The following is a 288,358-nucleotide window of genomic DNA, read 5'->3' as shown; positions in this document are numbered from 1 at the left end:
TGAGGTCATACTTTTTATGCATATTTGACAATGCCATTCTTTAGTAATGGCTGTCGTAACGGCTTATTCTTTGGAAGCACCGACTACTTTAATTTTCATGCATACATGCAGCAGCTAATAAAGAAAAAAAACCTTAGATGCACAATATTACTCCAGTAGCAACATCCCAACCTAAACAGCTGCACTTCATCTCCGAGTCTTATTTGATCGCCTTAAAGACGATGTGCACGTTAAGTGGGGAAGATTAGACAATTCTAGGATTTGGACAGAAAACTGTCACTTCTCTGGGCTTTCTGACCACTGTCACTGAAAAAGACACAAAAAATTTCTTTTTTTTTTTTTTTTTGCTATTGCAGGAACCATGGATGGGCAAGATTTCTTATTTTGTTAGAAGGAAGGAAACCTATTATAGGTTATCAACACAGAATCATAAAATATCTCAAGTTGTAAGGAACCCATAAGGATCATCAAATCCAACTCCCTTCTCCTCACAGGACTGCCTAAAACTAAACCATATGACTAAAGAGCGTCATCCAGAGGTACTCTGAACTCTGACAGGGTTGGTGCTGTGACCACTTCCTTGGGGAATCTACATGCTCTAATAAATTTAAATACAAAATATAGATAAGTAGTCCTTCAAATTGATACAGGGACTAAAAATAAGTGGTGCTTAATAGAAATAAATCAATTGAAGTAACAGCCATAGAGAAGTAGATGTGAATAAAAAAAAATTGGAGATATTGATCTGGATTCTTATATTTAGATCGCATTTTGACATACAGCGTGTTTGTGACCAGGAATTATTTCATCTGACTACTTTCCATTCAAACAGAGGACAATGACGGCATTTGTACACTCACAGGAAGAAAGGCTCATGACACAAGGAGAAGGGACTGAAGGGAAGATGATTCTTCCTCTTTCAGTCTTGATTAAGCTGAACATCCTATCAGTACCGTTGATTTGCCCCTCAACAATGACATGGCAGTGTTTGTCACCTTCCTATGCAAAATAAGTACTTACCTTAACCAATGTCACGAACTTATATTAATATAGTAAAAAAGTTATAAAAAATACTAATGCAGATTTAAAAGGAGTAATGAGATGCAAGGATTTTTTATTTTTTTTTATTTTTTTTTCCCAACAGGTCCCAGCCACATTGTAAATCATAGAAAAGCTCAAAGGGTTTATCACCTGATCATAAACATTGATGCTCTTTGAGTAACACAATCGCTAACCAGTATTTTTTTTTTTAATAAAAATTCAAATATTATGATGAAGGTATTCTTTTACAATAACTTTCTGTTTCACATGCCGACTCCAAAAGACACAGCAGTACTGATGTGGCATCATATTGATTTTAATCTGAGTTTGGCTTCAGGCTTTATATCATATTTTCAGAATTCATTATAAATAATGATTGGTTTGAGTGTGCATTACTTGTGCTTTATGATGGCTAGTGTTAATGCGACTTGCAGCTATTTTAGTTGCTATTATCTTGCTTATCCTGGAGGTTTCTGTCCTCAGGCAATCAAGATAAAGAGGTATTTTGGTACTTAGAGGGCACTGTTCCTGCTAAAAGGAAGCTATCAATGATGATGATGACATTGCAAAAACATGCACAAAGCTTGTATCACCATAATGTCTACGCCTATTTTTTTGAAACTTAAAAGTAAATGCAAAAAAACCTGTGCTTTCAAGATTTGAAGACTGACTACTAGTTTTCATCCTTCACTTTTTTTTCGTTGCGCTTGGGTATTTTGTCAGTATTCCATATCAGCACAAAGAGTCCAATGGACTACAAACAGAAACACGCTTATCAAACCCTTCCTGGGGCGCCTTTCACTACAGATGGCAAATGGACCTGTTGCATTCTGAGCACTGAACAAAGTATTCAAAGAAGAGCTGAGATAAAAAAGATGCTTGCCATTTTCTCCTGCTAGCAGTCAGAAGAGTAGTAACTGTGTTATGCATTTACACTGAGCTTCGCACTAATCTACATGTTTAAGCCCACAGAGATGCTGTTGTACAGATTGCGACTGCCAGAGAATAGCAACAGCAACTGTGGAAAAATTCACATTTAAGAAGTGCAATTTTTTTGGCTAGGTGACAGTAAAACAGACAAATAAATCTGTTCTTACAATCGCTGTTGCCCTCAAGTTTCTTCACCACAGTGACAAGTATTGTGCAGTATAGAACTTTGCCAGACATTTCAAATATTTCTCCTCAGCAATTAACAGAGCTTCAATTTTATCTAAGGTTAATTTAAAATGGGAAAAATACCATGAATAACAAAGATCTGACAACCACTTGGGTGTGGATAAAAATTGACCGATCAATTCAATCTCTGGAATGGAAGTGCCAAATAACTCCTAAAGAAGTGTGTCTACCTACAGAAAGACCTAGAACAACATACTCCTCACTTAGGAAATCTGAGCTGGTACTTGTATTTAGGGGCACTGAAACTAGGTTAGGTAGGTAACAGATGTGAAGGAAGCACTGGAAGCAACTACCCATAACATGAACAAAAAATGTATTAATCCTTGAACTCTTCCAGTAGTTTCACAGGTTTGAGTGAATAGGAGGGATAAAACCAACAAACTGCATGTTTCACACTAGGCAGCTTTTCTACCTCTTGTGATCTTTCCCAAAGGAATAAGCAGAATTATCTTATCAGGGTTCCAATGGCTTCCGTCCCAGTGCCACAATGTTTCCTGATCACAGGGAGAAAGACTTTCTAAACCCACATTACCTGATCTCAATTATAAGTATGCACTGGTTTTCCACATTTTAAAACTATGAAATTCGTAGCCTGTGAAACTGAAGACAGGATGCTATAGTGGTTTAAAATATCAGCTACTGAAATTTCATAAAGATTACTTTTTTTCCTATGAAGGTACACTACGGAAATAAGAGTGGTATTAAAAAGCAGATCAAGGAATTTTTGAGCATGCTTTGTACTCACAGTTGCTGTGCAGAATTTAAGAGTTTCATAAGGAAGCCACAGTTTAGTGAATGTACATACACACACACACATATATGTGTGACAGATCATATCGACCATGGATAGATCATAGTGAGTATAAAAGTGTAAATACACAGTCTATACTTTAGTTCCTCCAGTTTTATAAAACAGAGATTTTTTCAAAAGGAAGATAAAAGAATAAAGACCTCATATTTAGTTAATTATTTATAAGCATATTCATATAATACAACAAAATATACAAATTGCCTCACATTCAGGCTCACTGACAATAATGCAGTCATGTATTTTCATTTTTTTAATACCCTTAGGTTAAAAACTAAGATAATCTGTAAAATAAACAGCAAGTAAACAGAACACTTCCCCCCCTAAACTGCAATACTTCAAAATAGTTCGGACTACAAAAAGTTATCACAGAAACCCCCATATATATATATGTGTGTGTGTATATATATATATATCCATCACACAAGATAGTTAGACAAGGTGGGATTAAAATGATCCAAAGGAATAATCTTGAAAAACAGACAGTAAAGCAGTCAGAGAGTAAAACAATCAAGTTGAATGCTCTGATATACAGATGGGGGAAATGTAGAAGAAAGTAATTCCAAAGAGTAATATTATAGAGAAAATAAGGTATAACTTGTTCAATCATGCTGGAAAAGAATTTAAGACAGTACACACAACTAATAGAAACCTTCCATTATTAACCAGCCATCTTTATATCCATGTGCCTGAGTAAACTAGATCTCACTTGAACTGGCAGAGATCAAGCAAATTATTACTAAGGAAAGCACGAACCTGGTAGTAATGGTGCTCTCCACTTTTTCCTCTGAGATACAAAAGAAACTCATTTAATGGTTTTCCAGCATGCAAGATCAATGTACGCACTCTTTCCACACAACCTGCCTACCCTCTTGACTGAGATCACTGCCCTCTGAGGTATATGGAAGATATTGCCATACGCTAAATCAAAAAAACCCAATTCTAATTAATTTTCAAATCTTTTTTTACAAGATACAAAATCTGCCTCTGATGGGTACATTTACTTCTACTGTTGATCAAAGGAGCATTTTAGGTACCATGTTTATTTACTAGAGGCCATGGAAGCTGAAAAATATAAGTAATGAATACGCACTTAAATATCATCTTTTCCCTTCTTTGAGCTTTTAACTTTCTTCCATTAGTTTTCACCGTTTAAACACCTTAATGATTTCTTTGAATCTGATTGTCCTGGACAGTGTAAAAACAGTATTCAGTGTTCTGTGAGCAAACACTGATTTCAAACAGCATGAGGCCCACAGATGCTCCTATGAAATTTCAATGGCAAAATCCAACTGTGTGCGTTCCTCTGGTATGGATATTGCGTTAGTTAACATTATGGACAACAGTTCATGCAACACAATACTGAACCTGCTCTTTTAAGCTATTTCCAAATGAATTATTTCTTTTCAAGTGTTTTAAGATGTTTTAAGCACCTGACCAAAGAATTACACCTTACTGACCATCATCTTACACGGACATCCCAGGAAATTGCAGAAAACTTCTGACTACTACATTTCTCACAAACATTTTCTCTGCCTTTCCATTTTACATTCACAATACTGGCACCAGTACCTCTATCTAGGTTAAATATCATAGTATAGGTAGGGGATATTAATGGTAACAACAACAGTGAAAGTGAAATAATTTGCCATGTTTTAGAGCTGCATTATAATGCATAATAAACTTTTTAATAACATGAAATAAGACAGATTTATAAATCTCTAGAATGACATCTGAAAAGGACTTAGATAGGCTGGTAAAAAACAAATGGCAACTAATGTATCTTTCACGTTGGCTGTGGCAGTGATTTACTATGTTGTCTGTAATGCTAAATATACATCATAAATCCCTCCAACAGAAGCCTTATTATATTCATCCATCTCTTCCCTATGAGCCAACAATTTCTTCTTTATTGTACAAAAAAGAACTCATTATAAAAAATGAAATGCAGGCTAAAGCCAATGATCTTACATTAACCTAATGAGGACTTTATCTAAAGAATGCACACTGGAGATACCCTGTGGTTATGTTATTGTTAACGACTATTTATCGAGTGACAGTAAGCAACCTCTTTTTGTGGAAGATATAATACAGAGATCTATATAAACCTGCATCAACTGATCAGCCTTCTGCTTCAGTATAAGCTACTGTATACAGTCTATCATATAACACAATTAGGAAAGAAAGATCTCAACAGTTTGAAAAGGAGTAACTATAAGGACGGATCATTTCCTGACTGAGACAATATGAAATAATTAGAAAAGCAAACAGAACCTTAATGGACAAATAATACTAGTGTGAAGGTGGTCTTCTTTCAGTCAACAGACAATGACAATTCAGACATACAGACCACTAAGGTTCAAGTCTGGTGTATTCAAAGTACCCTCTCCACTGCTCAGCATACGGCAATGGCAGTAAAGTAGGACAATGGGAACATGCTTTCATTCACAGAAAGCTCACGCTACTTACTGCCAATACCAAACAGTATTTTGGAATCAGAAGTGAATGACCAGGAACCTGTTTGTGGCCTTTTAATCTCATCACACTTTATGCAGAAAAATTATAAAGTCAAAAGAGGTTTACACATATCATTTACCAAAAAAAAAAATTGTCTGTTTGTCTTCTAAATTATTCCACCTGTGATTTAGAGGGATAAGTTACATACTTTATTAAAGGAGAGGTTTCAAATTTACTTTCAACCACGCCTGTCTAGGAGCTATTGGAAGGGAGTTTTGATGGCTACACAGCAGAATACTTTTGATTTGTTGATGCAGAGTTGGTATTGAAAAGAAAGCTAATGATGTTTTCTGGGGGGATGGGGTGCAGGAAAGGACACCCAAATACCGTAACTCTTACAGCTCATGTTTCTACTCAATTTTATTTTGCCTACCCACTTCTGCAACAAACAAATTACATGTACTAATAGTTCAGAATGGATTTAAACCAAAGCTCACCTTTTACTTTCCTATCTAATTCCTTTGTGCATGTGGCTTGTTATTTCTTTTCTGTTACTGTCCCTGAATCATGAAGACTAGAGAGTGATAGTAAATAGCAAAAACATGCCCCCCAAAGGGCTTAATAAGAACAGCAAACTATATTATATTTAAAGGAATTTTTAAAAGAAGGAAAGAAACTGTCTCATCACCCAGAAAAATAAATATAAGACAGAAAATAAGAAGTGGAAGCATTAGCTTAAATATGAAAGACAAAACCAGAAAGAACCTCCTGAAGTCCAAGCACTTAAGACTATAAATAAACTGCACAGAAGTCAAGAATATTATTCCAAGTATGTGCTTGCTCAGTCATTTGTCTCTTAAATCACCTCTTCTCTTGACTGCTTTCACTTACTGCAACTTTTTATCCATAAATAAGAGACAATTGTTGGGACAGGGATTTTTCATATTTTATCACTTCCAAAGTTACGGACACATCAGGCTCCTAATGCCTGACCACAGACCCTCAGGTACTATTGTAATAAGTATTCCAACCTTCCAGGTAATAAGAAATTGCATAAATAGCACAAAACCAAAACTGAACATTTTAAACACGTGCATCTTTGCCATTAAAATATGGTGCTCTCTAATACCCACAGTATGACTACTTGCAAGCCTGCAAGAAGGACTTCTATTTCCAGGTATCTCATAAGTTTCCCAGAACACTGGATCAAATAAACGCTTGCAATAAAAATCACATTAAAAGTTTTCTCATGACCATTATGTTGGCTTACCGCATGCTCAAGATAGGTTAGTCTCAGCTAATCTTAGGCATGTGCAGTACAAATTCCTAGATCTGAACCCCAGCTTCTTTGGTAGTCAACAGAAACAGAAAGACACTTCCACCAATTAATCTTTTTCTAGCAGATGTCTCAGATAAGCCATGCCCTTAAAGTGCCTGTATCTCTACATTCACTCTAAGGAAAACATAGCATTATCATCCCAGGCACTGATGTTTATACTGACATCTATGTTCACTAAAATGAATTCTTGCCCAGAAAGGCTAACATTTCTCAAGGATTACCAGTTGTTTGTAGATAATTTGTAAACAGCAAGAAAGAATCATCACGGCATGACCGCGTTATCTGAATAGGGAACAAAATACTCCTATGTATCCACTGAAGAAAAAAATACGGATAGCGACCTTTCTGCAATGAACTGCATGTGAAATATTTGTTTACTCAAATGCTGTATCAAAGAATTGCAACTAACTGGTAAATTTTTTATGAATGGGCAAAAAGCAGGATTATTTGCTCAAATATAGAGTTCACCAGAAGGTGTAAAAGCACTTTTATAAATCTGCTTTTACAACTTTTCCGTGAAAAGGAGATTATGACAGTTTTACAGACGGGTACATTTAAGTACAGAAAAATGAACTGCAAAGCTTGGATAAAAGGGCAAGTTATCAGCAAAGCTAGGTAAGTACCAATTTTCCTTTCTGTCCTGTTCTCTGAATGCTATATGACACTGACTTTCTGGAAATGATACTTCACAGAATCTCTCCTGAGAAGAAAAAAATAAATTAAAAAAAAAAAAAAAGGCAAAGAAAAAAAGCCAGTCTTCTCCCCTTCCCAAGTCTTCGTTATATATGCATCTTTTAATATTTAATAATGAACTTATAACCAGTTCACCAAATTCATATGCTTTAAATATTCTCTCAAACTCATTCATAAAGCATGAGGTAACTAATTCACTGACCTTAACTCCATGATGAATGTGCTAAACTTTATCAGTCATACCTTGTGCTGCAGGAGCTATTCCACTCAAATAGCAAATATACCTTCCTTCATGTTTGAATGGTATCAGCAAAGAAGGAGTTGTGTGCTTGATTTAAGTTCATAAGACATTTTTCAAAGTGCTCTGATTTTTTTTCCCTCTCACCCTATCATATTTTCTCTGGCTGTTCAGAGTGCATTTGGACTGGGTCATTACAATAGGTTATGGTGGAGAGCCTCACCTAGTCAAACTAAAGGACATTGGGTTCTACATGGCAAATATGTCCTACTGAAATACAAGTTAAAACACCACCATCAACTTTTCCATGCTGCTATTTGCGCCTGACAAAATACAGTTAAAGTATGCTGTTACATACTATAATAACTAATTATTGCCTGGTCATTTTGTATTTTACCTGTGCTGGGCAAATACAAATCTAGCATAAAAAGCAACAGTTCACAGGTTGCACTGGCTCTCTACATGAAAGGCTGACCTGACTCTGAAAATACAGCACTTTTTTCTTGTCAGTGACGGGAAGGATTTCCAAGGGATCCTTTTGTTTTTGTTGTTGCTAATTTACCTTTGTTATTCTCAAACTAAAGCATGTCTTTCATCATATCAGATTAAGTAAAAAAAAAAAAAGTTATCATTTACTCTGCTCTTTGCCAGCATAATACCATATAGCAGAAGAGTAGAAATGTTTGTTTTGTTTGGTGGGCAGCTTTTTTAGAAGAAAAACAATTAACAAATAATCTTAAATAAAAGTAGCAGCACATTACTCTTTCAGTTATCCATTTTACTACTGATAAATTTCATTTGCAATTCAAAGACAATGACAAAGTTCTCTGTTACTCTAGAAAACTCTAGAGAATTCCATCTTTAGTTGAATTTCTATACAATCTGGAACTTGAGAAAACAAAATGGTATTGAAAAATAATGCACAAAATAAATAGAAAAATAATTAAAAATAGCTTAAATATTAAACAAAGGAAGACATTTATGACCTCAGATCTCATTAGCAAAATTAGCTGGGAAAAAACTATGCAAAAAAAACACCAGTATTTGTTTCTTTATATAGACAGCTACATTTGAATTCAACCCAGAAAAATAATCCAGCTACTTATGAGTGAAGGTGTTTCACAGAAATAGCAGTATTACCCTTGTCTCTATTCTACTTCACTTTTAAAAACCATAAGATAGCAATTATCATTTTTGCATCTTAGAAAGGTTATATTCTTTTTGCAACCTGAATTCATGCAACCTCTTAAAAAAGGAAAAACACAAAAAAAAAAACAGGAAAAAAACCAAACCAACCCACCAACCAACCACCACCACACCCCACCCCCCCCCCAAAAAAAAAAAAAAAAAAACAAAAAAAGAGGACAACAGTTCTAGAATATTTTACTAGTTTAGGAATATGTGTTTGGTGAAACTAGGATTATTTATTCATACACCTTTCTTTTTTCCCCTGTTCAGAAGGAATGGACAAAAGTCTCATTTTCCATCTGTGATGGAGACAGGAAAAATAACCACACATTCTTTAGTATAATTTCTGAGTGTATCTTCAAAAGACTTCAGGATTTTGACTGAGAATAATTTAAATGGTGAAGCACTAAGCTGAGGATTAGTATCAAGAATTCTATGTATCAGAAAAATGAAACTGTTCATCACAAGAGTAAAGCTCAGTGGGCAAAAGGCAAAGTGATCCTGGGGATGGTCTAGAAAAACTCATACAACACCAAAGAACTACCACAAGCTTCATCACTTTCTGTTCCAAAATCAAGAAACAGTTTTTGACACTTCTCCTGTGGAGCTACACAGTCGTGCATTGTACCTAACAGAAATGCAGAATCAAGCCAGTATGGAATTCTAGTCCCTGGAGAGAAAGAGAGCAGGTGAGGGAGAAAAGAAGGATGGATGGACAGAAACCTGCATACAAAATTGTTGTCACTCATTGTGCTACTGAGGAAAGGTGCTCAAATACCAAGATGAAGGATACAGAATAACAATCCACCACAAACCAGCAGATTTTCTTTTTTTAGTAACCCCTAAAACACCTGCAAACATACCCACCCATGGATGTCATCGGACTCACATACAGCTTGACCTTTCCAGTGCCACAGAGTCATCAACAGATGGTTTAGTAAAATTCGTATTTAACATATTTGATCTTTTACAGAAATTGTGTCTACAGTTAATTCGTCAGAGGGATCATAATTACAGAGATGTGTCTCACATCATGGTTACTCTGCCAGATGAATTTCTCAGGCACTAATCTTATTTGGAGCACATTTACTTGAAGCTTTATTTAAAGTATTTCTTCTGACAGACTCTATCAGCAGAAGTAACTGTCATAACTACAGCTCAACTATAAATGCTGTCTCCCAAAGAGCAACTCCTAAATCAATATTTACAAGTAAGCTACAAAAGGTCTCAGAAAGAGTCTGTAACACCACAATACTTATTACAGGCAATATGTAATTGGCTCCCTTGAAAGCATTATCAGATGACAAATATTAGTTCACATAAAATTGTCCAATTAGGAGGAAAGTAAGGAAAAGAGTAATTTTCCCTAAGGTTTTTGGTTAAATTTCTTCTCCAGTTAAATATCAGCAGTATGAATATCATTGGCAATTATCACTGAGGTAACTCATGATCTCATTTTTGAAAGCACATTTCAGCTTAGAAAACAAGGTTTCAGGATTGCTAATTATTTTTCTTCCTAAGGTTCTTCATTTTTTCTACCAATAAGAAGGAATTACTGGATAGCAGCACAACCACAACCATGCATATACAAAATAAGGTATAGGCATGACTATGCAAAGTACAAGAGAACGAAGAACAAAACATTTCACATGGCACAAGACAGATGAATTTCAATTCACATACGGAGTAAGAAGCTACAGGAGAATTTTTGTGTGCATGTGAATAACACTACTCTTTAACATGTGTGTTGACAGTCATGGTATTTGAATCAGTAGTTCAAGTTATTCAATCATTTACAGCCACTGAAATTTGCCTGCACTGTAAGGTGAACATGAAGTATGTAGACCCATTTCCCCTCCCCTGCACTTAAGTTGCCATTTATACAGCTGCCATACTAAACAATATAAACTTGGTGCACAGACAAAACACCAGCTTTTGAGGGACTTACAAGGCCAGCTTTAGCAAAAGCAGGGCATTCCCCATGAAAAGTTTTGAACTTGTGATAAAGCAGCATTTTCTAATGAGAAATTTGAGGATTTTTTTACTCAGCTCTACTGGTAGCTCGTAGAAAACTTTTTAGAAAGACTTACACTGTTGTGTACTTAAATATCCTTGGTTTAACTACAGAGGTTATGAATGAAGAATTAATAGTTTTGGGGGACAGAAAAGTACCACATTTCTGTCATTCACTGATTCAATTAATGTTGCATTGTGATGTTTTTCATAGCAGACACACAGCCACCTAATGAATGCATAACTAGCCTGAACTTCTCAAACATGTCACTGAATGGCTTAAAAATACATTCAATTTTCACTTGAAAATACAGGCTTTGGATGTACACTATAATTGTACAGTTTAGCAGCATTTAGCTATTTGAGTAATAAACTGATTGTTTGAAGTAGAACACTAAATGTGTGCCATCCCCAGTGTTTCAGTTTTCAGAAATGCCGTCTTCTATTTCAGTGTATTAGCATTGCTGTGATTTTAATATAATTTCATTGGCAAGATCAACAAACCTCAGAAAGCCTCCAGAATATTAGTCCTTGAGGAAAGCCCACCTTTAATCATTCTGCAAGACTTAAGCATCAATGCAACATAAGCATGTACACCTCTTTATGCATGAGTGTAACATCTCTTCATTATAGTGCACAGGCAGCTACCTCCCCAAGAAATTTCAAAATTACTTCTGTTACTATTTCAGCTGATTCTTAGTATCTGTTTTCTTTGTCAGCCACCTATGTAGACCATCATGGGACATACCACAAATGGACGGACAGAAGTTTGGCTTACGTAATTCCCACTTGAAAGCTACAGATGTGTCCTGGGTTTACCAGTAACCGTTTTGCTCCTTCTTAGTAACTGGTGCAAGCTCTGTGTTTTGACTTCCAGCCTGGGAAGAGAGCTGATAACACCAATAGTTTTTAATTGTTGTGAAGTAATGTTTATTCTGGCCAAGGACTTTGTGAGTGTCATGCTCTGCCGGGGATGAGGGGAGGCCGGGAGGAAGCAGAGACAGGACACCTGACCCAAACTAGCCAAAGAGGTATTCCATACCACAGCACATCATGCCCAGGGAGGTAACTGGGAGTTACCCGGAAGGACACACTCTCTCTTCGGGGGGGTCGAACTCATTCGGCGGTGGTATCGTATTCTCTTATTATTTCCTCTTATCAATATTATCATTGGTGGTAGCAGCAGTGATTTGTGTTATACCTTAGTTACTGGGCTGTTCTTATCTCAACCCGTGGGAGTTACATTCTCTTGATTCTCCTCCCCATCCCACCGGGAGCGGGGAGGGTCGGCGGGGGTGGGGGTGGAAGGAAAGAAAGAGGGAGAAAGAGAAAAGGTGGGGGGGAGTGAATGAACGAGCTTTTGTGGTTGGGTTTAAACCACGACAGTTCTTTTTGGCGCCCAGCGTGGGCTCGAAGGGTTGAGATAACGACAGATCTGACCAGATTAACAGTCACTCATCATAATGCTGATTTATTGGCTTTCAAAGCTGTTCCTCTTGATCTCACAGTTTCAGAACGCTGTACATTACATACAGCCGGTATTTGCTGTGTTGGTGTTTTTCAAGTGTGGGCTTGGGCTAAGGTTTTTATCTCATTGTACTTTATTATAATGACTTGTAATACAATAGAATCATTGATCATGAAACTGATCGGTCTTATGTTCCCAGTGTGGTCACCACCTTTATACTTTGGGAGTTATATAATAAAGGTGCTTAGCAATTACACATCTTTTTTCTCCTTCTCGGGTGGTCAACCTGTGAAGGAGACATTCTTTTACCCTCCCAGCCCCCCTCTCAGGCCATTTACAGCATCATTTGAGAGTTTTGAAATTCTTGAATGGCCTTTTAATACTGTTGAGACCTGTTTGCAGATTGTGATGGGGATCACCATGTTGGCACGCATACAGAGCGTGTTTTGCCCACGACCATTTAGTCTGATTTCAAGAGTTAAGCAGAGCCAGGTTTGGGCCTTGTCTGGAGTTAAACGACGATATAGGAGGACCAAGAGATTTTCCCTGAGGCTGGACAGCCATGAGTGGCAGGGTGTGTGGGACAGTATGGGCAAGTATCTAGGTCAGTGGGCTCCTCCAGTACTTTGGAATTTCATCACCAAACAAGTGCAACAAGTACAATTGCTACTCAAACCACAGTGATAATCACTGCAGCTAAATGAGAGGACCAATTCGTACCAATATCGGTTGCACCTGTACGCAAGAGAAAAAGCAAAAAAGAGGCAAGAAGGGTGAAGCAAGATGAAGAAGCAACGTACTCACCACCCGGTCCAGCATTTGATCAAGAGTCATCATCACATGATGAAGAAGAAGAAGAGGTGACTTCTCGACCTTGCACCTCAACCGAGCTATGGAATATGCGAAAAGATTTTACCCGTCAACCAGGGGAGCACATCATCACCTGGTTGCTCCGATGCTGGGACGATGGGGCTGAGGGTCACAAACTAGAAGGTAGTGAAGCCAAGCAGCTGGGATCACTTGCTAGAGAAGGGGGAATTGACAAAGCAATTGCAAGATAGAAAAAGTCCCTCAGTATTTGGAGGTGGCTCTTGGCAGCTGTGAAAGAAAGGTTTCCATACAAGGATGATGTTATGAGTCGTTCGGCCAAGTGGACTACTTTAGACAAAGGCATCCAGTCTCTGAGGGAATCAGCCATCGTAGAGATGATCTATCACATCAAGCCAAATAACGGGGATATACCCATAGACCCAGATGAAGTCGAATGTACACGACCCATGTGGCGAAAACTAACACGGAATGCACCGTCATCATATGCTCATTCTTTGGCAACAGTAACCTGGAATGACATAGTACCACTAACAGTGGATGAAATTATTCATAAACTCTGAGTTCGAAGACAACCTCACCCCTTCCATCATCTCAGCTGTGGAAAAACTGTCCCAGGATCTCAAACAATTGAGGGATGATCTATCTGATTTATCCAGCTCCTCACGTGTACCAACACACATCTCAGCTATTAACAAAAGGCGTCCTATTCTTCGAGAGAGAAGATACAGGAGGTATACGCCATGGGCCACCCTATGGTTTTACCTATGGGATCACGGAGAAGACATGATGAAGTGGGATGGAAAACCTACTTCAGCTTTGGAGGAACGGGTGAGCAAATTGAAGAGGGGAGCAAGGCCCAAGACTCATCATCCCATGGGAGCTGCGGCTTCAGTCTCTGGCGAGCAAGCCCCCAGATGGAGTGGAAGAGCTGACTTTACTCCAGCTCCTGTGATAACGAAGAATAATCCCTTTCAATATGACTTAAGTGTTCAAAGTTGTGATGACTATTAGAGGGGCCCTGCCTCTAGCCAGGTGGAGGTAGGGAATAATCGGGTTTACTGGACCGTGTGGATCAGATGGCCTGGCACATCAGTCCCACAGAAGTGTAAGGCTTTAGTAGATACCGGTGCACAGTGTACCCTGATGCCGCCAAGCTGTCAAGGGGTGGAACCCATCTATATTTCTGGAGTGACAGGAGGATCCCAAGAATTGACTGTACTGGAGGCAGAAATCAGCCTAACTGGGAGGAAATGACGGAAACACCCCATTGTGACTGGTTCAGAGGTAAGAAAGAGGGAGAAAGAGAAAAGAGGGGTGGAGAGTGAGTGAATGAGCTTTTGTGGTTGGGTTTAAACCACAACAAGATGTCAGACTCCTTTATGTGTTCATCAGCCTTACATGCTTCTTTAGCTCAGCTAAAAAACAAGGTACTTTTGCATTTTGTCCACTGTGTTTACTGAAATCTTCCTTTCTAACACTAAATTAAGCCACTTGAAATAAGTGTCAGGGATCTCCAAAATTGCATTATTTTAATTTTCAGAGTACCAGCTTGCATTAGCAGTATGTAAGCAAAATTCTTAAAGATACAGTAGGGCACCTACAGTTATAAGACTTCTCTCACCATTACCGACCTCTGTTTTGGGACTAGAACAGTGAAATTATCCAATGAACAGGAAGGAATTTGCCAACCAAACTGCATTCCAGACTAATTACAGCCACCTGGTACATGGGAACTCCGCACATGTGGTAAGAGATTAAATGAATGTGCTGTCTTTTTGAATGCAATCAGCAATAATGTGATTTTACTTGCTGCTGGGTTGTATTAATGCAATGGCAAAAGCAAGATATTATTGAGAGAAGAGGAAAACTAACACTGCTCACATAAAAGAGGAAAAATCCTCAACAAAGTCAACGTAGTAAGTTAATGACAATAAAGCATAGATTTTTTTTTATCACAAAAGGAAAGAAAAAGAAAAAATACAAAGAATAAAACTAGCAGCATAAAACAAGAAAAAAATTCCCTGACCAAACAGTACACAAGCTCAGCTTGTTTAAATCATGCAGTAAGTCTTTTATTTCATTTACCCAATCATGAGGGCCAAGCTTTTTCCACTCATGCACTGGGTGTCAATTCCAGTATTTACCTGCTACATTATCTCACCTGAAAGCTGTTAAATGGCATGCAGACACCTGTGTTGTCCTGCAGATATGGGACTCTTGGCAGATTTTCAGAGTAATTAGAACCCAAAAACATAATTTGGAAAAAGAAACATGAGTATTGCAACTATGGCTTTTTGGTGAAGCGTATTACTGCATTTTTGGACTATACTACAGAAGAGGTTATTGTTACTTGAAAGCGGAAAGTGTAAGTATGTTGAACAAATCATACATAATTTGGGTTCAGTGAACAGGCTGTATGCATCAGAGTCTGTCAGCTGTTGGTCAGACAGTCAAGTTGTCCCAGACAAATCTCTCTTGGTTTGCAAGGTAATGCTCCTGTCATTCACTCAGTGGGTTCCTTCTCTGCCTGACTGAAACTGTCTCCTAGGCCCACAGTTGTAAGTGACCCTGAAAAAAGCTCTCACTAAATGATGCTACCAAGTATCAGCTGAAGCTAAGGCATTTCAAGAAACCCTTGGGCACTGAATTAAGCAACATATTCAGGATTTCAAGACTTGCTTTCATTGTGATGCCCTACAGATTAACAGATATTTCACAACACAAGAAACACACAAAGACTGATATATATGAAGAATATACACAGCCATTACGCCTTCATGTGTCTTGATCCCTTTCCTTCTTACTGCAACCTGTTAGTTCTCAAGGATTAATTACACTAACCAAAGAATCATAGAATCATAGAATCATAGAATCATAGAATAGTTAGGGTTGGAAAGGACCTCAAGATCATCTAGTTCCAAACCCCCTGCCATGGACAGGGACACCTCACACTGAACCATCCCACACAAGGCCTCATCCAACCTGGCCTTGAACACCGCCAGGGATGGAGCACTCACAACCTCCCTGGGCAACTGATTCCAGTGCCTCACCACTAACAGGAAAGAATTTCCTCCTTATATCCAATTTAAACTTCCCCTGTTTAACAACTGCATAAAACTGACACACATTAAGATCTCTGCATTTTCTAATATATGAAGAGAAAATATTTTTTTTAACAAACAAACAAAATAAGAAATCCCCCACTAAGATCAGTGGCTCATCAAGACAGAAGCAATGTAAGAGCCTGTTTATGAATTTCACACAATCTCAATCACTTTCTGTTGTACATTTCCCTGGCGTCACAGCTGCTGGATTTGAGATGTCAAAGAGTTTCTACACACCTATTCCCCTTAGTAACTGGTGCCCATGAATTTGCAAAATCCCTGTCTGAACTTGGTGATTCCTCTTCTGCCAAAAAGTTTACTGACATCAAATCTAAATAAGTATCTTTCATAATAATGTGTACCATACTGCTTTTCAAAATGGTATTTTATTCTACAATTGAAGATCAAGATGTGTTTTAATGAATTTCTTGATGGCTAGTGAGAAATGAAGTATTGCTCCACCCATGTACTCAGAAATTCAAGGCTAGAAATGAAGTGTGAGGCCTTTCTTAAGCATTCATAGGCTTGTAATGTTTTAGGAAATGTAGTTTAAAATATAAATGGCCATTTCATTCCAGCTGTTTCTGGTTTAATTGTGTTTTTTTTCCAGGATAATTTTAATACATTCATTCACACAGATTTTATTCCAGTCATTTTGTATCAAAAATGGGTAAGTATATGCTTTGATTTTTAATGAGCAGAAAGTTGTTAGACATTTTTCATATAGGGCTGTGACTAATTTTATTTTATAACCTTGGCTAATAGATAATTAGGTGCTTCACTTAAATTAGCTCTGACACAGCTGGAGGCAAAGTGGGAGGAAGCAAAAAGCTGGCTCTTGCCATAAATTTTGTACTATCAGCTTCTGAACACCTCTGTGAAGGAGCTGATAGGAAATGCTGTGTTGGATATGCATAACCTGTGTTTGAATTTTGTTAATAGAATCGCAGTTTTTAAGTGAAGAGAAGCTTAATAAAAATTAAAAAAAAAAAAGGGGGGGGGGGGAAAAGGATATGCCGAGGAGGAGGATCTCCCATAGAGATCATTAAGTGGATCACTGAAGCTGTACAAATTTCAAAACAAATTTCCTGGATCAGGTAATTCCTCAGGCTTCACACAGAGTGCACTGTCATCCATTAGTATTACTACTTTAGTGTATTCCCATCACACTGCAACAGTATAAATTGTGACTTGCTGTCAGTCATCTCCCTCTGGTTTAAGACAACAGGATTATGCATATTTGCTCACACACATACTAGTTCAGTAACTGTTCCCTCACAACCAAGGACCCACCTTTGTGTGATTTTGTTTGGTGGCCACCAGGCAAAGAACCAACACCGTAACAGTAAGAGCTAATCTTAAAGCATCAAAACCAGGATTCACACATACTGCGCCTAACACCACCCTCTGGGTACAAAGGAGAATGTACACAAACCACCCCAGCACAAGGTCTTCTGCAATGTGCCACAGAATGTCAGCAGCTCTCATAATACAAAACACTCTCTATTTACAAAAAGTTACTAGCATTTGACATATTTATTCTTCAACTAGCGCTTTAAGAAGACTATCAATCATGTATCATCACAGTTGCTTTCATGTATCATCACAGTTGCTTTCATATATCACAGTTGCTTTAAAGTAGTGGTCTGAAAACTTTATGATGACACAGTAGAGCAGGCAGTCAAGGAAGAACCACCTACATTTTTGTTCCATTTATCCAGTTTTCACTTATGAGAACTGAAGGACATACCATCTCTTTTGTCTCATTTCTGCTCTTTAGATCCAAGATGATGCAAGCTTAGTTTTATATTACGTTGATGTTAGATTGCATAGCATGATAAGTTTAGCTGAATTTAGAAAGTTGGTCAGATGCCAATATAAAATTTCATATTTATGCAGCAGATTATATATTGTGCTTCTGTATTATGTATTTTCTGTCACAGCCTAGTAGCTTTTGCACTAATTATTTTTCCATCTTCTGCAACTCCTGATTCTTTTCTTATAATGTCTAAAGTGAAAATCTGATTAGTTTCCTAGTAAATACAATAGACATTTTAAAATTAAATAGGGAATCAATAAATCAAAAAAGACACACAAAGACCACAAAGAAAAAAAGGAGGGTAATTTTCATCAATTCAAGTGTACACAAGTGCCTAAAAAGGGGAGGTAGGCATACTTCAGATTACTCAGGCTCAGCATCAGATTTGCTCTTTAATGAGAGCAGCATTTGTAGTTTTTAGATAGCTGATATCTGGTCACCTATAACATGTTTTAGCCAGTACTATATAATTATTTATATTTAATATAGTTATTATTTATTATTTTATTTATTATTTATATTTTATTTATAGATATATCTGTATATTTATCTGTTTGCAGTCTTACAGTATCAGGTTAGCTACTTATGAAAAACGGTGCATTTGACAACCACTACTTTTGATTGACCAATGTACCAGCACTTTCTAGAAAAGTTATGGATAGAAACTTCTGGTGTTTTTTTAAGCAGCATCTGAAAAATTTAAGAAGACTTATTTCTTAAACAAGGAAGCATTTTTACCATGTAAAATATTCTTAGCAATTTGTCATCCATTTCAGGGTCAAAAGACCCATAGCTCAGCAGAAAAAAGTGACCAACAGATGTTGAAAGTATCACCTCCAAAAAGACCTTCTCAAAATGGCCCCCCTGAAAACCTCATAAACATAGCCTCCTACCTATGCCTACAATTTATTTGTGATGTCTTATTCCAGTGATGAAATAACAACTCACTTAAATCACTCGCAAATTCACAGCATCATCTGTAAAACAGTGATATTACAAGCATCTTCACTAAATTATTCACATCAAAACAGTCCAAACTTGCGAACATCTTACCAAAATTTCCCATTGAATAATATCAAACATTCCAATACATTATCACCACCTCAGTGAGTTTTACTGGTTTTTACCCAGGTAATAAAAAAAACATGTTCCTTTTTTTTCCCCCGAGTCAAGTACCAAATTATGTAGGTTTTCTGTGATGCCAGCCTATCTTTATTGTTGCTGCAATATTCAAATCCGACAGCATGCTTCTTTACTGATGTCACAGGATAAAGGCTCCATGACCTTGTTTGGTAACTTTACATATCTTGCAGTGTTATAAAGAGTAATTTGCTGGTATCAAAAAATTAGAGAGAAGATATTTTTCACACAATATGTCTTTCATTCTTAATGTTATATGCATGTACAAATATTTTTGTCTAGATGCAAAAATTACCATTGCATCTTCCCAATGCCTTTAAAGCCTTTTTCCCCCTTCTATGCTCCTAGCTGTAGTTCTCATTTCTCTCTTGCTTCTTTACAAGTCAGACTCTGCCTCTTGCAAACCACATTGTCTGACATTTTCTTAGCCAAAAACATCTACCAAATGATCATCCCTTCTACTGATCATCCGGCATCCATTCAGCTTCCCTCAATGGATTGATCTCTTGCCACTTCTGAGCTCCAAATTATTGATCATATGTTTTGCATTGCAGTATCATGCTTCTTCATCCTTTGCTCTCTGCAAATTGATGTTATGCTTTCCCCAAATTTATCTATTGGCTTTCTTCCACGCCAGAGAAACTAGTAAAGTGTTTAAGAGTGTCCTGTTTAAGAGTGTGAGTGAATGAGCTTTTGTGGTTGGGTTTAAACCATGACAAAGAGAACTCTCCTTCTTCCTGTGATTGGCTGTGATCTCTAAAAACCCAAATGGGTGAAAAAGAAAGCTTAGCTCTGAAAGCTAGTAAGTAATTCTGCTGAGAAACCATCCATGCCAGCCACTATGCTTACGGATAAATTGAAACAATGTCAATAAACTTTCTTCAGGTAATGTCTTTAAGAAGAAAAAAAAATGTAGAAAGAAGTTGTCTCAGTTCTCGCAACATGGAAATTTCACTCTGCTCCAGAAGGGCTGATCTCCTCCAGAACTGCACAACAAAAACATAAACACTATCCACATTTTGCCTTCCAGGCTGTCTGAGATCCCCCTCTTGTATCTTATGGCAGTTTAAAGATTCATTTAAATGAATTATATTTGATCATGTGGTAACAGGGATACAATAACAGTTAGGTGGAAGCCTTTTCACACTTTCAGAAACAGCTGTTGCTCCAGCTACAAAATCTGCATGAATTAAAACCCCTGGGGTTTAAAGTTAATCTATTAAGGAAGTTGCTGTAAAGTGTGTATATGGTCAGGGTCAGATTCATGTCTATATTTAACCAACAAATCGTTTTCAGAATCCCTTTTCATTATCCTTGTGTTCATTAGCAGTCAGTAGTCTAGCGAAGAGGTACCCAAGCTGAACGTGCAAATGCCTGTTATCAACTTTGTTCATACGCATCTCTGTCCCGCCTTATCCTGCTTTGGATATTTATGGAGCTGAAAACTTTCTGCAAGAAGTATTTCAAACTTCCAGCAATTGCACTATTCACTAGATGCAAGATTAATGCTACAGGGAATAAAGCGCCTATCTTTGAATTGTACCTTATAGAAGGCAGAATAAGCAATCACAAGTGTCTAATACATGTATCTAACTTTAGTACTGTGACCTCTTCTCTCCACTGATCCCAACAGGTGATAGCCTGAATACTCTTTAGTCTAAACCCACAGATTTTGAACAAGTCCACTGAAGGCACCAGAGAGTGAGTTCTGACCACAGTAGACTCTCTATTCAGATGTAATTGTAATATAAAATGAAACATACTGACATTTGATAACAAGAATATATAATGTGAAAGCTACATTAATTTCTGTTGTATGTGTGATTATGAATGCAATAAAAGCTCTACCTAGTCCTGATGGACTAAATTAGGTGATATTATCCATTACTGTTCAAATAAATTTTATCCAATTTATAGCTGAGATTTCTTGATGAGCTTATTACAACAACATTCCACATTTAAAACATTTTTAGCTAAAACAATCTAAAATATATCTGTAAAATGTTGCAGTAGCTGTTGCCAAGCTGGTACTGTGTTTCACAGCTAAACTAGGAACACAGAAATATTCCTATTTGGATTTAACTCATCTCATGCCATGCACAAAAGCCCCTCATTCCCTACTCCTGGACTCATGCACAGTTCCAAGGAAACCAAAATGCCCCCTGTACTCCCAGCATGTACAGTGAGAGAATGTCACCTTCAAAGGGTCAAAAAATATGAAAGGAGCACAGAAACTAGCAGGGTGAACAAAAGACATCGAGTCTTAAAATTGCCTACAAGAAGAAGTTTCTAAAACACTTGGTCCTTGCCTGAATCGTTAAAGACAATCCTCCCAAAATAAGGTATCTGCCCCTGTGAACTGATGAAACTTCATCGAAAGCAAAGCAATTGGGGTGTAAACCCTCACTGAGAAATTAAACCTCTCCAATGAATTTAAACTTGTATCCAAAAATAAATATACACTTATGATATTATTATTTATTAATATCTATACTAAATCCTCCAGTCCTGCTTGATTCATGTGACTTCTTTCAGTTATTTACTGAAAGTAGCAGAAAGGTCTTTAGCGGCAATTCCCCAGATGACATTTGTTCCCCAATACTTAGGAGCCCTAAGTATTAACATAACCATTAACATAATTTTGGCATGGATGATAAACTCCCAGGTTTTAATGTATTTTAATAATTTAATTATTTAATATGTTTAAAATTAATTTTAGAATAAACTCAAATTCAGTCATGACATTAATAATTATTTGCCTCACTCTTTGGCTTAAAATATTTACGTATGGTTGCAACCATCATGATAAACATTCATAATCACTCTGTCAGGCTTAAAAACTACTTGTTCTTGCCATTGTGAAAAGTGATTTTTAAGGAAAATGAAAAAAAAAATCAGAAAATCTACATGAGCTTACCCTAACTTTACATGCAAAACAGCTACCCTCTGCTTTAATTTATTTTAATATTTTTAAAGAACATTCATTACATAGAATAAAATATTTCCAGCTGGAAAGTGCCTACAAAAATCATCTAGTCCAAGCGCCTGACCACTTCAGGGCTGATCAAAAATTAAAGCATGCTGTTAAAGGTACTGTCCAAATGCCTCTTCAACACTGACAGCTTTGGGGTATCCACTGCCTCTCTAGGAAGCCTGTTCCAGGGTTTGACCACTCTCTTGCTAAAGAAATATTTGCTAATGTCCTGTCTAAACATCCCCAGTACAGCTTTGAACCATCCCCACAAATCCCATCACTGAGTACTAGGGAAAGTACACTCCTCCGAAAGCTGTAGAGAGCAATGACGTGCCCTTAGCCTCCTTTTCTCAAAACTAGACAAGCCCAGTGTCCTCAGCCTCACAGGACATCCCTGCCAGCTTTTTCACCAGCTCTGTTGCTCTCCACCAGACACATTCAAGTACTTTAATGTACTCATATGATGCTTTTAACTGCACTAAGCTGATCTTTCTGTTGAGGCTTCCCATTTCGCTTCATTGTAGCTCAGAAGAAGAACTGGTGAGCTGGGAAAAAAAAAAAAAAACCCAACAAAAAAACCACAAATGCATAAATATAAAATTAGAAATAGCAAAATAGTCTCCATTTTACAGTTGCAAAATAAATGGATTATGAGCAAGCAATAAACTGCTCCCACAGGAAATGAGGTGTCAGAATAGTGTGTATTAGCAGGAATATCACAGGTAATATATTTCCGCAACTCAGGACTTTTAATACTACCTAGATGACTGTGCTTCAGCTGGGCACTGCATTTCAGAAAAAAAAGTTAGCAAACAAGACACAAGCAAGTGTCTTCAAGAATACAACAAAATTAATAAATGCTGTATGGTTTTCAATCACATATGAAGAAAATGCTGAAGGACTTTTGTTTGTTTGGTCTGGAGGAACACACCATAAAAGGAGGACCTGCAACAATTTTCCAGCATTAAAAGCCTATTATAAAAACTGCAGTTTAATTGTTCTCCACAACACCTGGAGGAAAAGAAAAAATGTGTTCTATGTACAATTAGGAAAATGATATCAGGAATACACTCTGACTGCAACATAGTTTGGGATTACAGCAAGCTATCCTTATTTAGAGGTGTTAAGAACAGACTGGACACACATTTGGTAGGGTTAGGGTTACAGTTAGAAATTAGATCATGCTTAACACTTTTCTGGAGTGGGATGGACAAGTCTTTCTATCCTATACTGGTATGGTTTGTGTGATTGTGACAAAATTAAAAAATAAAATTAAAAATTAAAAAATAAAAATTAAAAATTAAAAAGCAAAAGATTACCACAATCCTGGATTTCTTCTTTTTTTCATGTAGAAGTAACACGCAGAACATAAAACATGCTGTATTTTCAACTGCTAGAGAAGGAAAAATGGTAGTATAATATTTCTCTTAAGTCTGTACAAGATGACAAAATTCTTTTTAAATGGTCTCCTGTTTTTCCATGTCATCAAATTATATATGCTGTTACAGCACAGAGAGTGGCTAGCAGGGGCAGAGTTTGCTATAGTAATCAGTACTTGCAGGTGTTTTAAATATCATTTCTTCTTATGCTTACCTGTATTTATTAGCACCTTAATGATGCCTTTGAAATGTGACCAGTGCAAGTCTTACCTGTATTTAGCACAGGTGTTGAATATGTCTTTAATAAATATTTTTGTAACCCACTGCACACATTGAGTAAAGATCTTTCTTCCTCTTGACAAAAGTTTTAAGCTCTCATTAATAATAATAGCAACTTTTGAAAAGTTTTCTGATAGGTTTTTCAAGATTACTGGGTGGTATACTTTAAATGTTCATTCAAGGATCATTTCAGACTGAAAGGCCATAGAATGTTCAGTTTCTGAACATTCAGATGTAATACCCAGGCAAAGGATCACGTGTAAATTAAGGGAAATTGCACGAAAACAAAATCAGCTGTCAGCTTCATTAAAGATTACTGGCACAACACTCCACATATGCAGTGACATTAACTTGCATACAGCAAACCGGGCATGCAAATAAATACGTATCTTTGAAACAAAACAGTGCTTTCACTAAGGTTTTCTGTTATACTGTTGAAATATCAGCTGCAATAAAATAAAAACAGTACTAAGAAAGGATGATACAGAATCTCAGAGGGGCTGAGACTGGAAGGAACCTAGTCCATCCGGCACTGCTCAATCCAGGGCCAACTAGAGCAGCTTGCTCAGGACCATCTCCAGTTCAGTTTTGAATGTCCACAACCTCTCTGGGAAACTTGCTCCAGTATTTGACTGACCTCATAGGAGAAGTTTTTACTGATGTTTAAATGGTTCTTATATTTCAGTTAGCGCCCTTTGCCCCTTATCCTTTCACTGGATACCACCGAGAAGAGTTTGACTTCACCCTCTTCCCAGAATTAAGGAGACATGATTTTACACACACAATCATTTACACAGACAGAAATAGTTGGGTATATCAACCTAGGAACTGATCTTTATCACATTCATACATCTGCATCAAAAAAACTCACATGATAATAGACAAAGAACACTGACAGGCTGTAGCAAGCAAACAGTATGATTATTCCCATTTACAATGGACAAAGAAGTCAATTAAGTGATGCAGTTAATGCGTCACCTGCTTAGAAAAGCTACAACAAACCACAGTCAAGTGTTGTCCTCAAACACCTTTCCTATCCAGTAGCTTTGTTGAAGGCCTTCCTAAAGGTAATGGTGGAACCTACATCAGCCACAATGTAGTAAAACCAAACCTTAGGCTTCCCTACATGCATTTGAAAAACAACATAGTCCTTGAAATCTGTCTGCTCAGATGTATACACTGTTTAATTTATTCTACTCACCCTCGACAGTTTTGCCTTCCATGAACTGTAACTTCACAATTACATCAAACCTCTGGGTATAATAGCAAATTGTTTATTGTAAAAGTTAATGAAAAACATTAAACATCAATTTTTCCTCTACCTAGCTTCATCAAGGTGAAAATACACGTCCTACAACATCAAACTGACTCCTCTGTCTTCCCACGTGCCAATTAGTTGTCATCCATTATTTAACCCACCTGACATTCTACAGTGAAGTTTAATGTTTTGCTGACATTTGAAAATATGGGAAATAGCAAAGAAAAATCTAGCCCACCTACTGAAATCAAAGGACATGACATGCTGATTATTCTACTCCTCTTGCTTTGTGCCACTGTACATGCCAACGTAACTCTAATACTTACATGGTTTGTTTGTTTCAACATGTAGACAAAGTGTTTCCTTCAGCATTGCTAGAATACAGCAGTGACCTCCGTACACAGACATCATGGAATTAATAAAATCTAACTTTGGGAACCCAACACAAGAAAATATTCAAATGCAAGAGAATTCTAACAGCTTCTCTTCTCCCGTTTGTAAATGCACAAAGGTACCACTGTTCATTTACAACTAGATCTCTTTCTCATGGTTCTCTTCACATCCATGACAGCTAGTATGATGAAGTATGATGAACTGCAATATATAGTAATTTGAGAACCTGTATTAATCATTGTTTGGAAGTTAAAGAGAAATGCAGTGAGTAGGCTTTTTGTTTCATGTATTTTACAGTTTCAAGAGGAGTGAGTAATCATCAGTAATGGCACTAAAAAAAAAAAAAAAACAAACCCAAAAACAAACAAACAAGAATTAGCTTAAAATATGTTAAAAAAAAGTGCTAAAACCATGTCACAGCATACCAAGAAATGGGGCTAGAAAACTTTACACATCTGTGCAATCTCTTTTCTAGACAGCTAAGTAGTAGGAGCTTCAGAGGCATGAACTTCAACCATAAGCAACCAGAGAATTGTCTATACTCTCTACGGATTTTGCTCACTAATTTATATTACTATAATTAACTTAAAGTACTTGTATCTACTGAGCTTCAATCATTTTTTGAGATATATAAACATGGGTGAAAATACACCGCAATTTTTAACTCAGTGAAAATTTACCTGAAATAAATCTGTATCACAATATCAGGATTTATAGCAATTCACAAATGTTTCAAAACTATCAACCTGCCTTGATGAAAGAACTTCAGGGCCTGTAGTTGGCTAACACATGTTAAAATTCCATTTGTATTCTAAGGAGGGACTTTGACCAGAGACACAAAAAGACCTATCTCCAGACGCCAACTGGGACAATCAAGAACCATTAGCAACCTGTGGATACTTCAATCACTGATGCTATTGACAGGATAGTTGGATCCTAATTATTTCTGGAACTAGAATAATCTTCTGTATCTTAAAATGAAAAAGATAGTATTTTTAAGAAGAAAAATATATCTAGATAGGATTAAGAAATTGCCCAGTTTTTTCAGAACCTGTTCACATTGTCTCTACCTATCCCAGCCCCTCCTGCATATATATTAAATACTCTTCCAAAAATACAGCTGAGCATTTAGAAAAATGAGGCAGATGACCTCATGAAAGTGGACCTGTAAGAAGAGACATGAATCAGAATGCTGACACCCACAGTTGAAGGTGTCTTTATTTTTCCAAGAGAACTCGTGAAAAAAGAATATTCCATCTTCAAAAGGGACAAGAGGACCAAAATACCATTAAGAACCATGACAGTTCTGACTATAAGTAAGGCAAATGACCTGTTCCTAGCCACTGGATGATTTATACTGCTTTATACTAAAAGAGGGAAAGGGAGTTCCTCTCAAAGCCCAGTGGCCCTCAGATGTTGTATCTGTGAAACATCACCTCTTCAAAGCAGTAATCAGAAGTGACAGATGGTTTGTATGGAATGCTTTGACTAAGGATAAAATCCTCATTTATAAGCATTTCCACTTTTTTAAGTTCTGACGGAAGCCACGTGAAGGTTGAACAAGCAAGACAGTTGACAAAGATTCTTGAGGAACAGTGGTCACCATAAAAGAAGCTAGAAGTGTATTTCTCAGTAACAGTGACAAAGTATTTTGATTTATGGAGTATAAAAGACAAAGATGAGTACAGAATCAGACTGAGTCTTATATACATGTGAATATATGAAATGTACAGACTTCTTCGTTTTGCTCGCAAGGTCTTACATGACAAAAAGCACAGAACTTTTCCTTACTTCTGAAGAATGCATTTTTATAACTCTCACAAACAAACTGATTGAGGTACTTATTTCTCTAACCGTTGCTCTTGATGTTGCTACTGCATTCATCCCTAAGCTTCGTTTTTATCCGCTCTGCAGGGAAAAAAAAAAAAAAAAAAAAGAAAAAAAAAAAAAGACTAAAGTTGTTTTCTGCTCTCATCCCAGATTAAAAAAAGGTCTATTTGCAGCTTTCTGTTTCTGAGCATATAGTGCCATCTATATTCTCAGGATGCTTCCACAGTGTCTGCAAGAAAATAATTACTTTGCCTGCCCTAAAAGCTCAGCACATTTAAATGCATTCTTTATTACACAGACCCTAAAATAACACATACACAAGGGTTTTCTAAAGTGACAACTGATTAGGACTGTTTTGCTTTATGGGATGCTAATTTGAGAATCCTTCAATAGTCCTGAGTGTCAAAAAGCATTAAGCAGCCTCTTTCTTGAAGTTAAAGACTTTTTTAAGGTGCTTCAGGACAGACACAAACATTTTTAACCAATAGTTGTGTGTTTTCAGAAACTTTGTAACTACTAGCCATTAAAGAAGTATAGGAACTACTTGGAGATTCAAGTAGGCTCTGTAGAGCCCACTGCCATTCTGTAGCCAATAGGAACACTGCTGTGAAGGTCAACCTTGCTTCAGAAATTTGATCTGGAAAAGAACATATGGAAGGACCTGTCTCCTTCTGAAAGTGACAATAGGTACTATCCTCCAAGTTCAAGTCTCACTGGAAAATAGTTTTGCAAATCAGGGCAAGTTGCTGGAGCTGACAAAGAACTGAAGCCCAAAAAAAACCCATCCCTGTGCTCACAAGAAGAAAACAGGTCTGGAGACTGCACTTCTACATGTGATTTTAGCAGAAACATAACTGAATCTATGAAACACACAAGGGTGGAGACAAAGTTAAACTCCTTTCTTGCAAAAGCATTAGAGTTCCTTCAAGCCTTTTTCACTTGGGCAGTCTTCCATTAAAGTTTTGTATCCTGGCAAAGATCAGTGCTAAAGATGGACCACAACAGAAGTGCTGAGACTTTACTTACGTAAAACATGCAGTACACTGAACTAACAGAGAACACAGGAGATTCTGTACCACTGCAGCTGAATCGCTCTGTGCATGCAAGACAGGTATTAAGATAAATGCAATGCAGCACAAGAAGCTCTTTCCACATCCAACAGCAGTTACTGTGATGAAAGTAGTGAGGTGGATCGAGAACTGGTTGAAAGGAAGAAGGCAGAGAGTTGTGGTCAATGGCGCAGAATCTAGCTGGAGGTCTGTGACTAGTGGAGTCCCTCAGGGGTCGGTGCTGGGACCGGTGCTGTTTAATATTTTCATCAATGACCTGGATGAGGGAACTGAGTACATCAGCAAGTTCGCTGATGACACAAAACTGGGAGGAGTGGCTGACACACCAGAGGACTGTGCTGCCATTCAGCGAGACCTGGACAGGCTGGAGAGTTGGGCGGGGAGAAACTTGATGAAATTTAACAAGGGCAAGTGTAGAGTCTTGCATCTGGGGAAGAACAACCCCATGTACCAGTACAGGTTGGGGGTTGACCTGCTGGAAAGTAGTGAAGGGGAAAGGGACCTGGGGGTCCTGGTGGATAGGAGGATGACCATGAGCCAGCAATGTGCTCTTGTGGCCAAGAAGGCAAATGGCATCTTAGGGTGCATTAGAAAGGGAGTGGTTAGTAGGTCAAGAGAGGTTCTCCTCCCCCTCTACTCAGCCTTGGTGAGGCCGCATCTGGAATATTGCGTCCAGTTCTGGGCCCCTCTGTTCAAGGACAGGGAATTGCTTGAAGGAGTCCAGCGCAGAGCCACAAAGATGATTAAGGGAGTGGAACATCTCCCTTATGAGGAGAGGCTGAGGGAGCTGGGTCTCTTTAGCTTGGAGAAGAGGAGACTGAGGGGTGACCTCGTCAATGTTTACAAATATGTAAAGGGTGGGTGTCAGGATGATGGAGCTAGGCTTTTTTCAGTGATATCCAGTGATAGGACAAGGGGCAATGGGTGTAAACTGGAGCATAGGAAGTTCCACGTTAACATCAGGAAGAACTTCTTTACTGTAAGAGTGACAGAGCACTGGAACAGGTTGCCCAGGGGGGTTGTGGAGTCTCCTACACTGGAGATATTCAAGGCCTGCCTGGACAAGTTCCTGTGTGATGTACTGTAGGTTACCCTGCTCTTGCAGGGGGGTTGGACTAGATGATCTTTTGAGGTCCCTTCCAACCCTTGGGATTCTGTGATTCTGTGAAAGAAAAGCAGTTGCATTAAGTACAGTAAATGTCTTTTCCTTCTGTCTTGGATATACCCAGGCACACAAGGACAGAGAAGCTGTACTCCTTGAACAATGTACTGAAAAATACTCTTTACCTTAGAAAGCATTATGCCACCTGACTGCAGAATTTCTTGACAGTGGTGAGAGACTTCCTTCTTTAAGGTACTTTAAACAACTGACTGAACACTTTGTGAATGATACAGGTCAATGCCTTCATATACTTGACAAAACAGTGGTACAATCTCAGCAAATGCTTAAGAACATAATTATAGATGTGCCATGAGCAGTAACAGCAAAAATATGAATCAAATTCAAACTAAGTATTAATCTTGTTTGCAATTCCACTTTCAATTTTCCAAATCACCAGATTAAAGTACCACAAAAAGAAATTAGTGATGAGAAAAACCTTATTAGATCATATTGTACATCTCCTTGGCAATATAAAATTGCTCTCTATGGCAAATATCTCAGTGCTTTGTTCTGAATGACTGGAGGGAAAGAGATGCTACCAATCCACTACAAAAGAAAAAAAATTCAATTGAAACTTTATTAGGAGTTGCGCCCTTATATTCCATCTAAATTTTCCTTTGCCCAATTTAATGCTATTTTTTACATCTCCTCAGACTTTCTATAATCTTTAGCTCCTACTTTATGACTGGCATTTAATGCAAACAAATAGTTTTCATCTTACCCTCTTACTGTATGAAATAATTGAATAATTAGGCACATAATTTGGGGTTTGTGCCTTTCACTTTCGAGGCACAGATGGACCTACAAGAAGTACTCCAAAACAGAAAATGGATTTTTTTTTATTACATTCACATGAATTTGGCATGAAAAGCCCTCAGTGCCTATGAAAAATACAATTTCCTAAGTTTGCTTTGACTTTTTTTGTGGTCACATCACGTTAGCAACTTAGAGTCATCTTGATCTGTTTATTTTTCTCACCAAGATACTGGCTGCATCCAGTCAAGCTCACAGAATGTTATCTGATCTTCCTTCATGTTATTAATTATACTTTCCATTAAAATTCATTTTTCAGGCTTGCATAATACCAGGATCAGACTAAAAGCCATGCAGCAACTCAAATCATATTGCCTTTACCATAGATGTTAAAAGGTTACTAACACAAATCAACTTGACTGTATTTTCACAGCTTGAAGTTTTTAGGTTTTTCAAAGTAGCTTTTAATTCTACAATTAAAATATAGATCACATTATGAACACAAACTAAGGTTAGCATATTTTTATAATGACCATATAAATCATATACATAATCAATTTATATTTTTTACAATTAGCATATAATTACCTTTTTACATAAATTTCCACTGGTTGCAAACCATTTACTGAAATAGTAGTTGAATTTTAATGTTCATCCAATAAAACACTCAATTTTTATTACTCATCCCATTTTTCCCCTATAGAAGTGTGGATGAAAGAATGGATATTATTTCCTCAAAGCAGAAATATTTTCCCCATGAGCACTGTTTTTAAGATGTGGCAATATGATTAAGCTGCTTTTAGAACGAACCATCAGCCTGTGACTGCCCTTATGGAGAAGGGTTGTCCCTTTTGTATCTTCACACTGAAGGTTAACTGAAATGAATTTTTGGCAATGATCCCATCAATAAGCCTCCATCAGCAATCACCCAATCACTGTGCGGTGAAGCAGTTTAACCTCAATCCTCCTGAAGGGTGTGTCTAATCCCTTGCACAGATTTTGGCTCCTAACTAGATGTCAAGTCAAAAGACAGCACCAGAATTTTGTATTGATCATGTTTTTCATCTGTCATCATAAAAGAGCTTTCCTTGGTGTGATATAAACACCTTTCTTTTTTTCCTGTAATATTTTTGAGTATGACTGGAATGAAACACCTGTAATGGGATGATGCTGAAATTAAGAATACACTGGTCAGAAAATGCAACAAAAATACAGTACAATGAAAGGCAGCACAATACTCTGGATACTATTAAAGAATAAAAAAGGCACTTCAATTTACAGAAATATCAGTACAACAGATGGATCACCTAATCTCACAGTCAAATCAACAAACTATAGAAGATAAATAGCAGTTGTTAAAGCACCATTGCAAAACTGAACTCCCAGTGCGATGAACAAAACTTGTATTTCTTATTAACATTGTTTTTGTCTTCCTGTTGTGGCATGCATTTACAATAAGAATAGCATCCTGAAAGTAAGAGACAGCGTTCTGTGAACTCTGTAAAACAGAGGATTGACATTACAGGCACAGTTTCTTTGAACAGCTTAATTCTACCAGAAATAATTGTGCCAGTATTTCAACAAGTATATCTTCAGTCTGGTGCACTTTTCCCATGCCTGAGTGTTCTGGAATATAAAACATCTTCTGTTGTATCACACAGCACACTCTGTAAGTTTACCTATGTGGAACTTGGCATACTCATACTGAGCTTTGCTTCATGTGTCTTCTGCCTATAACCAAGATTCTTCTGATAAAACCAACTTCTAGGCAGTTTCATCTATCATTGCAAGTAACAGAGAAATAAAGGTAACAAAAAAATCTATTAGAAAAAGGGAACCACTTTTCCTTCTTCAAACATGGAAACACCATTCTATATAACCATGAAAAGAATGGACATCGCTGAATATATTACCAGCATATTCTCCCAGCATGTTCTTCCATAACCCAGGAAAACATCAAAAACATCAGATCATGGAATGTGGAAGATCTTTTATCTTGAAAAATCATAACCTAATTCAGCTGGAACTAGTTACCTTCTCTATTACTCACAATCTCACATCAGAGCAACCAGCTGGAAAAACCTCAAAACCACTCAACTAGGACTCTCATCAGCAATCTGCTAATAATATGATCACTCTGACAATTTTGCATCAGTGTTGTATTTGGGGGCTTTACTAAAGTATCAACTCCAGGAGTTACATGATTTGTGAGGCCCTCAACTTCTATTTATTTCTAAGCTAAGTTTTCAGATCTCAAGATTCACAGACTAGAAAACCAGGAGGGACTGGTGTGATCATTTACAACTCCTGCATATCACTGTATGATATCCCTACATTTATTCCAGTTTGAACATGAGAATAGTTTTTGTAGTGAAAATTCCTAACGGTACAGATTCCATCACTACATGATTTCCGAGACAGGTTTGAAAAGATCAAGTCCATTTATGCAATTCAGAAATAAGAGACAGAAATATGTAGGTATTATTTTGAAAAGTAAATTAAAAAAAAAAAAATCTATTTGTATTTTTTTCCATTTTTTATGGTTAGGGAGATTTGATTCATGAATTTTTATTGTCGCTAATCCTTGGAGCTGGGAACAGTATGCCAGAAAATACTTAAACCACACTGCTTGCAAAATCTATCAATAATAGGTTAGTCCTGTATATTAGTTCTTCTCACTAAAATATAACTAAAGTGTCATAGATGAGATTTAGATTTTTTTAAAATTAGATTACATTGTCATATGGTCACCTTTCTGCTTCTATGAATTATCACATTGGCTACTCTGGTATTAACAAGATATTATTTGCAAATCATTGCCAGGGAATTGACAGAAAAAAGAAGAAATTTCAGTCTCACTCATTTTTATTCTCTCATAAATCCAACAGGTTATGATAATGAAGCAATACTTTCCACGCTTATTGATAGTCACCAGGCATATGTGGCAATAGATGAGAAGTAACTGACAAATATTCACTAAATATTTGTCAAGACTTTTGCAAACAAGTTTGAGTAGCTTACATTACATGTTTCAAAAAGGAAAAGATGATAAAGGAGATAAAAACTTGCAAGTAATATCAAATCGTAAATTAAGAACAAAAGGTTTTCTTCAAAATATTAAATCCTTGCACAAATTTATGCGCTTCAAGGCATTTATTGACTGCTGGCAGGAGTGGTTTTCAGGAATAGTTTATTCTTCTCCTTGATGCATAATATGATTGTTGGATTTTTTATATATTTCTTCTATTCACTTTCTCCTAGTTACTGAAAAAAACAGGTGTGACCAGAGCTGGGACATGGCGTAAATGTGCCCCGTAAATGGGCATTTCTAAAGACATTAAAAATCATTAATGCATAAACATATTTAAGTGTCTCACTGGTTTAATGTCCTTCTACAGTAAGGTTGAATCAGTAACTAGATTGCTTGATTTGAGCTCAACTAAGGACAGGAAGACAGAGTCAGATGAGGCTTTTTTGTTTTTCTCTATAAACTCTGGGTTTGATCAATCTCTTAGGACTGTGTCAGAGCTTTACTAACAACTCCCAAGCTGTCACAATGCCCTAGATTGCTGAACACATCCTTGATGACTTCTGATCTCTACCTGTGGATTCCAATCTCTTCTTTGGTCTGAACCATTTTATATGCTAGAAGTGTTCTTTGACTTGCAATTAGTGGACTACACAGCTGCCTGTGATGGCAGCAGATTAGATTCAATGACAGGGTCCTCAGTCCAATTGTATTTTGGAAAAAACTTATAAATACAGGCTGGAGTATTGTTATAATGAAGGTCCTATTACTTTTACTGGTTAGCAAAGAAACCTTCATTGAGGCAATTATTGTGAACAAAATCTGGGTATTAATTACTCAGAAAAAATCTTTTAAAGTACAAATAAAATCTTACTGCAATGAGAAATCCTTCAGGTATTTTACCAGATATAAGAATAAAACTAAGAACTCCAAATCTTTACCTCTGTATTCTGAGCATCCTCCCCAACAGACTAACCCAAAGTTAAAATTAATGTTATATAGGTATATGAAAATGCTGTCCAAACAGAAGGCAACAGTAGTTTTGTCAGATTCCAACAGTGCTAGGATTTCAGCTTGCATAAGTAAGGCAGGGCAAAAAAAGAACTCACCAATTTCTGATAATGTTGACCTCTAAAATTTAAAGCTGTAATCACAAGAAACTGCAAAAGCAATGAATCAGTTATCTCTGTTTATTTTCTAGCTACTCAAACTTGAAAAATGGCTACTCATCATGCAAGACTTTAGTATATCAGCTCCTTCAACTTTATGCTCTTTAAAAATGCCCAATTCAACAAAATACATTCCACCTCCTTGACATACAGCCTTTTGAAAAAATAAGAGTACAACAAAAATCTGAAGATAATAAGGTGATTGATAAACTCAGGTATTTCTCCATTGGAGAGAACAGGATGCAATTTACACATGTTGGTCTCTTCTAATATTCAGAAACTTTAAAAGCTGCCATTTTGTCATAAGAAACTTTGAGTAATTTAAGCACGGAATAATCCATAAGATAGTAGAAATTTCAATTGACTAGGACTTTAATTAATATTTAATATTAATGACCTGGATCATGTCTTATGCACTGTTACAGTAAAAATTAGTTTACTGTTACAGCATTTGGACTATAAGCAGCTGTTAGTGTAGCTGTTTGGTTGCAAGGCATTTGTGAAAGTCATGCTCTTCAAGTGTATAATCTAAGGGCACATCACCTGAATTAAAAGTCATATTTAGGCTGAGGGAACAACTTTATACACAAACCTAGCGAACTATGCAATAACTGCAAATGTCATGTAAATATCAAGAATTATTGACCTTGGCTTTCATTCTTAAGCATTTTCTACGTATAATATTTCATTACAAGGTATTACAAGAAGTACAGCTTCTTAAAGACATACAACTTCTGACTTTTGTTTTCATGCTGCCACTCCATACTTCCTTCCTATGATCAAAAAATAGTGCTCTCCAGATCAAGATCGATATAGATTAATAAGGACAGCGTACTGCAAACTAGTGTACAGGCTTAAGTATCATTGAACTATGCCTAGTTTGTTAAAAAGCAAAGGGAGAGAATAGCAGTTTCTTTAATTTGCTCTGTTAAATATGGAACATTCAGACTTCAGTTGTTTGATTTCTCAGGGCAATTTTCTCACAGCAAAATACAAAATGTTAAGAGAATACATGTAAAAATTGCCCCCATGCATCTCAATATATACCTGTTCCTAAAATCCTCTTGTCAGGAGAACCCATAATTTGTTAAATTGAGCACTAATCATAGATAGCCTTCAAGCATGAATACTACAGAACCGTAAGATATCATCCATTTAACCTAATGATTTAGTAATGAAAGATCTGCACTTCAATAAAATTTCTAACCCTAGAAATATAATTTATGGTGGTTTAAAAAAAAAATCTCAATAGGCAAGCTACTTTTGGGACAAGCTTTTAGTTGTTACAAATACAAAATTCCAATTAAAATAGAAAATATGTAACAAAAATCTGTGGACCTACATACATTAGAACTAGTTAACGAACTCTCATGTAATTCTGTTACACATTCTAGACATACCAGATGCTATAATAAATACAGTCCCAGGATACTCTAGTACACATTCGGGCAATGACAAATGCTTGCTTCTGGGAAACCTGCTGCAATTAAAATTACAGGGATAGTCAATTTGAAGTGACTGCCTCCAAGTTTTTGCTTTTCCCTTTTCCTCCCCTCACAAAATCTGATTAAAAAATACATGCAGCAAGTCCTTTTTACTCACATGAATGTGAGATTACATGCATTTATAGTACATGAGGTGGTTCAGATGATATTTTATTCTCTACTTTATTTTGGTCTACTTTATTCCCTAAAATAATAAAATTCCATCATTGGCCACTAATTTTAAGTAAAACTCACTTACTACATTTTTTTTTTTTTAAAAAGCAAATATAAAAGTTTTAATAGTTGAAGCTCTGTGAATATGTTCTGATTCTTTTGTCAAATTTTTAAGTTTTTCATTTTAAAAGAATACAGGTTCTATAATGAAATAATAATTTGTATCTATCAGTTTATTGTTCTATTAACATTTTACGTAACCTAAATATTTTTTATTATGAAAAATAAAAGCAAAAAAACAAAATGATGCAAATTTGCCTATATATATAAAATTTTAAAGAACCAGGGCTATCAAGACATATTTTGACATCAGTCTTCTAGTTTGGTAAATAATAACCATTTGGCTGGTAATAACCAAGAACATGGATAGCTCTTCAGAAAATTTAGAGAAACACCCTAAGTCCCCAGTCAGGTATTAAAATACTTCTTTTACGAATCTCACTTCACTTTTAGAGTATTCCTTTAGATTTAAAGCACTTGTATGGTATAATTTTTACATAAAATACTTATTTTAGTTACATTTGCTGGTCAAGGAGGCTGGTAAAAGTGGTAAGAAACAGCAGGCCTGTAATGCTACTATTTCAATTTACGAAGTTCACATGAGCATGTTACTGTCAGGTCTAAAGGTACTTTTGTCACAGAACAGCAACTGTTCCAGGTTGTTAAACTCTGGAGTTTAAAACAGAACTGCACAGTTCCTTTTGACCATGGTATTTACAGCCTGGTTTTATTCTCATTAAATAAGGAAATTCCATTGGATTTTCACCCCAAAGCTTTTTCTTTTGTCATTTAATAGGATTCATGCTGTTCTTTTTTTCTTACAGTACTCTATTTAATGTAATTAATATGCATTGGGGGCAAAATTCTTCTTCGCAAAGCACATAGTCTGTTAAAAAGAGAATTTTTCCTTGTTCACTGAAACATAATAAAATGTTTTTACTGTAGTTGGGAATAGCCTGCATATAAATTATAACAAGCACTGAATTTTCCAGAGACAAAAAAAAAAAAAAAAGGCTACGCTGCAAAAAGTTTATTTTTCTTACTCCATCTTCAAGCAGAGACTTAAAAAAAAAACAAACCAAAAACCAAAGAAACAAACAAAAAAAAAAAAACAAACTGCGCAAATTTTTTTAAAATTCATGTATCAGAAAAAAGTGTACTGGATGAAATGCACACTGTAGCATACAAAAAATGAAAATAACTCTTACCATATCCTTATACATCTTTCTTTAGGTTTTCTAGATTGTTCTCGCTCAAATGTCCTACTTCCCTCTATTCACAATACAGGGAATTTCACATTTTCTAATCTAGAAAGTTGCTGAGGCATAGCAAAGATATAAAACCATCTCTACCTATGAAGTATATAAGATCTATTATGGGCCCACCTATTCTGACTCTAAAGAGAAGTCGCTTACAAATCCATTTCAGACTATGTATAAGATTTACATGGAAAGTTTCATCTCTGAATTGAACCAAACTTAAGAGTTTTAAAATATCCTTAAGACAGGAAAGCCCCAGTCCGTCCCTTCTTCAAAGTCATTTCTGTCTGGAGAAGGCAGGGGATGGAGCAAGAAAGGAAAAGCAGGGGAAGGTGGGATAGATGCATGTTCAAACATGTACAGTAAACGCTCATTCAGCATGAGCCCATGATAATATACAATGGCAAAGCAGAGGAGTAAAAGAACATTAGGGCATCTCCCAGTCCGTCTTTTCAAGAGTCTGTGATACGAGTGACACTTAGAATCACAGAATTATAGAATAGTTAGGGTTGGAAAGGACCTCAAGATCATCTAGTTCCAACCCCCTGACATGGGCAGAGACACCTCACACTAAACCATGTCACCCAAGGCTCTGTCCAACCTGGCCTTGAACACTGCCAGGGATGGAGCATTCACAACTTCCCTGGGCAGCCCATTCCAATGCCTCACCACCCTAACAGGAAAGAATTTCTTCCTTATATCCAATCTAAACTTCCCCCTTCCTAGAGTATAAATCTGTTTACAAAGAGAAGACTTGTATCACTGCTCAGCAAAAAAATAGAATAGCCCTTAAACTCCTCCAAGAAGAGGCAGCACATCTGCCCCACTAAAGTTTCAGTGGGCAAGAAAACCATTTCCCGCCTACTTACTTTCAGTAGTACTCATACCAATGAAGCTACAGAGTAGAACATGAGGAAGTGCATTGTAATTGACAAATCTTTCACTTAGACATGTTATCAGGAATGTCGAATCACTGTTGTATGTATGTCCAGGTCTTGTGTCTCCTCTCTTTTAATGATTTTGGTCTTCCAGGGTTGAAATGAAAGAAAATCCCTCAGCTTTTGAGCTATGTAATATGCTATTATCTCTAGAAGCTTCTTAGCATAACAAAGTAACAAGTTTTAAAAAAATTAAGAAAGCTTTTCCTAAATTAAGTTTACTCAGACCAGGAGGTTTGAAGTAAACACCTTTCATCTTGAATCACTGGTTGTGGGGAAAAAAGAAAACTGGTTATTACTTGCAACAGTTTTCATGAGTTGCTTAATACAGATTCACTTAAGTAAAAATGAATCCTCCTGATATGCCTTTCAGCATTCTGAGCTTTAATGATGCCTAGCACAGCAGTGTAATTAACAGTACCAGTGATATACAGCAATTCTGCGCTTTCCAGTGGCAGAAACAGAAGGCTAATGCCAGATTGCTTGTTAAAGGTACATCCATCTGCAAAGTACACCAGATGAGACAATCCCCCAGTAGCCACGTAATGAGGTAAAGACATCTGTAAGATTATTTCAGAACTCTGAATGTGAAGATTTAAAATCTTTGGTGATGTTGCAGATGTTATTACCATCATCCCTGCAGCCATTGTCACTGCAAATAGATCAGCCCTCCAATGAGACTGGATGGCAAATGGCTCAAAACTTGTTTTTCCTTAAATGCCTTAGTACATTCTCAAGTTACTCAAAGTAGTCCAGACTAAGTTAACAGAAGACAAAACATTCTCTTGAATATACTTTTCCTTCTGAGAACTGTGCCCCACTGCTTTAAGAGAATGCTAAGTGACTGTTCAGTAAGAGAAGGAAAAAGATAAATAAGAAAAAGTGAGAATAACTTCAGTCTCAGTAAATGAGAAACACCACAATATAAAATATCACTACAAAAGAAATACATGTTCAGCAGGGGGAAGAAAACTCACTAAATTTAGCAGATGCACTGCAAACACCATGAACTATGAACACAATAATATTTTGGAGATCAGAAGGCATAACAGTTAAAGTTACTGAAATATAGTTTACATTTTGACTGAAGAAGCAACAAAGATAAAATATTAAGATTTTATGAAACTTTTCAAAATATTTTTTAAACCTGAAAAATATGCTAGGAATGAGCATATTTTTGTTGTTTTTCTTTCTGGTAATATCAAAACATCAACGTATGATGAGAGAAGAATCTAGTTCTCATTTTAAAAATAATGACACTTTACATCATTTCTGTTGCAGTAAAATAATTTATGCACAGTTTCAGACCTACTTCATATTGGCACTGGGATGTAAAGCAGTCTCAGTGTAAGTGTTGATCAGGGATATAAAAAGTTTACCCAAGCTGGTATGAAAGTTTTACAACAATGTACATAAAGCCAAATGTGATCTGACAAGGAAATGAATTTCCTGAATAATTCTGTACTCTCGTTTTTTTTCTCACAGTCATGAGGGAGTTTTCATCTAAATGAAGTGTTAAATTTTTTTTATATTGTAATGAAATTTAAGCAACAGCTTTTTTTTTTGTAAGGAAACAAATAAGCTCCTTCCTGCTCTCAGTGCTCTAAAAAGCCCAAAGTGATTGAATTGTGTTCACCTGGTCAAATAACAAAATTAAATTTTAAAGTGCATGTTAGATCTGCGTTCATGCTGTTGTAAGTAGGACAGACACAGATCATTACCATCGGTGTTTGGAGCCATATACATCTGAACTGACTGACTTAGATCTAAATTGATAAATTTTCATGAAGAAACTATTTCAGTTATTCTCTGTAATTAGAATATGTTGTTATGAATGGTATCATCATAATAACTCTTAAATTCAGCCTGTTTTTAAAGCTTAGTAAATGGTTCACAGTAAATCATGTGATCAATTTAATCCTATTTCAGCTAATGGATTGTCCATTAACTAGTTATTATTGTCTCTACTTAATTAAAGTAACACCCATAAGGGATCTGTTTCTCCAAAGCATCTTATCATATATCTGCGTCTACAGATGAGTCTCTAAAAGCCTTCTTTAATTTACGTTTATGTTGAATGAAATGGCTTCCAAGCAAGACTGGCAAATATTTAAAGTCTGTGGGATAGTCATTAAGCATATCTGAAACATCTGTTCAGCTCAGACATGTAAATGGCGTTTTCATTCAAAGATTAGAATATCATCAGTTGTTTCCAGCACAGATACTCAAGTTTAGACTTGATCTGCACTGTCTATGAAGTCACTCTTAAATAACTTATTTCTACATTGAAAGCAGCACGTATATTTTTACTAGCATACAGAGAATATCTTTGGTTTCACTGAAGCAGCTAAATAATGCTACCTATAGGTAGAGGCTATTTTTTGACCACAAGCAGAGCACCTGAGCTACCTGGAACATTGTTAAGGCCATGAAATAAAATGTAAATGCCCATGGTCAGCATTTTAAACACCAAAATTCATATTTCTCATTAACCATAATGAAGGTAGTTCTTTAGAAAGACAACATACAGATGCATGTACATACACAGCATATATTAAACATCATGCACAATGATAAAATAGCATTAGGAATACCAATCACAACATAGCAAATATTTTAGCAACGCTCAAAAAACCCCTGAGTTAAAATCCACAAGGCAGAAGTGGCAATGATACTGAAACATGAGAAGAAAAGGCTTGGTTTCACACACACCCCTAATAGATTAAACTTATTTATTTGATTTTTGTTGATAGACTGTAATAAAAAATATGTAGGTCAGTTCTTTTAATACAGCCAGGAAATTCTCTAAATTCTAAAATCACATCAAGTATTTAAAAACAACTACATCTCAACATCTGTCTTTATTTCAACACCATGCTGCCCCTACTTTAATATTATTTGAGAGACATTTGCCCTCTGCAAACCCCTCGAAACTAGGTCAGATCTCTCATACATCTAAAAATCTGTGCCTTCAATTGAAAATTTGTAAGCAAATGGAGACATTACTAGTGGTCCATCTCATTCCTAAGGCATAGAGTTATATGGCTGTTACATACATAACACACATGAAAGAGACAAAAGCAGATAAACAGATGCAGTACGAGTAATTTTGAAAATATCTGACCTTTATTTTTACATTTTATGCAGTAGAAAGTCAAAGGTAAATGTATAAACCGTATGTTCTGCATGGTATTCAGAAATGTCTCTGCCTAAAGATATTTCTCAATTACTGACTGATTTCTGGAGAAAAAAAAAAAGTGCTTTTGCCACCGAAATCTGGGAAAGAAACTCTCTAACCAAAACGGCAGGTTAAAAAGCTGATATTACTTTATTATGGTACTGGGTGCATGGGGAATCGCTCTACCTGTAAGACACACCGAGAAAAGACAGTTTACAGCTTACGTATCTTCATTACATACACGTTCATTATAATTCCAGGAAATGGCCACCCAAATCTCATTACTCGTGTATGGTAATTTGGGTAGATAAGGTTCTGTGAATTTTTGAAGAGTGATCTCTAGAGGTCATGATGGTTGTTTAGAGAGAAATACCCCTACTCATTTTATCATTTTATGGAAATCTGTTCCTTAAGGACAATGGAATGTGTTTTTAGTCTTTCCAATTAACTACATGTCCTTTTTCGCTCCAATTTATGACCATAAGAGGCTCCTTGAGTTGTTTTCTTTCACAGCCATTTGCCTATTTCTCAGGCCTTATCAACAGGAGGAAGGCCTATATTGGTTTGAGAGAAGAAATCTGGTTCTCTTGTTGTTTGCCTTCCTTATCTCTATGACCTCTATACGGTCTCTATAGCTCCTATACACAGCAAAATTCTAGTTTAAGCATCCTTGTCGCCCTAAGTCTCTATATTCAGTGAAATACTAATTTAATTCGGTATCACCTTCAGTTAGACAAAACATGATTCTTTGTTAATTACAGTGAAAATCTGATTTTCTATTTAAGGATATTAGAGTTCATAGATTACCTCCTTTCATTTTGACAGCACATTTTACAAAACAACGTAATTAAGAGCATACGAATCATGAACCTTGTCTCCTTTTACACTCTGAGGGAAAAATAAACCAACACAAACAAAACAAAAGATGTGAAGATCCTTTTCTAAGACCTTCCTTCTAGAACATTTTTACCCATCATTTTGATATTTACGCATTTCCAGGATATTTTTCCTAAGAAAACATCTTGTCTCTTACAAACCTAGGTTTCTGCAAACCATGGAGTCAGACCAAAGTCGCTGAAAGCACAAGATTCTGCATTGAAAGAAAAAACTTTTTTCATTGTAAGGCATAATCTTGAATTTGGCATTTTGGAAATCTGTATCATAAATTCCATCACAAAATGGAAGAGAGTTAAAAAAACTGATGGAATATATTAATTCAAAGAATCCCACAGTTAAATTAGAAAGTATTAAAAGGGAATTAAGAATGTGGGTTTGTTCTCAATTTTTTTTAATTTTTAAATTAACTAGGGCAACGTTCTACCAGAACTTCACATGGGATTTAAACAATCAGTAGGGAATCTGCTTCTGTACTGTGCTGATTTTTTATTTATTAAAAATATTATTTATTTTTATCTGTTTAGTTTCTAAACCAGCATAGTAATAACACCGATTAACGCAAAACTTTCCCACTAATGCCCCTTTATAAACTTTTACTTTCATACTGAACCACTGCAAACTACCCGAACTAAAGTTAATTTAATATGGGTGACATGCCTGGGATATAAAACTATTAGACATTCACTAGAAATGTTCTGTTGTCTGACTGAAATTGTACTTTTTGTGAACTAAAATGCCACAAACTGGTTTACAATGATATCATACAAAAAAAAAAACAAAACAAAAAAAACCTGAAAAAAATCAAAGAAACCAAAAAAAAAACAACCAAAAAAACCCCAACTTCACAGAGCCAAATTCTTGAAACTTCTATTGAGAAAACACATACCTTAAAATTGAAAGAAAGAATTTATTAACAAGCATGGTTCTAATGAAGGAAGTTATTGACACATGAATAAATTCAACAAGGACAGACTTTTCCAGTCACTAATTGCCAAATAACAGCAATAGAGAAAGGAAATTAGTAAAAAATTCCTGAATTTCTTCATCAGAAAGCTTATGAAAGGAATCACAGAACAGAAAATAAAGGTACATTGAAAGGTTAAGAAGTAAAACTGTTTACTATTCTTCACATTAGAGAGTTGGGTTTTTTTCTTAAGTGCTAGGCTGCAGCACTGCAAATAACATAAATCAATTCACATTTAATAATAAGAAATGGTAACCAACCACATACAGTGTGGCTTAACAGAGTGGACCTGCCTTAAATCAGTCATATATAGAGAACAGCTGGACAAAATTCTTTTCTCAATCATATTTTCAACTCAGTGGCTGTCTATTTACTTTCAGTATCTCCAGCCCTTCTCACAAGTCTCTTATTCCCAGGGTCATTCTGCCAAAACATTCAAATTTCCTTTTAGAGTTTTTTTCCTTTAGTCTTTTTTTCCCTTCCCTTGTCTTTCCAATTTCTTCATTCATAGGGTCTTCTCCTGCAAGAGGAAAAAAAAACTGTAAGAACAGGATTGACACAATTTCTGCCAGTTCTCACCAGGCTGTTGTTTTACAACTCAGCCCTTTCCTATTCATCCCCCTTGATAACATAAGTCCACACTCACAAGCTGGATGTATAGGCTCTTTGAAGCAAGGGCTGTCACGTTTTATATGCTTCTACAGCAACTAGTACAATAGGGCCTGACCTAGTTAACTCCTAATCAATAGTGCAATAGAGATGTTAAATAATTATCATAGGATTGTTGTATGTCATACCATACAGTTCAGTTTACTGAGAAGCCCTCTTGCAATACAAGGGTACACCTCTGTTACACAAGACAACACCAATGAAAGAACCCTGAGATTTTCATGCATGAAAGCACTGGGACAACCTGGCATTAAAAATGAATAAAGCTTATATGAAATCAGGTAAAGATGTATAAATATCCTCTTTCCACTGTGTTCAAACTCATCTGCACTGAAACCAAACTTTGATTGCAGGTATTTTTATCAAAGCAATTAAAGCTCTACTGCACTGCTGAGAACAAATGCATACATATCAAAATACTTAAAACTGAAAACTTTAAAATAGCAAGCACTTTTAAATTGCTTTGCATTTTAACTCCACCTCAGCTGCACAGAGAAATTAACAAATCTGCTTTCAGACATCCTTGCTATTCTTCATAAAGTCCCAAAGCTGTCTCAGTGAAACTGGATTTAAGGCATGTTAAGTGCATTACAGGAAATGTGTTCCCAAACACACAGTCCAATTAAGTGCCAAATGATGCCTTCAAGTCTCACCCATGTAAAACATATAAGGCCAGTGATATTTTACAGTAGAAATTTAAGGGGAAAAACAAAAAAAAAATGGTAAATCATGAATAAGGATAGTTCTACTAATTGAGTTCTTCCCATTTTGAAACTTATCCTATGCTACAGAGGTTGAATTACCAATGGCAGGGGGGAGGGGAGAGGGAACAGAATCTCTGTAAATTGCAAACTTGTGAGGGGCATGAACAATTTTGATTGCAGAAATAGACAGAAAAATAAGAAGACCCTAGAACAATCGGCAATTTGGATTCAGAATGCCCTTCCTGCGACTTCCTTTTGTGATTCCATCAGCTAGAACTTAACACAGCTACATATGTTTACGAACACAGTAAGGATTGTATGGAATACTGCATGTCTTGTTTTTTAGTTTCTCGAAGAGAAGTCTAAATGTTGCCACAGCACCAGTTCTGAATTAGAGAATACAAGAGAGTTTTTGCTTAAATACTGACCATCAAACATGGTGCACAATTTCACTGGGTAAACCAGTTATTTTCTGAAATGGTAAAAAATATAGAAAACTATGTCTTCCTTGTCATAACCTCTGTGGCATCTGTAGCCTAACATACCCCTATCACACTGCTGCTTAAACACATCCTGTTCAAAATCAGAATTCCTAAGCTGTTTACTCCTCTTATCTCACCTATATCACAGTTCTGACTATCCTTGTTGCCTTTGTTGTTTTTTTTTTTTTAAGGGGTTTCTTCCAAATGGCATAATGAACACTGAGCTACTTGGAATCTTATTAAGACACTTTAAAGCTCTAATTTTCGTACACAAGTGTTTGGAGCTGAATCAAAAACAAAGCAGTCGGTCTGCTGCCTATTACAGCAAGCAAACCTTCACTGACTTAAGAAAAAGCTAACACTTTGCAGCTTAGACATGCAGGGAATACAAAGCGATATTCCACTGTCTTGTGCACAGGCTCTGGTCTGAAAACCTTACTGTTTTCACATTACAAACAAACATGGCACATCTCTCAGTGAAAATAAGCAGGACACCTTCCTGGAGGCCATATTGTACAACCATTCACATGAGCTTGTGAAAAGTTCTGTTCATGCTTTAGATTAATTTCTTCAACACAAGCAGACTTGAAAGACTACACACAGTTTTATATACATGTGTATTTTGTTGTTTTTTTAAAAATATGTGTATATATACTTAAACAGAGCTGATGAGAAAACTACAATATGACAAGAGGTTATGGAGAATAGCTTGCAGGAATTATCCAGTTGACGTATTTAGCCTTTTTCTGATAGTGATTTTTATAAATTGCTTGTTACAGTCTGATTAACAGTTCTCAGCTAAATGAGCAAGAAGCAGTGATTACTACAAATCTCTTCCAATGTCTACTCTCTTGGTTTAGCACCTGAGCTCTCAATATGAGCAAGCTGTATACATATATTTTGCCTACCAGGACAGTGTAGAAGAGTTTCAATGAAACTTCCAAGTCCTTCAATTTAGGATTTCTAACATTTAATTTGGAATTTCTCATGATTCCATTACATAAAGATTAAAAGTGACTTTAAAAACTATTAATTTAAAAGGCTATTTGACCTATTTTGATGTCTGTTAAAGAACAAAGCAAACGTTGCTTACTTCTTCACCAAACTATTCTGAGGTAAGCATGGGAAAGCACTATAAAAAACCCGCAAGAGGTGTTATTCTTCTAGCAAAGCAAAACCAGAAGAGTCATCACAATGAAATCTGTTCTTTACAAGAACTCTAGCTTAATTTCCAGATCACAGAAGCCTGTGTAGTATTAAATAAGCATGATAGCCTTAAGGCACCATCTTTAAGTGGGTGCTACTGAAAGAAAGGCTGTCTCACAGCATTTCCTAAGTGTTATGCACATTCACTTATACTGGCAGATGGCAGATTTGGATGTCAAACGTACCTTCTCAAAACTCAAATGCTGATCTCCTGGAGTTTTTTTTGTGTTTTGTTTTCAGGTTTTGGCTGTTTGTTTTAAAGAGACTACATTTAAAAACAATGCAAAATGTCACAGAGATTTTGCTCTTTTGGGTTTGTTTTTTGAGGGTGTTTTTTTTTTTTTTTTGGATGTGGGGTGGGGGGGCTGGGGGGTGGGGTTTGGTTTTTTGGCCTTTTTTTTTTGCATTCCAGGAAGTTCTACAGGGCCGATGAAGATTACATATTGAAGAGAGTCACACTTTACAGTAAGGAGGAGTAGATTTTCATACCCTTACTCACCTTCAACTGCATTTCACTGTGTGAGCAAGCCTATTACTTTGAAAGAGACTAGATTAGAATTAAAACATTTTTCATCAGGAAAATGTTTCAGAATCTTACCCTTCATATTGAGAAGCTTCACTTTTGTTCCTTTTTTTTTTTTTTTTTAGATTAAGCATACACCCCTAGCAATCCAGAGTAACATCACAAATAACGAATCCAGCCTTCTAAATAATTTGTACTTTTTGCCTTTCTTACTGGGAAAAGTTTAGAACCATTCTAGCATTGCCACTGCATTCCGTGAAAGCCTAGCTTACTCCAAACCCTCTCCTAGCTCTCCTTTAGAATGAATGAAGAATACGAAAGATAAAAATGGCCAATTTATTAGTAAGACACAGATATCTTGGGTACATCTGTGTGAACCCCACATTAAAATGTAAAAGCCATCAAGTGATCACTGAGGGTAGTTGGACTATATGACCTCTGAAGGTCCCTTCCAACCCAAGCTATTCTATGACTCTGCGATAGTAATTAAAATGCAATACATAAATATGAACATACTGATGCTATTAGTACACTGAAAAAAAGAGAAATTACTAGAAGGAACAGCAAATTCAGCTGTGCACTTACACTGTCTACAAAAAATGCATGTGTTCTCCTCCCCTTGTCTGTGCCACAGTTGAGTGAGCACTACCAACTCAACAAAGGAACAAGAGCAAACACCCCACCCTCAAATGCAGAGCAAACTCTCCCACTCATACTCATCGTACGTACACCTTTAATGCAAACCAAAGCTGGAAAAAAATACATTTTGAGCAAGCCAGTTCAGATTTCTAGACCAAGATCTGCAGCCTTTGCTGCAGAAAGAAGCTTTAGGAGAAACCAGAGAGCCCAAGAAAATCAGGGCGTATGTTGCCAGCCACAGTGCAGTGTTGTTGTTTCCATTCAAATTTGTACTGTTATTATGCATCATCTGCTAAGGGGATTCAGAATTCAGTGGTAAGTTTTGGTACAGTGACATCTTAGAATTTTTGCAGCCTTTTATTAATATCCTCCTGAAGTTCTGGCACACCCTGTATAGTTCATACAAGCTACTCTGCATCAGGCTTTCAGAACCCTGAGAGGAAAATTTGCATGACATGGCGTGAGCTCACTTACATTATCTTTATTGATACCTTGAAAGAGTATTTACGTGTTAACAGTACATCTGCTTTTGTAGTGAGGACAAAAGTTCAGCATGAAGTCAGCTAAGATAAAGATTTTTTTTACCAAATAAGCAAGCATTTAAATGGTAAGTAGCAGACATTGTTTGGCCCAGAGTAAAAAAAGATGAAACTTTAAACAATCTGTACGTAGGTTAGGCTTACTGCAATTGAAGTGTAGGATTAATCTTATAAAAACCATCTTGATAAAATTTTGTTCTCTGCTACTGAGATTGGTATGAAAATTACAATCCATTTAAGTTAACTAAATAGGCTCTGCATTTTGTTATTTTATCTCAGTTCAAATACTAGAGCCTGTGACTGTGATAATGCTTTGAAAATAAGAAGAAAGCAAATCACTTTCTCCATACACAGATTATAATTTATTTTTTTGTTTCTCTATTTTCTTTTCCCTTTTCTCTCCTATCCTTTGTTAACCGGAGGGAAGATAAACCATATCAGGCATTTTGCACTTTTCATCTCCTCAGCACTGAAACTCATGACTGGTTGCAGGAAAAAGCACTCTTTTCAGAGTTGTCCCTTTGAGGTTCATAGTTGTAATTTCTAGAGAACACAATAGCTTGATGAAGTCATAGTCATTAAAAGGGACCAGAATTATTTTAGGTCACTTCCACAGAGAGCTAAAGGATATTAACATCCATAATATCAAAGCACAAATTCATCAGCATAATCAAATAGGCTAGTTCAAGTAATTACTCTTCAAAAACCATAATCACAAGTCCTCTAACTAAACTTCAATTCCTCTCTAACCCACATTGATACCAGTGTGGCTTTTTGTCCTCTTGTGGCTAGACCACAAAAGGCTTTTATAAGTCCTTTACTGTCTGTAAAACATAAAATTGTAAATCAAGCCTACAAAATAAAGTCTTTTAACTAAAGCAATAAGGGATCCAGGATTGTTTCAGAAGCCAAAGCCATAATTTCCAGTGCACAGTCAGTATACTGTTGGTCAGTATACTGTCAGTATACAGCTGGTCAACAAACACAATGGATCTGTTGAGGCGGTGGAAAACTATCTGCAGATCTGTTCACCACTGTCAACCAAAGTCAGTGCAGTCACTTCAAATCACAACTCAATCTATGTGTTTAAAAACAGTTCCCCTCATTACTGAACAAGAGTCTTCTTTATGCCTCAAAATCTAGGGAAGAATATGAACTATATCTCATGTAATAGATATTAAGACTGTTAAAAGTCCATTATTATGCTTAGATTTGTAGCAGGCACCAGCAGAACACCATACTGCTTGACAGAAGACAATAAATATGCACTTGAATGACAGATTATTATGTCTAATTACCTTTCCAAAAAGGTATAGAAGATAAATGTTTCTTTGACAAGAATGAATAAAAGAAACATTAAGCTGTTCTCATTTTGTACGTTATTGGGAAATTTAATAACTGCTACATTGGTTAATGGAAAAAAGTTGCTAAATTATTTAAGACATTCTTTATTTGGTTCAAATTTTAAATTTCACAATCCTCTTCTAAATACAGCAACACTACCTTCTGTCATTTATATTGCCTTTCATTCCTAGTCCACTTTTAACTGGATCACCATACATTTAGAATATGTGCATGTGTACATGTATGTGTACATGTATTTACCTACAAAAACTATTTATAAATCTATTCCCCTGATTACCTGCTATCATCTGTATAATGTCTTCTGTTTATTAACTGGGTTTGTCTCAAAGATAAGCTAACATTTCTGACTAACTCTGCAGCTCCATTTCAGAGAAGAAAACAAATTGGAAGCATAAACTATATCTTGAATAATTAACTTAATCTCTTTTTTACTTTTTGAATGGAGAAAAAACAAAACAAAACTTTGAACCATTTTTAGAGAAGTATGAACAGCTTGATTAGAAGATGAAACAGAAAACCTCTGGAAGGTTCCCTGCAACCTATACTGAAATGCTTTAAACAAACAGTCTGAACTTTTCTGTAAGATACTGCACAGAGTATAGACTGCAAGAGGTACTTCAGCAGAAATCTATTGGAAACAACACACACAAGCCCAGTACAAGCCATGGGTACTTTATCTATGTTGATAACAGATTTATGGAGTATCTTTTTGTTATTCGTCACAACTTTCAAGGCAAAACATTGCACAGAGTACACTGCTGAGAGGAAAGGTTTGCCTTGACATCTGACATGATGTAAAAGCCAACCCAGAAATAAACCAGGATTTGATAATGTATCAATGCTGCTTTATTTAATTCTACTTATGAGTGGAAAAGTATTAAAAAACCTCCTTTCCTTTTTATGATCTGGGTTAGATCATGGAAACTGCATATAACCTCAGCAATCCTTCCATTCAAGTGGGAAAACAGTTGAAAGCCCCTACAAACAGAGGGACCAGTCTGACAAGCCTGGGCAGCACATACCCAAGAACCACAGAGTTTTGCAAGTACTGGTGTACCAAATACCTAAACTAGAATTACAGTTGGCACAACCCCCTGTCTCTGTGTTTGAGATGAAGAGAGGAGTCAAGGCCTGGACAGATGCCATTCAGAAAACTGAGAAAGATTTAAAACTTGTCTAGAAGTCAAAATAGAGAGGTCCTAGTGTGGAGGAATACAAGCATTTTTATTCCCTATATGCAAGTAAGATTTTTTTTTCAAAGAAACATCAATCATTTTCTCCCAGTGATGCAATCTACTTGCAGTGTTACCTACTGACTAATGCAAAAGAAAGAATCAAAATCCTTTTGAATACTGGAGATCTATCTTATATACGCTTGAAACAGTGGTAATAATTCACATGTAAATATAACTTCACACAGGCTTATAGTGATATATTTGAAAAACTGAGTGGCATTAATCAGAGGCCATACCTGCCCATCATTTGACTATTACCAATAGCTAAAACTGGACCTTGACACACATGTGAGATGGGCTAATGCCAAATTTATGAAGTTCAACCAAGCCAAGCGCAAGGTCCAGCACCTGGGTCAGAGCAATCCCAGGCACAGCTACAGGTTGGGCAGAGAAGAGATTCAGAGCAGCCGTGCGGAGAAGCACTTGGGAGTGTTGGTCGATGAGAAAATGAACATGAGCTGGCTTCAGTGTGCGCTCGCAGCCCAGAAAGCCAACTGTATCCTGGGCTGCATCAAAAGGAGTGTGACCAGCAGGTCAAAAGAGGTGATCCTGCCCCTCTACTCTGCTCTTGTGAGACTTTACTTGGAGTATTGTGCGCAGTTCTGGTGTCCTCAACATAAAAAGGACATGGAACTGTTGGAGCAAGTCCAGAGGAGGGCCACAAGGATGATAAGGAGGCTGCACTAGATGATGTTAAGGCCCTTTCCAACCTTAACTATTTTGTGATTCTATGACTTAAGAGATGACTATATATATCAATATATACAGCAATACATTGCACTAACACTAAAAACTGCTTCACGGTCCAAAAGCTTTAAGTCCTTTAAGAGAAAAGATACAAGCACTGTTCTAATATAAAAGTACACTTACGCTCAATTATGCCATGGGGAAAAAGCAACACAACAATGAAATGAAACAAAACCAGCAGAAATGCTCCAATCTAGCTAAACTTACTGAACATGATGCAATTCAGGAAGCATGGTCACTTTGTCAGACGTAAATACATAATTACGTGCACATCCCTAGGTATCCGGGTAGAACAGAAGAACCTGTATCACTTTACAGAGGATACGAATCATGGCAGCCATCAGCTACATGGCAGTATTGCTCAAGATACACCTCTTTATGCTTTTCTCTCTACAATCATCTTGTCTAAACTTTAGAATGTTACTCCAAAACAAGGCTGATACAAGCACACATAAGTGCATAAGTGTCTTCTGTTTATGCTCAGTTTTCCCTAGGTCAGTAGCTCAGTTACAAACCAATGCTCCCCATCCATCAAACTAGTCCTCTTCACCAAATACAACAGACACTTTCTATACATAGGTCCCTGCCCTCCCCCATCTTTGTATACAATAGAAACATTTCCTTAATCTAGGATGCAATTATATAACTCAATATGATGGCTAAAATTTGAAGTCAGCAAAGCTAATAATTAAAATGTCAATATACTTAGAAAGACAATTATTAAAAAAATGAATAAAGCACGTAAATGACAAATTCTATTTTTGGAGGGGAATTCCAGACAGGGTTTTAATACATCATTTCGTTTCCAAAGGCCCAATGTAAGTTTTTATCATGCTCTTTTCTGCAAAATCCATTCCATGAAAAGCTGGGATGTTTAACATGGATAAACAATCTTGGGAGAGAAAAAAAAAAAAGCTACATTATAGACTTTTCAGCCTTCTTATGACAAAAGGGGGCATATGGAACTCTAAGCAAAATGTAAACTGGTCGTTCTGCTTAGAATATGTAGATCTAATAGGACTAATGTCAGGCATTTAAAAGAATGAACAAGCCTTTTGGACAACTATTTTCTGCAGGAAAGGAAAACAGGGATTCTCTGGAACAACAGTGAACTCCCTCCTGTGACTAAACTTAGAAGCTTCCTCAATGTATTTCCCTTTTTCCCCCTCTTCACGCGAGAACAATTGCTTAACTCACTGAGTCACTTTATGCATTATACTCAAAGAAAGAAAATCATTTTATATAAAAGATCATTCCAATAAGAATTAAGATCCTTAGTTTGTCACAGAGACTGTCACTCATTGTCAAAGCAACATCTCACTAGGTGTGGCAAGTAATCAAATAGGGAGCATCACCAACATCCATAAAAAGAAGGTGGTATTGAGGGGAGAATGTCACAGACCTGTGACTGTCACAGTCATCATAGATACAGTCAAAAAGAAAGCACAGCATGTATACAAGAACATTTTAACAGTAATTTTATATTTGGATCTCTTTCATTAAATCTGTTCACAATTACAGAATCATAGAATGGCTTGGGTTGGAAAGGACCTTAAGATCATTCAGTTCCAGCCCCCTGCCATAGGCAGGGACACTTCATCCTAGACCATGTCGCCCAAGGCTCTATCCAGCCTGGCCTTGAACACTACCAGGGATGGAGCATTTATCACTTCTTTGGGCAAACTGTTCCAGTGCCTCACCACCCTCACAGTAAATAACTTCTTCCTTATACCTAACCTGAAATCATAAGGGTTGGAAGTGACCTCTGGAGACATATAGTCCAATCCACCTGCAAGAGGAGGTTACACAGGGATGTGACCAGGCAGGCTCTAAATGTCTCCAGAGAAGGAGACTCCAAATAATTACATCTTTATTGACTTCACAGAAAACAAATGGAATAAAGTGGAATTAAAGTATTATATAAGTTAAAAATTCATATTAAATAACACATTTATAGGGTATCTGTAAATTATGCAAATATTCGCAGTATTGAATTTTTACCGAAAGAAAAAAAAAAACATAAAAACTCCAGACAAATTTTTAGAAAGTATGCATCAGGCATCTAAAAAAAATCTGTAGGATGATACGGCAAAAGCCTTCAAATAAGCAGATTGCAGGAATGAGAATGAACAGTTGCGCAATAAATATTTCTATCTCATCTATTTAACGGGGAGGAAAGGAGGAATAAAATTGAAAGAAGGAAAAAATACTAGGACTTAGTCCTTAGAGGCAATTAGTTAAAAACTGGAACAGAAAGCTACCTGTAAAGGTCTCCAAGAATAAAAATTCTTAACAGAAATTTACATGTGGTTAAATCCACCCTGGGAGAAAGTATGGACCAGCTGACTTGTTCAGGTGTTCTCCAGCTCTACTTTTCTATCATCAAATGATCATCTTCTTCACCTTTTAAAAGCTTCACTGAACTGAAGCTGCTGCACAAATTTAGCAGTCTCTGGGCAGAAGACAGTGCATTGATTTAACAGTGTATTTTGTGTAGATACATTATTCAGAAAAAAATGCTTGCGATCCTAATACTCCATAACCACTAGCATTATTTTTTTCCTAGTGGGTTAATGGAACAATGTGATCTGAAATAGAAACTACTTTCCTACTCCAGAATAAACATTTTAATTATCTATGCAGAGCTTAAATATTACAATGATAACATCTTATAAATTTATGTATGAATAACCATCATATTGAATGGTGCCAGACTGTATCCTTTTTAATGTTAACAAATATCCAATTAGGGATTAAGTTGGGCCCTGCAAAGTTCATTTCCAAAAGACCAAAACAAAAATAACATATTGATCAGTCTGTGCTGACAAAAACACATTTAAAAAAACATATCCTTTAACCACAGTGAAAAAACTCAACTATTAGAATGCCCATTCTCCCTCTCACACTCAGTGCTTTTCCATCATGCAAACAATTCATTGCTTCATGTCTTAATTCTTGTGTGCATGTGTTTAAAGAATCACACTGTGACAGCTAATGTTCTTACTTTTAAGATGAAAGGGAAAAGACTGCTGGAGCTTGCAAAACATATAAGATTCAGCTCTCAGACCAGCATTAGTAGCAATTACAATTACCAGCAAACTTGCTCTGCTTCCAAATACAAAAATAATCAGTGCAAAAACAATCTCAGAAGAATTCTAAAACTAGAGAATATCCTAGTCAATAGCACAACTTTATACTTTCTCTGACTATACAGAAATTCCACATGAGAAGGAGGAGAAAGATATTCCATTCCTTTTTAACATAAAATAAGTTAAACTGACAATCTCTAAGCACACGGTTACTTTTAACAGAAACTGTAGGGCAAATTGATTTAAATAAAAATAAATACGGTCTTAATAATATGCATGTTCCTTGCTGAAACCAGGTCAGAATAAATAAACCCCCAAAAATGGATTACCCTCTACTGGAAGCAAAATCACTGTTTTTTTTAAATGTGTAGAAATCTGACCTTGTCAATATGTCCAAGCATTCATGTAGATGTCGAGCAACTGCAGACACAAACTATTCTCAAGACAGCAAGTCAGAAGCACTACTGTTATTCATGTTAACTCTGAGCTCCTCTGTTGTGGTTTAAGCCCAACTGGTAACTCAGAACCACAGAGATGCTCGCTCAAATCCCCCAACTTCTTCCCCCCATTCCCAGAGGGATGGGAAGCAGAATCGAAAGAATGTAACTCCCACAGGCTGAGATAAGAACAGTCCTGTAACTTAAGGTATAGCACAAAACCACTACTGCTGCCACCAATAATAATAAGGGGAATAACAAGGGAAGAGAATACAACCGCTCACCACCTGCCGGGCGATACCCAGCCCAACATGAGCAGTGATCTAGCCCTTCCGGGTAACTGCTCCCAGTTTATATACTGGGCATTGCATGCTGTGGTATAGAATATCTCTTTGGCTAGTCTGGTGTCCTGTCTCTGCTTCTTCCTGACTCCCCCTCCTCCCTGGCAGAGCATGAGACTCACAAAGTCCTTGGTCAGAGTAAACATTACTGAGCAACAACTAAAAACATTGGTGTTATCAGCGTTGTTCCCAGGCTGAAAGTCAAAACCACAGCACTGCACCAGCTACTAAGAAGGAATAAAAATTACTACTACTGCTGAACGCAGGACAGCCTTACTGAGCTTGGCAGTCAGCAGCTGCTCCACTTCTATGATATCAACAGCAGTTGTACCTAAGGACGCCATCTTCCAAAGTGTCATGAGATTGTACTGTAAAAGGTTTACAGTTTCCTTAGTATTTAGTTACAGCTCTCCTGGTGTGTGCACTTGTTTTCAATCAAAATAGTATTTCTTCTTGTGGATACTGTAGACCTTCGCAGCAGAGCCACATACAAGAAATCTTGCACCAGCTTATTCAGAATAATATTACAGTGATGAAGCATGGAGCACACAACAGTAAGCGAGGAAAATGATCATTTGCAATACAGTGAAACTTACTATGTGAGCTAGTCTAAAGACGGGGGCCAGACTGTGTGGAGGCACATCATGTGAATGTGCATTCAAGAAAGGAATGCCTTGAACACTATTAACATTGCCATTCTCAGTTTCTGGTAGAACAGGAGCAATGCACCTGTAGTTTTATCCTGCTACAATATCAGACAAAGGAATAACAAAAGACAAGACAAGACAGAGAACAGGGAACCAAGGTTCCAAATACCTCACTTGACAACAACAGCAGGCACAAACTAACAAGCAGACTTCTCTTTGTCAAGAGATCACAATGCCCTGACCAGAGAAGAGCTGTGTTGCAACAGTCTTGCAGCACCCTTTCATCCTAGTATAGTTACTATATCTTTAAGGCATATGATTAAGAAAATCAGGAACATTTTGTTTAGTAAATAAATACTTAAATAATAGAGATTTGGAAAATACAACCTGGTTATCAATTTCACCAGAAACCCCCTTCCGTAGATTTCACATTATCATCTTAGTCTGCACCAGTACGAATACCTACCTGTCCAATTAAATGCTAGCTCTATATTCTTTGCCATAATAATCTGAAGAAATTGGACTGTAAATTGCAATGACACATGGATTATATTTAATATGCAGGCTGCAGTAAAACTACACTAACTACACAGTACGGTTATAGTTTTGTGAATTGTATTTCTAGTGCCTAAAAACAAAGAATTATGAATGGTGTACATACAGACTGTAACATTAGGGGAATCAGAAAAATGACATGGCTACACAGCAAGGTCCCACTTCCAACACCCTTCATGGAGACCAAACCCTCAAGCCAGGACTCTTACCACTATGAACTGACTTAAGACAAAATGCAGTTTCAAATTTTTTTTCTAACAGGCTGCGTTTTAGAGATGGTGGTTGAAACACACAGGCTGAAAGAATATTTGTGAAATATTACATGATAATGTTCTATACATAAAGCTGACAAGATTATGACCTATTTCAATCAAAATACCCTAACACCACAATAGTGCAAGTTCATGGTAAGAATTCAAGCTGACAATGGCCAAATGAAGGCATCCTAGGTATCAGAGTATCACAAGCATATAACCAAGACTTTAAAGAAAAATTAGACACAAAATGTCATGAGGAGCTAGTTTTCTTGCTGTACGAATGCATGGGGCTAAATTATCCAGTCCTTGTATATGTCTAGTTTGCCACCAGTTATGAATAGCAGCACTTACTGTTCAGATTAGGTTTTGCTGTTTGCTAAAGAACACTTTTCAGACAAGTTGTCAGCAGTTTACAAAAACATCCTTATAAGCACGAATTTTCATATAAATCCTACAGGGCTCTGTATTTATTAAAAGCTTACATAACCTAGAGGAAATGTTAGCAGAGCATAACAATCTGGAGAGTACTACATAGTACAGTAGGAAGTTTTCTTTGCTCACGCAGTGCTAAGAAAGCAGATTATTCCTTACTGAATATTTTGCAGAAGTATTTCCATAACTAAAGGCTATTTTTTTTTCTATCCTACCCATCAAATTTTCAGTGTAAACACAATTCTTCCACTGTCCTTCAGAGTATCTTTGTCTCTGCCCTGGGCATTTTTTACTGAAGTACCCTTGGACACCTCTAGCTGTTTCCTGCCTGCCTATCCTTCTTTGATCAGGACAGTGTGAAATGGAACTCTGTGTCTGAATGTTAATTTCCATTTATATAGCTAGCAATCAAGTATTTATACTAGAAACATACCTGTGATACTGAGGCTAAAAGGTGATATTTCCCCGCGTTCTCTTCAGCATACGTATTAAAAAAAAAAAAAAAAAAAAAAAAAAGAAAAGAAAAAATTAAAAGAGAGAGAGAAGCTACTGGGCCAAACAAGTCTGGTCACATTGCTTCACATTTATCCAGGATAAATCTCTTGACTTTTGGGGGCTTACAATTTCGAAGCAAGGAGTTACTACTTCATTCTCCTTTCAAAAAATATGGCATACAGACTATCTAATGCTTGAGTTCCATTTGAGTTTAAATTGTACCCAGCATGCTGACTTACCCTTCTTAAAACATTTAACTCCTTAATCCATAGTATTACTAATGGAAAATAAGTACCAAAGAAAAATAAATGTTTTAGCAGCCCAGATGCAGATCAGAATTTTTTATGGGTTTTTTTTTTTTTTGTTGTTTATCTAGTAATCTAATGGTTGTAATAGTATATATTTGCAGTACATGGGTTTTGCAGTCATCGACTCCTCACCTTTGTTTCTTTGTTTAACTGATCTCGAAAGGTATTATCCTTCTTACGCTCATTCTGCCATAAGCATTACAAAACTCATAGAACAAAAGTGGTATTGTTCAGCTTTTTGCACTCTACATTATAGTTACCTGAAACAAGTCTGATCTAAAAATGTAAGAAAATTTCTTTCTTACTAGCTCTTGAAATATTTTCCATGAGCTTAGCCTATTTTCTTTGCCTTTGCATATAAATTCCCTGTACTACTTAACTCTTTAAACTTGGTTGAAAGTTGCGGTGCCACCCAGCATCTACAGAAACACCTCTACATGCTACATAAACTTCACCACCAAATTTGTTCCCTATACATTTCAGGTTCTGGTGAGCATATCCAAGACAACCAAAGTACACTGCATACTGAAGGTGTGGCTAACAATGCAATCTGAACTAATGCCAACACTAGATCTCTGTTAAACTTTATTTTATATAGAAAATACACAGAGCTATCGGTAATGTTTTGAAATCAGTATGTTAAAATTTTCATTAAGAGAAAGGCAGCTGTGATTATATTTGCAACGTAGCAGTTTTAAGATTCTGATTTTCTCTAAAGCCTGACAATATCTGCTCAAAATATCTGCTAAAATTCCAATGGATTTGTGTTAGCATGACAGTGTGTGAAAGATGAAAGGACAATTATGTTTACACATTTGCAATCTTTCATGTATATTAGTGACTGTCTTCTTAGGAGATCTCTCCAAATCCTTACTACTGGAAGCAGGCAAAAGCCACAGAATGAGGAAGCTGATTTTAAAAGTTAGTAGAGCTCAGATCCCTAAGAAGACAAGAAGAATTCCTCAGCAAAGTCAAAATGACTGTTCAAGAGACATCTTTGTCACTCCAGAGCATCTCTAGCATAGGCTGCATCAGAACATTACAGAGTTGCCTGTTGCATATATGTATTGCTTAGTTTATTTTCTGATCCTGAACCAGTTCCAAACCATGCAGGGTCTGAAAACTGGTATTTTAAAATCTCTACTTGTGCTCCCCCTTCATGACACTTCTCCAGGATTGAGTACTGATGGTCTTTTCTCTGCTTGCCTGTTAAATGCTTGTTTTCCTTTGCTGAGTTTGAGAAGTTTTCTTTCTGTCCTTGACCTTGACTTTTCATAATTTCTTCTAATACAGCATTAACACAGATAATTCACTCTAAAGCATTTTATTCGTATCTTTCATGCAAAGTTTGGACTCAGTCAGCTAAAGCAGATGAAGCCAGTTTTTTCTTCTTCTTTTGAGCTAAGAGAATATAATTTTTTTAGTTTCACTGTGTAGCAAGCATTGCACAGTAGCTCTACAATTTGCATAAAGAAATATGTGAAAACAAGCAATGTGTAGAACAATCCAGCTTAAAATTAGTTTAAAAATTGGAATAAAAACCACGTTACTTTCCAAGTATAGATAATCACCTCTCCTCCTGTATCACCTAAGCTATGGAAAAGTTAAGTCCATAGGAAAAAGCTAAAGATCTATTTAAACAGGACTTACCTTCTAGGCTTTAGTGATTTTCACTAAAGGAAATGTGTGCCTTCATTGCTTTTAAAAAAGAGCTAAAATAAAAATAATAAAAAAATCCAAGCAAAATATGAAATCCAACAAAAAATGAAAATCACACGCTGTCCAGATGGAAACACTTATAATTCTGTAAACAGAACATGACAGAACTAGAAATAAGATCTGGATTCCCACTCCAGTCCTGCTCAGTCTACCAAGTGAGTTCTAAAATGCCAGAACAGGGAGGGAGAGAGAAATGCGGAATGAACCAGATGGCCTCCAGAAGTCCCTTCCAACCTCAACTGTTTGCAATTTAGGTACCTTAATATTACAACTGTACAATTTAACTTATTGCTAGCCTGACAATTAGCATTAACATATGTTGATGAGCTTGAATTAACCTTGCAAGATAAGGGTTAACTCTTATAAACTAGTTATAAGAAAAGTAACTTCAACCTAAGCCACCTCTTAATTACTCTTAAAATTGCAAAACTCCAGAGAACCTTTGAGACAAGCAGACTGTGAGTGCCAGCACCAGCCAGCTGTTGGGCACCACCTGACTTGAAACAAGTCAGTCAAGAATAAGCTCTACATAATTTATTACCTATAATATAGATTTAATACTAATTGATGGTGCTTTCACAAGCACTTCTCTATAAGGAGATTTGAGTAGATACTCAGGAACCCTTCTTAAACATGAGAAGAGAGGAAATAAACTTACTTTTAAGACTGTGTTTCCTGCTCAGTCCTCAACATTTCTGCTTGGCAACAGTCATGCTAGTTAAACATGGCGAATGTTCCATTATTTTAATCACTTTTTTTAATGTTCGACTTTTTTATTGGCAATTACTGAAATTTATTATCTTACTTAATACTTTTTGGCACCTTTACCTGATTTTTGCTGCTTTAACAACATAAAAGTGCTCCTCATTATAACATTTGCCAGTTCTCCCATGCTCTGATAAGAGCCTGGATACATACTACAGTGTCCAGATGCAAAACTACTGAGAAAGTACAGTTAAGACTTCCTACAGTCCATGACTGCCAGACTTGGCTCCTTCTATAGCATCTAGAAAGCAATAGCCCCAGTCCCCATGTTTGGAACTGACTGCAGCCAGCCTCATTGCAGGTGTCTGTCTGAATCCCATACACTTTTACGATTTCAGTCACATAGAGAAAGGAAAGACTGTATCTACATGTTATTTTTGATCTACACTTCACAACTGGGAACTCAATATTTAATTGTGCTGCCTCAGTGGCTCCTGCACTGTGAGAAAATTTGCAGTCACTAGAGGAGCAGGTTACCAATTCTGTCTGTATCTCTTCTTTGTGGAAAAATCCAGTTGCTGTATCATGCAACCTCTTTTACTTGTGGAAAATCAACTTTTGGCTCAACAAATGCAAATATTTTAGTGAGCCCATCCTGCTGTGTGTTTCTAAGAAGCAGGCTCCCTTCAACTATGACAAGCTCTTTGATAATACCATTTCTTCCAGGGAAGGACAGGTTGATGTCTAAAGGAACTTTAAGGTTTGGGTTTGTTGTTTGTTGGGTTTTTTTACCACTAGAAAATTCTCTTTTTTTATATATATAATTTGCTAGACAGCCATTGTATTCCTTCAAAACAAAGCACTTATGCTGTTTTATCTCTGCAATACCACACAGGCTATTAGCAAACAGAATGGAAAACAAGTCGGATGAATTTAACCCAAGCATGCTTATTCACCATAAATAAGGCTTCCTACAGGGTTTTTTACACCTGTTTATAAACAGGCTCTATACCACCAATTTCCCCATAAAACACTATGTATATGATGCTGCAACAACACACAGGAAGAACAGACAAAGGATGAACACCTTATGACAAAGAGAAAACAGAAAATACTGTCTAAAGTTCAAAATAATGTATTGTAAAAGAATCTGTTGTTATTTCAATATGAAGATTTCTTACCACCATCTTCAATTGAAATTGCACTCTTAAGGTTTTATAAGTCATTATCACGTGATCAGAACCCTGAGAATCACTGAAATTAAATTCATCATAAAACTGACATTTCTATACTTGAAAAATGCATTTCTCATGGTGATAAACTAATACACCAAGAAGCATCAGCCATGCTTAAACACATCCCTTTATCATTTATAAGGTCAAGTATCTTTCTGTTTTACCCTACAGTACAATGCGCTTCTTATATCAGTCTGTTTTGTTTTGGCTTTATGTATACAACATCTGACAATTTCTGCCTCTGTGTGACTGCTTTGATTTCTGCTATGTGGTCTGCACTGGCTGTTTTTTCTTTCGGACCCACTGAGAAGACTGGTTCGGGTTTGTTTACTTGGGCACTGTGGCAGTCTGTAATCTGCAGTAGTTACACCCCCTGTTCTCCTCTACTGCTCCTAGCTGGTATACGCCTTCAGGATCTCTTTCAACTCAAACAAACTACAGCTGTCAAACCTGCAGAGCACAGCTCTACCAGCCATTCTACACTCTGACCTTGATTAGAAAGATTCCTATCCATGTCAGTGATCTTTTACTGTCTTCAACTATTTCTTGCTCCCAAGCAAGATTCTTTTTCTGCCAAAGACAGACTGAATATTCAGTTTGGAATGTTGAAATCTGAGTACATTTACGACCCAGTAACAGGTCTTTTGTCTTACATATTGCTAAGCTGATTTTTCTTTTAATAGGTGAATAACAGATCAACATCACTCGTATTTTAGAAGGCAGATTAAACTATAGAGAAATCTTGCCTGCTGATTTGCTTTACTAAATGAAGGCATCTATTGTTTTTCTAATATCCTGGGAAGAACATTCGTAGAGTAATACCCTGCACATTGTCAAAATTATGAAGAAACTTGCAGTATCTGAATGACTGCCTTGCTGACAGACGTAAAGGAATTTTCTTTCTTCCCCTCTATGGAAATTTTAAGGCTACAAGTGCCTTTAAGAAATAAGAGCCATCCTGGGCTGCCAGGATCGTCATGCAGATGCATGAAGCAAGGAACTGGAGAAATCAGATGAAGGTGGATGCAATTGGGGTAGATGAGCCCAATAAATCAGAGGTGTCTCAAAAGGTCTGTGACAGAGCAGCTTTGATAGGCATCTGTATCCAGCCAGGATTAAGCCACCAGAACTGCCCCTGCCACCGAAGGGGAAATCTGGTCAGATCTTAAGCACAGAGAAAAGGATAGAAGATACCAGTTGAACAGACTATCCAAGATACTATACTTTTCACTGCGCACTATTGCAACAAAGCTTAATTACACATTAATCATATTAAGTAACCTCCACATTTTTATCCTTAAGGTACCAGCCTTATGAAACTTAGTTCAGGCCGCTTGGTATATACATATATATATATATATATTTTTACAAATATTCTCAAGCATATATGAGTCTAAATACTCATGGTTCAAGCTCTCCTCCTTTGGTGGCTGCAGTTTTTGTTACAAATTTGAGCTACTGTTCTACAACCCAAACTACTTATGGACGGCAAGTGAGCACAGCAGAAAGGTCAGCGGGAGGGAGGAAGTCAGTGCCCTGTTACTTGAAGGGTTGCTATCCACACAAGCCCTCCTGCAATTTTATGCGTCGAGCTTTCGTGATGGTAAAGGTCTGGCCTCAGTGTTCCAGAATACATCAGCTCATACTCAGTTCCTAAGGATCAACTTCACATGCAGCAAAACCCAGGGGAAGTTCTTGAGAAACAGCAAGAGCAACAAAGAACAGAAACACTTGCTTTTCAATCAAAATGTGTGAAATTTCTCTCAAGTTTTGCCCTTTCCTATTTTCTTGAATAACTGGTCAGAAAAAGAAAACAAAATAATCACCAAAGCTAGCACATACTGCTATAACTTAAAAACATTACTCAAAGGTCTTTTAACCCATTTAACAGCTATCACTTCAGTAATGAATTAACTAAAATATATTTAGCTTACACACAATTAAATTGGTCAATGCAATAAGCAGAACAAGCCTGTGATGTAAAACTTCAACTGCTATGGAAAATTCACCTGATCTTTTCAGTTTTGAGGGCGTCAGTGCCACACTATTATTTCAAATATATTTGTAATTGGAATAGAATCCTTTTCATTAATGCCATGTCAGGATGAACAATTATTAGCTTTGAATGAGTGTAACATTTTCTCTACTCACTGGAGTACAGCTATTTACAAAACTGATACATCAGCATAAAATGATCTCAGGAAAGTGTGAACCTTGCAACTTTATTTAACTGATGTGAAATGAAATTGAAACAAACACATTTTACATTGTAGGCTGTTTTATCAGAAGTATAATCATTTACATTTCAGTTTTATGTGTCAAAATATATTTTTCCTTTACCTGCTATTCCATTTCAGTTTTCAACGCTAAATCTTAAGAGAGATGTCTTGATCGTGCAATCTTACCAAAGTCCCTTTGAAAAGAGCAAAAATCTACTAGTATCAGTAATTTTTGCTCACTTTCCAATCTCAGCCTGCAAAACTTCTTTCAGATATTCATATTCTTCTTGCTTACCTGAAAGTTTTCAGCCAGAATTTTACAGATTGTTCCTTGTTATATTTTTGATGCCTGCCTGGAGAATTTTGTAAAGGTTTGCAACAACCCCTAACAACCATAGCATTCAGCAAGGTCTAACAACCACATCATTCAGTAGGGTCTAACAACCACATCATTCTGTAGGATCTAACACAGTTGGTCTGTTGTTATCTGTGGCCAAGACTATGGCATCAGAGGTAACAGTTATAAAAATATTCCTAAATGTCCTCTTCCATAAGTGCAGATCCTTCCTTAAGTGTGCTCTTGGAAGGAAGCCTTACAGCTGAATGGATATTTTCGAAGTTTCAAAAAAGGCTAAATTCACACCCACTTTTGCGAAATCCCTTTACACACATACTAAAGGCTGGTATTTTTACTCAGTGCCTGTATTTGCAACATGTATCATGGTAATTATGATGTGTCAGAAAAAAAGTAATACTAGAGTGAGAAGGACTGGTCTCACTAGGGGTGAACAGAAACACAGACAAGGTTCTTTTCAAACCCACAAGAGCAAAGACAATTCAAAATATTAACTTAAATATTATACTCATATTCATACTCAGAGTAGTCCATGAGAGCAAACTGATACTTTATACAGTATTGGGTTTGCCCAGCCTTTGTCAGCTTTATTTTAAGATACTCTTTCAAACCAAAACCCAAGTGCTGCATTTTAAATTTTCATGTATTTAATAACAGTCCTCACAAAAGTAAAAGCCACCTATTTAGCTAGACAGACACACAAACACACAAGGAAAATGTCACTGATCACTCCAGTGAAAGAAAGTCATTTGCAAAGTGTATTACAATGTGCAGATGACAGGATACCATTTATCCTCTAATCGTTTAAGTGAAACATAAAATATTCTCCTGAAAACAGCACAACTGATAACTGTACCTCGAAGCCAGCTTTCCAGAGTTTTCAGGTTAGCAGCCAAATATAATTTTGCAATTTTTCTCTCACACTACAAGTAAGGAAACATTGTCATCACAGGGGACCCACAACTTCACATACACGCTCACTAGGCACAACTGAACAGAAATGCTTTAAAACTTTCTAGTCCTTTCAAGTTAAATGCTTAATGGAGGAAGCGAAAAACATGGTCTTGTTTTGTGCCAATCTCTGTATCTCTGGAAACAATTCTGCATGCTTCTATCAGCAACACTATTCTCAGTCATATGTTCCTATAGAGTTATACTGGAGACCTAATTTGCTTACACTGAGATTCTGAAAAAGAGCTAGAAAAATGCAAACTTGTAAATAATAAAACACAATGTACTCAAGAGGAAAAATGAATGATTTATGGTTCAGAGTTAGCAGATTAACAAAGTTCACTGTTCTGTCTGCCCCCCTCAGCTTATAAATATCAGCCATTACAATCAAGTATGGTTTACTCATGAGGTTGCTCTTTAATGATGCTGACTCAGCTGATGCTGATGAGATTTGAAAACTTGGCTTTTCTTGATTAGACTGTAATGTTACAACCTGTTAGTATCACCAGAAAGCTACTGTCTAAATACAGAGTACTGGGGTTTAGGGTTTTTAGTGGGGGAGTGTTATTCTTTTTCTCCTGTGCAGTCTCAACATGTTACTGATGTAACAAAGTAGCATCAGTCTATTCTCTATGCATAAGAGCACCTTCTTTCAGATTCCCAGAAAAATTCAGGCACCAGAGATGCACATGAAATGCGGATGCTAACAAAAAGCAAAATCAGCATGTCAATCTGCATGAAACCTAATGAGATACATCAGGTCCTGAGGGAACTGGTGGATGAGGTGGCAAAGCAACTAGCCATCACATTTAAGCAGTTGTGTCAGTCCTTTGAAGTTCCTGCTGGATGGAAAAGGGAAAAATAACCCCCATTTTTAGAAAGGTAAAAAAAAAAAAAAAAAAGCCCAGAAGGTCCAGGGAACTACAGGCCGGTCAGCCTCACTCAGGTGCCCAACAAGATCATGGAGCAGATACTCCTGGAAACTATGCTAAGGAAATGGAACATGGAAAACAAGTAGGTGACTGGTGACAGCCAACATGGCTTCACTACCGGCAAATCATGCCTGACAAGTTTGGTGGCCTTCTATGACAGGGTTACAGTGCAGGTAAGATAAGGGAAGAGCAATTGACATCATCTACCTGGACTTGTGCAAAGCATTTGACACTGCCTCACATGACATGTCTCTAAATGGAGGCTGGATGGTAGCACCTAAAGAGATGCGGTCAATGGCTTGATGTCCAAGTGGAGAGCAGTGCAAGTGGTGTTCTTTGGGGATTGGTATTGGGACTGACACTGTTTCACATCTTTGTTCTTGAGATGGACAGTGGGATCGAACACACCCTCAGCAAGTTTGCTGACACCAAGCTGTCTCCCTGTGACTCCAGGGAGAGCTTAGACCAGCTTTCAGTACCTAAAGCAGACATTGCAAGGAAGCTGGAGAGGGACTTTTCACAAGAGGATATGACAAAGGGGGAACAGCTTTAAGCTTAAAGAGGGGATATGTAGATTAGATGTTTGTTGAACACTTTGCACAAGTCCAGGTAGATGATGTCAACTGCTCTGCCCCTGTCCATCAGTTCCGTAGCCCCATCATAGAAGGCCATCAAATCGGTCAGGTAGAATTTCCCCTTAGTGAAGCCATGCCGGCTATTACAGAATCATAGAATAGTTAGGGTTTGAAAGGACTTTAAGATCATCCAGTTCCAACCCCCGTGCCATGGGCAGGGACACCTCACACTAAACCATCTCACTGAGGCTCTGTCCAACCTGGCCTGGAACACTGCCAGGGATGGAGCGTTCACAACTTCCCTGGGCAACCCATTCCAGTGCCTCATCACCCTACCAGGAAAGAATTTCTTCCTTATAGCCAATATAAACTTCCCCTGTCTAAGTTTAAACCCATCACCCTTTGTCCTATCACTACAGTCCCTAATGAAGAGTCCCTCCCCAGCATCCCTATAGGCCCCCTTCAGGTATTGGAAGGCTGCTATGAGGTCTCCACGCAGCCTTCTCTTCTCCAGGCTGAACAGCCCCAACTTTCTCAGCCTATCTTCATACAGGAGGTGCTCCAGTCCCCTGATCATCCCCGTGGCCCTCCTCTGGACTTGTTCCAACAGTTCCATGTCCTTTTTATGTTGAGGACACCAGAACTGCACACAATACTCCAAGTGAGGTCTCACGAGAGCAGAGTAGAGGGGCAGGATCACCTCCTTCAACCTGCTGGTCACGTTCCTTTTGATGCAGCCCAGGATACGGTTGGCTTTCTGGGCTGCGAGCACACACTGAAGCTGGCTCATGTTCATTTTCTCATCAACCAAATGCCACCAAGCACCTTGTTTTTCATGAGCCTCAGCATGCCTACCAGGAGAATCTACCCCAAGATTTTGCCAGGCACAGAGGTGAGACTGACTGGTCTGTAGCTTCCTGGGTTATCCATTTTCCCCTTCTTGAAAATGGGGGTTATATTTCCCTTTTTCCAGTAGTTAGTAACTTCACCTGACAGCAATGATTTTTCAAACCAACCCCAGTTAGGTTCTGATCAGAAACAGAATGTCACGTTGCCCACCTGAGACACTATCAAATAATTTAGGATACAAAGAGATATTCAGAGATGAGCTAAGTAAAGCTCTGATCTTAAGACTGAGATCCTTTCACACCCTTCATCCACCAAAATTCTACTTTCCAATGTCATCGGGCTCCCAAACATTTTTTCATGTTACCTGTAAAATTCTTTGTCTTGTCTGGATGTTTCCATCAGACTTCGATTAATGTACGAAAATGATTACTTTAGAAATCAGTGGTGTTTCAGTGGCACAGAAGTAAAACAGATAAAAGTCATCTCATTGATCACACCAATTAAAGCAATTTTCTTCAAACACTGATTAACGCCTGTTATACATTAAATAACAAAACAAGCAAGCTGAGCCTTCCTGCAGACATGCAGCTGTGCAGGTCTCTGGCTGCAGCGAATGCCTGAGCCTGGCACTTGTATTGGAGGGAGCCAGTGACACTGCTTGCGTTCGCTGTGAGCAAATAAATGACCTGCTCAGGCACGTGGCTGAACTGAGGGAGGAGGTAGAAAGGTTGAGAGCCATTAGAGAGTGTGAAAGTGAAATAGATTGGTGGAACCACACCCTAAGGCAAGGGCAGAGGGAAGTGGTTGAACAAGCTATGGATCCCCTTCCCTCCTACCATCAGACAGAAGGAGAGAGCTTAATGGACAAGGATGGATGGAGGGAGGTTCCTCCTCGGAGAGGTAAGCGAAAACCCTCACAATCCCTTCCTCCCTCCCAGTTGCCCTTGAATAACAGGTACGAGGTCTTGGAAATTCAGGGCCAGGTGAATGGAGATGGTGAGGCAAATCTATCTAGTGAGTCACCCAGGGCTAGTCACTCACCCACATACCTCAGAACTTCCCCAACCAAGAAGAAAAGAAGAGTAATTGTGGTGGGTGACTCCCTTCTGAGGGGAACAGAAGGGCCCATTTGTCGACCGGATCCACCCCACAGGGAGGTCTGCTGCCTGCCTGAGGCTCGGATTAGAGATGTTAAAAAGAAGCTCTCTGAACTGGTGCAGCCGTCTGACTACTACCCACTGCTGGTTTTTCAGGTTGGCAGTGACGAAATTATTACGAGGAACGTAAGGGCAATGAAGAGAGACTACAGGGCCCTGGGACGGCTGGTTAAAGGGTCTGGAGCGCAAGTGGTGTTTGCCTCCATACCTGTTGCAAGCGAGGGTGAAGGGATATATAAGAAGACTCTGCAGGTTAATGTATGGCTACGTGACTGGTGCCAAAGGCAGGGGTTTGGGTTTTTCAGTCACGGGCTGCTGTATGGGACACCTGGTTTGCTGGTGACAGGCGGGATACACCAGTCCCAGAGAAAAAAAAGGGGTTTGGGGCAGGAGTTAGCAGGGCTTATTGACAGGGCTTTAAACTAGTTATGAAGGGGGGAGGGGATTTAACTGGGCCTGTTGGGGACAAGCCCAAGAGGAACATGCTAGGGATTGAAGGATGGCAGGCTAAGGAGGACTATCAATCTCTTGTTTCACTTGTGGGAAAGGATAGCTCTTTAGACCCTGTCCCGCAGGGGAAAAAGGGTACTAGGACTGGCTCCCTGAAATGCCTGTACACCAATGCACGCAGCATGGGGAATAAACAGGAGGAGTTAGAAGTCTGTGTGCGGGCTAAAGGTTATGATCTAGTGGCGATTACAGAGACATGGTGGGACAGTTCACATGACTGGAATGTGGTCATGGATGGCTATGTCCTTTTTAGGAAAGATAGGTCAGCAAAGCGAGGTGGTGGAGTTGCTCTTTACGTGAGAGAGCAACTAGAATGTATTGAGTTCTGTCCGGGGTCGGATGAGGAGCAAGTGGAATGTCTGTGGGTACGAATCAAGGGGCTGACTGGCACAGGTGATACAGTTGTGGGGGTCTATTACAGACCTCCTGATCAGGACGAAGGAGTTGATGAGGCTTTCTACAGGCAACTGGAAGTAGCCTCGCGACTACATGCCTTAGTCGTCGTGGGGGACTTTAATTACCCCGATATTTGCTGGAAGACTCACACAGCCAGTCATTCACAGTCTAGGAGGTTCCTCGAGTGCATTGATGATAATTTCTTAATGCAAATGGTGGACGTACCAACTAGGGGAGCAGCGCTGCTAGATTTAGTACTCGCCAACAAGGAGGGTTTGGTCGAAGTGGTGACGGTCAATGGCAGCCTTGGCTGCAGTGACCATGAGATGGTGGAGTTTAGGATCCTGTGTGGGAGGAATAGAATACCTAGCAAAGCCACAGTTCTGGATTTCCGAAGGGCCAACTTTGGCCTCTTCAGTCAACTGCTAAGGGAAGTCTCATGGGAAAGTGTACTAGGCGGTAAAGGGGCTCAAGATAGTTGGTTAGCATTCAAGGACCGCTTCTTCCAAGCTCAGGATCGGAGCGTCCCAATGAGTAGGAAGTCAAGTAAGGGATCTAGGAGACCGGCGTGGTTAAACAAGGAGCTGCTGGGCAAACTCAAGTGGAAAAGGAGAATCTATGGATTATGGAAGGAGGGGCTGGCCGCTTGGGAGGAATATAGGACAGTTGTTAGAGGATGTAGGGAGGCAATTAGGACAGCTAAGGCCTCCTTGGAACTCAATCTTGCTAGTCGGGTTAAAGACAATAGAAAGGGCTTCTTCAAATACATAGCAAATAAAACTAAAACAAGAGGCAATATAGGCCCACTGCTGAACGAAGTGGGTACCCTGGAGACAGAGGATATAAAGAAGGCAGAGGTGCTGAATGCCTTCTTTGCCTCTGTCTTTACTCCTGCAGACTCTCCCCGAGGGCCCCGGATTTCTATAGCCCCAGAAGGAGTCAGGACAAAGGAGGAGTTTGCTTTGGTAGATGAGGATTGGGTTAGGGATCAGCTATGCAAACTGGACATCTGTAAATCGATGGGTCCGGATGGAATGCACCCACGGGTGCTGAGGGAGCTGGCGGAGGTCATTGCTAGGCCACTCTCCCTCATCTTTGGTAAGTCGTGGGAAACGGGCGAGGTGCCTGAGGATTGGCGGATGGCAAAGGTCACACCAATCTATAAGAAGGGCAAGAAGGAGGACCCGGGTAATTATAGACCGGTCAGCCTTACCTCCATCCCTGGAAAGGTGATGGAACAACTTATTCTTGACTCCATCACTAGGCATATCAAGGATGAGGGGGTCATTAAGAACAGCCAACATGGTTTTATGAGGGGGAAGTCATGTATGACCAACCTTATAGCCTTCTATGAGGAAGTGACTAGGTGGAGGGATGATGGTAGAGCGGTAGATGTAGTTTTTCTTGATTTCAGTAAGGCATTTGATACTGTCTCCCACAGCATCCTCACAGATAAGCTAAGGAAGTGTGGGCTTGACGATCAAGTAGTGAGGTGGATCGAGAACTGGTTGAGAGGAAGAAGGCAGAGAGTTGTGGTCAATGGCGCAGATTCTAGCTGGAGGTCTGTGACTAGTGGAGTTCCTCAGGGGTCGGTGCTGGGACCGGTGCTGTTTAATATTTTCATCAATGACCTGGATGAGGGAACTGAGTGCACCATCAGCAAGTTTGCTGATGACACAAAACTGGGAGGAGTGGCTGACACACCAGAGGACTGTGCTGCCATTCAGCGAGACCTGGACAGGCTGGAGAGTTGGGCGGGGAGAAACTTGATGAAATTTAACAAGGGCAAGTGTAGAGTCTTGCATCTGGGGAAGAACAACCCCATGTACCAGTACAGGTTGGGGGGTGACCTGCTGGAAAGTAGCGAAGGGGAAAGGGACCTGGGGGTCCTGGTGGATAGGAGGATGACCATGAGCCAGCAATGTGCTCTTGCGGCCAAGAAGGCAAATGGCATCTTAGGGTGCATTAGAAAGGGAGTGGTTAGTAGGTCAAGAGAGGTTCTCCTCCCCCTCTACTCAGCCTTGGTGAGGCCGCATCTGGAATATTGCGTCCAGTTCTGGGCCCCTCTGTTCAAGAAGGACAGGGAATTGCTTGAAGGAGTCCAGCGCAGAGCCACAAAGATGATTAAGGGAGTGGAACATCTCCCTTATGAGGAGAGGCTGAGGGAGCTGGGTCTCTTTAGCTTGCAAAAGAGGAGACTGAGGGGTGACCTCATCAATGTTTACAAATATGTAAAGGGTAGGTGTCAGGACGATGGAGCTAGGCTTTTTTCAGTGATATCCAGTGATAGGACAAGGGGCAATGGGTGTAAACTGGAGCATAGGAAGTTCCACGTTAACATCAGGAAGAACTTCTTTACTGTAAGAGTGACAGAGCACTGGAACAGGTTGCCCAGGGGGGTTGTGGAGTCTCCTACACTGGAGATATTCAAGGCCCGCCTGGACAAGTTCCTGTGTGATGTACTGTAGGTTACCCTGCTCTTGCAGGGGGGTTGGACTAGATGATCTTTTTAGGTCCCTTCCAACCCTTGGGATTCTGTGATTCTGTGATCATTTGCATGCAGCATACAGCCTCCTCCATGAGTGAGACAGGTCTATGAAAGGGAAAATTTCCTTTATATATTTAGCTGGGTTTTAGCTACTGTGATATAAATCAATGCACAATAAAGAGGTATTAGAAATTACACCATTCCTAGACTTAAGAGAAGATGGAAAGCAATTTCCTAATTAAGAAAGTAGTCTGGAAATCAAGTTTCTGGCTTATTCTGTAGCAACATAGGGAGATACAAGTAACAATATGCACCCAAAGGAGATTAAGCATCAAAGGGGCTGAGTTTTGTAAAGCTTAAACTTTTAAAGCAGAAATTTAAAAAACAAAACCAACCAAACAAAACTAAACAAACCAACCCAAGGAAAAAGTTTGAAATAAGTTTTAAAAAAGGTGAAGAGTTTGTGAAAGCAAAGAAGCAATGTTTGTTCATAGGGTATTTCTGCATAATATGCTCAATCTTTCTGCATTTCATTTGGCTGAATATGTGGGAAAAGAAGCAGGATCCCAGCCTGGATGAAATCAGACCTGCATAATGTAATCAAGAATAAGAAAGTATTATACATCAGATATAATATGAAACAGGTAGAAGTTGAAATGAGGAAAGGAAAGGTAACTCAAATATGGAAAATGGACGTAAACTGTGCAAGAAGCTGAGATAAGATTTTTTTCCCCAAAATACATTAAAAACATTGGGAAGAAGACAGATCAGATTCAGGAAAATGGCAAAAATGTGCTGACAGCACAGGTATGAATGAAAGTAAAGGAATTCATTAATTCCATATTCACAAGGGGCCAGGGTCATCAACAGAAGTCATTTGTTGAGGATGAAAAATTGTTACCAGGAAAGGTATCGGATGAAAAATTGTCACCAGGAAAGGTATCACACCAAAGAATGTTAAAGAAACCCCAAGATATATAATAGTGAAATCTAGAAGGCATCAATAGAAAACTAAATATATTGAGATAGCCTCTAATCATAACTTCATTCACAGACTTTCCAGCTATATGCTGAAAATAACAAGACACTGCCTTGAAAATCCAGTCTTGAAGATGCAAGTAAACGAAAGCAAAATTAACATTTTGCTTTAAGAAGTGAAGAAACTCAGTGAAGTTGCAATATGCAGTGACCATTAGCAGTAAGATCCCAGTGTTCAACGGTTTATGATGGGTTCTTTTTAAACAGAAGACAGTTGTGTCCTTCCTTGTAATGTAAGTATCCATACTATGCCAGATTTTATGAGCAACACCTTAAAAATAAATGTACATTTATTCAGGCTTCTTATCATGCACATTAGAAATATGACATAACATTATAAAAAAGAAATGTGCAAATTTCGTAAAACACTAAAATAGTATTGTAGCTGAATAAAAAACACTGCCCATCAAATCAATATTCTAGCTCTACAGGAGCACTCCATCTGCTTGCTGCTATGATTATTCACACAGAAATCCTAAAGTTGAACAACATAGCAATACATAAATCATGACAATTGCAAAGCAAAGGCCTCCTGATATTTTTTCCTGTCTTGAATTAGGACCTAACCCTCTACAGAAGAAAATTAGTGTCCTCGTATTTAAATATCCAGAGATTTTTTTTTACGTAAGGTAATTCCTCATGTGCTTACGTATGTGTTTTAGACACAGTCACAGCCAGCAGGAACTGCAACCCTTGACTAAGTAACTGCATAATGAATTACAGTTTCTCTTCTAACACTGAAACAAATCAGAATCTGAGCCCAGCAGTTACATACTTTGCAGAACTTACCAATGAGGCTGCCAGCCCTATACATGTATTTCAGTGAAGGGGCCCCAGATCAGTGAAGGACTAAGCATATGCTTAATTACACTTAAGAATGCGCTTAAGTATTTCCTAAATTGGCACTGTAATTAAGATTACACTTTCAAGGATATCACTTTGACACTAATTGTAATCAATGCAAATTTATTCTTTCTGGTATTTGTTCATGGAGCAATTCTGATTTCAGTTGAATGTATCTATTACTCTCATAACACAACTCCGCAATTTCCTGTCTGTGGGTTGAAATAAGCAGTTACTGTTCATGAATATTTCTGGATTGCTTAAATCTCATGGAATTGCTTTTTTCTGCTACAAAACATTTTTAAACATTAAAACTGGTTGTATGGTAAGTATAGTTAGAGGAGAAAACATCTATGTTAAATTAAATATATAATTAATGAACTACAGTTCTACCAAAACAATATGAATCGATTGCTTTTAAGTGGAAGCCTACATGCCATATTTGTGGTATAGATCAGTTGCATCTGGAAAAGACTGTCTCAACTTTCATAGACATCTGGATAGCTTAGCTGAAATAATTTCACTGCTCTTCTCCCTGGCTTGGTAGTACAGGCAATGTAAAAGCCAGGGATGACTAGATGACTTTTTTTTTTCTCTTTTTTCCTGCTGTGTGTAATTCAAGTAAGTCAAGGCTCCCTACTCATGTCACCAGTCTGAGGGCTTACCTATTCCATGAGTAAAGCCCTACAATGAGAAGTGAAAAATAAAGGGGAATTGGGTTCCCATGAGAGTTGTCTTCACATGCACCACAAGAGAGCTGCTTACCCACACTCCTAGCATGCTGATGTTGGAAGAAAGAGAAATAACGTCTTCCAGCATTGTCTTTAGAAGCTTACTAAATGTAAAGTGTCAAACAGTATTTCACCAACAGTATTCCCTGCAATAGCTCGCTGTTAGCTGAATTTAGAACTGTTTCCTGCACGACAAAACAAAGAGTCTGTGGTAAACTTTATATCCAAGTCCACAAAATTCTATTTGATGTACAACTCAGCTTTGGGAAGACATCCAGTCTTAACCCTGCAGACTTCAAATAATAAGTTAGATCTAGCAACTTCACCACATCTTCAAAAAAGCCTTTCAATAGCTTAAGTACATTAGGTTAAAAACACACATTTAATTCTAATTTTAATTTACCTAGCTTCAAACAATGGGATCTTGCGCTATTTTTCCTGTGCCATGAAGAACTGCTTGTTGCTGGATATCTCAACCCCATGAACACACTTGTAAACACTATTCAAATCATCCTTGTTCCTAAATTTTGGTAATGTAGCTTCGGAGTTTTCTTACCACACAAAACTTTTTATTGTCAGATTCATTCTTGTAGATCTTTTTCTGAAACCTTACTCAACTTTTTCACAAGTCTATCAAAATTCTGGGCTGAAAAGAGAATCCAAAAACAGTAGTCTAGCACTACCCTTAGTAATATCAAACAGTGAAATAACTGAGCCTTCCTATTCTGAACTTTTATCATATTTCACAGATCTAGCTTCCAGGGTTTTGTGAAGTTCACATTCATTTGACTAAGACAGGCACTGTAAAATTCCAAATCCATACATTAAGTTTGAAAGTGAGATTTACAGATGGCTCACAAATTTGAAATTTTGATCTTTGTGCAGCTACATTAGCCTAGAAAAATCTAAATTTCATAGGCCTATCAGCTTTCAAAACTCAGCTTCCTTATGATTCCCAAAATTCTTGTGGAGAAGACTAATAGTGCTTCTGGTTCTGACACAGATGAGGAACTTGACAGCTATTTCACGCTTAACTCCTGGTCGAAACCCAAAGCCCTCTATGCATCCTTCACTACAGATATAGCTGAACTGCAGCAGAATTCTGATTCCTTACAAATACAGATGGAGGATATGGTATCCCCTTTTAATTTATAGATCAGTTAACCCACCAAAGATGTGAGACACTTAGACTTAATCCTCTCTCTCTGCAGAAGAGATTCAAACACATCTGCAGTACTTTTATTGTATAGGTTAACCTTCAGTATGTATATATATATATAGACAGATATGTGTATGAACTATAGAGGGAGATGAAGGAACACTCTATAAACACTTCCATGAAATGTTCCATTTGGTACCTGTTGTTTTTATTTCTTAAGGATCATGATTCTTACCTTATTCCTACTCCAAGGACTCCAAGATACTTTATGAACTACCTTGTTCGTAATTTCTTGCATTAGGAAGAAATACCCAAGACACAGCGTTCAGCTGTGTTTCCTAATTTAGAGATGCATGGTCATGATCACTGTCTCTCTAGCCCTATGAATCTGCCATTATACCATGTTCCATCCTAGAAGCCTGAGAACAGAGAATATTCTACTGATATCACTGAACAATTTATCTAAATCTCAAACAGCTGGAATGACTTAAAATGTACACAGCACTTTGTAATTCAGATAAGGGTGTTGGGAATCCTCCTGCACAAGAGTTGTGCATAGTTTTCATTGTCTGTCCTTATTTTAACACAACTTCTAATGGGAACCATGAATGTCAGCTTCAGGTTGGTAGATGCTTACCTGAGGTACCACATCACTGACTACCTCTGTACTTCAGCCCTGTGAGTAAATCCCCTTTCTTAGACAAGGTCATCATATTGTATTATTCCCATATTAATATTATACTTTCTGCATCTGGACATATGAATTTATTTTTACTATAGTTATGATCTTTAAATTATTCTGATAATTAACTGTTCCACTATTTCTTTTTTATCTGGATGGCACTGCATTATGTGCCAGGAATTTGTGCCTGTGAAAAACCAAAAGAAACAATCCTGCTGATTTACCCTTTTTTTCCAAGTATCTTGAGATACAGTACTTTGCTTCTGAGATATTCACAAAGTCAATTTTAGAGACAGATATTCTGTATCCCACCAATTTGTATTATCACAATTTTAATGTAAAACATTTTAAATCAGTATTGATTATAACAGGTGATGGTTACTATCATTTATCTGCTAGTACTCCATAACATGCATAGGTTGAGATTTCTCTTAAGTTCATCCATACAAAGCTACTCATTAATACTGCCACAGCTATATGAAAACTAAACATTATTCTCACTCCTAAGAAATATTTCTTCAGCATCAGGAACATGGGCAGGGGTAGTGCTGAACAGGGGGAAGATTACATTGCCTCCACTTAAGGTGTATCTGTTACATGGATAAATGAAAGATTTCAGTCTCCAGAAATAACAATCAAATGCCTTTCACAAGCACTAAATTCAGTTGAATAAAAGCTAAAAAGCAGAAAATAGACCAACTTGAATTGCAAATGTAATCACAGATACCAGACACTAACCTTAAACCTTTCAAGGTGAAATGCACCCATCCCTGCACCATGCTGAGGATCGAGAGTGGTGCCCTGAGTAGGCATTGTGGCAATGGCAGCCATCTGCCCCAGCTGTGCACATGATAAAGAGCTGTTGCAAAGCCCTCAGAGCACTGATGACATGAGAGCAAGCAGATATCATGAATAAAACTAAGAAAGAGGAGGAAAAACAAGAAAGGGATTATTTGGGATCATTACTTGAAACAAGTAGCTTTATATGCTGGAAGTGAAATATTGCGTTCTCGGTTTTCGAATTATCGAAGATCCAACCTGTTTATTTGCTAGAGCACAACGTATCTGCCACAAGGTAAGATTCTATTCATGAGCAGGTAGAAAAGCTGCATTTTTTTCCTTCACCTTATGCGGTCAGAAACACAGAATCTACGTTATCATGGAAATGGAAGCCTCTCTGTCCTCTTGCCAGGATAACTCTCAGTCATATAGCCAGTTCAGCTATGTCTCATGAGAAGTTAGGAGTCAAGGCCCTCATACCAGGGTTGCATCTTACCTTTTGGCATGGATTTTGTGCTCTGGGAATAAACAGATTGGATCTTCAATAATCTGAAAAATGAGAACAAAACATTTCACTTCTGGCACATAAAGCCACTTGTTTCAAGTAATGATACCCTTTTCCTTCTCTTTCTCAATTTTATTCATGGTATCCACTTGAGTTGCTCAAGCTGACTGCAATGCGGTTAAGGATCAAACACTTAAAGCTTTACTTTCAAGCATCAGGCACTAAATATGCTTATTAATATTCACCAGATAATTTCCTACTTGCTGATAAAAGCTCTCTCAAAAGAGCTTTTTTTTGGTGGGAAAAAAAATAATCCATATAGAGCAAATGAGCAAGTAACCACTTGCAGGAAACTGCATGTGACAATGACCTTGAGAACCAAGTGACTGAACATTCAAAATTCAGATAGTTTAATCCTGCTGAAAGTTATGCTGAAAGTGACTGATACATTATGGAGGACCAGACTTGGCTAGGAAGGAGTTAAAGACAACTTCAGCAAAATTTAACCTCAGGAAATGGAACCACTGAATAGAGAGGGCCAAAGATAAAGTCTGAGGAAAGGCGCTTCAGACTACACATGTGAATTCAGCTTAACCATAAAAGGGATAAATGTGGGATGCTGGGGATACAGCTGGAGAGTTAACTGGGATAAAGCAAAGCGCTGTTGTTTGTAAAGGCTGGTGTCTTCTGGTAAAACAAGAACAACAAAGTAGACTTTTACAGGAAAAAGACAAAAGGTGCAAAATTTAAAGGGAGAAGTGAGCACAAAGAACATGAGAGAAATTTATATTACTGAGGGAAAGTGACAAAATAAAGGAGAATATACAAGAAAGTTCTGTACCTGCACCTACCACATTTGAGAACAGCAATCTGAGAGGGAGGAAGCTCGTATCAGACTTTGTATGTAACATTACTGGCACTCAGTTTCAAAGCTTCAGCATCAAGAATAGATAAAAGCGATATACAGAAGCCTGCTACAGCAATAGTAATTGCTACAAAAAGGTCTGCCATCAAGTAAAATTAAAAGCAGCGCCTGAACTGCAGAAGAAATTATACATGGAAGTGTTAGATAATTCTTTTTAGGCAGACCCTTTCTCTGAGGAGAGCAATATTATATAGTCCTTACAGAGAAATCTGGCATAATTTCTCTACCAGTGCTCCCAGAGAGATGCTCTGCTATTCTTCTACACCATGAGGAGTATTACCATTGTTACCATGCCTATAATTTATGTGTCTATTTTTTTTTTTACGTATCCGGTGATCTTAGCCAGGTTGAGTTCCTTCTCACAGGAACAGACCGAATGCAATAGAACTCTCCTATAGACTTTGTTTTGTTGATGCTGAACATGGAATGAAAGGCAAAGAAAAGCAAATGAGATGAGTGTGGCAAAACAAAGTTCAGGGTGTACAGAACCCTCAAGTGCCAAAATCAGGCTACACTCTTCCATCTGCCTGCATATTATCAGGTTTCTATTTACCAGAAGCATCTTGGGAAAAGATAGCAGCTGAAGTCAGGTAAGATGGTTTCTTGGTGACTACACATATTTCCAGGGACCACTCTCCTATGTAAAAGGCAATACCAGAAAAGAAAAACAGTACCAGGTCAAGAGAAGGCAGAGACTGGCCCTCTCAGTGGTGAGCAGAAGACAAGTGCTGAGATACTGTCTGCTTGTTCCAGTTTCCTCCTACCCAGTGACAGTTCCAGGGCTCTCCAAACAGAACGAAATGCTTTGGCTAGATGAACTGCACAAGATCTAGGGCTATCAGGCAGTACTACAGGAGCAGTTTGGATTAGACCTTGCAGTCTAATGGACAAAGGATGTCAGTATAACTCACATTATCCTCTCACTGACTCCAACCCTGTTTGAGTTGTTTAAATTACATCAGCAATCAATAGTGTCTATTTCCATCTACATTTGAGACTGAGAACTAGAAATGTCAAGAAAGCATGCTGAACTTAGTCAAATTTTTACGTTTATATTTTGTCATAAATTCAGATCTCAGAACAAAGAATACATGATAATAACAGAACCATTTCCTGCTCCTCCAATGCCCTAATGTAATCAGCCCATTGCAGAAAGGAACTTAGAAGCTGCAAGACAACATACTGCTGCCAGGGGAACTGAAGCAATACACCAGCAAACCATCCTTTGTAGCTGTGCTCACCACAGAAGAGAAACAAAGGTGACCAGCCATTCATGCCATAAATCGCTGTTCTTCAGACCAACTCTACTCCATCAGAAACATAGGACTCCTGAGTTGAATATAGTAAACAAGAGATAATAAACACAACATTTGAGAATTAAATTGTGAATACCCCAACAAGTATAAATATTTGTGTAAATCATCATGCCAATCCTTAGGAACAGAAAAAAATACACCTTCATAGGTGGAAAAAACACAGTATCTTAGCCTTAATAATTCATCATTTAGTACTAAGATATTTTCTTGTTACATGTAGTGCAATAGCTAGAGACATTAAGAGCTTAAGTCATTTCAACTGAACCCAAAATACTTACAGTACCCTAGTTCTGCCTTAAACTGCTTTTTCATTTAGATGAGCCTGTTTCTATAAGGTGCATGCAGAACACTGGACAGAAATGTCTAATTGCTGAGCATTAATTGAAAGGACTGTGACATAATGTAAAAAGCCGAGTAATCCAGGTGAAAAGATGATGAAAAGCTTTCCCTTTCCATAGACTTCATTTTGCCACAAAAATTTCTTGAAATGTAAGGGAAATTTCTTTTGTCGAGACTTTAAGTTTTCTCCTACTAAATGTCAAACCATTCACAAAGGATTCCCACTAAAATCAACAGAGTAGCAATTAACCGTTCACACTGTGCCTTGAAGTTGGGTTCCTGAGGGGTCCATCTTGGGACCTATCTTGCTTTATCAATGACCTGAAGATAAAGAAAACTGCATCCTCAGTATCAGGGCCCTTACTAAAATTTAGCTGTCTCTGCTCAAGGCCAGAACTGGTAAGGTGCAGCCATTTGACCTTCTGGAAAAAGCTGTGAGAAAAAGCCATGAGATGCTTCACTGTGCATCTTCCCCCTACAGTCTTTACAAAGTGAGAAAAAGAAATTGAAAAATTCCAGCACAAAGCTTAAAATGTCAGGTATATATTTGTCTTTTTCTAAGTAGTAAAATACTTCAACAAAAAAAATTAAGGAATTAAAAGCTTGCTAAATTGATAAAAAATAATTTATATCCGTTTTATAAAAGAATATGTCACAGTAGAGAAAATTAAGTAGGGAGAGACTAGAACAGCGTGCTTTGATATGTTTGAATGCATAGCATGTCTTCTGGGATATTATACGGAGTGCAAATACCGTATGATTGAGATGTACTAGGGATCATGCACCAAAGATTAACATGAAGATCTAAGGCAGATAAAGAACTCCACAGTACAGCACAGTTCAGCAGTGTTAAAAAGATGGAAGGATTACCAGGATTAATTAATTCAGCAATTAGACTGTACAGGAAAATACCAAGGCACTGTTCCATACTGGAACATGAAAACCTATCAGTCCCAAATTCTGTCATCTATAGGCTTTCTGTCACCAATGCATATCACATACTTGCAATTTATTATAAATACTAGCAAAACACCCAACTAAATGTCATAGCATTACTTGAAAAAAGCATCCCTTTGAGTTTACATACCCTTCTGAACCAAAACTGTTTCAGAAATCAGTACATGTAAGACTAACAGAAGTGACTGGAATCAAACTCATCCTTAGCGGCATTACAGTACACAGCAGGACCAGGGAAGAAAATGACAAAAGCCTAGTGAAATAAGAACACAGTCTGCAAAATTTCATGCAAACTGTCTATCAGTATATACCAAACATGTTATGTTGGTCATATCTTCAAAAGAGGACACATCAAGTTTGATTGGGAAAAAAATAAAAAGAAAAAATAAAAACTTACAAACATAATACCAAGATCTGTATAAATCAAAGCACTCTTGTGAGAAAGACAGAAGCACGATTGCTGATACCACATACACTACAATAAAGCACACTCAAACTGATGTACCATCTCCCTAAGTAGTGCAGAGACAAAAATCCTCTGCTGGATTTTCATTCCAGTGGGCAATCTAAATTTATGTATTTTGTATCTCTAAATTATTTGATCAAGCTATAAAAGAATGTGGAAGATCACAAATGTGAACCCAAGTCTTGGTCAGATACTCAGGAATTGGTTTCCTCCTCCCCGCCATGCTCAAATTGAGAACAGCAATCAACACCGCCATGTACAGGAATTCAACAAGATCTAACTACACAAATGGTCAGCAGGTACTAATCCTACCATCAAAAATCCCTTTGCTGTGGTGAGCAAGGAGGAACTTGAAAAGTTGTAGGCACACACATAAAAGTCCTAACCTACATGCAGTTTTATGTTCCACTGACATGCCCAGGAATAAGCTTCATAACTTGGTTGTGTTGCCGCTCCTTAAAAAAAAAAAAACAAAAAAAAAAACCACAGAAACAAACAAACAAATAAACACCCACCCCCCCTAAAAAAAACAGAACCAAAAAACAAAAACACAAACCCAAAACCAAAACCAGGTGAATCTCAAGCCCAGCAGATCCTTTAGGTCACTGTTTAGCAGATTAAAAAGTCCATGATGTAAGTAGGTAGCTGCTCTTAGTGACCTTTCACATTCCCTTCCATTTCATGAGCTCTCCATCAGTTCCATAATAAAACAGGCTTTTAAAGGGCAGAGTGTAAGGATTTAGATGTAGTAGATAATCTCTGTTGGTCTTTTTCCTACAAAGTCTCTGATGATTTTACCAAGTGTTCTGCACATGCTGTAAGGGTAAAGGACTTCTGATAGTTAATCCTTTTTCCGATTAACATAATCCCATGTGATCTTTTGTTCCAGTGAAACTACAATTGCTAAATGTTACTGCACTAGTAACATCTATCAACACTTAATTGGTACTAGGTGGTTAAGAGCACCAGTGAAAGTTTTCATCTATCTGCAAACATACCAAGTCATATTTTGGAACGTACTGAAGGCTCAAACACATTTTATTAATGCTTTTCTGTATGCAAAGTTCAGCCTGATCAGCAAAATCATAAACAAAGAGGCCAAATTTTATAATCTTGAATAGTCATTTTCAAAACAACGTTCCCAGACAAGTATTTCTGAGATTATATGTAATAAGCAGCTTTGGCTAAGGATATCAGGTTTGGCTCTTTTCTGATCTCAATCTACACTGAAGCTCCCCTGTGTTTAAGTGGTGATATACAAATGTGATTTAGAATCCATACATTTGTGAGTTTACAAAAAAATTTAAATCATATCTTTGCCTTCTGGACATAAACAGAATATACCAACCTGCAGAAGGTCTCAAATGTCTAGGCTGTAGTAATCTTTCATTGTGATGTACTGATAAAAATTGCTTTTCTGATTAAAAAAAATAATTCTAATTTAAAAGAACATACAGGTTTGCCTCAGAAGTGTTTATCAAACAACATGTCATACAGTTCTAAACCAATTCTTCATGCGTATGAATATCTGCCTCATTTATAGTCCTTGAAGTGAACCCTTAGGGAATATTCACATACATACGCTAATGCTGATTATTTTATCAGCCACAGAAGCAAAAAGTGCTTTATCACAATGACACCAATTGAAGCAAAAACAAAAAGCCCTTCACTTTTATGTCTGATGTTGAAAGAAACTCAGTTACAAAATAATTAATGGCAAAATGTAGCTTCTGTAATACACATTGTGAGTATACGCTCCCTGATGCTCTGTAAAAAAAAGTGCTCCATTAGGATTACAAAGGAAATACGTATTTTGTTTTTCTTTTTCGCTGCTAAGTATTGTATTCATATTATTATTCTTCCATGTACCATACACATCTCTTTATGAAACACACAACCTATGGAGTAAATGAGACTGGAAATTATATGAGTAGTGGCTAATAAAAATGCTGTTGTAACATTGTACCAATTATTCAAAGTTTTATCCTAGAGACCTGTATTAACATTTTGCTGCTTGTAAGACTCAACTTTTATGTCAAAACAGGCAAAGCTCTCAAAATTATATAATTATAAAATTATATAAAGAAACATTTTCAAGCCCCTGAAAAGTTGGTGTAGTTTCTATTTTATTTACCTCTGTTCATATATTTTTTTAATGACTGCTTGAATTGCCCTCACTTAAGACTTTTCTGGAGTGTGATCTACCCAGAAAACATCAGCCCAAGGATGGTAAACTGTGGCAAATTGAAAATTAGAGTCATAGCAACACAGCTCAGCCAAACCACAAACTTGTAAGCTTGTCAAGGGAATGCTGTATCATGCTGTTTGTTTGCCTGGGCAAGCATTCACCATGCATTGAACAAAGGGATAATTTGAACAGTTCTCAGCAATTTGTCTTGGGAAAATATAAGACTAGCAAAATTTATGCTAAAGAACTTCACTTTTCCTATTGGAATCAACTTGTACAAGGGTATTTGGCCCATCAACATGAACCTTCAGGGGCAGTGAATAAATTCTGAAAGCTTCATACAGATTTTAGTGCTCCAAACAAAAAAAAAAAAACCCACTACCACCACACAAAAAAAACCAACACCCCCCCCAAAAAAAAAAAAAAACAAAAAAACAACCAAGAAAACCAAACAAAAAACAAACATTCCTCCTCATTTCATGACAAACTAAGTAGGCAGATTGACTTCTTTTGGCTATGATTTCTCCATGTCCTCCTTCCATTCCCCAAAAATCAATACTTTGATCTAAACAAATATTAAAGCAGGAACACCACTAACACCAACCGGGAGCTACACAGGTATCTACAAGACTTTCTTCTTGTGCCAGTTGGCAAATCCCTGGTTTCAGAGGTTTGGTTTGAGACTTTTTTTCCCCTGCTGCAGGCCTATGATATTCATATTTTACAGAGAGAGCCCTTGGAAATAATCTGTGTCAGAACTACTGATCTGAATATATCCAAGTTGGAGGAAGCCTGCTCTCTGAGCCAGCATGCCTTTTGCTGATTTATAAATATGTTTGCAAGGCTGGCAAAGTTAATTAAAGTTAATAGAAAATTTTAAAGCAAAAAGAAAAAATAGAGCAGTAAGAAAAATTAATTAAAAAATGATCTATCATCTGAAAGCTGCAGAAGGGGCTGCATTCTCACAGGGGATACAAATGACAGCCATTTTATACTTTAACTTCTTCCAGACAGTACAGCACAACAGACTAATCAACTATGTCTGCGTGATATCTTCAGACTAATGACTGGGCTTAGGTTGCCAGCTAGGGATTTCCTCATTCATTACTTTCAACATATCTACCAAGTCTCAAAGCACTACAGACTTTTTTAGCTTCTCATCTTCTGCAGAATGGAAGAAAAGTTTTGTGATTATGGCTCAGCACAGCATCAGATGTCTTCTCCTTCCTCACCTTTACTCTACTTCTCCTCTGAGAATTCTGGAATTTCATCAACGCCGTGTGTGCCTTTATTTGTCTTTCTGCATAATGCAGGTGTCCACAGTATGCAAAGGAGGATCAATCCAGCAATATTTGAAAAATATTCTCAGATATCCATATGCAAGGTAACAAGACCCAAAGCTCTTAAGGCACTATTTGTAATTTTTGCTTTCATAAAGGAGTGAAAATGTAAAATACCATTCTGCACAGGCATAAAAGCTATGGTAAAATACACAGGATGTATTTGCAAAACTTGTTTCTTATTTTTACATGCATACATTGAAATGAGATACTAGTGCTGAGAACCATGAGATCCAGAAGTTATCACTGGTCCTTCCAGTATTTTATTTATTTTTTTTAAGCTACTGAGAAGTCGCTTCTGTTTTCTGGAATTTATCTTTCTGTGAAATGGAAACATCTCCCTGCAGAGCTGACGTGACATCAGATTCACATGAACACTGTTGAGTTTTTAAGATACAAAGTATAAATGTTTTGAAGCCATAGATCTGTTAATTCCTGACTCCATTCACATGAAAATGACGTGAAAATTGAGCCCAGAAATTAAATCACCTCGGGAAGAATTTGCATGTTCCTAGTGCCTCTGAGAATCAGGCTGTCCTTGTTTTAGAATATGATACAGATTTGCTTAACAGGGACACAGAGTCACCATTTCTGGTACCTTTTTAAAATAATACTAATCTAGATCAAACAAACAAACAAAACAAACCCCAAGCATGCCCAATACTGGTGATTGCTTTCTGCTGCTTCTGGACCGTTAGTCTGGGGACTGCCTTGTGTCCAACTTGAGTGCTGACTCGCTTACATTTCCTGCAATCCCTAGTGAAAAGGGAGGTCTGGAAAGCACAAGCGCAGTTTGTGATCACCTTCTGCATACTGATAAGATACTAGCAGGCCCAGTTATAATTTTTCTTTAATAACCACTAGCATAAATAAATTCAATTCAACCAGAACTGAGAGACAGGTAAACTTCATTCCCTGTCTTCATGATGTCAAAAGGTTAAGAGAAACCAGAACACCATCTCTTTTACCAGAGAAGAAACTTTTCTTTCAAAACTTTTCACCTACTTTCCCTCATCAATTTCCCAACTTTCATTTTTTTCAACCTATTCTCCCCAAATAGGGGGATTTTCTGGCATTCCTAGTATAAACATTCTATTGTTCTAACCCCTAAAATATTCAAGGACTGTGTATCTCCCTTCTGCATACACCACCCATACTGAAAAAAGAGGGGACCTGAAGTAGCTGATGAGGCAATGTTACCTCCTATCTCCCAACTAACATCAGGATAATAAGTGACAAGCCAATTGTAAAGCTAAACTGTTACTAGTCACCAGAGATGAGACCCCTTGCTCCAGTATTCTGGCCTTAATCTACTTGATGCGTGAGTTAATACTGCTTAAATATAAGCACCAATATTAATTTTTTAGGTAATTTGCAGCCAAATCAAAATTCAATTATTTACCCCAAGAGTTCACTTTATACTACCCACCACTTTCAGTGATGCTCAGCTACTGGAAAATAAACAAAAAGAGCGCAAGAGGATCCACAGCAGTCAAAATAAATTAGTGAACTAAAATTAAAGAACTAGTTACAAGAAAGATTTTTGCAAGACATATTAGGCTGCAAAGAAGAAAAAGTCTTCCGCAAGGATTAATTTTAAGAAGGATTAAGACAGCTATTTCTATAGAACACAAAGTGAAATTTTTTCACTTTTAGAAAAGAATCTTGTATTTCAATACTGAACTAAAAACATCACATCAATAAAGGATGTTGCACTTCTCTGGCACCAAAATGCCAGCCAAATTCTTGACAATGCTGTGGAGAATACACATGCTGTCACAGCAATTCTATTTCAAATTTCTATTAGCAATTTCCATATGAATCAATTTTCTAACTCTAGGCAACAACAATGCGCAATTTCTTGAATATACAACATTTTGTTGATAAACAGCAAGGAAATGTAAAGAGGTTTCATACATTTACACAAATATACTGCCTGATACACTCATTAGTTCATCAGATGACCTACATGCCATGCTGTAAAGGTCAGAGTAGGAGAAAAAGGGGAAAAATTAGAAAGAAGTCCTCTGGAAAAAAAACAACCAACCAAACCAAAACCAAACAAAACCAAAATACCCCAAACAGATTCCATATCAACACACTTACTAACTAGGACTGTACAAACCAGAACTAAAGAATACACTGGATTACTCTCCCAGCAAACATGCACCGCTCTAAAGCTGTCACCCAAGTTCTTTTTCTTTATTCCTAATGATTAATTTTTCCTTTGTGTAATTTTATTTTCATTCCGCTTCCCATCATTCCACTCCACAAACATTTGTTTCTGTGGGCTGAGATAAGAAACTCACTAAAGCACTTGAATTCATCTTTATTCCTTAATATTAGTAAAGGACAGTATTTTTACCTGTTGGTTTGGGTTTGGGATTTTTTTTGTTTGTTTTAGAACATATGACTTTTAGTGCTCAAAAATCATATGATCACACATCTGCAAGTAAACCAAAATGAAGTTTGTTTTATATTTCTCATTTATGTAAATAATAACATTGACTTCATTGTTGATCAATGATATATAGAAAATTCAATCATCATCATTTGGAGGGAGGAATCAATACAGAAAAACGTAACTTTTTTCTTTTTCTTTTAATTTGGATCAACAAGCCTCAAGACAATATTTTGAATCAAGTGATATCTCAAGGAAGACTGACATGGTCAAATTCATTTGATAATAATACCCTCAAAAGCTACCATAATATTATGCTATCAGTAAGAAGTACAAGTATCTTGTCCATTGCAATCACTTTGTCTTCCTCATAGAACAAACAACTTTCAACTCCTCATTCCCAATTTAGATCTTTAATAAATTTGTAGTGTTTTCATCAGAGCAGAATAGCATTCCAGATCAAATTAAATCATTCATATTGTTGTTAGACACTTAACTCCACAGTACTTTCACCAAATGAAATAATGATTTTATACCATATTGTTTACAAAAATCAGATGCATAAAACAAGAAAAAACCCTATTACATTGCACTAGAAAATGAATCAAATACCAAGTGAAAAGTCTGCTTAACATAGTACTCAGAGGAACAAATTATCATTATTTCACATTTACAGTCTTGCAGTGACAGTGCTATGTTTCTAGAGTACAGTTACGGTTTCAGCTTGAGATAAAATTCCCAACTGATATGAAGCCCATCTCCACTTTAGCAAGAGTTCCACTTCTCAAGTTTCAGATTGAATTTTGCAGCCACCAGTATACTGTCCATCTCCTGAACAAAAACCTTACTTCAAGAACAGTTTTCTATATTAAAGAATAAATTACCTTTGAGCAGTTGTTCTTGACTAGCTGATTGGGTGAGAAGAATATGCCATTAGTCTGCAACAGGAATCTTAAAATAAATGAGTTCAATCACAAAACCACTATAAATTCCATCAGTACAGCATTTCAGTGCTCTGTTGGCAGTATTTAACCATCATCAGGAGCTCCACTCATGGACATTGCTGGAATAAAAAGATAGCCCCTGCCTCAGAGACCTCAAATGTCAGTACAGACCAAGGCACGATAAACCAAAATGCTATAATTAAAGCAAGTATCACAGGCCTCACAGTCCAGCCTCTCTTGCAACCTTGGGAAAAAGGACTGGTGAAACTACCTAGGGCATTCTAAAAGTGAATAGATATTCTAGGAAAGGACATCTGTAGATGCTTCCATTCTAGATACTTGAGACACTTGATTTTTATTATTGTAGACCTGCCATTCCGTCAAATGAATGTGTGTCTAAAACTTGATTTATCAACAAAGCTTCACATCTGTCAAATTTATCCTTGGATCTCGCTTAGGACAAATTATTTGTGGATTCTAGTTCATTTAAAAGAAAAAAAGAAAATATGAGTTAAAAGGATAGGCTGGTCACCCTTCTGCTTTCAATGAATATTCAATTAGATATATATTATATATGCAGAAATGTATGTAAGTATCCGAGCACAAACATCTTCACCCTCAGAAAAATAAAGGTGCACAATCAGGACCCTCATATTCACAAAATTACTACTTTCCTTTGAATAGTAACTGCATTGCTGGCATATTTAACATGATTCTTCATTCAGATAAATTACCATTAATTTGAAAGCATAAGAGATTTAAATTCCATGAAGGAGGCTATAGGTCAAAATTAAGTATGTATTAGCCTATTTCTGTTGTTTCCTTTATGCTCAAATTCCTTAAGCATATACAAGTAATCTCAGGGAAAGGAGAAATAAAATAACTGAAGTATAACAAAGCACACTGATATAAGGAAATTGAGTCCATTTCAATTACCTTCTTGATGGTCATTAACTAAAGTGAAGACATGGAGATTCTTTTAAGGGGCTAAGCGATACTGACACATTAATTAAGTGTACATCATACCAGCATGGCAAAGCAGTTGACACAAAGGTGATGCCAACTTTGCCTTTTCTCTCACATTAATAATGTAATTAATAAATGTAAGTTCATGTAATTAGGTCTGTTCCTATGTTCACCAAATTTTACTGATATTAAAATCTAGAATGTGCCACTTGCTTAATACAAGCAAATTCATGCTTTCCAGCTACTACTTCAAGAAAACTTTAGCTAAAAAAGGTTCTTTTGGGGTTAGAGAATTTCAAATTAAATAATTTAAAGCATTTATAAAAATACCAGCTAATATTACTTACAACAAGTTAACCCATCTGTTACACAAGCCAGGCAGTGATGCATTAGATTTGTGACTTTAAAGAAAGAGCATTTAAATTTGTGGAAGCATGGACAGCATGAAGCTCTAATAGACATTTTTGACTCCTGCTTATGTACATCATGCATAAACAAAATAAACACATATCCACATGAAGAACAAATTTGTTTGCAATAAAATCCGTAAAGTTTTTTGACACACTGTTATAGGCAGTTGATGTCATCTACCTGGACTTGTGCAAAGCGTTTGACACTGTCCCATACAACATCCTTGTCTCTGAATTGACATCAATTTGATGGATGGACCACTCGGTGGATAAAGAAATGGCTGGATGGCCACACACAAAGAGTTGTGGTCAATGGCTCAATCTCCGGCTGGAGACCAGTAATGAGTGGTGTCCCTCAGGGATCAGTGTTGGGACTGATCTTGTTCAACATCTTTGTCGCTGACATGGACAGTGGGATTGAGTGCGCCCTCGGCAAGTTTGCCAGTGACACCAAGCTGTGTGGATCAGTTGATATACTGGAGGGAAGGGATGCCATCCAGAGGGACCTTGACACACTTGTGAGGTGGGCTAATGCCAGCCTTATGAAGTTTAAACACGACAAGTGCAAGGTCCTACACCTGGGTCAGAGCAATTCCAGGCACAGCTACAGATTGGGCAAAGAAGAAATTCAGAGCAGCCCTATGAAGAAGGACCTGGGGATGCTGGTCGATGAGAAAATGAACATGAGCCGGCTTCAGTGTGCCCTCGCAGCCCAGAAAGCCAACCGTATCCTGGGCTGCATCAAAAGGAGCGTGACCAGCAGGTTGAAGGAGGTGATCCTGCCCCTCTACTCTGCTCTTGTGAGACCTCACTTGGAGTATTGTGTGCAGTTCTGGTGTCCTCAATATAAAAAGGACATGGAACTGTTGGAACAGGTCCAGAGGAGGGGGACAAGGATGATCGGGGGACTGCAGCACCTCCCGTATGAAGACAGGCTGAGAAAGTTGGGGCTGTTCAGCCTGGAGAAGAGAAGGCTGTGTGGAGACCTCATAGCAGTGTCTCAGTACCTGAAGGGGGCCTATAGGGATGCTGTGGAGGGACTCTTTGTCAGGGACTGTAGTGATAGGACAAGGAGTAACGGGTTCAAACTTAAACAGGGGAAGTTTAGATTGGATATAAGGAAGAAATTCTTTACTGTTAGGGTGATGAGGCACTGGAATGGGTTGCCCAGGGAAGTTGTGAATGCTCCATCCCTGGCGGTGTTCAAGGCCAGGTTGGACAGAGCCTTGGGTGGGATGGTTTAGTGTGAGGTGTCCCTTGCCCATGTCAGGGAGGTTGGAACTAGATGATCTTAAGGTCCTTTCCAACCCTAACTATTCTGTGATTCTATGATTCTATGCTGTCTGGATCTTTGGCAGGCATGTATTTTCACAGAACTCTAATCTTATTATTTTTAAAAATTAAACCTTTAACATCAATATACCTTACACATTAAGACTCCAACCCAAGGCACCCTGTGACTAAAGACAGCCCTTGCGTTACCCCAGCAGACCTTTTGACTGGTATCATAAATATAAATTCAGCCAACAGCTGGATCAATTCTGCAGACTTGCAGGTGTTATTATAACCTTAGTACCTTGTGTTTTACAATATCAACACCTTCGTGTTTGTGTTCCCCACCCAGCCGTAACTACTGATCTTTATGCCATCAGTACTTTCCTGCCATGAAGGAGGACCAGGTTAATGGGCAGCAATGCCACGTGGGCCAGAGGAATCCAGGTAGATTAACTATGCAGTTTGCTTTGTTACTCTAATCTGTGTGTATTGATGCAAATCCATCTTTTGGAGCTTTAAATAAATAGCAGATGAACTGCAACCAAAGTGGAAACTAAAGGTGGAACAAGCCTTTTGCCCAAAGTGTTGTGAAAAACAAGGCTCAAAGGAATGATAAACTTCCCAAAATACTGTAACCACAAAAAGGCAGTACAGCATAGACTTCTCAGGAATGGGTAGATTAAACTAATATTTCACCCACACAGTTGCAGACATTCAAACTGAATAATTCCCAGCTCCTTCAGGGAAAAAGAGAAACAAAAAACAAAAAACAACCACAAACCCAAACAAAAACCAAACCAACCCATAAAAAACAGTAAAATCTAACTTCAGGTTCTTCCAATAATTTCTTCATCTTTGGAAAAGTCACACATTAAATAAAACATATATTTACTGTTCATCTTTCTTTAACGGAATTTTCTGTGAAAGCTTGTGAAGCTGGAAAATAGAAGCAATTTCCATAAATTTACTTCTGCGTCTTTTGAAAACAAACAAAGCAATATTTTTTTCTTCTTGTTATATATAATTTTCTCTCTTGGCTATCTAATTTAATTTATATAACTATTTTTATCAGTTCTTTTTTCTTTTCATAAATGGAAAATCTATTGCTTTGCTGTATAGCCTCTCTTAAAAGCTCTTACTGTTGCGCTAAATCAATGCATACCGAGGCTAACCTGTGTAAGTGGATTTTCTCTCTCCTATGCTCCCATCCTTTTTCTCTCTCTCTGTTACAGCTCACTGATCAACTTCATGATGAGAAAGGCAAACTGCAGAAGAACACAGCCTTGTCCACTCAACATCCCAAGGGTTTTCACATTTCACACAATCACTATGCAGAGACAGAGCAAGGAACATGCTCTTCTTACTAATAAGAATATCTTTGGCAGTCCAAGGTCAAGATGTGCTTGCTTCAAAGGTTATCTGGAATAGCAAACAGCTACTGCAACATCCTACAAAGTCTGTCTCAGAAAAGAAGTTCATACAGCTGAAGAATTTAAAAGACTATGTAGCAAACTGCCTAATGCCATGCTTACCATTCCTCCTGTTGCTTTTTACATTCTCCCATACTAAGTGACCCCATCTGCTCACGCAGCTCCAACTACCAGCACTCCACAGAGAGCTTCCAAGCTCCATTTTTCTTTCTGTAGCATAAACCCCTGCAAGCAAGCCAGCTGAAAAAAAAACACAACAAACTAAACATAAAACCAAAAAACACTGGCATTACAGAAAAGGAAAAGAATAGACAGGGTCTTCAGTAGCTTAAAAGACAGCAACTACCATCCCAGTAAATCTACTCTTTCTCTTTTTGCTTATGAAACAATGACATATTAGGCTTGAAAAAACAGAACAGCTATGACTTCTATTTACAAGTAGTGGGAAGGAAATAGATATTAAAGAAGGTGGCTTTTCAGACTGGGACAACATTATTTAAAAGTGAAAAAAAAAAAAGGAATGGAAAGAAGTATCCAATGTACTGTGACTAATCAGTACCACACAGTGCCATCACTGGGAATTAAGAGTTCTGGTTTAATCCTTAGAGCTTTTTGCTTTTTCTCTGAATGAATTTGGTAATTTAGCTAAAAGAAACCTAGTGAATGTAAGGTCTGACCTTATTTTATCCTAAAATATTTTTGCTTTTTATCATTAAAAAATGGGTCATATGTGCCTTAGACTCAAAAAGGTATTATCACGTGTAAATTTAAGTGTGCAACTGAAGTCTGTATGCATACGTGTTCAAAATTATGAACGTGTTCAAATATTTTGCTAAATGCGTTCCTTAAACATTAATCCAGTGTTTTCTAGCTTGAAATGCTGATTCATGGGCAAGTATGAGACTCAGTGCATTACGAACATTTATGCGTAACAGTCAATGCCTATCAGCATTTTATTCCAGAAGGCATTCATGAGAGAACATTTAAGTTAAAAAAAATTAAAAAAAAAAGAAAGAAAAAAGAAAAGTAGTAATATTTAAGAGGGAATCCTAACAAAATATAATTACAGAGATTAGATGCAATTTATGCAGAAGTTTGTGTTATTTATTTGAGTAGCAGATATTCAATGTAATTCACCTAATCAGTTCTATAAGGTTATTTACTAGCTTAAATTAGGAATTAAATTAATGTCGTATTCTACAATAAAGAGGCTTAATTAAATAATTGCAAGTTAACTCTTCTGAGCTGATTAGCAGCACTGAAAGAGTTTGTCTGACAGCTGAAAAATATGTTCTGGGGGCAGCAAACTAAGGAGAATATATATTTTAACTGATTAAACTCAGTAAGGGGAGGGATCTAAATACTTATGACTGCTCTGGGAACAACACCACTATTAATAACTCTTCAACTCCTACAGAATGACTAAAGTGTGCTCATTAAAGCAAAATGCTTATTAAGCAATCTTGAAAATGCAAATGATGCTTCCCAAATAACTTTTTTTTTTTTTCATTCAGTTTCTTCCCCCTGGGGTTTTCATACCAGTAGAAACATCACTGTAGATAGGGAAAAAAAAAAAAACCCACACCACTTTATACAAATATACATTTCAATATTTGAAATTACCTGCACAGTTTTTCCTTTGCTTTTGCTATTGGAAAACAAGAATTAAAAGAACAGAGAAGGAGCTCACTAGTCACCGTTTTAGCCAGTAGGGAAATTCCTACTAAAATTATTTAATCAGAAAAATATCAGAAAATATTAAAGACTTTGTTTGGGGAGCAGAGGGGAAGTAGGAGAGTTCTGGGAGTCTGGATATTATACATATAGGTACATAAAAGTTTTGTTCAGTTTATATATAAAAACATTATTTCCATTTTATACCAGACCAACCAGCCCTTTGTAAATAATATTCTTTCAGAGTGGGAATATAATAAACTATCAAATATTAATTTCACAAAGAAAAACTGCTTTAACAACCTGAATCATGAGCAAGAAGTCTATCTTGGTTGTTAGCAAATTTATCTGTAATATGGATAGACTGTTGCAGCCAGCTCTGGTTCATTCCTTAAGGGGAAAAAATACACTAAAATAAAAAAAAAATAAAATAATTAATGCTTGTTGTCGCGGTTTAAACCCAGCCACACAGCTCGTCCATTCACTCCCCCCCCTTCTTTCCCTCCCTCTACTCCTGGAGGGACGGAGAGGAAAATAGAAAAGAATGCAAATCCTATAGGTTGAGATAAGAACAGCTTAGTAACCAAGGCGTAACACAAATCACTACTGCTGCCACCAATAATAATAATGATAAAGGAAAGAACAAGAGGAAAGAATACAACACCTCAACACCAGCCAACCGATAACTCGCCCAATCCCACCCCACCGAGCACTGACCGATACCTCATCCAACCCTGCAGTGCCAGCCCTTCTGGGTCACTCTCCGTTACATCCTGGGCATGACGTGCTGTGGTATGGAATACCTCTTTGGCTAGCTTGGGTCAGGTGTCCTGTCTCTGCTTCCTTCCAGCTTTCCCTCCTCCCTGGCAGAGCACGAGGCTCAGAAAGTCCTTGGTTAGACTAAAACATTTGTGTTATCAGCTGTATTCCCAGGCCAAAAGTCAAAACACAGTGCTGCACCAGCTACTAAGAAGGAGAAAAATGACTGCTACTGCTGAACCCAGGACACTTGTGTAAGAATATAAGATACTTTCTACAAATGTTTAATTTAATCAATGTATGGCTGATGTCAAAATACTCAGATCTTTAAGTTCTGATAATGATCTAGTTCTTGCGATTATTTGACTACCATATTCTTTATCAAGTAAACTCCTGATCATATACACAAATTATATTACTCTTCCTAACATCAACCACTTCTTTTATCAAAACATTTTACAAAATAGCACCACTTGGGGAAATCTGGCTTTCCATCAGAGTGTGGCAAGCTGACAGGCATCCTCTTAACTAATGCATTTCTTGAACAATTAGTATTCTTACCCTTCCAGTATTGATCAGCATACACTTCATTTGTTAGCATTTAGAGGACAAATTATTGTCATTAGTACTGGACTCAAGTGCATTTTACTGAACTCTTCATGTTAACATTTAAGCGCCTTAGAGACCACCATCCCCAAGAGCACCAGTACTGGAATTCTGAGAACTGGAGTCACTCCTCTCACCTCCTCCCACCCTGGCCCCAAATCTGTTCCCAAGAGATTAGTTTTTCCTGACAGTTTCCTGATAAATTATTTTTTCCTGGCAATGTAAATGAGAGCACACACACACAGAAACACACCCCCAAAATCTCAAACATAACACCCAGCCCCGCAATGCTCTCCCTTGACCCCCAAAGCAGGGAAGCAAGCCATACGCTAGAGCAAATTTCTGTTTTATACAAAGTATTAAATGAAATAACTCTCAAATACAAAACTGAGAAACAGCAGTTATTGAAAGAACAGGTAATACACAGAAACAAACTAAACCACCTGCAAACAATCCAATATACATCCCTGTTTAAAGCAGAAAAATGTCACAGAATCACAGATTTGTTTGGTTTGGAAGGGACCTTAAAGCTCATCCAGTTCCAACCCCCTGCCAAGGCAGGGACACCTTCCACCAGACCAGGTTGCGCAAAACCCTTTCCAGCTTCCAGGGGTGGAGCAGCAATGGCTTCTCTGGCCACTGTCTCACCACCCTCTTAGTGAATTTCTTCCTAAAAGGTAATCTAAATGTCCTGCTAAGTATGCTTCCACTGCCCTCTTGTCCCTTTCTCATAGCCTCCTTCTCCCTGACCTAGCTCAATTTCCCCCCCACCTCACCTTGGCATACTTACCCATACACTCTCCAGAACCTACAGCTGCTGATATTTCATGGTAATACTTTAATTTAAGAAGAGAAGTTAAGCCAGGCAACAAAACTGTTAACCAATTTAACATCATCTGTCTGTGAACCAGTAAACATCTTTATAGGAAAGTCTTAGTAATCCCTACCTCCAAGAAAACAATCAAAAAAAGCAATCCAATGAACTCTAATGAAGCCTGGTACCTTATAGATTTCTGGCCTGTGGTTGATCTCCATGTGTATTGAAGCTGTAAGCTCCAACTGAACCTTTTTCCAATCTCAAACTTTTACCTCATTTTTACTGGATCATCAAGTAACACAGCATGTCATTTGGGATTGTTATCCATCTCCTTATTTTAATGTGGTTTTGTCTTTGAGACCTATATCACACATTTTGAACATGATCAAAATAGATTCTTATGACCAAAATACAATTAAAAGTTATTAGAGACTGAAATACCATCTGACTGCAAAAAACTTGTTTCTCTGGGAAAACAGACTAAAAATACCAAACATTGCTTCTAGAAAGAAAATGGCTTAGGAGTATCCTGACCAGCAAGGTCCTTCTGATTCTCACAACTTTTCTACACATTTACTCCATTAAGTACTTCACATCCTATTAACCCTCCAAAATTCATATAACCTAGCTCTTCAGCTTGATCACCCTCCCCACCCCCTGCTTTTTTTAAGCTTTAACTACACTGTAGACCCTAATTTAAATTTATGCAAAAGATGCCAATTTTTGCTCAATTGCTCCACTTCTTAACATTTTTATAAGTCACGGAAATATTTGCTAACATTTCTCTTGAATTTATCACCTTTTTTAGCTACAATAATCAATAATATAATTCCTTTTTATTTTTAAACAGTTTTCTAAATGTCCATGAAAACCTAAGCAGTATATTCAAGCTATTCAGAAATTAAGGTGTTCAAAATGTTTAAAAACTCTTATATCAGCTACAACAATGGTGAGCATGATCTGCAAAGCAAGAAGACAAACATCTCATACCCTTATGTACAATCTGCATCATTTTCTCCCAAAGCCTTATTGGCAATTTTTTCCTCATTAACACAAAGCCCCAGAAGCTGGTAAAAAAAAAAAAAAAAAAAAAAAGGAAACCAAAAAATAAAAAAAAGTAAACCATAGGAAAATTTTTAATCAAAAAATGTGCAAATCTCTATTTGCCTGATAATAGTTTTAGTACATTTCAAATTAACCAGAAAGCCAAGAAAATGACATGGTAGATAAATATACACAGTAGAAGCGCAAGGGAATAGGAAAACCTCCTCACAGTTTCATGAGAGAAAACTGTAGGAAATGCCTTCTCAGTAAACAGGAGTAGCAAGTAAAGACTATTGAAGCTGCTTGAAGCTGCCTATGCCGATGAATATTGAAAAAGAAATAAATCTCCACAGATAAGATGAAACAGAGCAAGGAAAATTACAAAGGACCAAACTCAAACATTTAGTTTTCATGAAAGACAGGAAAAAAACTATTTTTATTATGTTTTTCCAGCTACTGAGACTTTTTTGTCCCCTCACGAATGTATAGATTAGTTTGCTTTCCTTGTTAAAATCTTTTCTTTTTTTTTTTTTTTTTTCCCAGATCACAATCACTGTATCTCAGGAATCAGAGAACTGTAAACCCAGCTCTCCTTGACTGCCTAAATACAATTTAGGGAAAAAGCTACAGACCCAGTGACAGCTATGAAAAGTACCGAATATCCCATTGCTCCCTTTACAGAGATAGTATAACATATGGTTAGCGTGGGGCTTTTCTCATCAGCTCAGACTGACGCAAAATCATCCAGTTAGAGTCAGTTTGCATGTATAATATCAGAGTACAGTGTCTACAGATCTATAAGCCAAAAGTATTCACAACTTTGGGAAACGGAAACTTGGAGTGGCAGATAGCTTTAGCTGATCTTAAGTCCCACAGAGCTACAAGCTAATTCTCAGTAAGGCATGCAGGGAATTAAACATGCAATTCCCATCGTTATCAAAGATTGCTGCTACTCAGAGTCTTCATATGCTGAAAACCTACCCTCTAGTGTTTACTAATAGCATCCATTTAGTACAGCAGGTGAAATGCTGATTACTTAATTTATTTCTTAGTCATTTTGAAAATGTCCCACCACATTTATTTTGCATATCCTGCTTTTCTTCACCTGAAGATGAAGGCCACTGAAAAATCCTCAGGGATACAACAGGACCACGGCACAACAAATGAGCATCACAGCATGCATACATTATGGGGCATCAGGGTGCAACACAAAAATCTTCTCAACAATCCATTTACACACTGTGAAATAAATTCAGTCACTGTATTTGTATATGAAACTTCTACCTACCCCTGCAGGACTAGTACATGCATACACAAGAGTACACTTCAACCTTTGATTGCTTTACCACCTAGCTCATAATTTCACAGATAGAAAATAGATGACTCAAAAACTTCAGAAGCATTACATGAAGTAGGGAGGTGAAGAAATACTTTGATACATCAAAATTTAGTAAGTTGATTTCCCAAACAAGGGCCAGATCCTGCACATTCTACATTCCCTACTGAGAGAAAGCAACCTCAATTTGCTACTAGAGAAAAGTAAAATCTAAGTTACTCATTATTTCAGACTTTTCTTGGCTCATGCACTCTTGATAGTTGCATTCCTAGTCTCTTACTAATGCTCAGATATAAACAGCATTTTATCAGGAATATGTACTGACCATAGGTTTTGCAAATAATAAATACGTTGACCTATGCAGAGAAAAGAAAGGTGGTGTTTCCAGTTTGATGTTGCCTCTTATAACACTGACTTGCACTAGAAAAGGGAAAGGAATTCCTGATGCATGGTATGTAGTTCTTACTTCATTCTGCTTTATGAAGATAGTTGTGCAGTGTCCAAAAACAAAAATGCAAATTCTGCACAGTACCCATCAGTACAATATCCTAAACTCCACTCAGGTTAGGGTTTCAGGGATTTTATGTGGTCTCTGGACCTCTTATCCTTTCCTTGATTACAAAATGCTAACTTTCATGAACTGTCAGGACTTGTTATGTTGTCAAAGACAATTCCCCTTCTACAGACATGCCTTTATTTTTCCCCCCTTTTAAAAACAAACCAAAAAACCAAAAAAGTACACCACCCACATCAGCACCCAGTACCAAGCTTCCCAGCAAAAAATCTTATTCTTTCCTTGAAACAATTGTCTTTTAGTAATAGATGCTGAGATACAACTCAGAAATAGCAGAATTCCTTGTTTCCTCTCCTCTTTTCCCAGATTTTAAAGAATGTCACCACTTTTTTTCCAGCATCCATCATCTCCACACACTTGTTTGTCTTTATTATAAAGTGGGAAAGACCTGCTTACCTACTAAACAGCTAGTTTGTAACCTGGCATGCTTCTGTCCTTCCTGTTCTCTAATGGCTAAAAAACTAACTTCATTGGCTTTGCTAAGCAGTGTAGGAATCATGTAAAGGAAGATGTCATAAAATGAATACCTTTCAGGGACCATTTGCCACCAAACTTATTTTATAATTCATCTATTCTCTGATAGCAGGAGTTACACTATCCTGTAAGGTACAACTGTACTTCCAATGCACTACTTAAATGTTAATGGAGTAAAATTGCTCACATCCATATTTTAACAGGCTTAAGTACGTCAGCTCACTCACTTCTGCAAAGCAACTTGATCTCGAGATACGAAAAAAATTCTGCCAGAGAAATTCAATGGAGACGTTAACTACGAACAAATTGCATAAGGCTGGCTATTTCAGTGGGGATTTAGACAGGAGGAGTGTTGGCTTTTAAGGGTTTGGTGGGGTTTTGGGGGGATATGGATTTAAATATGTGACTATATTATGATTTACTAGTAATTTCTAGCTCCTAACAGTCAAGTAGAAGATTGTGAAAGCTTATACTTGAGAAAATTTCTTGTGCTTTACTGCTACAAGGAATGTTTTCCTCCTTCTCTAAATACACTTTTTGTTACATATTGACATGCCTGTTCTCTAGCTTACAGCTCATTTAATTAGACTAGATTATTTCAGCCAATGAATGATGAAATGCTCGTGACATAATTTGATGTAACTTGTGCGTGTCAGGCTCTTATAAGGAACAGAACTGAGACAATTGTGGATGTTGAAGATCCATATAGATATATAATACATTTTGAAGATATGCAATATCAAACTGAGGCAAAGTCAGCCAAAAACCAAAACTCAGACACTTTTTAAACCCTTGAACATCATCAACCGCAAACACATCTGCTCTTTGGTAAACAGGCTGCTCCTTCATAGAGGTATTTGAAGCAGACAGTTAAACAACTGAGGAAGGAAAATACATGGCTGACTATGTCAGTAACGCCAACAGCACAGGAAGAAGCAGATGGAAATAATGCTTCAGAGAAAGAACTTGAGGGAAAAATTTCCAATTGGGAAACAAAAAACCAAAACCAACCAACACGTAGTGATACTGAAACATCCTATTTTGCTTCTCCATCCCCCAAAAGCAAACCAAGTCATAATCTCAAAAAAACCCAAGTCTATAGTCTATTGCATCTGCAAGACGGCAACAAAGCTGGTGAAGGGGATGACAAGAATGTCTGGGGAGAAGTGGCTAAGGACACTGGGATTGTTGTTTCGAGAAAAGGAGGCTAAGGAGCAACCTCATTGCTCTCTCCAGCTTCATGACGAGCGGAAGTGGAGTGGGAGGTGCTGACCTCCTCTCTCTGCTACCCAGTGGCAGCACACATCGGAATGGTTCAAAGCTGTACTGGGGATGTTTAGACTGGACATAAGGAAGCATTTCTTTACTAAGAGAGTGCTCAAACCTGGAACAGGTAACTTTTGGTCACCTCTGAACTGCTCAAGCAATTAGACAGGATGATCACCACTGTAGGTACCTTCTAGCTGAATTATTCTATTCTATAGTTGCGCTACTCTAGTAAGTAACTAAAGGCAGGAATCTATGATTTTATTAAACAATAGCGGTAATGGAGGTGAGGGTGGCCTGTAGAACTCTTGCAATTTTCTTAACTGTCTTACCTCACCAGCTTGTTCAGTCTCCTTGTGGTCCTTATTTTCTCATGTGCTAATGGGAGTTACATACAATCAACTAGCTGTTCATATGGTTGAGGGCTGTTTGAGAAACCTATCTGAACTGCAGCTCTCGCACACAAGAAAAGGCAACATAAAATACACACTCACTGCTTTTAGAAGAGTCACTTGACGTCTTAGGTTCTCTCAGATGTAACACAGAATCTGACAATCTGCACTGACAGCGTGTCAAATGTGGAGACATAATTTTAGAGGAAATTTCATTTAAATAGATCAGGTGATTATGGTGTGTTAAAAAAGCAACAAGCCAAGAGCCTCAGAAATATGCATTTAGAAGGCAGAAAATGATACAGAAAAAAGTCCCTGAATCCAACTGACACAGTATGTAACCAGGAATAATGGGAGTAAGTGGTCACCCAGACAAAACAATTTGGGACATGAAAAGGGAGGAGTAAAAACTTTATAAAAATAGGGTGGCTATCCAAATAATAGCCTGCTCAACCTTACTGTGTAACAGCTCAGCGTGTTTTAAACTGTGTATAGCACAAGGGACAAATTAATATTCCAGAACAGGTATAAGATGCTGACAAAGCTCAGATCACCTGTGTGCTTCAGGGTACACCTAACACTTGCTGAAGCTGATGAAGAATCTAATAGATTAAAATTGGGGAGTAACCACAATAATAACAAAACCCACCAATTCACCATGCAGCAAATGCAAGAAAATATAGGGGATGTGACTTTTAGACACAGTACCAGCCTAATTACTTGTTCAGTTCTATAAAGAATTACTTCTTTATTCAGTACTGAAAATCAGTTTCTCCCTGATGCCTAAAGAATTCCCATCATATATATAATGAGGGAAAAATGGTGAAGGACATGTGCATATATATATATAGAGAGAGAGTGCTGCAGTACTGGTTTTTGTTGGCTGAGAAATGTATTTCAAAATACTTAATAAGTCTTCTTAGAAGGGTCTGGATAATCTTATTTAGGTTCTTTGAGCATGGGCAGAAATTATTACAGGTACACCAAAGAAAGAACATCCTTAGAGAAAAACGTCATCTTCAAGTAGGCTTATCCCTATAATCAGAGGAGAAAAAAATCATTACTTTCAAGGGTATTATACTACTTTGGAATGTTTTTCAATAAGAAACTATGGAATTAATTTTGCACATGTTTCTTCCTCTTGTGAATTTGTTGTCTACTGCAGGAAGGTATAACTCTTCATACAGAAGTCAATATCATGAACTTTGCTGCAACCTTAAGGACTGAACAAGTGCATACATGTAAATAAATATATTCTCCTCTTATGATTTTTAAATACAAATATTTCTCTCCCTGATAATAGTCTGAGCAATAAGCTGTGAGTCATCCAGACTCTTGACGATACGAACTATGAAAACAGAGAGCAAAATTTGCCTTTACAATGCAAATGCTGTGATTCTTTCAAACACATTCCTCCACATAGAACTTAAAGCACTTCAACTCTTGACCTCAGCGCAGCCACTCTGAAGTGACAGGGCTGACAGATGGAAAACAAGTAGTGTTTCTTGAGATGTTGACAAATTTTCACCTAGGATGTTTGGGTCAGACTTCGAAAGGCATTCACTTATCTAATTCCCATTAGCTTCAAAGTGAGAAAAACACAGGAACACACTTCATAGTCTGGCCTTTTATATATACTAAATATCTAGGGCTTTCTGCCTTCATATTTCTTAAATAAGTTTCTTGTTCCTAGTTGTGTGCAGCCTATTTCCCAAATTTCTTTTATCTTCAATGAAACAGCTTTCAGATTTTGCCCTTTCACTCTCATGTGTTTAAGGATGCAAAGAAAGCCATTTTTTCACCCTCTTCAGCTGCAGAGGGCAAAGGAGAAATGAGACCGCTCAAATGTGCTGTTAAAATACGTATGCCAATTAATGACAAATGAGAAATTATTTAAGTGTTATCAAAGTTATACAGAAATAAACAGTATGATACAAAATGAGCAGACTTCTCACCAAAGCATTCTGAATTTTGCATATAGTACAATAACATGCTATACACTAACAGTTTCTCTTTCCAAAAGCACATTCCTTACAGCTGCATTTGAGTTAGAGCTGAATATCCTAGAGGTCAATGTGTGGCAAGTTTTCCAGGTGAAGTCTGGAACACCACAGACTTCACTTCAAAATGTTTAAAACAGTAATTTGCATTGTTTTCTCCTTTATATATGAACTTCTTACTACTGAAATTTTATTGAGAAAAACATTTGCTTCTCCATCAGCTAACCAAGTAACAATCCAATATGGTATACTAAAAACGCACTAGCTACTCTCAAGACATTACCCTTGTCTTTCTGATAGGGATTGACAATAGTGAATCCCGCTAATACAGGTTAAAAAACTAATACATTTCCCAGCATCAATATTTTCAAACTCCCAGGTTATTGGTGTTATATTTGTTTGGCTCTTTTTCTTTCAAGTTTTTTTGACTAAACAATGCTTTGTGGTTTTAGCAGATAATATGAAAACATTCATATGCAACTCCCAAGGAAAAATAACTGAATATATGAGAAAACATTCTCTAATATGGTCAGCCCTTGATATTAATAAAATCAAGATAGCCAAATTTAGAGGAAATTTAAAAGCCTGATTTGAACAATTCCACTTGTTTTTATTAGAGCCTTGTTAGTTAACTTGTGTTAACTACTAAAATATCATTCTATGTTGCTCTCTCTCACACACAATATTTAAAATATGAAATTTAATGTTTACCTATCATGAAAGTGCTGTGTTCTTTTGGGCTTTTTCCACCACCAAAACATGAACCATTATGAAATACACGTCTATTCCCTCAGAAAATTATTTTAAATATTTCTGAAAATAAAAACTACAGTAAAAGCACGATAACCTTCCCCAAAACTCACTTTCTGCATAGCTTAACTTTTTCATAAACTTTTCTGTAAAAACAAGTCAGCTCTAAGGAAAATTAACAAGTCAGATACTAAAAGCAGAGAAGTCTACAGAAGCATACCAATATGTTTGTTTACATGAGCTAGAATAAGCAAGCAGTGGAGCTTTTAGACTCCACAAGCTCCATTTTCTAGACTCCATACTTATATCAAGACACATTTTATAATCTTTCATAGCATTATTTCCTGGTGTGCTTAAAGAGGCCACAACACAGCTTTACCTGAACACATACAGGATCCTGTGCAGATTATCTGCTTGATTCTGATTTAGTTCTACACAGCAGGGCAGAGGTGTTCTGATCACAGAATCATAGAATCATAGAATAGTTAGGGTTGGAAAGGACGTCAAGATCATCTAGTTCCGACCCCCCCTGACATGGGCAGGGACACCTCACACTAAACCATCCCACCAAGGCTTCATCCAACCTGGTCTTGAACACTGCCAGGGATGGAGCATTCACAACCTCCCTGGGCAACCCATTCCAGTGCCTCACAACCCTAACAGGAAAGAATTTCCTCCTTAAATCCAATCTAAACTTCCCCTGTTTAAGTCTGAACCCGTTACCCCTTGTCCTGTCACTACAGTCCCTGATGAAGAGTCCCTCCCCAGCACCCTTATAGGCCCCCTTCAGGTACTGGAAGGCTGCTATGAGGTCTCCACGCAGCCTTCTCTTCTCCAGGCTGAACAGCCCCAACTTTCTCAGCCTGTCTTCATACAGGAGGTGCTCCAGTCCCCTGATCATCCTCGTGGCCCTCCTCTGGACTTGTTCCAACAGTTCCACGTCCTTTTTATGTTGAGGACACCAGAACTGCACACAATACTCCAGTATTCCTCCAGATCCTACCTTAGCAAACTAATAATCAACCAGGAAATTTCAAATCAGAATAATAAACTTATTCCATTTGCCTATCTTCTGGTTTTGTAAATTATTAGAGCTTAATGGGCAGCCAGATATCTGCGGAAGTTAACAGTGTAAATGTCCTTGTCCCTATCTACAGACACATGATGTTATCATCTGTATGGTGTGCCTACGATACTGTGATTACAGCACAGAAACATGAATTAAAACTACAAAGAATGAAAATAACACATCTGATTTCTACTGGGTTTATACCACACTGCAGATGAACCATATACTTAATGTACATGAAAGAAAATACACTTAACATTAACCTATGAAGCCTCATTAAACATGCTGCTCTGGCTACAACATAACGTGTTATTTTTTCCCAAATTTTTTAACACCTTTAGGTATTCATCAGGGTCCATTCAAGGTCAATCCAAAAAGCATTTAACTTAGTCTCATATCTGCTAACACAGCTTCAGTATATAGTTAACCCAATAAGCGGTTCCCCACCGCAACTCCTACAGGCTTAAAGCAGAAGTGACACACCGTGTTTTTTAGGGGCTGACCTTTTGAAACAACAATTTAATAATTAGATGAAGTTACATCAGCTTTCTTTTAAGCTCTTTGCATTAATGCTTACGGAAATTAAACATGAAGGCAAATAGAAAAGTAATGCACCGAAGTATTACTTATATAGAGAGGCCTGGGTGATGAGCAGGAGCAGTTTAGTAGATTTATTTTCAGAAGCTAATATTGTTTATACGATAAACCTGAGCTCCTGAAAGAACAATATCTCTAGGAAAATAAGCTTATGAAAGCTTTTTACAAGAAGTATTTCATTATTTCAGATGAAACAGCTGAGCCCTGTGGTATTACCCTCTGTAATTTGGGTAAAACACTATGGAATCAGTTGCTCTTAGTAAACTTGATTCAAAAATCTTTGTATGAACTGTAAAAAAGTTCCTTGTCTCTTCTCTCCACACATGTCTTTGAATTTACAGTACTTAAGCAAATCAACAAAAGCATTGTTTACCTTTTATAAAAATTCAAACACAGAAGAAATGTGTAACAGTTTTCTGGAGCACTTGACAACAGATCCATCTTCTTAAGTCCCTTCAGAACTCTTTGGAATATTTGATGAAAACAGCGCCCTCAGGCACTAGCCTCAAAGAACAGAAGAAGAACTGTTCTGCTACATCATTGTTTCAACTGTTTCTAATTTCTTTAAACCACCCAGACTGCAGAAAACTTGTCATGTAAAACTATCTGATCAGCTGTACACTGAAAATAAATACACTGTATTTACTACAGTATGGAAAAACAAATTTCTCTTTGCGTGCCAGTCAATGGTGTATCTAAGGAATAAAAGAGCAAGTTGTTCCCAGGCTTGAAGAGAGCTCCTGTGCCAAAAGGGTAGTAAGTGAGAAAAAGCCAGGGCAAAATACTACACAACTCTGTGACCTTTTGGACTCAATAACATAAAATGTGTCTCTCATCACTGCCAACAAGGCAGAGGGCTCAGCACTGGGAGCTCAGTTCTCAGGCACCAGCAGCCTGAGCTCCAACGCACAGCATTCCTGCAGGAGACAGCAGACACGTGCAGGCACAGGGTCCCCAGACGCATCACTGCAGACCACACATGGCTGTTGCTGCTCCTCTGTGTTGAGAAACAGGCAACAAGACAGAAACCTTTGCAAAGCTCCCCTTTAGAAACAGCCTTAAGGAGGATGCCTCAAGCCCTGCCTGCTCTCCTTGGCATTTTCTCCTGTGAGGCATTAGGTTGTATTTGTATACAACTTCAAGCGAGATTCTGGCGGAAGGAGAATGTCTCAACCCACAAGCACCCACACCAAGAGCTGCTGAGCAGGTGTTGACCCAAAGGGCAAGCAAATAAACACTGCAGCTAAGTTGGCAGGATGGCAAGTACTGCCTGGGAAACACCCACCTTGCCCAAATCACGGGAATAGGTTCTCATGAATCAGCTCTTACGAACAGAAAAGCTTCCTTCTTGTTTGGGAGAGTGAAAGTTGTGGTCCTTCCTCCCAAAATACTTCCTTCATATTTCTCCATTACCTTCCAACTGTAAAATTTTTAAATCCTCTGGAAGAGGAGAAACAGAACTAGATAGTGCACTAGTCCGATCTATAGATATTTTCTATAGACTCAGCCCAGACCAAAAAAATAAAAGGAAGCAAGGACAGGAGTGAACATTCTCATAAACATGCATTTCTCACTACTCGTGCAAGTGAAAAATATAAAACATGGATAGCACATACAATATATCACATGGAGGGATCTTATCAGTGTGTACAAATACCTGAAGGAGACAAAGGCAGACACTTTAGAGCACTGCCTGTGACAGGATGAGGCAATGGGCACAAAGTGAGAAACAGGAGGTTCCTTCTGAACATCAGTAAACAGTTTTTTTACTGTGAGGGTGAATGAGCAATGGCACAGGTTGCCAGAGAGGCTGCAGAGTCTCCATCCCTGGAGATACTCAGAAACCATCTAGAAATGGTCCTAAGCTACTCGCTTAGGGTAACTCTGCTTGAGCACGGCTTGGACCAGAGGTTCCTTCCAACATCGGTTATTCTGTGATTCTGCATCAATCCCACAGCATTCACACACATATCTCATAATAGCAGAGGAACTGGCTTGGGGGTGAAAGCATCTGAAAGTAAACCAACCTCACTCACTTTTCTCTGAAATAGCACCGGCAATGCACATACACATTTTTAATCACTAATAAAATACAACTGCTTCATCTAACTTAGAAGATTAGGTAGAGCATTTGCTGACAGCATACATCAATCAAACATTCTTAAATAGTTAATCAAACAGTACACACAGCTGGCTCCTAATCTTCAGTATGTTTCTTGAATCATTGCCTATTGCCCTGTTTATAGTCCTTCAAAAGTCAGTAAGTGGTAACTAGCTAATTGACGCAGCAGCAGCATACACAGACACACACATAATTAGTGGTTCATTACCTATAAGCTAGGCTTATGTGTTTTATTTAAAGACTGTTTGCAATGCAGATGTTTTATTAGCACCCAAGAACTCTAACCATTTTTGGCCTGATGCATTAGTTGGAGAGAATATTGAAAGAGTATTAAAATAAATAAATAAATAAATAAATACACAAAACAATTTCAAAATATTTTAAGAGAAAAGCTCAGAGAAATTTAAAAAGCAGGTAGAGGAACTTTTATTACCAATTTTTATGTTTTCGTAGATACACGTGACAGGAATATCATGAGCAAAAGCAATAATGTTCTGAAACAACACTGGTCTAAGAAATTCTTTCTTTCCCCCCCTCCCCCTGCTTTTTACACAGTTTTTCAAGGCCTTGCTACATGTGGTTGATATATCCCCTCATCTATCCTATTCTCACTCTTCAGTCTCATGTCACTGAATCAGGAGAGAAACATGAAAAACTTATTCTGGAGGAGGCTACTTCTTGAGTCATAAAACCAGTAAATGAGTATAATCTTGATACCAATACTACCTCACATACTTCATAATAGGTTTTCATAGCTTCCACTAAACAAAGGTTTATACTATTGCAGCCTTACAGTAATAAATAAGCAGTACTGTAGAACTTTGAAATTGTCAATAGCTACTCTCTAATCCTATGGCTTCAGGTAGCTCCATTAGACAGTGCTAAGGGTGTCATGTCCAGTCTTGATGACAAACAGAACAGACAGGGATAGAAGTCAAGTAGCTTCTCATGACTTTTGTTCTTTTGAGTCTTCTGAGATTTGGGGGGGGGGGGGGGGGGGAAGGAAGGTAATTTAGGAACAAAACCCAGAAACAACTTAAATAGACACATTTCCTCACCCTTTTTCCCCCCCCCCCCTCAAGGAAAATATGGGAATGCATGCATTGCACACACACACTTGGGCAGTGCATAAAACAAATCTGTAAATGTTATATCGCCTGTATTAGAGAATTCTGTTTGAAATTTAGAAATTTGGATTTCAAAACTAAAATCGGACTTCGGAGCAAAGCCACTGTCTCCTGTCAAAATAACCTCCTCCCCTCAAAAAATCCTTTATTAACATGTAAGCAGATTGTCAAAGGTATTGATCGACACAGCTTCAGGTGTGTCTTACATGTTAAACTCTACTGAAGCAGTAACTCCCCTTTGGTTTCTTGCCTCGTTGCCTGAGACGTTAATTCTCAGTTCAAAAGATTATCTCACACTTCACTAGCTTTGCTACCTTAGTATAATCATCTGCTGTGAACTTTTTCTGCACTTCACAGACACACTGCAGGGAACAGAGCAGTCATAAAAGATTTTTCCTTAAAAAAAAAAAAAAAAAAAAGAAAGAAAGAAAGAAAGAAAGAAAAAGCTATAAAACGCCACAGACAGTTTCATCATAATAGCTACTGTTTTCTTTAGATTTCAGGCACACTTTCACAAATTTTATTTTAAGTATTATTCAGGGTGAATATAGATCAGAATCCAAATAGATTACTTTTTCCCGTTCTCTTGAGGCAAGTCTTTGCAAGGTCAGCCCCTGCACATAAAAGACTCTAAGTTTTCCCTTTAACTGTGATTAATGCCATTTGATCATCAGACCGCATACTTTAAAATACTCACGTTGCAAGTGTATGCTAAACATACTATTACACACTCAAGTAAATGTGTAGCTACATTTATATGTAACAGTCTAGAGATAGTCCAATTTAAATTTTAAGCTGCATAAATATTATGTTTTGATATACTACTATAATTCTTTGTGCTGCCCTGCTGATACAGGAGTTTAGAAAAACTGAAGCAGGACAGACAGCTTATGCTAAGATGAAATAATCAATTTATAAGACCTGTCACCCTCCCATTTATTTAATAGCTGCAAGAGTATAAAATTATTCAGCTCTTTGGCAGATCATTTTTCTGAAACACATATACATATTATATAAAATTAAGAAATTATAAATAATATGTTAAAATTGTAAAATTATACAGTCTATAGTATGTATAAAATATATACACATTATGTAAGTATATATAAATAATTATGTACTGGTAGAGTAAGCAATAGAAATTCTCCCCATTTAACCTCAGCTATTCAGTACTAGAACAGTTCTGAACTCCTAAAAGAGCTGGCAAAGCTCTTCTTGGCATAAAAAACACAAGGCTGTATAGATTAGAGTTGACTGATTTAAAGACCCAAATCTTCAGGGTCATTTATATGAGTTAGGGGTGCATAGCTGGAATTACAATTTGTTCAAAGAAGTATACAAAGAGTTCATTTTCAAATGGGAATTTAATCAGTTATATACCTTTTTGTGCATACAAATGCTGGATTTCTGGCTTTAAGAATTTAAGGGCAAATGTTTCTTCCAATGGCAAACACAGATTTTCTGTCACCTAAAACTTATTAAAAATAAAGAAACTCCAATTAAATTTGTAGCAACAGAATGAAAAGCTTTTTTATTAAATGCAGAAAAATTAAATACCATTCCAGAATAATAGTCTAATTATGATATATGCAATTTCTGTGATATGATATAGTAACTTCATTTGGGTGTCCCATATTCCGGGTGAGATCCCACAACTCTGTGTTACTCCAACAGTCTCCAGTAGGAGGTGCTCCAGGGCTTAACTTTCCAGGTGGAAAGCTTTTTCTAAAACAGCTTGGATTAAAAAATAATATATTCACATTCTATTTCCATTAATGATCACTTCTTTCTAACCACTGTTATTGCAAGGCTGCTATTCCAACAACCCCCCTCAGATTTTTTCTTTTTTTTTTTTTTTTATGAAAATTTTCCAATATATTTTGTTATTTTCTGGTTTCAAAATCATCACTACAGAGCTCAGGTATGTCTGAGCTCCTCAAGTTCTACAGCTAAGTCCTAAGTAGCAGCAAAGAAATAATAACCATGGTGAAATAATACCCAGAATAACCAATAATATCTCCTATACAGTAATTTCAGAATTACTTCTGGTTTATCTAGAACAGCATTGTATTGCTAACTGCACCGTTGCATAGCTAATTATTCCCCATCTCACTCCCACTTGTCTTCATTGATCTTATTCATCACAAAATTTCATTTTACCACGATCATTTTGAATCTCGAACCTGGACTCCAAATGCTTGCCAGCCCTTACACTGTAACACCCCTCTCTATATTTTAATAAATACCTTTCCTATCACAGAAGGTTCTAATAAAAAATGAGCTAAGACTCAACCCATAACAAATGCCTTTCTCACATTTTCATCTCAACATCTTGTGCCTTTACCTCTTGGTTATTTGCTTCTGAAATTCACAGAAGTCAGTGGAAAAAACCTCTCTGAAGTCAAAATGTGTCACAGCTGCTGCTTCCCAATTACCCAACAGTCCATGAAAATAATACATCAATTTGATATGGGTTGTTCTTGAAAATCCATGTTGGCTGTTTCTTAAATCATTATTAATTTCCACATTAAATAGAAACCAGGACAAATTATTAAACATTTCTAAAGGCATTTATGCCAATCTACATCTACAGTCCGCTTTTTATTGTGACCGACGAAACACAGATTTTTGCCATCAATTATTTGGTTTCCTTTCCAATTTTGCATCTGGCCTGTACCTTCCTTTACTTTTCTCTTTTAAGGCAAACTTCAAAAACCTATTTATTGCAGATTTCAGATGAGAGAGCTGGATATTACCCTATATGGTTATGCGACTCCTTTACACTTTTAAAGAACTGGTAGCCAACAGACCTCATGACTGCATCTAGTTGGATCCATGCCAGCTCAAATTATCAACACCTTACCTCAAAACTTGTATCTTTAAAAATCAATATTCACAGCACTATGTTATAGATACTGCGTAGATAGTATCAATGAAAACTAGTTATATTTACTGCACAGTTCTGAAAACTTCAAACAGTACGCAAATAAAAAGGGCATCTAAATGCAAAAAGTCAGATGCAGCATTTAATGAATACTTCCCTTAATGTTGCATAATAATTTTGAAGTAGTGTTTGTTTAGGCTGGAGAGTCTAATAAGATTTTATTTCTTCAACTGCTGTAATTTAATTTTATGGAAAATTATCTCCAAAGCCAGCACCCACAACAAAATTAAGCATACAAAAGTTCTAGATAATCAGAATAAAACCACTCTGAGAAAACCAATTATCTAAACAGTTCCATTTCACTGTGCACAGGACTCAGTGGAGTTTTTCTGTTTGTGCACTCCTGAGTGGCAGAACATGGCATGGGGGCCAGAGCACAGCCAGGGCTCATCTGTGACTCAAACTCAGTTTGATCCTTGTTTCCCTAGTCCCTTATCTTCAATAAAACGAAATAATAATTTTTAAAAAATTACTCCATGAGAAAGGCAACAGTCAACTGTCCACAAATAAACTCAACAATTAACTTATTTCACACTGCCTCATGGCCCTAATTGGAATATTATGTATGATTCAGATCATGTGGGTCCACGAAGAACTTTTCCTACCTCTTTCTACTTCTCGGGCAAGACACAGCCACTACCATTGCCTGATCTAGTGACAGCACAGAATTAATGGCCTTGCTGTGGGAAATGGTTTCCTTCTCTTACCATTTACTATAAATAGAACATATTCCAGGATTTTTAACCAGGAAGAAATAGAAGAGGGTGGAATGGCAATGGAATGACTCCACAGCTAACTTATCTCTTTATAAATGCCTTATATATGAAAAATAAGCAAAACATAAAATAAAGCATTTACATTTTCTTTATAATTTTTTTCAGAAGTTGAGCATGAAAAAGAATAGCAAAGCTGCAGTGTAATGCAGGCTAAAATCTTTTTTTCAGTGACAAAGGCTTCAGAAAATATATTCCACACAGTTTTTCAGAGATACATCCCTAGCGTGAACATTTCATTTTCTCTGATTATCATAATATCTGCATGCTTAATTCACCACTCACAAGAGCAGATTGGTTTCTGAAAGTGGGAAAGTAATGGCCGACAAAGTGAATGTGTTCAAATCCCTTGCCACTAAAAATCAATAAACTGACCAATTTTGAAGCTGAGCTGTTTTATTACACGGTAATGAAGCTTAGAATTTTGTAAGACATTTTCTTAGATTAATCAAATGATTCTGCGAACATACACAGATGTCCAAAATTATTATATTTAAATGAAAAATTTTTCAAGCCATATATAGCTGTACCTGAAATTGGCTCACTTTGTGCTTTTCGTATTTATACTTTCAAAGTGGTAGAATGGTTTCACTACCTGAATCAAGGAACTTCACTTTACTCTTGTGTGATAAAACCCACTTAAATATCAATAAAGCCACAAACCTTATTTACTTTACCTTTTATTTATAGAGACAAACTCAAACTGCTTCAGAACATCATTGTTTTTACATAAATAGTGCAGTTTTGTCTAACACCAGCTGTTAAAGGGCTTGTTTTTCTTCAAAATTCAGAGAACCTATTTCCTTGAATGACTTCACCCATGTGTTCTGTGTGTCTTAGAATTTTAACATTCATTACTGTTGGACTTTTCAATACTGCCACTCAACAAACAGAGAGGTTGTCTCTTCCTTCTTCCATGAAACAGGCTTGAAGGCAAATTTCTATTCCCTATGATGAAGTATAAATAAATTCATTCTACCCCATGGTCCCGTAAAAATAATTAAGATGTGTTTCCATTTGGTGGAAGATACAAACACTTCTGTAGCAAGGCAGAAGAGACAGATGTTTAGAACTGCTTAGAATTTCGGAGAGATGACGGCATCCCATCTGTGATGGGCATCCTGTTGTTTCTCTGGGAAACATTATTTATCCCATGTAGAAAATATGTTCTATGAAACTATAGAATTTATAGATCCATTTGTCTTGTATTTCTTCATTTGCTCATTTTAATCTTGGTATGTATCACTAGCGACTTACAGCTTTGTTTTGAAGTTTGATGGCTACCTCCACACATAATTACATCAATACTTTTATTAGAGTCTCCACATTTTCAGGTTTGTCATATAGAAAAGGGAGAGAACACTTAATGTTCCTGTCTCCCAGAACACTCAAGCTTTTCCCAAATTTAGTTGCCGCTGATTGCATTGCTTGCTGCCTTTCCTTTCTTTGCCTCATTAATTTCTGATATCTGCTGCATGGCTTACTGAACAACAACATATGCTCTCTGATCTCCCACTCCCTCCTCCAGCCTTTTGAAGCACACCTAGCAAAAGAAAACTAATTTGTTTGTAGGTTACCTCTGGAAGAATTACATTATATTTGGCAGAAGTGTGAATACTCATTCAAGTCTAAATGTTATTTGCTCAACAGAGTGATACTGAGTTTCACCTCAATATATTTGATCATGCATCAGTAAAGGATAGGTATAGTTTGACTTCGATGTATCAAATATAAGGAATATATATCACCATTAAAAAAAAAATACCTTACGAATATATGCCAGTAGTATATTTTCCAATTATTCTTCTTACATGTTCAAAAACTGCAGTGATTCCCTCAGTTTCCCAACAAGTTCATGAAGAGTCCCTGATAACATATACCTTGAGAGACTGATATCCACTTTTAGACATCTAAATGGAGATTTGCACATATTTGAGTTCTGTTTCAAGAGGGAATTCTGAGTGCCTGAAGAACCATGAGTAGCCCAAAGAGTTTAACAGCAATATGAAATGTTCTGAGAAACATGCAGGAATGCTACCGCTTCAGAAGGTGCAGGCAAGACTGAGAGTCTGCATGCTAGTTCAGCAACCAAACCCCAAAACTGAAACTCTACAGTCCAACTGAATTTTATATATTTTGCCAGTGAAAAGAGTTTATTCTTATATTTTGCATAAAATGTTATCCAATCAGAAAAACATCTTTTTAAAATATATACATGTACACACAGACAAGGCTTCATTGCAAACATTCGTGGGAAAAGAGGACCTTCAATTTCAATGACATTTTCATCTCCCCTGGGAATTTCACTTCTCCCTGTTTTTAACTGTCTGGAGTGGCCACATTCTTGAAAAACTGCTCATATCACTAATGTTACCTGCAGATACGAGATCTTTTGACAAGGTGTAAAAGAAACAAATGTGTCAACTTCTATGTGCTCAATTCCATCCTCTGTCTCATATGTAAGTGAAAAGCTTTGCAACACTTTTTTTTTTTTTTTTAACAACAACAAGCCTGCTCTCATTTCTATTTGACTACAAAGTCTATGAGCTTATTTTATTTCCTTTAAAATAAGTTGAAATCTGGCTTCTTAAGAGGCATCCATCTCCTCTTTTGTCATTTTGCTCTTCCTAGCAAAAGCAGCTCTTGTGTATCTGCTTTCCTGAATTTTATGCAGGATAGAACACTTCCTGAAGATTTGGCTTTTATCTCAGCTTTGTTATTTGAATGGCTTGTATCTCATATAAATGTTAAAACACTGCTCTACTAGAAAATTAAATATATGCTTATGTAAGAAATAAAAAAGCACAAAAAACACCCAAGCAAAATCCCTATGCAACAGAAGACTTCATGATTTTTTTTGAAATTAACATTCTGCAGAACATTAATATAGAAATGATGGATATTAGTTTTGTCAGTTTTGATCAGAGTAGTAAGTCCACGATCTTTTCGATCATTCTTTCCTACACGAACCAGAATTGAATCCTTAGAGAGAAGGTGCAGAAGGCTTTACAGCACTGTCCATACCTCTTCATACACACTCTACCTGAAACACAACAAACTTGCTCCTTAGCCAAGAATCACATTCAAGATGATTCAAGAATCACCTTAAGAATCACCTTTTACCCCTTTATGAAAAGTAAATCATGGCCATCCATACACAAAACTGAAGGCCGTTTACCATGACATGAGTAATTCTAGAATTTTCCAGAAAGAATGGTCTAAAAAAAAAAAGATGGTGAAGAAAACTAGAATCTATTCAGGACAAGAGAAGATAATTACATAGCACATACAAAAGGGATGGCTTATGCGTCACATTTTGCCAGTTACCACACTTGGTGTTTCAATATTTTAGCTGCACGAGATGGTTTACCCATCAGAATAATTTCCTGATTCGAGAGGAAGCATTAAATAGCTAGAATTATTGTTCATATAATGATTCAATAAGTAGGCTTCTAGGGCTCATCCACTGCCTGAATTTTAAGTTAAACAACAAAACTGTAACTCCGTATGCAATTAATTCCCCAGCGTTACAGCAAATTGTGTTGTGAGAGCATTCACCTTACTGTCACTGCAGGAACTGACTGACAAGGCTCTCTACCTCTCCTACACTCTAGAGCAGCCTTTGTTAGCAAATTCTTCTCCCCTAGCCTCTCTGCAACAGTTACAAATAAATTACAGCCTGGATTCCCACACATACATGGCTAAAGCTGAAGTTGGATAAGCTTTATACCACAAAAATGCTATACAATCAAAGCAGTAATGACAGCAAAATGACACAAGCAGTGTCACCATGCCTAAAAAATCTAATAGCGTTACTAGACATAACTTCTGAAGAAATTCCCATCAACAGTATGGAATATTTTTTCACACTTCTAAAAGCCACTGCTGAACCATTTACACTCTCTGCCTTGGGAGTTTTAGTCAAAAGAATGAATGCAGTACATAAGTATTTAGGTTTCTATTCAAGAACCACATCTTAAAACATGGTTATAAGCAGACATTTCACTATAATAATGCTTATCCTGTGCTAGAACTTTTTGTTCTCCATAGACCTTAGAAACCACAGAAACACAAAGGAGAAATCCCCATTTATTTCAGCATGAGTTAAAGTAGTGTCTGAAAATCTGGTATATTCTATCAACTTAACACAACTTAAAATCCAATACAAATGCAGCAGGAATGCTTAATTGTATTTTCAATACTGTGTCATTGGGCTGTCATGTAAAATATAATTTAGGAATCCTACTGTTATCAAAACTCAAAGCTGAAGAACTCCTTGCCTCTCCTGGACTTATGTCAAACAGAAAAATCAGGACTGACCCATAACTTAAGCACCTTTAATACAAGAAGAAGCAGTAAGCATGAACACCCTTATTCAGTCATTTTCTAAGCAAAACTCTTACTGTACTGCAAAGCATAGTATCACAAAGTATAACATTAATAAAATTTCAGAATTTATAATTCATTAGAAAGTTCAATTTAAAAGCACTCAAAAAATGAAGACTTTTGTCTTTCCATTATCTGTATCTTCTCCTTGGAAATATTTTACTTCATTTTGTTGTTGTACTTTCTCTGACCTACACAGAAGTATCTTTGTAGCCTAATTAATGTCACATCTTAATTAGGGTAGCTACTGAGTGAACTTCTCACCATTGCTATCTCCATTATACCAGGGAGCCTTCTCTCTGCATGCACACATTTTAGACAGTGACATATGAAGGACGGGTTGTGAAAAGCCAAGAAAGCTTCAGATGAAGCAAAAGAATTATGTCAGAAAATGTTTTAAAATATTAAAATATTTACAAAGGGTAAAGCAAATCCCTTCTTGTAACACTAGAAGGCTGGCCCTTGATCAAATGTGCCTAAGTTAAGAAACAGTATTTTTCCCATACTCTGCAGTATGTTTGCAGAAGCAGAGTCATCGTATTTTTACTGGAAAGTCATTTAAAAGTTCAAGAAGTAATTACATAAATTAATGGAATAAGAATCTATGAAAAACCTTTAGTAAACCACTCTTTTCCATTAAAAAAAAAAGGGGGGGGCAAAATCTCTACTGCTGGTTGTAGAAAGCTGCGACTATTTTTGAGGAAAGACCATTGCATACTTATCTTCTTTCTTGGTTATTTTCCTAATCATCTCTCCTAATCACTGCTAGAAATAACAAACTGAGTTAGGAACACGTCATCTCTCAGTCTGTATGATCATTCTTCTCAGCAAAGCACACAGACCTCTACTTGCCATGTGTCTTCACAAGAAAGACACTACTACTCTTCTGGCCATTCTTGACTTCCAAATCACAAATTCAGTAACCATGTTCTTTCTGGGTTCACACAGACCTCAGATTAAACTATTGCTATTACTGGTATAAAAGCATCAGCAGCTTTGGCTTGGCTTCTTTCTCATTCTGTGTGATATTCACTTCTAAGACAAAGAAAAATACTGGGTACTCTATACCCAAAGAAAAATTATTTAGCTGTTGCTTAAATTTAATGTTTCTTACACTTTTTAGTAATTGCACATTCTTCTTTTTTTTTACACTGAAAAACTCTTTAACATCAAAAGGGTTATTATAAATACGGAGCAAATAATTTATCGCTCTGGAGTCTTAATAATCTAATCAAAATACAACAACAAATAGCTATTATCAGTTACTATAACGCATACAGTCACAGAATCACAGAATCACAGAATCCCAAGGGTTGGAAGGGACCTAAAAAGATCATCTAGTCCAACCCCCCTGCAAGAGCAGGGTAACCTACAGTACATCACACAGGAACTTGTCCAGGCGGGCCTTGAATATCTCCAGTGTAGGAGACTCCACAACCCCCCTGGGCAACCTGTTCCAGTGCTCTGTCACTCTTACAGTAAAGAAGTTCTTCCTGATGTTAACGTGGAACTTCCTATGTTCCAGTTTACACCCATTGCCCCTTGTCCTATCACTGGATATCACTGAAAAAAGCCTAGCTCCATCATCCTGACACCTACCCTTCACATATTTGTAAACATTGATGAGGTCACCCCTCAGTCTCCTCTTTTGCAAGCTAAAGAGACCCAGCTCCCTTAGCCTCTCCTCATAAGGGAGATGTTCCACTCCCTTAATCATCTTTGTGGCTCTGCGCTGGACTCCTTCAAGCAATTCCCTGTCCTTCTTGAACAGAGGGGCCCAGAACTGGACGCAATATTCCAGATGCGGCCTCACCAAGGCTGAGTAGAGGGGGAGGAGAACCTCTCTTGACCTACTAACCACTCCCTTTCTAATGCACCCTAAGATGCCATTTGCCTTCTTGGCCACAAGAGCACATTGCTGGCTCATGGTCATCCTCCTATCCACCAGGACCCCCAGGTCCCTTTCCCGTTCACTACTTTCCAGCAGGTCACCCCCCAACCTGTACTGGTACATGGGGTTGTTCTTCCCCAGATGCAAGACTCTACACTTGCCCTTGTTAAATTTCATCAAGTTTCTCCCCGCCCAACTCTCCAGCCTGTCCAGGTCTCGCTGAATGGCAGCACAGTCCTCTGGTGTGTCAGCCACTCCTCCCACTTTTGTGTCATCAGCAAACTTGCTGATGGTGCACTCAGTTCCCTCATCCAGGTCATTGATGAAAATATTAAACAGCACCGGTCCCAGCACCGACCCCTGAGGAACTCCACTAGTCACAGACCTCCAGCTAGAATCTGCACCATTGACCACAACTCTCTGCCTTCTTCCTCTCAACCAGTTCTCGATCCACCTCACTACTTGATCGTCAAGCCCACACTTCCTTAGCTTATCTGTGAGGATGCTGTGGGAGACAGTATCAAATGCCTTACTGAAATCAAGAAAAACTACATCTACCGCTCTACCATCATCCCTCCACCTAGTCACTTCCTCATAGAAGGCTATAAGGTTGGTCATACATGACTTCCCCCTCATAAAACCATGTTGGCTGTTCTTAATGACCCCCTCATCCTTGATATGCCTAGTGATGGAGTCAAGAATAAGTTGTTCCATCATCTTTCCAGGGATGGAGGTAAGGCTGACCGGTCTATAATTACCCGGGTCCTCCTTCTTGCCCTTCTTATAGATTGGTGTGACCTTTGCCATCCTCCAATCCTCAGGCACCTCGCCCGTTTCCCACGACTTACCAAAGATGATGGAGAGTGGCCTAGCAATGACCTCCGCCAGCTCCCTCAGCACCCGTGGGTGCATTCCATCCGGACCCATCGATTTACAGATGTCCAGTTTGCATAGCTGATCCCTAACCCAATCCTCATCTACCAAAGCAAACTCCTCCTTTGTCCTGACTCCTTCTGGGGCTATAGAAATCCGGGGCCCTCGGCGAGAGTCTGCAGGAGTAAAGACAGAGGCAAAGAAGGCATTCAGCAGTCAGAACCCACCTTAACTACTGAACACAGAAAAGCCTCAAGAGTCAAAAGGTTTTTAGAGAAACACTTAGTGTTACCTAACCCTGTGATGTTCACACTGGTTCTAAGGCTGATGCTGCCAGTCTTCTGCAGAAGTGGGTGGAGGTGTCACAGTAACATCTGTATGTTTTCAGTGGGGGCCAGCAGATGAAGACCCTCCTACTCTGTCTTGGGATCTGCTTGAATTTATCCAAATATGCTTTCTTAACACATTCTGTTTTCTCTTCAGATTTCCAGGTAAAGTCTGCAAAAAGTTATGGTACTCAATTTCCATTTTTTACACAAAGCCTTATACTAAGCAGATCATTTAATCTGCCTTTCCATTCCTTGGATACAAAACAGCATTAAAACACTATTTTGCGAATATTCAGGAAATGTGTGTACTAAGCATGGTTCATAATATGTCAGGGTTCCATTTACAAGTTGGTTTTGATGTATTAGTGTCATGCATCCACTAAGTAGTTATCTGGGACATATGCAGGATGCACAGACACATCCCACATACACATACAGTATTCTATGTCTAGAATAAAATACAGATTCAGGTATCTTGTGAGTCTATTTCCTACTTTTCATGACATATAGCTTATAAACACATTTCTCTACAAAAATAAAAGCCATCCAAATAAGCTGGTTAGTTTATTGAAGAGTCAAAAACTAAGACTGTGGAAACATATGGCCCAAGAAAAACAGCATACAAGTCCTCATTTTGTAGTTCATATTCAAAATTTTGACCCTTCTTCTACTTATAAATTATGCAGCAAGACTACAAATCTGATTTTTCCAGCATGCTCTGTTTATCTGAAAGTAAGAGTGGGTTTCTGCTTTTTTCCACCTGAAACAAAATTATGTAACATGCACTGAAAGTTTTCCCAATTCCCTTTGAAAAGGTGGACTAAAAAAAGCAAAGGGTGCCAGACAGATTTCTGCACAAGATACTAACCGATGCACATATGATGTGGGAAGCTGCAGACTCATCATTGGAAAAATATATATTGGCAAGATGATTTGTATCCCTTTGTGCACAGCTACAGAAGCATTATTCAAGCTTCTCCATGGTGTACTTGCACCCCATTAAGTCTTGCTGGATTTATAAAAGTGATTGGAGAACCTTCAGAACTTAACATAAGACAACAATCTCAACATTAAGGTGCTTATCAAAAATATCACACCTTTTGCTACTCTCTTTGCTGTGACTGTATGGTTTCTTGTTTCCCCACTTTCTGTGATCACTGTTTCAATGCCCTTCTTCTCCCACTCTCTCTGCCAGAGACAGCAGCAGTATTTCCATAAAAAGCTGACAGTTTTCTGGTCTCCCGTCCTCTCTCATCCCCTTCCTCCTCCCCCCCCCCCCCAGTTTACACAACTAGACGTATAACCCACTTCAGTCCCTGGTTTATCTTCCCCCCTCGCAGGTCTCCAAGTTTGAATTTTCAAGTATTCTGACATCTAAGCAAGACAAATCCTCGAATGTGTCAGATTATCTTGCTTAGCTTATAAAACACTGAATAGCTCAAGGGATTGCTAATGGCTAGAGAGCCCGTTGTTTACAGGCTGTGGTTTCAATACCGAATCATGCCCACAATGGCCCTGAGTCAGTTTTATCTGATGCCTGTTTCATGAGGACTCATAATGCGAGTTGTTGAGCTCAATGTCAGCTTTTACAATAGATGATCACAGCTAGCACTTCTGTTGTCAGTCTTGCAGGAAAAAAAGGCTGAGTGCAGAAATGGAAAGTAAGGAAATTCTCTACAGATACAGAGATATCTGAAGCAGTGAACACTTGTGTTACTACACCTACATGACACAGTGCAGCCCAGTGCTATGCCAAGTTGCCATCTTGGTCCTAGAAGTGGTACACAGTTATAAATACATCAAGCTAGCTTTATTAACTCAGCCATAGCATCTCTCTAACAAAGGTGTACTTCTTCAAGTACTAATCTGAACCATAAGCTTGTGCATCTTTCTAGAAAGTTCACATACGCTTGCAGAATCACCACAAGGAGGGCTGTCTCTATACTGGGGAGGATTGCTGGGAGAGAGCTGCCTTTGGATATGCTTGTGTAACCTCAGACAGCAGCCTGGAGCTCTGGTGCTGGCATCATCAGGGCTTAATTCACCCAACACAAACATTAATATCACCTTTCCTTAAATAAGTAAAACATGTTTTCCTGTCCTTAAGACATGTGAAAGAAAAAACCTGCATATTCTTTCACCTATTACCTACAACTGGGTTGTTCAAATGTCTGGTTTTTTGTGTCAGAATGTACTTGATCAAAACAAGGGTCCACCAAGTTCTCTATCACAACTCCAACAGCAAGCAGCATTAGAAAAAGCATAAGCCACACGAATAGAGTGATAGAGGTAAATGCACCCAGCTTCCTTCAGTCTGTCACTCCTGAACTTCTACATCTGAAGGCTGCATGTGGACACTGGACTTAACAGCTACCGATGAACCCTACATATATATGTGACATCCCTCATTTTTAATTATATAAAAAGGATCAAATGGCTATGTTAGTGGAATTATACATGTGTATTAAAATGTATACAAAGAACAGTAACCAGGGAACAGAATAAAAACCCCGAACTGTCAAAAAGCTCCCTAATTTTGGAACAGAATCAAATTCAGACTGGTTATAACCCACCAGCTCTTCCCTTCAAAATCACTCCCATTCCATCTGCCCAGCAAAAGGGGAACTGGATTACTGTACTAAAGAAGAAATGGTCCTGCCACTGTTCCAGAGTCAATTAAAACATGTGGGAGGAGGGAGGGGATGTAGAGATGTTGGGATTATTTTTTATTATTTTTTCCCCGGTTAAAGTTAACTGGAAGAAGGCACTTTATTTAAAACAGACAATTTTAGACCTCTCCTGAGGAGACAGTATGAATAGCTCACAGCTGCCTTAAACCTTCCTGAGATATGCATAAACTACATTTTTATTAGAGATGGATTATACTAGCAGCTATCTAGGAGGTTCAAATGCCTAACCACTGGAGACAATCAGAAGCACACAAAGATCTCTGCATAATGAACATAAATATCCTTTCAAATAGAAAATCATAATCTAGTCAGCTGTAATCAAGTCTATATTGTTGGATAAAGAATTTTAAGCAGAAGAGCAATAGATAGGAGAAGGAAAAAAAGAGAGGAACAAAAGAAACTCAAATGTTTCTTCATGAGCACTCCGTTTTAATCATTTTTTCAATAAAATATATATAATAATTTATTACTATCTGGTTTCTTTCATCTCTTAAGTACAATTCTAACACTAACAAGGTAATCCTTGCATCCTCATATTTTAAATCAAAATTTCTTTCCAGAGTTTCAAAGTGGGTCTAGGATTTCAGCATACATTTCTGCATACGTACGCCTCCAAAGCATACAGAAAGTCACTGCCTACTGCCAGCACTATGGAACAGCTTCAGTTCAGAATCCTTTCAAACAAGGGTAAGCCCAGTGCCAAACCTCTGCCCAGGGAAAGAGCTGGATGCCAGAGACGCCTGGATCAGCTTTTATCTGTCTTCATCCATGCTGACCCCATTTTCTGCCACATAACTTTACTGGTGGTGGGTGAACTTTGACAAGTGACTTCTCAACAACAGAGAAATAACATCCCCATTTTGAATTTTACGTGCCTGCCTTGTAACATTCATAAAAAGAGGTTTGTACACAAAATCTGACACCAACCTACAGAAGAAAATGCAGCCTACTTCAAATAGCGTTTGACCATCTTTCAGTAAATTCATACCCTAAATATTCCAAGGAATTGAAAACACATTAAGTCGTACTGATCCGGAACAGATGTCGCCTTTGGTTTCTTGACAGCAAAATCTTTTGAGAGGTATTATCTTTACTGGATCCCATGAGCAGGAATTAAATAAAAGAGAATAGAACAAATGAAAACAGGTGCATTTGCTCCTCAAAAGAGTCCTGCTGCAGAAGGAGCACACTGATAGTTGCAACTGAATGTACTGTAAAATAGTTAGAAGAGCATTTGGAAATATTTATTGCAAAGACTTCCCTATGATAACCCAAAGCATTTTCACAAAAATCAGTTGTTTATTGAATGAGTTTATCTCATGCTTCCATTTTATGCCTAAGAATGACACATCTCCAGTAAGAGCCACTCAGGTGGCACAGTTAAATGACTTCTCCACATTCCTAACAGCACCTCCAAAACATGCGAGGAATTTCTACTACATCACATAGCCTTTTTTAGGATAGGTTGTGGTAATTACATATGAATGCAGAATTGAATATTTAGGTAATATATTAAAAGTCGCAACAGTCTGTTCACCCATATATTTAATACTTTAAGCGTGAAAACCATCAAACATTTATTTGAAGGATAAAAATTACTCCAATGAAGGTATCAGAAACCTCACAATAATCTTCATTAAGGGCTTATTTCTATAGAATATGTATAAATAAAGCCACTTTAGAAAGACTGCATTAAAAAGAAAAAAGAGAACAAATGAAAGCCCAAATAGAACTTCAGGTCAAGCTCAGCCCTGCATGTAAATCTAAGTTACATGCTAAATGAGTAGGCTGCATTGCAAACTCTTTTATCCATTCATCCCACAAGAGTGATTATATTTCCACAATCTTATTACTTTATTACTAACAAATCTAAAACCCAGTTAGAAAAAAAAAAAATAGGTGTAACACTACATAGTTTATGGATTTTGAGAGCATGCTGGAAATACTGCTTAAAGGAAACTTTAAGGAAAGAAAAAAAAACCAAAAACAACAAAGCAGCAAGCAAAACCAAAATCCCAGAGAAAGAAAGGAGGGGAAAAATTCTGGCACAATGGGACCACTGTGCTCTGCATTAGTTTCCCAAGATAAATGCTGAAAGCCTTATTGCTTGATAAGTTAAAACAAAGCACTAGGAAATATACATTCTGAATTTACCAAGGCAATCTTGCACCGGATGAGATTGAGATGACTGGTATAATATGCATTTTTCCAATTCTAATTTCTGTGACTATGAAAATACTGCATTTAAAATGGAAATGTATTATTAATGGCACCTACAAAGCTTAATAATTTACTACCAGGTTTTATGTTGCCTAAACAACTCAGTATATCATTTTATTAGTACATGTAGATCCCAGGAGAATCTAACCAACAGAGGGAGTGGGGAAAAATAACCAAAACAAAATCACTTAGTTCTTCAAGAACGTAATAGCTATTTACAGTCACAGGATAAGTACAGAGTAATAAAGAACAGCAGGTTCTCCAGCTTGTAGGGCAAAAGCGGATCTCTGCTTTGAGAAGAGGAGGAGGAGATACATAGCACTGCTTCAAGTTAAAAAAAAAAGAAAAAGCAGGCTTACATGTGAGATGACACACTCAGATGACATGAACTGATTCAGGTCTGCCGTCTTTGAAAGGGCGGCTTTGCATATACAGTCAGAGAAATCTAATTTGCAGTCATCTAATCCATCTAGTGCTGATGTCTGTACTGCTGAGGGAGATCACTTACAGACAACTCCATATCTCACATGGCCCTTGGCAGGGGGGGAAGTATGGGGGGAGAAGTGGAGGAAAAAAAACAATAAGAAAAAAGGATCATAAAATCATAGAATAGTTAGGGTTGGAAAGGACCTCAAGATCATCTAGTTCCAACCCCCAGACATGGGCAGGGACACCTCACACTAAACCATCCCACCCAAGGCTTCATCCAACCTGGCCTTGAACACCGCCAGGGATGAAGCACTCACAACCTCCCTGGGCAACCCATTCCAGTGCCTCACAACCCTAACAGGAAAGAATTTCCTCCTTATATCCAATCTAAACTTCCTCTGTTTAAGTTTGAACCCGTTACCCCTTGTCCTGTCACTACAGTCCCTGATGAAGAGTCTCTCCCCAGCATCCTTATAGGCCTCCCTCAGGTACTGGAAGGCTGCTATGAGGTCTCCATGCAGCCTTCTCTTCTCCAGGCTGAACAGCCCCAACTTTCTCAGCCTGTCTTCATACGGGAGGTGCTCCAGTCCCCTGATCATCCTCGTGGCCCTCCTCTGCACTTGTTCCAACAGTTCCATGTCCTTTTTATGTTGAGGACACCAGAACTGCACACAATACTCCAGGTGAGGTCTCATAAGAGCAGAGGGGCAGGATCCTTTAAACTACCTACCACTACTTAATAACAGGAATAACAAGCAATTAAAACTCTTTTCATGGAAACATCCTGACAAGAAGCTAATAAGACAACGGCTGGATACAGCTACACAGCATGATATGGTATCTGATATGTGCTATTTCCATTAATATGAAAGAGAAAAATATCATAAAATACTAGTTTATTTACAGTATGTACCTATGACAAGGCTCAGGATGTTTTGAGCACTTGTCATCTCTGTATTCATATATATGAAACTGTATCATCTTTCAAACTATGCTCCACATTGGATTCCTTGGTGGAAAGGTGGTGAGTCGACTTCATGTCTGCCTCTTAACAAGGACATTTTGACAGCCTGCAGGGAAATTTTCTATCTGTACTCCCCCTTGGCCATTAACAAGGCCATGGAATAGATTAAGATTAAAAAACAGGCTTTCAGCTCACAGAAGCTGTGGCTGCCCTTTCCCTGGCAGTGTTCAAAGCCAGGATGGGTCTTGGAGCAACCTGGTCTAGTGGAAGGTGACCCTGCCAGTGGAAGGTGACCCTGCCAGTGGAAGGTGACCCTGCCGGTGGCAGGGGTTGGAACTAGAGGATCTCTAAGGTTCCTTCCAACCCAAATTGTTACATGATTCTATGATTATTAACCACAGTGACGAGTTTCTTCTTTCCAGAACACAGGTCTATGCAGGGAATCCTCAGCTGCTAACTCGGAACACCTCTGTGCTGTCAAAACTGCATAAAGGGACATAAATGGGGTCTGCATGCCATGTAATGTATCACATTTCATAAAATAAATAAACAAATCTTTATTTAATCACAAAATGCTATGTTTAAAGCTATTCAATTTCATTTAAATTCAGAGCTCTAAAAACATCCATTTCAGACAGACAGGAATTTGCTGACTTAACAAACAACATGCTTTATTGCATTTTGTAGGACTGCTCCAGTAACATCAGCTTTTCAAGCCCGCAGCCACCAAGAGCATAGGGATCAAAAAAGAGAAAAACGAACTGCACGCGAGCGCACACCCACACACATACACCAAGTAAAACAAACAAACTGAGCAGCTCAGCTCTTAAGTGACAAAATACAAAGGACTGCATTGGTGTCATTTCCCCTCTTGGAGGCCTTCAAACAGCAGCCCTGTAAGAAGCACTGAATCCTTAATATTGACAAATCATTTGCATTTAAAACAAAAACTTATAATTCAGCATCCTTTCTGCATCAAATAGTCTAGGGGGACCATTACATAAAGCCACCCACTCTATTCTGACACTTAGCTTACAGAAAGAAAATACAAAAACCGTAAAAAGAAACTAAACACTTTCCATTGTCCTAAAACTCACTAAGGAGCACTACCGATCAGTGACATCTACATGCTTTCACTCCAAAATCACAGAGCTACTTGACCGAGTACACTTCTGTCCTCATTCCGTACAGTAGGCAGATTCTGTCATCCCACATTTCAAAAATAAATGGTGTCAATGAAGTGAAACAATGCAAGATTGTCAAAGACCTCTTTAGTTTACACAAATTACACCTCCTTCTCTGTTGCTCCTTAAGACAGTATAGTACCTTCCGGAAAGCATGCATGCAATGTTTTGCAGGAATGCAGCATGTTTCCTGTTTACACATTGGCAGTTTGACAAAATAAAGTTGTATCAGCTGGCATCCTCCAGCCCTCAGCTCTCGGATTCCACAGAACCTTCTTGCAGGCTCTTTTTCCACCCTTTCTAACCTCATTCCCCTTTCCACACAGACACACGTTACAGTAGGGACTGGAGGGCAAGAACTAAAGCCCTAAGCATGCATTAAATTAGCTCATTTTAAATTCACAGATGCATGGACAGACCAAACTATTTAAGAATTGGTCTCAGGGGCAATATTTTATACTGCCACAATGTTCTATTTTCACTGTAGTACATCTCCGAGTGAAAAGGCAGTAATTTAGCTTAGCTCTAACCTGATATCGCACACTTGTAATTAAAGGGAAATATTTAAAGTAGGATACAAAAAAAGACGATTTTTTAAGTGCATGAAATGGGCCTGTCCTGAGATAGCTGTTATTATGTAATTGAACACCTACCAAAGCATTTGACAGACAGAACTTTTTAATTATCTTTTCAAAGTCAGTGTTATACTTCAGTCACAGTTAACAGTATTTGGCTGGAAGGCATGGAAAGCTTCAATAGTGCTCCACCAAACGAGAAGCTGGTGATTTCTAATGGTCAAAGATAGATCTACAGATCTAACATACATACACAGAAACATAATTAGTACACACGCATATAAAATACACACACAGTTTTTGATGAAAGCTGATTTCTTCTGGACTTCTGTAGCCACCGAGTTACCAGAATTGCAACTTCTAAACAGGAATATCTTTTCGGCACAAGCACAGCCTCCTATTGACACAGAAATGGTCATGCTCTGTTAGGTGTTTAACAAGTAATTTTTTGGCTTATTTGTACCACTGTAATTCCTCTTTTTAAGTCAAGGCAACCAGCAGAGTTGCTCCATAATTAATCTTTTAAATATAACTTTTGTCTTTTTCTTTTTTTTTTCTTTTTTAAATATTTATGTATTCATGTGGTGTAATTGTAAAATAAAGTCCTTCACTGTAGTGCATACACTCAGGGGGATGAAGATAAGGTTGTAGTGGGAAAAATTAACTGTGAATTTCTTGACTTGTGTATAATACATAACTATTTAAATGCTATATTAATTTTCATATATTTGATTCCTTAATTGTTTTAATTGAGAGAGACCAATTAGTGAGGAAGAAAGTGCCTATTAGCCCACAATAAAAATAATACATAGGAGTACTTCATTCTGTAAAGATGCCTCTGCTGGGTTTTATTGAAATTTCCACATAGGGAGTCTGCTGTTGTTTTTAACCTGCTTTTTGAAAACTGAAGAAGTTTGCATCAATTATACCATAAAACTTGAGGAACTTTCAGGGCTCTGCAATTTAAATCAAGTTATGTCTTCATAACTAGATGCAGAATTCAAAACAAACCATTGTTGATATTTTTAAGCCTACATGACATTCTGCTAGGTTTTTCCTTGCTATTTTGTTTAACCTCTAGTAACTCACAGAGCAGGCTATTAAGAGAAAGTGAACTACTAGAGTGAGAGAGGAGGCATTATTTTAATGAACAAGCACTTTAGAAATCTTGTTGAGTATTTCGGTTTCCCACTTGGCTATTCCTGAGAGCAGAAGAAAGGAACAACAGCAAAACTTTGCCTGAAAATTGGCACTTAGTTTTAACAGCTAAAATTATATTCTTAACAAATAAAAAGTATTATAATGCAGTGCTGTTTTCAATGTGGTTTTAGACTCATCCCACACACTTCCTCCCCTTTTAACTCTAATGATGCTTCTACTGCCATCAACTCCTCAAGTGGAAAAGAACCCACCCTACAGGAAACATATGCAGGAAAAGCATAACAACATTTTGAGAAAAAAATTATCCACCCCAGTTTATTAAGATCAAATAGAAACATGCTACTAAATCCCTAGGGCACAAAGATTAATAAAATATTAGTAGTCTTTGCCAGTGTCTTCCTCTTTCAGAATTATTTTCTATCGTGGATGTTTTGACATTTTCAGTGATGCCATTACTTCTATGTGGAAGGAAGATAAAAAAAAAATAATAATAAAAGGGTAAATATGCATAAAAGCCATTTCAGCCAACAGTTGCATCACAACAATATGTGAAAAGAAAATCTTGAGAAAGACACTGAAAGTCAAAAAACGTGATTGTACTCAGCTAATTTCTGACAACTTATAAATGTCATGAATTGCTAATTAGCAATGCTGAATACAGATGGATTAAGCTGTGACAGGTGAACTTCATACTCCTTACTTCACAGTATGGGCAAATATCCACTCATAAAACCTGCCTGTTACTCTTCCCTGGATCCACCAGCTTCTAATGCATTCACTGTAATTTGCCTTCCCAGATGACTGCAACAGATGACTCTCTGGTGTTGGGAGTGAAGGCAATAAGATTTGCATGAAAAAGCATTTGGGAATGAGGTCTGAGGCCTTGGTGCTTGACCAGCTCTTGGGCGATGAGTTAGAACGCTGAAGGACAGGGGAAGGTAAACAAGCAAGCCTTGGGAGGGTGTGCCAGGATGTAGTTGTGGCTGGAATCTCAGCTGGGAGGCCAGAGCATATGGGGTTCGTGAGAGGCTCTGCAACATTGTGATTGGACTATTTACCTGGAGAGTTTCACAGGGGCCAATGAGATTGAACGTTGTATGTATGTGCAGTTGGGAAAGTACCAAACAAGGGGATAAAAAGGGCTTGGTGGTAATAAACAAGGATTTGAGTCTCTGCATCAACTTGGGTCCGTGTCGTGAAATGCCATGCTCTGGGACAGTTGTTCTATGGAAAAGGGCATTATCTTTGAAGGTGAAGTTTGTCCACAAAGAAAGATGTGCTGCCTACTTGGAAGAGATGGCAAAGCAGACTACAAACTGCTGTGTCTTTTTTAAATGAAAGTATTTTACTATGAAAAGCAAATGCTTAAGGTTTTAAAATAAGAACCAGTATCTGTACAACACTCTCAGCACCCAGTTGTGTTGTCACAACTGGTTTTGTATCTTCAAGTGCTCCCTTGGTATGAAAATTTTATAAAGAGAATAAAAGGGAGGCAAATTTTTAGAAGGGTTCTTTTATGTTGGCTTGGGTTGTTTTCTTGGGTTTAGTATGTTTAAATACGGTTTGGGTTTTCTTTAACAGAACCTTGTATACTTCCTGTGCAGGATGGTAATGTGTAACAGGAGACACTGAAAAGCCACCTTAGAGAATGTTGAGAATAGAGCATTATTCAACAATAAATAAATAACTTGAAAAAAAAAATGAAGAAAAGGATAACTTGATAATGGGATAATGATACACGCTGCATCAAAGCCTGATAATTGAAGGTTTGCCATGACCAGTGAATAACATTCACTGTAAATGTCTTCAGAAAGATAATACCCTTCTAAAAGAAAATGATCAAGAGGAAAGAAAATTGTAAAGGAATGAAAATTAGTAGACTTTACATACTAAAATATAATGGTAGTTCTCAGAGACTAGAATGGCAGGCTAATTTTCCAAATTAGACTGGTTAGTTAATCGCATACTCCAACACGCCAAGCATTTCTGAATAATAATAAAAATGATCACAAGTTGGATAGGGAATAAAAATCATCTAAGAACTATAGTAGCTTAAAGACATGCATACACAAACCAGAAATGACAGAAGCAGCCTAGCAGAGCTTTAGTGTCTATATAACTAATCACAGAATCACAGAATCCCAAGGGTTGGAAGGGACCTAAAAAGACCATCTAGTCCAACCCCCCTGCAAGAGCAGGGTAACCTACAGTACATCACACAGGAACTTGTCCAGGCGGGCCTTGAATATCTCCAGTGTAGGAGACTCCACAACCCCCCTGGGCAACCTGTTCCAGTGCTCTGTCACTCTTACAGTAAAGAAGTTCTTCCTGATGTTAACGTGGAACTTCCTATGTTCCAGTTTACAACCATTGCCCCTTGTCCTATCACTGGATATCACTGAAAAAAGCCTAGCTCCATCATCCTGACACCTACCCTTCACATATTTGTAAACATTGATGAGGTCACCCCTCAGTCTCCTCTTTTGCAAGCTAAAGAGACCCAGCTCCCTTAGCCTCTCCTCATAAGGGAGATGTTCCACTCCCTTAATCATCTTTGTGGCTCTGCGCTGGACTCCTTCAAGCAATTCCCTGTCCTTCTTGAACAGAGGGGCCCAGAACTGGACGCAATATTCCAGATGCGGCCTCACCAAGGCTGAGTAGAGGGGGAGGAGAACCTCTCTTGACCTACTAACCACTCCCTTTCTAATGCACCCTAAGATGCCATTTGCCTTCTTGGCCACAAGAGCACATTGCTGGCTCATGGTCATCCTCCTATCCACCAGGACCCCCAGGTCCCTTTCCCGTTCACTACTTTCCAGCAGGTCAACCCCCAACCTGTACTGGTACATGGGGTTGTTCTTCCCCAGATGCAAGACTCTACACTTGCCCTTGTTAAATTTCATCAAGTTTCTCCCCGCCCAACTCTCCAGCCTGTCCAGGTCTCGCTGAATGGCAGCACAGTCCTCTGGTGTGTCAGCCACTCCTCCCAGTTTTGTGTCATCAGCAAACTTGCTGAGGGTGCACTCAGTTCCCTCATCCAGGTCATTGATGAAAATATTAAACAGCACCGGTCCCAGCACCGACCCCTGAGGAACTCCACTAGTCACAGACCTCCAGCTAGATTCTGCGCCATTGACCACAACTCTCTGCCTTCTTCCTTTCAACCAGTTCTCGATCCACCTCACTACTTGATCGTCAAGCCCACACTTCCTCAGCTTATCTATGAGGATGCTGTGGGAGACAGTATCAAATGCCTTACTGAAATCAAGAAAAACCACATCTACCGCTCTACCATCATCCCTCCACCTAGTCACTTCCTCATAGAAGGCTATAAGGTTGGTCATACATGACTTCCCCCTCATAAAACCATGTTGGCTGTTCTTAATGACCCCCTCATCCTTGATATGCCTAGTGATGGAGTCAAGAATAAGTTGTTCCATCATCTTTCCAGGGATGGAGGTAAGGCTGACCGGTCTATAATTACCCGGGTCCTCCTTCTTGCCCTTCTTATAGATTGGTGTGACCTTTGCCATCCGCCAATCCTCAGGCACCTCGCCCATTTCCCACGACTTACCAAAGATGATGGAGAGTGGCCTAGCAATGACCTCCGCCAGCTCCCTCAGCACCCGTGGGTGCATTCCATCCGGACCCATCGATTTACAGATGTCCAGTTTGCATAGCTGATCCCTAACCCAATCCTCATCTACCAAAGCAAACTCCTCCTTTGTCCTGACTCCTTCTGGGGCTATAGAAATCCGGGGCCCTCGGGGAGAGTCTGCAGGAGTAAAGACAGAGGCAAAGAAGGCATTCAGCACCTCTGCCTTCTTTATATCCTCTGTCTCCAGGGTACCCACTTCGTTCAGCAGTGGGCCTATATTGCCTCTTGTTTTAGTTTTATTTGCTATGTATTTGAAGAAGCCCTTTCTATTGTCTTTAACCCGACTAGCAAGATTGAGTTCCAAGGAGGCCTTAGCTGTCCTAATTGCCTCCCTACATCCTCTAACAACTGTCCTATATTCCTCCCAAGCGGCCAGCCCCTCCTTCCATAATCCATAGATTCTCCTTTTCCACTTGAGTTTGCCCAGCAGCTCCTTGTTTAACCACGCCGGTCTCCTAGATCCCTTACTTGACTTCCTACTCATTGGGACGCTCCGATCCTGAGCTTGGAAGAAGCGGTCCTTGAATGCTAACCAGCTATCTTGAGCCCCTTTACCGCCTAGTACACTTTCCCATGAGACTTCCCTTAGCAGTTGACTGAAGAGGCCAAAGTTGGCCCTTCGGAAATCCAGAACTGTGGCTTTGCTAGGTATTCTATTCCTCCCACACAGGATCCTAAACTCCACCATCTCATGGTCACTGCAGCCAAGGCTGCCATTGACCGTCACCACTTCGACCAAACCCTCCTTGTTGGCGAGTACTAAATCTAGCAGCGCTGCTCCCCTAGTTGGTACGTCCACCATTTGCATTAAGAAATTATCATCAATGCACTCGAGGAACCTCCTAGACTGTGAATGACTAATCATCTGGGGTTCAAAACTGTCTGCAGGTTTGGAAAAAAAAATATGTATTTTTCTTAAAGAGTTAGTATCTCACATGCTAGAATTTCTCCTGTAAAACTGAAGAGCAGCAAACACATCTTTGACATTGAATAATAAGAAATATTCTCAATTTGGAAAAAAGTTATTTTTTAATATATATGTAATACATAACATCCAGTGCTGTAAAAATTCAATTGCATATATACCTCTCCTTGAATCTGATTGTGGTTACTTGCAAATGTAGTGTTGTCTTCACAATGAGACGCATACATGATTTAAGAGCATACTGCAAAATTTACTATCTTTGATTTTGCTGTCACAAGTTGCCAGAGAGGGAAAACAGTTCAATTCTTACAGAACCATATCTGGAAATGCTATAAAGAATGAGAAGGATATATTTAAAAGATGTTATTAAAGAAGAAGATATGCATTATCTTATTCTTATATTTACCTTATCAATATGCATAAAAGACTGATTTTAAGCATTTTGCTATTTTATTCCATTTAAATATCCCTGGTATCTGCTCATCACTAGGCAGAATAATGTCCTACAATATTCAGAAAACTATTTCAGAACAAAGCATGGAGCAGAGCATAATTTTGAAAAAAAAATGTTCTTTCAACGAATGCCATGGGTGCGAAGGCCTAGAAACATTTAGGATGGATAAAATAACCAGATCTGGACATACACAGAAAAAGCAAAACAGATTCCTAATGAATGCTGAGAACCATTAGAATTAATCAGGCAAGGAAATAACTACATTGCAAGAGACAGGATTTATGTGGCTGTCCATACAGAAACATAGGAAAAGACATGCGAAAGATGACAAATTAGCAAACTGCTCTAAATAAACCAATTCAAAACCTCAGAACCACAGAAGGGTACAACCACTGAAACTGAAAGAAGAGTATGAAAAGAAAGTGCTTATCAACATGAATGCAATTAGCTTTTGGAAATCTTTTTCACAAGATATAACTGAGGCCAAGAGATTAAAAGGATTAAAAATACTAATGCAAATGCATATAGATAATGAAGGAATCCAGAACTACAACAGCAACTTAATTCCCAAGCGTTTATTTCAGAAGTGCAAGGAATCTTTCGTCGTATAAAAGAGCCACTTTTGTTGGACACCATAATGTCTTAAGAACCTGAATGTGCACAAGTCCATGGGACCTGATGAAATCCATCCGCGGCTCATGAAGGAGCTGGCAAATGATGTTGCTAAGGCACTTGGCCATCATATCTGAAAAATCATGGCAGTCAGGTGAAGTTCCCGATGACTGGAAAAAGGGAAATATAACCTCCATTTAAAACAAGAGGAAAATGGATGAGTCAGGGAACTACAGACCAGTCAGTCTTACCTCTGTGCCTGGCAAAATCTTGGAGCACATTCTCCTGGACAACATGCTAAGGCACATGAAAAACAACAAGGTGCTTGGTGACAGCCAGCATGGCTTCACTAAGGGGAAATCCTGCCTGACCAATTTGGTGGCCTTCTGTGACGGGGCTAAGGACAGGGGTAGAGCAGTTGATGTCATCTACCTGGACTTATGCAAAGCATTCAACACTGTCCCACATGACATCCTTGTCTCTAAATTGGAGAGACATCAATTTGATAGGTGGACCACTCGGTGGATAAAGAACTGGCTGGATGGCCGCATGCTAAGAGTTGTGGTCAATAGCTGTAATGAGTGGTGTCCCTCAGGGATTGGTTTGGGACCGGTCTTGTTCAGCATCTTTGTTGGTGACATGGACAGTGGGATTGAGTGCACCCTCAGCAAGTTTGCCGATGACACCAAGCTGTGTGGTTCGGTTGATACAGTGGAGGAAAGGAATGCCATCCAGAGGGACCTTGACACGCTTGTGAGGTGGGCTGATGCCAACCTTATAAAGTTTAACCATGACAAGGGCAAGGTCCTAACCTGGGTCGAAGCAATCCCAGGCACAGCTACAGGTTGGGCAGGGAAGAGATTCAGAGCAGCCCTGGGGAGAAGGACTTGGGGGTGTTGGTCAATGAAAAAATGAACATGAGCCGGCTTCAGTGTGCACTCACAGCCCAGAAAGCCAACTGTATCCTGGGCTGCATCAAAAGGATCGTGACCAGCAGGTTGAAGGAGGTGATCCTGCCCCTCTACTCTGCTCTCGTGAGACCTCATCTGGAGTATTGTGTGCAGTTCTGGTGTCCTCAACATAAAAAGGACATGGAACTGTTGGAACAAGTCCAGAGGAGGGCCACGAGGATGATCGGGCGACTGCAGCACCTCCTGTATGAAGATAGGCTGAGAAAGTTGGGGCTGTTCAGCCTGGAGAAGAGAAGGCTGCGTGGAGACCTCATAGCAGTGTCTCAGTACCTGAAGGGGGCCTATAAGGATGCTGGGGAGACTCTTCATTAGGGACTGTAGTGATAGGACAAGGGGTAATGGGTTAAAACTTAAACAGGGGAAGTTTAGACTGGATATAAGGAGGAAATTCTTTCCTGTTAGGGTTGTGAGGCACTGGAATGGGTTGCCCAGGGAGGTTGTGAATGCTCCATCCCTGGCGGTGTTCAAAGCCAGGTTGGACAGAGCCTTGTGTAACATGGTTTAGTGTGAGGTGTCCCTGCTCATGGCAGGGGGTTGGAACTAGATGATCTTAAGGTCCTTTCCAACACTAACTATTCTATGATTCTATGATTCTATATTATTTCTACATGATCAGGAAAAAACTTTTTCCTATGCTGAAGCAATTAAACCATTAAAAATAAAAGAATTCTGCTGCTCTGAGCACACTGTACAGCAAGAGGAACACCACACAAACTAAATGTGGAGTAAAAGAAAAAAGTAAAAGACCAATGAAGACATGAAGTGGTAAGATTTCCCAATAAATTCTGATTCAAAGATTCCTGGACAAGATACCTGATCTCCGTTACACATGTGATCAGACTAAGTTAACTGAAGGATCCCTATCTCTCTTTAAAACCAATCAACATCATTAGTTTAATGGTTCACTAGGGCTTCATAGCATATGGGAGGAATATAGCAAGGATTTTGCCTTCCCTGCTACTGTCTACATTCAGAATAGAAATACTTCGGAAAAAAACAAAGCTTACACAAAAAGTACCTATGTAATTAATCCAGTACCCCTTAAAGACAAGATCCCCACAGTGTATTATTCATTAACATGTTGTCTAGCTAATCCTAGGTATGTCAATAGTTCAGCTTCCAAGCAGTTCCTCATAGGGATCTTTCAGGATAACACAACACCATTACAAAAGTTTTCTTCATCACATTGTAGGACAGATCTAAGTTATCACAGTGTATGTTCTGATATACAGTCTGATTATATTCTTCCAGTTCCACAACTCTGCCTGTGATTACTATCCATCAGAAACAATTTTACGAAGCTATGCTTGGGGGCAGGGAGAACAGTCTGAGAATTCTTCACATTCTTAAAACTACATTTAAACTTACATTTAGAAGATGGAAAATTCAGATAAATTAGCCATCTCTTGTGTTTTCCACAACTATGAATATGACTTTGACTTCCAGATTAGAAAATAAAAAAAAAAAAAAAAGGTAACTAGATGTGTGGGATAAGTACAAAGACACTTGGAATTCCCATCATAAACTCAATCTAAACTGACACGAGAGGTTTCATTCTGTTTGCTTGAAATAATAGTTAATTCAATAGAAAGCATTTTTTAAATTGCCTATATGGGCTTTTTTTTTAAAGTTTCATCCTTTAAATAGGCTTTACTAAGTAAGGTAGCATTATAGTCTAGAAAGGGTATTTCCCAGGATGTGTGGCAACATAAAAAAATCATTCATCCATCAATACCCATGTGTGAGGTGTCCCTGTCCATGGCAGGGGGGTTGGAACTAGATGATCTTGAGGTCCTTTCCAACCCTAACTATTCTATTCTATTCTATTCTATTCTATTCTATTCTATTCTATTCTATTCTACTTACTGTAAAGAAGAAAGAGGCCTCCCATAGAGCACGTCATTCCTCCTTTTTTCAATTAGAAGCTTAGCAGAAGATAAGTCAAACACTGGAAGCATTTCCAAAGTGGTTCCCAAGATGTATAAATCTTCTCTGGCTTCCTCTGGAGCATCATAAGGAACTGGTAAAAATTTCTGGCCCAGTGTCAGCTAATACAGAATAAACCCATCTTCATCCTTCAATACCTGCCATCACTTCTCAGATAAGACACCGGGTAGGTGATAATAGCTGAGGTATTTATCAGAAAGGGTTGAGCTCTTTCTTGGTCAGCCCCCTAACAAGCAAATATTGATGTGGAACTGTATTTTCTTCACTAGTTCATCCATTTCTATAAACAGTACTTTCTGGTGATTTTTAACATTCTCAAGCAATCACCAAGTGGACTGATTAGAAACATTTTACGTATCATGAATCACTGGTTGAAACATAAAGCGGGTCTAGCTGATGCTGCCCTCTCTAGCACATACTAGTAAATTAAAACATGCAACCAAAACAACAAACAAAACCCTACTTGCTAAAATAATATGTTGCACACACTCCTTTGGTATGAAAAAAATTATAGATGATCGTATAAACTGATGAATAAATGAGAGATGCCTTGATAATATAGGGATAGGTGAGATACAAAAATCTAAACTTCCTAGTTTTTTAATCTTTCAGTATCGAGAAATATCAATCTTCCCCCTCAGAAATATCAGTCATATTAACAGATGAACCTTCTTTTATGAGATTGCTAAAGTACAAAACACAGCACAGTCATTGGCTATAGAGCTTTCCACGGCGGGGGGGGGGGGAGTCATCTTTTGAATGAATAGATTAAAGGAAAAACCACGTAATACAATAAACTTCAAGAAAGGAAAAAGGATAACCTAAATCTTCCTTTCAAAAGAATTAAAGGGTTATGCATTCAGTGTCTGACTATTTTCTGATACAGGAAAAAAAACTACCAAAAAATGCTGGCCAGACAAGGCAAGCCTCTCACGGATACACTGATTTCAACAAAATGTTCACCAAGAAAATTTTACTTTGCAGTCCAGATGAAATTCTGGTCAAAGGCCACAGGAGAGGAGTGCCTCCTTTCCAAATGGGAATACTGACAAATCCAGGTGCTGTTAGGCTGAGAGAGAAAATTTTCTGTCTCATTTACTTGCCTTTATGTATCAGCCTTTGCAGTAAGTTTACAGCTAGGCAGTTTTTTTTTGGTTTGGTTTGGTTTGTTGGTTGTTTTTTTTTTAATTGAAATGGCCAGTCATGCAATAATATTAAAATATCTCAATGAAGACACAGTGGTTTTGCAGAGTAAACAGAATCCTTGTATGGCAAATAAAAAAGGACAGCAGAGAAGTGGCAAGATCTGTAGTAAAGAGATTTGCTCTGCTCTGCCTATCAAGATAATTCAAATAGTAGGAGGTCGAAAACTTGTCCCTCCTTGAACTAGAAAACATCAATAAAACCAAAATCAGCCTCACACAGAGAACAAGGATTGTATGTATGATAGAAATTAGTGCACCATGAACTAAGCCAGAAGGTAGAACAATATTTTGAGAAGCAGATCTTCTTTTCCAACTAAGAATGCGCTACTCTATACCCCAAAGCACTGAAAATTGAGACTGACTAGAACAACTTGTCTGCCTTCTACAAGCTGCACTTCCACTGATCTGATTGCCTTCTTGTCTAACACAGTCTGCATCCCAGCAGAGAGCTTCTAGCTACTGCCAACCTCAAGTGCCCTTCATGAATCCTTCTTTCCTTTCCCTCCAAGTTCTTTCTCTAATATGTGCTTCCTCACTGTGAGAGGTGACTCTGAAAAGCTTAGCCCAGGAACGGCACTGTAACAAGGTTTGTGGGTTTTGTTCCTGTCCCCCATCACCTTTCTCCTCCCCACCCCATTTGCCAAAGTTAATCAGTTTTGAGTAAGCCTACACTTAATAGGTTATTGGTGGGTGCCTGAATACTGGAATTTCAATGTAATTCATCCTTCAACAGGATCCTATGCTATCAGATCCTTACTTCTACTAAACCGAAGAGGCAAACAACACAGTAAGAAAGGAGTTTTCTCAGGGTATCTTATAGGTAAATGTTTCCTCCTAAATACTGTACCTTTCCCACAACCATACTTATGTTTTACAAAACAGAATACTCATTCAGCTTTATTTTCAGATCTGCTTGACCCAGGTTCTGTTACCCTCATGAGAAAAACACTACTCTTGATATTTGTTCTTGATGTTTTATTAAAAGAGTCTAGGTCCTACTAAACAAACAAACATATATATATATATATTTAAGATTTTTAGCTGAAATTAATATATTCGGATTGAGAAATATGTTTGTGTATACCAAGGACATTTTCCTTTTTAGATTACTTTTCTTCCTGGCATATATTTAGTCATAAAATATAGTCTTAACTTCTATCCCATCCATAGCTTCTTCCTTTTTATTTTAAAGCAAAAATAGGTAAAGAACTTGGAAAAAAAATGCAGCAGAACAACATTTACTCAGATAATAACTTTCTACTAAAGTAATTTCCATAAACACTGAGTCGTTAAGGATATTAGGTCTGTCTCTTGAAGAACCATGCTGCCATCTATTGGTAGTCAAAATATACTTCGGATGTTATTGAAGACCTAAGGAAAGCTATGTTCTATTAAAAACAACTTTCCTGCATTTATAGATCACTCAAGACAATAACTCTCCTCTTTTCCTTTTCTGCTAAGTACATAATGGACTGAGTAATTCGGATGGAAATCATCTGCACAATATATCAACAGTGAAAGATCTGCAGCATTTAACACTTGAAGAACACTCAACTTGCGTACATTTATAACATACAGTCAAGTCATAGTTTTTTCTTACAGTTGTGATCACGTCCAAATACATCCAGCACTAATGCACAACCAAAAGGTCATTGTGGAACAAGTGAATGATCACAGCAATCAGGAAAACAAATATACACATGTACGAGTAAACCTTAATAAAAAGGAGGCATCAATATAAGTTATTGTGGGCCCACCCTGGAAGCTATCAGGAGAACCAGCTACCCCTGGATTTGGAGAAGGCTGAGGTTCTTAGTGACTTCTTTGCCTCGGTCTTCACTTGCAAAGGCTCTGACCACACCACCCAAGTCTTGGGAGGCAGATGCAGGGACTGTGAGAATGAAGATCTTAGGTCCACTATAGGAGAGGATCTAATCCGAGACCATCTTAAGCACCTGAACGTACACAAGTCCATGGGACGTGACGAAATCCATCCGCAGCTCATGAAGAAGCTGGCGAATGAAGTTGCTAAGCCACTGTCCAGTGGCTGTCAGTACCTGAAGCCTCTCAGTACCTGAAGGGGGCCTATAAGGATGCTGGAGAGGGACTATTCACTAGGGACTGTAGTGATAGGACAAGGGGTAACGGGTTTAAACTTAAAACAGGGGAAGTTTAGATTGGATATAAGGAGGAAATTCTTTACTGTGAGGGTGGTGAGGCACAGGTATGGGTTGCCCAAGGACGTTGTGAATGCTCCATCCCTGGCGGTGCAGGGGGGTTGGAACTAGATGATCTTAAGGTCCTTTCCAACCCTAACTATTCTATGATTCTATGATTTCAATGGGTTAAGTGCTCACTGAGAAAAGTATATAGCTAGGAGGCTCCTAACTAATCCGTCCTTCCACAATAACCCTACAGTGTTTAAGCATTCATCACCACCTATAAATTCTGTGAATTTCAGTGAATTCCTGATACTGCCTGCCCTTTTCTTCATGCTAAAGATTATCTGATGGATAAAAACACAGCAAGTTATTTTAAATTAGTAACTGCTTAAAAAAAAAGAAAAAAAAAGAAAATATAATTAAGCACACTATTTCCTTTACTATTTGTATAGCAACCCCTTCTTGTCACATCTTTTTTAGTGTTTGTCTGGTTTGTTGTTTGGTCGGTTGGGTGTTTTTTTTAACCAGACCACATGCACTTTCAGGGAACAAGAACAGCAGCTGGCAGCAGAGATACCACAACGCTTACAAACTGTTGAAGCTACATGCTAGAAGTATCAATTCATTTCATTCTTAGCACCAATAGGTTCTTAAAATCTTATTTTAGGAGACAAATCTTATTTTAGCGTGCATTATTTCTGAGCAACTGAAAAGCCTGATCACTTGCATTCATGTTTGGGAAAGATGACACTTCAAAAATATTTTCAAGTTAAAAGATTTTGGTTTGGTTTTAGCAATGTCATTTGTCAGGACATGATCAAAACCACTATTCATCATACAGGATAACTGGACTCTGAATTCCAAACGTGAAACTTTAAAAAGTTGTGCTATTCTATTTGAGTTACATTTCCAATAGGAACAAAATTTGAGTTTTTATTTTCTTTTCTCCCTTGTGACATACACTGCAAGAAACTAATGCTGGATACAGTGGAGACACTACGGCTTTTTACTTGGTGGCAATCCTCCTCTACTAAAACCCACCACTGCCCAAGCACACTCTACATGGTGTTGTAGAGTATACTGGCAGTAATATGTCCATTACTGTCATGATTAGCCTAAGAGGAAAAATAGTAACTCTAAGATTTTACGTGGGATTATGAAGTTGTTCTGGTGGGGATGGACTCCACTACTCCACATGGTAGAAATAACATTCAGGATCCCTGAGTAAGAAGATGGATTTTATTTTGTTTCTGTGCTCATTATAGCTGACAGCCAATGTCATATATAGACATAAAAGCTATTTCATGTTAGTGAAATAGCTTCTGTGTGCCCAACTGGTTTAATAAGATCATGCAAGTCTGGATATAACTATATGAAGAGAAAGGAACATACAATCACACACACAAAATATAAAAATGTTTAATGAGATTTTGGTAACATACTTTCTCAACCTTAGGAGACAAAGGTTCTTTAAAGCCATTTTTCACTCTTTGAATGTGCACACTGCAATTTATTATTACAAAGCAAGATAGGGGAATCTTATTTGATACACTTCATTGTATTTTATATTAAAATTCAGGAATTCTAAGCCTTTTTAATGCATAGAAATGTGAAAGAATTTACATCTGCTACTTTAGTAATCAGCCATGTTATTGTCTGTCACCCTTAGCTGAATCTAATGTCAGAAGCAATACCCTTATCAATGAATCATGGGGGACCAAACCAGCAGGTTTTGCTCATGCAAACTACCACTGACTCCAATGTTTAGAAATAACTGCGCACTAACATGCAAAACCACACAAAGATCTAAGGCCTTTGCCAAAATTAAGCCTAAGAAACATGCATACTTTTTCTTATTTAATATACATGGTAACAATAACACCATTTTTAGACACACTTAAGATATTAAACCCTTTGTTATCTACATTAAAGTGATCTTCACTTGAAACAAATTGGGTCTCTGTTTTCATACTAACTTTCTAATTCCATTTAAGTACTTTCTTCAATGAGCTTTCTATTCTGGGGCTTTTCTTTTATGAGATGCTAATTGATACCATAACAGTATTTGGCACAGTGTAGCATAATTTCTCTTAGAAAGTTCATTTGAAAGAGAAAAATAACTAGTGTAAGTTACTGCAGATTGGAACTGAAGGCTATTGGTATAGTAGCACCTGAAAAATATAAATAATGACTTTCTATACTGTGTCTCATTTTAGAAAGGAGTATAAATCCTCCATCACTGATACTATTTAATTTTTTAAGGTAACAACTTGTATGCATCTAAAAAATTAAGAGAACTGCTGGAAACAGAAATGAGAGAAATACGCAACACACAGAAATCACCAAATAAAAAGAGATAAGAAGGCCAAGACCCAGGCCAAGACCCACAGATGATGAAATGATGGTCACTGTTACTAATGTCAGCATGCTACTTTTTTAGGGAGGTCAAGCGATGTTTTATTCCCCAAAAAGCTTTTAGTAGAACAGATCAAATGGGCATATTTTCAAAGCAATATATGTGGAGGATTAAGGCAGGCCATGGAGCTTTGAAGATGATCCTAACTCACAGATTCTATTTCTAATACACTGTATTTTATTTTCTTCTTTCCCATGTCTGAGTCTTTCTTCTCCCTGTCATCCCAACCAGTTCTTTATTTGGATTCTCTTCCATTCCCTTCCATGAATTTAGAGTTAACTCATCTCCCTGTTGCCTCTTTTCTCTGTTTAATCTACCCATTGGCAGCCGTGCCGTACTTCCCAAATTGTCTGTGTTGTTCAGCATTTAAGAGCACTTCCAGACTAATGCTTCAAACAGGAGGGTCCAACAGCTGCAGCCAAAAGGAAATCCCCCTGAGAAGGTCAAATACTTCAGAACTAGTTTATCTCTAGTGACTTCCATATATGCAGCATGGTGGCTTCAGCTGGCTGTCACAGTGCAGGTTGCTAGCACAGGCTCTGAACACCATTATGACAATGGAACACAACACAGTATTGTTTCCCATTGTGGTAAAAAGAATACATTTCAGTGATATTTTGGCAACTCCATAAAGCAAGCAGCATAAATTCCCACTACTCAATCTTTCAGTTTAGCTGGCTGTCTCATTAGGACTAAGCTTTTCATTAAAGCTTCCATTTTATCCAGTCATCTCATGTGGAATGTTGATTCAAGCTACTTTTTACATTTTTAAAGAAGTTTTTTGTCTAGAGTTTATTATCACTCTTAGTGGCCAAACACAAAGAAAGCATCAAAATTAGATTCTCTATAAAGCTTTGTATGTATAGGTATACTAGGCTTGAAGGCTGTATCTAAAACACATGACAGGATGGCAAGGCAACCACTGTCCTAAACCATGGTCCCTTAGTTCAGGAAGTTGCTTCTCTTCCTGAACACTTTGGGAGAGATGATGACTCTCTCTGCACTTCAAAAAATTACATTTCCTCCCATCAGAAACCAAGGTGAAGGGATGGACAAACGGAGGGAAGAAGAATTTAAATCAAGCACCAATGTATATTTCAAAACGCATTTTAATCAAACTAATTTCAGTGGAAAATGGGGCTTGCATAAACTTTTGGTGAATCTCCCATCCAAATACTGCAGTATGTTGTCCATTCATAAATAAGTGGGTAAACTGAAGCTTTCATGGGAATTTTAATTCAAATGTTTCATACTGCGTTTTATACTGCAGGCTAGGCTACTCAACAGGGTAACAGTGAATTTTTTTTCCACTTCCTGCAACAGGCAAAGTATATTACTGTTAAACTGTGCAATTAATTTATTACTGCAATCACATTTTACCTCAAAAGGAGGGTGCTTAATGCAATTCAATTTATTTTACACCCAAAGGAATACTGGACTATTTCCACTCACTGAGCCTAAACATACTGGTCACTTGCAACAGGGGGCTTTTTCAAGGGCTGGTGGGTGGGAGAGAGTGACTGCCTGCTGTGACCTGCAATGACTACTAGCTGTTACTATTAACTGTGACTATTAACTAAGTGTTACTATTAATTGTGACTATTAACTGCTCATGCTTCGTCCATGGGTGTTTTTAATTTAACATACTGATGCTTTCTGTTTTAAACTCTGGACCATAGGTCAGAATAACTGCTTTATCAGCATCTCAGCTGACAGGACCATATTTTAATTATCAAGAACAATCTCTAGGCTGCTCAGTCCTCTATCTTTCTTCTGAGAGGCTATGACTAAACATAGGTACAATTTCTATTTTAGTCTGAGCATGTCCCCTGACAGTTTCAGATTCTTCCACCTTCTCTGCTAGCAGCTGGACCTCCTATTCCCTGTTTACCTTCCACAGAAAAGGTGGAACCTCTACCAGATCAAGGGCTGAGGAAATACATCCCACTGGACCTTCCTCTTCCTCTCCACTATTCCTCTCAATGCACTAGGAACTGGCAAAGTTTTATACAACAGTTACATACAGAAACACTTTTGAAACACCCTACAAATGGTACGACAGCAGACTAAGGACGCAGAACAATTTCTGAGAAAAACATCAATCTCTTCAGCAACAATCCCTTTTGGAATAACACTAAAGACCCAAACTGATAGGTTTTATCCATCTGTAGACAGCACGGACACAACATAAATCCATTTGTTTAGCTGACTCTACGGCTTCTGTCTCTTTTAGAACAATTGTGGGGTTTTTGTTTTTGGGGTTTTTTTTTCTAACTTAACTTCTCCCTTTCTTGCATTCTTTTACCTTAAGATGGTGCTCTGTTGCATTATCAGAGTGATAACACGCAGTAATGTTCATGGCAGGTAGCCAAGAATCTCTGGTAATTTAAACTAGTTTAAAACAAGGACGGTAATAAATCTGGCTCTGTAAAATACCGACTTCCAGTTTTATTACAGGATGAAGTCAATCTGCAAATCACATTTTAATTTCTGCATACTTAGAAATTTCTACATGTTTAGAACATCTATTTTTCCAATCATCAGGCATCAGACAGAGAGGCAAGCAAACAGGTTAGGTGATATCTAGATTAAAGTTGTGTAAATAATTCATTCTTAAAATTGGTGCTTGATCAATTCAAAAGCTTCATTTGATCTTTGCAGGGAACCAAACAACAGGAAGGTAATTTCAACATTAAGCTGACTTAAATATTTTTGAAGTCAATCTTTACGAAGAAAACTTCAGAGGAAAAATAATGTCATGTATCATCTCAAACACCTCAGAATATCTGAATTTTCAGGAGAGAGGAACAAAGAATTATTTTGTATATGAACCTGAAAAGCAAGTACTTGGTTAACTCAAAATTTTTATTTTAGTGAATAATTCAGGAAAAAAGTCATATTACTTAGTTCCAATTGGAAAAGTACAAATCTGTATTGGTTCACAAATACATAGACTAGAACTTGGGAGCTAAGGAGCCATGGGATATGAGGAATTAAAAAAAGCCTAACTGTCACATGAGATCATGAGCTATTTCAATAACATCAGCTATGTTTCTCAAGCTTTTTTTTTTTTTTTTAAATTTAACTCATGTTAATAATTGAAGGAGATTTACAGGCAAACACTTGACTGTGGATCAAATATCAAGAGTTCATTCAGTACATCTCTGCAAATAACAAACAATATTTGCCTAACATCCAAACCACTATTATCTATTTATATAGCTGCATCCAAAATGTTAACTATAATAGCAGTATAAGTTCTGAAGTGAACTTACATAATTAAGTTCATTTCTTTCACATGTTTTCCAAAATAAACTTGCAGAATACTCTCACCACGAAGGTATATAAGAATAAACCATATGTCATTTGTATTTAGCTTTAAATATTGTATTTTATAGTACACATGGCAAAAAAGGCCTTCTAAAGCAAACACATTTAATATAGTGGAAGTCATACATCTAGGGGAAAAAAATTAAGGCTGTACAGCAGCAAAGAGGCTCACATACAAACAATGGAGCAGAAAGGTCATTTTATCTCTAAATACAGTATCACTGGAATCAATGCCGGAATACAGTTATCTGTTTCTGATACTCTGAAAAGAATATTGAAAATTTGAAGGTGTTAAAAAAAAAAAAAAAGAAGAAGAAAGGAACCTCAAAATATTTTTCAAGGATTGGACAAAATGTCTTAAAGCGAGCGCACAAAATAGCTCAATCTGTTTAGCTTATCAAAAGGCAGACTGAACAGTAACTTAATTAGTGTGTAAGAACATTCACAGGGAGAAAGCACCAGGTACTAAAGTGCTCTTCAAATGTAGCAGAGAAATACCCAGCATTAAGAAAGGGCTTGACATTAAATCCAGACAAATTCAAATTAAGAATAAGTCATAAATATTTAACAGTGATGGTGATTAACTACTGGTACTGCTGAAGCCACTGCCCTTTCTCTCAGTACTTTCAAATCAAACCCGGGTGTCTTTTTTACAATAAACTTTTGTCAGACTGGTCACTGGTCTCCTAGTAAGGCTTCTCAGGTGAAATCTTACAGGTTATGGAATAAGAGGGGACAAACTGAACCTGCTTGCCTTGAGGTCTATAAAATATACCAGCATTCATCCCACCAGCTCCCTGAAGGTGTTAATATAATTTTCTCAAAGTGCCTAGTGGAACATGTTCATTTCTCTCAACAAAAAAAAAAAAAAATAAAGTTCAGTTTCCCACTTCTGCGGGAGAACTGTATGAAACTCTCTGTGCACTAGCCAGAACAGCATATATGGGGCAGCTGCTTTCTCTTAAACCTAACCACACTTGTTCAAGCAAAACATAAAACAGACACTACTTACACAGCAAGTCAGTCCAACAGTTTACACCAGCACAAGGGTCAGCTCACCTGTAAAAAATGCATGGGGTTAAGAGACAAAAGGGGAGGAGGACAGGGGATGAAAGTAAGTAAGAACAGAATTTGCCCCCTCACCATTTCCACATTTTGTAATTAACAAAACTGTTCTAAAATGTGTTTTCAAAGGGATGTCAATGACATCAAGAACCAGAGCACAAATCACAAGAGATACTTTGACTGTCAGATTTTTTATACCATAAAAGGGAACTGATGCGAGCAAAACAGATTCACGCATGATTGCTTAAACCTCTCTCCATTCCACATGGCCTCCAAACCACCACAGTGGCAGCTAAGAGAGTCACATGTGGGTATGTGCATGCCTGTATGGTCACCCCAAAAAACTTCCCCTTAGGCTAAGCACTATGTTACCCGGTATGGAATATCCCTCTGGTCAACCTGGGCTAGCTGCCCAGGCCGTGTCTCTGCACAACTTCTTGCCCACACCATACTATTCACTGAGGGCAGTGGGCAGAGCAAGAAAAAGAGAAAGCCTTGGTGCTGTGCAAAAACTGCTCAGCAACAGCCAGAACATTGTTTGAGACACAAGTCTGAAACACAGCACCATATGGGCTGCTGTGAAGAAAATGAACTCCATCTCGGATGGATCCCGTACATAGATGAATTTAGTCTTCAGCAGACAAGAGCTGGGAATTACCACTCCAGCTCTTCGAGGCTCACCAAAAGACTCAACTGAACTCAACTGAAAACAAGAAATAGGCCAGAACTGTAATATAAGTTATAAAGTAACAGAAAATAGTTATATATCCAGAAGAAAATATTTATCTTGACCTTCCCAGTAACAAATCAGTCACCACTCTTGCTCTGCAATAGCTGTGAGATGAAAGTACAGAAAGGAAGATTAAAGTAACTAAAATTCCACACATTTTTCATCTCTGTCATCTCTATACACAGCCACTCTATCAGCAACCCCTGATTTTCTCCCACTTGAAACAGAGCATGAAATTTTACTTCCCCTCATACTCCTGAAAGGCTGATACAAACCCACATGGCCAAAATACTGGGTACTGCTGTTAGTCAGATCTGGGACTATTAACATTATTCTTCCATAGTAAGAATAAAGACTCCCTACACAGGACAGAAACATCCTTCTTCTCTATCCTACGTCTCTTTTGCAGATGGAGAAAGGACTTTACCTCCTCTGGCTGTCAATCTGGTTCTTTTCAGAAGCATCAAAATTCACTTTCGAGTCTGAATAATAAGGATTGCTGACCCTTCCACACTGATAAAAATAAATAAATGTCAGTCAGACACCAGTTTAGTCACACAGGTAAACTTTCTTCTAACCACACTGCTCAGATTTAGTCTTTATACTAATCAGAATTCAAAGAGAACAAAAATCAAATGTCACCCCGCCACACTAACATCCATCAACCACAATGAATACATCTACATCAATCATTTGATATAATAGGAGTGAAGTCATTATAACAGAACGTTGTCAAAAGATCTGGAATTGTTCTTCTATTTAGTATTCCATCATGTAACATCCACAAGATTATTTCAAAGGCAGCAGTGCCTCCTTTGAAAAGAGAAGACAGCTTGCTTCAGCATTTTCCTGGCAGCAGACCGTTATTCAATGACAGCATTCTCTATGAAGTAACATTACTGATTTGAGCTTTATAAAAGGGGAGGGCACTGTATTTTCTGTTCCATCTGTTTTTAAACTAGAAGAAAATTAAACAATTACATTACTTTCACATACACAACCTGCAACTTATCTGAAAAGAACCTTATCATTCAGCAGCAGTGTTGGCTAGATCACATAGTTCAGTACGTTCATTCTAGTGTCTTCTTTACTTTCTAAGTCTCATTGACTTTGTCTCCTTCTGTGTCTAATTTTGCCTGAAACACCTCAATACGTCATTCCCAAGTACTGGTTTTCAGAAAAGGGTAGTGCTACCTGAGGGTTACATACGTTAAAATAGCACACACTAGTATTTCAAAATGTGAAGTTCACCTACTTCATTAGAACATCTTCTCAGTTTACAGATTGGACTGAAGTCTGATTATGCTTTGTGGTGCTAAAAGACTGTTAAAAATTCTGCATACAGACTGTGTATGCTTCACTCCGCACTGCAGATAGGCAGTTAGAAGCAAAAACCACAGCAGAGAAAAAGAGAGTACAGACAGTACAGGAAGTATCCTCTTTCTGGACATCATGGGTAATTTCATCACTGCCATTTTAATCTAAGAGATTACATAGAGTGACCTTTCTGTGCACGAATCACCTCAGCAAGCACGAAAACCCTTAACCCCTGCTAAAATTACTCTACCTTTACATGGGAGGTATTGCGTGAAAAAAAGATAAAGACAACTAGTAAAATGAAAAAGACCATGAAAATCCTTTAGATCCACCACTACAAAGACGAAGACCATGGAGACCTTATTCTACCTGACTTGGAAAGCAGACGTATAAGGAAAACCATTTAATGTTAAAACAAAACTGACAGTGCACATCAGATGTGCAATATTGCTTGGACTTTATCAGTCTAATGAAGGTTTTTGCAAATAATACTGACAGTAGTAATAGTTTTACCTAGATGCAGTGATTTATAAAACAAATTTAATACTCACAAGAGAGTTTGACGGAACTTATGTCATCACCTGGCTTCCTTACAGGCTACTTGTACCTTGACCCTCACTGGCCACTGCTCATTTATTCATGACGAGTCATTCATGACTGAATGACTAAAAAACAGGATTTTATATTAATATGCAAACCTCCAGGAGGCTAAACACAGCCTTTGTTAGTAAGTCAGATTTGTTAAAGTCTTTTCGAAGCTGAGCTGTAAGAACTGCATCTCCATTTACATCATCTGCTATTTTTACTTCCAGACAGATATCTCTGTCTAGTCAACTACTTAACCTGGATGTGAATGCACCCTCAGAGCCATTTTAACTAACTACAACAAAGCAACAAATCTGCCTGCATCACCTTTGTCTAACAAATAATTACTTAGACAATGCTTACAGATCATACAATTGTAAACACATTAGTTCTAATACATATAGTTTTTCAGGCATAATACTTTAAAAGCATACAAATATTTATAAAAGCATACAAATAATATTTATCATGCACACATATTTAGCTGGCTTGCAAATCAATGACAATTCCTTTAATTAGTATAAGTTCAGATTTGCAGCAAGTACATTACAGATGTTACTCTCCTGGGATTTAAAAAAAAAAAAAAATCCATCACAGAAAAAACCCACTAATTTGGAACGCAAATAAAACATTTTCTGCCAAAGGCCATGACACTATAAAATAATTGACCATAATTGCCATTATCCAATCACATTTTCATAGCTGTGCTTCCATTAGTGAAAACGCTACATCTCTGCAAATTCTTTTTACATATTTATTCCAACAGTCATATGTTACATGTAAACAGCAATGGTAATGTTATATATATCCCCACAGAATTATCAAGATTTAGACGGTGAACACTGTATATTTACTTGGCATTTCAGTGAACATTAAGGTTTATAGTTCTGAGGAAAAAAATGACTTTGGCTTTACTTCAGTCAGTATTTATTTCTCCTTTCAATAAACATTGATGTTTGCCTCAAGAGAAATCAATATCCTGTTAATGTACATTACTTGAATAACATTTGGGAATTCCTAAACAAATAAGTCAAATTGAGTGGATCAAAGATAGTGGGACCAAGAAAGACCTTACAGGTAATTTGTTTAAACTTGCAGTCTTAGCAGAACTATCAAAACATGATGGGGAACACCCCTTTTTAACAATCCCTCCTTAATCTTCAGCATGCTCTTTGTTACAGCCCACTTCCCAAACGTTTATGTGTAAAGACTTCATCCTCCACCCTTCTTAAATGTTTCCAAAGCTATCTTCTCCTTGAAATATGCTTTGCTTCAAAGATCACGTAGCTTGTAGTCAAATATTCTTAGGTCTTCCTCATTTAATCTCTTTCCCCCAGCATGTCTTATATTGGTATCTTCAAAAGTTCTTGAAGGAATTTTGTTTACAATACTCAGAATTTTTACTGGAAGTTCGTGCTAAAGGATTTTGGCAACAGAGCTCCCATACCCTTCGACCACAATACTTTAATACTATTAAAGTTTACCACACTTTGCTCATGTGAGGTAGTAAAGCAAAGAAAATCAAACTTAGAAGGAAAATTAATGACCTTAAACAGTGGAAGTATTTGCAGCTTCCCTCAGATCTCAGCAAAGCTGTCCTTTAATGTGCAAAATTATATGAACAGTTGAATTTATGAAATTTTCTTAACATGTTAGATATTAAAAGGCCAACTGTAATGATAAACCTTAGCAACCTGTCACAGAGGAAGTGATGGGCACTATTAGCCAATAACAAACCTATACAACAAGATGTGATAAAAGTTTAGAGACTGCTTTCCATCACCTGTATCCTCTTCCTTCTTGCTTAAAGACACTAGCCACAGTTGTGTGGTGGATTACAAATTCGGTAGAGAGAAAAATCCAGCACTGTCATGTCACATCAAGTTAGCAATTAGCAGTTGAAATAAAAAGCCCTGAATATCTAGCAAAATTAAAGACAATTAAAAAAACCCCAAAACAACAAACAAACAAAAAAATCTTACAAAGCTCACTCTATTGCTTTTCTGAAGTGTCCTCACAACTCCATATGCGACATGATCATCTGCTAGTGACAAACTGGGATTTCCACTCTGAGTTGGGAAAAAACAGAAATTAAATATTTTTTCTGTTTAAGTTCACAGCAAAACACCTTTTTTTCTGGAGATCTAACTCTACTGAGACAAAAATACCACAGACTTTATGCTACTGTATTATACTTGCACAACCATGAATATAAGCCGCAGGAAATACTATCAAAAGGTCATATTTTTTAAGAGCAAAATTATCATAGCTTGACTTTTTTTTCTTTCTGTAAAGTATGATTGGAAACAAAATGTATATATGACTAAGAGGTACAGCCTTGAACAATTAGTTGCCAACTCATATTAGCTTCCTCAGGTATTTTCAAGCAACACACACTTAACAGAATGAGAGATGGGGAAATAGATCACATACTGGATGTCAAAACAGTTCAAAAGTATCCAGTTGGTCCTCACCACTTTTATGGAAAGAACTTGGCTGGAGTTTGAATTTGAATGCTCACCTTGACATCTGTAACAAGCTTTTGCCACTTCAGAGAAAAATCATCAAGTTTGCTGAAGGTTTAATGTTTTCAGGCCTCTCCCAGAAGGTGTCTCAGAAAAAGTAACGATAGCTGGCTGCAATATAATGGCATATGTGGCCTCATAAACCAATTTTTGGTAGGTTGGGGTACTGAAGAGAGGAGCCACTGCTATCACTGTATTCCTTGTGTTTACTCCTCTCAAAAGCAAATTTAAGCAAAAAAGTCATGATTTGGAATATATCTCAGAGCTACAGATGAACTCTGGATAAAAGTATATGCATCACTGGTAAGGTACAGAGAGGCAAGAAGATGGCCGCAGCACTCTCTTGCTGGTTTGGTTCCTTGTACAGCTACTGTCAGATTCCCAGGGCTGTCAATCCAGAAGTTGCAAACCGTTTACAAGTCAACCTTTAGCCTTTCACCTATCAGCCTTTCTCAAATACTAAATTCACATTAAGTACATTAGGCATGAAAATAATCCTCTATTCTAATACCCAGAAACTGCCAATTAAATCTGTAATGTATGGACATTTTCCCCTTACTTGCCCTTTTTATGCAAAATAACATTGTAGGAGGTCACATGCAATACCAACATGTCAATCATTTTAATTATTTCTGGGTATTTGTCCATACTGCATTAGATTAATATAGTCTCTAAACTGATTTATTCACTTTCTTGTAAACTGCATCTTAATGCATTCACAACCTGTTAGCATTCATAAACAAAAGATCTAAATTAGAGCTCTTTCCCAGTTAAAATGGCCAGCTTATCTTCAGAAATTATGATTAAGCAGTCAAATGTATTTAATATTAATTTCATATTTGCACACGTCTTGCAGTATCTTATGAATACTAGTGAAAGCTGACCAAAACTCCTAAGAGTGGTACTCTTTTATGCTCTCTGAATGCCTACAGCACAACGTAGCATTTTTGTGCCTACTGTGAGCTGATCTTTGTAACATGCTTGTGATTAAAGACAACTTTCTTTTAAAAGGAAGATATGGGGTTTAGTTCCAACGGTCAATGGTAATCACAGAATTCTGATCCCACTCTCCCTGGTGGCATCATCTAATGTGTTGAGGAACATTTGCACTAGTCAAAAAAGGGAACAAAAAAGCCCCAAACATATAAACCCTTAAAAATACAGACTGAATAATTAGTAAGTTTATATTACACTGAAGATTTAGTTAATGCAATTTGCAACCTAGCCTTCTGGGAAATGTGCATAATTAAAAAAAAAAAAAAAAAATCTACATACTTCTTTCACATTTTGGGCACACCAAAACTAGCTAAAACAGCAAGTAATTCATATAAAATTTTGCCTCTTGCACCAATTAATTCACTAACAAAGTTCACTATATTTACTATTTAAAGAAATAGAGATAGCAAACTACAGGAAAGGCTTTATTTTTCTCAACTAAATCAAATTTGTGAACTGAAGTTAGCTCAGAAACACAAAGTATGTCTATGTCCACGGTAGCTTGTGACAGAAACCATACATTGCCCCCTTTTGCTACTAAGTAGAAGGCAGGGTATTGAGGTTAAAATTTATTAACAGACCATATGGGATCAAAGCTGAAAAATCAGGCACTGAGCTTCCACTTCCACACTAACTGTATAACTTCAGTTGTACCAAGGAGATACTTGAGTCTCCTCCACAGTATAAACGACATAAGAGAGGGTAGCTGCAGAGAGCACAGGCAAGGGGAATACATCAACGCCTAAAAATCTATTCCTACAAATAGACTGAATGAATCGGAGAGATTACTTACTCAATTAAAGCATCTCTACAAAAGACATAACATGATCTCTACAAAAGACATAACATGACCTCTTCCCTGTTTTATCTTAAACAAGAATGCTAAACAAAATACATACCAAAAGTCAAATCATATGCAACCCTTCACTCTTACAGCTGGCTTAAGAGCAACATTATTTCATTCTAAAAAAAAAAAAAAGGTCATTATTTTCTAGGAGGTGCTGTCTCTGATTGCAGCAGTATCCAGTGACATTTATTAGTCACCCATCAGAAAAATACAGAATTTTCAAGGAAGGAAGGACATTTCTTATAAACAAATAATAGCCATAACTATTATCAACAGAGCTTAATTCTCCAAAAGTATCAAGGCTGTGTGCAGCTCATTAGCGCACCTCAATTCCTGGTTAACAGTAAATACATATAGACATCTGTAAACATCTCAAATTCCTCACTAACTGCTCTAATGGAACAATAACTGATTTTTCTGAGAAGATTATTTTAAAGAATTTAAAGATTATTTGACCACCTTAGCACAGTACAGAAGCCTAATATAAACAAAAAGCTTTTTTTAAGTATCCTACAGAATGTGACAAATTGTTTCGTAATAAAGCTCTAATACAGAAATTTTTGATCAGTACAGGAAAACAGAGATTTCAGTTCTAACATCAAATTTGAAGACTGAAAAAAAGATAAACTACCTAACTCCTATTTTATATCCTAAAAATTATTGTGTAGAATGATTTGTCAAAACTTCTGTTAATTTCATTTGTACCTTTTGCTTTGGCTGAAAAACGCAGCTTTAAAAACTGGCATCTATAGGGACACTTAAGTTCAGCTGTGATACCCTGGATTCTGTTATGAGAATTTCTGTTTGGCATAAAATTGTTGTGTATCATGCCACCAACCAACAAGCCATTAAATTAGTTCATTATATCAGAAATTCGATGTGATATCAGCAAAAGAAATACATGTTAAAGAATATTTTCTTCATTTCAACTAAAAAGAAATTAAAAAAAAATTATGGGGGTGTTAAGATTGTTTGGGTTTGGGGTTTTTTAGGAGATTAGAAGGCAATTTTAAACATTAGTTTTTAATTTTTTTAAAGAATAATAATTTTTAACACATACCAAGTCAGTTAAACTATTACAGACTAATATCTTAATGTGCTACACTGAGTTCCATTGATTTCAGTGGATCAGTCTTTAAAGTTAGCAAATATGATTCAGATAAAACATACAGAACTGTTAGGTAAAACGGTAATTAACTCAAGGAATGGAAGGCACAAAGGAAGAGATTCTGACTGAGGTATGCATATACAAGTATATCGACTCATCCTAATCTATCAGAGAGATAATGACTTGAGTTGCAAATCAAATTCCCTATAGAGCACCCATTTTAAGCCACACTAATGCCACGCTTGCACATGAGGTTCCTAGCTCTTGATTCAAAAACTATTTCAAATCACTACTTCAAATAAGAAACACTGCACTAGGTTTATTGCAAGTAACTTCATCATTCACTTCTGATTGCTCCTCTTCAAGCCAGGTAAGAACAGTGTCTCCAAACATCAAGCAACATTGGACCTGTCCAGCAAGCATCACACCAGAGACTGTAAAAAAAATATATATATTGTAGAACTGCTTCTGTCCTATTGGTGAGATAACTTTCAAAGAAAAATATTTTTGACTTTTAAGTCAGTCAAAAGGCAAAGTCAGTCAGCTATGGCATTTCCTCTAGTTGTGGTTCCATGAACAGATCACAATCAGGTGAAATAAATGTGTTTGAGATACTTGCACTGACAAATGCTTACAGACCAAATAATTTCTCTTAGTCTGTCACTGTTGAACATGCGACGACTTAAATTTACTTGATTTCAGTGAAAAGGGATCAGTGTCAAATCCATTAGAATTTGGGCTGGAAGTTGTACTTTAGGCTTTCATATCTACCAAATCACAATTCTTTACTTATCCTTGTCCACTAAATAGCATGTACATAAAAGACAAATATAGGCGACTGCAGTGAAATATTTGTGGCAAAGAAACTTTGCTGCATTTCCTATTTTTAACATTATTTTGCTTGTGTGTATGCAATAAGTATATTGTTTAATTTCACATTTTATAAAAATAGTCCATTTGCCTTCCCCTGCAGTCTAATTTTAATGCTGTTTACTGACTGTGACAGAAATGTACTTTGCTCACTCAATACACTTTCTCCCATGTTTTAATATCCTACTTTTTACTAAAGCTTATTTTTACATTTTCTTGCCATTTCAATATTCCAAGCATCATTTTGCACAAAACATTTTACCAAGTAATTACATTAGGTTGCTCCTTGACTACTGGCTCTAAAAAAATTAAATTTTCAAGATTAATGGTTTTTATTTATTAGAGCTCAAAATATTTCACTGTCACACTTAAGTATATTTCTAGTCTTTCATGTCTCTATAGGTAAAAAAAAACCCTACCAATGGACTGTTGATTGATTTTTATTCACATCTTCAGAAGCCATTCTCGCATCATACAAAGTAATTTTCCTTATTTCACAGGACAATGACCGTGCCCAATACTTCCCAAACGAAATCATCTATCTCTCATAATTTACACTTGTCTTTCCAGGTTATTAAAAAACCTAAATACTTTGGTATGTGCCACAAGACTTGGGTCAACAGGCTATCTTCAGATTATACCATGCCCATGTGGTAAATCTTCCATAAAATTCACCCACTGCTGACCTAATGTTAGACAAGATGTTTTTATTAGAAGTGACTAATGCATTCATCAGGTAACTCACAAAGTGTAAAATCAGCTCCAAAAGCACTGAATTTGGAGCTAACTTAAAATGGTGGCTGGCGGTCACCTAACAACTCAAAAGTCTTCCAATAGTTATATTTAATTGCTCTTCCCTGGTAAATACTGTTGCTTCATTATGAAAAGCCATGATCACATTGCCTAAGGGCTGATGCTCTCCTACAGCATTCTCATGCTATCTTAACCCTTCGGCTTAAGGAATAAAGGGATAGGAAACGAAGTCACAATATCGAGCAATGCTGTAGTTGTGTCTGCATTATCTGCTCATTACACCTTATGTAAAAACAGTGTGCTGGGAAACAAGATTCCTCCACCTTCCTTAGTTTCTGCTGTGGAATGCCTTATTCATGATTAAAGACACATTTTTCTTACTTCCTATTGCATGGTCATGTATCCAATGCTCAAATCAGCTAAACGTCACATTTTCTGGTTTGCTTGATAACGTATTAAACCTTCGTACTTGTGTACACACACGTCTGTTGGAAACAACTGCCTTCAGAGAGCAGAACTCCCTGTGAGGCAGCCATCACCTCTGAAACAGAGGATGACACAGAACAGCAAGCAGAAAACCCCTTGATACTCTGCTCCTGCAACATCCTGGGCTCAGCAGGGACCAAGATCACTTGTAACTCGCATCAAGCAGAGTTAACCTTGAAACTTCAGGTTTTCAAGACAAACTGCTCTCCCCACTGTTTACATACATTGCCCAGTATAGAGGTCCATTTAGACGAGATCTGAGGAAGAAGTTCTTCCCCATGAGAGTAGTGAGCACAGGTTGCCCAGAGAAGCTGTGGCTGCCCCACTCTTGGCCGTGTTGAAGGCCAGAATGGACAGGGCTTGGAGCAACCTGGTCTAGCAGAAAGTGTCCCTTCCCGTGGCAGGTGGTTAGAACTGGATGAGCATTAAGGTCCCTTCCAACCCAAACCAGTCTGTGATTCTATGATGTCAAGTCCAATAAAGACTTTCACATGCTCTTGGGTTACTGTCTTGGAAGAAAAAGATTAATTGGTCTCCCTCATTTCCCTAGGAATTTGTGCAACTGATGTTTCCACATAAGCAAGGGAAGTAATTCTTCAGAAATTACCAAAATTGCACAACTGCCATATCTTGCAAAGCATCAGATTTACAGGCTGTAGCCAGGACTTTTCCCCATCAGGGCCAGCACTAGAAATAAGATTTCTTGGCTATTAGGAATTCTGATACCATTTTCCATTCAAATCAAAATACTATATAAGGTTATAAGAGAATGCTAGCTAACGCTGCCACCACCACCAGGACAGAAAACAAAACCAAATCCAAATCTGACTTAGAAAAACATGCCCTAAAAAGGCAACAATTTGCTGATGCACATGGAAAACAGCAGGCTATTGGAGACTGGTAGAGAAGAATGCTCTTGCAAAGGACAAGAACAAGCTAAGGAAGAGCACTTACTGCTCTCTTTTCTCTTTGACTTGCTCTCTTTTTTCTGTACTTCTGTACGTAGTTATACAGAGTGTTAGCAAGCCATCACTGTGATTAACCAGCTTTTCAAATCCTAGGACAGGGCAAATATCCAGAAGGTGAGGCTCCACCACAAAACACAATAAAAATCACAGCCGACTTCTTTAGGTTTACACAAGATATCCATAAGCCTGGACAGCAGTATTAGATCTACTTTGTCACTTACTAAAATTCAATTTCAATAGTAAAAGCTCTCTCCCATCTGCATTCAACCATACTTACTAAATATTACATCTTCCCTCAAAAGTATAGCAAAAAGTAGAAAACAAATGCAAAACCACAAACTATTAACTAGCCAACAGTATAAATAGCAGTTACATTGACTACATTTTCTGCATTTTATTTCAGTGAAGAACATTCTCCTTACTGAGAACGGGGCATTTATAAAAAGCAGCAAATCAATTATTAGCTTAAGTATAATAGAGAAAGATTACTCAGATATTATGTATTTTTTGTCAACCTTCTTGAATATCACAATATGCAATATTTACTAGATTTACCCAGAGCTTTGTATTTAATTAGGGCTGCATCCTCCCCATACTTGATTGTAGCTTTCAGCTTAGTGCTTAAAAAGATATTCAGTAGCTTTCACATTCAAGTGCCTATACTACCTATTAGAAGTGGATTTTAAGATAAATACTGGTAATGAGAGTAGCACAAAGAGGTTAGTTGTATCATTAATCTTGTCAAATACCCTGCACTAACAGTCACGAGTTATCAGGCAATGAAACAGCGGGCAGACTAAAACACCAATTTCAGCTTTACTTGTGGTAATAGATACAAGATTCTCAGCTGGGAATATGAGAGAAGACAGAGATAAGAAACGCTTGTATTTTCTCGGGCTTTTTGAAAAGTGATAGTATTTAGCTTACACATAAATTAAGTAAACAGGTAGATTATGCACATAATATAATATTTAGAAACCAACCACCCACAAAACATGAGAGTATTCCAGACACTGTAGAGTTGCAATTACCTTTGCAGAGCTTCAGTACTTCTATTTTAAATCCAGAAATAGTAACATACAGAAGCAAATCCACAAAGCATGGATGACTGCAAACTATACAAGAGTTTGAAATGGGTAATGAACATAAGATCAGGTCCCTACATGGCCTGTTAAAGCAAAACACATGATGTTGAGGCCATCTTGGCTACTACTAATGTGTGAAAAATTAGTAAGAATCCTAAGGTAACTCATTATTAATCAAATTGACTACTGAGAGCGATTAACATTTTAGTAGAGCATATTTTGCAAGTATCACAGCTGCCCATATTTCTTGAGACTTCAAGATGTGATGTGTTCTGATTCAATTTAAAATTATTTTATCAAGTATTTTATACTTAATTACAAAATGCTATTTAATTCTTCCTGGTGGGTTTGTTTTTTTTTTCCTTTTTCTTAATGTCCATTGCCTTCATTAAGCACATCAGTAATACCAAGATACTACCTCTTTTACCACTGCTTGCTGGTGCAGTGGTACAACACATAACTCTACACTATTGTACTCATGCTCCCTGTCACGTGATGAGATATAAATTTTTGGTTTCTTTTTTTAAAAAAGAGAGGTAAATGAGGTCAATAAAAGAGATACCTGATGGAATAAGCAGATCAGAACTTTCAGGTCCAGTTTCTCCAATAATAGAAATAGGAAACATTCACTCGAAGCTTCTGTGTTGAGGAAATAATTCACTTTGCATTCTGCTTTGACAAGCAATGCATGCACAAACTATTCTTTTCATTAACCAAATTAACTTTCTTAACATTTCTAACATATGCACAGAAGGTACCATTCTGCAGAGCCTATTCAGGACCTATTCTATTTTCACTAGAGAAATGTGAATGAGCAAGACTTGTAGCAAGAAATTATCCAGACTTAAACCTGATCCCTCATCTTTTAGTTCAGCTACATTTACTCACTAATATTAAGATTTATTAGTTTCTCTCCTATGTCCAGCTAAACACTGTTAACAAAAGCACTATGTTCTAACACTGATATTAATGTGACAGTGTACAAAGGCTAAGGTCTGATATCCCCACACTGCTCTGAGCCCTGGGAGATTTAATGTTAGGGGGCTTTCCCACTAATTTTCCCCTAAGACTATTTACTTGTTCTTAAACATGAGCTTTGTTTCTAATGGGGAAGTAAGAAGGCAGATCTTGATCCTGCATTCTTCTGAGGTAAGAAGGGAAGAAAGCAAACAGAGAAACAAGAAAGCAGAATACTAAGATGGAGCTGTGCCTGTCAATTCCAAACACAGAAAGGCTGTGCCCCCTACAGAGATGTTAAAGATTATAAACAAAACCACCATAATCACACAGAACACCCCTAAAAACATCTACTCTGTACAACAGTTAATTACTTCAAGCAGCCTCTAATGTAACTCTTAACAGTCACATGCTGACATGGAATGACTAAGTCCCTTGAAATATTATACAACCACTCAGAACTGTGGTGGGTTGGCCCCAGCTGGATGCCAGGTGCCCCCAAAAGTCACTCTGTCACTTCCCTCCTCAGCTGGATAGCAGAGAGAAAATATAACCAAAGGTGCATAGGTTGAGATGGGGACAGGCAGAGATCATTCACCAATCGCCATCATAGGTAAAACAAGACTGAACTTGGGGAAATGAGCTTAATTTCTTATTAATCAAATCAGAATTGGATTATGAGAAATAAAAACAAGATTTTAGAAGTCCTTCCCCCCACCCAGGCTTAACTTTACTGCTCTACCTCCTACCCCCAGCAGAACAGAGGGACAGTGAATGGGGCTTGTGGTCAGTTCACAACACATTGCCTCTGCTGCTCCTTCCTCCTCAGGGAGGAATCCTCACCCTCTTCTGCTCCAGTCTGGGCTCCTCCCTGCACAGGCCTACAGGTCCTGCCAGGAGCCTGCTCCAGCACGGGCTTCCCACAGGGTTCACAGTCTCCTTCGGGCATCCCCCTGCATGGGGTCCTGCTCCGGCTGCAAGTGAGTATCTGCTCCACCATGGACCTCCAAGGGCTGCAGAGGACAGCCTGCCTCACCAGGGTCTGCACCATGGAATCTCTGCTCCAGCACCCTTGCGCACCTCCTCCCCTCCTTCTGCACTGACCTTGGTGTCTGCAGGGCTGCTCCTATCACATATTCTCACTCCTCTCCCCAGATGCAATTGGTCAGGTTTTCTTCCTCCCCCTTCTTAAATACATTATCCCAGAGGCACTACCACTGTCGCTGATGGCCAGTGGTGGGTCTGGGAGCTGGCTGGTAACTCGTTTCACTGAACACAGGGAAGCTTCTAGCAGCTTCTCACAGAAGCCACATCGACAGCCCCCTGCTACCAAAACTTTGCCACAGAAACCCAATATAAGAAGATAAACATTTTGCCACTGTACTCTATCCAATCCTAGTCTTATTGCCTATTGCTTATCACTCCTACATTCATAGTATTAAAATTCCTACTGACTTCACTGCATAGCACAGCTCCAGAACTTCAAGTCAAGCATTCAAAAAATCCATAGCTGCCACACAGTAGTAGGTAAGAAACTCCTTGTTTCTGTTTCAGGATAAATAACTGCTGCAATGTTTCAGAACCAACAACAGTAAATACTCATGTCTAAGGCTGTCTCCTCTACGTAAGAGCCTCCCCCACTGCTTTCAAAACATATTGACCTTGAAAAACATTTTCCTCCCATTACAGCAGCAGCCTTCTTGGTATGAACACATACTATACCCTTCAGTAGCATTCCCCACTTCAAGTCAGGGTTTTACTTCAACTTATTTCGATTCACAATACTGTATTGCTGCAGAAAAAATTGGACTCAGAGATCAATGTGATCAGACAAAAACCATTTATTACAAAGCATCTATCCTTTTGATACTGTTGTCTGCATCTGCTTACAATAGCTCGCTGTATAATATTCGGATACATATACAATAGCATGCTGTATTATTATTGGCTACATATACAATAGCTTAGTATATTATGCATTGATACATAAACTTGCAGCACACAGCACCTAGTATACAATTGATCAAATAAGCGTATGGGAACTTAACCTTTAAAACTTGCCAACAGTTCACTATTTTGTATCTTAGCACATTCCAGTTTCTTCTTATCTTGCTTGCACCGTTACTTTTGTTTCCTTACCCACGTCCTCCTTAATCCTCGATTCATGTCGAGCTCCAAATAATGTAGGCACTTGCTGACTTGGGAATGTGGCCGTTCTTTGCTAAAAATCCATCCACACTGTATTCTGAAACTTATTCAAAGCTGCTTACTGCATTGTGAATTTCTTTTAAATGAACTGTAAGGACATGAAATTTGCTGTGATGCCACTAAAGTATGGTATATAGTAACACTTCCAGTGTTTGACTGTATCGTTCCTTTCAGCACAGTACCAAGTAAAAAACCCTTATGTATCACAAGGGTTGGGATGTTATTATACTTTGAAAACTCCAAACAACTTCCCAATGCGTTGTTCAACTTAAAACACTCGAGAGCTGCATTCCGAAATGTAGCATGATGCCAATACTGTACAAATTTAGTGCAGCTGCACAGAAGAAAACAGATTAACTGAATTTACTTAGCTACTTGAAAAAGTTTCCTTTGCACTTAGATGAACACCATACATCTGGATATTAATCAAAACCTATGATTTTGACCACAGTCAAAAAAACTATGTGTATAGCCCATAAAAATAAAGCTCAGATTCATATTTACATGATTTCAACACATGGATTTCTCTACTGCTATATAAAACATTCACCTCTACAAACTCCCTTCATTCTGCCAGACCTCCTGCTCTGTTCATGGAGACTATTTAATAAAGTAGCAAAGAAAGGCAGAAAAACAAACAAACACCACATTCCTGGCTCCCTATTGCCTTCTATTACCTCAAATATTTTTATTTTTCTTTATGGTAATGACAAAATGTACAGTAGCTTCTGCTATTTCCTTTTTCGTTCAGGATTTAATTAGATGCAACTATTTGTCTATTGAGCAACTGTATTAAATAGTCTCTCTGGAAGCAAGTATGAGCTGTTAAGAAAACCTGGTTACACATTTTAAAACAAAAATAGCATCATGCTGCTTTCACCTAATGCTTTCAGAAAAATCCTAATTAGAATTAAGGGGGAATAAAATCATAACATTTTTAGACTTAATGCACAGTCTTTTACTACCTGGTATTCACCCAAATTAACCTAAATTCAAAATGCAGCTGAGGAAAATTTGTGGAGCCTTGCTTTTCCCTGTAAAAACGCAATCTATGTATCTTATTTTGTGCAACAGTGTGTAATTACAACATATATGTCATGCAGGTCACACAGATAAGATCTCAGTTTTATGCATTTCCTTTTCACTTCTTCACCACACTGTTCATTTTTCCCCTTCTAATCTTAAGACTTCTCTCTCCAAATCAGTATGTAAGAACTCCATTATGTCGATGCAGTTATCTTAACTGATAGAAAAATTACTGAAGCATAACGGTGGACCCTGCAGAGACTGCAGTGATTTGGGACTCCTTCAGCTTTTTTACAGTTACACATGTACATTGCCTCGTCCCCGCTGTGACAAAGTCTGCTTCCACATGGTAAAATCAGGTTTCACGCTGTTAAGAACAGTTAGGGAAGGCAGGCTACTGAAGCTACTCCACAGGAGAACCAGCAAGGATATTTTCGCAGAAACTAGCCACTGTCAGAACTGCTAATTTCATTTTGCACAAACTGATACTCTACTGTCTTCTTAAATGGCCAAGAGCAAAACGAAAATAAATAAATAATGACAGTAAAAAATGCTACCCATTCTCCGGCACCTTAACTTCCCTCTGGCAGAAACAAAATTAGGCAGCTCCACCATCCTCCAATCCCTCTTCACTTACTGAGCACTCTTAACGGCATTTATTCCATGTTAAAGACCAGTTTCCAGACCTTTTTTTTTTCCACACTGAATATGAGACATCATTACAAAAGCTGTCAAAAGAAATCGGGAACTTGGGATAGCTAAGAAAGGGCCAGCTGAGGCTTTTAGCACCTATGAGAGACTTTAGAGCTGGTTCTGATTTCATATATCCAAGAGACAGTTAAAATGTTTGGTACTGAAGAAAACATACATTTCCACATACTTATTAGTATAAATTTAGGGGTCTAATTTGGAGACACTGAATTTTAAAAAGAATTAGCTAACCACCACATACCCACACAAATCCTGCCACGTTACCATCAGGGTGAACAGGGGTAGTTTCAAGAGCTTGCTAAAATCGTGTAAGTTTATTTCAGTGCCTTGTTTCTTATTAGATGTTAAAACAAAGCTGCTCTTAACAGTATCAGAGAAGTGATTTTGTATTAATACACTATTTCATTACAACATCAAAATTTATTTTATTATTTACATGAACTTTTCTTATCTAGAGAAAACTTTCCTATTACTCAGAACTAGACGAATGGAAACATTTGTCACAGACAAAGCATCAAACAATTCCCAAGCAAAATGAAACCCAGCAAATGTCAGCATAACTGTGAAATGAACTACAGGTTTTCTTCCTAAGCAGCAGCACGTCACATTACTGAAAGAGTCCACAGAGAAGAAATAAGAAGGCCTTTGACTTCTGAGTTTGTTTGTTGTTTCTTTTTAAATAAAAGTCTTGAGTTTACATGGATCTTCATTATTCAGCAAACATGTTTTGACAGAGCTTTGCTTAGGGAGAATGATATTAAGAATACATACAAAAAGAAAAGCAAGGAGGGAAAAGAAAGGAAGGAGGGAAAAGAAAGGAAGGAGGGAAAAGAAAGGAAGGAGGGAGGGAAAAGAAAGGAAGGAGGGAAAAGGGAAAAAAGAAAATAACTTATTTTTGGAATACACTACCAATGCTAATTTTCCCCACTTCTTTTCAGAATAGTCACGTATGACATTACATGACTGGACTACACAGCAGAGATTCTCAACAAGCCAGTCTCCGAGACCCATTTACAAAACTGAAAACCCAATCTGAAGCTTCATTAATGTGCAAAAGTGTTATAGAAAAGTTGTTGCTTGTGACAGACTGGACTCCGTTCAATGACCCAAAAGATCTATGACACTCCTTTCTGCTTGTAACAATCATTATCCATGCAAAACAGTCTGTTGTATGCATGCATTTTATACTCTTACCATTTGACCTGTTTAGACATTTGTAGAGTAAGCCACATGCAAATACCCTCAATCAATGTATTTAAAACCAGTAACATGTAATAAACATTACTTACAGAGAAAAATGGCAAACTTTGACTATCAGCTGTCAAATTGACAATTTATGTTAAAACAAAACCAGGGTCTTTTATATAAAATTAAAAAAAATAATAATTTTATTTCTGTCTGTTCAGCAAACAATTCAACTCTACCTTTTGATTCAGACTAAGAGTCTACTAAACATATTGTTTTACTCCCAAAGAGAAAATAAGCGCTCAAAAGCACTGCATCCAGCCCTCCACATCCAATTTGCTTTCGCATTCCATAATGATATATTACTAGACATACATATTTAAAATACCTAATTTAAGAAAACCAGAGCCAGAACCACTTCACTACAATTATAATTCTCTGAATAGTTTCCCAAGAAAACTTTTTTAAAAAGAAATTAACATGCACAGTGAATTTCAAATACTAGAACATTATGTACAACTATATTCTAACTATGTGTACCCTCCTCTTTTCCACTATCAATGTTGTTAATGGTCATTATCAAATAATCTTCACAGCCACTGAAAAACAACGCAATAGGCATTACGCATTACACCCTATTAAAAGGAGCAAGAGGGTTCCTTGGGGTTTGGGATTTTTTTACAGAAAAGTTTCCTAAAAAAGTTTAATCTAAGACTAGCCCTAATATGCCTGTCAACCAGTTACATTACCAGTAACCAAAGCTACCACTCACTGGCACTGGAAGCATTTCAGAAGAAAACGGGTATGAAAAAAAACTCTACACCTAGCATTTAAGGAACAAATGGCTTTCTCCAATATCAGTTTGGAATGTCTTTCTGTTATGACACTTTTCTATTGTTTCTGAATACCTTGTAAACTACTCTACTAGTCTTCCCTCCCTCTTGCCCCAGCTCCTCCCCAACATACAATGGATATAACATCCTGCAAAGTACAGTCTCTGGGAGAGAAAAGACAGTGCAAACACTCCTCACAAACATTCTGGCATAAACTTTCTATATCCAAAATGATTGGCCCTCCATTTAATACTTAAAAATAAACTCACATGGGAAATAATGCACTCCAGTAAACAGCAGCACAAAAACTACACATAATGTTTGTAACATAAGGGCATCTGTATCCAGCTGAAGTCACATCCCACTAACTCATATTCACCTGACCTTACAGCCACCTAATTCTGAAATGAGATCAAGATCCCACTAGAAAATGTAAAGAGAACCTCAAGGAGTTTGTAGTGTAGACAAATGGTAGATACAAAAACTATGTGTATTTTAAGATATGTATGAAAATGCTGTGATTCTCTGATGAAAAAAACCCACAACCTGTATAAGCACAGAGTGAAACCCTTATCTACTCTATCTCAGAAGTCTAGACACTGATGAAAACTGTATGTTCTATCTTCCTGAAGCTAACCTGTCCCAAGATTAAGAAACTCCACAATTGATAAATATTCACAGAAGATGAGACTCCTATGCATTCAGGCAGAGTTAAAAGCTTAAGTTAACCAACCTCCCCTTCACTCATTCACAATAAAATTCCTATTATTTCTATAAAGAAGCTAATCACAGTAGCAGCAGGAACAAAGCTAGGTCATGCACACTTCCAAAAGCCCTTTTTCTACCCTTCCACTTTCTTGTCCTAATTTCCTGTTTCTTTAATTTCAATTTTGGTTTATAACATTTATGTTATGTCTGTACCATTAATAAATTTCACTCTGATTAAAACAAAATGTCCCACCACAGAAGCAATTTCCCCCAACCCTCTTTTACTTAAGAAGTTACTTTTTTAAATAAATCATTTTACTGTGTAATGATGTAAATCATTATCACACAGTTCACAAATGTGATCAAATATCACTCAAAAGTTACAAAAAAACATCTTCAAGCATATCTGTTGAAGACTATAAACTACTAAGACATGCTTGAAAGTGAATGCTATATCCTCAAGGTTATTTATTACCATGAGAGGAGAAAGCATGCTGTGTGTTTATGCCAGACTGGCAGATGACAACTGCACAGATTATAAAACTTTAGTTCCAAACATGAAGTACTACTCAAAGCCATAGTCCCCTACCACATCAAAAACAAGAGCAGTTCACAAAGGGCTAAACTAACTGGGGCTGGACCCAGTAGGAATACACTAATCTGCAGAGCATGTCTTCAGATAGAATAAAATGAAGAGAAATCAGTAAAGAAAACAAGCCATTCATAATACACTGTGAAAAATCACTAAAACAATAGCTTTGGGAAACCTTGCATCTGCAGAAAACCTTCTGGGCCTAAATCCAATACTAACCTGTCAGAAAACACTGATGAAAAATGTGCATTTACAATTGTAAATAAGACATGAATATGGACTCAATTCCTAAACTCAATTTTTACAGAAAGGGAAATAAGGTGCTTTTATATATATATATATATATATATATATATATATATATGCATATACTATGTTATTTAGTTAGTTGATTTAATTAGACACCGATTTTGGTAAACAAAATTACTTCAGAATGAAACCCCCACAATAACCACTGACAAATCAAATGGACATCAAAGACTGTTACTGTGCTTATCTGCTTCACTCACAATAGCTTACTGAAAATACCTGTAAGAGTCTAGTATTATAAAAACCATCTTCACTACTGAGACATATGATCAAAGCAATTGTCAAATGGCAGACGGCCAGCCTTTCATATACTGCACAAGGGATTCTTTCAACTTGGTCTTGAAAGGCCCCTCTGATGCTCCACTCCAGATTCTGATCCAGCTCTGCAAGTGAGAGGCTAATGGAGTGCACCTTTAATACACAGGCACATCTTAACATAGACTAACAACATAAAAATACATTGTCATTAAGGAGCATGCTCTTCTTAACATACTGAAGTAACAACAGGCCTCCTGCCATTCCCTGACAGCAGTACATGCTGATTATGGATAGATTATGGATAAGACTCAAGGAAACCTTCCTGATTAAACTGATTGCATCAAATTCTCAGTTGACACACGTTCATACACAGATTCCTAGAATCATAGAATAGTTAGGGTTAGAAAGTACGTTAAGATCATCTAGTTCCAACCCCCCTCCCATGGGCAACGACACCTCACACTAAACCATGCCACCCAAGGCTCTGTGCAATCTAGCCTTGAACACTGTCTGCGATACGAAATCTCACAACCACCAGGGATGGAGCATTCACAGCTTCCCTGGGCAACCCATTCGAGTCTCTCACCACCCTCACAGTAAAGAATTTCCTCCTTATATCCAATCTAAACTTCCCCTGTTTAAGTTTTAACCCGTTACCCCTTGTCCTGTCACTACAGTCCCTAATGAATAGTCCATCCCCAGCATCATTACAGGCCCCCTTCAGGTACTGAGACACTGCTATGAGGTCTCCACACAGCCTTCTCTTCTCCAGGCTGAACAGCCCCAACTTTCTCAGCCTGTCTTCATACGGGAGGTGCTGCAGTCGCCCGATCATCCTCGTGGCCCTCCTCTGGACTTGTTCCAACAGTTCCATGTCCTTTTTATGTTGAGGACACCAGAACTGCACACAATACTCCAGTATTCCTCCAGATCCTACCTTAGCAAACTAATAATCTACCAGGAAATTTCAAATCAGAATAATAAACTTATTCTATTTGCCTGTCTTCTGGTTTTGTAAATTATTAGAGCTTAATGGGCAGCCAGATATCTGCGGAAGTTAACAGTGTAAATGTCCTTGTCCCTATCTACAGACACATGATGTTATCATCTGTATGGTGTGCCTACAATACTGTGATTACAGCACAGAAACATGAATTAAAACTACAAAGAGTGAAAATAACATGTCTGATTTCTACTGGGTTTATACCACACTGCAGATCAACCATATACTTAATGTACACGAAATACTCCAAGTGAGGTCTCACAAGAGCAGAGTAGAGGGGCAGGATCACCTCCTTCGACCTGCTGGTCACAATCCTTTTGATGCAGCCCAGGATACAGTTGGCTTTCTGGGCTGCAAGCACGCACTAAAGCCGGCTCATGTTCATCTTCTCATCGACCAACACCCTGAAGTACTTCTCTGCAGGGCTGCTCTGAATCTCTGTGCTGCCCAACCTGTAGCTGTGCGTGGGATTGGTCTGGCCCAGGTGTAGGACCTTGCACTTGTCATGGTTAAACTTTCTAAGGTTGGCATCAGCCCACCTCACAAGCGTGTCAAGGTCCCTCTGGATGGCATTCCTTCCCTCCAGTGTATCAACCAGACCACACAGCTTGGTATCATCAGCAAACTTGCTGAGGGCGACTCAATCCCACTGTCCATGTCACCAGCAAAGATGTTGAACAAGACCGGTCCCAACACCGATCCCTGAGGGATACCACTCATTACTGGTCTCCAGCTGGACACTGAGCCATTGACCACAACTCTTTGTGTGCGGCCGTCCAGCCAGTTCTTTATCCACCGAGTGGTCCATCCATCAAATTGATGCCTCTCCAATTTAGAGACAGGGATGTCGTGTGGGACAGTCTCGAATGCTTTGCACAAGTCCAGGTAGATGACATCAACTGCTCTACCCGCCCATCAGTTCCTTAGCCCCATCATAGAAGGCCACCAAATTGGTCAGGCAGGATTTCCCCTTAGTGAAGCCATGCTGGCTGTCACCAAGCACCTTGTTGTTTTTCATGTGCCTTAGCATGTTGTCCAGGAGAATGTGCTCCAAGTTTTTGCCAGGCACAGAGGTGAGACTGACTGGTCTGTAATTCCCCGGGGTCTTCCATTTTCCCCTTCTTGAAAATGGGGGTTATATTTCCCTTTTTCCAGTCATCGGGAACTTCACCTGACTGTCATGGTTTTTCAAATATGATGGCCAGTGCCTTAGCAACATCATTCGCCAGCTCCTTCAGGACCCGCGGATGGATTTCATCAGGTCCCATGGACTTGTGCGCGTTCAGATTTTGAAGAAGGTCTCAAACCAGATCCTCTCCTACAGTGGGCCCAAGGTCTTCATTCTCACAGCCCCTGCATCTACTTTCTAAGAACTGGGTGGTGCAGTCAGAGCCTTTGCCAGTGAAGACCGTGGTGAAGAAGTAATTCAGAACCTCAGCCTTCTCCAAATCCAGGGTAGCCAGTTCTCCCGAAAGCTTCCTCAGGGGGCCTATGTTGTCCCTACTCTGTTTTTTGTTTGCTACGTACCTGTAGAATCCCTTCCTGTTATCCTTAACATCCCTGGCTAGGTTTAATTCTAACTGGGCCTTAGCTTTCCTAACCTGGCCCCTAGCTTCCCAGACAACATCACTGTATTCGTCCCAGGCCGCCTGTCCTTGCTTCCACCTTTTATAAGCCTCTTTTTCCCTTTGAATTTTCCTCAGCAGCTCCTTATCCAAACAACGAGGTCTCCTGGCCCTCCTGCTGCACTTCCTTCTAGTTGGGATGCAGCACTCCTGAGCTTGCAGCAGGTGATCCTATGAACATGTATAACTAAGGTGATTCACTACAAACATGTACAACTAAGCTTCCAGAGTCCATTTCTAAGTGGTCAGATGGATTATTTTTTACACTTCCTGATGGTGAGATGAAACTTCTGCTCTAAATAGCTGCCAATTCAGTTTCCACAGTACCACTTTCTGAAAGGACTGGATCAACCTGTGCATCACTAATTGTCAACCTAAGCCCAAGGATGATACAGAACACAGGAATAAGAACTTGACAAAAAGCTGCTTATCTTTCTGGCTAATTCATGAAATAACTTGACATTATGGTGCTAGCATGAAAGGTCAAAAAGAGGAAAAAAACATGAACACACAAAATGAGATGCCAGAATTGTATGAGGAGTTAGAAAAGACTGTAAAAAGATTGTCAGTTCTCAAGCACCTGCAAGACAGCTCATTCTCCTTGAAGTCTACTGCTTGACAGCAACTCAGGAGCTAGTTAGTTTTCAGTATGGAATTAAAGCAGGAAGAAAAATTAAGTTTAGTGCATTCTGGTTCAGAAATATGATCTGGGGGTATCATGTAGCTGAATGGACAGCAAATCATATTTACACCAGCTTGCACTAGAGGCAGTACAAATCGCTGGAATGGGCAACTGTACAAGTAAGGGTACACACACTTTTAATGAGAAAAACTCTCCATTACCTTGCTAGTGTATTTCTCTTTATAACACTTCATGTAGATACAGGAAAAGATAACAGGCTAGATACAGATGTAAAACATTACATTTCACTTCAGGTTTACAGTAATATTTAACATTCAAGCAACAGTTAAGCTACCCAAGAAAACTGACCTTAGTGCACTTTTCGAGAGGGCTATTTTGGTATGTATTAAATAGGAGTAGCAGCAATGGGGCAAGGGGGAATTGGGGAAGCAGTTCTACTTCCACATACACTGTCAGGTAAAGAATTATAAACCTTTCTTCATGTAAGTTCAGAGAACTGAAATGCAAGAAACCTCCATCTTCTATCTTTCTCAATATCTAATATCCCATTATCATATCCAGGTAACTGAGAGACTCCACAACTGCAACTGAAAATCCAGGTTGACCCTTGAGAATTAACACACAGAATCACAGAATGTTTGGGTTGGAAGGAATTAATAGAATATCTAATTCCAACCCTCCTGCCACATGCAGGGACACCTTCCACTAGACCAGGCTGCTCAAAGCCCAATCCAACCTGGCCTTGAACACTGCCAGGGATGGGGCAGCCACAGCTTCTCAGGACAACCTGTGCCAGTGCCTCACCACCCTCACAAGGTGGAACTTCTTCCTTCTATCTAATCTATCAGCTTGAGGCCATCCCCCCTTGTCCTGTCCCTACAGGCCCTTGTCAAAAGCCCCTCTCCAGCTTTGTTGTCAGCCCCTTTAGGCACTGAAAGCTGCCCTGAGGTCTCCCTTGAGCCTTCTCCGGGCTGAGTAAGCCCAGCTGTCTCAGCCTGCCTCCATAGCAGAGGTGCCCTCTGATTGTTACATCAAGATGAATGTGCTGATGGCTGATCTTGTGATTAAAATCAACAGGAATGAGATTTATGCATCCATCAGGACATACAAGTTTCTGACTTGTAAATTAGTATCTCAGAAAGTATACACTTCTTAGGATTACAGGGCAGGAAATGACCACCAAATTTCAGTCCAGTTCCCAGCCATGACAAGAACCGCATAACGTAATGCTTTTTATAAGCCAATCAGCCTCCTTCCTAAGGGTGCTTATGATTTCACTTTGATTGAAAAACCATTGTAGAACCACGCTGCTTAACAATTAGGAACCTTCTTTTAATTCAGAGCTTGAGTTTATTCATAGCCAGCTTACACCCATTAGTTCTTGTACCAATATTGTCCTTTAGTTTAAATAGCTCTTCTCCATCCCTGGTGTTTACCTCCCACATGAATTTAATTTCATTCAATTACATTTCTTAGGACTAACTGTTTTAAAATGAGAGGACACACTTTATAAAACCATCAATGGCACATTGCATAAGGAGAAAAATTAACTTCTTTAGCAATTACATATCCATAAAAGTTGAAAAGTGCACAGTAAGGCAGTTATAAGCCCATGGAAAACTTGTATTACTCCAGGTTGTAAGGCAGAAACAACTGCAAAATTAAGATATTAAAGGCATAACATGAGAAGCTTTAGATGCATACCAGAATGAAAAAGAGACCTTATAAAACATTACTCTTATTCTTCAGCACCCTTGCAGAAGGACTTTTACTCAGTTTAAAAATTCTTTAATGCTTATTTCCCTTGCCATTCTGCAAAACTGGGGCGGTGAGGGGGGAGGAGGAACCAACAACAAAACACAACAAACCTTACAAAGCAGTCCAATAAAATACTCAAGGACCATGGAAAGAAGTACAGTATTTTGTATGGTTTTTAAAGTTTAAGGAGGCTTTTTAACTTCCACTAGGAAAATTTTAATGCCACTTTGATTCCTCTTGATAGTTCCTATAAAGGTCAAGCCAAAGTGCTTTTTGATCAACTCAAGACCATGGCAAAACCAGATCATCTTTTTATGAAAGAACTACTTTAGGTAGCAATTAGATAGATTCTTGCTTAGAGATTCATATGATGTGCTACCTTACTAAAGGAAACAAGTATTTATGGCAGTATTTCAGAATCATACACTGTTTAATTTCCAGAAATTTTATGTCAGTAAGCCCAAACCTTTCAGATAATGTCATATAACGTTTTAGACTAACTGATCCAAAAATAAGAGGAAATTTTTTTTGTATTGTTAGTTTCCACTCTGTTCCAACAATATGCAGTGTGAGAATAGGAGTAAATTGAAACAAGATTTTCATAATAATAATGTGAAGTAAATGCCTACTATTAATTTGAAGCCATCAATTTATACTTGTTCAGAGGCAGAAAATATTAGTAACTCCAAACAGATGAATTACAAAGAAAAGCCAAATATTTCCACTTCACTATACTCACCAAGAGAGTTACCTACTCCTCATGTATTAGGAGCACATAGATCAATGGACAACCAAGAAGTTGCCCTACCATTTCCATAAGGTGAAAACTCATCTGTCTCCTAAACTTTCTTCCTGTTTAATGAAGTAAACCAGGATCTCCCGCTCACATCCCTAGTGTGAGCTTCTTCAGTGTATCTGAGATTGTGCATTAAAGTAGTCTAAAATCAAAACTTGGCTTGTTTCTTGATTTTCCTATCTGATCAAAAAGCATATGCTAAATAATGTTTCACATAACACTAGAACTGAACTGAAGTCACAGGTATCACTGATGCAGATAAGCAGGTAACAAATAGGATAATATTGCTTCCACAAAAATCACTGACAAAGTCAAAATGCTGTCATGTATCACTATGATAAAGGACTTCCTCACTCATACCAAAAGATACAGTGCAGTGTCATTCTATTTCTAAATATTAGAGTTATAAAAACATCTACTCACTGCACAGTGAAGTCCTAGTTGGCAATTTTTATTTCGTGAATTTTCCAGCACAATTTCAATAATCACTGCAAGGAAAAAAAACAAGAGATTCTCTTTCCTGTTAGACCATGAAACTTTAGTGGCTCAGAGTGTTCAATGCATGTTCTAAACTGTTCTCAGTTCTAAAACATGGAAAACCGTGATTTAGCAAAGAAACAATATAATAATGAATAATTCCATCTAGACAGTGTATAGTGGTGGGCAAAATATATATAAAAATCTTCCAAGTCAATTACAGGTTGCTACTGCCTTGTAAGGACTTTAACACCAAAATAATTCAACTTTGTGCCTATGCAGAGAAGATTATAAAAATATGCTTTACTAAGTCATTATTAAAAGACTAACTATTCTTCTGTCTACATTAGAAATCCAAACCATACAGATTGGATACCTACAGGATCCAGGTTCAAACTCATTTGATTGAAGTTTGAGCATGAAAGTGCGATTTTGCCCGTATCTTATATTCCCAAGTGAGAAGAAAATTTCTGCTTGCATAGTCGTATTAGCAGAAACTGTGCACACACAGAAACAACTGTCCTGTCTTGATTTTGCCCATAATCATTCTTTTAGCCACTCACTGATACTTGTTTTTCTTAATAAAGCAAACAAAACTCTACTGCACTACATCATGGTAAAGACACTGCTGGCCACGCTAAGCTAAGTAGCTAGCAACACTGATTTCAGGTATCTCTTCAATCCTGCCATAAATTACATGCTGTGAAACATAAAGCAGCTGCACCCAGTCAGTTCACATGCCAGGATACCAACAATGAGCACCAGAGGACTTGGTCACAGGAAAACAACAAAAAAAGCAACCGCATGCTATTTTCTATTGCTACTTAAAAAAGTGTTCACCTACCCAGAAAGAAAAGGCCCTCCTTGTTACTGAAAAAACAACTTACTCTGCACTACTATGTTTCTATTTATTTTTTTTTCTTCCCCTTACAGTTAGGGGTGGGGGGAAGAACAGGGAAAGAAAAGCAAGTAAAACACTGGTAATTTGTTTAGCTAGTGATGCAGGCTGTTCTCCAATCAAATTTTGTTTCCCAAAGGAAGATATCAGTTTTAAATTACACAGCAAGCAGGCAAGAAAAAGGAAGCAAACAATCAAAACCCTCCCAGGAGGGGTAAGAATAAGGCAAGAACTCTAGAGATCCTATTTAATAAACAAACACCTTCATTTCTGTAAGTTAATTTCACCACAGGAAATAAGTTTAGTTTTAATTACATTGCCTTACGTCATGTTTTATAAAAGGTACATGAGGCTCATTGACTTTCTCTTATTAAAGCCTTTACATGCTGCAGAGATATTGCATGTATATTAAGTCTCAGCAGAGCCCTAGCAGAGTGCAGTGATATAAGATGCAATATTTTTATTGTTATCCCACACCTGTGACAAGTGCTAAGATTAAAAACAAGATGTTGCTGCAGCTGAGTCTTTTCCTCCCAAAAAAATCCCAACAATTACACATAAAAAAATATTAAACATACCTATATATACAATAACAGCAGATACTATGAATTCAAAGCCTTTGCCCACACAGATATGGGAGATGCACAGCATTTCAGAAACCCAGAAACCTATGAGGTTACATAGAAATCAAAATAAAAATTTTAAAAATTAATTTCAAAAAAGAGAAACTCCAGAGGAAAATAAATTTTGCTTCCAAAGTTTAGACGCACTAAGTGAGCCAAATGCTAAAGTTGCTTCGCACCGCTTTCTTTGACCTTCTGGCAACACTTTCACATGCGCATCAAGTCGGTGAATACAGCCAGCTATGGGAATCTCTGGGAGTTCTATTCTGAGTGCCTTAGGAGGCAAAAATATAAACTTCAATATCACTGCCCTTTTGTTACTGTGGGCAAAGCAGAGTTATGATACTACCATGCATGATGTGCATCACCATCACTAGTTACTTTTTTTGTCCTCCCAAATCTCAGAAGCTTTTACTTCAGACAGCACTTCCCATCCTGATACTTCTGGTTGATATCAAATGTTTGGCAGGACTGGCAGATTGTTCTAGATGCCTTCTGCGACCAACAGGCAGTTTGTTCTGCAGCCTGCTGAGGAAAAAATCTCATTGCTGTCTAGGATTTTCACCTCAGTTCCTATTATCAAGATTCACAGTGTCTATGGAACAAGCTACAAATACTAAAAAAAAAAAAAAAAAAAAAAAAAAAAAAGAAAACCACAAACCCACAAAAAAACAAACCACACACAAAAAAACAGGTTTGCCAAAATCTCTGGCAACCATTACCCAACACATCGGCTCCCAGTTGCTCATCTTTCTCTAATTCCCATGTGCAAAGTTTGCAACTGAAAATTAAATAAAGTATTTCTTCGCCAAACTGCCTGACAATCATTCTTCAAGCTGTTTGCCCTTCATATAATTCAGAGCATCACAGCTTTGATTCAATTTTTAATAGAAAAACATTAAAAATTCCCTTTAAATGCTCTTCCTCATATTCATGAATAATCAACAAGTAATTCTGGTGCCTGAATGACAACAGGCAAGGCAATGTTTTAAGAGAGCTTGGCATCCTCATAAGATTAGGATGAGCTAATACGTAATTACCAATAATTTTATATATCCAAAGCTTCAAAGGAAGTCTTCTTTTATTAGTAGCAGATGGAAGAAATAAAGGCAGCCAGACATTCACTAGAGCCATTCTTTCACTCTGTCACAGAGGAAATTCCAAGATACATTTTTGGAATTCAGAATGCTATAGCATTGTCACACCTTTGAGATTTTCAAAACCCTATACTCCTTGTGGTAAACCAGTTATCTTTTATGGTGGTGGTCTGAAGAAGCATAAAGTCAACCAAGAAACACAAACAGGAAGAGAGCTAGAGTTGTCCAAACACAGTGAATTTTGAATCCACAATTGAGAACTTAGAACATTCAGACTTGCTGTGTGTATTGTTACATTAATTCAATTTGATTAATTTAAAGGATTTAGAGGTTGTTAAAGAGCACAGGCAACAGGCCAGCTGCAGGTTGTACAGGTGTCCTACTCCAGGTTGCATCAAGCAGCAAGAGTTGTTTTTTTCAACCTTTCCAGTAATTATTCTGTATCTATATTCCTCTTAATTCAGAGAGCAGCAGTCACTCTTTCCAATCCTATCATATATACTTCTCCATGTATTAAAAGGCCTCAACAATTAAACAACAAACAAAAAACCACACAGAAAGCAAAAAAAAAAAAAAAAAACCCACAACACACACATTCCTCTGGAAGCACTGTTAGAGTAAGACATACCTGCATACACTCAGCATAAAGCAGTTAGACAATACCATGCCTGAAAAATTCTTTAATTTCACTAGCACAGATGACTGGAAGAGAAAAACACAAAAAAGTTTGTTATTAGAGAACTGTGCATTAACTACAAGTCAGTCACCACCTATACTTGTCCTGAGCTCACAAAACTGACAGTCTTTTCTTTACACACTTTACACCACCTGCCCATAAATGATTTATGTTTTTCTCCTATACTTTAAAACTTGATTGCTAAAGATTATATGAACTGATACCCAGCTAAAAATACTCACAAAAATTCTGCATAGTTTAAGGCAGGAGATTGCACATAAATAACGCAAAATACTGTTTTGTGTTTGAGGAATAAGTTGTAAGGGAAGGCTTACAAGGGACAATATTTTATTTCACCAGTGCAGGATCGCCATAAAAAAATACGGAAGAGGTCTAAGCTCTTTTAAGCTTTTTTATCTTACCTGCTTACTGCTGCTGAAGCAGGTAAATAACAACATATAATTAAGATTCAAGTTCCATACATCCCTACATCCTTACAAACAAGTTGTCCAGTCTTATTATGCTTTATTCATCTTCACATGTGCATGAAGACAAATTCTTTATACCCATCTTTCTTACACTCCCCTTTCAGATATTTGTCCACATTGATGAGAACTGAGCTTTCCCCAGGCTAAAGCAGCCCAGCTCTCTCAGCCCCTCCTTACAGGACAGATGCCTCAGTCCTTTAATCATCAGTGACGCTTTGCTATTCTCTCTCCAGTAACTCCATCTATTTCATACTGGGAAGTCCAAAACTGGGCACAGCACTCCAGGTGTGGCCTTACCAGTACTGAAGAGAGCAGAAGGACCACCTCTCTCAACCTGCTAGCAATATTTTCTCTAAGGCAGCCCAGGATCCTATTAGACTCCTTGACCACAAGGGAATGCTGCTGGCTCATATTCAATTTGAGGCTCAACAGGGACCCCTCTCTAGTTTTGCAGTCATATAGGCAGAGAGCTGTGACTGCTCCCTGCAGCAGAGTCACACGCTACTATCACCCTCTGTTTCCTCCTGATGGTCTTGCGTGGCTGTCCTGGGTTTAGCAGTAGCAGTCAATTTTTCTCCTTCTTAGTAGCTGGTGCAGCGCTGTGTTTTGACTTTCAGCCTGGGAACAGAGCTGATAACACCAGTGTTTTGAGTTGTTGCTAAGTTATGTTTAGTCTGACCAAGGACTTTGTGAGTCTCATGCTCTGCTGGGGACGAGGGGAGGCTGGGAGGAAGCAGAGACAGGACACCTGACCCAAGCTAGCCAAAGAGGTATTCCATACCACAGCATGTCATGCCCAGGGAGGTAACTGGGAGTTACCCAAAGGGCATGGGCTCTACTCTGGGGGTCAGGCTCGTTTCGGTGGGTGGTATTGTATTGTATTCTCTTCCCTTGTTATTTTCTCTTATCATTATTATCATTGGTGGTAGCAGCAGTGATTTGTGTTATACCTTAGTTACTGGTCTGTTCTTATCTCAACCCGTGGGAGTTACATTCTCTTGATTCTCCTCCCCATCGCTCTGGGAGCGGGGGTGGGTGGGAAGGAAAGAAAGGGAAGGAAGGGGGGGAGTGAGTGAATGAGCTGTGTGGCTGGGTTTAAACTACAACAATGGTGTAGTGTCAGTTGGTCCAGATGCTTTACTTGAAGGCTTCCTCAGTTCCTGCTCAGCTTTGAGGGTAGTAAACTTCTCCCATAGCTGCAAACCTTCATGTGGAGCTGGAGTCACCAGTTTCCACCCTTAACCTTCAACAGAGCTGCACTTACTGTTCTAAGGACAGACTCTGCAGACTTCACTGCAGTCGGGCTCTGGAGTTCTTGAAGTTATCACATCTCAGAGAAGATCCTGTCTCTCTTACCCTCTCTGCTGATACACAGCCTGCTGACTTCCTCCTTCAACTTCTCCACCTGGCAATATAGCTCTCCAACACTACCTGCAGGACCGAGAACCATTTCTCCTGGCCTCAGGCAGTTCCTGCAGCCTGGGACATGTGGGACTGCACTGACCATCTGAAGCTGTGTCTGGGTCAAAGCCCCTGCCCTGACAGCAATAGCTGCTCCAACATTTGCTGGGCAACATGCCCCATGGTGCATCACCACCATAACTGAGAACGTTTAGGCTGGTCTGACCTCAGATGAGGGTCCCTTCTCTGCATGAGCTGCATCTGTTGGCTGCACTCTGGGAGCTGTGTTCTACGCCTGGCTTTTACACAGGACTCTCTCTAGCACTAGCTGAAAGGCTGCTTGACCCTCCATAATCAGGGGGCAGCTGCAACAAAGGCTTCTGGCACTCTTGGGTCAAGGGCAGCTGACTGAGCTTGTCAGGAAGTCCTCAAGCTTCCTCAGGATACCTCTGTGGCTCCCGCTACTTTGTGCTCTTGTGCTTACCTGGCAGCAGCAGGTACCACTGTTGTACTAATGCCAAAAAATACAGAAACTTCATTGTCCATTTATTCTGTTGCTTGTCTGTTTGGAACAAAAAAGTATAAAGGTTTTGACAGTACAGTTTAAGGGCATTATTTTCTGCTCTATACAGGGAACCATGCCCTAGGTAAACTGCTTTTCTTCCTTTAAACAGTGTGCTTTCACACCACAGAGCATGATTTTAGGAATCATTATTATTACAAGAAACAAAACCACACATCATCTGGGGTGTAACAGTAACATGCAACTCTGTAAAAGCAAACTGAAGCTGAAAAAGTAGCAGGTGTTTCCAAAATAATAAACCTTAATTATGTCCCCCTGAAACAGAGGAAAAGCCATCAGTGGAAAGATTACCAGATCTGACACTTGCTCACAAAACTGCAAATGCATTTTATTAAACAACTTTCAGCTACTTATGAGAAAGAGGCAGGCCTATCTCACCTCCAGAGGTAAGCATATGCCAATTTTATACCATATTCAAATCAATTTTGAGGTTGAACACATCAGTATTATTTATGTTCAATTAGTAATGCTCTCCATTCACTTGATTTGTGAATTACAAAATAAATCAGTTTTCACTAGTATTATCAGTCCTCCCAGGAGGATGTAAACTGGTCAAATGTAAGTACTACCGCCATAATGTGAAATCCATATAAAGGAATGCAAGTGGGTTTGTTATCTGAAAAGGAAAAAGACAAGTACTTGGGATTTCCTTCACTTTCGTTCATTGCTCGGCAGAATTAGAAAGTAAAGTAAAACAAGTGCCTAGCAAAATAATGGTACTCCGCAGTCTTCATAGCAAACAACACTATGGACTGGAACAGCAGTAATTTCATAGCAAACAACTACAATCCACTGGAATAGCAGGAATTTAAACAGATTTTTTTTTGTCAGACCAGAATATTGTGCACTGGCTAGAAAGCATTTGGAAAGATCCTAAAAATTCATTCTTACTGTCCACAGAATTTGCTATTGAAGGCTTCAAAGACACTCATGGAAACCTACCAGGATGAACAGGAGAATATACATAACCCAAAGTGCTAGGAGGCCTGGGACAGAGCAGCTGGGCTTGGACTAGATGCTGAGATTTAGTTCAATGTTTATATATGCTTTCAATATTCAAATTCATTTCCACAGAGAAATAACTTGGCTTTCTTCAAGGTAAGCACTCTGAAATCCATCTTACTTCCATCAATATTTCCATTTCATATTAAATGTATGTTGCAAGAGAGACACTGCGATGTGCTTCATTTCTTTCATCACTTCCCTGTTCCACTGTAGTTCAACATGTACAAGTCTATCGTTCTCGTTAGAGTATGGTCTAGATAAGACAGATGACAAACCAAATTGTACTTTTACTTCAGCAGCCGAAGCACTGGACATCTTCTAAACTTTTCTTTCTAACAGGATACTCAAAGGCATCACAGAACACTTACAGGATTGTAAGTTATGTTACAAGTCATGTTACCAGGATGAGCTAATAGCTGTATGCCGTAACTAACATGACTAACACATTAAACACTGAATGATTTGGGTTGGAAGGGACTAAAGCCCATCCAGTTCCAACCCTCCCATGGGAGGGACACCTTCCACTGGACCAGGTTGCTCCCAGCCCAACATGGCCTTTAACACCGCCGGGGATGGGGAAACCACAACTTTTCTGGACAACCTGTTCCAGAACCTCACCACCCTCACACTGAAGAATTTCTTCCTTGTATCTAAACTAAATCTACCCTCCTCCAGTTTAAAGCTCAGCTAACATACACACAAAGCAGGCTTAATTTACATAGTATTCACGTCTTCCTAATGTAGATTGGGAAATCAGGCACTTCACTCATAAATGCAAAAAAGTAGGAAACTAGAATTACATGGTTTTACTATACATGGCTTTATGACTTTCTCATACACAGCACAACAGATCATACATTTTCCACTTATACCACTATATTCCTGCATGTAGCCTAAAGCAACACAAGAATAATAACTTCAAATTACAGCATTTGTATGATATTAAATTAGGTTTTTATCACTTTAAATGTATAAAGCATGAAGATGGTATAGCATGTGACTTTCTGCCAACAGAGCAAAATTTTCAGATTATATTAACATTTAGTATTTCCATTTTCCAATAATGGCTGTAAGCACAAGAGGAATGTTCATATTTCTAAGCTCCTGAATGCCATAATAATCATGCTAGTAATAGCAGAATTTACATTTTAGAGTTAGTAAAAATAAAGGGGTGGAGAAGCAAAACTCCACAGAAAGTAAAAACCTCTCAACAGTTGGAAAATACCACTTCCAGTACTCAGTTGTGTCTTAAAAGCATCACAGACAACTAATTTCACATTATCTCCCTATAAGCATGGTTAGGCACTGGCAGCCAAAGCAATACAATTCTTGTCTTCCTATCCTCTCATACTCCACATAAGTGCTTTTATCATGCCAGCGTTAAGTATCCATTGAAAAAGATTAAGCAAAAAAACAAAGGAAAAAAGGCAAGCAATTTTCAAGCAAATCAGCTCTCCAAATCAGTCTACATGCAGACAACCCAAATACTTCTGCTTTCACTACTGAAATTGCTTTTCATGTAAAGGAGACAGCTACTGCTATTACAGAACTAAAACTCACTCTGAAATTAAACACGTAGAAGGCATCAAGCTGGTCCTGTTCTCAGGTTTAAATTCTAAACCACGACTCCTACTTGAAACTTGTAAGAAAGTAGCCTCCATATAAAGAAGAAAGTAATATGCTTATATAAAATATAGCATACATGAAGTTTTACTGTTTTAACTTTTCACACTTTTAGCACATTACTGTACATTTTTAAAACTATTATTCTGTTCCTAAAATGAGTTTTGTTAGTATCAGACTGTCCAATAGGGTCTAATTTTACTTTGCATGACAAATAGGTACAATATGCAAGATGGATCTCAGATGTCTTCTCATTAGAGTAGCCAAACATTCACTCAAAAAAGGTTTTAAAACATGTTGCATTTATATTCTGCGAGCTAGCTCTCAGAAATATTTTTAGACAGATTCTGGTAATACTTCAGTATCACCAAGAGCTACTATTTATTAGGAGGGTGATAATTTCCATTGAGTTGTAAGTTCTTGCGCATCCCTATTTTATAGTATTTTGTAGCTGCCAGATCTGAGGAAATTTTCATTTCTGTGAGAAATCTGTATAATTGACAGTACACAAAAGCTGTAGGTCTGTGCTCTCTATTTAGTCTTATCTGTCCAGTATCACAGGTCATAAACTGTTTTCTCACATTTTGAAAGCTATTATGTGACTAATATCTGTGCTTTCCATAAAGCATTCTGTCATCAGATTCTGCTCTACTGATGTCAATGGCTAATATCCTGCTCTTTGCCTTCATTCTTTCCTTTGTTGTTTGGCAACTTATACATTCCAAAAAGAACAGAGTCCATGCAAAAATACAATATTCAGCAAGTATGTCTTACTGCACACTATTACAGTTCTAGCATTAGCTGATGTCTAACCCCTCTTCATACAGTGCTAACATAGTAGGCAAGAAAAAGCGGAGTACATAAAAAGGCAAAAGTATACATTGGCAGTTAGCTATATAGTATATCAGTTAGGTGTCTGCATTCTCCCCTACACCTCTGCTCTTTAACTCTAAGAACTAGTACTAGATGGAGATACTGGAGATCATGACAGGGGCCTGACTATTTTCTTACACACAACATGCTCATCATCAACACACATGATGCTAAAATGATACCAGAAATGAATACCAAAAAGGCTTTTGCATATGTCATGGTTTAAGTCCAGCCACACAGTCTCTCTCTCACTCCCCCCCTTCCTTTCCCCTCCCCGCTCCCGGAGGAATGGGAAGGAGAATCGGAAGAATGTAACTCCCACAGGCTGAGATAAGAACACTCCAGTAACTAAGGTATAACGCAAAACCACTACTGCTACCACCAACAGTAATAATGATAAGGGAAATAACAACGGAAGAGAATACTACCACCCACCACTCGCTGACCAATACCCAGCCCCACCGAGCAATGATCTAGCCCTTCTGGGTAACTGGCCCCAGTTCTACAACCTGGTCATGACGTGCTGTGGTATGGAATACCTCTTTGGCTAGCTTGGGTCAGGTGTCCTGTCTCTGCTTCCTCCTGGCTTCGCCTCCTCCCTGGCAGAGCATGAGATTCACAAAGTCCTTGGTCAGAATAAACATTACTTAGCAACAACTAAAACCACCGGTGTTATCAGCGCTGTTCCCAGGCTGAAAGTCAAAAACACAGCGCTGCACCAGCTACAAGGAAGGAGAAAAATTGACTGCTACTGCTGAACCCAGGACAGCATAGTATGTGTTTGCAGATAAATAGCCTCTGGACCAACTACCAGCGTTAAGCCATGTATGCGCGCACACACACACAGAAAATAAACCGTAACTTTGAAACATTAACATCTCAGTGGCAACAGAAGATGATGTGCCACTGGAAAAGACACAACTGTAAGTATCTTTCTCAAAATTACTTTCATCATCCCCTCAAATGCCCTGAGCCAAATTCCATAACTCTTCCCAATCCTAAACAAACAGCTACAAGACGAAAAACAACAGTGCCAAATATTCAGTAGTTCTGGCAAAATAAAAATAATGACAGAACCAGTTGCATTTCATCACTGTGTGCAACTATGTTATTTCACGTGTTCGTAAAAGCAAAATTCTACAGATGCATCATTAAATTACGAGAGGTTTTGGAACCCTGCACGATGTTGGCAAGGATCAAACAATAAAGTAATTTAATTATAGCAATAGTAATTTCAAAATAGTTTCCAGCATCTGCATTGCTAAGAGGCAATCTGAATGTCTGAGGTATCAGCAGCCAAATAGTTATCAATATTAATCACTTCTCCATCACTGTTTTCCAATGACTTCCACATCCCACTGGATGTACATTCCATTTGTACATCCCAAGAGAAATGAAGGACACGTTTTTCTAAAATTTATGACTGCTTATTTAGCCAACTTATGTTCCAGATGGAAATCTACAGTATGATTCTTCTGGCTGATGCTAAATGAGAGAGTGGAACAATAACTAGTACACTCAGTTAGGATTAAAGAGTCTTGTCTTCTGTCCTAGGTCAACTAACGGCTTAATCTGTAACAGGAGGACATTTACCTCTCCTGTGATTTCCTCTCCCGTCTTTGAAAAGGGAAAATATTTACACAATCCACTGAAGTGCTCTTCGAAGCAGAGTTTAACCACCTCACGTTCCCATCCAATCTAAGAGAGGAGCTGATTTCCCGAGATGTAGCACATCTTCCACGAAATACACCCATTTCAACTTGCAAAATGTCACAGTGATGTGCAACAACCAGGGAACCAATGCTCATAGCAATTCTGTGCTGTAGAAACAGTACCTCTTGTGTGACTTGGGATTAAAAAAGAAAGGTGGGACAGGGGGAAGGCTACATCAGCCTGAAAGAAATGCAAGTATATTGTTCATTCCCACAAAAAAGAACACCCCACACACAGACCCAAATCAACACCCCCCACCTGCCAATAGAATACAGGTCAATAAGAAATGTCTGATCAATTCTGGTATTTGATTCCTTTGTAAAATACTTTTATATCTATTGATGAGAACCGTAATTAGTGCTTTAATAAGATGCTTGAAGAACAGCAGACATCAAATCTGCTACTCTCATGACTGCATCATTGAATGTTGTTTTCCACACAGCACAGGAAGAATGATGTGTAAACTCTGAAAAACTGCTCACAAAGATATGCAGGTGTTGTTTTCATGCAAACCACATTATGCATGGCACAAAAACAGAGTATCATTTTAAATGTTTGAGAACATTTAACCAAATTGTTCCTGAATCACTAAATGCTAATTACTTCCAGAGATTATAGACCTCTTAAAAGAGCACTATCACCCCAAACCATCAGTAGTTGTACAGAGGCTGAAATGTAATGGCAAGGGTCAGCACGAAGGTGAATCTATTTCTGCATTTCTTGCAACGTAAAGCTAATAAATGAATGCTGTGAATTTGGGGGCAGAGAGAGCTGCCATGTTATCTGACAGATTAGCATGTGAAGTAAATGAAACTGTCACACAGAGATGACTGCTAACAGAATCAAATTTAGATTTAAAATGAGCCCTGGAAATATCTCTTAGAAAAGCTTCAACAACGAAGAATTCACTGACTTCCCAGAGAGCAGGAGGTCATCTATTACACCAAATCAATCAGCTATGCCCCTCCACTGAAATACAAGAAACAAAGAGCTAAAAGTGACTGAACTAAAAAGAAGTTCTTAAAAGAAAGAGTGATACTCTATAACTAGGGTCATGGGTCACGCCATTTAAAGATAGCAGAAGCACTATTTCAGTGAGTGCGAGTCATGGTCCAGAGTGATCCATTTCTTCCACAAGATCAGAGCGCTCTTGCATGCTGAAAAAAGAACCCAGATGTAATGCCCTTGTTTAATGCTACAGTAGGAAAAGTTCTAGTAACTCTAGCAAACTACAACTAAACACAGCAATAGCTGCAAATAGAATATAACAGCTAACCTTCCTTGTTTACCAGAAGCGACAGTCATTTGTTTTAAAGAAAAGGTTACTATATTTTGAGCTATATTTAGGCAAGAAATACCACTGCAAGATTCTAAAATCTGAGCTTGATGGAAGGCTTTCCCCAATTTCTGACTAAAATGGATAATGAATAACTACAACCTACCATTATATATCAGATTACTACTATATATGCCACCAAAATCCCTGCTTTATCAACTTTGTCGCATATGAGGGATATGAGGCTTGCTATAAGGCTACAACCTATTCGGAATCTGCCTCCAGCAAGAGAAATGGAGCAAGAGCCCCCCCGCCACTGCTGGTCACTGCAGTCCATGTGGGCTTTGAAACAGCTAGCTACATTCTTCACCTGAATTGGAAAAGTAGGCCACTCACACTGGAATGCACTGGAACCAGTTACCAGTTTATTATAAAAGCCATATGCACACAAGAACACAACTATGCACATATGCAAATATGATGGTTCATTCCGAGACAATTTCTCCCCTGTATAACAGAAACATTTCAGTAAAACTCTCCAGAATCCATTACATTAAACTCTTCTACTCGTAAGGAGAGACTCCTTTTAAATGTTCCCCTCATCAGCTATTGCCAGAGCAAAGTATATCTCAAAGTATATCTTGTTGAAAAACAAGTTAATTTTTCTAAATTTATCTAGTCCACATTCTTTTCCCCTCCAAAAACCAGTGGGCAGAGGCATTGTTCTGAGCACCGGATGATGAGAACCGGATGCAGAATTAAAAAGGTAAAAGAAACAAAAATACAATTACATGGCTGAACTAATAGTTGTTCAGAATGAATTAAACGACAAAATACTTTAATCTGTCAGTAAAGTCCAGCAGAAATCATACAGCATCTTGATGACAGCTGTTTTAAATGAGAATCCTGTAATTCCTCCTGTGCCACATCCTCCACTGCAGTCAACCTGCTTTATGATATCTTTAATTTGTTGGATATAGAAAAACAAAATAGGATGCAGTGGGAAAAGCAGCAGAAACAGTAGGCATACACTACCCAACAGGAACCAGGCAAGAAACAGTAGGCGTACACTACCCAACAGGAACCAAGCCTTTGCATCATTATGGCAAGCTAGTCTAGGTTGTACAAGCTCCCCAGACTGCCTCCCAACAGTTCTAGATATGTAAGCAGCAGAGCACAATCTTTCTTTTTTCTGGCATTCAAGGATATTCAGCCTATGATTTTACTTCCAATCTTAAAAGCAAAACAGAAAGACCCAACTTAACTGAGAATGTGTAAGAACAGAGGAAATGCTGCTCTCAAAGTTCAACGTTAAATAATTTTCCAGCATTTTAAAGCACAACAAAGTGAACTTGTATTTTTCAAATGTGGAATAATCAAAAGCAGCATTACAAAGAAGCTGAAAATCTGCATATGTATGCAGAAGTCCTCACTGTGTAAGTCAGAATTATCTCCATTATCACAGTTTTTTTCTTGATTCAAATAAAACCCCTATATACTTTCAGTGAGGTCTGAGTAAAACACATACAACAGTTACAAGTATTTATAAATGTCTTCCCTAACAACAAATTTAGCCAATTACTATGAAATAACCAGAATACCCAAATGATCCAAGTTTCGAATACTAAAGACAGAAAGTGAAGCTTTGCATTCAACATTAAAAAACACCCACCACAAAATGAATATAGCACGTTGCGTGATATTAATGGGCAATTTGTCTATTATTTATCTATTAGCTCTAAATATCATTGTTCAATCAGCTATTCAAAACTCATACTGAAATTTTTATGAGAACCCGTTACCATTAGGGAACTATAAAAGTAAATGGGTAAGAGCCCCCTAGGGCCCAATATATTTTTGACAATGGATTTTAAAACATATGCCAAAAATTAATGAGGCAGAGAGGGAAACAGATTGGGTAAAGTTTGAAATAGCTTAAAGTGAAAGATATTTATTAAATATCTTTTTTTTTTTTTTAGTTTTCTGAAATAAAAAGTCAAGAAAATAAACATAGGTAACCGTACAGTTGTGATGAACTTGCTTCAAAAATGACTGAGGAAATGTATAATCACTGGAATGTCAGAGGCCTGACAAGAACACTGCTGGAGAGTCATACATTTTAATTTAAGATTCTTAGATGCCCTGAAAAAAGGAGACATGCTCACTTAAAAAATTGTACCTTCTTCAGTTTCATCACCAATGCATTTCATTTACTTGAGCTACAAGTAATTCATCAAAAAAAATGTAATTTTGACAAAGGATTTTAAGACTGAACTTCCATCAGCTCCATGACATAAAATTTACTCATCCCCAGAAAATTACAATGTCTTACAAGGATGAGTGTGAGAAATTACGTCCACATTACTGGCAATCTTTCTTTTCCTCCATAGGACCTGTTCAGTATGAGCAGATTGCCCCATGAATACAAAAGAGTCTACAGGCATTTGGGAGATCCAAAGAAAGGATTCTTGAGGTTTCAAAAAAGACAGGCAAGTCGCATCTTATGTATTTTAGACAATGTTTTTCTGAAGCAAACAGGGCAGTTGACATTCCTGAGAGGTGATATTTGTTGCCTTTTTCCATTCTCTTCTATTTCCTGTACATCAGTGTCTTACAGACTATCATGTAACTGTTCTGCTTAAGGAATATAATACAATGACTAGACCTGAAAAAAAAAACAAACAAAAAACAAAAAAAGGTAGTTTTTCAAGATTATCTTGACTAGACCTTATGAATAGAAAGAAAACTACCACTACTAAAGCATCATTCACTCGTTTCAGCAATTACAGACATGGTTCCTTCAAAGTATAAGTGCAATAATAACCCTGGAAAAAGGGCAGAAAAGGCATTCAGTGTTTGTTGGGGTTTTTAATGTTGACATACATCAAAGTAGAACTAGTTTTTATGGACACAGTTTAACACTCTATCCTTGGTTAGAAAAGCAATTGGGATTTGAATAGTTTTTGCACAGAAATAGACTTGAATATGTAAATGTGTTTTCTTGGATACAGCTGAATGTCCCAAGTCTTCCCTACGGACCCTTCAACTTTCATCAGTTTTGAAAATTCCATAATACTACAGCTCTTTGTAAGATTTTCCTGCAGGATTGCAATAGGGAAAATCAATCTTTTAATTTGGTTGGCTACCCACTAGTAACAAAGAACCTGGATATACTGGCCACATGCCCACTGAAGCACACGGCAGCTTCAGTATGTGAAACCACAGCACTCATATGTCCCCATTAAGAACAGAGAATTTCATGAGACTTTCATGCCAACACTGTTCTTTCTGACTAGTAAAGAATAATGGATAAATTACAAGGCTTATACTAATCTCATTTGGTTTCCTCCCTATCTAAACAAAAATATTACCTGAATATCAACCTTTCACTCAAGTATTTAACATAAATTGATAGAACCTCTTCCAGTACAAAGAACATGGCTGGTAATCAGGTTGCTAATATAATCACTGAGAAGTTTCACAACTGCTGGCACAGAAAATCTCATTTTATACAAAACAATTTTCCAGTGGAAGAACACTAAATTCGAAGTTTTGAATGAGGCCATATTTTGAAAACCACACATTTCAATAGCTATTCTAACTAAACACCCGATAGAAATTTTTACCAAGTGCCAGGAAATGTGATAGTTTCCAGAAGAAATTCAGTGCAAGTTCTTTATGAAGGGCCACATCTTGTGGGAAAAAGCCAAAAAGACTGGCCTAGAACAAAGGAAGTTACAAGTTACAGACTATCAAGTTAGAATTAATGGGAGTAGAAAACTTAAATACACTGTTAAAATTGACCAGGTTCACTTTAAAATAAACAAACAAAATCAGTAAGTATGCGCATTGTATTTTTTCCCCTGGAGATGCAAACACTGTTAGGAAAAGCAAACAAGAAAAAAAAAAAAAAAACAAAACCCAAGCTGAGACTGCTGGCTTAGATGGGTGTTTCAATCTAAAAAGATACCTGAATCATACAAGGCTCACTCATTCATACATTTGGGTTTTCTTAAAGTTTATGAGTAAAGTTATCTTACAAGGACTTATCCCGTGCCTTTTCAGCACTTTTAAGAGGTACACCAGTTGAGCATCTACTTGCTCGGTTAGATAAGTAACACTTTTTTTCCTGATGTGGATACTTCAATTAACACTTTGAACATTGAGACTATTAAACCTAAATTTGCAGAGAGATATACAATTTGTAACACACCTGAAGTGCTATTTTGTAGTAGCAAATTTTACTTAAGTCAATATATTATTTATCTATCCTTCTTTCTGCTCTCCATAGGCTATATTTATTAAATTCTGCTCAGATCACAGTAATATTTTCCATAACATGGAGTGCAACATGTTGTGCCATTAACATGTAGCATAAGCAGCATTTCTTCAGTACTGTCAGCATGATTCAAACTTCAATGCAGAAGCCTTACTTACTTTTTAACCTATTAAGAGTACATTTTGTGATTTGATGTACCGAACACTAACTTTGCTGCCAAAAGCCATTCTTCAACACCCCCACCATTACCAGACAAAACTCTTGATGCAGTAAATTGTCTCCAGAAGCTGTTTGAAAATACTGAAACTGATTTCCTTAATATTCTTCATAGAGAAAATGCCTAGTATTCAAATATACTGGGGAAGTTGCCCTAAAGCAGTGTACAAAGTTTACAATCACATTCAATGCTCATTTTCCCCAAGAATTTTTTGAGAGAAAATTTTAGATACCGCCTGTGTACAGAAACTTCATAACATGTAAGAAGCATCTACACAAAGGAACATGAACAGTAGACTAAACAACTGTGCCAGCCTCAATGAAGCACCACAAAACAAAACCTGCTCTTTACTTTGGGATTTCCTTTATAAGCATAAATTCTTCTTTTTTTTTTTTTTTTTTTCTGTCCCTTCACCAGCAAAGTAACAACTTCCATGCTTCACCAAACCATTCTGGGTTTATACAATCTTTTGTTCTATGCTGGAATAAAAATTAAACCTTTCAGATACTTACATTTTAAAAAATAAATAAAGCACAAGAACCACCCCTAGAAATCCAATGAGTCAGTGGTTATAACACGAGAACATAAAATTAGAATGGATCCCTCAAATAAATAAATAAATACATACATAAACTCCTTTAGACTTCAGTTTCCTTAGAAATTTAGCCTCCAGACATCATCTATTCTGATACAGGTGGTTATACCTATCTGGTACACTCACATAACTCTTGCCTATTTGCTCTCCTCTGATAAATATTCCCCATGGAAATCAACAAAACTAGTAAGTTTCTATCAAACACAGGATTTAAATCAAATAGTTATTCCTCATCAAGGAAAATGAGAAAGTTGAGAAGCTCTGTTTTAACTACTATATTTACATGTGGTTCATTTCATCTCTGTTTTTCCTCTTAACTGATCACTGTTCCACATAATACAAGTATTTTCTGGAGTCGTGTGTCATCCACACATTCCTTACAAATACACAGAATCACAGAATCCCAAGGGTTGGAAGGGACCTAAAAAGATCATCTAGTCCAACCCCCCTGCAAGAGCAGGGTAACCTACAGTACATCACACAGGAACTTGTCCAGGCGGGCCTTGAATATCTCCAGTGTAGGAGACTCCACAACCCCCCTGGGCAGCCTGTTCCAGTGCTCTGTCACTCTTACAGTAAAGAAGTTCTTCCTGATGTTAACGTGGAACTTCCTATGTTCCAGTTTACACCCATTGCCCCTTGTCCTATCACTGGATATCACTGAAAAAAGCCTAGCTCCATCATCCTGACACCTACCCTTTACATATTTGTAAACATTGATGAGGTCACCCCTCAGTCTCCTCTTTTGCAAGCTAAAGAGACCCAGCTCCCTCAGCCTCTCCTCATAAGGGAGATGTTCCACTCCCTTAATCATCTTTGTGGCTCTGCGCTGGACTCCTTCAAGCAATTCCCTGTCCTTCTTGAACAGAGGGGCCCAGAACTGGACGCAATATTCCAGATGCGGCCTCACCAAGGCTGAGTAGAGGGGGAGGAGAACCTCTCTTGACCTACTAACCACTCCCTTTCTAATGCACCCTAAGATGCCATTTGCCTTCTTGGCCACAAGAGCACATTGCTGGCTCATGGTCATCCTCCTATCCACCAGGACCCCCAGGTCCCTTTCCCCTTCGCTACTTTCCAGCAGGTCAACCCCCAACCTGTACTGGTACATGGGGTTGTTCTTCCCCAGATGCAAGACTCTACACTTGCCCTTGTTAAATTTCATCAAGTTTCTCCCCGCCCAACTCTCCAGCCTGTCCAGGTCTCGCTGAATGGCAGCACAGTCCTCTGGTGTGTCAGCCACTCCTCCCAGTTTTGTGTCATCAGCAAACTTGCTGAGGGTGCACTCAGTTCCCTCATCCAGGTCATTGATGAAAATATTAAACAGCACCGGTCCCAGCACCGACCCCTGAGGAACTCCACTAGTCACAGACCTCCAGCTAGATTCTGCGCCATTGACCACAACTCTCTGCCTTCTTCCTTTCAACCAGTTCTCGATCCACCTCACTACTTGATCGTCAAGCCCACACTTCCTCAGCTTATCTATGAGGATGCTGTGGGAGACAGTATCAAATGCCTTACTGAAATCAAGAAAAACCACATCTACCGCTCTACCATCCTGAAACTAATTTCAATAAAATTTTATAGCATTCTCACACTACCCCATATTTTGTTATGCCACCTGCTTTGTCCATTTTTATTATTTAAACTGGTATTTCCTCCTCTGAAGTGCATCAGTTATAAAAACAGCTGTATATACAAACCTGAGTTTAATCCACTAGCATAAAGTAATAATTTAAAAATAATTATTTTAATAGCTTGAACTGCATCATTTGTGGAATGGGGAAATGTAAGAATTCACATGTTGGCTAAAATTCATGCCTGGGATAGAATCAATAGGAGCTACAAATAGTGAAATGTTAAATGATGATACGAAAGAAACAAGTATCAATGTTCTAATCATGCTTAATCCCATCTAATACTACCACTGAATTGTGTATTTTATTGAGCTGATCTTCCAGCAAGACGATTTACATGTAAAGATTCATTTCGCAGCAAAACTCCAGGTGATTCATCATTCCAGTAATTTTCATTAATTTAAAACTACTGGATCAATTTACTACAATAAAATGTCTTGTGTTGATGAAAAGAAATGCATTGGGTTTAGGTTATCAGCATCAGGATGCCTATATTTCTTTCAGTGATTTATATAAATGAAAGCAAGACCAGACTGAGATTTTACAGTTGATTTTTACCAATTCCCTCACACATTAATATATTAGATTTGTTTGTTTGTTTTGTTTTGTTTTTTACAAATGTGTAATAATAAGCAAATGTAATGTATACATATACATACATACACACACACAAAGGAATTCTCTTCTGCTTGTAAATTACCCCTTGTCTTTTCGGATTATAAAAATTCCCTGTTAACTGGCTTCCAGACAATGCTATAGCTGGTTCAAATAGAAACTGCACTCGGTGGCATCTTAGCCAGTTCTGCCTTAGCAACTAATTACTACAACAATTAGAAGCATACACTGAAGAAAAGGCTCTTAGAAGCTTACTCCAGACTTCAATATCCACCAGGGTTCTAACAGGTGACAGAAGCCTTTCAAACAGCCAGAATCAGAGCTGGCAGCTCAGCTTCTACCAAGGTGAGCCATTCTAACGAGCCTTTGATGTCAGACCTCCACTCTTCCAGAAACTGCTGCACCAAACCTCCTGTTCCGGTCTCCCCAACAGCAGAATATAAATGAGTGACCTCAGCTTTTTGCCAGTACTGTTCCATCATTTAAACAGTCCAGCCAAGCTGAAGTTTTTAAATCATATTTCATTATTTGTTTCAGTCAGGAACACCTTCAAGCAAGATTATTAATTACTATTATTTGTGCTGAACTCAAAAGAAAAATATCCCAGTGATTTCAAAGAGCTCTGGATCAAGCCAAAGGCCTCAAATTGGATTTAATTTATTCCTGGACTTTTACTGACCCTCTGCACAATGATGAATTTAACCTATCTTGGAATTACGAATTACACAGGCCAAGGATATATTTTTAATGGCTTTTCCAATTTGAAAATACAGTGGAACACCGCATCTGTGTTTTGATCAATCATTTAGACTTTTTTCTGAAATCTATTCTGGATCTACATTACAACCTACATATTTTTTAATTATTTCCTTTTTTTTTTTCCCTCAGTCATTTCTGAAGCAGTAAATGATTTTATCATATACTGATTAAGGAATACACAGTCATTGTCACAAAGTGACATTATGACACAATGTGTCAAAGTGACACAATGACATTAAATTTTAAGATTAGGCAAAGTGATAAAAATAGAAGGGCATAATTCAGGAAACAATTATCCACCTTAGTTGAGGGACTTCTACCAACTTTGAATGCATTAAAACACAGAATGCATTACTGCCAATTAGAGCACACCCTGTGCAATTCATTAAAGCCCTCTTCCCTGTGCAGAAGGGAAAAACACTCTATTATGTACTGGGGAAATGAGGCAGAACACAAAGGGGTAATGTCAAATTAAAAAGGGACTGACCTGTTCAGACCAAAAAATTGTATTATTCAAAAATTAAGAAATCTGGACAAAAGGGATGAAATTAGAAGAGAAAGAAATACCTAAGGGAAGGTCTAATTTGTTTACAGAGAAGTTAGGATGGAGATTTACTATGGTAATTAAGCTATTACTCAATAACAGAAAAGAGAACCGATTACTAAAGAAAATGCCACCAACACTTGGCCTATAAAGACACATACCTTGGTAAGAAAGGAAAATGTGAAACTAACAGCAACAGAGCTTTTAGAAAACTCTTTTATTTAAAATAAAATTAACCAAGTTAGACCCATCATCACTCATTTGCCATTTCCTGATCTTCCCTGTATTTGTACTGGACTGAAGTATCTCCCACAGCTCCCTACGTAAAGCAGAAGCACCTTTATACAGCTTGGAATTACTCCCCCGTTTCTCTTTCGCTCTTTGACTTTTAGTTTCATTTACAGGTATTGTTTCAAAATATAAATGGAAAAAAGAGTAAAGATTAGTATTCTAGGTCCTATTCATGTAGTGCTAAACAGCAGTTGTGCCTTCATTAATCTTTCTGAGCTCCTTAATTCAGGAACAGAAACGAAATCTGCAATGGAATCTTTTCACAACACGTACCTTCCATATACCTTAGCTAAATTCCAAGTAAGCAGCTGATTCCAACAGAAGCAGTTTATTTATACTAACAAGAGATTTTCCACTCCAACATACTTCCAAAATAGCTGTAAAATTAGCCCAGGTACTTTACCTCAGCATTCCAAGTCAGCAAACAGTGTGCATACAACAAGCACAGCACTGAGGTGATGTTTACTATATAAAACAGAAGTAAGTCCCAGGTGAAAACCATGATCCAGTGCAGGAAAATTCTGATCTCAAGCCCTTAGGCTTTAAGGCTACCTTGCAAGTTACAGACGTTACTGTCTACTACAAATTTTAACAACCAATACTGATTGCTTATAATCCTTTGCCTTTTCTGACTTCCAGCTTTAAAAACTATTTTCACACTTGCTCGCTCTTTTGCATTTCACCTATTTCTCCCAGAGCTATTTGAGGTTTTTTGACTGTCCTACTTGGACAGGTGATAATCAAAAAATGTTTTCTATATGCAAACGTACACAATTTTAGTTACAAACTCCAATACACAACTATCCAGGCAAAGGATGAATGGAAAAGCAATTGAAGTCAAAATTTCAAAGCGATGAAAAGTTTCCTAACTCGCTTGTTACAAGCAGACACATTAGTTAAATTCCAGTTAAAGGGTGAGTTTAATTAGACAGGGGAATGAACATGTCTGACGGCTATGACACCATGAAGGACCTCGCTCCTCTTTTATATATTCAAAAATATAGCAAATGCAAACCAAAGCAAATCAAGAGGGTGATAGTGATGAGATACTTAGACACACTTTGGCATCTCTACCTCCCATCTTCAACACCACAATTTCTATCGCAACAGAATTGCAGCCCTGGATATGGATATCCAAAGTAACTTACCTGTAAGACTACACATGTAAACTCAGTCCCATTCAGGTTGCACAGAATAAATGGATCAGTCTGAACCAGGAACATTGCTGGTGTTAACTTTAGTGATTCCAAGCCAGATACGCAACAGCCTTTGACTACTACTTAACAGACAGGACTCTAGAAGAAAATAAGTGGTGGGGTAAGTTCACATTATTTCTTAGGTGACTATTATGAATGCATACACCTAGATGTAACCACATTTTTCCTCTCTACTTTTTCCTCCGATCTAGGCATGACTCAGATTTACCAAGAGACTGCAGCTGGTTCTTGCACATCCTCAAAAAAGCTGAGGCTAAGCTATTTAATGAGCCCACATTAAGTAAGCACTAAATTAAAATGAATGTTTGAGCACACATGCTTGACAGAGGGTAAACTATACTACTGAATTAAAAATACATCAAATGCAAAAGTACTACTTTCTCACAACATAAGTCTTCCTGATGCAGTACTGTGGTGGGTGTTGTATTCAGCACCTCAAAGATCAATAAACAATTTAGAACAAGAGTGATCAGTTCTTTAATCTGCCATAGTCTCATCGCTTAGCATTCCAGGGCCGTATGCAGAACTCCTAACAAAAAGCAGTCTCCTGCAAAACGATCAACACTCAGGTCAATTTTAACAGGCAGCAATTTACAAACAACGCGAAATGTTCACCTCTGGTGAAAATTCACGTAACTCAGAGTGGCCTGAATTTGCTACCATTTTCCTAGAACAACAGTATCACTAAAAAGCTTCAAGTTTAAATCTGCTCAATCACTGTTTAATCACTTATTCCAGGCTAATTTAAAATTTTTAATCTAATTTTTATTTGGTAATTACTATAAATTATTTTCATTATGTGTAAACTAATGAGAATAACAGAATCTCCTTAGAGTCCCATTTGTTTATATTTAATGAAACTTAAATGCATAAGGATTACAAAAAGGACGCGTCTTACAACACTAATTAGGGACACAAAATACATACTACACCAATTCATTCCCCATTTCTTAACCGATGGGATTAGCTTCCCACTGCAGTTCCACAACGTGAGAAAAAAAAAAAAAAAAACAAACTCCTTTTTCTTCCACTGTCAAAGAGTAATGCCTGCAAGTAACAAAAACACTGCTCCCAAGAACTTTGAACACTTCAGGAGGGCCCAAGTCAGTTCTGGTTTACTTACTACATAGAGAGTAGGGGTTTATTCTCTATCAACTCTGACCATTAATTTCCAGATCTTGATTGGAAGCTCAGTAACACTGCCCTTGTGTTAAATTCCTGGGAATTTTATCCACCCCGCCCCAAAAGTACAGCTCTTCTCTGTTCCCAATGCCCCTCGCTGCCACCGCGGCACCAACCTGTCTGTTCTGGTAAGAGCATCCTGTGCCACTTCATGCCACGCACCGCAGCACCCTCTTTGCTGCTGCTCCACACCAGCAGCGCAATTTGGGAAGCACACGAACAGCTGAACGTGTGGGCTTGCACGAAATACCTTTTTTTTTTCTGCCAGGAAGGAGGTACGAGTGCTGAGGGGTGTCCTTTCAGCTACGTCTTCGACGCGTAAAACTAGCAACCTAGGATACCTGTGAGCCCCTGCCGCTCGGTGTTGCCTGTCATCCCTCCCTCTCCCCTGCGTGGGTTATTCTAACCCACCTACCGTCGTACTTTTCTGACTTGGCAGCCCTGCATACCGCCCGGGTTCACCTGCTCCGCAGGCGACACGACAGCTCCCTCCCGCCTGCACCACACTGCGCGCCGGGGCCGGCCGGCCCCTCCGTCCACCCGCCCGCCCGCCCTGCAGAGGTCTCTCGGCCTCGAGTTGCGTCGCCGGGCGGAAACGCGGAGCCAAGCGGCTGTTGGCAGGGAAGGTTCCCGCGCCCCCACGTGAGGGAGCTGGGGCAGGGGTGACGCTCTGATGTGCTGCTGCTCGCCCGCACCGCCGGACCGTGCTGGTCTGTCTTAATGGCAGATCCCTACCCATCTTCTGGGGTTCAGAGGGCCGGTGCTTCTGTGGAGCGCGCTGCCGTGGAGGTGCACACCAGCTAGTCTCCCCTCCCTGCGGCTGTGCTTTGAGGCCAGAGGGCACATCACCAGCCAGTGTCAGCTCCTTCACACCTTCACCCCACAAACTCTCCAAAGGTTTTGGACGCTGCCTTCCTTTGACTACAGTCATCGTAGAATGGTTTGGGTTCAAGGGACCTTAAAGCTCATCCAGTTCCAAGCCCCTGCCATGGGCAGGGACACCTTCTACTAGACCAGGTTGCTCTAAGCCCAGTTCAACCTGGCCTTGAACACTGCAGGGAATGGAGCAGCCACAGGTGCTCTGGGCAACCTGTGCCAGGGCCTCACCACTCACAGGGAAGAACTTCTTCCTAATACATAATCTGCATCTACCCTCTTACATCTTAAAGCCATTCCCCTTGTCCTATCCCAGCACACCCTTGTAAGAAGTCCCTCACCTTTCTCTTAGACCTCCTTTAGGCACTGAAAGCTGTTCCCCAGAGCCATCTCTTCCCCAAGCTGAACAAGCCCAGCTCTCTCAGCCTGTCTCTCATAGCAGAGCCATAAGAGCATCTTTATGGCCTACTCTGGGTTGACTTCAACAGGTCCACGTCCTTTTTATGTTAAAGGCCCCAAGAGCTGCATGCAGCACTCCAGATGCAGCCTCATGAGAGCAGTGTATAGGGGAAGAATCACCTCCTTCAAACTGCTGATGTGGCCCGAGAGTCAGCCCCAACAAGAGTCCCTCTTCTTTCTCTCCTTTAATTCCCCACAGCACTGTATTTGCAACCACCTTTCTTAACTCATGCACAGCTCTGAAATAACTGAGAGGCACAAAGCAGTTTAAGAGGAACCTGTCAACAACATCCTTGAGCCTCTTGGTGCAAGTGGGATGTCCAAGCTCTAGTCCCTTCCTATAGCTGTATCAGGCTCACAAAGAGCAGCTCTGAGTCCCAAGGATGTTTATATATGATTGAACTACAAGCCAAACAGGTGCACAAGCAATATGTTGTCCAGTAAACAAAGTGACAAGCATATCAATACAGTGCTCCACAGCAATTAGGCTGGGGTTTTAATCTGGAAAATAGGATATATTTTGCAGTTTTTTACTAACTCAAGAATTTATTTCCTTCTGGGAAACAGCTTCTAAGCTTTAAGGAAAATCATATATAGCCTTTTCTTTCTATTTTCTTCTGTGTTCAAGTATGTTGTTTATGCCTTTTAACAGTGATTCTACATACATACAAATACAAGTTGTTAAAGACCAAGCTGAAAGTTGTTAGTCTCTAGGAGCATTTGCTGCAACACGAACAACTGCTGAACTTTGGGCAGATAATCGTAATGGTTTGTCTTTCGTCTTTAAGATGACACACAATCTTTGCTAACTGAAAGACTGATCAAAAGTATAGTAAATTAGTATCTTAGGTTGAAAGGTCAGGTTGTTTTGATATCATACAGATTTAAGATATTAGGAAAATTAGTGTCTGACAATGCTACCACCCTGGCAAACACAATCATATAGAAAACACAAGTGCCACATAACATATCTCTCACTTCAGTGACTCAGTCTGTGCTGTACTTAGTAATCAATGGGCATCATTTACAAATCCATACAGAAAGCAGATATCAGCTGGTTTCATCAAAACTCTGAAAGTTCTTTCACAACTTGTTTCTAAAGCTGTTTTCACACAATAGGATCTTTATGTGGTCTTAATCTTGCCAAGCCAGAGGTTGTGAACACAACTGTTGTATTTGGTTGGAACAATATTCTTATATCGAGAAGAAAACTCACTATTTATATCTTTCTGAATCCACTGTTGAAACATCTAGTATTTCCTGTGTCAAGGTACAGTCATGCATTCTCCTGTGAGTGTTTAGAGGTACAGGCAGTTTAAAGGTAATTTGGGGTAATGCCTCCTGGGACTGTTTTAATACCCATGTTTCCCCCAGTGTTTTCTCCAGCTGCCTTCTTATTCTGTATATGTGACTAACTGTAATCCAGACTCCAGTTCCACCTAGATTCTTACCTGCTGACAATTAGCTTAACAACATGAGGAGCCCAACAATGCACCTGCTCTTAAAATAGCTTAATTTCATGGAGTCCTTTCACACCACGCCTTACCTAGTTTAACAATTACAATTTTACTGTTTCATCGACTAAACTGTGAATATTCACATAGCTGATGCAGTTAGTCATAACCTATGCTATGACACTGTCTCCCAGAACAATCCTCTACTTTCATTCAAGTACAAGTAAGATTTTGCTCAACTTGGAGACTACCTATTACCGAACTCATTTCTTCCCCTGAAAAATACTACAACATACTATGTAGTTTCAGCTGGAGATCTGATCTCACTCTGACACAGCCATTCAGATCTCTCTTCTTTGCACACCTTATACCACTGGTGTCTGTAAGAATACATCCATAATAATACATCATACGTATATTTGTGGTCCTAACATCATTAAAAATGCAGTATGATTTCTATGGTTGGTATGCAGAATGAAACTGACACATAAAGAGAATTTCACCACTGAAAAGAATAGAAAGTCTATACGTATTACCTATGTTCTCAGCTAGAGGTAGTGAAAATGTCCCTGAAAGTCTTTCTATTGATTTACATGACATTCAAAAATAATCTTGAACAATATTATAGAGAGAACTGTTCAAGAATCAAAGAATCATTTAGATTGGTAAAGACCTTTAAGATCACCAAGCTCTGCTTCAATTTCACTGAAGTTGGTAACTTGCTTATCTATATCATTAACTGCTGCAGAAAAAACGGACTCAGTCAGAGATTAATGTGATCAGACAAAAGCCGTTTAATACAAAGCATCTATCCTTTTGATACTGTTGTCTGCATCTGCTTACAATAGCTTGCTGTATTATAATCGGATACGTATTCTTGTAGCACACAGCAACTATAGCTACATATACAATAGCTCGCTGTATCATATTTGGCTACATATACAATAGCTTGCTGTATTGTAATTGGATAGATATACAATAGTATAGTATATTATGCTTTGATACATATTCTTGCAGCACACAGCACCTAGTATACAATTGATCAAATAAGTGTATGGGAACTCAACCTTTAAAACTTGCCAACAGTTCACTATTTTGTATCTTAGCACATTCCAGTTTCTTCTTACCTTGCTTGCACCGTTACTCTTGCTTCCTTACCCACATCCTCCTGCATCCTCAATTCATGTCGAGCTCCACATAGGCACTTGCTGACTTAGGAATGTGGCAATTCTTTGCTAAAAGTCCATCCACATCTCCCCCTTTTTCTTGTTGGACAAGCCAAACAAGTTTCATAGCATTCATTGTCATACGTTGAATACATTGTAACAAACAAGGTACAATACAGATAACAGCAAAAAAGACAAGCAACAGGATCAATCCTCCTTTGACCAAGATTAATAACCATCCAGTTATACCCCAACCAGAAAAAAGGGATGATAGCCAATCTTTATCATCTTCCCTTAACTTCACATTATCTTTCAACTTACGGATACTTTCATGTATAGATTCTGAATGATCTGACAAGTTCATACAACACATTCCTTCCAACATTTCACACCCACGCCCATGTGCTAAGAGAAGAAAATCAGTTGCTGCCCTATTTTGCAAAGTCACGTGTCTAATAGAATCAACATCAGTGAGTAATGCAGAGAGAGTGGACACTGTAGCATTAGTTTGTTTTGCGAGCCAACATCCTAACATACTCAATGTTGCTAAAGCTTGAGCGCTAGCTACTCCAGGAGCTAAGAGAAGCAGCTGCAGAAGTAAACGGCACATTTTTAACAGTCAAGGAGTTTGCTGCATCATTCACTTTTTTTTTTTTTTTTCCTTCTTGCTCTGCCACCCTGGTGCTGCTTAGGTGATGGCTGATAAAGCTTGTGGTTGCACTACCCCTCTTGCTTTTTCAGTTAGCAGTTCTTGTTTCAACCGATCTGTTCCTCCAAGTCTTGGATTCACCCCCAAGTTACTTTAAACACGCTAAGCAGGGCTCCTCCCATGTGCCCAGCATGTTGCAGGCACTCTTTAGGCTTTGTTTGTGGTATCTCTACGAACTGCCCAAATGATTCAATAGATTGAGGGGGGGGGGGTGTTGGTTTTGGGTGTTTTTTTCCAGTCACTCACCCTGCATTTTGCGGCCTGCTTGGCAGCAACTATAAATTCCTGCCTGCTGGGCAGCAGCTACAGCTGCCCAACTGCTTCAGCAGCAACCAGAAATACCTGCCGGCAGCAGCACTTTTGCATTAACCCTTTATTGCCCAAAATGTTAAACTGGTACCTGTTAAAAACTTTTACATGAACCCGACAACAAGAAATACACAGAACACCGTCTGCCCTCATCGCACACACACACACACACACACGGGATCCCACAAGCACACTCCACACAACTACAATATTTGAAACACAAAATCCAGACATTCATCACCACCACTACACAGTCCCATGTACAGAACATGGTACAAGGACCCTGTAAAGACTATCAGGAAACCAGCTCCAAGAAGCATCATCACAGTACAAGGTGGCAGGCTCAACCTTAGCGGGCATCCCCACAGAGTCTCTGCCTCTCCCACATCACATGAGGCTTGGGCTTTTATACTGACCAAAATGAGCACTCATTCTGACACAGGTGGCCAGCCTACGTTGGAAGAAGTGGCCAGCAATATCTATAAAGGTCTCCAAGCGTCAATAGAAACATGAACATACTTATATTTGCCAACTTCTAGTACGTGAGTATCACAGAGACTCTTATCAAATGATATCAAATAAATGCTGTCTCATATCAAATGAGTTGTATATGGGGTCCCAAGTCCACAGTCTGCCACAGTCCGCCCGATACCCCCAGTAAGAGCATACAAGAGACCTTCCCACCACAGGTCTTGATCCAGCACATACACCACAGGGAAAGCACACAATACATCCGCATCCCCCACCCATCTCGCTTCTCCCTCTACAGCTGCTCATTTATCATGAGGATCTGAGGGATATAAATCAGGCTTCTTTTCTAGATGAATAGGCTCCAGGTCAAAAGGACCATCCAGGTCAGCATCAGAATTATCAGGCATCAGAAACTCAGGAGCAGCAACAACAGCAGTCCGATGAATGTGCACAGGCTCCTCCTCAGGGTCAATAAGGCCTAAGTCAAAAGGATCATCTTCATCTCTGTCCTCAGTCTTCGCAGCCGCAGTGGCAACCGGCAGAGATTCAGGGGGTGGCGGGGGGGGGGACAGGACACTGGGCTCCACGATCTCACTTTTTGACTTTAATGTCTCTAAAATAGTTCTCCAAATGACTAACTATTTTTTCAGTGTCATTGCCTTTTGTGGCTGCGTCCCACAATTTAACTCTTGCAACATTCCACAGAGAGACCTCAAATACGGTAGACTCATCAATTTCTGGATAACATGTCTTCGACCATTTCAACATTAAATTTAAGTCTGTCTCTTTAAAGGTTGCTCCCTTCACCTACCTTAAGAAGGACTGAAAACATCCATAAAACAAAGGTTTCTTCTTTAGCGATTTTTTTCCTAAGTCCCAAGCTCAAAGGCTTCGCCAACCCCCTGGATTAACTTCTCCTTACTCCAGAGCAACAATCTTTTTAGCATAGCTTCATCATACTCTATTCCTCTCACAGAGAAGATATGTTTGAAGAGTTTAAGTATTGCCTTTTCTTCCACCCGCGTTGGCTGCTCACCTTATTTGCACTGCGCAGTGTCTTCCGGGCTCACAAGGCTCCATTCTGAGGCATCTACCTCCCTATCATGGTCCAGCCGGATCAAATCCAGCCAACATCACTGCGGCACTGCGTTCCACTTTCTTCAGTGTCATGCGCTTTAATTTCTTCGATTTCAATATGAAAATATGGAGGGGGTGACCCACGTTGGGCACCATTTGCAGCAGAGAAAAATGGACTCGGAGATCAATGTGATCAGACAAAAGCCATTTAATACAAAGCATCTATCCTTTTGATACTGTTGTCTGCATCTGCTTACAATAGCTTGCTGTATTATAATCGGATACGTATTCTTGTAGCACACAGTAACTATAGCTACATATACAATAGCTCGCTGTATCATATTTGGCTACATATACAATAGCTTGCTGTATTGTAATTGGATAGATATACAATAGTATAGTATATTATGCTTTGATACATATTCTTGCAGCACACAGCAACTAGTATACAATTGATCAAATAAGCATATGGGAACTTGCCTTTAAAACTTGCCAATAGTTCACTATTTTGTATCTTGGCACATTCCAGTTTCTTCTTACCTTGCTTGCACCGTTACTCTTGCTTCCTTACCCACGTCCTCCTTCATCCTCAATTCATGTCAAGCTACACGTAGGCACTTGCTGACTTGGGAACATGGCCATTCTTTGCTAAAAATCCATCCACAATTAACCAACTTGGTCTGCCCATCTTTACTTCCACATTTCCACTGCTGTCCTTTGTAACTTCTCAAAGGCAAAAATACTGTACACGTTTTTGGAAGAGTGAACTGTCTCTTGAAATGAGTATAGGGCGATTCTTCGGAAGTGTGACTGTCTATCTTCCAGTTCATGTCAAACACGAACTGATCAGTTTGCATTTACTAAAGTTTGAATAATTGTTGCCAAGTCAACAACAAGAGGAAGGAGGGGAAAGGGCAGAGCAGACTTAAAGTCTGGATCTGAAGTCCAGATGTCTAACAGCTGATGCCAACTACATGCCTGAAGAAGGAGTATCAGTTAGGACAGGGAACAGGAGGAAGAGAGAGGTGCAAAAATACAGTGATGCTGCAAATACGAAAATGCAGGTGAAAGAGAACAAAGACAATGCTTTCCATACAGGCATCTCATGTATCCACAGGTAAGACCATCATTTTCAGTGGAGTTCTATCCAGAGTGTTTTACTGTCCAACCAGACAGTTTCAGGCTGCTACGGTTCTTATGAGAGATGCAAAAACAAGAGGCCATCTACTAATTTTTTGTTTAGATCCAATATAGTTAGAAAAATCATTCAGATTACCCCACAAAAGTATTTCTGCTTTATCTTGTTACAGATTGTAGTCCATCAAAAAATAAATAAATAAAAAATCTAAGCAGAGAAACTTAATATGCTAGATTTGTATCACAAGTATACAGCTAGCAGAGCATGTAATTTTTACCCTCATTAAAGAAAAGCAACCCAATGGCTAAGATGCCATTTACTCAGTAAAGCATATTAAAGAATAATCGTATCAGTAATGTGTTTTTATTTTGCAAAGAGTAGCACTGAGCAGGAGTTATGCTGAACTATGGTTTGTTCATGAAATTATGTTTCTTCTATAATTTACATAAAATACTCTCTAGAAAGATATGTTGTACAGTTTGGTTAACAGTGATGATTTTGATTCAGGAATTCATCTTTCAGAATATGTTTGACCGGGTTAAATATTATTCAGAAATTAAAACATGCTTCCTTTTCTCATGTGTAGTGTGACCTATTTTATATTACACCGAAAATGTTTAGACTTTACAAAGGATATAGAACCCTAAATCAGTACAATATGCCAAAAAAAAAAAAAAATCACATTGCATATTTATCAGGAACAATTATTTCTGCCCCAGATGAACACAGAATTTCTAAAGGGGATTAGGAGGCATTATAGGAGAAATATTGCAAATACGTTAATACAACACAAATTTGCCCTTTACTTCTTGACACTTCATTTGGAGAACACCAGGTAAGTGTTAATTAAGATAACAAGTGACCCATACTTTTAATCTTTTGCTTTAATGACTGATAAGAATTTATGAACTTTTAATGCTTCTTCACTGATGCAATTAAATCTACAGAAAGAGAATAACACACCTAATTTTAACAGTAAAATTTAAGTCTCACTTTTGATTTCAACATATGTCTCAAACATAGGCAAGAATCATGTCTTCCTTGATTTCATTCTTTGGACATCCTGCTAGAAAGCAGATGGCAGTTTATCAGTTTTACAGAAATACTGTCAGCTGATTACAGGTTATTGAAAGGCTGATCTTACCAAAGGAAGAATGCTCCATACTGCGTGTAGGAACCAGTACACCTAAGAACATCTGTTGCAAAATAGAGTGTCTATATTTACCTGGTTCAAGTTCCCACTAGAAAGCAGAATCCTGCTTCTCTTCTAATCCAATTAGAAACATAAAAATGAACACTTGTTTATTACCTAAAAAGGATATCCCAACTATTCCTGCATGTGGGCTTCATTCCCTTGCCATTGGCATGAGCTTATTTATCTCAAAGAACAAAAAAAGGGAATAAATTACCTGTTTGCAATCATAGCAATTTAGTTTTGCATTCCCTTTAAAAAAAAAAAAACCAAAAAAAAAAAAAAACCAAAAACCAAAAAACATTCATAGCAAGTAATCTTATTTTACAAAAAGTCTGCTTCAGAACAACTCCATGTCAGATATGTTTTACTCACTGAATGACAATCCTGAGTATTTTTCCAGTGTTTGTACTGTGGTCTTAGCTGTATTTCTGAATACTAAAGTTTCTTGAACTTAACAGATCTCCATGGTTGTAGAGCTTGCTGAGCTTGAAGGCAAGCAGGCCACTGTGGGAGCAGATCAGCATAAACTGACTCAAAAATAAGCTTTTGTTTCTTATATAAAATAGTTTAGTAGACGGTGATTTACTGAGAATCATCACTGGCTCCTGAGTAGGTAACTCAAACTAGTGCTTTTTAGTAGAGCGCTTCACATTAGATGTCACTGTTTTAATTAAGTTCCCATTAACCTTTATCGGCAAAATACACCCTATTCTGCATTTACCTTTTTACCAAAAGAAATGGAGCAACATTTGGGTTCTACCTGAGCAATAAAGTGGCTGAATATAGTATAGCAACGCTCAAAGTTAGGTTTAACTGTGCCCAGTAGCAGCGGGAAGATTCAAAACTCCTGCCAATTTTTTTGATGTAGACAATTTCTTCTGTTTATTGAAGGCATAGACAGACAATAAAATAAAAAAAAAAAAAAAGGAATTTTTTAAAGTACAGTCACGTAACTGGTTGCAGAAATGGCATTTTACCAGCAAGATATTCTCATATGCTGCAGAGTATGGAATGGTGGAAGCAAGAGGGCAGCCTTCATCCTGATGCAGTGAACATTATTATTTCCCATGTCACTATCCAGATCAACTCCAGAAAAACAGTTACATACTGTATTAAATCATCACAGTCTACCTTTATAATTCACTTGGCAAACTTCTGGCCTCCATAGACTTTTGCCTGAATTTCTCCATGATTTGCATATAGCTAATCATTGCATTCAGTACTGGAGTTTTCTTTGTAATTAGTTCTTTTAAGTGCATCAGAGCTTTAGAAGACCTATTCATTTGACAGTTTCCTAATTGCTTTTTATGTTGTCATCTTCATGGCAAAGGAGCTTTGTGATCTTAAACCTCTAAAACATTTTAATTTTTCCTAAAACTTGATATTAAAGGGCTAAGAACTTCAGATTAAACAAGTCTAATTTGAAGACACATCAGGTCTTCCCAGTGCATCAGTTCAGGCAGGTGGACCTTTTTAACCCTTTCCTTGACATTCTGACTACACAGAAATATGACATCTCACCCTTTCACAGTAAAGATTTGCTTCATGTTTATTACTATCTAGACCAGACTAGCTGTAACAATAACAGCAATCATCCGGGAATGCTCTAGGAAACTTACTATACATACTAGCAAAATTCATTATCAAGCGGATTGTTTTCTCTTTATCCATATTAAATGACCTTTTGTTTCATCAGCTGCCCGTGCATATGCCTGGCAAGATCCTTTCTTCACTTTGCAGCATTTGCCTCAGTTGTCTGTGGTCTCTTCCCTTCATTAGAACTCAGTGTGGTCATATTATTCAGTCTTAGTAAAAGGTTCCAGAAGCCTTTTACTCCGATAGCACTTTTGCCAGTCTACTTTCAATTCTTTTATTAACAAAGGCTGGGCTGACATTAGCAGTTCAGCAGAACAGGAGATCAGTAGATCAAACCAAATGATGTGAGCATGCTCCATTGCCATCCCCATTTGAAAGTTTCAGAGTTTCACTTCAGACTGCATCTCTTCTGGTCTGAGTATCCCAAACACACACATAGTTCAAGGCTGTCTGAAGGAGCAATGGGTTTGGACCTTCACATCTCCGTTATGGATCGGAAAGCATTAAGTGACTTACCAGTCTGGCATTCTCCAAAACAGATCTACTTCATGTGCACTGTATAAATCTCAAACCTGCCAGGGGGATAATGCTTCAAAACACACTGTGTCTCCAAACCGAAGTACTAACAAGTGTGGAGGCAAATACTCTCACAACAGCAATAAAATTAAAAATATCCCACATTACAAATACCACAAACATACCAGAGATACGCATGCTGCTATGACTTCTGTTTTTGAAGTTTAATTTGAGGCAATGAAACCTTATTTTCTGATCTTGGTGTGTGATTCTGTTTTAGTTCAGTAGGTCACTTCAAACTTTGACTATTTTAAATTTCCATATTACTGTCAAATCAAAGTTAGAATTTTGTCTTCTAAGCAAAAGGACAAAGGAGTTCGCAACAACTGTTTAATCATAGAATCATAGAATAGTTAGGGTTGGAAAGGACCTCAAGATCATCTAGTTCCAACCCCCCTGCCATGGGCAAGGGACATATCAGACTAAATCATCCCACCAAGGATTCATCCAAACAGGCCTTGAACACTGCCAGGGATGGAGCACTCACAACCTCCCTGGGCAACCCATTCCAGTACCTCACCACCCTAACAGGAAAGAATTTCCTCCTTATATCCAATCTAAACTTCCCCTGTTTACGTTTTAACCCGTTACCCCTTGCCCTGTCACTACAGTCCCTGATGAAGAGTCCTTCCCCAGCATCCCTATAGGCCCCCTTCAGGTACTGGAAGGCTGCTATGAGGTCTCCACGCAGCCTTCTCTTCTCCAGGCTGAACAGCCCCAACTTCCTCAGCCTGTCTTCATACGGGAGGTGCTGCAGTCCCCTGATCATCCTCGTGGCCCTCCTCTGGACTTGTTCCAACAGTTGCATGTCCTTTTTATGTTGAGGACACTAGAACTGCACACAATACTCCGGGTGAAGTCTCACAAGAGCAGAGTAGAGGGGCAGGATCACCTCCTTTGACCTGCTGGTCATGCTCCTTTTGATGCAGCCCAGGATACGGTTGGCTTTCCGGGCTGCAAGGTCACGCTGCCGGCTCATGTTCATTTTCTCATCGACCAACGCCCCCAAGTCCTTCTCTGCAGGGCCACTCTGAATCTCTTCTTTGCCCAACCTGTAGCTGTGCCTGGGATTGCTCCGACCCAGGTGTAGGACCTTGCACTTGTCATGGTTGAGCTTCATAAGGTTGGCATCAGCCCACCTCACAAGCGTGTCGAGGTCCCAATAAATTAATAAATTACTGTAGGATGGTAATTCTATTACTGAAGTAATTCTCATCATGAAAGGTGATTTGAGTGTGAAAGCAGTCTTATAAATAGCTTCACATCCTCTCATTTGGGATTTTTTCAGTAAAGTCAAATGTAATCTGAAACAGATCCTCTAGTCAGTGCATGGACACATTTTTTCTATTTCCTGTTCATACATGGAATGATGCCTTATTTGCATCTCTGCATAAAAAAGTCAACTTAATCCTAGAGTCGTTTATGACTTAGAAATCCATTATTTACTAAAATACAGCAAAAACTAACATTGAGGTCTTCAATCAGTGTTAATCAGAATAGTTCCATTGAGGTCCAATTTATGCTAGCTAAGAATCTGGACTTAGATTTAGGGATCCTATCGATAATGAAGCAAAAAGATAGGTTTACAAAATCAACAGTGAGGAAATAGAAGAAAAAAAGAAAGAAAGAAATATTCTGGCAGGAATCCAGCATGCATAACTGAACTAATGTTCAATTACTGTGAAATGCTTTATGGAAATAAATGTTAGTTCTACATGAATCCCAAATGAGTTTATTACAATCAATGCTATTAAAATGATTAAAGTGTTACTAACATGCCAAACAACTGTGATTGCAATTTCATAAACTAGCATTTAATATCCAGAGATAAAAACATTTTTTTCTGTAATAACTAAACATAATGATGTGCCTAAATCATCTGAAATTATGACATTGATGATAATGTTAATTAGCTTTTTAAAAAGAATTAACATATTGCAATGTGTAAAATACATTTGAATTCCTAAAGGTTACTTAAGTAACACCAAACTACTCCGAGTAGTTGTTTTATGTCAGCAGAACAGGAAAATAAAAGTCATTGCATTATAAATTCATTTGCTGTTTTTTTTTTGTTTGTTTTTTTTTTCCCAAAAAAAATCCATAGTATTTATGAACATATTTTTCCTTAGAAATTTTTGGTTATAAAGGTACTCAAAGCATTGAATTCAGTCACCATATTCAGATCCCTAAGTTACAGCTAAAAAAAATAAGTGCTTTTACAAATATACACTATTAATAAAAAACTGTTCATCTTAGAGAGAAAAATATGAGATTATATTCATCCTGAATAGTTACAAGAGCCTTTTGCAACAGAGAATAACACATTTTGGTTAGAGCATAATGTACAATTATATTAGCAAATATATTTATAAAGGAGGCAGAGTCAGTACTGCAATTTTCCTAATGAAAAAGGTTTTACTTAAAACACACACACAATTTAGTGTTTTAAAGCACATCTATGGAGTTAAGAGTTGAAGCAGAATTGGAAGGATGATACCTACACAACAGGTGGTGCAACTCTTAGTATGTTTTCCAGGATCTGAGTTTCTCAAGAAACCCAATTGTTTAAATCAATTAAACATTAGTTTCTTTGCTAATTTGGAAATATGTAAATTTAAATACCACCTTTTCAGTTTGAGTGGAAAATTACCAGCAAGCAATTAGGACACATACATATCTACACACCAGTTTGAATTAAATATCTACCTGGACAACCTGAGAAAGAATCATATTTATAAAAACAGTGATAATGCTGCAGCTAGCTGGCTACTAGGCAAAGTAACTAAATATTTAATTTGGTGCCTTTTTTGCTTCTTGTTTCAGCTTTATTTAGTGTAAATACTCCAAGTTCTGCCACAAAGAAATACATATTTTTCTACTCTTCACCAGCCACCTGATACATACCTTACCCACAACCTCTTGTGGAACAAAGTTTTTGACAAGCAAGCACGGACCCTCTTTGTTGAATTGATGGTAGTTTTGAAGTCTCTGAAACTCAGATTAACAAATAACTTCACAGCAGAACCATACCATTTTTAGACAAGCTCTCTGAAAGGAAAGATGTCATATAGGAGTCTGCTGAAATCATAAAAGCAAAAGTGACATTAGACAAATACTGTTCTTTCAGCAAAATTCACTTGCCGCTCTACAAAGAGATCAAGTGTTCACTTAAAATATAAGGAGAATCCCACATAAGAATTAGATGAGGACAGCAGATAGATGAATGCATTGGAGTTCTCACAATCCTTTCGTGCCAGGTCACTCAAGTAATTTCTGATTTCTTTCCACAGTCAAACATCAAAAGTTGCTTAGGAGAGACTAGAAATTACTAAGTGATGAAGCACAATAAATTAATCCATAGGCATGACTGGAACCTAAGTGCCTACAGTACAGAAGAGCAACTGAGTGAATTCTCACTCTTCCAGCACATTGATGTAGCAGACATAATGGGGCTCCTGCTTTCTGCTGGCAGTGCCATCAGCTGCAAAAGGGGAATTCTGTATAGACTACCTTCTCTCCCATTTGCACGCTTGTCACACCTGCTTTGTACAACAGCTCCAAGATGGACCAACCAATGGCATCCATTAGCCACAGTGGTAGCACCTCTGGGAGACCGTAACTGGGGAGGGGAGAAGTGCTAAAAAAAAAAAATTAAAAGTTAAAAAAATATCAACAGACTTCAAGACAAAACCAAACAAAAAGACAAGTCAAAACAGTGTAACAGGCTCCTCTATAAAGGCTGATTCCTGTAGAGTAGAAGTTATCTTCTATGTAATTAGTGGTGCACTTAATTGGCAATAGTAGCTGATCCTGCCTTTTTTTATCTTAATTGCAGAAACCAGTGACAAATCCTCCAACTAATATGACAACGAAAGTGTAGGAGATAGTCACCAACATGTTTGTCTACAGCCCAGGGTTGTGTGTCCTTTCATTAGGTTTTATGTGCTTTCTATATTGACAGAAGAGTTCTAAAATTGAGCTAACCAGAGCACAGTGCATCTGAGCACTCTTAGCAGTGCCAGTCTATGCTGGAGCTAAATATTTCTGTTTCCAGACAGCATTCAGATCTGACCAATACAAGCTATTTTTAAATGCATAATGCACATTTTTTTTTCCTCACTCAGTGCTCAAGTTTAAAATTGCCTTATGCATCAAGTGTAAAGTGATTATACGTGAAAGTGATTGCAAATTACCAGAAAAGAAGATGCCAAGTACACTTCAAGAGCTGTTCAGACATACCAAAAGCTCTGAAAATTTTCTTAGATCTGTATTTGTACACAAATTTCTTCAAATTATATTCTAGGATTGTTTCTTTGAGAAATTTACACTACGTGTTTTCTAGTTAAGGATAAAAATAGCTTTGCAAAGGACTGGAGTAAGGAAAGGAGGCCTTTCCAACTTGAAAAGGATTTTCATGATTCAAAATACCCTAAAAAAAAAAAAAAAAAAACAAACTCATCTTTTCAGTGTAGTCATTTCATAACACAAACAGAAAAAAATGAATAATTTCAAATGAAAAGCAGTTAGAATAATGCAAAATGTCTTGCTCTAAACAACTCAATTTAAAAAAAAAATTAAAAAAAAAAAAAACCAAACCCAAAACATTTTGTAGTGTTGAAGCTCCCCTTTCCCTCTCCAGAGCTTTTGTTCAAAATTATATTTGGAGAAAATGTTTCATTAAATGAAATTTTCTTGCCCCCCCCCCCCCCATCCCAGTGTCCACTGTCAACACCAACATCTTTTGAGCTGTGATTTTTATGAGGTTTTAATCACAGCCCTGTTACTGAGATGGCTCATAAGAAAGGCCAACAGAATATACTAACACCAGAATATACTTTTGTCATTCTTAAAATACCATTGACAAATAAAAACCCCAGGACCACCCTTCATCACACAATGAAGCAGATTTATTAGAGTGCACACACAGAAAAAAGAAAACAGAATACAAAACACGCATGATTTGGAATCTTAAGATTCAAAGCTGGAGTCCAAAGAAAGGTCTCTCACATCTCATGGAATTACTGACCACGCTGGACTTCAGAACAGGCTGTATCCCAGTAAATGAGGTTTTCGGCATTGCTAGTAAAAGAACACAGACACTGCACAGAACCAGAAGTACCAGATCGCAGTGCCAGGATGGCATTGCCATGGCCCCAACTGGCTTAGCTGTGATAATAGCTGTTAAACAGGCAAGCGGTCATTGGTGCCTCTGCAGGTGCCTACTCCAACAGAGCTGGGTGTGGAAGAGGCCTGATACTCTGCAGGCCACCCCCGAGGAACCACCAGCAGCCTCATGGATGCCCAAGGAGATGCTGGGGCAACATACAGATTCCCACAGGCACTAGAGAGAAGGATGTGTGCTGGGAGGAGGGTACATCCCAGTAAACCCAAGCAAGCCAAGAATGAGGATGGAGAGATCCCCAGCATTCGCACCCCATCATCCTAATGCTGCTCCTCAAAAGGTTAGCAGTATCACCCTTAGGAGAGAGCATAACAAGACTGAGCCAAACATCAGAGAAACAAGGGGTGTTCCCTTTGGCTAGCAAAAAAACCCCCAAAATTTAAGCTTTTCTTATGAAAAATCATGTAGCAAAAAAACTTCAACTTACACCTGATTCCAGTTGTAAATTAAAATTATTTCATAGAATTAGGTAACAGTAAGTAAAGCAAAAATACCCATACTTTAAGACATTAGACAAAATTAAAAATCGGCAACAATTATCTGGAGACACATTCAGTTCAGTTTTTTAATTTGTGTCAGCACTGTTACACTTATGACTGTCCTAACAGCAACGTATCAAAATTTTATTCTTAAGAATAAATAAATCTGTTAAAAGAAAAAAAAAAAAAAAAAAAAAAGCTGCACTGGCAGACTGACAAGAAATTTGTTAGAAAGAATGAAGCCTAAAAAAATTAAATCTATGGGAAACCTCCCAAAAAGCCTTTTAAAATGCTAGCAATTTGAATTGTCACACAGCGTTAGTGAAATTTTAATTCATAAACTGAGACAAAACCCACAAAAATATTACCATATAGAGATATTAGTGGGTGGAAAGACATTTTCTGGGCTTTCAGAATTGGATTTTTTTTTTTTTTTTTAAAGAAGAAAGTGACAGACAAAGTAAGCGTATACAATTGTAATAAGTTTCTCTGCTGTGGAAACTGCTGCTCAGCAGTAAATGGAAGTAAAAATAATTATTTTGTGCCAAAATAAATTCAACTTTATGTTTTATCATTCTAACAGTTTTATTAACAAGATAGCAGTATTTTGTTCTCAGAACTTTGAAAGCAGAACCGTGTGAATTAATAGCTAATTCAGATTTAAAATTAATGAGCTTTGCTGCATTTTTTCCAGTTTTCTTGAATAGTATTTCCTTTAAATAGTCTTCCACATAATGCACAATCTTATAAGTCCCAATTGTGTAACAATGAAGTCTCGTTAGTCTTTGTCGCCTCATAATCATTCATGCTGCATTTTAAACAAGCAACATAAATTGCTGCCTTGGGAAATTATTTTGGAGTTATAGAAGAAATATGCACCAGCTTAAGTTGCTGTTTGTTCTTGTAAAGCATTTTATACTAAAGAAGTTTTACTGAGTGCACAAGAGTGTTTTCTCATTAAATTACATATTTTGTTCTGCTAAGTGTGGGCTACTTCTCACATATGTTAAATCCTAACTGCCTACCTACTCCATAGCAGCTCTGTTTAAACCCAGCATTTTTCACAAAGGTGATAATGTCAGATTTATTTATTTTAAAGAAACACTTCAAAGGAATTCAAAAGGCGGGGGGTGGGGGAGGGAAGTGGGAGAAGAGAAAATACAGAGAGAATTTTTCATAAGGAAGGAACTCCACAGGACAAGTGGCCATTTTGAGGGATTTCTTTAATTTTCCCCATACACCACGGTCAAGACATCTGTTTCTGGCATTTTGACAGCGAATACAATGGAATCAGACCCATGTTTTGTTAACCTACAAATTAAGCAACCTTGACAATTAAATGGAAATCTACCTCTGGGCAGAGGGCCAGATCTTATGTACCACTTAAGTGTTGTTCATGACTCACTCTGAGACTAGATGAAAGCTAAGTGATGTGATACGTATGTCTCACACAGCGCAAATTAACCCTTAGTGGATGTTTTCATTTTACAGAAAGATTCATGTTTTACCCTTCAGCAATATGCATATAGTAATACCTTGTTTCATGTATCTCACTCTTCTGGCATTAGTGCTATAGGGTCAGAACACATTTTGCCAAGTATAGCCAATCTCCATCACTAAACATGGAAAGAGATTTATCACTGAATACAGAATCAAATCACTGTAAATAGGAAAAGTGTTCACAGTTGGAGGGAGAGTGGATAGCAAGCAAATCATACAAAAACAAAGCCAGAAGAATAGTTACTCGTTGGTTTACTACAGAAGTTACGCTATCAGGGAGGAAAAAGGTGAAGTGTTGGAAATTTTAAGGCTTTTGAGCAAAACCAGCTTTTAATTAAAGCTTCTACAATCTTGTACATCATCTAATACACACAGCTTTGCAAGGCTAGTTCAGGTTTAGGCACCCTGAAGATATTTATTTCTTCAAGAGAAAGGCTGAGAGAGTGCTGTCAGAAGGCTCCCATTAGGGATTAACTTCCCTCAGTTCCTTGAGTGCTTTGTTTCCTGTACGTTAGGATGGTATGAACAGACCAGTTGTTAAAAATATGAGGCCTTGGTTCTAAGAGAACAGATCCTTGATCAGCCCAAGAAAAATAAAAATGCAGAGGGTTAGCCCTTGCCTTTTTTTGGTCTAAAGAAGAAGAAAGCAACATGACAAGCATTCCCCCCTCCCCTAGTCTAGCTATACACCTATCTTCCTTTATTCCTCTTTAATTTACATGAAATATGTTTAAGAACTGAACTATCTAGTTTATCATTTGACAAAGATAGCAGGCACACAAGTCTTGTATCTTGAACTGATCTTTCAGTTCACACAAGTATTTAGGTAAGGTTTTCACTGAAGTATTTCTTGAAATGGAAATCTCTGTAACCTCACAGAACCATGTTCTCTGACCAGGCAGCATTTAGCCCATACAAAGCCCATACACAACCAATACAGGCAGCATTTAGCCCATAGGAGCTGCTTTATCACACAACAGAAAGGCTCCAGTACTCTAAAACTGATAATTAGCTCATTCCTGCAGAAAATAACAGTTTGGTTAGCTACCACTGAAGTATGTACACCTGTCCTGGGTTCAGCAGTAGCAGTGATTTTTCTCTTTCTTAGTAGCTGGTGCAACACTGTGTTTTTGACTTTTGGCCTGGGAGCAGTGCTGATAACACCGATGTTTTTAGTTGCTGCTCAAATGTTTGGTCTGGCCAAGGACTTTCTGAGCCTCATGCTCTGCCAGGGAGGAGGGGAGGCTGGGAGGAAGCAGAGACAGGACACCTGACCCAAACTAGCCAAAGAGGTATTCCATAGCACAACATGTCATGCCCAGGATGTAACGGGGAGTTACCCTGAAGGGCTAGTGGGACTGCAGGGTTGGACGAGGTATCTGTGGGTGCTCAGTCAGATGGGGTGGGGCAAGTTTTGGGTCGGCTGGTGGCGAGGTGTTGTATTCTCCTCCCTTGTTATTTGCCTTATCATTATTATTATTGGTGGTAGCAGCAGTGATTTGTGTTATACCTTAGTTACTAAACTGTTATCTCAACCCATGGGAGTTGCATTATTTTCAATTCTCCTCTTTGTCCCTCCTGGAGTAGGGGGAGGGTCAAGGGGGGGGGGGGGGGAGTGAGTGGACAGGCTGTGTGGCTGGGTTTAAACCACGACAATACCATGACCCGCATCCAGCATCCTAAGAGCGCTGGAAGGATTCCATCTCTAATGAGAAAAAGTTGCTTTAGGTACAGTTTTCAGACAGGAATCTGAATTGTGAATCTTGAGTGGAAGGATGTACCTCCCTGTACCCTAAAAGTACAGGGTCTGACGTTTTTTCTCACAGAATTTTTTTTGTGGAGCCTAGGTGGATCCCATCTCAGTGTACAGACTTTTGGACATTTAGTCTTCACTAGCTAACTCCAAACAAGTATCACCAGTTGAGACTCCTGAAAACCAGGAAATTTGTTATTTACTGACTTACAGATTACTTAGATATCTAAACCCCTTTGCCAGTCAAAGTATTAAGCAAAAAAAAAAAAAAAAAAAAATTAAAAAAAAAGTGCATTGGATCCTTTAATGGCTGCTGATAATCTGGAAAAAGAAAAAGGTAATGGAACATTGAAGTATGTCAAACTAGATTATATTCTGAGTTCTGTCACAAAAGTTTACACAAATGTCATCTACTATGCCTGGAAATGTACAAATTCCCAGTTCTGGCTAACTTGAAAAACCAAACACACTGTTTTTCTCATGCATCCAGGTACTTGGCACAAGAACATAAAACAAAACTAAAGATATTTCCCAAAGGCACTCAGGAAGGAGCTCATATTTCACACCGTCATGAGAAGAAAACCTGTTGTACTTCAAACACATACAGCAGGTGAACAAGCTCCAGCTACAGGATGGTGACACCAACATGAACAAAAACTGTCTAGGAGGGAGTTTTCCTGCAGAAAACTTTGATATTCTGATGACCGCTTTACCTAACGAGACAAAAAAAAAAAAAAAAAAAAAAAAAAAAAGAAGAAAGAAAAAGAAAGAAAGGTTCCTTTTGCATGTTTTTTTCCCAGCAGAAAACGCATGAGAGGGGTTAGGAAGCCATTGAGTTGTTGTGTTTTAAACAAAGTTTTAGTTAAAATGCCTTGCAAAGCTACAAGAAATAAAGGTATTGCACAACAAAAATCTTGTTTTGCTGGACAATTCCCTAACTAGCTGTAGCCTAAAGGATTTGTTCCTGACCAAAGTTTCATCAGTTGTGTCATTCACATATACTTAAAACAGTTGCAGAAGAAATTCAAGCAACCAAGACTTCTTATTCAAATGTCTTGTGAAACAGAAAAAAAACATCTTTATACAAGACTCTGCAATTATTCATTGGCTTCACTTTTAATTAGTTAATGATCCAATTTAGCTGTGATCAAAGCACAACAGCTAGATAATTCAGGATAGAAAACAGAGTTAATTTACTCAGATATGATACTACTTTCCTAATGACTTTATTTCAGTGGAGTTTCAATTAGCTATTAGGATATTTTACTCATTAGTCCAACAAGATATCTGCAGTGACAATTAACATGTCACTCCCTGTGACTACAGAACATATTTTTTTTCCCAGAGGGATGTCTTTAAAATTTATATTATTGAGATTTTTTAGAAGTTTATGGAAAATGTAATTAAATATTGAAGCTCAAAGAATTAGCCATTTATTTTGTTTGTTTAGGAGGCTGAATGATTGAAACTTAAAAAAAAAAAAAAATGCATATATACAATTAGTAAGAGCCATATATTGATACACAATTTAGTTTTCAATTCTGCTTGATGGGATTTCACCTCACCTACTAAAGCACAGACCATAAGCACTGTTAGACCACTAATCAAGACATTCCATTTTTGTGATAAACATATTCTCTCCAACAGTTAAACCATAACCCTGAGCAGTGATAAACCCCTATGTTAAAAAAAAAAGGGTGGGGTAGGGGGAAGCCATAGCAACTGCTAAATCAGAATTTCTCAGAAGGTTAAAGTCAATAGATACTTTATAGTCTAATATAAGGGAAAAAAGATCTGTCTTTAATCAGTAATAGCTTCATAACTAATGAGTAAAAACTTCCCTCCATCCAAAGCTCAGTATTTAACTTGCACATTACAAATTATTTTACTTTGCAAATTTACTACGTAGTTCCATATATTCTACAATACAATTTGTAAATTCTACATCTACAAGTCTAAATCAGTTAAAAAAAAAAAAAAAGTGAAAATTAAAAAAAGAAAAGCTTGCTTACTAACATTTTTTTCTTGGGTGCATATCAGTTTTAACTCCATGCTTTTTCTTAAAAACATGAATGTACAAACACTTTTTACTTTCTTCTTTCCCAGAGAGCCATTCTCTCTAAGTGCATTTCTCTGCCAGTGACCAATGTATTTGCTTTCTCAGTTTAATTCAGCCAAAATATCTGAAATAAAACCCCAAACCCAGTAATTTATGTAGGTTTGGCCACAGTGAACAGCATTTGACTTTGAGCAACTCCAAAAATCTGACCTTCATTCCCTCATTGTAGGTGTTTAGCACTGGTCCCTAGTCGCACAGCATGCGAGGTAATGCTAACCTTCTCCAATTGCTATACTCATGTGTAGTAATTATATGCATATTAAAATCTCACTTCCCCACCAACTTGTGTTAACAAGCTGAGACTGCAAGTCCCTCTCCTCAAACCTACAGACTGTATGAACCACTGTGGAGTTTTCTTTTTTTTTAATTATTTTTAACCAAGGACAACAGGTCTTCTAGCCACCTTTTCTTGATTTAGCCCTTCTCAGTGGTTCCTAGGCTCTTAAGTACTCACCACTCACAACAAAACACAGTGGTATAAAGTCGGCTAAGTAGAAAGAGAAGGGTTTCAGCTGCGGTCTTGCAAACCTTACTGCTTACAGGATAAGCAGTTTAGACAACCCAGACACAGGGGCCCTGGAGAAGTCAGGCAGAACTGCTTACTGCAGAGAAGCAGAATTAACTTATCCTTCTAAACGCATTTCCCAAGAAATAAGATCCCACAAACTTCATCAGCCTAGCAAAAGTGCACGTGAATGGGTCAAACCAACTTGGAGGAAGAATAATGAGCTTGACAGCAGCACTGCTGGGAAAGGCACACAGACAGGCTGTGGAGACAGCCAAGCTGACAGGCTTTTTTATTGTTTTGTTTTTAATGGTAGTCTGATGAAATAGGACAATCAAACAGAAATGCACATTTATAAAGTCATTCTCTGACTCACTGAACCCTCTTTGCCATTATTTATGGTGAGATAGGAGTTCAAATCAGAGACTGTTTAGTTGAAGAAAAGCTTCAGGAAGGATTTGCTTAATTCCAAGAAAGGGCAAGGTTTTCTTCATAAAGAAAATTAATTGGCACCCCCTTCTTAAGAAGGAAGAAGTTCCCAACAAATCTGATTTCCAAATGTAATTTTGCATAGGCAATTTTATATTTTTTCTTTTTTTTTCCAATTCAGAATATCTGACTTTTTAATTCTTGGAGGAATCCTATGCTTTTAACCCAAGTAGTAATCCTGTCCTTAAAGAATTCTTAGATTTATTTCTCCAAAAGCAGACTCCTAGTACTATGGCCCACCTGCAGAATCAATACTTCAGAAGAATTTCAGAAGTTTTCAGAAAAGTGAACTCAATTTGATGCTCTTTCAGGTACTGCAAGACTAAACTTCCTCTCTTGGGCGCCAAGTTTAGGCACAACTGTCATATGACCATAGCAGTGAGAATTTAGGCGATGCTAATCCCAATTTACAGGATTGGATTAGTCAATTTAGAATCATAGAATAGTTAGGGTTGGAAAGGACTGTGAAACCATGTAGTTCCACCCCCCCTGCCATGGGCAGGGACATCTCACACTAAACCATGTCACCCAAGGCTCTGTCCAACCTGGCCTTGAACACCACCAGGGATGGAGCATTCACAGTTTCCCTGAGCAACCCATTCCAGTGCCTTACCACCCTTACAGTTGACCTTGTCCAGTGAAACTCTAATGGCTATGTGACCAAACTAATGTTTAACATCATCATCACTCTGTCATCACCCTTTACTGCCAAGTACTTAACACACTGTTCAAACATCACTTTGTATCTTCCACAACAAAAGGGAAATTTTAGGCTTTGGATGAGAAGAAAGGGGAAAACTCCATAGATAATTCCCTGCTGTCCTAAATACTCCTCTAAGAACTTTAATCTTTTATGAACAGAAGGTGCATTTCTACCCCTGACCTTTAGATTCAGAAGTCCTGTACCAAGTGCTTCTGTTCTCTACGGCACAAACCAAGTATCAGATTCCCATTTTTTTCACATCATACCACTGATGCTGTCATTACACAAACATTTCTTCTATGGGCAGAGCTTATAATTGCAGTCACATCACCCTCTCAACTGGTCCCATACAACCATTAAGGACAAATAGTCAGTTAGGGAATAATGCTAGATAAAAAGGAAAAGTGGGGAGAAAGCTGCTTCAGTGCTGTGCTGAAACCAATTTACTTGTACTCACATACTTTATCTCAAAAAAAAAAAAAAAACCAAAACAAAAACAAAACACTTAAAACAGTCCTCCAGATTCTCTAAAGATATGGAAACAGAAGGAGGCTCCTTGAACCTGAGCCTCCCAAACATTAATGTGTTAGTAATTTCCCCCTGCAGCTGAGTTGTATCTAAATCCTTCTCTGACTAGACGTGTACCTTATCCATCCTGCTACAGCTGCTTTGTGGAAATTCAGTCAAGCAGTCCTTACACTTTGGAGTGTTTAAGTATTTTATTTTTAAAGAGGCTCTAAACAAGTGTGTACAGTGTTCCTACAAAATCCAGATCAGGTTGGAAGGGGCTGTCTACACAAAGGGATCAGGTACCACACTTACCTGTCAAGACTAGGCAATGAAAGCAGCATTCTCTATTCAGCACTTGCCTCTGAACAATTTTCTGAGCAGCAGATGGTGTTATGAATATGGTAAACAAAAAAGCCTTAAGTAGGAAATTAGTTCCAATATTAAAACCCCCATCATTATGAACTGTGGAAAACGGGGAGAGCTAAAGGCTATCCCTGGTTCTTTTTGTTATGGAAAAAAAAAAATAAAAATGAGTAGTTACCAGCAAGAGGTAATACAGCCAGCATCATTATTTTGGACAGTTTCTAGTTCTGCAGTGCTTGATATGCTTAATAGCTTTCAGTTAATACAGGCAGAGAAAACTAATTATGAAATTACAAGAGAAACTCAAAATATTGTCCTAAACTAAGTTAGAGAAAGCATATTGTGCTATTAAGAGACCGCTGTTTAGTTGCTACAATAGCAGAGATGGGCAACAAAAAGCATACCTCCGCTTTTGCCAGGCAGGACCTAGAACTGAACTGGGCTCACAGTTTGCTCATACCTAGAGCAAACCTCAAAGTTGTATTTAGTCACACAGTTTCCTTCTTTCATGGGATGAGGGTAGAAAGTAGTAAGAACAGGAGCAAGAAAGCTCATGGGTTCAAAAAGAGACAAATTACCAATTGCTGTCATGGGCTAAACAGACTCAGGGAAATTAATTCATTACAATTTACAATAAAAATTTAGCTCCTGATGTAGGTAGTGGTAAACAAAAAAAAAAAAAAAAAAAAAGCTTTGGAAAATACTCAACACCTGTGAAAGTATTTTCCCTGGTTCATAGAGTTATAAAATAATGCAGCAGCTAATTCCTAAATGATGAACGGACACACAACATTCATACTCTCACTATCTATGAAACCCACAGGTAATCATCCCACTTCCCCATTTCTGGTGGGAAAGCATGGGATAAGGATACAAGGTAAAAGCTGTTTCTACCAAATACAGCCATTTTTCAGACTTCCAGGGCAGAGCAATTCTTACTCCAGAGGTAATTCAGCTTCACAACACACAAACAATACATATTTGGTTAACCTTCATTAGGGAAAAATTTCAAGATACAGATTCTAACTGCACAGGCCTAAGTCAGAAAAATCTTTAATTCATATGTCTGCACATTCTCCAGATTTTTCTCAGGTTTTATTTTTCAACAATATTTATTCTATATTTTAATAATGCTCCCTTCATACCTCAAAGTCAGCAGCTACTATATTACAAGAAGCATTAGGGGTTTGCTTATAACATCAAAAGAATGAAAGTTGGGAAGCTAGGGGAAAAAAAAGGCAGCTCATTTTTTGTCATTGCTCTGAGCTGGTCAGAGATTTCAGTGAGAAACTCCACAAGCAAAATGGTTCCCTCTGCTCACTCCAGTTGCAGGATTAGAACCTCATTTCTCATCACTGAAACCTTATGAATAAAAATGAAGCTGAGCCTCTACCCTTTATCCTCTACAAAGACAGCTATGAAACTCTTTTATCCTGTTCAACCCATCAAAGGTACGCTCAGAACATTTGACTAAATCTGCCAACAAACCAAGTTCCATAATAAAATATAAATCTAGTTACTTTAAAATAAGGGATCACAAGCCTTCAAAGGAAAATCATTAAGCTGCCTTATGAAAAAATAAAACATTTTTGGTTATTGAGAGCAAAATTCCAAACCATAACTGAGAAGAATCACAAGTTTCTTTACAATAACAGTTGCTTCCAAACATAAGTTCTGGAATAATATGATTACAATGGGAATGTAAACTACTGCCAATAAGCCAATAGCTCTGAAGTTGTACTGTCTTTAAAAAGCTAAGTGTTATACAAGTTGACTTACATACACGCATGGCAGACAAGAAATAAGAAACCACAAAACAGATATAATGCAACAGTCTGTGTTATTTGTTCCCACTCTCATACTTTCATCTCTTTTTAACAACCATCTTGCATTTTGTTGCTTAAACTTACCTAAATTTAGCAGCTCTCTGAAGAGGTAACTGTGTTCACTAGAAGACTGGACACAAACTAACACCCCAAAGCACTTCTCAATTAAGCCCTACCTAGGAAAAGTTAATTGCATTAGTTAAAGTGTAGGGCTGGTCAGGTGCCTCCCCTTGTGATAACAGATAGTTTTAATGTGTTAGGGGGAGAAGAAAAACAAAAGGAAAAAGCAAATAAAACAGAAAAGCACCACACACCTGAGGAAGTACCAGAAATATCTCTCTCTGATTATTAGTGCTGCCTGCACATGTGTCCTGTAAATGTAGACTTATTTATCCAGCTGGTCTCAATTTTATGTGAGAGAAACAACTAGATTTTTATACTAAAACACAAACTTTGTTCAGTTTAAGATTAATGCCAGTGCATTAGGTATGTCTGTAATTCACTAAATCTTATGACATGTAGTAAGTTATTAACTATTTGTAAGTCTTAGTCTAAGTATGGAGATGGAAAAAGTGGCAGAACTGTTAACTGAGTAAGGTTCCACAAGAGACCTGGCAGTGGGTTGTATTGAAATGCAAAGCACTGGGCAGAAACGAAATTAATAGTTGAGTTTTTCCAGGCTCAAGTCTTGTGAACCAATCCGATGTAAAATTTTCATTGGTAGCTCAAGAAGAAAAAGCAGGAGAATGGTGGTGAAAATGAAATGATGATTCAAAACTATCAAGACACAGGAAGGCTGAATATCACCCCCAGAAAAAGATGATTTGTCATGAGAAGTGCTGGATCAGTTTTAAAAGTACTAAATGCTGTGTGGAAGAAGTAGCACTGCAATAATAGGTACCCTAAGTTACAAGAAGAGACTGAGAAAGCTTGGCATACTTAGCCTCACAGTCTGAAAGTTAAAAGAATATTGTTGCTTTCTGTATGTACATCAGAAGCAAAGGTGTTTCAGTATTTCACCTAATGAAAGACATTAGTAGGTGAATGAACAGTTATATACTTTACATGAGTACATTTAGGCTGAAAATTAGATACATTCCAAATGCGTTGATTTTCTGTGCTAGCTTTCCTATCACAAATACTAGGAGCAGAAAAAATTGCTGGCTTTAAGCTGGTACTTGTTCACATTTGCTTTGTTTGGGGATACAGTGCAGTTGCCTGCAACAGAAGGCTTGCTTGGGACTACAGGACACCAAGGCAAATTAGAGTATCTTTCTAGAGTAGTCAGTAGCCACAGGCTACAGTACACACCATTAACATCAGTCTTCATACTTCCATCTTAACAGAGGTAAGCATGCTAGAGCTGATTTTTAAATCTTGAGAAAATTATAAATAAGTACATATTAAAGAAAAAGGGCCTTAAAAAGACCTTCAGTAAGGCATGTATGAGATCATAATAAAACATAGCCTAGAGCTGTGCCACTGCATTTGGTTTTAGATCAACCTACATCCCCCACTTAGCACCAGTTTGCTAAAATGCTATAAATTTTGAAGGTATGGGCCCTAAAAAGCAAAATGGCTTTTGAATAGCTTTTACTTTTGTTATGCATGATTACAGCTTGTTTAGAGTAAACATACATTTTCAGTACATTCCTACTTCTGCCCTGCTGCTTACTCTTCTAGTAAAAAAAGAACTTTCATACTGCAGGAGTGCCTAATGGCTCTCTCTAGGAAGGGTTCCTAAATTACCTCTTCCACTAAGGAAACATGTTAATGTCACATTTTAGCTACTGGCAGTTCCTATTCCAGATTTTAAATGCTATATCTGTATAACTCTATTGTAACTATTCCCTCTATGTCAGCTTAGTTCTTCTGCTAGGGTACAAGATGGAGTATTATCTTTTCAAAAACTACTGTCCAGCTTTAAATTTCAGGGCAGTCATATGCAATATCTTGAAGACAGGGATCAGTAATGGTTCCCAGTGAGTTTCAGAGACAATACCATACAATTTTATTAACAAATATTTAAGAGTGTTTGGAATCTTTCTAGCCTTCAGGTAGAGGTAATAAATATACTGGGGTTTTCTCACCTATCAGAGGTAAAGTGAGGAGACTGCATTTTTTCTAAATCAGGCTCCCACACAACATTAAAATGATACTATGCTTTAATACACAGCAGTAAACATCCTTGCTTCTAATCTTTTTTTCAGAGATGATTTATCATTCTCTCTAGTGTGGTCCTGAAAGATATTGAATTCTCCAGCATTTGACAAGAACAATTGCTTCTCCAGGCTTTTCTACTTTGAAAAGTTGGCACAGAATCAGCTAGAGCAGGGCTTTACAGAGCACTTCCTAACTGTCCACATGGACTTTGTTAAGGCAAAGTAAAATCACCCAGAGCTAGTTTAGAATAGCTGGTGATTTTTAAATTTGCACCACAGCTGACTGCACTAAGTAGCCCGAGAAATGACACATTAGTTCTTCCCACAAAAGGAAAATATTTCCATAGCATGCAGAATATGGCTTTCAGGTAGCAATAGTCCAGCATGGGGGCTGGAACCTGGGTGGAACAAACTTTTGGCAAGAGGTCAAAGGTAATCTGTATTCAAATTCAGCTCTTGCATTAAGAAGAGCCCACAACACTGTCTTTCACTTTGAGACTTTAACCTCTCCTCATCTGAGACAGTCAGGCTGCTTGGACAGACCGATTCTTTATAGAGGTTTTCTGTGCAGCCTTAGAAACTACTGCTAAGCACAGGGAATAGCCTGGTTTTTCTTCTGTGTCATTTTTCGTCTTTACTACTTTGTTCTTCTGAGTCTCCATATTTTATACAGCATAATTTATTTATTTCTTCCCTTCCATTGGATCTTAGAAATTAAACGGTGCAAGACACAGCACAGATTACAAGAATGAGGGCTGCTTCCCCTTCTTTGTCTTTAGAGAGCAAACACGGGCCTCAAATTAAGGTTCTTCCATTCTGCTATACAAACGCAACTTCAGGCATTAAGCAGATGGCACTACACACTCGGTGTTTACATGACAGCTGCATCTCATGAGATAAAGGCAGCTTCTTCCCTTACCTACTCACTAGCTCCTTTTTCTTCCTTGTGTAGGAAGCATCTGGATTTGACTGCTTGATGAGCGTCAGCTATCTTTCTGGCTCTAACAATTAACTCCTTTCTACCAGGCATCTTAAATTTGCCAAGACCCCTAGAAAGGGAGGGGATTTTAAATTTTATGTCTTCAGGCTGTTCAATGATTCTAAGTTTGGAAACAAAAGTTCTGCTTCTCATTGCAAAGGCAAATTTAGACTTTTTAATCATTCACTAGAGCAGATGATAGTTGAAACACTCAAGCATGGAGGTGAACTGTTTACAGAGGTTACATGAAATTGTGTTTATCAGCCAAGTCATGATAAAGGGATGAGGCTGAAATGTAGATTTCAGGCAGGCAGAAAAATGCTATCTCTTCAAATGTATGCTCTCAAATTATTTTCTAAGAACTTTTCTCTCATTCATATAAAAATACATTTTAAATGATAGAGGATTCATAAGAACGTCACTGAGGCAGATACCAAAACATTTCTCAACAGAAGATTTCTGGTTTTGAATATTCCTATGGTTTTGTATGTATTGTACTATTTTGCTGTCTCAGGATGATATTAGATTATTACTCCAAAAGTGTATGAGAAAAGCACCTTAAATAATTTGTAGTTGACAATGAAATATAATTTTACTGAAATACATCATGGCAACCTGGTAATTGAATCTTCTAAAATGCAATTCTTCTCCATGTCGGTAAAAAGAACTGTTGATAATACCAGAAAAGACTGACTGATGTGCAGTTCAAATTCATGAAAGTTGGATGAATTTCAAGGAAAACTACTGCAATAGCAGATACTCACCTTCACATATCCTCAGACCAGAGGTCTGAAAGGGTTAGCAAAGGTATGCAAGATAGCTGCAGGCTGTGTTACTGGTCACTGTTCAAGGCAATGATTACACACGATACCATTTAAAATTTTTGTTAATATTGACAATTACAATTGTTATTCCAACCTAATTGCTTTTGACACATGATAAGGAACGTAAAATATTCTAATAACGTGCTGTTTTCAGACATGCTGATGGGCAGCTTAACTTTGAATTTGCTGAAGCTGGTACAGTTGGCACAATTGTTTCTCAGGTAAGGGGTAGTTTGAAAGGAGAAACAAGTCACCTTGCTAGTCTTACATCTAGGGTGATTTCTATCTTAATTTACTGACAAAATCAGAGACAGTCTACCTTAAACAAATATAAGAACACAGTCACAGAATTGCAAAACCAAAAGATTTTGATTTCCTATCTGATGGAGCTTCCCACCCTGACAGATAATGGACAGATAATTAAAACGGAAGATATCTCAGCACCAGCTGCTAAGGCAGTCCCAAGGAACATGACCGTGGAAGGGATCCTGCTCTTAGATACACAATTTAGCAGAATGCTGCAGCCAATATTTAGTTCTAAGCACAGCTTTACATCCATCCCTATGCAGCAAAGCCTTTAAGCATATCTCTGTGTTTAAATATGTTCCTGAATCAGAGCCATAGCCAACTATCAGAAAGCATCTGTTCTTTGATGCTGCCTCAACCCTGTCTAGCTCCCAGATTTTCTGTTTAGCATGGGAAATTGAAGTCTATGCCAAGACTTGTTTTCTGGAGTAATTTGTTACCAGGCTGCAGATGGCTAATGCTGCAATTCGTAACTCATACAAGCAACATTCCACCCGCTGCATTTCTTGAACTGCGTGCTGTTTAGATCAGGAATATATGATTGTTACCTAGGCCAGGAGGGCTTTGGTCCTGAACTGGGGCTGAAGAGAATTCCTACAGACTGAAAAGTAAATAGTAATAGGAAAAAAGACATCTGTACTGCTAGCATCCTACTATGATAAGTGTGTTGACAACCTATTCATCAAGAAATCGTAAGAACACTTGAGAACTTGACAAGTTTGGGGTTTCAGTTACATAAATAATGTCAACTAAGTGAAATTGTTTATTTGTTATTTATGAAATAAGAAGTCAATGGTGATAAAAAGAATTCTAAGAGGCAAATTTCTGAGACTGTAATGATGGATTAAAGATACAGGGTCAGGTTGGCAGATGATATAAATTGTAGAAGTTGCTGGAGCTATGACAGTTTCCTCTGCTGAGAATTTGTCCCGTATATTGTAAGTTCCTGATTATAAGATCAAAAGAAGTAAAAGAACTATTAGGCTTAATTTTAAATTATATTCATGGTGTGGATCAAGTAGCTGTCATCCATACAGACCTCTTTATATCTTAAAAATTTATGCATTATATGCAGATAAGTATTGCCAGAACCACTTTATTTTACCAGATACTACTGTAACAAAAGATAGGGATAGAATTTGGAGGGAGACATTCATCATCTTTCTTTCTTGAATTGGTTAATAAAAATTCTTTTAATGTACCACTGAATACCAAGAGGGTTAAGCTTTTACATTAGCAGTATTGATGTTTTATATCAGCACCTGTTTAAGAAAAGGTATTATTTCTCTTCATAAGTATTTCCTATTAATATTGCTAATATCATTGTACAGTATTTTAACAGAAGTCTCCTTGATCAATTTTAACAGTAGGGATGAAACTGCAGGCTAAAGTTATTCTTTAGAGCTATCTCTTATTTGAAGTGGAAATGAGGGATTTTCTCTGGCCTCATTCTCTTTGTTCTTTTGGTGGTGGGTAGTCACATCTGGGGAGTGCATGAAATACAGTCATTGCTTTTGCCCCAACACTACTATCTTTACATTGATAGTATTCATTTGCACAATTAATTACACCGAAGTTTTGGGATTTCTAACAGAAATAAGGTGACAATGAAAGGCTTGAAGAATTAAGCCCTGCTGAGCTTTCAAGTAGCAAGGAGTCTTAAGTCCCTGAGCTGACTCAAGAAAGCCTTTCGAACATGCTTAAGCCCCATTAAAGTCAGTTGCTAGCCACACTCCCTTTCTTTCAGAAGCTGTAACATTTTGAAGTTTAAACTGAAATCTTAATAGCAAGATTTAGGAACTTTATGAGTAGGAAATACACAGGTGAAGCAGCCCCATACCTGAAACAGCAAAGAAAGCACTTTGTCCTGTGTATGTCTTTCCCTGAAATAAATTGGTAAAATACATTAGGAAATTACAGAAATGCTGGTAATTAGACTTCTAAAAGGCTTCCTGTAGGTCAGGAGGCCAAAGAAGCTCTGTAAGAATTTTCCTTTTAGATTTTTTTATTTTAAGGAGCTTAATTTGACTGAAGTTACAAATAGAAATAAGCATTCTTGGTCTTTGCACATAGCTAAAACTGTTGAACTTTTTAGGGTTATCCAACTCAAAGTCTTGAGAAACAAGCCAGAGAAGAAACACTCATGTTCCTATACTTTCCTATTAATTATTCCTTCATTACTAATAATTAATTTGTGCAGTAAGTTAGCTTTAGCCACATCTCCTTGTAACCCAATTAATTATCCCATTTCTGTGTCTATTTTTTTTAAGAGTTTATGTCACTGCCGTAAGTAACACTGATGATCTGAATGGTACAGATTGTACACATTATCCTTTACTGTGTATGACAGATGCAGTTCTGGAGGTAAAACTAGAGTTAACTTTTTTACACTGACAACAAGCAAATTACTCAAGAAAATCTCCCATTCAAATCAGTTGGAGTACTGCCCAAGTAATGACTTTTATTTCAAACTTAAACTTAAATTTTTCCTTCAGCTGCTGTTTCATATATTTCTAGCACCAGAGATATTTGATGTCTTCCATGTAATCCTTGGTTTCTAGTATGTAGTAATATAGCAATGGCTGAATGTGTTTGCCACCAAGTCCAAATCAGTCAATTGTTCTCAACATAGTCTAGCGAATTAAAAATTCTTACTGTCTTCCACACTGCTCATTATCTAATCCAAATGAGAACTGGGGGAAACATTTGTGATGATATATTAATATATCTATAACAAACAATGCCACTGCCATACATTAATTTTTTTAAGCTGTTACCATATGTCAGTGAGCTTATCAAGTTTATCTTGTTCAACAAATGTTGATTATAAATTGTGATCATTGGTACAAAATTAAAAGGGTCATTATAAAAGCCTATATTTTTTGCATTATGTAATGATACGTATTTCCATATTACTAATAATTCCTCATTAATGCATCAGTTCTTTCAGAGATATGGGAGAAGGCAGGCCCTTATTATTAAGGTGTTAATGACTACATCACAAGTACAAAAGGAAGCTTTAAAAGGATTGTTATTTTACTTTTTAACAGGAACCAAAAACTACATTAATATACTAATATTCAAAAAGCACAACTCAGAACTGGGAAACACCATGAATAAAGCTGTCTGTTTAACCTTAACTTGGCTTTCTTTTACTATGGGCATTACAATAAACTCTCCAATTGCATGATCTTAACCTTATTTTTATGTTCAGGTAGTGAACAAGATTGCCAATGCCCAGGAAATAGTTGTGGGTGTCAACTTAGTCATATTATCTTCATCTTAGACCTTTATCGTACTTTTTCAAATATTTGAAGCCATAAAATTAATAAATATGGGACCCGAGACTGCTAAAAGGCAGAAATAGATACAGTTATTGGGTAGAACTGCTTTGCGCAAAAGTTGTTTATTTGACAAAAATGTCAAAATGAGACTAAGAAAAGTTGAGCTGTGAAAAATATTAAGCAATAGCCTATGAAAATCACTATGTAGATAATTCAAACTGGGCAAAGGCAATCTTAAATCTGGCTTTTTCTAAAGTTTGAATTTTCTAAATGCAGTTATACTTAACAAATTGGTTTTATTTAAAAACAAATAAAATAGAAAATGCAAATATCCTAATTTTGAACCATTGAATAAAACCCCATAAAAAATGTTAGGAATGCCAGCAATCAAGGGAAAATTACGTTCAAGTTGCTGTTCATGTCTGAATGCTTTTTGGCTAATTCCTTGCAGGAAAATCAGTCTCTCATGATTTGCCTGATGTTTAAAGGGAGTGCGTATGATAGCATTCAGAACTTTCCACCCATTTCATGTACTAAGCTCTTCTTTTCCTCTGTGATAGTCTGTTCAATACCAGTCACATCCCAAATCAAAAGTAAAAACACCAGATCAAACTATTTATCTTCCTCTTGCACTTCCTGCCTCCAGGATTAAATAAATACTTATTATTTCTGAGGAATGCAGAAACAGCAAAGCTGAAAAAAATTATAAGATGCTGCTGAGTTTCAGCTTGAAACCTGTATTTAGTCACCTAGGTAAGAGAACCACACAGGGCAATCTTTCTGAGCTGTGGCCATCTGGAAGTGTTTGCCCCTGTTATTCCTCTGACCTATTCTAGACAGACATTTTAATATGAGAGAAATTGTGCAGTAAAGGTTCGCCCCCCCTTCACTGCCTGAGAAGAAATCTAGATGACTAGCTTAGATAAGCTGGCTAAACAGTGAACAGCAAAGTAATATCATGTAAATATCAAACAGCTCCCATTAGAATCTACCTAGGAGTGGAGGGATAAAGGAGGAATTTTTTCCTATACAGAATGAGTAATGTGATTTTCCATACTATTTTGGCACAGGAACTTGATTATTCAGCAGTCAATTTGCATTTCTTCCTGTGAATAGGACTTTTAAGGCATTAAGGCATTTTATCCCAGGGCAAATCTTCAATGTTCTTTTGTCTCTGATATTCCTCAGGATCTGGTATTTCCCCCATCTTTCCCATTTTGCTACAGCCCTAGTAGTTTACTCATTATATTGCAATGAGAGAGGAGAAACTATAGGCCTTGTCACTGATGCCTGATCACATGATTTAACAGAGATGAGGGAAGAGGAGTATTTCTCTCTCTGTAACCTGTCCCTTTAAAAAAATAGTAACAGTCTGATCATCTTTACTAAATTACAAAGCTTTTAACCAGTGTTTCCCACTATTTTCATGTGTGGATTTGCTCCTTAAGCACTGGAGTGAGCTGAAACTGACTTGCAGGCTGCTCACATTTGACCTGTAAGCACCATTTTCAACAATCATGTCAGCCAGAATTAAAAGGAGAGAAGATGAAAAGTTGTCATTAACAAAATCATCACTTTCTAACTTTGGTCTTATCTGTTGTCGATTACTTTGATGCCTTAGTACACCTCTTTTTTCAGCAACAAAGCAGTAAAATGTTTGTGGATAAGATGTAGGTTTTTTTAAATTATTTATTCTTCTGCAGCCCTACAATTTACCTCGTACCTGCAGGTGCTGGAAGCACCATCCGTGGTCTGGTTCGTGCCGTGTTGTCCCACAAGTTCCAGCACTTTGCTCTGAGCACTTATGGTCCTTTTTGGTACTGGGAATGGAGAGTAAATGGTCAAAGAACCCCCTAAAAAAAAAAAATAAAAAAAAATGGAGCAACCTATTGTGGACTTGATGCCCACAGAACTTTAACAGGTTTTCATGAAGTGGCCTTAAATACCTGAGATATTTAGGCATGGTCTTTCAAAAGCGGTCTATGGCATTTAAAACTCCTTCCTACCATCTAAGCCCTATGAAGTGTTTCTGTTATTTTTTTTCTCTCCTCTCTGATCCACAAAGATTTTTTTTTAAAAATTAGAGACAAAAGAGTAGTTATTTTAAGAGTTTTGTGTACAGTAACAGTAATCAGCCATTATATGAGACTGTAGGTTTACCTTCTCCTTTATGCCTGAAGATTTCTCCATGTAAATAACTGACCACAGCAATAATTAAACAGACAAACAAACAAGCTCTTCTACCAAGGAAACATTCTTGATGAATTTTGTCAATAGGGTTTTTTTCTTATTGTTCACCACGTGTCTGAGCAGCCAGCACCAAGCTATTAAAAGCAACAGCCATCTGAATTATGCTGCATGTTAAACAACACAAAAAAGAGGCTGGGAATCTGAGCCTGAGTTTCCAAAGTTCTTTGATGCCTGACATGAAAATCATTTATGCAAATAAGTAGCACAGAAGCAGTAAATATGATCAGCAGGAACTTACCCTCCTGCTTTTATTCATATAAAAGGCTGTTCCTCTATTTCATCTGTCGTTCATGGTATCACCCTCCAATATTCAACAACTGTGCGATAAAGTGCCCCTTTGTTCCAGTTACTGTTTTGTGACTATCTAAACAGCTTTGTTTCAATTACTGTTTCACTGAAAATAATGTGATGAATTAAAGACCTTTTTTATTATATGCTTACTAGCAGGGACACTGAAATTCAGCTAGATTATCTGATAGCTACAGAGATCTCCATAAGGCAAAAGACAAGAACAGCATGAAGAGAACTTCTTAGCTGCAATATCTTTTTCTACAATAGTTAAGCTACCCACCTTCAAGCTTTCTCACAGAGCCTGTGCCTCTGGTTGCTTGTTTCGATTGAATCCAGCAGCTGTTAGCTTTCCTTAGTGCGGCCTGAAGGTTTGTTAAATGTGAAGCAATTATACTCTGTTCCTGAGGGAAATGGAGACATCATAACATGAGACGTCTGATCAATGACAAATAAACACAACAGAAAAACTACTTTAACACTAAATATACATACATAAACGTGAAAATAAATAACAGTGTGAAGAATGGAAGCAAATCTCTTGCACTGATACAGCCAAGTCTTCTACTTTCCTTACCAACATCACATGGAAATGTTTCACTTCTGCTGCTGGGTTAGTTTTCTGATAGTTTGGTGACCTGACTCAAAGGCTCAGCTGCGCAATCCAGCCAGTTTGAGGGATGAAGAGAGAATGGTAGAGCTCTAAGCAGGAAAAGAAGAAAAAAAGTGTAAAGGAAGCAGGATATTAGGATCTTCCCTATTACTGGAAATGCTGTTAGATCAGATCAGCTTTCCTGTCAGACTAAAATTAAGAAAATATATTACCTGAAAGGTGTGAAGAACTCACCTTAAGGTCAAGTGGAAGACAACTACACGTTTCATTGCTTTAGTTGTCAGCCTCTATCTTCAGAGACAATAGCTGTTTTCTTAAGCTTTGCATTTCCTTGTTAAAAATTTTTTTGCTTTTGCCATAAGGTTTGCCAAGGGCAGAGAAACATCTTAGCAGGGAATTCACTGAAGGCTTTTATTTTGCTCACACTGCTGTTGCTGAACTCCGGGATAAGGGCATCAGCCTCTGGGAATGTTGCTGCTTCTGCTCTGCGAAGCTGCAGAGGCACGTCTGGAGATCAGTACTGACTGAAACCAGTCAGAGTTAGCACATGGGTAAACTGCTTGGTGGCCATCAGGGCAATGATGAGAAGACCTGAGACACACATGAACCCTTTAGGATTGTGATAGTGGTGGTACAAACACTGCAGATAGTCTTGCAGTTGAAGGAGAGGTGTATTTTTTAAGTAAATAGGCCAAGGGTTTTGAATAAAAGTGGGGTAAATATTCATTGGCGTGTACAATACATGAACTGAAAAGGAAGGTAGGTTTTTTGAGGTCCAGTAATATTTTTTCATGTGCAGTGTTTCTTGACAAGAAGATGCAGATATATTTAAATTTTGCCATTTACTGCAAAGCACACAATATTTTTTTCCAGAGCAAATGCTTTCTCATCAATATGAACCATCACTTTCATGCTCTCAGAGGCAAATTTAATCCAGTGTTCTGAGACTGCTTGTTTTCTGACATTGTGTTCATAATGAAAGCAAGTGATTATTAAGAAAACTGATTAATCAATTGGTACAAGTTTATGAGAAGACTCAACTGGCACTCTGGGGTTGCTGTACTGTAGCTGTACTGCAGGTTTCAGAGCTCAGGGAGCAATATACACACCAAAGAAGAGAATGAAGCAGTTTGTTTTCTTGTGTCCACAGTAAAATAACTTCATCAGGAATAATTAATAGAACTTCAAAAAGAATAATCTTGAAATAACAGTTTCTGGCCATAGAAGTCATTAACTTTCTGCTAAGGGAGGAGTATTTGTGACAAAAAGCCTGACACATTATTACATTCCTTCAGGATTGTGGTTTCCATCATTTCTTTGAAATCCATACCTTTCATGTACAGTTCATTGACACTGATCAAAGTACATATCTTTCTAATAAAATCAAATTTGCCTTGTAACCTTTTGTAGATGTTTCACTTCATGTAATATTTTGAATGTTCTGTACCCTAAAGTCTCATTTTAAATGTGTGGCTATGGTCAGAGAACTGACAGTATAGAAATGACATCTTGGTTTACTGTATTTCATTCTCTCTCAGTGATGTTCATTCCAAGATTCTTATAACTGCCAATGCTATACTTTTAAACTGGTGCCAACAAAATTACCTGGCTGTCTCATTGAGGTATCTGTGCTAAAACACAGCATCTCTTCGTGGTACCTAAGATTAAATTTAAAAGGAATTTCTAAACTTGCAATCAATATATTGTGTATACAAATCTCAGTAATGGCTGAAGAGTTGCACTGCTCATCAAGCAGCAAGGTGTATATGGTGGTCTGAATTTTACATAGGAATATCTACTTTGTACATTTGAAAGACTGAAACCTGGCTGTTCAGCCCCTACATCTGGCTCTGATTCGTTTCTGATTCCCAATGAACTGGTTAAGTATATCCCCATCTTCTAGTGTGGTATTTCAGTGGTGTTTGAGGATGTGCTGAATGTCCTGAACCAACATATCTAGTAATGGAAAGTAAAGAAATACTTGAACTGGATAAGATGAGGTCAGCTGAATTAGCAGATGACACTCTGGACACTCTGGAGGTTAAGTGGATGCTCATAAAGAAAAATACGTTGGGAAAAAATAAAGACAACTGGTAAATAAGAAGTCAAATGGTTATTCCTGTTTTGCCAAAAATTTCTTTGCTAAGTCTGATTTAATTACCTTCTCTGGTAATCTTGTTCTCCTTGTTCCACAAATTTTCCGTTGATTCCAGTAACACTGCCAGTAAGTATAAGACTGCAGCTCTGCATTAGAAAAGAAAAGCATAGTCTTGATTCTTTCTTGCTTCTGTTTTCATTAAGAAAGAAAAAACCCAAACCCAACCTTTCCAGGCAGAGACTGAAAGACAAAACAGATTTTGTGAGTGAAGAATTCAGTAATTGTTTACTAGAGGTAGAAGAACAATATTTGCCACTTTGAAAATGCAACATTTGCTGATATAGGTTACTATAAGCAATTTCTTGGTGCTTGCTGAAGAGTCTGGTTTTATGTTTTCAGGAGGGCTCTTTTTGTTATGCTGTACATACATTAATAACAACCTTAGTAGAGAATCAACAGTTTTATGTGTACTAATAAACTTCCCAGTTCCAGATTATTATTCTGTTGTTAAACTATACACCATATCTTTGAAAGGCATTACAGATGGTTTCTGCTACTTCTCTTTAATATTGTTGTAAATAATGGTGTTCATGTGTCAGTTTAGGGTGAAGCTTAAATCTTCTGCTTTGTCAGTGATAAAAACATATTAAAAATCATTGAGAGTTTAACATTTAATATTTCCAACTACTTCACCTTTAAAATTGTGCACTTGTGAAAAAATATGATAGAGTTATTTTAGTATGCAGTGAGGTCCAATAACTCATGGAAGAGCTTGTAATATTTAGAAATGTAGAATATGCAAAATGTATATATAGCATACATATTTATATGACTAAAGAATTGTTATGTCTTATAAGCCCATGGATATGAAGAAGTACAAAGACAGCTACAATAGTAAGATGTATTGAATAGCACTTATTATGAAACGGCTGAAAATATTTGTCATATTCCCATTTTACCATGCTAATAACTTTCTAAATGTTTATCATAAAGATTTTCTGTGCATGTTTTCTACCTGAAGAGATGTGTGATTAATTCTTATAGTGTTTGCTTAAAAAAAAAATGTAATAAAATTGGTGTTCTGTAAGGTTAAATGTGAAAAAAAGATAACCTCTGTCCTAAAAAAAATATATATATATATTAATCCCATTTTCAAATCAGGTTTCAAAAACAAATGGTTGAAATTTGAAAACTTATAGCTGGGCTGAACATAATTTTATTTAGGGACAGGAAATAGCAAGTCAACCAGATCAGCATAATGATTCCAGAAGCACATATAGGTTGTGCTAGCATAATCTGAAGTTTTTAGGGCCTGACCAAGTGGTATTTAACCAGCCAGCATCCCAACACTAGAGATTTTTCCATCCCTGCTCCCCTTTTGAGTAGGGGCTCTTGAATCCTTCATATAAAAACCTGGATGCCTCAGCAAGGAATATACTTCTCTTTCTCTCTCTTGCTATTCCCCTTAAATTCAAGGGAATGGAGACATAGAATAGCCCAGACTCAAAAATTACAGCTATCATGGTATCTACATATCTGGGCACTTGATTTATGCCTCCAGAAACTGGTGGATTTTACTGTAGCTGTATCATGACATTTTGTTTGTTGACAGACCAATCTGTTGTAACAAATAGAGGTGACACTTCAGAGGGCTGGGCAGCTTTCTTTTTTCCATCAGTGACTCCCTGCACAGTCAAGCAAGAACAATATCATGCTTTGCTGGAAGCCCATTTTAGGTTTCCTGCACTGAAAGAAGGTCTACACATGCTGATCTTCCAGCAAAAATGGAAATATGAAAACCAGACTGATCATCAATCCATGACTGAAGAGCCTGCAGTACAGTCAGAAAAAGGAAAATACCACAGGCTGATTTTTTAAAACTGTTTTCTCTGTTTCTGATGCAGTGACACATACAGTTCCTGACAGCACATTAATCCCATTTGGAGCAGGATGCTTTCCATTTTAAGTTGGTTTTCCCTTCTGAATTTGGTATGCAGCTTGTCATCCTATGTCCAGCATAGGAGAAATCCACACCAGGATGTAATTTCTGCAGGTGAATTTCCCATATCGGAAGCAGTAAACTGTGCAGACTCACGTCAGATAAAGGCATAATTGCTCACTGGATAGGACAGATGGCTGTGGCTACTGGCTGCCCCTCATCCGCAGGGTGCATTTTTTTTTTTAAATCACAGTACTTCTTTATAGCCTGGGTTCTACTTGGTTTTAGGTCAGCTGCCACATGGGGGGTGCGGTATGTGCATGTCAGAAAAAATCCCTTGTAAAGTACTGGATAGATGCCTGGAAGCTTTTAAACATTAGAATGTAGTATAGAGTCCAGGCTCATCAATGCTTTTGTAAGTCTATATTCACTTCAATACAGCCAGTGTTATTGTAATACAAGCCAGTAATACAACCGCTATGTCCAAACAAACACTTAGAAGATAAAAAGACCTCACACTTGAGAAAATAATCAGTCTCAGAGATCTTGACAGTGCATGTAATAATGTAAAATAACAATTTCACTGAGAACTTAGAAAGGCCCCTAGGATGCAGTAGATGATTCTGCCTCCCAGATTTCCCTGGAGTGGAAACCTGTCCCTCTTGATATATGACACAGGGTAGGAGCTTTCAGTAGTTCTTCCTCAACATGGAAATGACAGATGTGAATTTTAACCTCGAGATAATAAAACCAAGACAGAAACACAGCTGCACGCAGAACCTCATTCACAAATCCTGCCATGAAAACAGAGATGTAAAGAAAAGTCCCCGCCCTGACAGGTGCTGAACTGGTAGGCCACATCTTCAGGCAGAAGAAGAGAAGCTCTAATCCTGGGCATCTGCTGGGCTTTTCTATAGTTATGGTGTATATGTCTTTCCAGAGACCCAGGAGACCCAGTCAGAGCACTGAAGCCCACTAAATGCCAAGTACATCAGACATAACCACATCTCCTTTTCACACAGTTTGTAGGAACAGTTGGGAAAAGAAGTAGGCGTGAATTTGGTTACTAGTCCAGCTGGCTTGTAGAGCAGTAAATACAATTTGATACCCTATTTTAATTATAACCAGCAATGTGCAGAGAAATGCTGAAAAGTAAAATAAGAGTATCAAGATTTATTTTCAGCCTTTCTGTTCAATATATTGAGTGCCATCACACATTATCTTTTATTATACACACAAGTCTCTTTAGAACACTGTTTCTCTATTTCTTGCAAATGGGAGACAGCTCCTTCTAGGTTATTATTTTAGTGATATAGTGCCATAACTGCACACAACAAATGCCCATAAAGTGTTTTTTCAATAGATCTCTTTTACTGTGGGCTTTTTCTCAGGTGGTTCCCTCAAGTCAAGCTTACCTAATCATATTTCCTTTGATAATCAAGGCACTTAAATACTATGTATTTGTGTCTTTTGTTCTTGAAAAATACCTCTTTTAAGATGCCTTGAAGAAAACGAAGTGTTCATTCCTCTACTGCACTGCTGTTTATTGAGGTCTGACTCACTCAGTTCAATCAAAGTTTGCCCACAGTCTTAATAAGAAATCCAAGGAGGAACCCCTTCCAAGAAAAGAAAGAGTTGCTGATGGCAGAATCCTTTGTACTCTTAAATATTTTATAATGTGAAATAAATACGCTTATGAGGAGGACAGTGTACTTTGGCATTCTGCATATCACAGTCTAGTCAAAGCAAATACAAGCTACTTGTCGAGTCATTACATGTGGTTTCATAACCATGATGATCTAAATACTTGACCCATCAGGCAATAAAAGCAGTCTCTTGCAGTGACAGGATTGTTTAAGCAGCATCATGACATAAGCAAAAGCAATTGCAATTTCCAGAGCTACCAAGTATACCTCAATAACCTAAAGCCGCCAGGCTGTGGAGGAAGAGAAGAAGGTAGGTCAGAAAGCATCTGTCAATAGTCTAAGTAAGAAACAGAACAAAAGAAAGCACAAAACAATACAAACTATGTAAGAGTGAGTAAGTTGTTATATAGAATTCATATTAATAACAGACCAATAGAAAATTCATTATTAAGATTCCATAATAAGAACAGGAATAAAGTTCTTAAGCATGCAAATTAGTTTACCATTGCAAGGGTATTTTGGGGTCAGTGTATTTGGCATATTTGTAGCATATGAGACGGATTTCCTTGTTTCCTGCAGAAACAAAGTTCCTACTCTATCACGCTGCCAATATATTTTTGTTCACGTGCATGTCAATCTGTTTGTTGTCTCAGAATGTGATATAAAGGTTAAAGTCCTAAAGAAAATTAAACTTCTACAAAACTCAGAAAAATAGCCAGCCTGAAAAAGAAAAGTTTGATAACATCCCCAACTCAGGTTAAAGCTTTCACTTACACCTTACTAAACACATTAAATCCATACTGGACAGAGCACATGTAAGTGTCGTGAAAAACACAAAGATTTCAATGGGAGATCACCAGGCTTCTCACACCAAAGCCAGTCAAGAAAAAGGCACAAACCCACCACCTTCCTCACAGCACTATGTATTTAGTCTACTTCCCTTATGGTCTTTGCAATCCAGTCTTAAAAACACAGCTTTCAGCATTTTAGAAAGATGAACCATAGATAACAGCTGAAGTTGTATTTCTGAAGCACCATTTCCTGTAAGTATCAATGTGTAGAAAATACTCCTTGACACTTTGCTTGTCTGTCATTGCTCTCTGTAGAGGTTCCCTGTACCCTGGACCAGAGGTTCCCTGTAGTTCTGAAGTGCTGTGCTGAGTGTGGTTCCTTTTCTGTCCTGTCTTTTAGCTTTTATTCTTTTTGCCTCTCATTCAAGTTGCAAGATCTTCCTTTCCTAGAGGAACAGCTAGCAGTCTCCATTGTACTAACTTCACAGGGTATATAGAAAACAACAAAAAACAAATTAAAATCTAGACTCTCTATTGATAGGATCTTTGAATACACTCAACATCTATTAAAATTAATGTAATAGCAATAGCTGCAGAAGGATCCACCTATAACTGTTGCTATACTCCTTTTCATGCTCAATTAATCTCTTCCAAATATTTTCCTTGTGTCAACATTTTGTATTAAAATCTTTATGAGAGAGACTAGGGAGGCAGCATAGCTCAGAATGAGTTGGGGATGAAAAAACACTCAAAATTTGGTTGATACATTAGATGGTGTTCATGATGCCCTATCTAAATTGAAAGTGCTATATAAGCAGAACAGAAAACTGAATTATACTTCAGCTGTAGTGAGAAACTCGAACTCACCTACTGCTTTCCTTAGAAGAATATCTCATTCTGTTTTGCTTCAGCCCAATGCTTTGACCATTGGTCAAGCCTAGTATGGCACATGGTAAATTCAGTTATTGTACTTCACACCTAAGTGAGAGAAAATTCATACACATTCAGTGCATAAATTCACATCCCGTATGACTTAAAATTCAGTTTAATCTGAGAAAGAACAGTGCTGCGATAAAAAATTGCATGGCCTGTTTTCACTAATTTTGTGGTTTCTGACTATGGAAAAGGGAAGGTATTAGATAGTACTATACAATAGCAAAAAGTACTAACAAATGGCAGTAAAACATACCTCCCAATCACACAATATGTCTTTGTTTTATTTCTGTGAACTCAGGTGTTCTTCATACCTGTGTCTCTAACAGATGGGGAAAGAGGGATCAGAATAAAAAATAATGGATTCTAGAGAAACTAATGCTGCAGCCAGCAGGCTGAGACTGACTGAGACACAGCCCATCCAGACCCCACAACACACGTATAACACCACCTTATTCCTTTCAAATTCAGTCCTACGTATCCTGTTATGAAACTGAAAGCTAAGTATCTGCTTTCCTTATTCATTTTCATCTCTTGGTGTTTTCTCCAGATTTGACAGTAAAACAGACTGAGATTTATTTGATACAGTGGGAGACTGAGGTACTACAACTCTTGTCTAGTATTTGTGGTGCCTGTGTTAGCTCCAAGTTTGCATTCTAGGAGTAACTCATAGGGGTTTTAATTAAGCTTTCCAGAAAAAGGATTCTGTATTCTTTTGTCCTCACCTGTCTGAGGAATCTACCCTCACTGTAATACCTCAGTGGATCTCAGAAAGTTGTAAATGATATTTGGTAAACACGTTTACCAAACCACCCTAATACCTTTGAGCACTGCATAGTCAGCAGCTCATAGCTAGAAAATACTTGCTCCAAGCTGTCACTCATTAGTGCTGCCATTAAACTGCCTCATTCTGATGAGCTTTGGTGTGGAGCAAAGAGCAAAAGGATATGGATGAACTACATCAGTATTCGAAGAAAACATGGGAATTCCTGCCTAGGCAGAGGCTGAGATGAACAGAATAGTTTTCACCTATTCCCTTTATGCTCCAGCTCTAAATCTTCCATGGTCTCTGAAGAATAATCTCTCCAATATCTTTCAATTGCTGAAAATGGTTGCTGTGAATTCTCTGAGAAGCCTCATAATTTCATAGTGTGTTTGTTACTTTTCCCACAACTCTTTACTTTAATGTCTAATAACTAAATAATGTCATCAGGTATATGGACATAGCTCCCATTGGCTTCAAAAGCAAATAAAGAAGGGAAATTTACTTCATCTATGTAAATGAGGCCTTATCATCCTATGCAATCCTGCAGACACTAAGGAAGTTATGTTAGCAAACCTCTTTATAGAAGGCAATTCTGCTTAATGCAAGAAAGAAAAATGGCAGAAATTGTGAGAAAGGGAATAGGAGTGCACATTTACCATTTAAAAGGTTGCAGCCATAAAACCAGTGCTTAATTCATAGGCTAGATACTAAGAGCAGTAAGCTGAATATTAAAATAGAGTTTATTTGGTAGTAAACTGATGAACTTTAAGGGTGCAATGAACTGAGTGACTTGTATACACATATTAAGAAAAAAAAAAATCTAGTTAAACTAATGTTCGAGGTACAATTCAGAGACACAAAGGCAAGAAAACTCCCAGGATAGGCCAGGATTAATGATTTTCGGCTACTAAAATTTTTTTTTTTTATGACATTATACATTGTTTCTAAACTTAGCACCAATAGTGTCAGCTAAGGACTCTAAGGAAAGCAGCTTGACTGGTGAGAGGGACCTTCCATTGAAGACATTATATTATAAAGATATTTACTATAAATCTGGTATTTTTAAAGCTTAGAAAGAGTGCAGTCATCAAAGTAGCATTCCCACAATAAGCTTTTGATTTCAGACCATCAGCTGTCTGAGAGGTTGAAAAAGGATGTTTACCATAACCATCATGCTTGCCAGAGACTAAAAACCTCTGCTTACTTTTAGTTTATCAAAAGACAAAGGAGATGATGACATATAGTATGTATTTTCTTTCTTGTTTTCTCCTCTCCACCCACTCCTCCCCACCTTGTTCCTAAATACTTAAATATATTGTTTCACATACTCTTCTGTGGGTATCAACCTGTAATCTCAGCCAGAGAAAGGCTGCCAGAGTATACATCTCTGGTTTATCTCAATTTTTCCTTTCATGTGTTCTTATGAGAACATAAGCATTAAATGAAGGTATTGATGCCATTTAAATGCCTAGTTCTCATTATGGATTAAGCTTTCCTCACTTCTGGAAAGAAGTAGACATAGATAGTACTGAGATGTCTTGGGCAAATTTGTATCTTGCTCTTTTGTCTTTCTTACACAATAACAGTCTATCACTATTAGATAAACAATCAGGAATGTTTTCCTCTGATGGACAGGAATCCTGCCACTTTCTCTTTAAAATACTAAAAGACATTTATTCTTAGAGACACCTCTGTGCACAAATGTACTTAACTGGTAGTTGTGACAGACTAATTTACATGTGTTCAGAAGTAGTGATGCATGTGGTTAAGCATTCACCACAAAGGTCATGTCAAATGACACGCAAATATCTTCAATGCTAACAATTTATCTGAAAACATTTGCAATTAATTGCTTTTTCTTGATACTTGTTGCACTTGCCTGAAAAGTTTCTAGATTGGATGTCTTAATTGAGCATTCACAGGGGATTTTAATGTGGCATCTACATTACTGACATATCGGACAGTAATTTAAACACCAGTAAAATTGGGAATAGTCAGCAACTATATGTCTAATTGCATGATGTTAAGAAACAGTTTGAAAAAAATTTTAAATTACTTCCTTATTATTCTTTATTTTTTAATCTTTTGCGCCTGCAAGAAGAATACTCTAACTCGATTCTCCATCTCAAGTTTAAAGGAATCAGTCCTGATGTCACTTCTAAGGTTGGAGAAAAGAAAAAAAAAGTCATAAAATTGTAGTTTTTCTGATAAATTTTTAACAAAACTTTTGTTTTGGAGGGGAAGGATAAGACGTCTTTTTGTGTAGAATTTTCAATGTTTGGAATTTCTGTTCATATAGAGAAAAATCAGCACATTTTCTTCATATAAAGCATATGTAAGTTGTTATGCCCCAAAGCTCCTTCGTGGACTGTGTTGTCCAAGTCAATATTTCAAATAATGTACTCTTGTTAGGGAATCCCAAAACACGCTGTAATCCAAGGAAGACTAAATACAGAGAAAAATAGCTCAGCTGGCAAATTAGTCTCTGAAGAAAGTGGATGAAGGACACATCTGAACTACAAATCCCAAGGGAAACTCTTGTAGCGATTCTGTGTTTAAAAATAGCCTATCAATGCTGAATAAAAAACTTCCAACCACTATAATTACTTTCTCAGAAAAGCTGTCTCTTGTACAAGTAAATCATCTTTTCTAATAAACTCTACGTGTCACCCAGATAATGGGTTCCAAAAAGAGAAGTGATTGTTTTTCAGTGCAGGCACTCCTAGGTTTTATTGGGTCCTGACATTTTCAAGTATGCTTTAACTCCAAATCTCATTCTTTGTATCATATCCCCATTAAAGCTTTGACAGTCATGATTTTCCTTCACATTTTTAGTTCCCTTGGTCTAAACAGTCATAGGTCCTCATAAACTAAGATGACAGAATCCTAAAACTAGCTCTAATTAGAGCAATCTTGTTCTTTTACTAATTTAAAAGTCCAAACAGCAGTCTATCATCTTATGCAAATTACATCATGTATAGAAAAAACTTGGTATTAAGAGGCCCTATTATTATTATATGAAGTCACAAATTAACAGCGTTTTCTACCAGATGACAGCAGAAAAAATCCAATATAAAACTGAAAATTATAAACAAGTACATAGCTTTTCATATACTCGCTTTCGCAGTCATCCACCCATCCACTATAAAAATGCAAAACTATTAATAAAATGAAAACTACATTTATTAAAATACTGTTTAATTTAAAATAGCTCCACATGCAAACTGTAGAAAGGAAAATCTCTTTTATGCCTTGCTTTGATGAATCTGGCCTATGATCTTGTGAGCTCCTAAAGATGATCAAATTGAGCAGAGAACCCCATGAATCCTAACACAGTACTCTGAGTGATATTCTTAATGAACACAGCATGAGGTATTTAGGCCATCTTGAGGACAACTGCTTCCATCTAGGTACTCATATCTTCAAACAGCTATTTAGTCAAGATACACTGTAGGTCAGCTATTTAAGCACTCATCTAGTAACATCCCCTTCTATGAAGCAAATTAAATTTGCATATTTTGCTATGTCTCAGAGAATTTCTGTCACTAACCAGGTTTTGCTTTGGTTTGGTTTATTTGCTTTTTAAATTATTTTATTACTATTTTCCTATTTCTTCTTTATTTTATTTATTATTACTATTATCATGATAGTTTTATGGAGGAGAAATAAAGGGAAAGAAGAAGCAAAGCAAAAATTACATGCTTTGTGAAAATAATATTTATAGTACCTTTGTCCATATTTCTATTACAAAAGATAAAATTATTAGTTTCATCTGAGCATTTTTTTTTAACAGAATAACATGGGTACCCAGTGTAATACACACAAGCTGAGTGGACCTAGGCAATGTGTTAGGAATAGGCTAGGAAGTGTTTTCAACCTTGCGCAGAACTTGCACCTTGCTGCCTCTGCAAACTGCAGCTGCAGAGGCTGGACAATAGTGAAAATGTTAACTACCGCCTTTGCACTGATCAGATTTTGTTCCAGCTGCCACCAGCAGTGATGATGCAGCTGACTTTATGCTGCCCAAGGAGCAGTTCATCTCTTTGCTTCGCTGTTTCTGCAACTGAGCTCATCCAAAGGCCAGTGTGCTGCTCACCTAAGCTGTTTGCCTAGCGGCTGGAGATTGCAGCTGGGGCGGGGGCTTGGCAGGGGGCATATGCTGTGGTTTAGGTCTTATTGCTGAATATTCTGCAAAACGGCTTTGATCTAGTAGGTTCGGCTGTTTAATTATTTCTTTCCCAAGGTGGTCCTGCTGGCGGGCAGTCAAAATGGGCCACCTCGGGGGGTTACACCAGCACAGGTAGGGCATGGGGGCAGCTGTGTTTCACTTAGGTGCTGCTGGGACTGGAATGTTTCCTACTGCAGGGCACTTTGTAGGATCTCTTAATTCAGACAAGTGAATGTAACTTTGAGTCAACCCAATCCTACAAGTTCTATTTCATGAGATGCCCTCTGCAGTTACCTCCAGAGTTTTGTTTCTTCAGGGTTTAAGTAATGCTGTTGCTTCAGCAGAGTACTACAGTCAGTTGAAGATCACTATCATGTTAGAGTAAGTTTTGTACTGACATGGAGTTTCATACATACAACAGAATTTCCTTTGTTGTGAAAGGAATTATGGGTATTCAGTATCTAATTTAACATGTTTAGTAAAATAGCCTGGGTTGTTTGGTTTTTTGCTGTTTTTTGTTTTTTTTTTTTCTTTGTGATGTCTGCCTTCTTTTCCTAATGCCACCTATTTCTTTTTCACCAGAGAGAAAAATATTCAGCCTTGCTTTTAATGAGTCCAGAGAGAAAATTTTGCATCTATCCACAACAGAACTACAGAAAAAACCTTGCAGAACCTATACAAATATGACACTGTCACTTACTATGTAAGATCTGTTCATTAAACTATGAAACAAGTGCAACAGGTGATATATAGTCTAGCATATTTTTTGTTGAAGCACCCATGTACCTTCAGATGGGTCAAGCTGTTAACAGTCACTGCTACTATGTCAGCTGTAACACTTATTTTTCTCCTTCCTAGTACCTGGTGCAGTGCTGCACTTCTTTCAGCTTTAGTCTGAGGACAATGCTGATAACACACCAAAGTTTTAGTTGTTGCTTAATTTGATCAAGGACTTTTCTGTCTCTCATGCTCTGCCAGTAAGGAGGTGCACAAGAAGCCAGGAGGAAGCAGAGACAGGACACCTGACCCAAACTAGCTAAAGGGGTATTCCATACCACAGCATGTCATGCCCAGTATACAAACTGGGGAGAGCTACCTGCAGAGCCTAGATCGATGCTCAGGATGGGCTGGGTATCAATTGGCACGTGGTGAACATTGTGCATCACTTGTGTTTATTGGGTTTTTTTCCACTTCCTTATTTAGTTTTATATTCTTTCTCCTTGTTACTTTCCTTATTAGTAGTTGTAGTAGTAGTAGTTTTATATTTAGTTATTGAACTGTTATTATCTCAACCCATCGGGCTTGCATTCTATTGATTCTCCTCCCCAACCCACCCAAAAGATGGGGAGTGGGTGAGTGGCTGCATGGTTCCGAGTTACCTGCTCGGCCTAAACCATGACATACTCGAACTGTGAACTAGTAAGATTGGAAAGAGAGGAGTAAGGATAGTAACCCACAGGATGCAGTTGGTAGAACACATCCACAGAGACACGGTCCATTGTATTAACTTGATGCCACATTTGGTTCATCCTCTAGCAAGCTGAAAAATTAAAATATCTGCAGACTTTTTCTTATGGAGAGAAATGTAAATGTACAATTATAATGTAGGCTGTATTATTTATTAAAAAGTGGTGCTTGCAATCAATAAATAATAAAATGTGGTATTGTATATACCCTCATAAATAATTTGTTGGTTGTCATAACTGAATTCCACTAATAGCTCTTGGCAAGCTTATAAGCTGTGTATTGAGCACAGTTTAGCCTTTGTGCTGCTTGCTTTTTTGGGGTGGAGAAGTCACAGAGCACTTGGTTAGATTTAAGACATTATCATACCGAAGTTCACATTAGGAGTACTTGTAAAAGAGGCTTACAGATCTAAGTAGCTATAAAGATACATCTCAGGGCAGGATATAACGTTTATTAGCAAGAACTTAAAATGCCACTGTCACCTGTTGCTACTAAATTTCCCGTTAGAAGGAAGAGATCAAACAGCACTATGGTGCATTTCACTTCAGTTAGTGCGCTTCAAAAGTCTAATACTTATCTAGACATTTTATTTTCCAGGAGAAATGTTTATCTTTCAATAGATCAGTTACTTAAATATGTATGCATATAGCTCTATTCTTTCCAATTTTATCATATTGCATATTGTCTGCATTGGCTTCAGTGATGTCACTTGAAGAGTTCAGTTCTACACACTATGAGTGAAGAATGTCAGTTTTAGTCAATTGTTTATTTGTAATTATTAAGTAATGGTTACCAGTGTAGGCTACTGGGAAAACCTTAAAGGGGAACCAGTGTGTAGATGCCTACTTACTCCTTTCAGACTTCCTTGATTGAATATGGCAGCTACATTAGGATCAATAAATCCTGTAGTCTGAAGTATTCTTGACACTCATGCCTCCAGGTAGATGGAGAGCAGCTGACTAATCCTCACTGTGTATAAATATTCTACACAGATATCAGCTCAGATTTTTATACAGTATATTTCTTACTTGAAGATCAGTGCCTGTGAAATACAGCATTAAACACATTCTAAACAGAAGTGTATGAATATGTGGCAAAGATCAGCAGTCTATCAGTAACTTGATTTCAAGACAAAATTAAAGGACAGTACGAGGTCTTCTCCACTGCTGTTACCCTTCTCAAAGGCTGCTAGGTGCTGTCAACTGGGCACTTGAAGATGTTGGGTTGTGAAGAGTTGCCACGCCAAGCCAGCACTGGCACAGCCTGCAGCGAGACAATATGGTGTGGCCACCAGCTCTGTGTAAAGCTAACAGCACTGGCCCCAGGATTTGTCAGGCTTTGTCTGGACTCCCTTTGCCTGCCTGCATCTTTGTTTCATTTTGTTTAGCTGTTGCAGAAAATATCTAACGATCAGGTGGCTACTGTCTGAATTGTTTAAGATTTTGCTTAGCTTTGTACAACTCTGTGATGTAATGCCTAGTGTTTTATATTCTTGTGTGATTTAATGCTTATTGTTATATATCCTTAAACACAAAAGTTTCACAGCATGAGCCTAGGTGAATACCCTGAGGTATGCCTGTGAAGGGCTAGATGGGGAGCAATCAAAGGGTTTACTGCAGACACGCACCCCGCAAGCTTGAGAGGATGGTGCAGCTTCTTCTCTGGGTCACATGTGGACTGAGAGGTAGCAAGGAATTAGTGGAAGTGATGGATACTGCATTAAAAAAGAGCAAGACTGCCTTGTACCTACAAACTCATTTATACTTTCAGAGTGAAAGCAATGCATAAGTTTAGCAGACCATTGTACACAGCCACTTCTTGTGCAAGGCAGTGGCAAATCAGCTCTGAGACGCTGCTATTTGACCTTCATCTCTACCACTTCCTTGATTTCCCTTCCTCAGTCACTAAAGCTTGAGGTTTTATGCCCTCAGGCTATTTCATGCAAGCCACTGTTATGCAAAAAAGATGCTCCCTCATAAAGGAGTACCAGTGAAAGGAGGTTGCAAAACATCCTCTACAGTATAGGTGACTTATATCTGTTCAAAAAGGAAAGATATGGATGTGTTTAAAGGATCCAACTTATTTTAAAGCCTCATAAATGGTATCACTTATTAGCACTATCCACTTACTAATATTTTCAGACTAAATAAAATCATTAGTTACAAAATAGCGGCCTTCTTCAAGTATAATTTGAGGTGTTTGCTAAGGACAATCCTGCAAAATATATCTTGTTAAAAGGGGCTGTATCTCACCTTCAGGCTCTTCAGCCAAAGAATTAGCATGTACCAACGAAAACCTATGTATTTAACTGCATTTTGTTTTGGACACAGAAATTCAGCTGATCTTTGCATCCTTTAAAAACATGTATAAAAAAACAATTCAGCCAAATGCTGTTCTAAAATATTTGTGTTGAATCTTATTTTACCTGAACGTAAAGCCACTCGGTCTTCTCCTCAGTTTCCCTCCATTCCACAAAAAGAGTAGACATCCATATATAAGCCCAAGACATTGTCACTGATTTTCCAGCTCACCTGTTCAAAACCAGAAAAACATACTGTATTCAAGCCATGTTAAAATTAAAGGAGGAAGAAAAGGCTTGATCCCAACACAGGAAGACTATAAAGAAACTGTTGAAAAGATAAGATTTATGAATGAGAGGATATACAATGAAAATGGAACTAAGTATCTACTGAATTACTGCTGGGAGTACTTGAAATTATATAAATTTGATTCTATTTTTGTGGAAGCAGGAGCATTTTACCTTAGAAATAGCTACATTGTTCCCACCCATAAACCTCTTCTAATGTAACTGCTCAGCATTATGGAGTATTGTTAAAACAACAGGCTTTGGCTTCTTGCTGGAGAGAGGTGAAGATGATGAAAAAGGAGAATTGTAAGGGGCTGCTCATGATAATAAGGTAAAATAGAGGTGTGTTTCTCCATGTCAGCTGATAGTGCAGCAATACCTTTTGCTTTATTTATTGTTGATGGGAGATGTTCTTCAAGATTTGTATATATTTTATATCTATATCTTTATGTATGCATAGGTAGACAAACATACATATAGTACCTGAGACGAACAGCTGAGAATAACTTTTCTATGGGATTGATATAACTTATAGTTACTTACACAACCTACTCTCTTAATGGGACAATCAATAAAAATAAATAGAGAAAATAAGAAGGTATATTTTATGATGAATAAAAATAGTGAACTTTTGAGCATATATTCATATGTAATGGAAATCAGTAATAATGCATTACAAATGAGATGTTAAATTTCTGGCTTTAGGCTTTTTCCTCCCCAGAATATCCTGTAGATTCGGATACCCACAAGGGATGTATGTGATGATGTATACATGCACATATGCTGCCCATTCCTTACTGCATTATATGACTTATGTGGCTTCTATGTTATGCAAGAGCTTGTTCTGCCGAGAGCTCTATATGCATATTTTGTATGTGCAATGAATTACACAGACTATTTTGCCATTGTTGAACTGCTTAGGGGAAAAAAATGAAAATGTTAATGAAAAACTCAATAGTACTGAATTCAAGGGGAATTCTGTCATACTCTTCATTGAGACTAAGATTTCAGCTCTATTGTTTACCATGGACAGAGACAACGAAGAGTAAAGATGCTTCATTATTCTCTAATTCACTCAAAGTCTTCTTTTCCTTCTATACTGTAGGAGTACTGATACTCAGAGTTTAAAGAAACCAACCCTTATAACTTGCAAATACTTCTCTGCCACTGAATTCAACTGCAAAGCTCTAAGCAGAGTTTAAAAAAAAAAAAAAAGGAAAGTGACCCTTTCCTCATAAAAGGGATTTTCTCATAAAAAGGAGAGTGGTTGTGCATTAGAGCTCACATCACATTTTTTCATGTCTGTGTATCTTGTATTCTAATAGGTTGAGGAGAGGTTATTCCTAGAGAAACTGTAGGATGATATCTGAGTTCCTGAAAGAAATTTACAGAGTAGCTGTGAGCCTCTTAAGCCTTTTTCTTTTTAAACTGCATGCATCAGGCTCTTTTAGGATCCCTGAAATATTTTTAACTTTTAATCCTTTAATCATTCTTGTTTCCTGCCTTTGGAGCTTTCACAAGCAGTGAAAACAAGCATGCAAAATACTGGTTTCACCAGAGTAAGCAAAGTCCTTAGCTGTTTCCCTAGCTTTACAAAAACCATCTTGAACCACTTAAGGCCTGATCCAAAGCTGTTCAAGTCAGTTGTAAGAGTCCCATTTGGTACCATGGGTTACGTATCAAATTGTGGAGATATCAGAATGCATTTTATACTGGATTTCTTTTTTTCCTCTGACAGTATCCAATTGCAACCTCCTTTCTGAAAGCCACGTGCCTGACATCCGCAAAATAAACATTTCCTCATTTATCGACTAGTACTAATTTCTTAGTATGTTACCTTTGGAGACCAATTACATTGCTCAAATTTAAAGTCTTTATCTTCCACTTAGAAAGAGTGTTGACATACTGGAAAGAGTTCAGAAAAAAGTCACAAGTACTACTAAAGATCTGGAAAATCCATTTTAGCCCGATTCTTTTGGTTAACACAGAGGAAAAATCCAGGTAAATTGCTCCTGATCTGCAGGGCCCTAAATCGGGATAAGTTTTTTAATAGTAGCAGGCTCCACATTATAACAAAATATAATGACTAATAATTTAGAAATAAAAAGCTTGGGTGTTTTTACCAGAAGAGGCAAGAAACCCTTGAATTATTTTCTTAAGAGCATGCACATTCTTAATTTCTGAGAGCTTAAATCAAAGTGTCGAGCTGTTGTCCAGTTGCAGGACTCATTTGATGAAATTCTATGACTTGTATATGCAGGAAATCCAACTACGCTTTCTAGCCTTTTTTTTTTTTTTTTTTTTTTTTTTGTTAAGTGTGTCAAACTTTTTAAACTACTTGCACTTTTTTCTACAATTTTTATGCATAAATATGTCAAAATCAGTACATGTTTTATTTAGGTTTCACTCTTATCAATTTCACATCTTAATAACACCCCGTGTACGTGAAATCTTTATTCACATAAAGATTACATAAAGGAAATCGAGTCAGGATCAGTCCCAGATTTTGGACAGAAAGTACATCTTCTTATTCGAAGCACAGAGAGTCAGTTTTATGACCTGTCAATAACAAATGTTTATTTGCTCTAGGTTATTCCTCATATGTACTATTTAATAGCTATGTCGAATTACCATGCTTCATATGTGTCTGAATCTGTTCAGCTGTGACAGATATGTTGCACTCTTCTTATTCGCAGCTAAGGGTACCTTCAATCTACAGCATAAACAGATATAGGCAGACTATAAACAATTTTTTCTTTAAATGTTTGAATTTTTTAAGGATGCATGCAAATCAGTATAAATAAAAAACTAAAGACAAGACCATAGCTAAAACTCTTCGACTAGTCCTCCCTCCTTCAGCCACAGCTTCCATGCAGAGTGTAGCATGAGACAAGGAGGCACAAAAGCACAGTGTAGTCAGTTCTAAGCAAGGTTAAGTTTGATGGCTTTGTAATGGAAAATAACTGCGGTGCTTGAAGGTAGTTGACATAGTTTCAGGTCCTTAGGACCTTAGTACAAAAAGTGTATGAAAAGCAGAGTAGAAATAACAGGACCTGGGGATGGGGAGTATCTGGGACTAGCAGATGTCCAGGATGGGAGCAGTTAAACTAACTGATAAGTAGAAGTACAGGATGATTGCTATGCCTGTAATGTTAAAGCTGGTGCTTCGGAGGCTGCAGAACGTATGAAGATTGCTGGGAGAAGTAAACGACCCTTAAAGACCACCATCACCTTTTTGTATGCATGTGGGAAACTTTCTGGAAAATGATGTAATTCATGTGTAGCCTCCTATATAAGGATGGCCTGTATAGCAATAGGGGGACACACGTTAGGAGGAGCTATCCCCCGTGTCTCCCGGCGCCACGATAAAGAATACCTGCTTGTCAACTTGAAACTGTTGGTGAGTTTGTTCCTGGAGTTTTCTCCGAATCAAGCATGAATTAGAGATCTTTAGCCCATATGCCTTTTAGGATGAAAATAATCAGAGTAAAACAAACAGTTGCTCCTACAATCAAAAGAAAGCAAAGAATGAGCAAATCCTACTTGATGCTGTCTTATATCTTCACCTTTGGAAGACACACAGATCTGGACCTGAAGTCCAAGAAACGGTCAAAAGATCTTTCAAGCTTTTTTTTTTATTTTTTAACTTTAACCAATAAACCCCTTCAATAGAAGGGTCTCAAAAGAGATAGGCAAGGGTATTGTGCCAATGAAAATCAGGGAATAATGTAGAATGTGACTAGCTGTTGTGAAGAAAATTGACCTGATCTCAATACAAAGGGATCCAGAGGGTGTTCTTTGGTTTTGGGTAAACAGCTGTCAGCAGCTGAGTGGATCAAGTGGTGGTGTAAATGTTTCTCCCTGAGTTCATCAGGAATGCAACTCTATCCCTGCGTTAGCCAGACCAACACGGGGCAGGGGGAAGTGTATATGTGGCTCAGTCCGACATAGTATAAAACTGAACAATTTAACATAAGAATTTCAAAGAGAGCAATGGGCTTGAGCTGCTTCAACCCGCATCTTCCTTCACAGTGACTGGGGACACTCGCCATCACCACAGTGAACATGTTACAGAGACTGGCAATGGAGATCACTTTGGTATTGCAATTGAAATGTGTATTGCAATTCCTGTGTTTTGCTAAGCATAACTCAGGTTTGCATTGTAATTTCAGTGTGTTTTGTATCATTCTGATAAATCAAAAAAAACATGTAATATCAAACATCTTTAAACAAGTAAATTTGGTATTAAACATTACACTTCTCATGTGGAATATCTAAAAGAACCTGGTCAGAGAGTACTGGACTCTGGAAGACTTACATGAACTTTATATATATACCTCTGTCTATCCATCTCTGTGTGCGTGCAGTAGTACTACTGGTATTTTTTTTCCTAAACTTCTTGTGCAAGAAGAGATCTCTTCACATAATATAAATTTTCTCCAGTTGACTGAAGAAGCAAGGAGACTACAAAAATAAAGGCAAAGGATCCTTATTCTACAGGTTTTTTTATTGTTTTCTTTAATTGAGCAGTGTAATTCTCATTAATGATGAGTAGTATCAGCTTCATTGTCTTTTTAATTTCTTTACTCAATGGCATTAGACACGTAATAACACAAAAGCAGAGTTTTATACTAACTACATTTTTTATTCCATGAGAGAGTACACGGATTTTCTTTTCCCATTACAAACATACAAACAAAACCCAAGATGTACAAATCTTCCATTATATTATATTAGAAAAAGAATGTTTCAGGACAATCAAACATTCTTCTTAGATAAGACTGAAACTTTTTTTTTTTTTTTTAATTTAAGTTTTGTGCACTTTTTACTCATATTTGAATTACCTTTATTTTCAGAAAACATTTTAAAAAGAAAAATCCCATTGATTAAATAATCCCTTATTGGAGTGTTACAAGACTGCCAAAACACTTCATATTTTAGGCAGATTTTATATTCTCCTCTATGTGTGTCAATTAGGCAGTAATGGCACTTCCTGTTGAAACTATTTTAGTAAAAAATTCTAACTGGATCTCCCTAAGGCGGGTCATTCAACACCAAGTAATACACTTGTGCTTTCCTTCTATAACATTGTTAGAGAAAGGGGCGAAAATTTTACAATAACTATATAAATAGTAGAAATGATTATATTTGAAAAATTTATAAATCAATAGTGTGGCTTTGAAAATACTGTAATTTTCCAGTACTGTTTGTAGTTCCATACCATAGCTATTCAGTAACCAATGTTAACAATGGTAGGCTAGGTGGCAAGAGCTAACATACATAACCACATATGGTGAAGGGCATATGGGTGGATTTAAGAAAGTATTGTGAAAGTCTATCAAAGCAGAAATTAATGGACACACCAGGGTAGTCAAGTGAGAATAAGAGAATGCTGGCGTCCATGCAATGGTTGGGATATATCCAAAGAACAGAAAGGTGAAAAGGACAGAGCGAGGAAGACTTCTTACTTCATCTGAGGAAGACTCCTTACTTCATCAATGCGACCACCAGAGGGGGCTGCACAAGCGCAGAATAGTCTGATGTAATAGTCTGATGTGGTAATCCTTGATGCATATGTATTAGTTAATGATGTAATCCATGTTGAATATGTATTAGTGACCAAATTTTTAGTGTATAAATTGCGAATGCAATGTGACAAGGTTGAAGCCAGATTTGGGCTTGTGCCCCTGGTTTCCCAGCGCTGCAATAAAGCACCTCATATAACCATTCCGGTGGTTATGTGTTTATTCTTACGCTGACAACATCACTTCTGTTCCAATAAGATAATTTCTGATTAATAGACAAGACCTCACCAAGTACTTAAAAAACCACCACAAAGCAGGGGGAGATTCTGTAGAACCAAATGTATAGGAGTGAGGATTTATGCATCCATATCATTGTTATAAGATCCTCTTTTGCAATGTATTTACTTGCTTAAATAGAAATATAAGTTAAGTATATGCTGAATAGGATCTAAATGAATGCATGGACTGTGCCTCATTTGGCTCTCATGAATACCCTAAAGCATGCCCTGTGTGTTTTTTCATGGTGTTACATTGGTAGCATGCATTATGAAAGACATCAAACACCACAATAGCTGTCTTCTATTTCAAACACAGTGGCCTTGAACTAAGGAAAAACATAATTTAATTTGCACAGATACTAATTTCAGATAATGTTTTTTATATCTCCATTGAAGAACACTTTAGTGAGAGATTTTGCAGGATACTCTCAGAGCAGTGTGCTTGCACTATGCTTTGTAACTCCGTGTGTCATCCTTATGCTATCTGGCACTTCCTTTTTTTCCATTTTGTTGAATAGCTGGAGGGCTACTCACAATCTAAGCATTATTCAACATGAGAAAGAAGGGAGAAAATAGGGCTCTTGTGTGCAAAGTTAAGCACAATTCTGGTCCATCGCTTGTAAGAGTTTTCTGTCTTCCTACATAATATTCTCCACTTTTATCATTTCCTTTGCTATTGAAAATTAAGAAAAAGTAGTTTTGAACATTTTTCATCCATCTTGGAGTCTTCACTTATGCAGTCCCTTTGTTGTTTTTCAGTGGTCTTTTTCTATTCTCTCTAGATATTTCTAGAACTCCTTTGTATTTCTTTTACTTGCCTAGGTAGCATTGTTACATTTTATTTTGATTTCTTCAGTTCCCTTAATTTCCCTGTGCCTTATTTTCCAGCTAGATTCCATCTAGTCCTTTCGATCTATTCATGTGTTGGTTTTGGGGGGTTTGGTGTATGGTTTGGTTTTTTTTTTTTTTTTTCCCAGGGTGAAATGAATAATGCAAATTACTTTGCTGCTACCTGACAAAAAGAACTATGTAGCTTTAGGTTTAATTCTTTATTGCTCTACTTGCCTCCCTGCAGTGAGTGGTGTCTTTTGATCAGCTTTCATCAGTCTATGCTTTAGCTTAACAGCTGAATTTAATTGACAGCAGTATTTTATTAAAACATACCTTGATTTCATAACTCAAATAACAAAACAGAAAACCACAGTTTCTAGCAATTATGCATGTTTTGTCAAGAATATGGCTTATTTATTTTAGATTAAGAAAACGATTTGCATGTTACTACAGACATAGATAAAAGCTATTCAGATTCTTATATAGCTTTATATTTCCATTTTCTTTCAAATACCATAGCTTTAGCTAGGAAAATATATATAAAAGCAGAGAGAACATTATAAATAAAGTACAGTAAATGCTGAATTGCTGTGCATGCATTATACAACACATCTGGCATGAATGCCAGGTCTGTAAGCAATACCTCCTGTGATTAAAACCTCTTGATACATCGTATTACTAATATTCTACCCTACCACCCTGTCTTTCAACTAAAAACCTTCAGAGTGCTTTATGAATAGAAATATGAAGCAGAACCTGGCTCCAAATAATATTGTCATTTAGAATTTAATGAGCTGTTGTAGTAGATGGTGAAGTATCTTACTCAGGACAAGGCACCCACCCAAATATATTTTTTGCTTATGTGGATTCTACCAATTTGACATAACCAAAACCCATGTCACATTTTCAAATTCATTCTTGGGAGCTCACATTTGGATCATTTCATTTACAATGCATTCACAAGCTCTTTCCTCTGTCCTCTGTCCATTATACCTGGCAGTGTTCCTATCACCAATCTCTTAGAGTACTGAAAACTATTAAAATGACGCAGTCAAAACTTTATAATACTGGTGCATCATTCTGGGATTTCTGAATGCATGTAAAATCCCTTATGTAAATGTTTACACAGGGATTGAATTAATGCTTTAGAAGACTCTATTCAGACTACAATAAGGAAATCCTTATCAAAGAGGAAGAGAGAACTGTATCATTTCTGACTTTGAGAAACAAATAATAGCTCTCTAAAATTACTGGTAGGTGAACATATTGTGAAGAGATTTGGGTCAATGCTTTGCAGTACAATGTGTTCAGGAATTCCTGTTTGGGGTTTTGTTTGCTTGTTTTTAATGAAGCTAGCTAGTGCATGCTCCATAACATTTTAATTCTATTTTGAAATGATTCACAGCAAGCTTTGGGGTTTTATGCTAGAGACAGGAATGTAAACAGGTTTATTCCTTTAACAGATCTGTAGTTCTGCAGCGTACAGCAGAGGCATATTTGTGAGCACACAGCATGTGTTGACTTGAACATTAATATCAGAATGAGATAATTTGCAAGTAATGGGGATTTCAGTTCTGAACTGTGATCACCTTCACTAAGAGAATCCTTCATAGGCTTGACTCTCTGTGTTTGGTGTCACATTCAAAAATGAATGCAAAATACATCATCTGCTCATGCAAACTCATGCATTGCAGGAATTAGTATTTGATTATTAACCTGGCTGAATTTAAAATTTCTACCTAAAAAAGGGTAGTGTAATTGAGATTATATGTTTGAGTAAAGTAATTGAGATGTCATATGTATACAGGTAGGGTATCAGTAAAAGACAAATAAGCTAACATGGAATGAAACAGACATCTTACAGACAGATATATCAGCCAAGTCAAAAGCTCCTTGGTTCAGTGAAAGCTCCTGGCAACAACATTTAACACAAATTTTAAAAACATGACAGAAAAATGCCTTCGTATACTTTATAGAAGCTGCTGGATAGTGAGGTATTAGATCTTATTTGATTGATTTTTGTTAAGATTAGGAACATACTGGGTTGCAAAACGAAAACTGGAATACATACTAAAATAATTTATATAGGCTGTATATTGAGAGCAGTTTTATCCATTGTACAAATAAATCTACTCCTCTGAAACTATCAATTAAAATGGTAGTCATTATTCATGAGAATAAATACATAGTGTGTTATTCATGACAGGAGAATGTATCATGTATAAGTGGTCAATAAATCATTTTAGGGAAAAAGTGATAAGGAAAATGGTGGCACTTAAGCTTTCAATTTTCATTAAAATTGTAACTGCAGCAAGCTCTTCCCCAGAGATTCAGTCTCTGCCACACAAACCCATGCGAGTACTCCTTGTTCAGAAGTTTGCAAAACTTCTACCCTTTCATCCTGTACCTCACTCTGCTGACATCCAAAACCTACCCCTGCAAAGGGACAAGGCAGGGTCATGCTTTCATATAATGTGTACTCACTCCTGCTTTGTTTTGAAACCTATGTGGTTTTGGCTTTTAATCCACTATGTGCACCATATTTGCCGGGAAGAGCATGTACAAATTTGCTGTTGTAGTCAATGCTATTAGTAAAATAGTACAATAGGAAAAAGTCTGTTTCATAGTTTATTTTACTACATTTTCTTATTTTCCTTATCTACTTTTCTTCTTGCTATGTCAAAATATGACCTCAATCTGCCATCAGTACCTAACTGTGATCCTGTTTAAACCCATAGGCCACTTACTCTAAACTGATCACATTCTCATTTACAAAACACTTAGGTCCAATAGCTTTGCTTTGACAAGTGTTCCAGGAGAGGTTAAATTTACTGACAGAGAATATACTGGTGACTGAGATACTGCTAAGCCACCATCTCAGGCATAGGCTGTATTTCATGTACTACATTATATGAATGCTGTGAAAAGATATTATGTCTATAAAACTAACCTGATGCCTAGGAGACTTGGTTATAGGAAATGTCACAAATAGGATTAGCACTGTATTGTAGTTACATACCAATTTATCTTCATGCTTTTCCTCCAAACATGTCCCATGGCAGGCAACAGTCCTTTTCCTTCCACCAAGCAGAGGTGGAGAGAGGGGCAGGGCCAAAAGTCTTTTTTTAATTTTTTTTTTTTTTTAAGTCCTTAGGTCCCATCTCACTGATAGTGCAGAACAATTGAGACTGTTGTGCTGTTGTCAACTGCAGAGCTCTCTCCTTCCATCTTCACGTTGGGAGGCACAGGTGAGCTTGATCGTCTCCATTTCCCCTGCTGTTAAACACTGCAGAAAGCGTTTCTGAACAGGACTTAAAAATCAGACACATAGATGAAGAGAAGGAAGGGGAGAGGAGGGAGAAGGAAAGGGGACTAAACACTTTCTAGATTTCAGACTGAAATGGAAGACCTGGTTTAGTTAGAGTTTTCAAAAGAGTTGGGGCCTGAATGTGTGAGTTAATGTTTTATGGAAGCATATGGTAGCTCCCTTTGTAGGTAGTTATCAATTTGCAAGTACAGCTTAATTTTATTCATTGGCGTAATATTTTTTTTCCAGGTTTAAGTTTTTTATCTGACATATTTTCTTGAACTTTCATTTTTAGAATTTTGGGGTTTTGTTAAGATAAGTTTTTTTTAGTCGGTGGGTTTTTTTACCTCTTACAGTAATAAACTGCTGCTGCTGCTAAGCAGAATGGTGTCAGGATTTTACATGCTGTACTGGCAGTAGAGCATCACAAAATCCTCCACTGCAGTTTACCTATTGTGAAAGCTATCGCCTTTTATTTACAACATGCTCGTAGCACACTGTCATAAACTCATTCCGTTCTGACCTTCTGGCTTAATGAAACTGGTTCGTTAGGAGAAATTAGACTACCAGTTATGGTAGCACAAGTTCAATCTCTGTGATATTTGTTCAGCTGCTACAGAAGCAAATAAAACTGAGTGAATTTGATTTGTGTAGGCTGTATATTGCCATCTAACTGACGGACAGCATAGCTCTTTTCTAGAACAGCTCACATGATCCATCAAGTGTTTTCAAAATACTGCAGCAGGTTACCCCTTCCCAGGAAGAAAGCAAAGCTTCAGGAAAAAAGGGTTTCCCTGACAGTTTGTGAAAGAAACACTGTCAGTGTTTCACATGTCCACACAAATGTAAGTGCTTATACTTACATTTCAATATTCTGCATAGCCCAAAAATTTCATATCTATAAACGTATTTATATGTGTATATACACGTATATGCATATGTATATATATGCATTTCCATTATTTTCTCCTTCTTGATAATATCCAGAGAACATGCAGTCTTAAGTTCATTTTCCTTCTTTAGTGTGGCAAGTTGAACATATGTAGAATAATTATATACTAGTAATACTTTATGTATTTATATACTTTATATAAAAATATATAAATATATATTAATATAATTTCTAATTATATACTAGTAATACTAGTAGTCTTTAAAAAAAAAACCAAACTCCTACAATTCAAAGTCACTGCAAGTTCTAATGTGTTGATTAATCAAGGCAAAAATTCCTCCAAGTTACTCCAGGTCTTGCTATTTCTCAGCAGTTCTCTGTCTTCCCTTCAACAGTAGTCCTTGCAGTTTTCTGGTTATGAAAAGCCCTGTTTTGAAGTATTGATTCTTTTAAAAGTAATCTCATTTTTTCTGGTATGTAAGTTACATGTGTGAAAACATGGTAAATTGGCGTATGCAACTATTGCAAAGTGGAGTGTGTTGTGGGCTAAAACCAATTTTGCATGTAAGGGGTTATTTGCCTGGTAATGGCATTTTTGATGGTGTTGTGAAAGGAATGAGAAGGCTGGTACAAAAGAAAATCTCATAAGATAAGGTTTTGTGCAGTCTTCTCCCAGCTGGCTGAGGCTGGAAGGGCCTCAGGTGATTATTACTGAGCAATTTGAGTTGATTTGTTCTGGTTTAGAGTTTGTGGGTTTGGAAATAAAGCAAACCCCGAGGAAGGGGATGCAAAGAGAAGATGTATGGTTGGGGACTTGTTTTTCCTTGTACGGCTGGTGAGCCTGCACACTGACTTACAATTAGCAGTAAAGTCTAGACATTCCTTTACAAATCATGAGCTAGTCCTTTACCATCACAAGAACTGAATGCCTTTGAAGAAAAAAAGCTTTCAATGAATGCCTATCGAAATTTAAATCTTAGTTTATTCCAGTTATGCTTGGGCCTCATTTAGATGTTCTTTCTGTGAACATTCAAGCAAGCAATCATTATAGAAACCAAAATGCAACTACACAGCTTCCATATTGATATCAGATCAGGTGTATTTTTCTATGGAATGGGAAACTAATTGAAATGGCAAAAGATAGGAGGTAAATGTTCCAGGAAAACTTTACTGGGAGACCTACAACAAGAGCAACTGAGCACCCACCAAAAAAACCCTTCATTCTTATAAAGAGAAGTATATGTGTAGACATCCTATGTGACATCAAGGAAATCAAAGTACATATACTTTATATATGCAAATATGTCCTACACATTATAAATGTCAATACCTACATATAAATCTGTATAAATGACATCTGCATTCTGCAACTGTGCTTGTTATTTCAAAGCTGACCTATAAACTTTTGCTTGTTTAGTTTCTAGATTTTTTCCTCAAAAACCTTCTGCAAATTAACAACCAATTGCACACATAGATGAGCAAGGCTGTAAAGGTGATTTTAGAGGCCTGCAAAGAAGAATTTTAAAATAGTATCACAGAATCACAGAATGGTTAGGGTTGGAAAGGACCTTAAGATCATCTAGTTTCAACCCCAGATATTTCCATATTCAGTGCATATGTTGAATTAGCACCCCCAAAGGCAACATCACAGACCAGCAAACCATATGGTGATTCTTTTGAGTGTAGAAAATGTCAGAGGAGACCCTACAGATCAAGCCTCATTATTCAAAGGTAGACAACTCGTACAACTGCTTGCTACAGAGTAATGCCTGTTTACTTTGGATATTCATCAGACACTGATTCTTATTCTCAAGGAATTCAAGCAAAAGTAATAAACAAAAAGGCAACGAGACCCTGAGGGATCTAATCCAATATAACAAAAAAAGTGGAATATAATAATAAAGCACCACACCTTTCTATGATTCCTCTTCTTCCTAACAAGGTGCGGAGTTTGCAGTCTAGGTATCCTACATACTATGTGACTACTTACGTACACACTGGGCTGTGCAGCATGCCGCTCTCTTTCCCTCCTGCCTGATAATACAGGCATGTCTGAGGGTACCATCAATGATGAGTTTGTACTCAGCAATAACAGCCTAAGGCATAATCTTGTGCTTTTCACCATTTTGTCACCAGATAGCTCTGCTGAAGAAGCTCAGAGATAGTGTGCTGGATGGGTACTCTATTATCTTATGATGATATAAGTCTAAAACCAAGACCCCCTTACCTCCTACATGCATGTGTGCACATCAAGCTTGAATGATCAGGTGAAAGAGATCCATTTCCTGCTCACTGCTTCCATACAGGAGGTGTCACACAGCTGAAAATGGTAGCAATGCTTCAACATAACAGATGACATGTCGATTCTCCTGTTATTTTCCTCAGACTTCTTGGTACTGGGTAAAAAGCCAGGATTGCGCTGGCAGTGCAAACTCTTTCTCCAGCAAAAAAAGAATTGCAGCTGGGTCCTCCATTATCACGCAGAAAGAAGCAGGAGAGGGCTAGGATTTAACATACACATTCTGGGGCTTGAGTCTGTGCATTTATGAGAACTTTCACACCCTGCTAATTCTAGTGGCAGTAGGCAATGCCTCGCACTCCACAGGAAGTTGAGCCCTTATTTACACTAATATCAGCTTTCATGTTTTAACATAACATTTATGCCTGTGCAATCACAGATGAGATTTTCAAACCTGAAATTTCTGGACTGCAGATGAATTACTGTAATTACATCTCTCTAAAGCACTGACAAAATACTTCCTTAGCTATGAAGAAAAAAGCTGTAAAAAGCAAAGTTTTTTTCCATACCTGAAAATGAATCATACTTGTAAATGCATTCCCTGGAACATCATGCGTGGGCAGTACTCATGCCTAAGAAAAAGACAATAAACAGTGCAAATACCCAGGCAACCCTTCTTTTAACCCAGTAAATTGCTAGTCTGGGAACTTATTTCGCTTAACAGGGATGACCTGATGAACGTAGTCATTAAGATTCAAGAAAATGCCAGGCATGCTGTGACTTCTTACTCTATTGGCTTTTATTTAAACAGTAAAACTGAAATCACTTGTAAATTTTAATAGAAGCTAAAAGAAATACCTGCATATGTGTGTATGTGCTAAGGAGAAAATAATTCTTCCAATTTATTGGATTTTAATATGGAGAAAAACAACTATAGGATTTGAAAGCATATTTGTTGGGGAAAAATTTGCTCAAGATGGAAAACATGGTGAGGCCTTTCTCCAAATTCCCTTGCTGATAAGTGAACACTAATCCTTAAGCCCTTCTAATGAAGACAAGTTTACCATGGAATAAAGTCGTCAGTGATGAGCAGAAAATAGAGCATTTGTAAATACGATGTAACATAGAATGATAAAGCACATCCAATTTATGCAAAGATATGCTTGCAGCAGTACCATAAATAATATCCGCATAATCAATTACTGGAAAAAAGACAGACTGAATGAATTGTTTTCTGGCAATTTACAGAAAACAAGCCTAGTACAGATTTTACTTTATTCTTTTAACAAGATTGTCTGATAAGCACTAAACCTAAACTTACTAATGATTCAAAAGACGCAGCATTTATAGCCGTCTATTTTCATTATCAATAGAAAATTTCGAAGTAGAAGAGCAAAATACCCTTTTTTCCCAGCCAGAAGGCAAGATATACAACGCAATAATAGAAATATATATATACATTATATATATATGTATATATGTATATAATTGCTTATCCCTGTACCTGAGATTCTTTGGTGTAAAACACATGCAGAATGAGAGGGGTGGGAGAGAGAGCTAGAGAAGAATTTATTTGCTGCTCATCAATAACTAATAATAAGGGGATATTATATGTATTTGAATTCACTTTAGTAAGTATACATTAAATGGTTGGATGCTACAGCCACTAGTCTCAGTAGGAAAAGTTTTCTTGAGCTGAGTGAGCAAGCCTTTAAAGAAATTCTGAAACTACTTTAAAATTGAATTGGAAAAGTTGCAAATTATATGAGCATTCATTTTGAGAGCCATTTACTTTATGATGCTAAATATCTCTGTGATTCATTAGTGATTCTAGAAAGCTTCAGTAACTGTTTAGTATACCAAGAATACTAGAACTAGTGAAAATCCATTTGATATCTAGACATTAGCTTTGGAAGACAATGTTAGTTGAATAGAAACAGCTTTCCAACCCCCAGACTTCCACCAGTCAAAATAAAACAAAAAAGAAAATATTTGGTAGCTGACAGTACCTGTAACTTTTGCTTGTAAGGATATTCAAATGTTTGTTATAATATGTATTAAATAACTTAGATAACCAACTTAGAAAACTTATAGCAGTTTATGACTTTCTTTCTATGCAGGACATTAAAATTCATATAACCTCCAGATTCACCTTCCATATAAAACATTCAATGATTTCTGTAGCACTGCTTGCTCTATTAGAAACTAAACCACTGCTTTTATTTCAGTGTCATTCCAGGCTTATCAAAACTTCTCTCTTCATTTATCCATGGAAAAGATACAGCGACCTTTCGGCAGGCTGAATTTTGTCCTACTTACATGACACAGCCCTAATTTCATCGGCTAAACAGATGAAAAAAGAAAATCAATAGTCACTGGATATGATGCTGAGTGTTCTATGATGGGGCTACAGGATTGATGGATAAGGGTAAAGCAGTTGACGTCATCTACCTGGACTTGTGCAAAGCGTTTGACACTGTTCCACACAACATCCTTCTCTCTAAATTGGAGAGATATCAATTTGATGGATGGACCACTCGGTGGATAAAGAACTGGCTGGACGGCCACACACAAAGAGTTGTGGTCAATGGCTCGATGTCTGGCTGGAGACCGGGTAACGAGTGGTGTCCGTCAGGGATTGGTGTTGGGACTGGTCTTGTTTAACATCTTTGTCGCTGACATGGACAGTGGGATTGAGTGTGCCCTCGGCAAGTTTGCCGATGACACCAAGCTGTGTGGTCCAGTTGATACGCTGGAGGGAAGGGATGCCATCCAGAGGGACCTTGACACGCTTGTGAGGTGGGCTGATGCCAACCTTATGAAGTTCAACCACGACAAGTGCAGGGTCCTACACCTGGGTCGGAGCAATCCCAGGCACAGCTACAGGTTGGGCAAAGAAGAGATTCAGAGCAGCCCTGCAGAGAAGGACTTGGGGGTGCTGGTCAATGAGAAAATGAACATGAGCTGGCTTCAGTGTGCCCTCGCAGCCCAGAAAGCCAACCGTACCCTGGGCTGCATCCAAAGGAGTGTGACCAACAGGTCGAAGGAGGTGATCCTGCCCCTCTACTCTGCTCTTGTGAGACCTCGCCTGGAGTATTGTGTGCAGTTCTGGTGTCCTCAACATAAAAAGGACATGGAACTGCTGGAACAAGTGCAGAGGAGGGCCACGAGGATGATCAGGGGACTGGAGCACCTCCCGTATGAAGACAGGCTGAGGAAGTTGGGGCTTTTCATCCTGGAGAAGAGAAGGCTGCGTGGAGACCTCATAGCAGCCTTCCAGTACCTGAAGGGGGCCTATAGGGATGCTGGGGAGGGACTCTTTGTCAGGGACTGTAGTGACAGGACAAGGGGCAATGGGTTAAAACTTAAACAGGGGAAGTTTAGATTGGATATAAGGAGGAAATTCTTTCCTGTTAGGGTGGTGAGACACTGGAATCGGTTGCCCAGGGAGATTGTGAGTGCTCCATCCCTGGCAGTGTTCAAGGCCAGGTTGGATAAAGCCTTGTGTTTGATGGTTTAGTGAGAGGTGTCCCTGTCCATGGCAGGGGGGTTGGAACTAGATGATCTTGAGGTCCCTTCCAACCCTAACCATTCTATGATTCTGTGATTCTATGATCTTTGATTGTGACTGAGAAGACAGTGTGAAATCTGTCTCCTTAAAATTTGCTACTGACTTTGGGATTTGGCTAGGCCTTTGAACCTACACACGAGAAGCTATCCCTCTTTTGGGAACTCCATATCAAATTTTTATCTATTGCTGTAAAATTTGCATGTTTCAAGGTAATCATACCTTGATTACCCATGATCTGATTAATGGAAGCACTTGATTGTTCAGAGGTCTAATATCTCCCCAGAGGTTTCACTTCAGCCATAAGTCTTCAGAAACTGGTCAGGCTTCACTGCCTAAGTGCGTGCAGAGCTACCTCCTGAAGTCTTTATGCCTATTTCAGGACATTAAGACTTCACTGCACAAAGATTTATGTGCTAAACATGGACCTCACATAAAGACTTACGTACTAAAATCCTGAAAAGCAGTTGCTGCTGTCTCTTCTTGATCCAGGCAGCCATTACACACAAAGATAGGGGTTAGGGAGGGCCTAAGTGCAGACTTCAAAGCAAGCTGAGCAATCATCCAGTATCAGTCCCCAGAGAGACTTTTAGAAAGGCTAGGAAGTGTGTGTTGAGGTGCTTGCACACATGGGCTTTGTGTTGGAGAATCTGCACTTACATAAAATGTGTGCATGAGAGGTTAAAGATTTCCTACAGGTTAGAAATGGCTATGATGATGAATCAAGGTGTATGCACCTTTACTGCACACACAGCAGATCTTTGAAATGGTAGAGCTTCACCTGTCACTTGAGAGCAATATGACCTTAAAATACACTAGCAATAAACTGTAAAAAAATCACATTCTGAACATAATAGACTGAAGTATAAAATCACAGAAGTTATTTTCTTAAACAAAACAGTAATGGATAGTTCATAGTGTTGAAATACTGCTGTGGATTTGATTCTGCAATATTGATAGGAAAAACACTTTCAGCTTCAATGGAAGCCTTGCTGGGCTCTCGGAAGTGCGCCACTTCTTGCTCAGATTGATCTGGCATCAAGGCTAGGAAAGTCAAATGGCTGATGCAGAACAACGGGATCAAGCCCTCAGTAAAGCACTGGTAACATTTCCAGCGAAAGTACCTATCCTCAGCATTTTAAGCACTGAGTATTTTGAGATTTAGCGTGCTATACCTCAATATATATATATCATACTGTAGTGAACCTATACTTCAGGTGGACGACAAAAACACATGAATATTTCTGGTGTTTGATTCATGAAAAGCTTAGGATCAAAATCTATTGCTTCATTGATGAAAATGCAAAACTAAGTCTATGCAGATTTCCAGCCCTCTGACCCCATCCACTTACCCCCAACAGAGCTACCTAAGCAAAATGTTAAAAGAAATAATCCAATTTGAGGGCTTAACAGAGCCAAGAAAAAGGTGAGAAATAAGTTGTCATTACCAACCAAATAAATTCACCAATATTGGTAGATGGATTTTTTTGTTGTTTTTTTTTTTTTTTTGTGGGTTTTTTTTGGGGTGTTTTTGTTTAGGTAAGTTGTATAACTTTAGCTGACAGCAGATTGCACTGAGACTCTGAGACTACAACGCAGAAGAACGGAAACAGTTCTGACTCTAACATGTTCAACTGTGAAATACCATGTGTATGCATTTTGCTGGTTCCTGTGAGCTTCCTTTGAACAAATCAACTACACAATTATTCTGAAGAGGAGAAGAGAGGAAAAAAAAAATGGCAGGGGTAAGGCATATATTTTGTGATGTGCAAGAGACAGCATTAGTGTTCTAATAAAACTTTTTTTAAAGGTAATACCAAAGCCTAACAAAAGCATATTAAACATAAGATGTGAGGAAATAAATGAAAATAGGTGGAGAAGCTAAACATCGATCTCCTTTTATGTAATTCTGGTGATGAGCATTATTTCATTGTGTTTCACCTCTAAAAAAATGTGTGACCCAATCACTCACAGCCCTATGCCGCCATGAAGATGGTTTGAAGCTGACTACCTGTGAAAACTTGTGCATGAAGCAGCATTAAACAAAATATAAGAAATCACTCAATAGCATGAAGTAGCCAGAATAGGTAATTTTGATTAATTTTGCTCACTAACATGATTTCTTGAGATCATGGTTATCTCCCAATAAAGTTACTTGCACAATATAAACTAAGAGAGACCTGATCATCCTAAAATAGAGGCAGGAAAAAGTCCACTACCAATCTTTCAGCTGCAATGACTGTGACTGCAATTATCAGTGGCCATATTTTAGTTTTCTGGGTTCTCATCCTATATGGAAAAGCAGCTTGGTAAGAAATGCTGAAAGACAGCCTTAAACACCCTTCACCTGAGTTGCCTTATGTGTTCCCTACCAGCAGCTGATGATCTGGGCCGTTAAGTTCAAAGGATATAACCTACTCCAACTTTAACATTCCATTTAATGTTAATTTATAGTTGAAATCTTATGGAACTACAAAAGCTTTACTATCTTTATTAAAACCGAGTACATTTATTACAATCTAAAACTGCAGCAAGGAGATTCTGAGTTGAATATTTCATTAATGTAATTTGTCTTTTTTATTTTAAAAGAAAAATCTTGGAGAAATTTAGTGAAGGAAATGTCTTTGTGGTCCACTGCAAGAAGGTTCCCAAATACTACTGATAGAAAGTGACATCAGTGAGACATTGAATGTAGCCTGAGGTAAACTTCCACACAGGTTCCTTGTCAGAGCCTAAACTTAAGAAAGACATCTTTCCTAGTTTGAGAAAATGCTGTATAAAAATATTCCTTTACATACCTTGTCAGATATTCCACTGTAGCATACTCTAGCATCCTTGCTGTTTTTTGCATTGACTTGCTCACACAAGGGATAATGATGTGATTAGCTATGTTTTCGTTTATGTCTTGTCTTAGGAGGTGGTAGGTCTGGCCCATTAGCACAAGGTTCTTTCTGCTGCTATTTGCATATACTTCAGAAAAAAAAAAGATTTAATGTTAATATTACAGCTAACAAGATATAAAAATTTTTAAAGCAATTGATGTGAAAAAATAAAATCTTTGACACTTCAAAGCAGGAAAGCTTTCTGCAAAAGAAAAATCCATAATGCATGCAGAAAACTTAAGGGATACTGTGGGGGTAGTGCCAAAAGACTTTGAAGCATTGCTACAGACTAGGAACGAGTGAGTGTTTTCTGACATGGGGACCAGGGCTATCAGCTATGCAGTTTTTCTCACCTCTTGGCATTTTTTCTTACTTTATAATTCTGAAAAGTAAAACAGATATTTAACTTGACTATCCTGAAGGGAACTGGGGTTTTTATAAATTAAACAATCTAGAGCTCAGGAAATTTCACTTAGTACTTGTAGACTTTTTTAACATACTGGAAAAAAAAAAATCAACCAAGGTCTAGAATGTTTTGGTAGTTTGTAAAGCAGAATAGCATATATTTTCTGGAAAATGGAAACTGAAAAGGAATATTCCCCCTCTTTCAGCAACGGAGAGAATGGAAAAAGATATTAGGGTAGGTACGACCCCAAAAAAGCTATGCACAAAAATGAAAGTTATTTGAAGAGCATAATCTGAAACTAGATATAAGGAAGAAACATTTTATGATAATGGTGGTGAGACACTGGCTCAGGTTGCCCAGAGAGGTGGTAGATGCCCCCTACCTTGAAACATTGAAGATCAGGTTGGATTGGGCTCTGAGCAACCCAGTCTAGTTGAAGATGTCCCTTCTTATTGCAAGGGGGTTGGACTAGATGTCCCTTAAAGGTCCCTTCCAACACAAACTTTGTTCTATGATTCTATGATCTCCTTGCTTTTCTCAATGCATGGATACTTTGCCATAGGTGTAGGTTACTCTATAGGAAGGAGGGACAAACTTGAATGAGTTAGCTAAAGATTTCATAGTCCACAGCTATTCTGAAGAATATTTATATAGCCAGATAGTACATGGCTCTACAAAATGAGCCAGCTTGTATGAAACCTCAAAGCAAGACAGAATTTATTAAATGTAAAAAACCCTCATACATAGTGTGAGAACTTCTGCACAGAGCACACCTAAGTTAGGCAGAAACATGACTGAGTTTAATTATTTTAGAGGTGGAAACAGCCATTTATAGAAAATCTAGCAAAGTGCTCATGCTATCTAGTCACCAATGTATGAAAGATGGTGCCACTTCTCATTGCACTGCAAGAGTTTTTTTTTTCTTTGTACGTGTTGCTCCAACACAGGAGGGCCTGGTAATAAGCACAGCTCCTAGGAGCAACTGCAATATAATAACAAGAGCATGTGCCATATTGTAACTGTAAGAACTCTAACCATGTCCAGAGCATGTTTTTTAATTGGCGTAGTTTTGCTACTCTTCTTTAAGCTGTGACAATTTAAACCAGCTGAGAATCTGACCCAGCATCCTGAGTCCTTCCATTGTGTGAAAGAAAGCTGCTAAAAAATCATAGCTTCACAAAATTTGATGGTATGGATGTATATCAGTTTTTAATATAATGTTTCTAAAACAATTAGAAAGAACTTAATTTAAAAAACCCTAGATAATGGCATTTTTCTCATATTACATATTAAATTATTAATGTTCCAAGATAGTTAAAAATACTTTTTTTCTCACAGTTGCCCTCCTCAAGTTTCTGGTTTGTATAAATTATACAGAAGCAGTGGAGGTTTTCAAAAAGTAGTAGTTTTAAAATAGATAAAACAGACTGACAGGTGACAACTTGAACACAAAATCTGAGATCATATTTATGTGTCTAGATTCTTACACAGGTATAGTTACAGGCCTGTGTCCTTTTTAATATGCTTATTGAGAAATAAGCATTTCTAAGGGCAAGATCAGAAAGGGTGGATATAGTCACTGATTTCCCACAGTCCCCACTCTGGCAGTATTGTTTTACCATTGTTTGGGGGCTTCTTGTTTATGTAGTATCTAATCCTTTTCCCTGTCTCCTAATAACCACAATGGGTATCATTGAGAATACATCCTATCCCCTACCTCAGCTGGCTTTAGGCTCTGAAACTTCTGATTCCTCATAATATTACACATAAAAACTGAACTTGCCCCATGAATTTCAATGGTCATTTAAAACATTTATTTTCTTTTTTCTTTTACTACTAGGGCTTCCAGGGTTTTAGCTGTTTGATGTCGAGAAGCATGGACACGTAAAGAAAAGATCAAAGTACACTCCTGGTTAATAAAACTCAACAAAAGTTACTGCACAAAATGCTGGTAAAATTAGATTTCATCAAAGAATCATGGATGGCTAAGGATTAAGGGAAAACATTAAAAATCAAGGTAGAAATGCTTTTTAAAAAGCAGAAGGAAGAAAAATCTGGGTTTGGAAGGGCATCAGGGAAAGATGCTACATATCATTATCTAATTTTATATTTTTATTTTCACACTGGTTTATAGATAAAGTTCTAGAAGGTAGATTAGAAAGTCCATTGCTTAATAATATTGGTAGTAGTCAATGGGTATATCTTCTGAATGAACACACAATATTGAAATTTGATATCATAATATTTCATAGTTAGTTTAGATTATAAAATATGGAAAAAATACAGGGTTGTTTTTTTTTTTTTCCAAGAACAATAGCAAAAGGAATTTTACAAAAGAAGACCTTTAAGTATAAACAATTATTTTAAATGCCTTATTTTTTATTTAGAAAAAAAGGAGCTACGTTAATGTAGCCCATTTTTTCCTTTGGAAGAAGCTCATTAGACAGCTTATGTATAAGAAAGCACCTCTATGTTCCATATTACACTATGCTACTTTCAATCTCTACTTTAGCCTTGTCCATACCATCTGTTTCAAGCAGTGAGCATTCTTGTAACAGAGATACTATTGAAAAATCGAGAATAACTAATAAAGAAATAACTCATTCCATACAAAGAGAATTTGTCTATCCCTCACTGCTAAGACTGTATGCCCCATAAGATCAATTGCAAATCATAACGTAAGTTACTGTCAGTTACCTTGCTATTTCTATAAATGACCAATCTTTCTCAAGAATACTGTTAATATCTTCTGGCACTGAGTTTCACACTTACTGTGTGTGAAACACACATAGTAAGTTATCTATATTGTGTAAGGTGCCATTCCTTTTACACATTTATAATGTCACTTAATTTTAATGTCTTCTTGCATCAAAGATGAATGAGTACTTTCATTATGCTTCTCATGCTTTTCTTTACTCCAACAAATCCAGTCCTCTAAATGTAACTAAATACTTTTGTCTTTTTCTGCAGTAATACAGAATGCTACAAATAATTTTTGTCACCCTTTCATATTCCATCTGGGTATCCAAAGAGGACATGGAGTTCAAGGTGAAAACACTGCTGATTTTATAAAATCCTTCTATTCCAGTGTTGACTGACTGTGCATTCTCCAGTTCTTCACACGCACTGAACTCTACTGGCTTGGCTGTTACTGGGCAGTGAACAGGTGTTTCATTACACTTGTCCCAAAAGATGTTATTTTTTTTCTCTAGATAAGCAAGGCACTGACAAGTGGAATAGATTACATCCGACAGGTGGGAACTTTATTAAACTAATCCCAAAGGCAAAGTAGAGAGATGTGAAATAGACTGGTCGTCCTCTGTAATGATCAGAAAGTGTAATTTAAAGAGTCCAGTCCAGTAAGGCTACAGAATTTGCACACAAGTGTAGGATGATGACACTGAGCTTCCTCTGCAGAGTCCCAGAGCAAGGATTCAGTGGTGTAAGAGCCCAGGGGTCTTCATCTCTTCATAGGAGGTTTGAGAAAGCCAGTGACATTCATTTACAGTGAGTGGAATTTAAAGCCATGCACAGTCCCAACCTTGACTCTCAAACTGCCTATGCATCCTGGCTGCTAGATAAGAGCTAAAAAGTAAAATATGTCTTGTTCAGTGGGAAATTCATTTTTTCTGGCTCTGGAAAACCCTATCTCTTTAAGTGGTGGAATCACTGTCCCTGGAAGCGTCCAAAAACTGTGTAGATGAGGCTCTCTGCTATATGGTTTAGTGGTGGTCTTGGCAGTCCTGTGGGAATGGTTGGACTTGATGATCTTAAAGGTCTTTTCCAACCTAGTTGATTCTATGATTCTATGACTTTATAGAGTCTAGAACATGTCAGAAAAAACATTTATTCCCTAAGAACTATAAGAACAAAAGGAGGCATAAGGTAATGCTACTAAGCAGATCAAAAACTGGATTCTCATTCTTCTGAGGAGCTATGGAAGAATCAGTTGCCTAAATTCCTTGAAGACCAATCAGTTACTGCTTTGAGTTGTGAGGATGGCTTCTCTCTCACACATAGACAATATGAAGGAAAACTTGTTGCAGCCACATAGAGATAAAAAGCTGTGGGCATTCCCTTTCAAACCCCTTACCCACAGAATTCATAATCCTACAGTCTGTCAATTCTGCTGCAGTCAAACAAAAGCTGCTACTTTGCCATGTTAGGAGAGGTAAATGCTCCCCAATTTGAGAAGTTAATTTAGATGGCAGCAGCAGAAATTACTATTCTTATTCTTCCACTGCATTTTGAACACTGATTTCAACTGCTGTCACTTTCTGAAACTCAGAATGATAGGATGAGTATGTTCTTACTTTGATCTTTCTTTGAACAGATTATGCAATGGAATCATCGAGTGTTCATGTCTGAATCTGTTATTTTTGATGATTAACATTTATCTGGTAGAAAAAAAAAAAAAAAAAAAAAAAAAAAGGAGAGGTGAGCCAAATCCCTAAAAATTCAGAAAACACCAACCCTCTTTTTGGGAGACATCTGAGATGAGGTCATATTTCATATTTGGTATCACCGTTGTGGATTTAAAGTATTTTTAGTAAAGTTACAGATCCTCTTGGGATTTGGTTCCCCAGCTACAAGCTAGGAAAAGAAATTGTTTCAAGCAATTGAATACCTTCCAATATCAGATTCCATGAGCAGAAATAAACAAACAGAGCTTTGTACCCATTTGTGCTGATTCCCGGGGAAGAATCTTTGTCAAAGGACATTTGGCAATTTGTATTCCAAGCCGCTTTTCTTCCTAGTGTGCCTCCATAGCAAAACCAGAGTATTTTAACCAGTTACTTACTAGAGATATTTTAGAAACTCTGTTTTTGAATCTGATACATTTTCAAGCAACTAATGCAGATGGCGTTTAAAGTCCTTCCATACCTCACCATATATTTCTCATGAACTCTCTTGAGATTTTCCTTTCCTCCTTATCATTAAGTTTTCTTCTTTTTTTTTTTTTCCTTTGGTTTTCTGTGTTACATCTTGCTTATTTTTTAATTTTTTTTTTATATATGGATTTCATTCTCTTCCTTTTTATCCATCTCTTTCCCTCCATTTTTTCTATTCTTTCATTCCTTCCTTTTCCTTCACTATTTCTCTTGCTTTCTTTGATACTCCATGTTTTTCAATCCATCAATCTATGGATTGACAAGTTGATGTATTTCTTGTAAAGGGTTCTCTAAAATAATTTCAGTACCACAAGAACATTCAGATGTACACAAGGCATATTAATTTTCAGTCCATTAAATTGTCATTGGAATATTGAAATTGCTGGAGTGCAGTGACAAAATTCCCTTTTGCTTCTTCAGAGCTTGTAAGTTTGCCAAATAGGCACAAATCGTACCAGAGTCATACCCATTAAAACTGCAGTCTGTACTCTGCACTGCTCAAATTAGAGTCTGCTGCCAGATTGTTTGAAAGAATACACAGGAAAGTACACAGCTGTGACAGTCTCTAACTAAATGAATAATTCAATATCAACATCTGTAGGATTTTTGAAATGCTAAACGTTCAGATATGAAGCCTCTGCTGAGGACACAGATGGTAATGATGTTGCTCTTGCCATGGCTTCCACCAGAAGCCGACAGAGTTCCGTAATCAGACTGGACTGTTAATGCCTGAAACAATACTTTCCTTTAGCAGCACTAGCCCTCAATACATCACAGAATGATAAATGCTTACTTTGTGGGTTGCATTTAATTCAAAGCTTTGTTAAGCTAAAGAAATCCAGTAATGAATATGGACATCTTCAAGCATGAATACAGATGCCAACACCAGTTGATAGCACTCAGAAGGTGAATTTAAACTGACAATCCAAGCTAAGGTAGAATAATTAAAATAAATTTTCCATTCCATTTAAAAAGCATAGGAAGTCCCATGTTCACCTCAGCAAAACACAAACAACTAAGCAAACTTTCCCTATATGTTCAGCATTATTATTACTTAGTATTATATGTATTTTTCTGCTTTTAAAAACACATCAGTTTGAATTATCTACTGCAAGAATAAAACCAAACAAACTAATCTCTGAATAAAAGCTAACTAATGTATCTGTTCATCATCCAGTGTTTCAGGGCACCGATGAGAGGACAATATCTTATAATTTATTTTTTGTCCATTACTTTTTTCCTTCAATGAAAAATTGTTCCGAAGCCATTGAGTGAATACAAAAAAGAACTTCTGTTCAAATTAGATGATCTCCCTGGAGTCAGAAGAAAGCTAAAAGAACTAACTGAAAAGTCAACAGAAAGTTAAGTAGTGCTGAGAGGCAGAGTAATTATAAGAAGCTAATAAGGAAGGGAATGACTATATAAAACAAGCTTCTGAGAGAAGGCATGTCACCAATCAGCTTGTCTGGACAGTTGTAGGCTGAACATTTGATCCCAGACACCATTTATCTTCTTAGCTGTGATAGGCTCTCTGGAAAGATCGAGGATTATTTCTTTTGTGCATTGACATAGCCAAGACAAGTATATTGGAAATTTTAAAAACTTTACCCAAACTGAATAAAAATATTTGAAAAGCTTGAAAGACAAGGAAAAGGATCAGGGTGCTAAACCAGAAATTCCAGGAAGCCTCTGCAGGCAAAGAAGGAAAAGGACACACCATTTTCAACAAAGGTTCTTGATTAACCCTATACATAACTTTATAAATTTCAATAACCACCTCTTCCTTGTTTGCTTTATTTTTTAGATAAAGGTCAGAACTTCAGCAAAAAGAAACCTGACATAAACAGCAGTTAGCTTTCATATTTAAATTCAGGAACCATGCTCTTCAGAGACATCTACTCACCTCTGCAAGGCTTGGAGTTTGTAACCAGTAGGCTCTTTAAGCAATCAACATAATTTCTCTGGGAAGGGATGAAACACGCTTTTTCCTGTGAACGCTCTGCACCAGAATCTGAAAGGGACAGGGTCTTGCATCACCCACATTGCTGTCCTCAGGAGCTACTTAGCATCTTTGTTGGTCTCATTCTTTTGTCATGCCCAAACTACTTACCTTGTTCTCCATGTTCTGTGAGGATAGGAAGCCATGTGCTTCTGCTGCTTGCTGACAGTGGTGTCAGAAAAAGGGGATTTGCATTTTCCTTTGGGGTACTTCTCTTAGAGCTTGGTTCCTTCAAATGTTTGAGTTGCCATCCAGCAGAAGGCTGGCTCAGACCTGCGACTGGTGATGCCAGCTAAGCAAAGCCTACAGACAAATGTGCCTTTATCCATTCAGCAGAGAAAAAATTTTCCTATTCCTAAAGTCTCATTCTGAAAAAGAATAATTGCTATTATAAACACTTGAGGGCAGAAACAGAGGGAAGAAAAGCCAGAAAGTGATAGACAAGAGCAGCATAAACGCTTCCTAAAGTCAAGAAATCCTGCAGTACCCTGGAGTGGAAGACCCTGGGGACCATCAAATGGGCAGTGGTTCAATAGTTTAATCATCTCATAATACCCCAAGGGTGCAAAACTGTGCACAGAATCCTCAGCTATAGTTTAAAGAGTGAGGAAATTGCTATAAAACAGAGCTTCTCTGGTTATACCATTCTTTCCAGGAGAGAAGAAAAATTTAAAAAATATGTACTGTTCTTCCCATAGGAGAAAGAGAATTGTTCATAACCAAAGAATAGAGGCAGCCTGTGAACTCTGGGGTCACAGAAGCTGTTATAGCTGAGATTAAAACCCAATAAGAGATTTTATGTAGAGAGGCAAAACTCAGGACCTCTGAGCTGTAAACTGAAGAACTGCTACTGAAGTAGCAGATAAGGATAAAACATGCAGGTAGGAATTGCAAACACAGATGCAAAAATGTGCATGGCCAAAAATAAAATGCTGGTCCAAAAGTAATAGAGAAAGAAAAAAGTTTTACAAACTTTTAACACACCCCTCCCCCCCCCCCCAACAATAGGCAGCTCTAGGAGTCATGTTTTTACACAGACAAAAAAACAAACAAAAAAAACAAAAATCAAAAAACAAAAAGGTGAACGTACACCTCGATGCACAGAACATCAGCATTTTGCACATGCAGGAATCTGAGCTTCAAACCAAGCCACAGAGGGCCTCAGTGACTTGCCCAAGGTCAAAATATAAAACCCATATTAAGCTCTTTGATTGTGATTTGCTTTCTAATGTGGAGAAAGCTCACATGCTGAGGAAACTGAAATGCTTTTCAAGAATACAAGGGCTTCATCTAACTCATTTACTATTCATATATACTTTAAAGAATCTAATCCCAGTAGATGTTTGTTCGCTTCACAAAGCTACCACATGTTTTGAAATAATCTGTTGGAAGACTGTAGAGGAAAGGCCCAGAAACCCAGAACTGAAATAGAAGATGGGTTACAAAGCAGGATCAAAGGGTACACTGACAGATGTGTTTAGGAAGCTGGGTTGGTGTTTCTATGCTCTGTGAATAGCTTGAATCCAGGCTATCTTGTGTTAATATTCATACGTAAAACATTTATCAAAAGTGTAATAATGGCATTAATCTGGCAGTATGACTTCTGTTCTCCTGTGAAACTTGTACAATTGGAAAGACTTCTAATTTGGTTTTCCCCTTAGGACTGTTCTTAATTTTCAGTACACCTCCTTCTATTGCTTAGTTTCTTAAATAAAAAACTCCTAATATCTGATCAGGCACATTATTTTTGCCAAGAAAGGCTGAATCATTTCATCCTTGAGGTCCTCTTTAACCTGGTATTCTATGATTATTATAACAGCTATACTATCTGCTATGATACACTTAGGCCAGTAAGGACCTCACTTTTTGGTAATATGAGCTTCCTGCAAAAATCTTAGTTGCATCTAGAAAAGCCCTTAGATATTCCACTTGAACAGTCACTGGAAAAAGATTCAAAATTACACGTTGTGAAATACTTTGTTGATGGCCAGCAGTGCTGCTGCTGAACCAGTTTCTCTCTGTAGTGTATGTCCTAAAACATGCATATAGCTCATACATGTTTTCTATTTCCTAAGAACACAGAACTACAGAAACTTGTCTTTCTTATTTGTCTGTCAGTGGAGCAGACTCCACTTTCTGCTGCACATTTCCAACCTACTTTAATGCTAAGTAGGCTGATAACTGTGATGCTCTGACTGTTGTGGAATGTCTTTACTTATATAAACACCCACCCATATATCTAAGTATATTTCTCTTTCCACAAGCAAAGCACGTCCCTAACTGAGGAAGCTGATCTGTAACCGATATTACAGTTTACCAATGCAAAGCCAAAGAACAAGTGATCTGTTTAGAATGATTATTATTTGTAGATCTAAGATCTTAGGAGTGTTTCAGTATATTGAAGAACCTCATAGGGAGAGAACAAAATGTCTTATGAAACCTTAAATTATGTAAAATACTGAGATGTATTATATGAGGTGGTTTAAATAAGGGCAGCATAAAGGCTAAATACTTCTGAACTGTCTCAGAAAAATTAATCCTTCTTAATTCATGCACCATTACTAGACTATGATATTAAAATGCCTCCTGCCTTTAGGTTGATGTGATTATAAGTTTTTGCTTGTTTTAATTTGTATTTTATGTACTGTATGTATTTTTATGCAGCACCAATTGTGGTGGCATCCAGCAATTAAAAACAAGCATAAATTAATCTCTCATTTACAGGCAACCATCTTCAATTAATGAACTAAAGGCCCTTCTACAGTTTTTAATTAAAGTCTGAATAAACCAGTACATCTCATATAAATCATACAAGATCTGAACTTTTCAAGAGGACCTTTTAACAACACCTTGGAGACCATTTTATCCCTATTGCAAAAATAGAAGCCTAAGCTTTTTGTCTCTCTGACTACGACTGGCTGCCCCAGGACTAGGTAATATCCTCCCAGCACCACGTGAGCAGTAGTTAGTGTATTGATTCTAGCCTCAGAAAAGTTACTTTCAGTTTTTTAGCACTGACTCCCTGAAGAACCCTGGGAAAGAAAACTGGTGTGTGTATATATATATATATATATATATATATATAATTTGTCTTTCAGAGGTGCCAGCAGTGCTAAGTCAGGGAGTCATTGATAACAGTATGTAGAAATTGTAAAGTCTTTTCTATAAATGTTATTACAAGCACAAAAGAGTACTTTTTTTTAACAGGGTTCACCCTCAAACACAGTACCTTTGAGTCCAAGCTCATGGGATAATTTTGATAAAGATCCACACAGCAAAAGAGAATTTGGAGCAAAACTCACAGGCTTCTTTCTGGAATGGGATGACTATAACAGCACCCTTCATATTAATTAGGCTTTTGCAGTTCCTGAATAAAAAACAGCATGCAGTGACTATTGTCAGAGTCTTGATAATCTCAATACACCCAGCAGTCCAGCAGGCTTTTTCTTGTATGGCAGCAATGACAGCAGCTGAATAGAGAATCTAGGATATATAAATCTCTCAAGACATAGCACAAGAGGAAATATTGCCCTCTATTACCTGAATAAGAACATGCAATGAATAATCATAGAATCATAGAATCATAGAATAGTTAGGGCTGGAAAGGACCTCAAGATCATCTAGTTCCAACCCCCCTGCCATGGACAGGGACACCTCACACTAAACCATCCCACACAAGGCTTCATCCAACCTGGCCTTGAACACCGCCAGGGATGGAGCACTCACAACCTCCCTGGGCAACCCATTCCAGTGTCTCACCACCCTAACAGGAAAGAATTTCCTCCTTATATGCAATTTAAACTTCCCCTGTTTAAGTTTTAACCCATTACCCCTTGTCCTGTCACTACAGTCCCTGACGAAGAGTCCCTCCCCAGCATCCCTATAGGCCCCCTTCAGGTACTGGAAGGCTACTATTAGGTCCCCATGCAGCCTTCTCTTCTCCAGGCTGAAAAGCCCCAACTTCCTCAGCCTGTCTTCATACGGGAGGTACTCCAGTCCCCTGATCATCCTCGTGGCCCTCCTCTGGACTTGTTCCAGCAGTTCCATGCCCTTTTTATGTTGAGGACACCAGAACTGCACACAATACTCCAGGTGAGGTCTCACAAGAGCAGAGTAGAGGGGCAGGATCACCTCCTTCGACCTGTTGGTCACGCTCCTTTTGATGCAGCCCAGGATACGGTTGGCTTTCTGGGCTGCGAGCGCACACTGCCGGCTTATGTTCATTTTCTCATTGACCAGCACCCCCAAGTCCTTCTCTGCAGGGCTGCTCTGAATCTCTTCTTTGCCCAACCTGTAGCTGTGCCTGGGATTGCTCCGACCCAGGTTGAAGTGGAAAACATAGAATCCAGAGCTCACAGCAAACATGCCTTCAAGAGAAGAGAAAAATGGAGAAATACAGATACATTTCTATCAGATTTAAATTACCTAAAAAGCTTCTCTTTTTTTAGACCTAATTTTGGACCATAACAGCCCCAAGTTACACTTCTGACTAGAATATAAAAGATTGTGTCAAAGATTCAGCTCCCAAATAGTTGGGTCCTAAACTGACTGATGTTGGAAAATAAAACTGAACATTACCTTTAACTTAGCACTGACCACTTTTTCATCCCACAAGCAAGCTACCTGCTGTACAGATACGTAATTCTATTAATATTTGATTGGTGAATATCAGATTATCAGTTTTTAAGGTGAACACTTTTCATGAGCATGTTGCACCTCATTACCTATATACTAGACAGAAATCATAGAATGTATTCATAAGTTAGTTACATTGGGAGTCTGTGACCATAATAAAATACTATGTAATATCATGTGGGTATTAAGATTCAAGTATACAGTAGAAAAGTAGAAGTATATGGCACTGATATTTCGAAAAAATAGCAGCAAAACATGATATTATTTTTAAGGTCCATACAGACTTTTCTTTGGCAAAGCTGCTGTCTTTAGATGTAGAATGATATTTCTATCATTAACTTTTGTAAGTTGGGAATATTTATTTTGAAAAGAATGAGCATGCTACTCATCAATAGTTGGATTTGAAAGACACACAAGGAGGATATCTATTAAACTCCCCCTCAAATGATTTAGGAACACATGTAAAATTTTAGAAATAGAGCCACTGTTTGCAAAACTAAATATAGATTTATCCTACGTATCATGAAACACATAGTACTTTTTTTAATTTATTAGTAGAAATTTCAATAAATCACTCACCATCTTTCTTGTCATAGCCAACTAGAATATTTTTGGTAATTAATTTGTACAATGCTTTTTAATTATTTGAGACACAAAAGCATGTATGTGTATGCTTCTATAAAGATGACAGTTTTCATACATAAAAGACAAGTGCATTCTTTTAATCAGAATAATCCTGTAATTTAAGGGCAAAAATATATTGCTCAATAAGTAGCCATGTATGCCTCTCTCCACTGAAATTCTGTATCTCTCTGCCTCATCAAACAGCAACCACCATGTGTAGGCAGAAGACTCCTGGAAATTAAATAAATTGTCCCATGCAGAGCAAATAAAACCAAGCAGCTTCATAGCACGACATAGTGAGATGATGATAAAGCCAAATTTTACAGTGCTTCCATCTGTCATACGCTTGTCATACATCCATTGTCATATACTTGCCATCCTGAATTATATGGTTCTCTATAAATATGCTTTTCACTTTAAAAGTTACAGAAAGAGCCTATGCTACTGCAAGCTTGAATTTGAAGGGGACATATGCATATGTAATCATATATCCAGTGCTAAAACATTATATTGCAAACATAAACACTAAGACATTGATAAATGTCAGAAATATTTCAATTTAGAATTTCTGACTACATAACAATGTTTGACTCCATTTTCACTTTATTTTCTAGAACTTCTTAAAACCTGACTCTCTGTTATCTTAACTCATTGTCCTGATAAACTAAGTTCCCTACTTCCCAGACCTGCTTTATCTAATCTAAAATAACCCACCCAATTAATTCTCATTTATTTTTCAGCAGACATTTATTAGCTGAAGCATAATGACACAATGAATGCAAGACCTGGACAACTTAGAAATCAGACACAAAAACTTGAGTCTCACTCCAAACACTTGTACAGACACAAGCTTCATTTTCAAATTCTTGACACAAGATTCTCTAGCTTGGGTTCCCACTCCTCAGCTCTCCCACTCTTCTGTGAGGAGATCTGCTTCTTCTCTTTCCAACTATGTCAGGCAGCTTTCAACTCCTTTCCTCTTTCAGCCAGGAGCAGCCAACACCTTCACTGCAAAACCTGAAGCATGAGCAGGCTAAAAGAACTCTTCAGGGAACAGTAATGCTGAAAAATAAAAAGTTTTTATTTAGCTGAATGAACCTGGGCAAACTGAGACAAATTTTCAAAAGATGGCGGATACAGCAGCCCCTCTTTGTCAAACCTAATTGACATTTATTTGGCAGTCAAAGTTCATAATTATTTTAAGTTTAGGCTAGAAAATATTTTGCTATGCTAATGAGTGAATACGTTAAAAATTTTCCAAAGTTTTTCAGCTCAAGTAGTTGCATCTAGACAAAATTTGAAGCATCTGAAAATAACTGTCAAGGAACACAAATAGGTACTTCTCCTCATCCAATCTTTGAAAAAGTTAACTTTGAAAACCTTCTTTTACAGACAAAAGTAAATTGAGCATGTTCTTCTTACATTCTGTGGCTTTTAATTTTTATATAAAGTGAACAATCATTATCCAATACTGAGGGCAGATGTTCTGGGGATGGGCATGCTGTGTAGATTTCTGCACAGGGCTGTTTCATGAAGACATCAAACACCCCAAAGAGAAAAAAAGGCATCAAACAGTTGTCACAAACTCTCAGTGGAAGAACAGCAATGTTACTGAAAATTTTAGTGATCTACAGTTTGTCTTTATTTTATCCTCATGTACTCAGGCAGGTGGACTTTACAAAAGGGGTCTCAAACCTAAGGTCACAAAGGGAGCAATAAAGCAAGTGTTCAAATACTGCTCTCTGCCTGTATTTCAGGCATTATCTATTATTTTACAGGGACAAAAAAAGATACCTGTTCCTTGTCTGCACCTCTATGTCAGAGATAACATCATGTCAGAGATAACACTTGAAGAAATGGTGTCAGTGCCAGTTGTGATGATAGACTCTGTAATAAGGAAGCTGTTTCACAAGGAGTTCACAAGGTCATCAACCTGTGACTCATACAAACATACTCAGAGATGTTAATGCAGGGAGAAAAACCAAACAATCTTCTGATGGTTTCTATCATTTTTACAGATATTAGAGAAAGTTTGTACAAAAGGAAAATGCCATCTTGAAAACCGTCCAGCTCTGAAAGTTCTGATACATCTCCCTGACACTAAAAAAATCCCTTACTAAATCCACTTGCTACTAGGAAATCGAATCAAAAGTTAGCAAAGATTCGAAAGCAGTAAAATTTGGGAATAAATTTGTTTGTTTGTCTGTTTGTTTGCTTGTTTAAAAGCATGTAGGAGCCTAAGAGTAAGCCTGGGCATATTTCTGTCTTCATGTCCTAAAACTTTTCCAAGATGCCCTGTAAAAGAATGAAAAAAAATGAATTCTCAAATGTTTTTTCATGAAATGGTAATGTAAGCAAAAAACAGTGTGACTCCAAAGGCTTCAGTTCAAATTCTTGGCCATTATCTCTTCAGTACCTGAGTGGCCTAAAAATTTTATAAAATGCACCAAAGTTCAGAGGCAAATGTAATCAACAGCTTTTGAACTCCAGCATGATGGATTTATGTACTAATAGTAAAGTTCACTTTTACAGGAGAAAAATGTTTACTTAGCCTTGTATAACATTGTGGAATTAACTATGTACTTAGATAGTAGTCAGTGTCTGTACCAGTTGCTTCCTTCCATTCCACCTACTAAGCATTTTGATCTCTCTCTCTTTCTCTCTGTTCATAAAACTATGCCAAAAATTCCTATACATGTCACAGTGGTGACATGAAGATCTTGAACAGAGCACGTAGAATATAGCTACAGTGAAATGCTTATGATAATGTGTGATATGCCACATTAAAAGCAAATCATTTTTATCAGTGGAAAATTATCCATTAAGACTGATGGACATATTCAAGAAATAATAATAATTAAATCTTTACTGTTAAAATGTTAATATGATTTTCTTCACCATCCACAGGTATAACACGAAATGTAGCTTCTGTTTGCTCTCACTGAAAATTTGGATATTGGAGGATGTTACCTACTACCATTT

General features: G+C 37.8%; 1 long non-coding RNA gene across 1 annotated transcript in view; it reads right to left on the bottom strand.

The window, feature by feature from the left end:
- Positions 1-286,436: 286,436 nt before the first annotated feature.
- LOC136007270 (uncharacterized) overlaps positions 286,437-288,358 on the bottom strand; it is a 22,070-nt gene continuing 20,148 nt past the window's right edge. The window contains exons 3-4 of the long non-coding RNA XR_010609569.1: positions 287,171-287,263; positions 286,437-286,682 (exon numbers count right to left, since the gene is read on the bottom strand). This is a non-coding gene — a long non-coding RNA (uncharacterized LOC136007270). The remainder of the gene's footprint in view (positions 286,683-287,170; positions 287,264-288,358) is intronic.

Source organism: Lathamus discolor, chromosome 1 (assembly GCF_037157495.1).
Source record: "Lathamus discolor isolate bLatDis1 chromosome 1, bLatDis1.hap1, whole genome shotgun sequence".
Classification (NCBI taxonomy): domain Eukaryota; kingdom Metazoa; phylum Chordata; class Aves; order Psittaciformes; family Psittacidae; genus Lathamus; species Lathamus discolor.
The sequence above is the reverse complement of the archived record's forward strand: the minus strand, read 5'-3'. Positions and strand labels throughout refer to the sequence as shown.